Source organism: Pseudophryne corroboree, chromosome 3 (genome assembly GCF_028390025.1).
Source record: "Pseudophryne corroboree isolate aPseCor3 chromosome 3, aPseCor3.hap2, whole genome shotgun sequence".
Lineage (NCBI taxonomy): Eukaryota > Metazoa > Chordata > Amphibia > Anura > Myobatrachidae > Pseudophryne > Pseudophryne corroboree.
The window spans coordinates 39,007,772-39,216,662 of record NC_086446.1 but is presented as its reverse complement, the minus strand read 5'-3'; the positions used below and the strand labels follow the sequence as shown (position 1 = coordinate 39,216,662).

The following is a 208,891-nucleotide window of genomic DNA, read 5'->3' as shown; positions in this document are numbered from 1 at the left end:
ATTTATTTCAGTTAGGACTTTATCTAATCCATTTTAAACTTATTGATTGAGTCCACCATTACTACCTTCTCTGGTAGAGAATTCCAAATGCACCATTACTACCTTCTCTGATAGAGAATTCCAAAGCCTCCATTACTACCTTCTCTGGTAGAGAATTCCAAATCCACCATTACTACCTTCTCTGGTAGAGAATTCCAAATCCATCATTACTACCTTCTCTGGTAGAGAATTCCAAATCCTCCATTACTACCTTCTCTGATAGAGAATTCCAAATCCACCATTACTACCTTCTCTGGTAGAGAATTCCAAATCCATCATTACTACCTTCTCTGGTAGAGAATTCCAAATCCTCCATTACTACCTTCTCTGATAGAGAATTTCAAATCCATCATTACTACCTTCTCTGATAGAGAATTCCAAATACATCATTACTACCTTCTCTGGTAGAGAATTCCAAATCCTCCATTACTACCGTCTCTGGTAGAGAATTCCAAATGCACCATTACTACCTTCTCTGGTGCAGAATTCCAAATGCACCATTACTACCTTCTCTGGTAGAGAATTCCAAATCCTCCATTACTACCTTCTCAGGTAGAGAATTCCAAATCCTCCATTACTACCTTCTCTGGTAGAGAATTCCAAATCCTCCATTACTACCTTCTCTGGTAGAGAATTCCAAATCCTCCATTACTACCTTCTCTGGTAGAGAATTCCAAATCCTCCATTACTACCTTCTCTGGTAGAGAATTCCAAATCCTCCATTACTACCTTCTCTGGTAGAGAATTCCAAATCCACCATTACTACCTTCTCTGGTAGAGAATTCCAAATGCACCATTACTACCTTCTCTGGTGCAGAATTCCAAATGCACCATTACTACCTTCTCTGGTAGAGAATTCCAAATCCTCTATTACTACCTTCTCTGATAGAGAATTCCAAATCCAACATTACTACCTTCTCTGGTAGAGAATTCCAAATCCTCCATTACTACCTTCTCTGGTAGAGAATTCCAAATCCTCTATTACTACCTTCTCTGATAGAGAATTCCAAATCCACCATTACTACCTTCTCTGGTAGAGAATTCCAAATCCACCATTACTACCTTCTCTGGTAGAGAATTCCAAATCCACCATTGCTACCTTCTCTGGTAGAGAATTCCAAATACATCATTACTACCTTCTCTGATAGAGAATTCGAAATCCTTTGCTCTTATTGTGAAGAACCCTTTCCTCCGTTGTGTGTGAATTTTTTCTCTACTAACCTCCGGGGGTGTCCTGTGTTGCGTTTTTTTTATAAACAGATTGTCTGATAATTCCTTGTATTGTCCCTTTATGAATTTATAAATTTTAATAATGTCCCATCTCAGCCGCCTCTTTTCCAGTGTAATCGGGTGTGGTTCATTAGGTCGACATGGAAAAAAGTCGACATGAGTATTTTTACTGTTTTTGGTGTCATTTTCTCCGTAAAGTGACGGGGAACCCAAATTAGTGCACCGCGTCAAGCAAGGTTACCGTTCCCAATTGTAGTCCACGTGGATAGTTAAGTGTGAAAAACTCATGTCGACCTTTTTGCATGTCGACCTAATGACCATGTGCCTAGTGCCTGCTTATTGTGCCTTTTCATTCTCTATTGTACGTTCTGCCTAATCTTTTAGCTAGGGTATTAGTCACACCCATTTTGGTACGTTGGGATGCCCGTCTTGCTGGAGAATGTGGGGACATATGGCTTCTGCTAGATGGGGATTGGTCTGAAGTTGTCAATATTTTAAGTCAAGTGTCTGCTGTTAGACTGCCCTTGTGGTTGCTATTGCCTCCAGCTTCTTTCTCCTCATGATGCTTTTGGTTGTGTTTTAGGAGATAATAATAAGCCTTTGCTGAACAACTTCAAGATCTTTTTTCGTACCCTCCACTGTACTGGGCATCCTCCTGTGCTGTACTTACTCCCCTGAGTAATGTTGGGCAAACACTGTCAAATAACATGTCTGTCAGACCAAGAGATATTTTATCTGACAGCCTGAAAACCAGCAGATACTGTGGCCATATATTGTGAATTCTCAGTGTATGGTCACACAATCAGCGGGATGTAATCCTGCCCGGGTCCGGTGACTCGTACGGTGGGCCGGCTGAACTCAGACTTTTTTAAAGGGGCAATCACAAGGCATGGTGTTTCCTTCTGATTGTCCCTTTAAAAAAAGTCAGAGTTCAGCTGGCATGGTCTCCTTACTTCCCTGGGGTGGAGATATTTACCCGTTCCTCCATTGTGAATGGCAGCCCATACACTTCCCGATGTGGCCGACCAGTGATTTATTGGACATGCTGGATGAAAAACCGATCATCGCTGATCTTGTTAGGGTCTCCTGCCCTGTGCTGCCACGTCGCCATGGCAACCCGGGAGACAAGTGCTAGCGGAGTAACCTGAGCGCAGCTGATTCTCCGGTTCGGGTCTTTTGCTGTGCAGTGGTTACAGGCTCTGTGCACGGCAGGGGATCCGGTGCTGGTTTTTGTGCTCACAGTCTGTGAGGTCTGAGTGGGGCGTGGACAGCACCTGCTTTATAAACCCTCTTCTCAGGTTAAGCAGATGCTGCTGAATCTTTGTTGGTTAGTTAGTTCCTGAAAGGTAGCCAGTACTGTGTAGCTTTGTATTTGTTGTTGCTTACTGTAAATAGGCCTGGGAATTTGGTACTACACTCTGCCAATCCAGACCTAGCAGTAAGACTGGAGTCAGTCGTTTAACTTGCTGGGGTTCTTTTGCTACTCTGTGAACTTAGCAAGTTTGCGGCTGTATTCTCAGATTTGCCTGCCTAAATCCTGTCTCACTGTGCAAGGTGTTCAGGTGTCAGTTTAGTGGCAGTAAACTGAACCTGTGCACTGCAAGTGAGGATTAGGATTGTGGAGACTCTCCTTGTGTCTATCATTCCATCTCTGACCAAGGAGTTTACTGCCACACCCGTTGGTAACCCTTTAGGGTTTTGCTGTTACCCTTAGCAACAGCATTTCGGGTTCTCTACGTATTAAAACAACATCTTGCTTTTTCAATCTGAGCATTCCTAATAATAGGGAGACACCCAGTTTCTTAGCCTCTGGGCTTCTCTGTTCACTTTGTGTTTATTTTGTTACCCTATCACCTTCTATGTACGTAATGTCATATTCCCCAGTCTGTCTGTGAGTTCATTTGTTTTGCATCCCTATCCGTTCAGACACCAGTACATTCTTGCAGGCACTGGTGTGCATAACAGTTCAGACACCAGTACATTCCTGCAGGCACTGGTGTGCATAACATATTCAGCAGCCTAATACTCCTGTTGAAATTTTGTGGGAATATTGAGCATACCCCTCAAAATACGTCGTTGCAACAGGTGGTCGATCAGGTGCAGGTCCTGATTCGACAATTTAATGATTTGTCTATTAAAATGCACACCTCCCAGGCCGCTGGCGGAGCTCCCGCAGCAGCAGCACCTTCAGGAGTTAATGAGCCGAAAGTAAATCTCCCGGATCGTTTTTCTGGAGATCGCTCGCAGTTCTTTTGTTTCAAGGAGAGCTGCAAGCTGTACTTCCAGCTTAGGCCTCAGTCTTCTGGGTCGGAGATTCAGCGGGTGGGCATAGTGATTTCCTTGCTACAAGGAGACCCACAGGTCTGGGCATATGGGTTGCAGCCTGACTGTCCGTCGCTTAAAAGTGTTGATGCTTGTTTTACGGCACTGGGCATGTTGTATGATGACCCTGACAAGACGGCCTCAGCCGAGGCTCAGATTTCGATCCTTAAGCAAGGGCGAAGGCCAGTTGAGGTTTACTGTACGGAGTTTCGAAGGTTGGCCCATGATACCCAGTGGAATGACCCAGCCCTGAGACACCAGTACCGAAGAGGTCTTTCTAACCTGATAAAAGACCAACTGGTACAATATCCCTTGCCTGATAGCTTGGATCAGCTCATGCAGTTATCCATCCGGGTGGATAGACGGCTGAGAGAGCATAGGCTTGAAAGGGAGACAGAGGTTTCCTTCTTTCCCAAGGGAACCTCAGACTCTGAGGAATTTTCCGAGGAGCCTATGCAGATTGGGGCTACCCGCCTCTCCTCGCGTGAGAAGACGCGGAGGAGACAGCAGGGGTTGTGTTTGTACTGTGGGAATAAAGGTCATGTGGTAGTATCATGCCCAGAAAAGCCGGAAAACTTCAGGGCCTGAGGGTGATGGGAAATATCCTGTCAGGCCAGAAGTCAGAATTTCCCAAGAAGACTTTTATCATTCCGGTGACCTTGAAGATCCTCGGTCAAACTGTCAAGACTGAGGCCTTTGTGGACAGTGGGGCCGACGGGGTTTTTATGGACCGCCAATTCGCCCTGAAACACTCTGTTCCCTTAGTACCCTTGGCATCGGAAATTGAGATTTGTGGGTTAAACGGGGAACCATTATCCCAAGGTAAAATTACCTCTTGCACTAGCCAGATTTCTTTGTTTATTGGAGCCACACACTCTGAAAAATTGTCCTTTTATGTGACTGTCTGTACTTTTGCCCCATTGGTGTTGGGGTTACCCTGGTTAAGGGCCCACAATCCTCAATTTGACTGGGTCTCTGGGGAGATTCTTAGTTGGGGTACTGATTGTTTCAGGAGTTGCTTGAGCCTTCCAGTCAGGCTCTCGCAGCTAAGTTTGCCAGGATTGCCAGGGTGTTATGCAGATTTTGCGGACGTGTTCTCCAAAAAAGTTGCAGAGGTACTACCTCCCTATCGCCCCTATGACTGTGCCATTGATTTGTTGCCAAATGCTAAGCTTCCCAAGAGCAGGTTGTACTCCCTGTCACATCCTGAGACTCAGGCTATGGCAGAGTACATTCTGGAGAACTTGGCTAAGGGATTTATCAGACCTTCACAGTCTCCAGTTGGGTCGGGGTTCTTCTTCGTGGGTAAAAAGGAGGGTTCGTTGTGACCCTGCATCGACTTCAGGGAATTGAACCGTATCACGATTAAAAACTCATACCCACTGCCTCTCATTTCGGTCTTGTTTGACCAGCTTCGTACTGCCATCATTTTTTCTAAGATTGTACGCCCCGCGTAGGTCAATCTAATCCGAATAAGAGAGGGGGATGAATGGAAGACTGCCTTTAATACCCACTCAGGGCATTATGAATATTTGGTGATGCCTTTTGGGCTCTGTAATGCCCCGGCAGTCTTCCAGGATTTCAAGAACGATGTACTCGGGGAATATTTGGATAGATTCTTAGTTGTATACTTAGATGACATCCTAATCTTCTCCCATTCCCTGGAGGAACATCGGAAGCATGTACGCTTAGTCCTCCAGAAACTCAGAGACCACTGGCTTGGGGCGAAGCTGGAGAAGTGCGAATTTGAAGTTCAGCAAATCGCATTTCTAGGATATATTATCTCCCCAGAAGGTTTCCAAATGGAGGGTTCCAAGGTACAGGCAGTCCTGGATAGGGTGCAGCCCACTAGTTTGAAGGCGCTTCAGCGTTTCCTGGGCTTTGCAAATTTTTATAGACGATTTATCGCTGGATTTTCGTCTATAGTGGCGCCCTTGGTGGCACTCACTAAGAAAGGTGCGGATGTTGCTCACTGGTCTTGTGAGGCTAAAGCGGCTTTTGCCCGTCTCAAAAGGGCATTTGTCTCGGCCAAGGTGCTGGGACACCCAGATCCAGAGCGTCCTTTTGTGGTGGAGGTGGATGCCTCTGAGATGGGTATTGGGGCAGTGCTCTCTCAGATGGGAGTGTCTGATAATCGCCTTCATCCCTGTGCTTACTTTTCCCGTAAATTTTCGCCTGCCGAGATGAATTATGACATGGGTAACCGGGAATTGTTGGCTATTAAGGATGCACTCGAGGAGTGGAGACACTGGCTTGAGGGGGCTAAGTTTGTGGTCTCAATTCTCACCGACCATAAGAATCTGGCATATTTAGAGTCAGCGAAGCGTCTCAATGCCAGGCAGGCACGATGGGCTTTGTTTTTTGCTCGCTTTAATTTTTTGATAACATATCGCCCTGGGTCAAAAAACATCAAGGATGATGCGCTCTCGCAGAGTTTTGCTCCAATCCAGGAGACCACAGAGGAGCCGTTGCCCATTGTGTCCCCATCATGTATTAAAGTGGGCATTACCCAGGACCTCTTGTCATTAGTCCTTATAGCACAGGAGCAGGCTCCTCCAGACCTTCCGGTAGGTCTTTTGTTTGTGCCTCCTAGGTTAAGACAGCGAGTCTTCCTGTAATTCCATGCCAAGAAGTCGGCAGGTCACCCGGGTATTGCCAGAACTCGGGAGTTGCTATCTAGGGCGGTGTGGTGGCCCTCGGTGGCTAAGGATGTGGATCAGTGGGTTCAGGCATGTGACATCTGTGCCAGAAATAAGACTCCTAGAGGGGTTCCTGTTGGCCCATTACATCCACTCTCTATCCCATCTAAGCCATGGACCCACATTTCAATGGATTTTGTGGTGGACTTGCCCAAATCCTCGGGGATGACAGCCATCTGGGTTGTCGTTGACAGGTTTTCGAAGATGGCGCACTTCGTTACACTGGTTGGGCTGCCATCGGCCATACGCCTGTCTTAATTATTTATGCTGCATGTTGTGCGTCTCCACGGGTTGCCACTTGATGTGGTCTCTGACCGCGGATCCGAGTTTGTGGCCAAATTCTGGAGGGCATTTTGTTCCGATCTCCAGATTTCTGTCAGCTTGTCGTCAGGCTACCATCCGCAGTCTAATGGGCAGACTGAAAAGGTGAACCAGTCCTTGGAGCAGTTCCTCGGGTGTTATGTCTCCAAGTGTCAGACTGACTGGGTTGCTCATCTGTCCATGGCGGAGTTTGCCTATAACAACGCGGCTCACTCTGCTACAGGGATCTCTCCCTTCCTTTGTGTGTATGGGCATCATCCTAAGGCCAATTCTTTTGACCCCCTGGACTCCACGCCTGGTGGTTCCTCTGTGGTTTCGGTCCTTAGAGGTATTTGGAGGAAAGTGAAGAAAGCCCTTGTGTCTGTGTCATTAGTGACCAAAAGGGTTTTTGATAAGCGGAAAAGACCCTGCAGCTTCAAATTAGGAGACTTCGTCTGGTTGTCTACCAAGAATTTGAAGTTGAGACAGCCATCTCATAAGTTAGGCCCCCGGTTCATCGGCCCTTATAAGATCACCAGGGTTATCAATCCGGTGGCATTTCAGTTAGGTCTGCCCCGTTCTTTGGGTATCAATAAAACATTTCATTGTTCCCTTTTAAAACAGGCGATTAGTAATCCTTCTTCCAGTGGAAGACCTTCCCCTCTTCTGATACGTGGCCAGAAGGAGTTTGTTGTTGAAAGGATTCTTGACTCCAAGATGGTTCGGGGGGGTCGGCTGTCATTTTTGGTGCACTGGAAGGGGTATGGCCCGGAGGAGCGGTCGTGGGTGCGCAGTTGTGATCTTCATGCTCCCAGACTGATACACTCTTTCTTCTCGCAGTTCCCCAATAAACTCGGTGGTAGGGGTATTTGACCCCTCGTCAGAGGGGGGGTACTGTTAGGGTCTCCTGCCCTGTGCTGCGACGTCGTCATGGCAACCGGGAGACAAGTGCTAGCGGAGTAACCTGAGCGCAGCTGATACTCTGGTTCGGGTCTTTTGCTGTGCAGTGGTTACAGGCTCTGTGCACGGCAGGGGATCCGGTGCTGGTTTTTGTGCTCACAGTCTGTGAGGTCTGAGTGGGGCGTGGACAGCACCTGCTTTATAAACCCTCTTCTCAGGTTAAGCAGATGCTGCTGAATCTTTGTTGGTTAGTTAGTTCCTGAAAGTTAGCCACTACTGTGTAGCTTTGTATTTATTGTTGCTTACTGCAAATAGGCCTGGGAATTTGGTACTACACTCTGCCAATCCAGACCTAGCAGTAAGACTGGAGTCAGTCGTTTAACTTGCTGGGGTTCTTTTGCTACTCTGTGAACTTAGCAAGTTTGTGGCTGTATTCTCAGATTTGCCTGCCTAAATCCTGTCTCACTGTGCAAGGTGTTCAGGTGTCAGTTTAGTGGCAGTAAACTGAACCTGTGCACTGCAAGTGAGGATTAGGATTGTGGAGACTCTCCTTGTGTCTATCATTCCATCTCTGACCAAGGAGTTTACTGCCACACCCGTTGGTAACCCTTTAGGGTTTTGCTGTTGCCCTTAGCAACAGCATTTCGGGTTCTCTACGTATTAAAACACAACATCTTGCTTTTTCCATCTGAGCATTCCTAATAATAGGGAGACACCCAGTTTCTTAGCCTCTGGGCTTCTCTGTTCACTTTGTGTTTATTTTGTTACCCTATCACCTTCTGTGTACGTAATGTCATATTCCCCAGTCTGTCTGTGAGTTCATTTGTTTTGCATCCCTATCCGTTCAGACACCAGTACATTCCTGCAGGCACTGGTGTGCATAACAGTTCAGACACCAGTACATTCCTGCAGGCACTGGTGTGCATAACAGATCTGTTGCAGCATTACACTATGGGGGTCATTCCGAGTTGTTCGCTCGTTATTTTTTTCTCGCAACGGAGTGATTAGTCCCTAATGCGTAATGTCCGCAGTGCGACTGCGCCAAGTAAATTTGCTATGCAGTTAGGTATTTTACTCACGGCATTACGAGGTTTTTTCTTTGTTCTGATGATCGTAATGTGATTGACAGGAAGTGGGTGTTTCTGGGCAGAAACTGGCCGTTTTATGGGTGTGTGCGAAAAAACGCTACAGTTTCTGGGAAAAATACGGGAGTGGCTGGAGAAACGGGGGAGTGTCTGGGCGAACGCTGGGTGTGTTTGTGACGTCAAACCAGGAACGTCAAGCACCGAACTGATCGCAGATGCCGAGTAAGTCTGGAGCTACTCAGAAACTGCTAAGAAGTGTCTATTCACAATTTTGAGAATCTTTCGTTCGCAATTTTGCTAAGCTAAGATTCACTCCCAGTAGGCGGCGGCTTAGCATGTGCAAAGCTGCTAAAAGCAGCTTGCGAGCGAACAACTCGGAATGAGGGCCTATGTTATTACCTGTATGATACACTGATTATGTCATAATATATGCCTGGTGTCACAATTCCAGCCTGCCCTCATATACCGCAATCTAAGACAGCTGGGTAATGATGGTTGCGCACTTTGGTCACTCAGGATAAAGACACAATTTCACTGCCACCACCAAAGATCTTAAGGGAGTCGTTATGTTGTATGCACAAATAGTAATAATACACACTTAATTACACATAGATACGTAGCATTGTGCCTCACAGGTGCAAGTTCAATAAGAACACAGAGAATACGCTAGATTAAATGTTTTTTATTCTGAAAACAATAAGAATGACATACAGGTTATGATTTGCAAATAATTTCAGGAATAGGAATAGGAATCAGTTACAAAAACAAGGTTGCTTACATACGAGTCCTAGTTTTCTACTGTGGAAAAGTTCACAGAAATAGATTGATGCATCCTCAATAATAGTGGACTTCTTTTCAGGCAGTGGACACTTTGAGGGTCATTCCGATTTGTTCGCTGGTTGCCAATTTTCGCTATGCTGCGATTTGTTGCTAATTGCGCATGCGCAAGGCACGCAGGGCGCTTGCGCTTAATTATTTAATTAAAAACGTAGCAGTTTTGCTGTGGATCCTGCGGCGCTTTTCAGTCGCACTGCTGATCGTGAATGATTGACAGGAAAGGGGCGTTTCTGGGTGGTAACTGAGCATTTTCCGGGGGTGTGCTGAAAAATGCAGGCATGTCAGGGAAAAACGCGGGAGTGTCTGGAGAAACGGGAGTGGCTGGCGAAACGCAGGGCATGTTTGTGACGTCAAACCAGGAACTAAACGGACTGAGCTGATCACAATCTGTGAGTAGGTCTGGAGATACTCAGAAACTGCAAAGAATTATTTAGTAGCAGTTCTGCTAATCTTTTGTTCGCTATTCTGCTAAGCTAAGATACACTCCCAGAGGGCGGCGGCCTAGCGTGTGCAATGCTGATAAAAGCAGCTAGCGAGCGATCAGGTCTGAATTAACCCCTTTGTGCTGTGTGCATCTCATTCTTACCCCTCCCTCTGACAGCTATTCCAAAGATTCCATCATTTTGAGTTTTAACTCAATATCAAAAATAATGGTTTGCGGCCTGATTGTGTAAAGGGCTCCATTGTTCCTGTAACACAGGGTTTCTCTGCCAAACAAGCAAGGCCAGGGTCACTTAATTACCTGCTTCATTCTGTTTGAAGATCTGTGATTTATCAGTATTCTGGGCAGTTTTATGGACTGTCAGGGAAATGATTTGAGGAAGCCTACATCCACAGTGGATCTGTGATAGTTCTCCGTGATGTTTGGAACAACCTCCTGCCGAGTTCCCTCAAAAACTGTGTGCAAGTGTACCTAGAAAAACTGTTGCTGTTTTGAAGGCAAATGGTGCTCACACCAAATATTGATTTGATTTAGATTTCTGTTCAGTTACTTTGCATTTTTTTGATTGATAAAAATAAACTATTAACACCTCTATTTTTGGAAGCAGTCTTACTCTGCAGCATATTTTCCACATCTGCCTAAAATTTTGCATAGTACTATGGGGATAATTCAGAGTTAGCAGTTGTGTAAACCATGTGCACTGCAGGTGGGGCAGATGTAACGTGCAAAGAGATGTAGATTTGGGTGGGTTATTTTGTTTCTGTGCAGGGTAAATACTGGCTGCTTTATTTTTCCACTGCAATTTAGATTTCAGTTTGAACACACCCCACCCAAATCACAGTACTATATATGTAAATAATTTGTCACATACCTATCACATTCCCCCATGGACATGAGCTGAGGAGGGGGAAGTAGCTTCGTGGTCATCTCATCAGCATCTCCTAATCAGCTGTTGGACTGAACCATCTGATAGTATTGCTCCTCACGGCTAATTGCTGTTCCCAACTTAGCCAGATGACTTACCTCCACGCATTACCCTCTCTCCTAGGGTAGGTACGGAGAGTTTTATTTAAATTGGATTTTTATAAAAATGGTCAATAAAATAAATAAACCAAGTAAAAACAATAATACAAAGTTCTTATTACATCCTGTAACTTTAATGTAAATGACTTGCGAGTGTCACCGTGAATCGTGGCACGGCACCGCAAACTACACACAAATCACACACACTGCAAAAGGAAAGAAACCGCAATGATGGTAGAAGTTAGAATAGTTGGCAATTGCCTGATCTGGACATTTGAATAAGCCGAAACATTAGTAAAACTGCAATCGCATTACTCACAGCACAGGGCGAGCCCACCCGGCATGTGTGGAGTCACCCAGCAATGCGATCGCAATTCAATTGCATCAAATAGAGCTAGACCCCTGCCTGTGCACAGGAAACGCAGACGACATCATCGGGCCTGTGTTTTTTGCCCTCCCCCCCCCCCCCCCCAACACTGAGCCGCCGCCCCCGGATGCCCACTGTCTGTCAATCGTGACGCATTCGCATTATAGTAGCCCGCACACGTATTGCGGCCACTACACATGTACAGATGGCAGACACACGGCCTTCACAGCAATTGCAGCCATAGCGATCAGCTCTCATTAAGGCCCCAAATGTGGAAAATATTCTTTCTCCTGAAGCTGATGACGCTGCAGCTGTCGGCAATGGCTCTACAGCCACCATAATATTGTCATTACCAGCTGCAGTTTCTGAGCCAATGTGCATTTCCCACCAATCTATAGGTGCCACGGCTGACACAACATCATGGTCAAACAAGAGGTCATTAAACGGGGTGGCTTTTGCTTGGAAGTTGATTCAGGACTTGTCTATTGCCTGTGCCGCTTTGTATCACATGAGTCATAATTAAATGGGATAAGGTCCCTAGGTCGACTGTATCTAGGTTGACAGTGAATAAGTCGACAACAAATGGTCGACATGGATTAGGTCGACACTGAAAATAGGTCGACATTGGGCAAAGTCGACATAGATAAAAGGTCAACATGTTGATTATGTTAATATGTACATGGTGTCATGACCCTGACTGTATATCTCATATTTGGTGACTTACCTCTGCCATCTGTCCTGAATCCTGCGTCTCTTCTGCTCACTGGGATAAACAGCTTGCCAGTTCCATGAGTTCCCTGAGTGCTGAGTTCTCTGCCTGGAAGGTGAGAGTTAACGAGCTGCACCTGTGTTGATTAACTTTCTGTATGAATATTAAATTCAGCAAGTCTCTCCATGCTGTGCCTACACAGCAATCATTATTGTCATTATAATATATGCCTCTCTGACTTCAGTGGTCACCAGATACATTCTCCACTGTGCTCAGCTCTCTGGTGTTTGGGCCTAAAAGCCAGAATCCTCTGCTCATTTTAGGAGTTAGGCTTCAGTGTTTTTCCGGCCTGCTAGGCCTCCACATCAGAGGCTAAACCTGGAGTACTGACATGACAGGGTCTGATCACCTGATCTGGAGCTATCCAATCCTGTGCCAGACTGAGACTCTCTGAATCACCTGACTCAGTTTACCAATCACCAAGGATCAGGAAGTATAAGTAAAGAGACTTGTGTTACAGAAGCTGCCAGTTCCTTGAGCCACACAGCTCAGCGTGAGCTTAATAGCTGAGCTCCCTAAGAGGTAACACTATTACCTCAGTTCCTGTAAAACTCTGCTCTTTGCTACCCAGTCAAGATTACAGTTGTGTTATCCAGTATCAGTCTGGTTTTAAAGACACAGCCGCAGTATTCTACAGTCTCGTTCACAGCTACAGTCTGCAGTTCTTCTTCAGCCTCGTCTTAAATTCACAGCCACATTAATTGTTCTACATACAGTTACATTTCCAGTTATATCCGGTACCAGCCCGGATTACAGTTGCATTTTCAGTTATATCAGGTACAAACCCGGATTACAGTTGCGTTCCAGTTATACCGGTACCAGCCCGGATTACAGTTGCGTTCCAGTTATATCCGGTACCAGCCCGGATTACAATTGCGTTCCAGTTATACCGGTACTCAGCCTGGTTCACAGTGCGAGTCTTAGTCTCGCCGGTAACCAGCCCGGAGTCACAGTTGTTGGTACTTGTGGAACAGGACGAGGTCTAGTAGCTAGTTGGCTGGAGTCCCGAGGACGGAATAGTGCGGGCTTGATATATGACTTGCTTATACAGGCGTGGCAGGTTCGGCTAAAGACTATGGCTGGCCACAGGTGTTTGTACAACTACGGGGAACTAGAACACAGGGGATACCAGTGCAATGATTGTTGAGTGACACTTGTGGTACAGATTGATAACTGGAAGCTGGGAATGAACCAGCAGTACAGGTTAGCTGGATAGCTGGAAGCTGGGATTGAACCAGCAGTACAGGACAGCTGGAAGCTGGGATTGAACCAGCAGTACAGGACAGCTGGAAGCTGGGATTGAACCAGCAGTACAGGACAGCTGGAAGATGGGATTGAACCAGCAGTACAGGACAGCTGGAAGATGGGATTGAACCAGCAGTACAGGACAGCTGGAAGCTGGGATTGAACCAGCAGTACAGGACAGCTGGAAGCTGGGATTGAACCAGCAGTACAGGACAGCTGGAAGCTGGGATTGAACCAGCAGTACAGGACAGATGGAAGCTGGGATTGAACCAGCAGTACAGGACAGCTGGAAGCTGGGATTGAACCAGCAGTACAGGACAGCTGGAAGCTGGGATTGAACCAGCAGTACAGGACAGCTGGAAGTTGGGATTGAACCAGCAGTACAGGATAGCTGGAAGCTGGGATTGAACCAGCAGTACAGGATAGCTGGAAGCTGGGATTGAACCAGCAGTACAGGATAGCTGGATAGGATACTCAGTGATGCAGGCTTGAAGATATACTGGAGATGGTAGTGACCAGCAGAACAGGTTTGCAGGTATACTGGAGATAGAATAACCAGCGATGCATATTTGAAGATAACCTGGAGATGATATAACCAGCGGTGCAGGTTTGCAGATATCCTGGAGATGAGATAACCAGTGATGCAGGTTGCAGATATCCTGGAGATAGGAGTCAGGAAGTGCTGAAGTTGGTAATGCACTGTCTCTTTAAGCAGGAGATTGCAGGAGCTCTCTACAGGCTTGAGGACAACAAAGCACTGACAGCTTCTCAGTGCTTGGAGCTGGAATATATACCCCTAGCTCTCTGGTGATAGGCTGAAGGAATCACATGTCAGGGAAACACTACCTGGTTGGAGAGTTCTCTGCAGAGTCAGCTGATCAATAAGTAACATGCAGTACTCCAGACTAGACTTCAGAGTGGACTGAGGCCTAGCAGGCCGGGAAGGAGCCAAAGCCTAACTATCCTGAAATGGGTGCTGTGACTGACAGCGCGGGATGCCAGATGGAACAGCGGATGGCGGATAGCGCTTTAGACTGAGCCACAGGTAAGTCAAAGTGCGAATGGGAAGTGCTGTAAACCTCCGCTTTGTGACATCCGGTTCTCAGTCTCGCCGGTAACCAGCCCGGTTCTCAGTCTCGCCAGTAACTAGCACGGTTCTTACCGGTAAACAGTCCGGTTCAACGTCTTCAGCTCTCCTCCCAGATCTGCGTAACGCCAGAGAAGTTTCATAGTAACCTTGGGTACGCAAACACCTACTCCTGGGACAGTATATCCAGTTAATTCTCACCAATACAATCACCATCCTGCTATCAACACCAGGTCCCTGGTGATCCAGTGGTCAGGATATGGCTCCCTCTGCCGAGGCCTGGGTTTGACTCCCGGTCAGGCATTGCTCCTTACTACTTCATCTTACTGATTCCTGCAGACCAGCCAAATATACACATAGACCTCCAGTTACCAGCACAGACTTCACATATATGCCGTGTTCACAAAACTACAGTCCCAACACAGTAGCGGATCTTGCCACGGGCAAGCAGGACTTTTGCCCGGGGCGCCGCCTTCCGGAGGGCGCTGGCGCCATCCGAAGGGTGCCGCACCACGGCAAGATCCGCCACTGCTGTGCCCTCCGCTGCCCGCTGTGTCCCCCGGCTCTGCGGCTGTGGTCCCCTGTGAAGGGAACTAGACGCGTAACGTCTAGTTTCCCTTCGCGGAGAGGACCTTTGCTGAGCGGTGCGCGATGACGTCATCGCGCACCGCTCAGCATTTAAGCGGCGCTTCTACTGTACAGGGGGGCGTAACTGACCACGCCCCCTGTATTAAGCCACGCCCCCATTTCCTGCCCGGGCGCCGAGGGTCCTCGAACCGGCCCTGTCCCAACACATGGTCGACACGGACTTTGTCATACCTCCTCTATCCAAGTGGTCATAGAGTTGGTTATAAACCTTGCGGCAAGCGCAGCGAGCCACCTTGCCTGAAGCGTGGCGAGCGAAGCAGTCTCTGCAAGGGGACGTGTTTCAACTCTCGATGGTCCTACATTCCTTTACTATCCATAACAAAAATAATAAACATTATTGACCTTATGTGTGTCAACCATGTACATATTGGCCTATTTAACATGTCGACCTTTCATCCCTCTTGACCTTGTCCAATATTGATCTGTTCTCAGTGTCGACATAGTCCATGTCGACCATATAGTGTCAACCTGTTCACTGTCGACCTAGGCACGGTCGATCCAACAATCCCATTCCAATTAAATGAGGTCAGCAAGCAATAGCCATAGATAAAGACCTTTAATTAGCAGAGTAGCTAATCAAAGGACTAAGGACTGCGGTCCATTTTGCACAGTATCCCTATAGCAATTACCAATAAAATCTTGGTAAAAATAGGAATTTAATACCAACCGGTAATTCCTTTTCTCGTATTCTGTAGTGGATACTGGAGTGACATTAGTACCATGGGGTCCATTAGAGACTGGCACTTTAAGAAATCATTAGTGTGTGCTGGCTCCTCCCCTCTATGCCCCTCCTACCAGACTCAGTCTAGGAAAACTGTGCCCGAGGAGATGGACATACTTTGAGAGAAGGATATAAACATAAAAAGCGGTGCGGTAACGAACCAATACACAACAATAACAAAGATAGCAGAGTTAACCAAAACAGAGTAAAGCAATGAAAACTATATAAAAAGGATAGCAACGCCAACCAAACATGGAACAGGGACAGCAACAGCAGACCCAACCAAGAACACTTACAACCAGGTAAGCAGGAATCCGAAGCACTGAGGTGGGCACCCAGTAACCACTATAGACTACGAGAAAAGGAATTACCGGTAGGTATTAAATTCCTATTTTCTCTAACGTCCTAGTTGATACTGGGATGACATTACCATGGGGAAGTCCCAAAGCTCCCAGAATGGATGGGAGAGTGCTGAGACCCCTGTAAAACCACCTGACCAAACTTCAGGTCATATCTGGCCAAGGTGTCGAACCTATAGAACCTTTACAAACGTGTTCGAACCAGACCAAGTAGCTGCAAGGCACAACTGTAAGGCCGAGATACCCCGGGCAGCCGCCCAGGAAGAACCCACCAGCTATGTGGAGTGGGCCTGGATAGAATTAGGCAACGGTAATGCTGCTGAAGAATAGGCTTGTTGAATGGTCAACCTGAACCAATGAGACTGCTTAGAAGCAGGACGACCAATTTTGGTAGCGTCATAAAAGGACAAAAAGGGAGTCAGACTTCCTGTGACAAGCTGTCTTCTTGATGTAAATCCTCAAAGCCCTCACAACGTCCAAGGACTTTGAAGCAACTGATGTGTCAGACAGTACTGGAACCACTATCTGTTGATTAATGTGAAAAGCCAATGCTACTTTCTGCAAAAACTGCGGGCGAGTCCTGAGCTCTGCCCTATCCTTGTGAAATGTCAAATATGGGCTCTTACAGGATAAGGCCCCCCAATTCTGATACACAGCTGCAGAGGCTAAAGCCAGCAACGTGACTTGCTTCCACGTTAGATATTTTAAGTCTACCCTGTGTAAGGGTTCAAACCAGTCCGACTGGAAAAAGGTCAAGACCATATTGAGATCCCGCGGAGCCGTGGGAGGGAAAAAGGGTGGCTGAATGTGAAGAACACCCTTTAGGAAAGTCTGTTATTCTAGTAGTTGTCTCTGGAAGAAGATGGAGAGACAAAATCAGAACTTTGATGGAGCCTAACCGTAGGCCCTTATCCACACCTGCTTGCAGGAAAAGCAGAAAACGGTCAAGTCGAAATTCCAAAGGAGGATATTTTCTACCCTCGCACCACAAGACATATTTCTTTGAGATACGGTGGTAATATTTGGACATAAACACCTTACGGGCCTGGACCATAGTATAAATAACGTTGGATGGAAGACCTTTTCTAGTCAAGATCTCCCTCTCAACTTCCAAGCCATCAAACGTAGCCGCAGTAAGTCTGGAGGCTAACTGTCCTTGTTGAAAAAGGTCCTTGAGTAGCGGCAGAGGCCATAGTTCCTCCAGAGACATGGTCAGGAGGTCCGCATACCAAGCCTGTCGAGGCCAATCCGGGACAAATAGAATTGCCAGAACTCTTTCCCTTTTGAGTCTTTTTAGAACTCTTGGAATGAGAGGGATTGGAGTGAACAGGTATACAAACTGGTAGTTCCACGGCGCCGTCAGAGCATCCACTGCTGCAGCTTGTGGATCCCTCGTTCTAGAACAGTAATTACGGAGCTTCTCGTTGAAACTAGAAGCCATCAGGTCTATCTGCGGACAGCCCCACTGGTGAATCAGTTGTTGGAACTGTGTCGCACAGTGGTAAACGCCACGTGGTTACTTTCCTAGCCCTGGTCCTACCCATGTACTTAACTAATTGCTGATATGTAATTGGTTATATGCCAGGCAATATTGTATTGTATTGTGTTGTTGTTATGTTATTGTGTTGTGTTATTACAGCTGTGGTCTGTAAGCAGGCGAGTTGTCAAGTCAATGCTGTGTAACAGTTGTTACCTGGACACCTCCTTTATCAGGAAATTGTCCAGGTACTATGTTGAGCAATTGCAGCATCATCTCCGCCATAACTTTTGTGAATACCCTTGGAGCTGTGGAGAGACTGAAGGGTAAGGCCTGGACCTGGAAGTGTTGATCCAGTACCGCGAACCGAAGGTAAGCCTGATGAGGCAGCCATATTGGCATACGAAGGTATGTATCCTTGATATCCAGAGATACCAGGAACTACCCCTCCTCCAGACCAGAGATCACTGTCCTTAGGGATTACATCTTGAATTTGAACACGTGAAGATACAGGTTCAGGGACTTGAGATTCAAGATCGGCCGGACCCAGCCGTCCGGCTTCGGAACCACAAAGAGACTTGAGTAAATAGGATTTTGATTACCTACCGGTAAATTCTTTTCTCGTAGTCCATAGGGGATACTGGGAATCCTAGTACCATGGGGTATAGATGGGTCCACTTGGAGCCATGGGCACTATAGAAGTTTGATAACGTGTGCTGGCTCCTCCCCTCTATGCCCCTCCTACCAGACTCAGTCTAGGAATCTGTGCCCGAGGAGATGGACATACTTTGAAAGAAGGAAATTAGTTGAGTAAAGTGGTGATATTTTGAACCAGCACAACCATAACAAGAGGATAGCCATGCTAACCATAACTTGAAAGACAGGGACAGCAACAGCTGAATCAAACAACAATTAAACAATCAACCGTGCAGGAAAATTGAAGCACCGGGCGGGCGTCCAGTATCTAGGACTATGAGAAAAGGATTTACTAGAAGGTAATTAAAATACCATTTTCTCTTACGTCCTAGGAGATACTGGGAATCATAGTACCATGGGGAAGTACCAAAGCTCCCAAACCAGGTGGGAGAGTGCTGAGGTTCCTGCAGAACTGATTGACCAAACTGAAGGTCCTCAGAAGCCAAGGTATTGAACTTGTAAAACTTGGCAGACGTGTTCGAACCTAACCAAGTAGCTGCTCAGCATAGCTGTAATGCAGAAATACCCTGGGCAGCCACACAGGAGAAACCCACCGACCTAGTAGAGTGGTCCTGAACAGATTTTGGAATCGGCAAACCTGCCGTGGAATAAGCATGTTGGATAGTGAGCCTGATCCAGCGTGCAATCGGGACACCCAATCTTGTTGGCATCATATAGGACGAACAGCAAGTCCGAATTCCTGGTACGAGCAGTTCGCTTTAAATATATCTTCAAAGCCCGTACAATGTCCAAGGAATTTGAAGTAGCAGAGATGTCAGTAACAACCAGAACCACTATCGGCTGGTTGATGTGAAACGCCGACACCACCTTAGGAAGGAATTGCTGACGAGTCCTGAGTTCAGCTCTGTCCTCATGGAAAATCAAGTAGGGGCTCTTGTAAGACAATACCCCCAGTTCAGATATGCGTCTTGCCGAAGCCAAGGCCAACAGCGTGACGGTCTTCCACGTTAGATACTTTACATCTACCTTCTGTAATGGTTCAAACCAGTCCGACTGGAGGTATTGTAGAACCAAATTGAGATCCCAGGGTGATGTGGGAGGCACAAAGGGAGGCTGGATATGAAGAACACCCTTCAAAAACATCTGGACTTCAGGTATAGAAGCCAATTGTTTCTGAAAGACAAGGTCGAAATCTGAACTTTGATGGAGCCTAGGCGTAGGCCCACATCCACTACCGACTGCAAAAAAAGCAGAAAATGTCCCAGATGAAATTCCACCGTAGAATATTGTTGCTCTCACACCAAAAGACATATTTCTTCCAGATACGATGGTAATGTTTTGAAGTTACCCCCTTCCTGGCTTGGCTCATAGTCGGGATGACCTTGTCAGGAATACCTTTCTTGGCTAGAATCAGCCTTTCAACTTCCATACCATTAACCGTAGTGAACGGGCCCTGTTGCAGAAGATCCTTCCGAAGAGGCAGAGGCCACGGATCTTCGATTAACATACGATAAGATCCGCATACCAGGCCCTTCGTGGCAAATCCGAAGCAATCAGGATTGCCTGAACTCTTTCCCTTTTTATTCTTTTGAGAACTCTTGGGATCAGAGGAATTGGAGGAAACAAGTACACCAGCTGATAGACCCACGGAGTTGTCAGGGCGTCGACCGCTACAGCCTGTGGGTCTCTTGACCTGGAACAATACAGCTTGAGCTTCTTGTTGAGTCGAGAGGCCATTATGTCGATTTGTAGATAACCACACCGACGAGTTAGCCACCGAGACACCTTTGGTGGAGGCCCCATTCCCCCGGGTGCAGGTTGTGTCTGCTTAGGAAATCTGCTTCCCAGTTGTCTACTCCCAGAATAAAGATTGATGACAATGCCTCAGCATGCTTTTCCGTCCAGAGGAGACTCTTTGACACCTCCGACATTGCGGCTCTGCTTTTTGTTCCGCCTTGTCGGTTCATGTACGTCACCGCCGTCACATTGTCTGACTGTATTTGTAAAGCCTTATTCTGAAGAAGAAACGAGGCCTGCAGAAGTGCATTGTAGATTGCCCTGAGTTCCAGAATATTTATCAGAAGGGCAGCTTCCTGACTTGACCATCTTCCTTGAAACTGCACCTCCTGGGTTACTGCTCCTTAACCTCTGAGGCTTGCATCTGTGGTTAACAGAACCCAATTCTGAATCCCTAACCTTCGACCCTCCACCAGGTGAGAAGTTTGTAACCATCACAGGAGGGAGATTCTGGCCTTTGGCGACAGACGAATCCTCTGATGCATGTGTAGATGCGATTTGGACCATCTGTCCAACAGATCCAGTTGGAAGGGCCTTGATTTAATCTTCCATACTGAATCGCTTTGTAAGAAGCCAACATCTTTCCCAGAAGGCAGATGCGTAGATGTACCGAGATCCGGTTCGGCTTAAAGACAGCCCAAACCATCGACTGGATTATTGTTGCCTTTTCCAAGGGAAGGAACACTTTCTGAGACACTGTGTCCAGTATCATTCCCAGGAATTGTATCTTCTGTGTTGGCTCTAGGTGAGATTTTGGCAGGTTCAGAATCCACCCATGATCCATGAGTAATCTGGTTGTGAGACCAATGTTCTCCAACAACTGCTCCCTGGACGCAGCCTTTATCAGAAGATCGTCCAGATAAGGAATTATGGGGGTCTTTCTGACCCGTTTGCTTGCTGCATTTTAACATAGCAGAGCAAACGGGTCCCTGCTGCGCATGTGCCGGCGCCGTAGTGCGCCCGTGTATGCCAAACGGCTGATGGCCATAGCAGGGATGCGATTGCCTCTGCCGGATTGACAGGCAGAGGCGATCGCTGGCTGGGAGGGAGCGGAACAGCAGCGTTTGGCTGCCGTTTCGTGGGTTTGGTCCGGCCAATGCAGGCGTGGATGGACCGAACGGGGGGGGGCAGTCTGCAGCGGCTGCGTGACGTCACATGCAGCCACTGTGGGCCGGGGAGTGATGAGTAGCTCCCGGCCAGCACGCTAAAGCCTCGCTGGCCAGTAGCTACTCTTGAAGTGCAAATGCATCGCTGCTGTGCGATGCCTTTGCACTTCTGCTAGGTGGGGAAGGACTGATATGCAGGGCGGGCAAGCCCTGTGCAGGGCGTCCCCCCGCATGTCAGGGAATAAGATCGTAGCTGTGCTAAATTTAGCACAGCTATGATCAACTCGGAATGACCCCCTATGTTAACTTCCTATTTGCGTAGCATCATCATCTCTGCCATCATCTTGGTGAACACCCTCGGTGCCGTGGAGAGAGCAAATGGCAGGGCCTGGAACTGGTAGTCCTGCAGTGCAAATCATAGATAAGCCTGATGAGGCGGCCAGATCAGAAGGTGAAGGTATGCATCCTTGAAAACCAGAGACACTAGGAATTCCTCTTCTTCCCGACCGGAGATCACCACTCTCAGAGACTCTATCTTGAACTTGACCACCCATAAGTACTGGTTCAATGACTTGAGATTTAGGATCAGTCTTACCGAACCGTCCAGTTTCGGAAATACAAACAAGCTGGAATAGTATCCCCTGTCTTGTAGATGAGGTGGAACTGGAACAATGACCTGGGTCTGTAACAGTTTTTGAATGGCTTCTTGTAAGGTTACTCTTGCTTCTTGTGAAACTGGTAAGCCTGATTTGAAGAATCTGTGAGGTGGGAGATCCAGTAACTCCAGCCTGTGGCCCTGGGATATAAGGTTTATAGCCCAGGGTTACTGGCAAGATTCTGTTCAGGTGTGACTGAAAATTTTTAGTTGGGCTTCCACATGCCTGATTCCCAGGCATCGCGGCCCACCGTTATGCAGAGGGCTTTGAGGAGAAAGAGCCAGAGCTCTGTTCCTGAGAACCAACATCCGCTGGTTTGCGCAGTTTACCTCTAGCACCTCTGGTGGCGGTAGAGGAACCTCTGGTCCTGCCCCGAAACTCTTTGCCAAATAAGGCCTCACCTGTGAAAGGCAGGCCTTCCACACCTTTTTTAGAGTATGCGTCAGCAGTCCACTGACACAGCCATAATCCCCTGCATGCCGACATAGCTGTGGTGTGTGCATTAAGCAGTCCTATCTCCTTAATGGCTTCAATCATAAAATTTGCAGAGCCTTGTATGTGTTGCAAGAGTATAATACTATTATCTTGAGGCAAGGTGTCTAAACCCTAAATTAAATTACCAGACCATTTTGCAATGGCTCGAGTAATCCACCCACATGCTATAGTGGGTCTCTGGGCCACCCCTGCTACTGTATACAAAGATTTGAGGGTAATCTCAATCTTACAATCAGCTGTATCCTTTAGGGAGGCTGCACCAGGAACAGGCAATACTGTTTTACGTTAGAGCCTAGAGACTGATATATCCACTATCGGTGGATTTTCCCACTTTTTCCTATCCTCAGAAGGAAAAGATGACAATAACCACCTAGGAATTTGACATTTCTTATCGGGATTAACCCACGGTTATTCAAACATGGTATTTAGTTCCTTTGACATAGGAAAAGTGGGTGAGGATTTTTTCTTTACATTAAAGTACGATTCCTCACACACCTCTGTCACCTTATCAGGGATATTTAGGACTTCTCTGATAGAGTTTATGAGAGCCTATACACCCAACAGAGTACCCTCCCCTACCTTTATGTCCACCTCACCGTCCTCCATTTCTGTCCCATCATTATCAGAGTGAGAATGTAGGATATGTGCCAAAGTACGTTTTTGCGGACAAATGGTAAAGGACTGAGACGCTGGTCTGATTACTGAATACTTTTGCATAAACGCAGCCATAGACTTTCTTATATATTGTGTCTCCTGCTCACTAAGATTTAATTTAGTAGAGAGGGTGGTAATCATCCCCCGAATGGAGTCCATCCAAGCAGGCTCCGCAGCCCCACTTATCTGAGAAGGTATACTACACTGAATACTCACTAGTGAACCCCCTGGAGAAGAGGAACACTGTGCCTTACATGTTACATACTCTTTGCCTGACATAATGCAGCAGTAACAGCATGCACACAGGAAAAGGTTAAATGCACAATTTACCTACAAAGAGCACTTCCCGAGAGACACAGAGAGAATCAGCACACGGCGCCCGTATCGCTAAAGCCAAGCTTAGCCGGGTCGCAGACTAAGTACCTAGATTAGGGACTTAGTACACAAGTATAAAACTCTGCCCTACTATGACCCCCTGGTATCGCTGAGGTAATCTAGAGACTCTTTGGAGGAGCTGCACATCAGTGTTGATGCAGTGAGGTAAAATGGCGCCTGTGAGCTGCTGTTTCCGCTCATAGTGAAGCCCCGCCCCTTCAATAGCACACGGTCTTACCGCTCTTCTTTATACTGGCTGTCATCTCTAAGTGCATAAAATGGAGTAAGCTCCCTTTTAAGCTGTATTGCCAGTCTGGGTACTGTGTACACATGCTGTGTACTAAGACTCAGTCAGCCCCATTAGAAGCTGTGCGTCTGTGTACCACATACACACACTGTGTACTAAGTCTGGAGACTCAGTCCGCCCCGTTAGAAGCCGTGCGTCTCCGTGCCCTAATGCCACCATAACAGCTGGCGACCCGCTAGCCAGGATGCCTGCCTTTCACTTACCACTCTTCTTTCTTCAGGCTCTGTTAGGGGTGGCGGCGTGCTTTGGAAATGTACGTTCGCCATGATGGGGCTTGCGAATAGTTTCCTCAGGAGACCTTGAAAAAGACCCGGGACGGGGAGAAACGCATTGGTGGTATAGGTGGTTTCGGTCATTTTTATCCAGCAAGAAGTAACCGGGAGTTATAACCGATGTGCGACAGACAGACAAGCGACTCAGCAGTTGAGGTGGTCTAAATTCCGGAGGTAAATTGCGGTGGGACGGCTAATCGAGAGAGACAACCCTGCAGCAATTGGCATCTGGTAGCTAAGTTCAGAAGCAAGGGTAATTATCTCCAGCGTCCTGGAAATCCGGTGAGGAGTACCCCTAATGCTGTGTGTATCGCTAAGATAATTACATCTGAACCTGTCTGCTATCGGTTTAGCTACATATGATTTTTAGATTTTTTTTGTGTCGTGAACTTTTAAAAATAAAACTTTTTACTTTTCTCTGTGATCTGGAAGTATGGATTACTCTTTCCAATAAGGATACGGGACATATTGATATAGACTGATTTTATTGTACCCTGAATATCGATCCAATTAACAGAAGGTGGATCAGCTTGTGATTATGTGAGTGACTTCTGAGAATTTTTCTGAATAAGAAACTACACATATAGGAGGTCCCGCAAAGTCATAAGTGGAATTTATAGGACAGCGCTGTGATCACTCTGAATGACTTTTTCAGGAGCTTCGAGATGTGACCGTCTCCGTCGGGCACAGTTTCTAAATGGAGTCTGGTAGGAGGGGCATAGAGGGAGGATCCAGCACACATTATCAAACTTCTATAGTGCCCATGGCTCCAAGTGGACCCATCTATACCCCATGGTACTAGGATTTCCAGTATCCCCTAGGACGTAAGAGAAAAATATAGGAATTTAATACCTCCTGGTAATTCCTTTTCTCGTACGTTAGTACCGTGGAGTATAGATCAGGTCCATTGGAGCCTGCCCCTCCTATCAGACTCAGTCTAGAAACTGTGCCCAAGGAGACAGACATGCTTTGAGAAGGATATAAACACAAAAAGAGGTGAGGTAACGAACCAACACACAATAACAAAGACACCAGAGCTAAACAGAACAGAGGATAGCAACACTAACTATAATAAGGATAGCAACGCTAACCAAACATGGAACAGGGACAGCAACAGCAGACCCAACCAAGAACACTTACAACCCTGTAAGCAGGAATTTGAAGCACTGAGGTGGGTGCCCAGTATCCAGTACGGACTACGAGTAAAGGAATTATCCGTAGGTATTAAATTCCTATTTTCTCTAACGTCCTAGTGGATACTGGGGAAAGTATTTTAGTACCGTGGGGAAGGCCCAAAGCTCCCAGAATGGGTGGGAGAGTGCTGAGACCACTGCAAAACCGCCTGACCAAACTGAAGGTCACCTGAGGCCAAGATGTCAAACCTGTAAAACATTACAAACGTGTTCGAAACCAGACCAAGTAGCTGCACGGCACAACTGTAAGGCCGAGACACCCCGGGTAGCCGCCCAGGAAAAACCCATCCAGGGCCGATTCTAGCCCTTGTGGCCCTCTGGGTGAAGATAGGGGCGTGGCTTCATAAAGGGGCGTGGTCAGGTATGCCCCCTGTAGAGTTGTGCCCCACGTTTGTGCCCCCTGTAGAGTTGTGCCCCCTTTTGTGCTGGTTACAAAAAAATAAAAAAATAAAAATGAATACACACCATCCTCGGTCCAGATTCCCGACCTCCGGCCGCCAACGCCGCTTCTCTGATCTATGGGAGAGACGTCATGACGTCTGTCCCATAGCACAGCATAGACACTAGAGGTCAATTATGACCCCTAGCGTCTATGTGCCGGTCCAACAATGCCGTGCAGTGTGCGATGATGTTATCACTCAGCAGTGACAGCACAGCCTCGGGGGGCACCACCAGGAGCGGATCTTGCCACGGCGGCACCCCGGGCAAAAATCCTGTGTGCCCGTAGTAAGATCCGCTACTGAACACACCGACCTAGTGGAGTGGGCCTGGATAGAACTCGGCAGCGGTAATGCTGCCAAAGAATAGGCTTGTTGGATGGTCAACCTGAGCCAACGAGCAACAGACTGCTTAGAAGCAGGACGACCAATCTTGGTAGCAGCATAAAGGACAAAAAGCTAGTCAGATTTCCAGTGACTAGCTGTCCTCTTTACATAAATTTTCAAAGCCCTCACAACGTCCAAGGACTTTGGAGCAAGTGATGTGTCAGCTAGCACCGGAACCACTATTAGCTGATTCATGTGATAAGCCGACACTACCTTCGGCAAAAACTGTGTTTAAGACCTGAGCTCCACCCTATCCTCATGAAATATCAAATAGGAGCTCTTACAGGATAATGCCCCCAATTCTGACACTCATCTTGCAGAGGCTAATGCCAGCAACAAATTCAAGGGACAATGTGTTTCTCATAATATTTAAAATGCTAAAATGTATTTTTATTGTTGCAAAACAAAGTTCAAATAAGTCATATTGTGTTTGATTCAGATTGGATTGTTTATCTGTTAAGTAGATTTAAAAGTACATTTAAAAGTTGCTACATAGCCTTGATATAGCTTTTAAAAAAACTCAGGCCTAATGTAACTTCTGGTGCTTGTATAATTTGTGATTTCTTTGTGACAAAGGAGCCGCATGGTTTGTCCTCCATTTTGGCCTAACCACATGGCCTGTCCACCATCTTGTGTAAACCTCATGGACGTGGAAGGGGGAGGAGCAGTGGCCATTTTAGGAAGGTCACTTTCTAAATAGCTGATTTTCAGTCTGCTCAGAACAATCAGTTTCCTTTGTCACATTCATAGCACCATTTATGAGTTACCAATGCATTTATATAATCCATGCCATAGTCAATTACAAATAGTTTCAATTGGGTCTAGTGAGAGTAAATAGTGAGATAAGTGTTTTTTTTCCCTCTTGTCTGTGCGTAATTACCTTACATCAAGTGGGGGGTTGCACACAGATAGAAAAGGAAAGAGAGGTTTTGTTTTGTTTTTCTTTCAAGACTTGTGGAGGATAGCCATTGAAATGCAAATTAACCTGTGTAACTACTTTTTTTTAGTAGTGAAAAGCAAATATCTTTGATATGAAAATGAGAGGCAGTGAAGAGGTAAGGTGCCTCATAGAAGGCCAGTGAATGATACATATATATAATATTATTAGAATGATGTGTATATTTATATCAGTGTATGTTCTGCAAGATAGCTATCCAATCTGAATCATATCATTTAAATTATAGATTATTGCAGTCATTATAGATCTGTGTGAAATCGGATACATTTATTTGCTATACAGATAAATTTGACATAAATGTATTTAAGGGAGTAATTATAAAGACACAAAACGCAGTTCTGGCCCAGTCATAAAGGGTTACACAGAACAAGTGTGGGTTGTGTCTAGTGGGCAATAGTAGTTTTTATTGTTCACATTTATCAAAGTTGTGTGATTTGTTTTATTGCATACGCACATCGGTACACATGGTACGGAATGTGAGGACAGCGTAAAAAAGTGCGCATGGCCGCACACGTGGCATAGAGGTTTGCAAGGTTGCATAATTACGAAAGCTTGCGTAGGGTTGTGTGCACATAATAAAACCACATGATAGTTGTTCAATTAACATGGGATAGTATACTTTAAATACAATAGCACATAACTATCCGATTTCAAAAGCAGATTGGTATAAGACTTTTGTTTAAACTGTACTGCCTCTGGACCGCATGTTTGTAGGTGCGAAACATAGTGCAACTTGATATCCCTTTTACGAGCTTTTGCACAAAACTGTGGTATCATTAGCGCCATGTAGAGCATACGCAAGAGTGATTTGTGTATAAGTGCATAGGGAGTTTTCGCTGGTCTCTCTCAGGAAAATCTCCAATGGTGGATATAAACTGGAAAAGGTAAGTCACTCCTAACACTTCCAGTGAAATAGAAACCAGTAAGGGACCTCAATGGGTACGCGGTGGTCACTATTGGAGTGAGTCGTGGTACATCAGTGGAGAGGAGTGGGTGAAAGCGCTCTAAGAACTTTCACCATCTATTCATGTCGTGCATTAGGGATTGCGTAAAAGGAAAAAGTCAGCGATGGGATCCAATTGCACAAGCCCGGGACTTATGGTAGCCAGGGTTCAGACTGAAGAGCCGCGGCCCAGGGGGTCAGTGAGGTTTATTATGTGTGGGAAATATGGTCCACATGCGGAGACTTTTGTTCTGAATGGGTACGTATGACTGACAAATATAGTGTATCATTCCCTAGGGTAGGCAGCTTTGAACCAGAGGTACTGCAGAATGTAGGTATTAAAATATGTCTGATAAAATCCAGAAAACAAAGGGTCAGACATACAAATTGTTTAAACCTGTTGCAGCAAGAGGGTTTGGTGAGTTTGATCCTAAGGTATTGCAGGTGGTATGTCTAACCAAAAGTCATATAAGACAAGAATGGAAATATAAGAACTGTTTGAACTTGTAGCAACAATAAAGTAGGAAGGAAAAGAGAAAGCAAGTACACCGCCATATGAAGATGTGGAAGCAGTTACGGCCAGCATACAAACTATAGAAAATAATAAAAATATGACTGTAACCTATATATGTACTAATGAATGTTGAAGTTTTATTTAGGAGGAGAAGGTGACCTGATTGTTTTCAGTCATTTCTCATGCACTCAGAGGAGTATCCAACAGGTAAAAGAAGAGCAGTAGCCTGTGGGGGAAGTGCCTGAGACCAGTGGAACTGGTAAGTATGGTATCATTCGTGTACATATATAGTAAACCCAAAAATAAAATAAAAAATCAAGAAATAACGTCAGAAATGGAGAAAAACCCATCCGCACATTACTATTTGCCAGTAGGAAAGTGGACAGAGACAGGGTAACCCCCGGGTATTTCTTTTAGTTACCATATAAGAAGTATTCATTCCTAGTAATGTCCCTAGTCAAGATGAGTTCAGAAATGTTTGTTGGACCATGTACAGACCCTTAATACAGGATGAGAAGGATTGAATGAATACTTTGCATGACCTAGAAGCTTGTTAATTTTTTTATTTTTGTCTTTTGCAGTAATAGAGAACTCTCCATCTGGATAAGATCACTGGTAAACACTAATTCGGCAAATGGGAGGTGGCTGTCTCTGTGCTAATGGATGGGCTCAAGAAGGCATTGAGGGTCAGGGTGCAGACTTCTTTGCCAAATTGGAAAGGGGTCACAGTAGCTAATCTTAGATAGTGTGCTATTGAACATCCCAAGAATAGTGCTAGGCGCGGAGAACATCAGGAGGAGAGTTTGAGGACGGTAAGTATACAGGCACATACAGGAAAGACCCATCAGTCCAAACCTCAGATCCCTAATGGTCAATAATATGTTACACTTTTGTAGGAGATTGTAGGAGTAGTAGGACACATAGTCTATATAGACCCCCTAGACAGAATATTAAACACATAGACGGGACCACGGGACATATAGTAAGGAATCACGAGCCATATAGAAAACAGATTCGGTTAATGGGAAGAACGGAATATATGAAACATTACCCTTTGACAAAACTTGCTGGGGTTAAGAAGGGGCCTCTAAACTTTTGCTTCTTTTTCCTAGCAGAAATGGCCCCTGATTAACTTAACAGGAGCTTTGTTAGATATGATATACATACAATGTGCTCCCGCTCAGGAAGTACAAAGTATGTTAGACACCCATGAAGACTAATGTTACATTTCTCTGTTCTAGATGCATGTCCATCACAGGTAGAGGAAATTATCTCACAGATACTGGGTTCCTTATGAACTTAGGATGGACAGGACACTGGATTGATGGCTGTGATAGTCCCAATAGCGATTTTTTTAAAGGGGAGTAGGCCAAGTAGAAATTCACTTCCCCGTAGTGCCCAATCCAGTTGTCAAATTTTGATAAAATCTTCTCCACCTCTACAAACTCATCTGTCACCAACCTCTATTCTGTTTCTCCAGTTTCCTCTTCATATTTTGCGTCCACACAGAGTGGTACAATACATGGACCCAATTACAGTTCAAACTCCACATGCCTAGGCCCTTCAGAGTTCTGCCCAAACCCAGTATATCCCAACAGCATGATAACACCAGTATTACTGCAGTGTGCCTTGTCATGCACAAAGGGTGGAGGAAGGATGAGAATACTGATGAAGGGACATTTTGTATAGACACTGATATGCCTGTTGGTGAATGGCAAACCTGACATTTTCTTTTTCGTTTTCTTCTTCTTTCTCTCCTCTAGAGATGTTTTTTTCTATTTTTTTGAGTTATGCTCATTGCAAACACACAACGACTTTGTACAGTTAACACCCTTTAGCAATTATTGTTATGTATTGGTGTGCACTGATGTTTTCTGAAACTGGGTAGAGGCATTTCCTGCCGCCACGGATTCTGCTGTTTACCGCAAATAAAAAATTGCGCAGAAATTTGTGTGTAGATAATGGTACCCCTAGAAGTAGGAGCAAAGCTTGAAATTGTACTATTGTGATCATAGATACTGCCACTAGTATCATGTAGCATCGGAACCACTCCCAGATCTTCACTTAACGAATCACCATATTCTAAATTTGTTTTTGTTTTGGTATTTGCGTTTTTTTTTAAATTTGGAAGACAAACTCATGTCACGATTGATCAGCACAATGATCACAAATACACCAATGAGGGGGGCGTGGCCTGACAGCCGAAGTTGCCAGACGTGTCCGGCACAGGCTCCTGCAATCCCACGGTTTTCTGGGATTTATAGCCCCTTCCCTGCCTGGAGTAGAGGTGTACCCCGTCCAGATTGACCTAGGGGACCTCCCTCTACCCTGTGGATCGCTCACTGCCGCATTCTGGGTGACCGAACGTGGTCCACTCACTGCGGCCTATATCGCATCCGGAGCTGGGGAGTGGAGTACGTGCGGCAGCCGGACTGAGGAACCAGGGACGCCGAGCCGCCTGTGATCCCGGATTGACGATTCCAGCAGGCCTGCACATACCACCGCAGCCCACAGTACCTTTGCCTGCACGAAAGCAAGCGATCGCAGCACAGCAGCCGGGGACAGCGCCTCCAGGGTCACGAGCAGCGGTAAGAGAGAGGACGGCGCGACTTCCGGCTAGCGCTGCCCGGCGGCCGGGTGACCTCCTCATTCACACGGGGGAGTGGTGTGTGCCTCCATCCCGCAGCCTCAGCCTGACCAGTGCCCTGGACCCTGCGGGTGGGCTCAGGACATCCAGCCACATACAACAGATGGCAGTGGCGATTGCATGTGAGAGGTGTGCTGTTACAGCTGTCACCAGTGTGGGCTGCAGCGGGACCCTCTCCTCCTCTCCTCACCACTCACTGTTCTACACCTTCCACACCCCATTGCTACAGTGACGCGTGGAACCCCAGCGTGGGGCAGATAGAAGGGAATACAGAGGTGCACGATCTCCACATCAGTCAACACTGCCATCTGGTGGTTGTATTCCACAATAACAGGGAATTTCACCCCAAAGGCATCATTATCCATAATACCCACTCTCTAAGTGGTCACTTTCATCTGTACAGTGGCTGAATTTATTACCTTGAAAATTTCTGCTGGGCTCCACGGCTGCAGAGCATAATGTTTGCAGGCTTCATCATGCATGTGGCTTGTCAACATCATATGTGAACACTCCTCACACCCCTTCCGCTCCGAAATCATATATACAGTAACATTTGGACAGTTCGTCTGTCAACTGTCTCTATAATTGCCCTTCCGTGATCGACTTCAACACAGTTCACCAGTGTGCTTTGATTTATACGTACTCTTATTGCGATAATGCCGCCAAACGGCAGAAGGACCCGGCTGGAGTACCCCCATTCATTTCTTTAAACCGCACTCTCCACCACATCCGAATAAAAATGCATCCTCTACCGAAAAATCCCACAAGCTACCAGCTCTGAGTTCTCCCTTTGACCCCTCTCCCACGACTCCGATCTTGCAGGTCGGCCTGGGAGATGATGCTCCACTAACGATCGGTTCAATGAAGCAGTTGTTGGCCTCCTTTAAAGCGGATATTTCAGCTGACTACAGATCAGCGCTTCAGGTTTGCCAACAATCAATAGATGAAGTAGGTCAGCGCTCGGGACGGTTGGAAACTAAATTGGAGGAAGTGGTTTCATCCCACACCGGGCTTATCACCCTTCATGATGACATGCAGTCGGAAATCACTGAACTCCGCACCAAACTTGGAGACCTTGAGGACAGGTCGCGTAGGAACAATATTAAAATACGGGGTATTCCAGAATCTGTTCCAGCGACAGACCTGCTTGAGTTCGCCATGGACATATTTACTAAACTGCTCCCGAAAGTTATGGTAACAGACTTTCTATTGGATCGAATTCATCGTCTTGCTAAATCCAAGAATGCTCCTATGAATGCCCCTAGAGACACTATAATGAGGTTTCATTACTTTCATGTCAAAGAGATGGTACTCCATGTAGCTCACCCTTCCAATTCCTCCGATGATATCCTAGGTGATCTCCAGATCTTCGGCGATCTATCCGCAGCCACGCTGGCATTTCGTCGCTCCTTCTACCTAGTGACCAAGGCTTTGAGGAAGGCTGATATTCCCTACCGCTGGGGATTCCCGACTAAGCTAATCAACAGGAGAAAAGGGGCCACGAGTGTGGTCTCTACACCGGCGGCCGGCTCGCAACTCCTGCATTCCTGGAGGATGACTCTTCTGTAAAGGTCCCAGATCATAAAGTATCCCCCCGATTGGGCTACGGGTGTTATGTTTTTTCTCTTTTTGGAATATTCAATGTTACTGTTTGCTCCATAGCAGTATGTATTAGAACCCCCGGTCTGAATTTATCTTATTCAATTAATTTGCTATCAGTCCGACAGGTGCGGGCACTGTAGCTATAGCCCAATTTGGACCACGGGGTCTTTGTTTTTTGGAGCGGAGTGGTGGCCATTTTGGCCATTCCCCCCTATGTGCCGCTATATTAGGCGGCCCCATGTTGCGCCCTTGAGGCGCTCAACTTATTTCTTCCTTCCCTTTTCTTTTTGCCATTTTCTACCCTTCCATGTACTCCCCATTTCATTGCAATGTTTATAGCACTTGTTCAGCATTAGACGTGTTCTCAGGTTCACATCCACATAGTGGTCCAGTGTTCCAACATTCTCTCCTCCACCCACAAAATGGTTAATGTAGTGTCCCTTAATGTCAAAGGCCTTAATCCCCAAGTGATTGCCTTACAGGAAACCCACTTCATGGCGTCCTCTCCCCCTCAGTTTTTGAACTACAATTTCCCTTGTTGTTACACATCCAACGGCCCTAAGAAGAAAGCTGGAGTGGCATTTTTATTCTCCCACTCATGTATGTTCAGTTAGATAAAAAAAAAATCACTGATGCTGAGGGCAGATATCTAATCCTCACTGGGACATTGAAGGACAGACCGGTTACTTTAGCGGTGGTTTATGTCCATAATGTAAAGCAAATTGCTTTTATTAGGAAATTTTGTTCTACCCTCCAGTCTTGCCTCAGTGGAGCATTATTGTTACTAGGAGATTTTAATCTGGTCTTAGACCCACGCCTAGATAAATCATCTGCCCGACGCCCTTTGAAAACCCATACAGTCAGGGACCACCCCCAATCATTTCAACACATATTTTATGAGTATGGCCTGTATGACGTGTGGAGGGCTCGGAATCCTAATTGTAAGGATTATACATTCTACTCCTAGGTCCATGGATCATTCTCCAGGATTGACTTGGCGTTGGCAGACAAATGGACGTTGCAACAAATATGGAGAGCCGCCATACTTCCAATCCCCTGGTCGGATCATTCGGCCTTAAAACTGTGCTGGGATTTGACCTCCCATAGATCTTCCCCACGTCCGTGGCGTCTTGGCGAGTACCTTCTCACTGATAAAGAAACCAAATCCTGTATTTCCAACGCTCTGTCCTCCTATCTAGAATGTAATGATCCAGCCGACACATCAGTGTTTAACAACAGATGTGCGTTGAAGGCGATAGTTAGGGGCTCAGCTATCCAGGCCGCGGCACAACACCGAAAGCTGTTGCGCAAGCAGCAAGATGACGTAGAAGTGCGCTTGACAGAGCTGGAATGTAACCTTAAATCCTCCCCCAAATATAAATCACTATATCGGGAACTTCTCCGCACTAGGGAAGAATGGAATATCCTGACCCTAAGAGAGGTACATAAGAACATTTTTAGGCTAAAACATAAATTCTATACCCAGGGGGATAAGGTGGGAAGAATGTTAGCCAGGAAGTTGAGAGGCAAAGTGGCAAATTAAAGAATTAAAGAAGTTATTTACGCCAAAGGCCTAAAAGTTTCTGACCCCTCAGATATAGCCAATGCCTTCGCAGAGTACTACTCGGCCCTTTATAATCTCCGCACAAACACCTCTACCCCGCAACCGAATAGTACTGAGATTGGTGCTTTCCTGAATAAATTGAACCTACCCAGCTTAGATCCCCACTCCCTTCAATTAATGGAACGTCCCTGGACCTTAGAAGAGATTGGTCGAGTTATTGATGGTCTCCCGTCAGATAAAGCCCCTGGCCCGGATGGCTTCACAAATGTTTTTTTTTTAAATTACAAAGACACCATAGTCCCCGTTTTAAGGACGGTTTTTGATGAAGCTTCGTCAGCTGGCTCGTGCCCATCAGAAATGTTAGAGGCCAGAATAGTGGCTTTTCCCAAACCTGGAAAGAACCCAGTTATGCTATCTAACTACCGCCCTATAGCTCTTTTAAATACAGATGTAAACATTTACGCAAAATTGATATCTAATAGATTAAACCCGTTACTACCAACCCTTATTAATCAAGATCAGGTTGGCTTTGTTCAGAATCGCCAAGCTCCTGATAACACTAGGAGGATTATAGATGTCTTGGACGCCTTCTCCGAGTCAGTGTAACCTATTTTGTTACTTTCACTAGATGCGGAGAAGGCATTCAACAGATTACATTGGGGCTATCTGAAAGCAGTTCTGATCAAATTTGGTATTTCAGGTAGGGCTCTATCCTCAATTAATGCTCTGTCCCTTCAGCTAGGGTATTTATAAATGGTATGCTTTCCCCCTTATTTACTATTTCCAATGGTACTCGCCAAGGCTGCCCGCTGTCTCCCTTGGTTTTTGTGTTGGCTATAGAACCCCTAGCGGAATCTATTCGCAATAAGCCTGGGGGGGAAGGGTCCAGCTCTGTTTGGCCATTCATGTAAGATATGTTGCCATTGTCGAGCCTTCCGATTCCCTCCGGGCTCTCCATGACGTCTTGCAGGCCTACGCTTCCGTCTCATATTACACACTAAATACGTCTAAACCAGAGGCACTCCCGATTAAATTTTCTGCTACCCTACTCAATGAATTGAAGTCTCAATATAATTATTCTTGGCAGGTGGACTGCCTGAAGTTCTTGGGTATCCAGATTCCCCCTAAGATCTCTGACCTTATTAGATGTAATTATCCCCCTCTTCTAACTAAACTAACAATGTTAACAAAAGATTGGATGCTATATAATGTATCGTGGCTGGGTCGCATAGCTGCCTTGAAGATGGTCCTGCTTCCCAAACTGCTATATTTATTTAGGACTATCCCCATCCTATTGCCCAACACCTTATTGACCAAATGTAATTGTTTTAAGCCAATATGTATGGAGAGGCAAAAAAACCAAGACTAGCACGTAAAATAATGTCCTTACCGAAATCGAGGGGAGGTCTAGCTTTTCCCGGCTTACGTTTATACCAGATAGCCTGTATATTGGCCCCAATGGGAGCGTGGCTCGAGACGGATACTCCTATAATATGGGTTTCCTTGGAAAGGGGCCTCTTGTCTCCTCTCCACAGTGTCTTGGGACTGCTGGATACGGAGCTATTGACTTTATTTTCAAGGTCGGCTGTGGTACAGTCCACACGCAAATCTTGGCTAGCCCTGGTAGGGTTGTTACCAGAAATTCCCCCCCCCCCACTAGATTTCCCATTAGGAGTGGCGGGTCTGGTTCCAGAGCTTTCATTTCGCTTGTGGCTTTCCCAAGGGGCTAGGACTCTTCAAGATGTAATGGAAGAGGGTACTTTAATGTCATACACCCAACTGCAATCAAAGTTTTCCCTCCCCAAAGGAGACTTTTATAAATATCTCCAGCTCAGACACTGGTTATAGAGTGTATCCAATAACAGGCCATTGCCGACCCCCAAATATATTCATGCCTTGATTATGAGAACTGAATGTAAAGGTTTAGTTTCCAGATGGTATGCCCTCTCAACTGCCCCCATCATCAGGTTAAACTTAAATCCCAGATTAAGTGGGTCCAACCTGAATTGTGTCTTAACAGAGGAGGAATGGCATCTGATAATTGACTCTTGCTTTCATTTGTCTAAATGTATATCACACATAGAACAGTTTTATAAATTAATTAATCACCAATATTTCCCCCTGGCCCTCCTCCACTCCATATGGCCAACTACCCCCAATGACTGCTGGCGTCTGTGTGGTAAAGTAGGTACGCTCATATACACGTGTTTTGGTCATACCCTATGATATCCGCTCTGTGGCTTCAAGTTTTTGGTGGGAACTTTGAGGTCAGCGGTTGACCGAAAGTAACCTCACCGCTGACCGCAAAGTTCCCACCATTGGTTACAATGGAGCGCATAGGCGCTACATTGTAACACTGCCGCGTGCTGCCTGACAGACACTTCAGGAGCACACAGCCAATCAGGAGGGTGCCACAACGTGGCGCTCCCTGATTGGCTGAAGGAACCCTCTTAGACATAAGTCAGGGGGGGTTCCTGGCAGTCGGGGAAAGGGGTCCCATGTGAAAACATGGGGCCCCTTTCAGTGCGTGGTCGGGTGTTCGTTTTGTTATTTTGCCAAGTTCCTGGATTACAAATAGCACAGAAGAGGACCGAGCTCCAATGGATTATGTGAGTATAATTTTCTCAACAGGTACCCCATGGATTCTACCTGGAGAAGAGTGAACATAGGTATGTGTGTATGTAAGTGTGCATGGATGTAATAAAGTTATACTATCAAGGTGTGTGTGTCCTGTTTTTATTGGGGTATTTTTTTTGTAGTAGTACTACAGGTACCAGCGGGTCCGGTTTGCCCCCGCATGCTGGTACTTGTGGTTCTCCAAGTACCAGCTTGTGGGGGAGGCTTCCTGGGACTTGTAGTACTGCTACTAAAAACAATATTCATCACTTTTAACAAAGGCTATCAGCCCCCCATCCACCGCCCTTGGATGGGGGGGACAACCTCGGGCTTCACTCCTGGCCTTTGGGTGGCTGGAGGGGGGGACCCCTTGATTGAAGGGGTCCCCACTCCTCCAGGGTACCCCGGCCAGGGGTGACTAGTTGGGTATGTAATGCCAGGGCTGCAGGGACCTGTATAAAAGTGTCCCCCGGCTGTGGCATTATGTACCCGGCTAGTGGAGCCCGGTGGTAGTTTTAAAAATACGGGGGACCCCTACGCTTTTTGTCCCCCGTATTTTTTTTTTTTTTTTAATTGTTTATTTTAATTTTCAGGGTATAAACTTTACAGGTTACAAACATTACTGCAGCCTTCCCCCTTACATGGGATGGACTGTTCTGTCTAACATTACATTACCGATAACAGAAAAATAACCTTAAAATAAGGAACATGTGGTTCCCACAATGCAAAGAAACAGCAAAGAGTTATGTCTCAGGGTAGACAGAGACTATTCAGATGGGTGGGAACCGACACACAGGTTCGTAATTATGACTGTAGGAGGGTAGAGACTAAAGAGATAGAACCTGAGAGGCGAGAAAAAGAGACAGGGGAGATGGGGAGGGAATAGAGTAGGAGGAGAGGTGGCAGGGTCAGGGAAATGCCGCTGGTACGCCCCTGTTTTGCGCTGGTACGCGCATGGCGCTAGTACTAAATGGAAAGTGCTACTCGGGGAACACGAAAAGGATATGTTGAGGATATCCTCTGAGCAACTTGTCAGGCTAGGAGAGTACAGGGGTCATAATAGTAGGGCCGTCGAGCTCCCGGGGGGTCGAGCTCCGTGTGCGGGGGCCTGTGAGTCAAACCAAAGTTCCCATATTTGAAGGAACTGAAAAGATCTGTTATGGAGGTATGCAGTGATTTTTTTCCATGCTTGCGAAGTACCATATTTTGTTGATGACCTGTTGTATAGGGGGGGACTCCTTCTTTTTCCAGTTTAGGGCAATTGCGCATCTAGCCGCGTTCAAGATCTGTGTCAGTAATTTACCGGAGTTCGGAGGTGCATTGGCAGTGGGGAGGCCTAGCAGAAAGGACCAAGGATCTTTGTATATCCGGGTCTGGAGCACTGTACTCAACAAGTGGGCGACTGAATCCCAGAATAGCTCGATTTTAGGGCATGTCCACCATATATGGAGGAAAGAGCCGTGTCCGCCGCATCCTCTCCAGCACAATGGCTGGGAGGAGGGAAACATTTTGTGAAGTCTAGAGGGGACTAGATACCACCGATATAAGATTTTATATGCGTTTTCCTTAACTAGGGTTGAAATCGAGGATTTCGCGGCAGCCGCAAAGACATCTGACCAATCATAGTCATCTGGTATCGGGCCAAGGTCCTGTTCCCACTTGAGTATAAAAGCCGGGGTCGTCTCCTTATCCCCTACCTGGAGAAGGGAATACAGTTGGGAGATGATTCCACGAGCGAGCGGTTTGTAATAGCAATAGGACTCCAGGGTGGAGAGAGGTTGGAATGGGGATGTGCTTGTTAAGGACGAGACAAAGTGTCTCACCTGGAGATAGGTAAAAGGATTCGCATCCGGGAAGTCATTGTCCCCCGTATTTTTGGAACTAGGACCAGGCCCAGAGCCCAGTGCTGGTTGTTTAAATATGGGGGAACCCCTGTCACTTTTTACCCCATATTTTTTCAACCAGGATCGGCTCAAAGAGCCCGAGGCTGGTTTTGCTTAGGAGGGGGGACCCCGTGCATTTTTTTTTAATTAACACTTTCCCACCCCTTCCCACTGATAAACATGCACGGATCTCATGGATCCGTGCATGCATATCAGAACACGGTAATAAAAAGCAGGTCTGTTTTTTTTTAGCACTTTCTTACGATTTCTATTTTGTCACGGACACATTACAAATATGAATGGTTAGTAAATGACCGTGACCCATGCCTAAACAGCCGCGTTTGACCGAAGGTGTATTCGTTCGTATTTTTTTACTAGAACTTCAAAAAAAATACGAATGCTCTCATCACTGCCGTGATTTGTGCTTAGTAAATTCCCGAGATGACACTTTGAAGAAAAAACACCCAATCGGTCAAAATCGGGAGCTTAGTAAATATACCCCTGTGTGATTGTTCTTATGCTCAGGTTGCCTAATAGGTGGGACGGGCCGTACCAAGTTTTGTTGACCGCACTATCCCAGTGAAAGTAGCCGAGAGAGACTTTGGTCCATGATTCCCATTGTAGGAAAGTTGGTAGTCCGGAAGGAACTCGTAAATGGAGTGAGATCCCAAAAGTATCACCAGAGACTCTGTTCTGTGAAGACTGAGAGGCGGCACTGTTGAATACTACCTGAGCATACTAAAGGATTGCAGAAAGACCAGTCATTGTAATTGATTTGTTATGAACAAGAGTTGTTTTGTTCTATTTCTCTTTTCTCTCTTTCCCTCTGACAAACATTCTATTTTTACGAGTTTTTTTTATGAGGAGTCGAGTGTGGGACTGGAACTGGTTCTGGAGGAAGGAGTGATTTCCTTATAGGATCCCAGGATTAACCAATCAGTTTGTTAAAGCCAGAGAAAAATCAAAGGTCTAGTAGTTATGGAGTTCGTAGGTAATCAGGAACAATCAGACAATGGCTATTCACACATTGCAGATAAAGAGCTCATTAATATAGGTGGAAGAAAGGTTTATGAGTGGCTCTCCCCGAACTCCAAAGGTTTATGTTATTTAGGAAGGACACTACTTATAACCCTTGTTCAATTATTAAACAGACCTAGCATACGTTCCAGAAATGGAAACAATGTTCAGAAAAGGATAGGAATATGTAGATCATGAAAATGTTATATGTCACTTTCACGATTTGTTTGTGTCTTCTTCATCTACCCAGCAGAACCTCAATCGAATCCAAACATCAGTGTACAAAGACGTAGGTACATGTATGTGTGAAATGTCCAAATCAGACATTATAGGCCAAAGCACTGTCCCAGCATACTCTATAGGTTGAATGTTGTCCCACACCCAACCAGTGGTCCCGTGACCGCCGAGTGCATATAGAGGATGTCTCGTCCTCCTCCCTGTCTTCCCCAAATATGGTCAAAAATCTGATTTGCGAAATGAATACATACTTGTGTCTAGGTCACCGATTATTGTCTGAAATATTTTTCTTATGTTTATCATTTATGGCAGTTATTGTTTACTGCCAAAGGGTGGACAGTCAAAGTAAAAAAATATTACATAGAGAGAACATACAGACTCCACACATTATAAGTCGCTATGCTTGCAAACACGCGCAGCGAGCACAGCAATATATGGTAACATACGCATTTACACGGACATGCCACAGAGATAGATTCAACACATATTTCATACAACACATAATTATAATAATATCAAGCACCAGACATCATAATGATTTAAAATTATAAAATTGGAGTAACATCATGTATGTGTATTATTGGAGCAGAGCAAGATAGACATGTCGTATTTGGTATTAAAGCAACCAGATTAATGTGTATATTCATTTGATACTTGTTATTAAGTTGTAGGACATTGCAACAAGTAGTTATGATTAAATGTATGAAAGCTAAAGTCACTCTTATTAGAACAATGGACAGGTGGTGGACAGGAAACTCAGGCCAGCCCTTTTGATGTCTTCAAGGCTGAACTTTGTTAGCATACGAACAGATCAGTGACTCATCATGAATGAGAAAGTTCCCTCCCTTAGACTAGATGTGTGCACTCCCCCAAACTAGATAGCACATTGCTGATCAGACACACAGGAGTTAGTTGCTGTTTTGTCCCAGATGTAGGTGGAGATGTTGCCAGACCAGTTCCTGTATTTATTTGCTGAGAGATATATATTAAGAGGATGCATTGAGGGAGTAGTACTGTATGCTGGCCTGTAACTGTATGTATTTTGTATTAACTGCTTACTGTATAAATTGTAACCATGTAACTATATTTATACTGTACATTGTGATATATTGAATACATATCCTTTTAATAACAAATATATACATCAATGAGCATTGGAACTCAGATAATGTGTGGGTGTATTCTTTTCTCTTAAGGGATGTAGTGTTTTGAGATGTACAGCGCACTTTTATCATATATGGTAATAAGATGCGCCTGGCGTCTGCAGTATATATTACAGCGGGCATTTTAAATATTTGTAAGAAAGCAATTTGGTATTTACAAAACTCTTTCAATTAACTCTGCTCCACGAATATTCTGCATTCAAGTCTTCCGGAATTCTTCATCTTTGTTCTTCAGAGTTTTGCTCTTATGTCTTTTCTTTAATAAAAGTATATGAAAAGAAACTACATTCATCCTCCTCGTTTTTGTGACATATGCATTATATATGCACCTACCTCTTATGATAAGTATTTCTTCTTAACATGCTTATGCTATTATACTCTTGCCAAGATACTTGTTTGAGTTTTAGCGGAGACTTCTATATAGTTGCCTCTCGTATGGATCGCCAGTCGGAAGCCTCTACTCCTTTTAGAGAAAAGAAAATAAGATTTTATACCTACCAGTAAATCTTTTTCTCCTAGTCCGTAGAGGATGCTGGGGACTCCGTAAGGACCATGGGGTATAGACGGGCTCCGCAGGAGACATGGGCACTCTAAGACCTTTTAATGGGCGTGAGCTGGCTCCTCCCTCTATGCCCCTCCTCTAGACCTCAGTTATAGAACTGTGCCCAGAGGAGATGGACATTTCGAGGAAAAGGATTTTGTTAACTAAGGGTGAGATACATACCAGCTCACACCATAAACACACCGTATAACATGGTATATAACTAAACCAGTTAACAGCATGAACAACAGAAATCAGCAACAGTCTGATCTCAACCGTACACAACTCTCGTATAACTACATCAGTAACTATGTACAAGTACTGCAGATTTATTCTGCACTGGGACGGGCGCCCTGCATCCTCTACGGACTAGGAGAAAAAGATTTACCGGTAGGTTTAAAATCTTATTTTCTCTTACATCCTAGAGGATGCTGGGGACTCTGTAAGGACTATGGGGTTTATACCAAAGCTCCAGACCGGGCGGGAGAGTGCGGATGACTCTGCAGCACCAATTGAGCAAACATGAGGTCCTCATCAGCCAGGGTATCAAACTTATAGAATTTTGCAAAAGTGTTTGAACCCAACCAAGTAGCTGGTCGGCAATGCTGTAATGCCGAGACACCTCGGGCAGCCACCCAAGAAGAGCCCACCTTCCTAGTGGAATGGGCCTTCACCGATTTTGGTAACGGCAATCCTGCCGTAGAATGAGCCTGTTGAATCGTGTTACAGATCCAGCGTGCAATAGTCTGCTTGGAAGCAGGAGCGCCAACATTGTTGGCCGCATATAGGACAAACAGAGCCTCTGTTTTCCTAATACGAGCCGTTCTGGCTACATAGATTTTTAAAGCCCTGACTACATCAAGGGACTTGGACTCCTCCAAGACATCCATAGCCACCGGCACTACAATAGGTTGGTTCATGTGAAACGACGAAACCACCTTAGGTAGAAATTGTGGACGAATTCTCAATTCTGCTCTATCCACATGGAAAATCAGATAGGGGCTCTTGTGGGACAATGCCGCTAATTCTGACACCCGCCTTGCAGATGCCAAGGCCAATAAAATGACCACTTTCCACGTGAGAAATTTTAACTCAACAGTTTGAAGTGGTTCAAACCAATGTGATTTAAGGAACTGCAACACCATGTTCAGGTCCCACAGGGGGCACAAAAGGAGGTTGGATGTGCAGTACTCCTTTCACAAAAGTCTGTACTTCTGGAAGAGAGGCCAATTCCTTTTGAAAGAATATTGATAAGGCCGAAATCTGCACCTTAATGGTACCTAACTTTAGGCCCATATCTACTCCTGTCTGTAGAAAATGGAGAAAACGACCCAGCTGGAAATCTTCCGTAGGAGCCTTCTTGGATTCACACCAAGACACATACTTCCTCCAGATACGGTGATAGTGCATCACTGTTACTTCCTTCCTAGCTTTAAGTAGAGTAGGGATGACTTCCCCTGGAATACCTTTCCTAGCTAGGATCTGGTGTTCAACCGCCATGCCGTCAAACGTAATCGCGTAAGTCTTGGAACACACATGGCCCCTGTTGTAACAGGTCCTCTCTGAGAGGAAGCGGTCAAGGCTCTTCTGTGATCATTTCTTGAAGATCTGGATACCATGCCCTTTTAGGCCAATCTGGGACAATGAGTATCGTCTGAACTTTTATTCTTTTGATTCTCAATATTTTTGAGATGAGCGGAAGTGGAGGGAACACATAGACCGACTGAAACACCCACGGTGCCACCAGGGCATCCACTGCTACTGCCTGAGGGTACCTTGCCCTGGAACAATATGTCCAAAGCTTCTTGTTGAGGCGTGACGCCATCATGTCTATTTGAGGGAGTCCCCAACAACTTGTCACTTTTGCAAAGACCTCTTGATGAAGTCCCCACTCTCCTGGATGGAGATCGTGCCTGCTGAGTTAGTCTGCTTCCCAGTTGTCCACTCCCGGAATGAATGCCGCGGACAGAGCACTTACATGATTTTCCATCCAGCGAAGAATCCTGGTGGCCTCCGCCATTGCTGCTCTGCTCCTTGTCCCGCCCTGGCGGTTTACATGTGCCACGGCTGCGATATTGTCTGACTGCATCAGAACGGGTAGGTTGCGAAGGAGATGCTCCGCCTGTCTCAGGCCGTTGTATATGGCCCTTAATTCCAGCATGTTTATGTGTAGACCAGCCTCCTGGCTTAACAATATTCCCTGAAAGTTTTTTCCCTGTGTGACTGCTCCCCAACCCCGGAGGCTCACGTCCGTGGTCACGAGCACCCAATCTTGAATTCCAAACCTGCGACCCTCTAGAAGGTGAGCACTCTGGAGCCACCACAGGAGAGAAATACTGGCCCTGGGGGACAGGCTTATCATCTGATGCATTTGGAGATGGGACCCTGACCACTTGCTCAATAGGTCCCACTGAAAAGTTCTTGCATGGAACCTGTCAAACGGAATGGCCTTGTAGGCCGCCACCATCTTTCCCAACACTCGAGTGCATTGATGAATTGACTCTCTTTTTGCTTTCAGCAGAACCCTGACCATGTTCTGGAGTTCCAGAGATTTTTCCACTGGGAGAAAAACCCTCTGCCGTTCCGTGTTCAGAATCATGCCCAAAGACGACAGCCGAGTTATTGGGACCAACTGCGACTTTGGCAAATTTAGAAGCCAGCCATGTTGTTGTAGCACCCTCAGAGAGAGAGCCACACTCTACAGTAATTGTTCTCTTGATCTCGCTTTTTTCAGGAGATCATCCAAGTACGGGATCATTTTGACACCCTGCTTGCGCAGCAGGACCATCATTTCTGCCATTACCTTGGTGAAAATCTTCGGGGCCGTGGAAAGCCCAAACAGCAACGCCTGAAACTGGTAATGACAATCATGTACAGCGAATCTCAGGAACGCCTGATGAGGAGGATATATGGGGACATGAAGGTATGCATCCTTTATGTCTAGTGACACCATAACCCCCCCCCCCCCTTCCAGGCTGGAGATCACTGCCCGGAGAGATTACATTTTGAATTTTAATCTCTTCAAATATATATTTTGGGGTTTTAGGTTCAGAATCGGTCTGACCGAACCGTCCGGCTACGAGACCACAAACAGGGTTGAATAGAACCCCTTTTCCTGATGCAACTGGGGAACCTGGATAATCACTTGCTGTTGACACAGCTTTTGTATAGCTGCCGAAACTATTGCTATCTCTGGGAGAGAAGCTGGCAAGGCCGATTTGAAAAATCGGCGTGGAGGCACATCTTTGAACTCCAGTTTGTAGCCTTGGGACACAATTCCTATCACCCAAGGATCCAAGTCTGAATGAACCCTGACCTGGGGCCCCAGCGTCATGCAGTGGATTTGGTAGAGGTCGGGGAGGACTTTTGCTCCTGGGAACTAGCCGAAGCTGGTGTTCTTTTCCCCCCTACCTCTACCTCTGGCGAGGAAGGATGAACCGCGCCCCTTTTTGAATTTATGAGACCGAATGGAATGCATCTGGTATTGAGGTGTTTTCTTTTGCTGTTGGGGAATGTAAGGCAGAAAAGAAGACTTACCCGCGGTAGCTGTGGAAACCAGGTCCGCAAGGCCTTCCCCAAACAAAACTTCACCCTTGTAAGACAAAGCCTCCATAAGTCTCTTGGAGTCAGCATCCTCAGTCCATTGGCGGGTCCACAGTGACCTCCTAGCTGAAATTGCCATGGCATTTGCTCTTGAACCCAAGAGCCCAATATCTCTCGCAGCCTGCCTCATATATAACGCTGCGTCCTTTATGTGACCTAATGTCAACAAAACACTGTCTTTATCGAGGGTGTCCATGTCAGATGACAAGTTATCTGCCCATGCTGCAATTGCGCTCCCCACCCATGCCGACGCTACCGCCGGTCTGAGCAGGGCTCCCATACTCGCATAAATTGATTTTAAGGTAGTTTCCTGCCTGCGATCCGCAGGATCTTTTAAGGTCGCCGTGTCCTGGGATGGTAGGGCCACCTTTTTGGACAAGCGCATAAGGGCCTTGTCCACCGTGGGTGAGGATTCCCACCGTAACCAGTCCTGTGAGGGGAAAGGATTTGCCATTATAATTCTCTTGGGAATCTGCAGCCTCTTGTCTGGAGTCTCCCAAGCCTTTTCAAATAAAGCGTTCAGCTCATGTGATGGGGGAAATGTTACCTCAGTTTTCTTCCCCTTAAACATACAGACCCGTGTGTCCGGGACAGATGGGTCCTCTGTGATATGTAATACATATTTTATTGCAATAATCATGTATTTAATACTCTTTGCCACCCTTGGGTGCAACTTTGACTCCTCATAGTTGACACTGGAGTCGGAATCCTTGTTGGTATCAGTGTCTGCTATCTGGGTAAAGGGACGTTTTTGGGACCCTGAAGGGTCTTGTGACACAGTAAGAGCCATGGAGTGACTCCCTGGTTGGCATTTGGACTCTGCTTTGTCCAATCTCTTATGTAATAAAGACACATTTGCATTCAAAACATTCCACATGTCAACCCAATTAGCCGTTGGCGGTGCCTCTGGAGACAATACTACCATCTGCTCTGCATCCTCCCTAGAAGAGCGTTCCACTTCAGACATGTCGACACACACGTACTGACACCGCACACACACTGGGATATATGGATATGGGGACAGACCCACAATAAGGCCCTTTGGAGAGACAGAGAGAAAGTATGCCAGCTGACACCCAGCGCCCTGTGGTTCTGAAACAAAGTCCCAGACTAGTAAGCACTTTTATAATAACAAATTTTGCACCAAATTAATGTGCCCCCCCCCCTCGTTTTGCACCCTGTTACTTGTGTACAGCAGGGGAAGAGTCCGGGAGCAGCTTCTCTGCAGCAAGCTGTGGAGAAAATGGCGCTGGTTAGAGCTTATCACTGACCTGGTTTGAGGAGGTTGTGGACTCGGGGTTTCTTCCGATGACCGGGAAGTGGAACCGCAACTGGGCCGCAGCAGAGATGGCCGGATGTAAGTCTTCCTCATGCAGGATCTAATCGGCGAACAGGAAGCACGTGCGGACGCTGAAGGTCTCCTGAAAGAGAGAACTTGACAGGTGCTGGTAAATCACAGAGGTGCTCGGAGGCACGGATGTGCTGGAGGCACGGATGTGCGTGGAGGCACGGAGGAGCTTGGAGGCACGGAGGTGCTTGGAGGCACGGAGGTGCTGGAGGCACGGAGGTGTTTGAGGCACGGAGGTGCTGGAGGCACGGAGGTGCTGAAGGCACGAATGTGCTGGAGGCACGGAGGTGCTTGGAGGCACGGAGGTGCTGGAGGCACGGAGGTGCTTGGAGGCACGGAGGTGCTGGAGGCACGGAGGGGCAGGAGGCACGGACGTGCTTGGAGGCACGGAGGTGCTGGAGGCACGGAGGTGCTTGGAGGCACGGAGGTGCTTGGAGGCACGGAGTTGCTTGGAGGCACAGATGCGCTGGAGGCACGGAGGTGCTTGGAGGCACGGATGTGCTGGAGGCACGGAGGTGCTTGGAGGCACGGAGGTGCTTGGAGGCACGGATGCGCTGGAGGCACGGAGGTGCTTGGAGGCACGGAAGTGCTGGAGGCATGGATGTGCTGGAGGCACGGATGTGCTGGAGGCACGGAGGTGCTTGGAGGCACAGATGTGCTGGAGGCACGGAGGTGCTTGGAGGCACGGAGGTGCTTGGAGGCACGGATGCGCTGGAGGCACGGAGCACTGGAGATCACAGGCACAGTTGAACGATGATACTCAGGCGCCGGAGCACTGCCCGGCGTCTGAATTTAAACTTCCCGCCAGGACCTGACTGGAGGACGGGCCGATGACGTCACCCGCAGCTCCTGAGGACGTCTTGGAGGCACGGAGGTGCTGGAGGCACGGAAGTGCTGGAGGCATGGATGTGCTGTGGGCACGGAGGTGCTTGGAGGCACAGAGGTGCTGGTGGCACGGAGGTGCTTGGAGGCACGGAGGTGCTTGGAGGCACGGATGCGCTGGAGGCATGGAGGTGCTTGGAGGCACGGAGGTGCTGGAGGCACGGAGGTGCTTGGAGGCACGGAGTTGCTTGGAGGCACGGATGCGCTGGAGGCACGGAGGTGCTTGGAGGCACGGATGCGCTGGAGGCATGGAGGTGCTGGAGGCACGGAGGTGCTGGAGGCACAGATGTGCTGGAGGCACGGAGGTGCTTGGAGGCACGGATGCGCTGGAGGCACGGAGCACTGGAGATCACAGGCACAGTTAAACGATGATACTCAGGCGCCGGAGCACTGCCCGGCGTCTGAATTTAAACTTCCCGCCAGGACCTGACTGGAGGACGGGCCGATGACGTCACCCGCAGCTCCCGAGGACGTCTTGGAGGCACGGAGGTGCTGGAGGCACGGAGGTGCTTGGAGACACGGAAGTGCTGGAGGCATGCATGTGCTGTGGGCACGGAGGTGCTTGGAGGCACAGAGGTGCTGGAGGCACGGAGGTGCTTGGAGGCACGGAGGTGCTTGGAGGCACGGATGCGCTGGAGGCATGGAGGTGCTTGGAGGCACGGAGGTGCTGGAGGCACGGAGGTGCTTGGAGGCACGGAGTTGCTTGGAGGCACGGAGTTGCTTGGAGGCACGGATGCGCTGGAGGCACGGAGGTGCTTGGAGGCACGGAGGTGCTGGAGGCACGGAGGTGCAGGAGGCACAGATGTGCTTGGAGGCACGGAGGTGCTGGAGGCACGGAGGTGCTTGGAGGCACGGAGGTGCTTGGAGGCACGGATGCGCTGGAGGCACGGAGGTGCTTGGAGGCACGGAGGTGCAGGAGGCACAGATGTGCTTGGATGCACGGAGGTGCTTGGAGGCACGTAGGTGCTGGAGGCACGGAGGTGCTGGAGGCACGGATGCGCTGGAGGCACGGAGGTGCTTGGGGGCACGGAAGTGCTGGAGGCACGGAGGTGCTGGAGGCACAGATGTGCTGGAGGCACGGAGGTGCTTGGAGGCACGGAGGTGCTTGGAGGCACGGATGCGCTGGAGGCACGGAGCACTGGAGATCACAGGCACAGTTGAACGATGATACTCAGGCGCCGGAGCACTGCCCGGCGTCTGAATTTAAACTTCCCGCCAGGACCTGACTGGAGGACGGGCCGATGACGTCACCCACAGCTCCCGAGGACGTCGGACGTGGAGGCCTGCTAGCCGGAGCGCCGGACGCCGGGACCCGCCAGCGAGGACAGCCGCACGGAGACCCAGCGCGCCCGGAGAGGTAAGTATTGAGACTTCGGCGCCGTGACAGTACCCCCTCCTCTAGGAGTGGCCCCTGGACACTTTCCCGGCTTCGTAGGATGTCTAGCATGGAAGATCCGGACTAGTCGAGGAGCCGAGACCTCAGAAGCCTTTATCCAACTTCTCTCCTCAGGACCATATCCTTTCCATTCCACCAGATATTGCAGATTCTTGTGAAGGTAACGCGAGTCTAGAATATTTTTGATCTCGAAGTCTGTTCCTGTTTCAGTCTCCACTGAGGTGGGGCTAGATGTCTTTGAATGGAAACGATTAAGGACGAGAGGACGAAGAAGAGAAACATGGAAGGCGTTTGGTATACGTAGGTGCGAAGGTAAACCCAGCTTGCAGACCACAGGATTCAGGACTTGTAGCACAGGGTAAGGACCGATGAATCTTGGAGCAAACTTCATGGTGGGCACCTTCAACCGGAGATTACGTGTGGACAGCCATACCCTGTCGCCAACCTTGTATTGTGGAGCGGCTCGCCGTTTCTTATCCGCAAAGAACTTGTACCGGACTGAAACCTTCTTAAGATTAGTATGAACCTTACTCCAAATTTGTCTGAAGTGTAGTAGAGTGGACGTTACGGCTGGAACCTCTTCCATCGGAAGGCTTAGTAATTCTGGAACACGTAGATGGAACCCATAGTTGATGAAAAATGGAGATTCACCAGTGGAAGAATGAAACGAATGATTATGGGCAAACTCTGCCCAAGGTAACAACTCCACCCAGTTGTCCTGTGAAGGGGAGAGATAAAGACGGAGGAAAGTCTCTAGATCTTGATTGACTCGTTCCGTTAGTCCATTAGTTTGGGGATGATAAGCGGATGAAAACTGAAGTTTAATCTGTAGAGTCGAACAGAGGGCTTTCCAAAACCTTGCGGTGAACTGTACCCCACGATCAGAGATTATTTCCTGTGGCAACCCATGCAACCGAAAATGTTCTTGGATGAACAGTAGAGCTAGTTTCGGGGCTGTTGGTAGACCAGTCAAAGGAACGAAATGTGCCATCTTTGAAAAACGGTCGACGATTACCCAAATGGTGTTGCAACCCTTGGAATGGGGCAAGTCAGTGATGAAGTCCATGGAAATATGAGTCCAGGGTTTCATAGGAATGGACAGAGGATGAAGCAACCCAACAGGAGGTAAACGGGGAGATTTATGCTGTGTACACTGGGGACAGGAATTAACATAATCCTGTACATCCTTCCTCATGGAGTCCCACCAATAAGATCTTTGCAGAAACTTGTACATCTTCTGGGCGCCGGGATGACCGGAGAATTTGGAGATATGGGCCCACTGAAGTATCCTCGACCGGAATTTGGCCGGTACGGACATTCTTCCAGGAAGAAGGCCTGGAGTAGTCGAGGCAGCAGAGACAGAAATTGGATTTAGAATTAAACTCCGTTCAAAGGAATCCTCATCATCTGTGGGAGTTTGTGAACGGGACAGTGCATCCGCTTTGGTATTGAAAGTCCCGGCTCGGTATTTGATAATGAAAGAAAATCGAGTGAAGAAGAGTGCCCATCTAGCTTGGCGAGGATTCAAGCACTGTGCGGTTTTGATATACAACAAATTTTTGTGATCAGTGTAAATGGTAGTCACATGTTTGGCCCCCTCTAAGAGATATCTCCACTCTTCCAAGGCAGATTTAGTCGCCAAGAGTTCCTGGTCTCCAATAGTGTAATTCCGTTCAGCTGGAGAGAATTTACGAGAGTGAAAGCCGCACGGATGTAATTTCTTATCTGAGGCATACTGAGAGAGAACGGCCCCAACTCCAACCGAGGATGCGTCGACTTCTAGGAAGAAAGGTTCCTCGAAATTTGGTTGTTGGAGTACTGGAGAGGACATAAAAGCTGATTTCAAGAGGGAAAAGGCCCCTATGGCTTCGGGAGGCCACAACCCCGGGTTGGAACCCTTTCTCGTTAGGGCGGTAATGGGTGCAACAATGGTGGAGAAACCTCTAATGAACTTCCTATAATAGTTCGCAAAACCCAGGAACCTTTGTATTGCTTTCAAGGAGAGTGGCTGTGCCCAGTCCCGAATGGCAGAGAGTTTCTCTGGATCCATGCGAAGCTCCTTCCCCGAGATAATATAACCGAGGAACGGTATTGATGATACTTCAAAGGTACACTTGGACATCTTGGCATAGAGATGATTCTCACGTAGATGGCGGAGTACCTCTTTGACTTGTAATCTGTGTTCAGCAAGATCTTTTGAAAAAATCAGGATGTCATCCAAATACACCACGACACTTAGGTATAACATGTCTCGGAATATTTCATTGACAAATCCCTGGAAGACAGCAGGAGCATTGCTAAGACCGAACGGCATCACCAGGTACTCATAATGCCCATCCCGGGTATTAAAGGCGGTCTTCCATTCATCTCCCTCCCTGATGCGTGTAAGGTTATAGGCCCCCCTCAAATCAAGCTTGGAAAAAACATGGGCACCACGAACTCTATCAAATAACTCTGTGATTAGAGGCAAGGGGTATTTATTCTTGATGGTAATATCATTTAAGCCGCGGTAGTCGATACATGGTCTTAACCCTCCGTCTTTTTTTTTCACGAAGAAAAAGCCCGCTCCAGCCGGGGAAGTAGAGGGGCGGATGAATCCCTTGTGAAGATTGGTTTTGATATAGTCAGACATAGCCTGTGTCTCTGGGAGGGACAGAGGATAAATGCGACCCCGAGGCGGCATTTTTCCAGGGATAAGGTCAATGGGGCAGTACCAAGCTCTATGGGGTGGTAACTGGTCAGCTGCTTGTTCCGAAAACACATCTCTAAATTCTTGGTATGCCTCTGGAACAGGTTCCTCCTCCGCCTTAGACGACACACGAAGCGGACAAACAGGGGTGAGACAGTTAACGTGACAAAAAGAACCCCAAGACCGAATCTGTGTGCTCTTCCAATCGATATGGGGATTGTGACTTTTGAGCCAAGGTATTCCGAGAACCAGATCGTGATGCATTTCCGGGATCACCAGGAACTCCAAGTATTCTTGATGTAGAGCCCCGACCTGTAATTTAACTGGAACCGTGCGTTCTGTTATGATACCCTTGGATATCCTAGTACCATTGATGGCTGTCAAGGAAATAGGCCGTTCGATGGACCGTACTTCCAATTTCAGGCTTTGAACACAGAGGGAAGAAATGAAATTACCCGCAGCTCCAGAGTCCAACAGGGCTTCAAAAGACTTGGAAGTAGCCTTGGTGATTAACGTTACAGGAAGCAAACAGTCCGAAGTGGGAGAAGATTTGGTCGTAACCCCCAACTTGACTCCTCCGCAACAAGCTAAGCCTTCTCGTTTCCCGGACAGGATTTGCAGGACTTGATGAAGTGACACGCCGCTCTACAGTACAGGCAGAGCTTACCCTCATGACGACGTTGCCGTTCCTCCGGGGACAATCGGGATTGGTTAATCTGCATGGGTTTGTCTGGACTTGGACCCACCGCTTGCCTTGCAGGAGGAAGCCGGAACCTAGAACGATCCGATCGACTATGTTCTCCTCCACGTTCCTGCATCCGAAGATCTACCTTGACACAGAGGGAGATCAATTCCTCTAAAGAATCCAGAAGCTCTCGAGTGACCAATTCGTCCTTCAGGTGATCAGAAAGACCGTTCCAGAAAGCAGCTCTCAGAGCCTCATTATTCCAACAAAGTTCAGAGGCAATGGTTTGGAAATGAACCACATACTGGCCCACGGATCGGGAGCCTTGACGGATGCGGAGTAAGTCAGAAGAGGCCGAGGTCATCCTGCCGGGCTCGTCAAAAATTAGTCGAAAAGACGTGATAAATTCAGAGTAATTGGAAACCAGTGAGTCAGAACGTTCCCATAATGGAGACACCCAATCCAAGGCAGATCCTTCCAGCAAAGAAATAATATATGCTACCTTGGACCGGTCTGTAGGAAAGTTGTGAGCTAGTAGCTCGAAATGTACCTCACATTGGTTTAAGAACCCCCGACAATTCTTCGGATTCCCATTATAGCGGGATGGCGTAGGCAGCTGAAGGCGCGGAGTGACACCGACCGATGGTTGGACATTGCTGGAGGTGGCAAGTGGTGCAGCTACCGGAACTGGTGCTGAAATCACGGAGGCTAGAGATGCCTGAATCTGATCCAGACGTCCGGACAACTCCTGGAGGTACTGCATCACCTGTCCTTGTGCTGCTTCCTGACTTTGTACACGGGAAGCCAGGTCCTGGATGGCATTTGAGTCCGTGTTCCTATTCCCCAGGTCCATGGGGCCTGAGTATACTATCACTGACCTGGTTTGAGGAGGTTGTGGACTCAGGGTTTCTTCCGATGACCGGGAAGTGGAACCGCAACTGGGCCGCAGCAGAGATGGCCGGATGTAAGTCTTCCTCATGCAGGATCTGATCGGCGAACAGGAAGCACGTGCGGACGCTGAAGGTCTCCTGAAAGAGAGAACTTGACAGGTGCTGGTAAATCACGGAGGTGTTCTGAGGCACGGATGTGCTGGAGGCACGGATGTGCTGGAGGCACGGAGGTGCTTGGAGGCACAGATGTGCTGGAGGCACGGAGGTGCTGGAGGCATGGAGGTGCTTGGAAGCACGGAGGTGTTTGGAGGCACGGAGGTGCTGGAGGCATGGAGGTGCTGGAGGCACGTAAGTGCTTGGAGGCACGGAGGTGCTTGGAGGCACGGATGTGCTGGAGGCACAGAGGTGCTTGGAGGCACGGAGGTGCTGGAGGCACGGATGTGCTTGGAGGCACAGAGGTGCTTGGAGGCACGGAGGTGCTGGAGGCACGGAGGTGCTTGGAGGCACGGAGGTGCTTGGAGGCACGGAGGTGCTGGAGGCACGGAGGTGCTTGGAGGCACGGAGGTGCTTGGAGGCACGGAGTTGCTTGGAGGCACGGAGGTGCTTGGAGGCACGGAAGTGCTGGAGGCACGGAGGTGCTGGAGGCACAGATGTGCTGGAGGCACGCAGGTGCTTGGAGGCACAGATGTGCTGGAGGCACGGAGGTGCTTGGAGGCACGGATGCGCTGGAGGCACGGATGCGCTGGAGGCACGGAGCACTGGAGATCACAGGCACAGTTGAACGATGATACTCAGGCGCCGGAGCACTGAATTTAAACTTCCCGCCAGGACATGACTGGAGGACGGGCCGATGACGTCACCCGCAGCTCCCGAGGATGTCGGACGTGGAGGCCTGCTAGCCGGACGCCGGGACCCGCCAGCGAGGACAGCCGCACGGAGACCCAGCGCGCCCGGAGAGGTAAGTATTGAGACTTCGGCGCCGTGACAGAGCTGAGGGAACAAGCTCTGCCCTCTCGATGGTGGGCTTCGGTCCCGCTGTTTCTTTATGCTGGCGGGGCTTTATATACTGCCTCAGCAGTATCTATACTTGTGCCAGCCTATATACGAGGTAAAAATTGCTGCCCAGGGCGCCCCCTCTGCGCCCTGCACCCTTGCTGTGCCATTGTGAGTTGTGGGAGCAATGGAGCACAGCTCGACCGCTGCGTGGTACATCACGAAGATCTAAAGTCTTCTGCCACCTTTGAAGTCTTCTTGCTTCCTATACTCACCCGGCTTCAATCTTCCGGCTCTGCGAGGACGGCGGCGCGGCTCTGGGACGAACAGTGAGGATGACACCTGAGTTCCGACCCTCTGGAGCTAATGGTGTTCAGTAGCCTAAGAAGCAGAGCCTAGCAGTAAAGTAGGTCTGCTTCTCTCCCCTCAGTCCCACAAAGCAGAGAGCCTGTTGCCAGCAGTGCTCCCTGAAAATAAAAAAACCTAACAAAAGTCTTTTCTAGAGAAACTCAGTAGAGCTCCCCTAGTTTGTGACCAGTCTCCTCTGGGCACAGAATCTAACTGAGGTCTGGAGGAGGGGCATAGGGTGAGGAGACAGCTCACACCCATTAAAAGGTCTTAGAGTGCCCATGTCTCCTGCGGAGCCCGTCTATACCCCATGGTCCTTACGGAGTCCCCAGCATCCTCTAGGACGTAAGAGAAATTAGGTATCCCCTACCTCACCCCTACCTACACCTCATTAATGTGTGGTGTTTACACCATCCCACTGATAGGGAATACACCTTTTATTATTCACCACACAAGTCATTCTGTAGAGTTGATTATCCTTTAACGCCCAAAAATCCTCAGCTATTGAAGTTTTAAGCCTCACTGACCACTCATTAATTTGATTTACTATTAACCCTTCTATTTCCTCTGGCACAGTCTATTCCTGGCGCATATTTAACATCTTCTATTAAATGTAAAGCCTACACACAAACCTTTTGGAATAACTATGGTTTTACCAATGACGTACATTCCAGTAACGCCTTCTGTATTGGCTGGCAGCAAAAGCTATTATATGGGTGACATACTCTCCTGTACAGCTTATCATAACAGACACCAGTTGGAAAGTATATGTAAGGTGCAGATTGCACTGACAGAAGCATACCAAACCCTCCGCCAATCCTCTACACTTTCCTCCAAAAAGGCTTTTGAGGAATGTTGAATCCATTATGATGCCCTTGTACAACACGAAGGGGTTTGCAAAATACGTAGTAATAAATATATTTTTCTTATTCATGGGGACAAATATGGCAAACGCCTCTCTAATTTACTTAGAGGAGATAGGACTGATTCTGCTATCTTGGCTTTGCAAGAAACAGAGGGAAAAATAGTGCATAGCGGAATGGCCATTTTGGACGTCTTATACCAATTTTACTCAAATTTATATATGCAGGAACCAATCCAAGAAAATAACAAAACTTCTTTCTGGAACCGTATTTCCTTTCCTCAACTCCGAAAAGCGAATTGCTTACATCACCCATTACTGAGCAAGAAGTACTATCTACAATTAAAGGACTTAGACCCGGTCAGTCCCTGGAACTGGATGGTCTTACTGGGGAATTCTACAAACGTTTGTGATCCTCTCTGGTTGCTCCTCTTACAGCATTTTTCAATGATATCTTAGGTGGTCATACTCCTCCTCCATATTTCAATGATGTCAAAAGTCCTGCCTAAACCCAGTAGAGATCACTCACTGCCAGGTTCTTATCACCCGATCTTGCTACTTAATATGACTATAAAATTTTGACAAAAAATTCTAGTTGGATGATTTAAACACACAGTTCCATCTCTAGTACATAGCGACCAGACAGGCTTTGTTTGGGGTAGAAACTCTGTTTCCAATATATGGAAGGATATGTCTTACAACATTTTGATGATATACAGGGTGACACTCTTAATGTCCTTTCATCACTTGACTCTAAGAAGACATTTGACCTGGTAGTGTGGGATCATCTTTTTGAAACCCTAAATTAATGATTTTAGCTCCTTTGAAGAATATAAAATTGATACAAATCTGAGATCATTTCAGTTACAAGGCCTAATTTACTTCTGCAATGTCTCCTCCCAAGTATCACTTGAAATAAATTGAAATCATAGGATTTTAATTACCTACGGGTAAATCCTTTTCTCGTAGTCTGTAGAGGATGCTGGGTTCCATATTAGTACCATGGGGTGTAGACGGGTCCACTAGGAGCCATTGGCACTTTAAGAGTTTAATAGTGTGGGCTGGCTCCTCCCTCTATGCCCCTCCTACCAGACTCAGTCTAGAAACTGTGCCCGAGGAGACGGACAACTTCGAGGGGATTCTACAGATAGTGGCGAGATTCACACCAGCTCACACAAACAAGGCAAACCAAGCTATCTAGCCTGAACACTCAGCAATAGCTGAAAACATTACTGAACCAAGTAATAACGCAGTACTTAACAAAGAACAAATCAGTACTGAACCAAGTAACCACTGCAGGATAACGAAGCGCGGGGCAGGCGCCCAGCATCCTCTACGGACTACGAGAAAAGGATTTACCGGTAGGTAATTAAAATCCTATTTTCTCTTACGTCCTAGAGGATGCAGGGGTCCACATTAGTACCATGGGGATGTACCAAAGCTCCCAGAACGGGGAGAGCACAGAGGTTCCTGCAGAACTGATTGACCAAACTTAAGGTCCTCAGAGGCCAAAGAATCGAACTTGTAGAATTTAGCAAACGTGTTCGACGAGTAGAGTGGGCCTTAACAGATTTTGGACACGGCAATCCTGCCGCAGAATATGCATGCTGAATAGTGAACCTGATCCAGCGAGAAATTGTCTGCTTAAAAGCAGGACACCCAATTTTCTTAGGATCATACAGGACAAACAGAGTCCGATTTTCTGTGACGAGCCATCCTCTTCACATAGATCTGCAAAGCCCTCACAACATCCAAGGAATTTGATGTAAATGAGGAGTCAGTAGCCACTGGCACCACAATAGGTTGGTTGATATGAAAAGCCAACACAACCTTTGGAAGGAACTGCTGACGCATCCTGAGCTCAGCTCTATCTTCACGGAAGATTAAGTAGGGCTTTAGAAGACAAAGCCCCCAATTCCGACACACATTGAGCAGAAGCTAAGGCCACGTGAGAAACTTGACCTCATCCTCCTGTAAAGGCTCAAACAAATTCGACTGTAGGAAATGCAACACCACGTTAAGATCCCAGGGTGCTGTCGGCACCACAAAGGGAGGCTGAATGTGAAGAACCCCTTTCAAAAAAGTCTGACCCCCAGGGAAGGCAGCCAATTGTTTCTGGAAGAAAATGGAAAGCCGAAATCTGGACCTTTATGGATCCCAAACGTAGGCCGATATCCACACCTGCTTGCAGGGAGAGGAGAAACTCCACTGTAGAAAACTTCTTGAACTCACACTAAGACACATTTTTTCCAAATGCGATGATAATGTTAAGACATTACTCTCTTCCTAGCCTGGGTAGGAATAACCCTGCTCGGAATACCCTTCCGAGCTAAGATCTGGCATTCAACCTCCATGCCGTCAAACGTAAGTCTTAATAAGCGAACGGCCCCTTTTGCAGAAGGTTCTCTCGAAGAGGAAGAAGCCTCAGATCTTTCAGGAATAACTCCAGAATATCAGCGTACCAAGCCCTCCTTGGCCAGTCTGGAGCAATGAGGATCCCTGAACTCTTGCTCTTTTTACAAGCTTTAGAATCCTTGGGATGAGTGGAAGTGGAGGGAACACATACACTGTCTTAAACACCCACGGAGTTACCAGGGCGTCCACCGCCACTGCTTGTGGGTCTCTAGACCTGGAACAGTACCTCCGAAGCTTCTTGTTGAGACGGGAGGCCATCATGTCTATTTGAGGCAAAACACCTCCGGATGAAGGCCCCACTCTCCTGGATGGAGATCGTGCCTGCTGAGGAAGTCCACTCCCAGAATGAAGATTGCTGACGGCGCCACCGCGTGCCTTTCTTGTCACCTCTGACATCGCAGCTCTGGTCTTCGTCCCGCCTTGTCGGTTTATGTAGACCACCGTCGTTACATTGTCCGACTGCACTTGAATGGCCTGATCTTGCAGTAGGTGTGCTGCTTGTAGAAGACCGCTGTACACGGCTCTTAGTTCCAGGATGTTTATTGGAAGGGATTCCTGTCTTGACCACCTTCCTTGGAAGGTTTCCCCTTGGGTGACTGCGCCCCAACCTCTGAGACTAGCATCCATGGTTAGAAGGATCCAGTTCTGAACCCCAGACCTGCGGCCCTCCAGAAGGTGCGGCAGTTGCAGTGTATATGGATTTGAGCGTAGTGTCAATCTTACGATCAGCCGGTTCTTTTAACGCGGTAGATCCAGGGACAGGTAAAACCACCTTTTTTGACAGTCTGGAGACAGATGCATCAACTATGGATGGGTTTATCCATTTTTTTTCTATCCTCCTCAGGGAAGGGAAAAGCAACCAGAACCCTTTTCGGGACCTGGAATTTTTTCTCCGGGGTTTCCCAGGACTTTTCATTAATAATGCATTTCATTCTTTAGACGCAGGGAAGGTTAGCGAGCCTTTCTTATTGTCTGTGAAGTAAGCCTCCTCAACCTGCTCAGGTGATGTGTCAGTAATGTGTAACAAATACCTAATGGCCTCAATCATGAGCTGCACCCCCTTTGCAAGGGATGTCACTCCCCTAAGCACATACCCATCACCAAATAGGGAAACAAACAGAGAATAGGAATCCTTTAGAAAGCGCTGTGGAATCAAAAGCAGCTGTGTCACCCAGCAAATGCTGATCAGCTAATCAGCATGTAACATGTAGAAACTGGAAAAAAGAGACTAGGTGATATATACAGCGCTATTTCTTGAATGATTTAAATGTCACCAGTTCTCATTTCTTTAGAAAAAAAGTCAAAGCAAGAATAATGTAACAAGTCCATCCAGATTAAAAAATAAAAAAAGTTTATTGTTAAAAAAGATCCTTGGTTTAAAATACTCCAACTATTCAAGTGATTATTCACAGACCAGCATCAGTCACCAGACAAAAAAGAAAAGGGGTTTTTCTCACCGGACCTCCTGGACGTTAAACGTATTGCTCTGGCCTTCCCTCTGCTACCGGAGATGTTGTTTATACCGGAGCTGTGTGCCTGAGGGTTTCACCACCGTTAAAACATCTGCCGGTCCTGCTGTACGTGAGATATGTATTGTATCCCCCTGTTACCGCTGCTATGCGGCTAGTCAGTGCTGGGATGTCCCGCTCTCCTCTCACACTCTGGTGCGTCTGTGATAGATCACACGTCCTGCTCCTTCCTTGCGCTTGTAGTGACCAGATCCACCTACTGCAGCCGACGCGTTTCCACCCAATCAGGGTCTTTGTCGAGGCATAGGTGGGTCTGGTCTGGTCACTAATTTATACCCTGTCCAGGAGATCTGGTTCGTCAACCCTATTATTTCATTATACATGTTCCATCCCTTATTATACATATACCGGGTACTCTTAAAGGTGCAATCTGCCTCAAATAATAGTAACTTAACCATGGTTCTTGCTAAGTATAAAATCATGCAATTTTTCCTATTATTTCATTATACATGTTCCATCCCTTATTATACATATACCGGGCACTCTTAAAGGTGCAATGTGCATCGAATGATAGTGACTTAAGGGGGGTACTCACGGAGCGATATTCTAAGCAATCTGACTAGATTGCTTAGAATATCGGGATGATTGCTCCGTGTGTAGCCCCCTCGGCGATAGCGATGCGCGGCCCCGCACATCGCTATCGCCGCTGCTAGATTGGCCTGCATGCAGGCCAATCTAGCGGGTCGCTCACTTCAGCCGCTGGGTGAAGTGAGCGGCCACCCCGTCTCCCCCCGCACGCTCAGCACAGATCGCGCTGTGCTGAGCGGCAGGAGAGATGTGTGCTGAGCGCTTCGCTCAGCACACATCTCTCCTATATCGGCCCGTGTGTACTGGCCTTTAGACATGATTCTTGCTTATTAAGATCACACAATTTTTCCACATCCACTATCACAAAAAACATTAAAGGAACCACTTTGTCTCAAAGTCTCCATTCAAACCTGTCTGTTGCAATGTTTTTAGTTCATAAATCCACCACATTTCTCTTTTTGCTAAACAGGCTGCCGTATCTTTTTTCCTCCAATTTCCCTTCACCTGTTCAATCGCTTTAAAATTAATTAGACTGTTCACTGAGCAGTTATGTTCTTTCTTACAGTGGGCAGATAAACAGTGGTTTTCGAATCCCTTTTTGATATTATTCATATGCTCTCTCATTCTAGTTTTAAAAGGTCTGCTCGTTCTCCCCACATACTGTTTCTGACAAGCGCATTGTATTAAATATACAATGTTACTGCTCTCACATGTCATGAATTGATTGATCTTATATTGTTTCATCGTAGTGGTGGATATAAACGTTTCCATTTTACTACCTTCATTTGCTTTAATGGAACGGCAGGCCATGCATAAACCGCACCTGAAAAATCCCTTTGATCTTACTCTGGTGGTCATATTTGGTGCTGGTGCTATAGCACTTTTTACCAGATGGCTTTTTAGATTAGGGGCTTTTTTGTATATTACCCTGGGTTTATCAGACAGGAATTTCTCCAAGATGGGGTCACTTCTGAGGATACCCCAATGCTTTTGCAACACCTTTTCTATATTTTTATATTCAGAATTAAAAGTAGTTACAAATGCAATGGAGTAATCCTCTTTTCTCTCTTTACTACTTGGTTGTAGGAGTGAATCCCTATCTACCTGGTCTAAACCTTCTAAAGTACATTGTAATGTGGTGGAATCATATCCCTTTTGTTCAAACTGACTTTTCATCAGTTGGACTTGTTGTCTGTACACGGAATCCTCAGAACAGTTCCGTTTAATACGTCGGAACTGACTGCCAGGTACCCCTTTTAACCAATTGGGGTGATGGTTGCTGTCCACTCTAATGAACGAATTACTATCCGTTGGTTTTGTAAAATTCCGTGTGCAAACAACTTCATCTTTAATGTATACAGTCAGATCCAAGAAATTGATACTTTGATAGCTCTGAGTGTAAGATAATACCACTCCAAAAGTGTTATTGTTCAGACTTTCCTTAAACTCTAAGAGGGTGCTCTCCCCCCCTCTCCACACAAATACAATATCATCTATGTACCTATGATAGAGTACGAGACCCGCCCCCAGCTCGCCCCACACATGGTGCTCCTCCCACGAGTCCATGAATATGTTCGCGAAGCTGGGCGCGAATCTCGTACCCATCGCGGTGCCAAGGCGTTGTACATAGTGTGTGTCTTTAAAAAAGAAATGATTGTTAGTCAGGATGAATCTTATACCCTCCAAAATAAATTCCTCCAAATTTTTCTCTACTTTTTCTAATGAAAGGACATTATTTACAGCTTGAATGCCTTTTTCATGTTCTATGATAGAATACAAAGATCCGACGTCTGCAGTTACTAGGATATCACCTTGCTGCCAATTATACTCTTTCAATTTATTTATAATGTCGGTTGTATCTTTTAAATATGCTCTACCTTTGCACGCTATTGGCTGTAAATGTGTGTCTATCAAATGGGAGAGATTTGAAGTAACTGAACCTATTCCTGCTACTATGGGACGGAGTGGAGGATCTACCATGTTTTTATGTACCTTTGGTAGTCCATAAATTACCGGGAGGGTAGGATCATCAATTAAGAGAAAGTCCCGTTCCTGTTCTGTGATTGCTCCCTTTTCTCTATGTTTCACAATCATATCCCTAAAATCTGACTGTATCTTTTCTATCGGATTTTTCTTCAAAGACTTATATGTATTATTGTCTTGTAACATGGTGATGATTTTATCTTCATATTTGTCAGTGTCCATCACCACCACCCCACCTCCCTTATCGGCCGGTTTGATGGTGATGGACACCTCCTCCTGAAGACTTTTTAGTGCCTCTCTCTCCTTTTTTGAGAGATTGCCAGTATTATTGCTTCTACCTTTTTTTATTAACAGACAGGTTTGAATGGAGACTTTGAGACAAAGTGGTTCCTTTAATGTTTTTTGTGATAGTGGATGTGGAAAAATTGTGTGATCTTAATAAGCAAGAATCATGTCTAAGTCACTATCATTCGATGCACATTGCACCTTTAAGAGTGCCCGGTATATGTATAATAAGGGATGGAACATGTATAATGAAATAATAGGAAAAATTGCATGATTTTATACTTAGCAAGAACCATGGTTAAGTTACTATTATTTGAGGCAGATTGCACCTTTAAGAGTACCCGGTATATGTATAATAAGGGATGGAACATGTATAATGAAATAATAGGGTTGACGAACCAGATCTCCTGGACAGGGTATAAATTAGTGACCAGACCAGACCCACCTATGCCTCGACAAAGACCCTGATTGGGTGGAAACGCGTCGGCTGCAGTAGGTGGATCTGGTCACTACAAGCGCAAGGAAGGAGCAGGACGTGTGATCTATCACAGACGCACCAGAGTGTGAGAGGAGAGCGGGACATCCCAGCACTGACTAGCCGCATAGCAGCGGTAACAGGGGGATACAATACATATCTCACGTACAGCAGGACCGGCAGATGTTTTAACGGTGGTGAAACCCTCAGGCACACAGCTCCGGTATAAACAACATCTCCGGTAGCAGAGGGAAGGCCAGAGCAATACGTTTAACGTCCAGGAGGTCCGGTGAGAAAAACCCCTTTTCTTTTTTGTCTGGTGACTGATGCTGGTCTGTGAATAATCACTTGAATAGTTGGAGTATTTTAAACCAAGGATCTTTTTTAACAATAAACTTTTTTTATTTTTTAATCTGGATGGACTTGTTACATTATTCTTGCTTTGACTTTTTTTCTAAAGAAATGAGAACTGGTGACATTTAAATCATTCAAGAAATAGCGCTGTATATATCACCTAGTCTCTTTTTTCCAGTTTCTACATACCCATCACCGTCCACCATGTCATGTCGGTATCCGTGTCGGCCTGCATAATCTGGGCAAGTGCATGTTTCTTTGGGTAAATGCTTGGGGATTTAGAAATAATAGGGACAGAACCTGACCAAACTTCCATAGATTTCTTTAAAACCTAAGTTTCAGTCTCAGTATGGGCTACCCTAGTAGAAATCTGTTATCATTCTCTTAATGGAAGCCAGCCATTGGGGCTCAGATTCAGGAGCCTGAAAGATGGTATTACATTCCTGAGTACATGGAATGGATTCCTCTGGAGAATATACTTCCTCTGCAGCATAAGACAGAGTCCCTGGACATGGCTATGTGAGAAACTTGCATACACACACACAGGAAAATATCAGACACAGTTTCCCCGAATCACCTTCAAAGGAACACAGAGTTTGGAGCCAGCAGACAAACAGTGCTATATCAGGAAGTTATAAATTAAATACCGGGCGCTGACTGTGTACCCTTAATAGACTGCACAGTAAACTACAGCCTCCCCCCCCCTTCTACAACCCCCTGGTACCACACAGGATTGTTGGAGTTGTGTAGAGGGACAGTGCTCCCTGTCAGCATCTCAGTCTACAAATCTGCAGGGATAAAATGGCGCTGCTGGATCCGCAATGAGAAGCTCCGCCCCCCCGAACACGGCACGTCTTCCCGCACTGTGAAATCTTTATACTGGCCGGAGGTATGGTGCTAGCAGCGTTACCAAGGTCCCCGATAGCCTGAGTGACCAGTTTAGGGTACTTGCACTGAATCAGGGCACCCCTCCTAGCGCCGCACTGTGTACCGCTGAGCCTCCGGAACGCAGTGTCAGTACTGCGCTCCCACTGTTGCCGCCACACTCACCACCGGAATCTTCTGGCTCTGTTAGGGGGTGGCGGCATGCTGCGGGAGTGAGCGGTCGCCTCAGGCAGCTAACGATCATCACCCTCAAAAGCTCACTGTCCTGTCAGTGGAGATAGTGGCCATTAACTTCTCTGGGTTGGACACATAAGTCCAACGAAGCAGGGAGGCTGTTGCCAGCAGCCTCCCTGTGCCTAACTCCAGAAGGTGCGGCAGTTGCAGGCACCAGAGGTAAATCCTTGCTTTCTGCGACAGACGTATCCTCTGGTGCATGTGTAGGCGAGATCCCGAACACTTGTCTAGGAGATCCAGGTGGAATGACTGAGCATGAAATCTTCCATACTGTAGAGCCTCGTAGGAGGCAACCATCTTCCCCAGAAGGCAAATGCACTGATGAACAGATACCCGGGCAGGCTTCAAGACATCCCGGACCATTGATAGTATCGCCAACATTTTCTCCACCGGCAGAAACACCCTCTGCATGTCCGTGTCGAGGATCATCCCCAGGAAAGACAATCTCCTTGTCGCTCCAAATGTGACTTTGGAAGGTTCAGTATCCAACCATGTTCCCTGAGCAGATGAGTCGTGAGTGCAATGGACTGTAACGTCGTCTCCCTGGACGATGCCTTTATCAGCAGATCGTCCAGATATAGAATTATGTTCACTCCCTGTCTGCGGAGAACCATCATCTCTGCCATCACCTTGGTGAACACCCTCAGTGCCGTGGAGAGACCGAATGGCAGTGCCTGGAACTGATAGTGACTGTCTTAACAGTGCAAATCTGAGATAAGCCTGGTGTGGTGGCCAAATCAGAATGTGGAGGTACGCATCCTTGATATCCAGGTATACCAGAAACTCTCCCTCCTCCAGACCTGAGATCACCGCTCTCAGAGACTCCATTTTGAATTTGAACTCCTTTAGGGAAGGATTTAACGATTTCAAGCTTAAAATCGGTCTGACCGAACCATCCGGTTTCGGTACCACGAAAAGGTTTGAATAGTAACCCATGTGTTGCAGATGAGGTGGAACTTGAACAATGACCTCTGACTTCTCCAATTTTTGGATGTCTTCCTGTAGGATAGCCCTTTCCGTCAGTAAAGCTGGCAAGCCTGATTTGAAAAATTGGTGAGGCGGGAGTTTTTGAAACTCCAGCCTTTACCCATGGGACACAATCTCCTGTATCCAGGCCGGACGACACCCAGACGTGGCTGAAATGTCTGAGTCTCGCACCTACCAGCCCGTTCTCCAGGCTGTGTGGTCCACCGTCATGCTGAGGATTTTGAGGAACCAGAAGCAGGCTTCTGGTCCTGGGAACCTATAGGCGCAGGCTTTTTGGATTTTGCTCAACCACCTCTAAAGGTAGTTGGGGGCTTGGACTTCTTTTTTTTGCGGTCCGAAAGGACTGCGATGGTGATGAAGAAAAGGGTTTCTTCACAGAAGGAGCCGCTGAGGGAAGAAAGGTCGACTTACCTGCGGTTGCCGCAGAAATCCACGCATCTAGCGCTTCCCCAAATAGAGCCTGACCTGTGAAGGGTAGGTTCTCAACACTTCTCCTGGATTTCGCGTCTGCAGACCATTGGCGTAGCCAGAGTCCCCTGCGTGCTGAGACAGCCATGGAAGATATCCTTGCATTCAGAGTATCCGGTCCTTCATGGACTCCACCATGAAACCTGCAGAATCATGTGTTACGTAAAAACAGTTCAATGTCACTTCTATCCATCGTATCTAAGTCCTCTAGTAATGTGCCTGACCACTTTACTATGGCTATAGAAATCCACACACAGGCAATAGTGGGCCTTAACACCACTCCTGAAGCAGTGTATATGGATTTGAGCGTAGTGTCAATCTTACGATCAGCCGGTTCTTTTAACGCGGTAGATCCAGGGACAGGTAAAACCACCTTTTTTGACAGTCTGGAGACAGATGCATCAACTATGGATGGGTTTATCCATTTTTTTTCTATCCTCCTCAGGGAAGGGAAAAGCAACCAGAACCCTTTTCGGGACCTGGAATTTTTTCTCCGGGGTTTCCCAGGACTTTTCATTAATAATGCATTTCATTCTTTAGACGCAGGGAAGGTTAGCGAGCCTTTCTTATTGTCTGTGAAGTAAGCCTCCTCAACCTGCTCAGGTGATGTGTCAGTAATGTGTAACAAATACCTAATGGCCTCAATCATGAGCTGCACCCCCTTTGCAAGGGATGTCACTCCCCTAAGCACATACCCATCACCGTCCGCCATGTCATGTCGGTATCCGTGTCGGCCTGCATAATCTGGGCAAGTGCATGTTTCTTTGGGTAAATGCTTGGGGATTTAGAAATAATAGGGACAGAACCTGACCAAACTTCCATAGATTTCTTTAAAACCTAAGTTTCAGTCTCAGTATGGGCTACCCTAGTAGAAATCTGTTATCATTCTCTTATTGGAAGCCAGCCATTGGGGCTCAGATTCAGGAGCCTGAAAGATGGTATTACATTCCTGAGTACATGGAATGGATTCCTCTGGAGAATATACTTCCTCTGCAGCATAAGACAGAGTCCCTGGACATGGCTATGTGAGAAACTTGCATACACACACACAGGAAAATATCAGACACAGTTTCCCCGAATCACCTTCAAAGGAACACAGAGTTTGGAGCCAGCAGACAAACAGTGCTATATCAGGAAGTTATAAATTAAATACCGGGCGCTGACTGTGTACCCTTAATAGACTGCACAGTAAACTACAGCCTCCCCCCCCCTTCTACAACCCCCTGGTACCACACAGGATTGTTGGAGTTGTGTAGAGGGACAGTGCTCCCTGTCAGCGTCTCAGTCTACAAATCTGCAGGGATAAAATGGCGCTGCTGGATCCGCAATGAGAAGCTCCGCCCCCCCGAACACGGCACGTCTTCCCGCACTGTGAAATCTTTATACTGGCCGGAGGTATGGTGCTAGCAGCGTTACCAAGGTCCCCGATAGCCTGAGTGACCAGTTTAGGGTACTTGCACTGAATCAGGGCACCCCTCCTAGCGCCGCATTGTGTACCGCTGAGCCTCCAGAACGCAGTGTCAGTACTGCGCTCCCACTGTTGCCGCCACACTCACCACCGGAATCTTCTGGCTCTGTTAGGGGGTGGCGGCATGCTGCGGGAGTGAGCGGTCGCCTCAGGCAGCTAACGATCATCACCCTCAAAAGCTCACTGTCCTGTCAGTGGAGATAGTGGCTATTAACTTCTCTGGGTTGGACACATAAGTCCAACGAAGCAGGGAGGCTGTTGCCAGCAGCCTCCCTGTGCCTAACTCAAAGAAAAAAATAAAACTAGAAAAACTCCTATGAAGCTCCCTTAGCTGTGACCAACTCCTCCGGACACATTTTCTAAACGGAGTCTGGTAGGAGGGGCATAGAGGGAAGAGCCATCCCACACTATTAATCTCTTAAAGTGCCAGAGGCTCCTAGTGGACCCGTCTATACCCCATGGTACTAATGTGGACCCCAGCATCCTCTAGGACAGTGATGGCTAACCTTGACACCCCAGCTGTTATTGAACTACATATCACAGCACGCCCTGCTAGTTATGTGGTCATGCTAAAACTGATGCAGGGCATGCTGGGATGTGTAGTTCAACAACAGCTGGTGTGTCAAGGTTAGCCATCACTGCTCTAGGACGTAAGAGAAAAATAGGTATTTTTATTTCCCCTTCCATTCATAAAATGTATTCTGCCAGCTTCTCCGTGGTCATTGCTAGGATTGGATGGATCTGCCTTTATTATTAAAAGGAAGGATAGCAGTAGTTAAAAATATTTTATTTCCTAAATTTGCTTATCTTTTACAAATGCTCCCTCTGGTGCTTTCAAGTTTAGATGATCTTCGGTGGATGAAAGCCTTTTATAAATTTATATGGAAAGGCAAAAAACCTAGAATTTCCAAACTAAAGATGATTCAACCAAAGTCTAGAGGAGGCCTTCATCTCCCAGATATTCAGACGTTTTCTAAATAAGCATTTTGTTATATTTCCCAATGTTCACGATTGTATCGTTTCACTAGTTTACCATTAGAGGAACAACTATTTTCACCATTCTCTCCTGCCGCCCTTCTGCATCTGCCCCGTACATAACGTCTTAGAGGAATACTGTCACATATTTTTACAGACACTTATAAGACTTGGGTGACTATTAGTACATGTTTACATACAGATCTGCATTGTTCCAGATATGTTCCATTTTCAGGCAACCCTGACCTCTCACACAATAGGTCACTATCAGACATGGAAAGATAAAGGTATTCCAGCATTTCAGGAAATCTTGGGGCACTATTTATTCCAAGCAACAAATGTGTACAAAGTACAATCTCCCACATTCCCTATTTTTCTTATACCTACAGTCCAGACACTATGTGTTTAGTAACCTTCCCATTTACCTGCAGCTCCATGTCCTCACGCTAGCTTCTCTATGTCTGTTGAATAGTTTATTTTCATGTTGTATGAAGTAACAGATTGAATTGGATTCAGTTTAATAAAGAATTATTTATTCCAAAGACCTTGTACAGATTGAGACACAGCATTTGTTTCTCTCAGGGTTACAGTAAGATAACTTGAAATTTGATGGTGCACTTATTTTATAATATTTGGTTACACCCAATCCTTTTACCACACCCACTGATCTTATACATTCTTGAAGAATATTTCTTTGCTCTTATTCAGAAAAGATTGTAAAATCTGTGATTCGCAATCCGGCCGATTATTGAACATCTGTGTAGGTGCAGTGTTTGCATTGCGCGTATGTTAGCAAAAATAGCGACATATATTATGTACAGATCATGAGTGCAATGCAGCCGCTGTTTGACAGGAAGTTGGCGTTTCTGGGTGGAAACCTGTAGTTTTCTGTCTGTTTCTGACACAATGCAAGCGTGCCCAGGCATTTTTAAGGAGGCCTCTGACGTCAGCGATGACCACTTCCAGCGTTTGTGTCACAAGAATTGTGGACGACCTTGCCTGGCGCAGATAGGAAAAATCTACGATGTTCCGATAACTGTGTATGGTTTTGCGATCAACCCGCATATTGCGATGCATTAGCAATTTCTGCAATGGGCGTTTTCAAAATCTTTCTCTAATTGGCAAAACCATGTGCACTGCAGGTGGGGCAGATGTAACATGCAGATAGTTAGATTTGGGTGGGTTATATTGTTTCTGTGCAGGGTAAATGCTGGCTGCTTTATTTTTACACTGCAATTTAGATTTCCGTTTGAACACACCCCACCTAAATCTAACTCTCTCTGCACATGTTACATCTGCCCCACCTGCAGTGCACATAGATTTTCCCATTAGAGAAAGATTTTCCTTTTGCGATCGACCTTGAATTAGGCCCATAGACACTTATATAACACAATGGTCTGTTATTGTTGTGGAGAGTGGTGCCGATATCTACTGGCAGAGACAAATTGGGGCTATTTGGATTGGCATTTGTAAACTTGGGAGCGCAAGGACATGACAAACGAGGACGTGCTGTGAGTCAGGGGGGCGTGAACTTACTACACGCCCCCATTTCCATGCAGACACTTTGGGAAGTAGGGGCGGCTAAACCAGAGCCAGAGGCTGCGCTGCACACGGCTTTCCAATCTCTCTGTGGAACTGGATGAAACCACCAGTCCATTGGCACTTCTGGAATATGCCAGAGGTGAAATATGGGCAGTCCGGACCTGTCCAATGCAATAAAGAGTGTTGCTAAAACCCTGTTGTGTATCAGATCATAGTAATGCTTTACTCCTGTGATTTCTGATGTTTAACTAGAAACGATTTGCCTGCAAAACTTTTCCCACACCCAGAGCATGGAAATGGTTTCTCACCTGTGTGACTTTTCTGATGTGTAACAAGCTTTGATTTACACAGAAAAAATTTACCACACTCAGAGCATGGAAATGTATTCACGCCTGTGTGACTTCTCTGATGTCTAGCAAGCTGTGATTTGAGTGGAAAACATTTTTCACACTCAGTGCATGGAAATGGTTTCTCACCTGTGTGACTTTTCTGATGTATAACAAGCTGTGACTTGCGTGCAAAACTTTTCCCACACTCAGAGCATGGAAATGGTTTCTCACCTGTGTGAATTCTCTGATGTCTAGCAAGTTCTGATTTCCACAGATTCCCACTCAGAGCATGGAAATGTATTCTCACCTGTGTGACTTCTCTGATGTCTAGCAAGCTGTGATTTGCATGGAAAACATTTCTCACACTCAGAGCATGGAAATGGTTTCTCACCTGTGTGACTTCTCTGATGTCTAACAAGTTCTGATTTATACAGAAAACTTTTCCCACACTCAGAGCATGGAAATGTATTCTCACCTGTGTGACTTCTCTGATGTCTAGCAAGCTGTGATTTGAGTGGAAAACATTTTTCACACTCAGTGCATGGAAATGGTTTCTCACTTGTGTGACTTTTCTGATGTATAACAAGCTGTGACTTGCGTGCAAAACTTTTCCCACACTCAGAGCATGGAAATGGTTTCTCACCTGTGTGAATTCTCTGATGTCTAGCAAGTTCTGATTTCCACAGAAAACATTTCCCACACTCAGAGCATGGAATTGTATTCTCCCCTGTGTGAATTCTCTGATGTCTAGCAAGCTGTGATTTGCATGGAAAACATTTCTCACACTCAGTGCATGGAAATGGCTTCTCACCTGTGTGACTTCTCTGATGTCTAACAAGTTCTGATTTACACAGAAAACATTTCCCACACTCAGTGCACGGAAATAGTTTCTCACCTGTGTGATTTCTCTGATGTCTAACGAGCAGGGATTTGCCTGCAAAACTTTTACCACACTCAGAGCATGGAAATGGTTTCTCACCTGTGTGACTTCTTTGATGTGTAACAAGATGTGACTTGCGTGCAAAACTTTTCCCACACTCAGAGCATGGAAATGGTTTCTCACCTGTGTGACTTCTTTGATGTCTAACAAGCTGTGACTTGTGTGCAAAACTTTTCCCACACTCAGAGCATGGAAATGGTTTCTCACCTGTGTGACTTCTTTGATGGCTAACAAGCTGTGACTTGAGTGCATAACCTATCCCACACTGAGAACATGGAAATGGTCTCTCACCTGTGTGACTTCTTTGATGTCTAACAAGCTGTGACTTGCGTGCAAAACTTTTCCCACACTGAGAACATGGAAATGGTCTCTCACCTGTGTGACTTCTCTGATGTGCAACAAGATTTGATTTGAATGTAAAACTTTTCCCACACTGAGAACATGGAAATGGTCTCTCACCTGTGTGACTTCTCTGATGTGCAACAAGATTTGATTTGAATGTAAAACTTTTCCCACACTGAGAACATGGAAACGGTCTCTCACCTGTGTGACTTCTTTGATGTCTAACAAGCTGTGACTTGCGTGCACAACTTTTCCCACACTCAGCGCATGGAAATATTTTATCACATGTATGAGCTGCACGATGTGTAACAAAATCTGAGGTATTAGATGAACAGTCATCGCGATTAGAGGGATCAGATGAAGTATCAGGTACTGGATGTATAGTTAGAGTAATGGGGATGTCTCCTGGAGAATCCTGTGTGATGTTATCTTCTATTTTACTATCTGCAGACAAGATGAGATCTCCCTCCAAGGAATTCCTGCTTGTGCCTCCATCTGCTGGAAATAATATAACTATTACTATGCACAGTAATATATACAGTGCACACATATTACTCTGCTCTACAGAGAATAACTAGAAAATCACATTATTCCCTGCCCCGGTGGATCTAACAATCTATATTCCACATGACACACTAGGGTTCATATATGTCAGAAGCCAAGTAAACTACCAGTATGATTTTTGCAGAGTTGTAGGAAACGCATACAAACTCCACACAGATAGAACCTTGGTTGGGAACTGAACTCATCACTAATGCTGCGAGACAACACTGCTCACTACTACACCGCCGTGTCACTATTATGAATAATGTTTAGTTGTTAAATTTCAACTTATATAATTTAAACAAACATCTGTGGGACCAAAAATAACAGGCGCTTAAAATATAAAAATACTCAGCAAGAATACATCCCTGGAGTTTGAGAGGATGGTAGAATTTCCAAACTGCATAGGTGACCCTCTTCTTTTTTTTCTTCTCCCTCTCTTTTTTTTCTTTTTCTGAAGGATTTTTTAGCCACTCAGGTTTCGCATAAAAGAGAAATGGTATATATATGTGTAGAAATGTTTCAAACAATACACAAGTCTCTTTAGATGTGAGAAATATTCACACTGTGAAGGTGATGCACATCCACTAAAAGGGCGTACCCAAACTCACATCCCAGGTGAAGTGAATAAGCTTATAAAGGTATCTTTTTTATCCACCTCGGTGCCTGGAAATTGTTGATTCAAGTGAAGACCCCCTTTACCAAGAAGAATAGGCGTACCTCACTCACACAAACGGAGGTATGCTTAAAGCATATAAAGGTATCTTTTACACTGTATCAAATGCAGGTAAGGCGTACCCTACTTACAGCAAGGATGATTATGTTCAAACGCATCTGGGTTTCTTTAACTGTATAACCATGTTGATCATTTATATTGATTTCGTGTGTGAATATTCCCACATGGACATCGGACATAAAAAAGGATTTTAGATCACGATCAATCCAAAAAAAAGTATTTATTAAAAAACTTGCCCCATACACTCGGGGTGTTTAACTATACAGTCAATAAAAAATTGTGCAAAGGTGCATCAAAATATTGTAGCAGCTTGACATATGCATCCAAAAAAACATAAAAAAACCCACAGAATCCTATACACAAATATAAAACTTTTTTTTCCTAAAAATGGTTCCAGTTCATACCTAAATGGCAAAAACGAAAAGTCCACACTCTCAGTTTTTGCCATCTAGGTATGAACTGGAACCATTTTTAGGAAAAAAAAAGTTTTATATTTCTGTGTATAGGATTCTGTGGGTTTTTTTATGTGTTTTTTTGGATGCATATGTCAAGCTGCTACAATATTTTGATGCACCTTTGCACAATTTTTTATTGACTGTATAGTTAAACACCCCGAGTGTATGGGGCAAGTTTTTTAATAAATACTTTTTTTTGGATTGATCGTGATCTAAAATCCTTTTTTATGTCCGATGTCCATGTGGGAATATTCACACACGAAATCAATATAAATGATCAACACGGTTATACAGTTAAAGAAACCCAGATGCGTTTGAACATAATCATCCTTGCTGTAAGTAGGGTACGCCTTACCTGCATTTGATACAGTGTAAAAGATACCTTTATATGCTTTAAGCATACCTCCGTTTGTGTGAGTGAGGTACGCCTATTCTTCTTGATAAAGGGGGTCTTCACTTGAATCAACAATTTCCAGGCACCGAGGTGGATAAAAAAGATACCTTTATAAGCTTATTCACTTCACCTGGGATGTGAGTTTGGGTACGCCCTTTTAGTGGATGTGCATCACCTTCACAGTGTGAATATTTCTCACATCTAAAGAGACTTGTGTATTGTTTGAAACATTTCTACACATATATATACCATTTCTCTTTTATGCGAAACCTGAGTGGCTGAAAAATCCTTCAGAAAGAGAAAAAAAAGAGAGGGAGAAGAAAAAAAAGAAGAGGGTCACCTATGCAGTTTGGAAATTCTACCATCCTCTCAAACTCCAGGGATGTATTCTTGCTGAGTATTTTTATATTTTAAGCGCCTGTTATTTTTGGTCACACAGATGTTTGTTTAAATTGTGTTGTTTTGAACATTTGGTGAGGTTCTTTCTTGTGGTGAACGAATTTACGGGCAGCTCTGTTGTCAGCGCCAGTTACCAGGGATTCACAAAATAATTATTTTGTTTAAATTTCAACTTATAACCTATGACCACATTATTACAATTATAAATGTACTAACATAAAGTAAGACTCTCGGAGAACAGATAAAATATTGTCTTCTGCTCCCACAATCACAGATGTCATAGCCCCAGCCACAGGGACATGCAGATGGCACATTAACAATGATTATCTCTCCCCACATAATGCAGACTTTGCTATGTAACGTACACAGGCCAGCATTACAGAACAGGAAGCCTCTTCAACTAGTGACATTGCTATACAATATCTATCCAGATTGCCCCAACACATACATACAGAACACTTGTGGGCTGAACTACCAACATCTGCTTACACACTATACAAAGTGCTCCAGGTGAATATGTATGTTGCAACAGCAGCCGCTATATGGTCCTCTGGTCATCCCAAGGTAGAATAGTCCCACCAGACATATGCTAGTAAATTAAGTCAATAAGTCAATCATTATAGTGATGACCTAATTACTGTTGTATGAGATACACCAGAGAGTGTGGGGAGGAGACTGGTCAGATCTCTGGGCTGGTAACACACAGTGACATGATGTGAGGGAGAGAACAGGAGTATAATAGGGGCTGATGTTACCCGACTCCCACATTGAGCAGATACACTTCCCTCATTAGTCTGTACTGACAGAGGAGGGTGTAGGGGAAGAGACATCTGTAGTGATGCAGCAAGGAGAATATGTGACTCTTTTAAGGATTATTACCTGTGCTGATATCTGTAGGGATTTCCTCTTCCTTACACTTCTGATCTCTCCTAACATACGTCTCTTCTTCTCCAACTGTATCTTCTGCCTTCATATCAGTCACATACGTCTCTTCTCCCTCTATAGCGTCTGCCTTCATATCAGTCACATATGTCTCTTCTTCTCCCTCTATATCTTCTGCCTTCATATCAGTCACATACGTCTCTTCTTCTCCCTCTATATCTTCTGCCTTCATATCAGTCACATATGTCTCTTCTTCTCCCTCTATAGCTTCTGCCTTCATATCAATCACATACGTCTCTTCTTCTCCCTCTATATCTTCTGCCTTCATATCAGTCACATACGTCTCTTCTTCTCCCTCTATATCTTCTGCCTTCATATCAGTCACATACGTCTCTTTTTCTCCCTCTACATCTTCGGCCTTCATATCCGAAAGGTGCTCATCCTGAAGAACAACAAAATAACACTTTAGTACTGTCTGATTACTTTAAGACTGAACAACAGAATATCACTGTATAAGACACACAGCTCCTCTACAGATCATATAGGGATAGTGTGGCCGGAGATCCCGTCAGCCACAGGGACAATGGCGTCAGCGGCACTGAATGAGTTATTCTTCCGTGTCCATCGCCATTTTACAGACAATGGGCGCTAGGCACCCCAGCCAAATGTACTTACGGCGCCGAGAGCGGAGTGTTTAAAAATGTGTCTATGTTATATCACTGCGCTGTGCGCAGTTGGAGAGTTATACACTGCACGTTTTATAATGTATTTGTATCCAAGATGCTCTTAGTGACTATAGGATAAGTCATAGCACACTCTCACATAGGAAGTCATATGCTCAGTAACCTCCTAGTGTGATCAGATCTTTTGATGTGTTGGTCAGGGCACCGCAGGTAATGTGCTTTTGTTCTGCAGTTCCTGTGAGAAGGTGTAAGAGTGAAATGACCAATGCATTGGTTACAGCACTTCCTGTGAAATGACCCCTAGGTGGTCTTTTGGTGTGTCTTTGCTACTGGGGAAATCAGTTTGTTTTCAATGATTTCCTGTATATTCACTCCAGATACGTGAATGGCAGGGGGAAACAATTTCTATACTTTCTATAAGTTGTTTTCCTGTACCATTTGTTACAAATACAGACACCACTGTATAAATGACAGAATCTGTGTGATCAAAGGAGAATTGTAAATTACCAGGTGGTAAAGGAAGCAGTTTAAATGACTTCAAACTTTGTGTGACAGGAAGGAGGAAATTGCTTTATGCAGTTATATCCTTTCAAAATGTAATGTATTTAATTATATTTTGTATGATATCCTGATTGGATGGAAAAGACTACCCCATGAGATTCAGTGTGGTTTTACTGTATAAAAAGGGTCCTTCGAGCCTCAGGGGATATACACTATCTTCTGTCTGCTGTATTGCTGTTGCCCCTAGAATTAGGGAAGTTATTTTTAGAACTATTTGAGCGAATAAACATCTTTACCTAAAGACGACTGCTTCATCTTCTGACCTGCAGGGTTATGCCAAACATAGCACCGTTATTCGGCTGTTTTGGGTACACCCAGCGTCTCCAAGCTCCGCCTTCCACCAGCTACCATTCCGTGCTTGGGCAAACGATTAGTGGGGATCAGTCAACGCCACACAGGTGTGGTAAGACAGCGTGTCGACACATACACAGCAAAACCGTGGTTCCAGACGCCACAGGAAGGAGTCTGGTGGTGGCAGCATAGTACCCGCCCACTGCGCAGTGGGTGGAGTCAGTAACAGGCGGTTACTGGCAGTAAGCGGGAATCCCCTAATTGGCCAGGTCCCGTGTGACTTGGACTCCATTCTGTGACGGTGGGACGCAAGGCAATGAGTGCAGTCGCAGGTGTCCGGTCACAGATAGTCACTTTAGTATATTGGTGAGACCCTAAATCCCACCTACCTGGAAATACAGAGGACGGGGATATCTCTCTGGGGTATTCCTGTTACTGGGTCCATCTGTAGGAGACACACAGTGACTGAGTACAGTGTATAACTGTGATTATCAGATGATGTGTGTATATAGAGGCCCCCATACCTGCTCTCCCCTGTACAATACATGACAGTCTCCTCTTACCCAGTGATGTGAGGGGACGGTGATTCTCCATCATCACGTCCTTGTACAGACCCCTGTGTTCCTCTATATACTCCCCCTCCTGCATGGAGAGATGGACAGTGACATCCTGACACCTTATAGGCACCTGACACACAATGATACACACTATAGAAAAAGAACATCCTCACAGGTTATCCTGACATTTTCTTAGTGTTATGTTAGTCAATGTGAATATAAGGAGACGCTACCTACTACCACAGTGTATACACAAAGAGCAGAAATCTGCAGCTGAATGGGCGCCGGTCACTTTTCATATATAAAACACAAGCTTTTATTAAAAACTATTAAATAATATAAATCCTCACAAAACAGCCCATAAAACAACAAAAGCAGAGGTTGTGGTAGACTTACCTAGATAACCCTCTTTCTCTGAAGTCCACAGGTACTACCTTGGGATATATAGTAAAGACAGTGGAATGGGCACCAAACAGTTAAGCTTTTCAGACTCTCAGGATGCAATGGGCCAGCCCCCTATATCCCCGCCTCCCGGCTCAGGCAATTCAGTTAGTTCCAAAGCTCAAGGCAGGAGTAGTTCAAGAGGGAGACCTATTCAGGTGAGAAGAACATACACACACTTCTATTCCAAAGGACAGGAAGAGGTTATTAAGTGTACAAACTCTCAAATCAGGTGCCTCAGGGTGGGATTCCTGTGAACACTGTGGACTTCACAGAAAGAGGGATATCTAGGTAAGTCTACAATAAGCTCTGCTTTCTCCATCAGGGTCCACAGTGATCCACAGGATCTACCTTGGGACGTCACAAAGTAGCTACTAGTGAGGGGATGCTCCTTATTGCAAAGGAGAATCCTTTGCCCAAATGCAGCATCCTGAGAGGCAAATGCGTCAAAGGCATAATGTCTAATGAATGTGTTAATGGATAACCATGTGGCTGCCTTACAAATTTGATCAGCTGAGGCGCCATGGTAGGCTGACCAAGAAGGTCCTACCTTACGAGTAAAGTGGCCAGACACATTAGGCCTAATTCAGATCTGATCGCTGCTGTGCGTTTTCGAAGCACTGGGTGGGCGCCCAGCATCCTCTACGAACTACGAGAAAAGGATTTACCGGTAGGTAATTAAAATCCTATTTTTTCTTACATCCTAGAGGATGCTGAGGTCCATTTTAGTACCAAGGGGATGTACCAAAGCTCCAAGTATAGGAAGGAGAGTGCTGAGACTCCTGCAGAACAGATTGACCAAACATCAGGTCCTCAGAGGCCACAGTATCGACCTTGTAGAACTTAGCAAACGTGTCCGACCCTGACCAAATAGCTGTAAGCCGAGACACCCGGGCAGCCGCCCAGGAGGAATCCACCTTACGAGTAGAGTGGGCCGTAACAGATTCTGGACACGACAATCCTGCCGTAGAAATAGCATGCTGGATAGTGAACCTGATCCAGCGAGAAATCGTCTGCTTAGAAGCAGGACACCCAACCTTGTTGGGATCATAAAGGACAAAGAGAGAGTCTGATTTCCTGTGGTGAGAAGTCCTCTTCACATAAATCTTCAAAGCCTTCACAACATCCAAGGACTTGGAAGAAATTGAGGAGTCAGTAGTCACTGGCACCACAATAGGTTGGTTGATATGAAAAGTTGACACAATCTTAGGAAGAAACTGCTGACGCGTTCTGAGCTCAGCTGTATCTTAATGAAAAATCAAGTAGGGGCTCTTGCAGGAAAAAGACCCCAATTCCGACACACATCTAGCAGATGCTAGAGCCAACAGTGTGACCACCTTCCAAGTAAGAAACTTGACTTCCACCTTCTGCAAAGGCTAGAACCAATCCGATTGTTGGAACTGTAGCACCACATTAAGATCTCAAGGTGCCATAGGAGGCACAAAGGGTGGCTGGATGTGCAGAACCACTTTCAAGAAGGTCTGAACCTCAGGGAGAGCAGCCAATTGTTTCTGGAAGAAAATGGATAAGGCCAAAATCTGGACCTTAATGGAGCCCAAGCATAGGCCCACATCCACACCCGCTTGCAGAAAGAGGTGAAACCGTCCCAGTTGAAACTCCACCGTAGGAAACTTCTTGGATTCACACCAGGACATATACTTCTTCCAAATCCAATGATAAGGTTTAGACGTTACTCCCTTCCTAGCCTGGATCAGGGTAGGGATGACCCTCTTCGGAATACCCTTCCGAGCTAAAATCAGGCGTTCAACCTCCATACCGTCCAACATAGCCGTGGTAAGTCTTAATAGGCGAACAGCCCCTGTAGGAGAAGGTCCTCACGAAGAGGAAGAGGCCTCGGATCCTCCAGCAGTAATTCCAGAAAATCTGCGTACCAAGCCCATCTTGGCCAGTTCGGAACAATGAGGATTGCCTAAACTCTTCTTCTCTTTTTTAGTTTGAGAACATTTGGAATAAGTGGAAGTGGAGGGAACACATACACTGACTGGAACACTCACGGAGTTACCAAGGTGTCCACCGCCACTGCTTGTGGGTCTCTCGACCTGGAACAGTACCTCCAAAGATTTTTGTTGAGGCGGGAGGCCATCATGTCTATCTGAGGAACTCCCCACCGACTTGTTACCTTTGCAAACACCTCCGGATGGAGGCCCTATTCTCCTGGATAGATAGTGTCTGCTGATGAAGTCCACTTCCCAGTTTTCCACTCCCAGAATGAAGATGGCTGACAGCGCCAGCATGTGCTTTTCTGCCCAGAGGAGGATTCTTGTCACCTGACATCGCCGCTCTGCTCTTCGTTCCGCCTTGACGGTTTATGTAGGACACTGCCGTTACATTGTCCAACTGAACCTGAATGGCCCGACTTGCAGAAGATGTGCCGCTTGTAGAAGACCGTTGTATATTGCCCTCAGTTCCAGAATATTTATCGGAAGGATGAATTCCAGACTTGACCACTTTCCTTGAAAGTTTTCCCCTTGGGTGACTGCTCCCCAAGCCTTGCATCCGTGGTTATAAGGATCCAATTCTGAATCCCGAAACTGCAGCCTTCGAGAAGGTGAGAAGCTTGCAACTACCATAGGTGCGAAATCCTGGCTTTCGGCGACAGGCATGTGCATGTGTCCAGGAAATCCAGTTGGAAGGACCATGTGTGGAATCTTCCGTACTGTAGAGCCTTGTAAGACGCAACCATCTTCCTCAGAAGGCGAATGCACTGATGAACCGATACCCAGGCTGGCGTGACCAGTGTTAGGGTACAAGCGCCGGCCCAGGACGCCCCAAAACGCGCCAACACAGTGTGTTCTGAGCCAGGCGGAGCACAGCCTGCAAGAGTTGCGCTCCCACACTTGTGCCACCATACCCACCGGCTACCCTCTAACCGGGCCGCCGACATCATACTCACCACCTCTTCTTTCTTCTGGCTCTGTTAAGGGGTGGTGGCCGTGCTGCGGGAGTGATCAGTCACCTCGGGGGCTTGCGATCATCACCCTCAGGAGCTCAGTGTCCTGTCAGCGCAGATAGAGAACCATTAACTTCTAGAGTTGATTCCTACTCCCCTATTGAGTCCCACGAAGCAGGGAGGCTGTTGCCAGGAGCCTGCTTGTGACCTAACAACTCAGAAAACAGTAAAAACTAGAAAAACTCATAAGAGCTCTCCTAGCTGTGACCGGCTCCTCCGGGCACCTTTTCTAAACTAGGTCTGGTAGGCGGGGCATAGAGGAAGGAGCCAGCCCACACTATCAAACTTTTAAAGTGCCCATGGCTCCTAGTGGACCTGTCTATACCCTATGGTACTAAAATGGACCCCAGCATCTACTAGGACGTAAGCGAAAAGAACTTTAGCTGTCAACCATTTGAGATCCACTCGAATCAGTGGTTCAAAAGGAGCAACTTGAAGTGCCTTGAGAACTCATTCTAGATCCCAGGGAGCTGTAGGGGGGAACAAAAGGAGGTTGAATGTGAAGCAATACCTGGAAAAAAGTGTGAACATCCTCTAGGTTAGATATTTTCTTTTGAAACCATACAGATAATGCTGACACTTGTACCTTCAAGGAAGCTATACGGAGACCCTTGTCCATTCCTGCTTGAAGAAAACCTAGAATTCTAGAAACTCTAAAAGACCTATGATCTAAACTTATGGCAGCGCACCACAGAAAATAAGCATGCCATATTCGGTAAAAGATGTGAGCAGAGGATGGTTTCCTTGCTTTAAGCATTGTTTGGATTACCTCATGTGAAAAACCTTTTGCCTTTAAGACGGATATTTCAAGAGCCATGCCGTCAGAGACAGTCAAGACAGATGTTTGTAGAGACAGGGACCCTGAAATAGAAAATCTGGACGTTGAGGCAGAAGAAACAGAGCATCTACAGATATCCTCTGCAGATCTGTGTACCAATTTCTCCTGGGCCACCCTGGAGCTATTAGTATCGAGGACTTTGCCCAATTTATGAGCTAGTCGTGATCCTGTACATAGGCTACTGTCAATTCGAGATGGCAATGCAAAGTTTCCTGGGAATGAGCCAGGATAAGAAAGTCGTGGAGATATGGGAAAATCCTTAATCTCTGACGATGGAGATAAGCTGCCATCACGACCATGATCTTGGTAAATACCCTTGGAGCTCTAGCCAGTCCAAAAGGTAGAGCCTGGAACTGGAAATGCTGTTGGAGGATAGAAAACCTGAGATAACACTGATGAGAAGTTGCTATCGGTACATGGAGATAAGCATCCTGAATACCCAGGGACACCATAAAGTCCCCCGGCTCAAAAGCTAGAATAATGGACCGCAAGGTGTCCATACAGAATCGGGGCATCCAGATATATTTGTTCAGAGTCTTAAGATTGAGAATGAGTCGGTAAGATCCATTCGGTTTCTGAACTAAAAACAGGTTGGAATAGAAACCTTGTCCCCTCTGTGCTGGATAAAATGGCACTATTACTCCTGACTGCAGCAAATTCCGAACTGCGTCCTCTAAAGCCCTGGCCTTCGATTCCACCGGAGACGGGCTGGTACAAAAGAATCTTTGATGGAGTTTTTTTCTGAAGGAAAATGCGTAACAGTGAGACACCGCTTCTTACACCCAGATATCTGTGGTGGACTGCTGCCATACCTGTGCAAAATGAATGCGGCCTCCCACCTTGGGTTCCCCCAGGTGGAGGCCCGCGCCATAAGGCCAATGGCTTGCTTTCTGGTTTAGAAGCCGCGCGTTTGGTTGACTAAGGCTGCTTGGTCTTAATCTTACCAGTTTTATCTGATTGAGGTTGCTTGCTGTTAACCTTTCCTTTTGCTTTACCATGAGCCCGAAAGCCGGAAATCTGGCTTATATGAAGAAGGAAACTTCACCTTTTTGGAGTCTGTCTCGGACACAAGAATATTATTTCATTCTGTGCCAAACAGAATATCTCCAACAAAAGGCAAAGATTCCAGGATGCACGTAACCAGATAGCTCTGGGAGCTGCTACCAAGAAGGCACAGCCTGAGAAGCTACTGTAACAATATCTAGGGCAGCTTCTTCAATAAAAGCAGCTGCCTGCTTTATACATGCAATATGGGGTAAATGTTCTCTTGTAGCTGATGAAAGATCTTCTTCCAACACATCTCCCCAGCCTGCCACTGCTTTAGCCATCCAGGCTGTAGCAATAACTGGGCTAGTCACTGACCCTGCTAAGGAAACCACAGTCTTAAGAAAACCATCAATCTTTCAGTCAGTCACATCATTTAATGATGTTGAAGGCAGGGGTAATGTAGATTTATGCACAAGTCGCACTATGTGTGCATCTACATTGGGAGGAACCTCCCTTTTTAAACAGTCTACAGTAGGAAAAGGATAAAAAGAACCCCATTCTTTGGGAATCTTAAACTTCTTACCAGGTGTAACCCATGCCTCTAATTTCTTTCAGCTGATCTTAGGGAATTCTGCTTTTACTGTTTTTGGACGTTTAAACACAGGAGCCTTGGATTTTAACACAGGCTCTGCTGCCTCCTCAATTAACAGAATTTACTTTACTGCTGCATTAAATTCAGGTATAACCACTGAAGAAGAGTGCTCCTCCTCTCTAGATGCAGATTAAGAATAGGAGTATTCAGGCTCATCACCTGACTTGGAGCTGGTTTATTCATATGGTTTTTATGGAAATTATAGCACTTTGCACATAAGTCATCTTCTACCAGATCCTGGGCAGGTAACCCAGCTTTTCAGGACATGATGTGAATGTAGGTGCTTCGTCACTTTTGCCTTTCTTGGACATAGCACAATTAATACCACATTAAACAGTGTAAGTCTATGCATGAATGTGACCGTTCTCAATTTAATACTTTAAAGTTAAATACAATCAGATACTACACCGCTTTGCACCAGCATTGAGGATCTGAATAACAGAGAGAAACGGCTAACCGGAACAAACAGAGTTTAAAGTCCGCAGTCACACTAGCAATCTGTCACATAAAAGCATGTGATATATATATATATATATATGTTATATAGAAACATAGATTTTGTCGGCAGATAAGAATCACTTGGCCCATCTAGTCTGCCCCTTTTTTTTTTACATTATTTTTATCTCTAACCTTATTTGATCCTTAGTTCTTTGTAAGGATATCCTTATGTCTATTCCATGCATGTTTAAATTGCTCTACTGTCTTAGCCTCTACCATCTCTGATGGGAGGCTATTCCACTTGTCCACTACCCTTTCTGTGAAGTCATTTTTCTGCAAAATTCCCCTAAACCTCCCCCCCCTCCAGTCACAGTGCATGTCCTCGTATCCTATTGCTTCTCTTCATTTGGAGAAAGTTTCCCTCCTGGACTCCTGGGCAGTCAGGTCGGCTCCATGAGTAAGCTACGGGCGAAATGCGCATTGGAGTGAGGCGCTGGTAGCCCTGTATATGCTCCTGGCAACATTGTGAAATGATGTTATGTGTCACTAATATTAAAGTGATCCAATTTGAGTATGCAAATGTTAATGGAATAGAATACTGCCCTCAGTATGAGATACAAATGATGTTGTTAGTTCTTTGCACTACGAGAAAGCTCTAATTATATGCAGCGCTGTGTCGACTGTCATTTCATAATACCCTTCTATTCAGTACGGCTAATGTGAATGTAGTATACTGTTGTTAGTCACACATGTAAGGAGACATTCATGGATACACACTTGATGTATAACCTACCAACTGATATTCTAGAGACAGAGAACTGTGCCAGTAGGTACAACAATACGTATATTGGGGCATAATATTAGAGATCAATCTTAGCCCTAACTGATAATACGTTGGGCGCATTCATTCATTTGTGTGTAATTACACAACAGTTGTGACTTAGTAAGACGTTCTACTATACACTCTGAAGGACAATCAATTCAATCTAAATCAATCAGCAGCGCCCTAAAGAAATATATTTATGGAGGCAGAATACGGGAGGGGATATAACTCCTTAAGTTTATATGAGAGCGAATCGTTACTATCTCTGTGAGAAGTATTTATCCAGAGATTAGATTTTGTACCTCAGTAGTGTATAGAGGAAGGAATAATTAGTCAAGCTGCTACAACATCATTACAATGTCCGATTCTGTTACCGTACAATGTAGGACTGAATACCTTATAAATGAAGTCTCTGCAGCTCTGCATGAGCTAAAATTCTCAAGTAGTGTGAAAAAAGAATACACTGATGGAGGCAGTAACCGTGAGCGGATATAACTTTGTATCCCTATAATACAGTGGATTATCATTATACTTGTGAGATGCACTGACCTGAGATCATGCTCTGTATCAATGCATAGAGCAGTGGTTCCCAAACTTTTTTGAATTATGCCACCCTAGAGTAGAGTATTCGATTTATTTTTCACGGCACCCCTAGGCCAAAAGTTTCTTTTTGAGAAATTTAGAAAGAAATATTGAATGAAGCAAATTTTGTTTATGTGTCATCCTTAGGTTCAGTTATATGGTGAGGGGCAAGATTTGCTTCTGTTTGTCCACATATATTATTACGGACAGCCACCAGCACTAATTTTACCTATCACATTGACAATAAATAGTAGGAATTGGTCCTGTACCACCAACTCAGGGCGCCCCTGCAAGTGTCCTGAGGCACCCCAGGGTGCCACGGCACACAGTTTGGGAACCACTGGCATAGAGGAATGAATGAATAATCCATTTGTTACAATATCGCTACAGTGATCTGTTTTGTTATTTTATAACAGTGGAGAATCGAGTATAACACATTGTATCAGCCTTACAACATTGTATGAGGAAATACACTATTTAACTGAGCGGATATATAAGACTGTATACTATCCTACCTAATTATCAGTGATATAGATATATCCTATATGTAATCATCCCATAACTATAAAATTAGAGGAGTGACTTTGTATATTGTGAATGGATCACTTGATAATATATTCAGTGATTAAGATTTAATATATTATCATGGTTTAGACACAACATTATTATCGATATTTGGATCGATTATTTAATAATAACAGGAGTCATATCGGGTGCTCCAACGCCTGATTTTATTATTTCATTTCTTTCTATCTCTATATTTTAATATTTTGCTTTTTATAGATAGGGTGGGGAGATTATATTTTATTATACCAATAAAAGTTATGTTTTAATAAAAAATTGTTAACTTATCGACTGAGTGCACCATAGAACTACCTCCTTTGTTCTTTCTTTTTGGTAAAAAACAGAGTCACACTAGCAATCTGTCACATAAAAGAATGTGTTTATATATATATATATATATATATATATATATATATATAATTTTATATAGAAACATAGAATTTGGCGGCAGGTAAGAACCACTTGGTCCATCTAGACTGCCCCTTTTTTTACATTATTTTTATCTCTAAGCTTATTTGATCCTTATTTCTTTGTAAGGATATCCTTATGTCTATCCCATGCATGTTTAAATTGCTCTACTGTCTTAGCCTCTACCACCTCTGATGGGAGGCTATTCCAGTTGTCCACTACCCTTTCTGTGAAGTAATGTTTCCGCAAAATTCCCCTGAACCTCCCCCCCTCCAGTCTCAGTGCATGTCCTCGTGTCCTATTGCTTCTCTTCATTTAGAGAATGTTTCTCTCCTGGACTTTTAAACCCTTGATATGTTTGAAAGTTTCTATCATGCCCCCCTCTCCCTTCTCTGCTCCAAACTATACTTATTGAGATTTCTTAGTCTTTCTGGGTATGTTTTGTGATTTAGGCCATGCACCATTTTAGTTACCCGTCTTTGTACAGTTTCTTATTTATTAATATCCTTTTGAAGATATGGCCTCCAGAATTGAAAATAAGATTTTAAACCTACCAGTAAATCTTTTTCTCCTAGTCTGTAGAGGATGCTGGGGACTCCGTAAGGACCATGTGGGATAGACGGGCTCCGCAGCAGACATGGGCACTTAAAGAACTTTAGGTATGGGTGTGCACTGGCTCCTCCCTCTATGCCCCTCCTCCAGACCTCAGTTAGAGAAACTGTGCCCAGAGGAGATGGACAGTATGAGGAAAGGATTTTGTTAATCCAAGGGCAAGATTCATATCAGCCCACACCATTCACACCTTATAACTATAGATATACGAACCAGTTAACAGTATGAAACAACACAGCATCAGACCCAGACTGATGAAAACTGTAACATAACCCTTATGTAAGCAAAAACTATATACAAGTCTTGCAGAAGCAGTCCGCACTTGGGACGGGCGCCCAGCATCCTCTACGGACTAGGAGAAAAAGATTTACCGGTAGGTTTAAAATCTTATTTTCTCTTACGTCCTAGAGGATGCTGGGGATTCCGTAAGGACCATGGGGATTATACCAAAGCTCCCAAACGGGCGGGAGAGTGCGGATGACTCTGCAGCACCGACTGAGCAAACATGAGGTCCTTCTCAGCCAGGGTATCAAACCGACCAATTAGTAGCTCGGCACAATTGCAATGCCGAGACCCCTCGGGCAGCCGCCCAAGAAGAGCCCAGCTTCCTAGTGGAATGGGCCTTAATTGATTTTGGCAACGGAAATCCAGCCGTTGAATGAGCCTGCTGAATCGTGTTACAGATCCAGCGGGCAATAGTCTGCTTTGAAGCAGGAGTGCCAACCTTGTTGGCAGCATACAGGACAAACAGTGCTTCTGTTTTTCTGACCCTAGCCGATCTGGCTACGTAAATTTTCAAAGCCCTGACCACATCAAGGGACTCGGAATCCTCCAAGTCTCAAGTAGCCACAGGCACCACAATAGGTTGGTTCATATGAAAGGATGAAACCACCTTAGGCAAGAATTGAGGACGGGTCCGCAATTCTGCTCTATCCATATGGAAAACCAGATAGGGGCTTTTATGAGACAAAGCCGCCAATTCCGACACTCGCCTAGCCGAAGCCAAGGTTAACAATATGACCACTTTCCAAGTGAGATATTTTAATTCCACTGTCTTAAGTGGTTCAAACCAGTGTGACTTAAGGAAATCAACACTACGTTAAGGTCCCAAGGCGCCACCGGAGGTACAAAAGGAGGATGAATATAAACGTTATGGTAAGAACTTACCGTTGATAACGTGATTTCTCTTATGTCCACAGGTATCCACAGGATAACATTGGGATATTGTCGAGCGACAGCGAAAATGGCACCAACACGGTCACGGTCAGGATGCATTGGGGCCTCCACTATATAGTCCCGCCCACTGACTCAGTCAGATCAGTTCTTTCCACAGCGATTTTAGGCAGGAACATTAGGTAGAGACCTGTACAGGCGATAAGAACACACATGCACACCCTTCCATACAAGAAGAGGTTTTTAGTGTTTGTCTAGATCTTCAAATCAGATGCGTCAGGGTGGGATACCTGTGGATACCTGTGGACATAAGAGAAATCACGTTATCAACGGTAAGTTCTTACCATAACGTCTATTTCTGTGGCTGGGTCCACAGGATTATCCACAGGATAACATTGGGATTGCCAAAGCCATTTTAGTGGTGGGGACGCTCCTGATTGCACAGGAGGACCTTTCGCCCGAAGTCTGTGTCATGAGAGGCAAAAGTATCCAAGGCATAATGTCTGATGAATGTGTTTATGGAAGACCATGTGGCTGCCTTACATGTCTGTTCTGCTGATGCACCCTGTTGTGCTGCCCAAGAAGGACCTACCTTACGTGCAGAGTGTGCAGAGACATTAGCCGGAATAGGAAGATCTGCATGAGAATAAGCTTCAGATATTACCATTCGGAGCCATCTCGCCAGCGTCTGTTTACTAGCAGACCAACCTCTCCTATGGAATCCGTAGAGGATGAAGAGGAAATCTGTTTTCCTGATGGCACTAGTACGATCTATGTAGATTTTTAAAGCCCGGACCACGTCCAGCGACGCTTCTCCCGCAGATAGTCCCGATACCTGAAAAGCTGGGACTACAATATCTTCATTTAGGTGAAATTTTGACACCACCTTTGGAAGATAACTAGATCTCGTTTTGAGAACTGCTCTGTCTGGAAAAAAACTTAGGAAAGGAGACTTACATGATAATGCTCCTAAATCTGACACTCCTGGCTGACGCCATTGCCAGTAAAAAATTTACTTTAACAGTTAACCACTTAAGATCCGCTCTCTCAAGTGGTTCAAACAAAGGACCCTGGAGAAATTTAAGAACTAAATTCAAATCCCAGGGAGCTGCAGGAGGAACAATTGGAGGTTGAATATGTACTACTCCTTGGAAAAATGTACGTAAATCCTGTAGGTCAGCAATCTTCTGCTGAAACCATACAGTCATCGCTGAGACTTGCACCCTCAAGGAAGCAACCTTCAACCCTTTATCCAATCCTGCCTGCAGGAAATCCAAAATTCTAGCTACTTTAAAAGATCTCGGATTGTAATTTTTTCCAGAACACCAATGAATATAGGCTTGCCATATTCTATGATATACACGGGCTGAAGAAGGCTTTCTTGCTCTAAGCATGGTTTGGATTACCTGCTTTGAAAATTCTTTAGCCTCTAAGATAGAGGTTTCAACAGCCACGCCGTCAAAGACAGACGATCCAGATCACTGTGACAACAAGGACCCTGCATTAACAGATCTGGACGTTAAGGGAGCAGTATCGGTGCTTCCACGGACATTCTCAACAGATCTGTGTACCAATGCCTTCTTGGCCAAGCTGGAGCTATTAGAATGATTGCTCCTTTTGCCTGTTTTATCTTTCTCACTACTCTGGGTAACAGAGATATTGGAGGGAACAGATATGCCAGCTGAAACCTCCATTCTACTGACAGTGCGTCTACCAGGATCGCTCCTGGGTCCCTTGTTCTTGATCCGTACCTCGGAACTTTGTTGTTTAGACGACACGCCATAAGGTCTATCTCTGGTAGACCCCATCTGTTCACCAGTGTCTGAAACACTTCTGGGTGTAGTGCCCATTCGGTTTCCTGAATGGTGTGCCGACTGAGAAAATCCGCTTCCCAATTTAGTACACCCGGGACAAATACTGCTGACAATGCTGGGAGATGGAGTTCCGCCCATTTTAGAATGGGAGTTACTTCCTCCATCAGACTCTTGCTGTGAGTTCCTCCTTGATGATTGAGGTATGCTACTGCCGTCGCATTGTCTGAGCGGATCTGGACTGGTCTTCCTTTTAGATTGTCCTTTGCCTGAACTAGGGCCAAGTAAATGGCTCTTATTTCTAACAGATTTATCGGCAGGCGACTTTCCCTTGCGGTCCATTTTCCCTGGAACCATAGGCTTCCGAGTACCGCCCCCCAGCCTTGCAGGCTGGCATCTGTCGTCAGGACTTGCCACTCTTTTATCCAAAAGGGTCTCCCCTTGTTTAAATGGTCTGTCTGTAGCCACCATGCTAGAGACCTTTTTACATTTACTGTAATCTTTATCATCTGCTTCTTTATTGTTTGATGATTTCCGTTCCATTTGGCCAAAATGAGATGCTGCAACGGTCTGGAGTGGAATTGCGCAAATTCCACCATGTCGAACGTTGATACCATCAGACCCAACAGTTGCATTGCTGCATGGACTGACATTGACTGGGCTTGCAACGTTTCCTGAGCCATGACCTGCACCTTGACTATTTTCTTCTCTGGTAAGAGAACTCTCTGTAGGTCTGAATCCAATATGGCTCCCAAATGAACCATCCGCTGTGACGGATTCAGGGACGACTTCTCCCAATTTATGAGCCACCCGTGTCTCTGTAAACAAACTATCATCTGTTGAAGATGGCTCAACAGTAAATCTTGTGACTGTGCTAAGATTAATAAGTCGTCCAGGTATGGGAATATTCTTATCCCTTGTTTGCGCAGACAAGCTGCCATAACCACCATGATCTTGGTAAACACCCTGGGTGCTGTAGCTAGACCGAAGGGCAGAGCTTGGAACTGGAAGTGTTCCTTGAGGATGGCAAACCTGAGGTAACACTGATGTGATAGTGCTATAGGCACATGTAGGTAAGCATCCCGTACATCCAGAGATACCATGTAGTCTCCCGGTTCCATAGCCAACATTATGGAGTGTTACGTCTCCATGTGGAACTTCGGGATCCATATGTAATTGTTCAACATCTTCAGATTTAGAATTGGTCGATATGACCCATTTGGTTTCTGGATCAGAAACAGATTGGAGTAATACCCCTGTCCCTTTTGTGATGGAGGTACTGGGACAATCACACCTGACTGCAGTAATTTTTGGACTGCTTCTTGCCTTCGACTCTATACGAGACGGGCTGGTGCAAAAAAATCTTTGAGGAGGCTGCCTCCTGAATGGGAACCCATACCCCTGAGATACTACCTTCTGCACCCAGGCATCTGTTGTTGACTGTTGCTATGTGTGTGCAAATTGCAGGAGTCGGCCCCCAACCCTGGAATCCTCCAGGCGGAGGCCCGTGTCTTCAGGCTGAGAGTTTCTGTTCAGGTTTGGAAGCTGGCTTTTTGTTAGCCCACTACTTCCTAGCCCTGGATTTAAACTGGGGTTGTTTAGGCTCCTCTTTACCTTTTGCTTTGCTTTGCAAGCGAAATGAGCGAAATTTTAAACCCTTGGACTTAGGGTTATAGGTAGCCGGAAATCTGACCTTCTTCGATTCAGCCTCTGACTCTAGGATATCCGATAAAGGTTTTCCAAATAATATATTACCCACGAAAGGCAATGCTTCCAATTCCTTCTTGGACTCCGCATGTTAGGCGCCGCGGTCCGGGACTTCCTCCCGGCCCGGCGCCTAGCAACTAAGGACGCCGAGTGCACTTAGCCACCGGGTCCCTAGTAACGCTGGGACGCCGTGCGCGCTGAGCCGCCGGCTCCCTAGCAACGCTAGGACGCTGGCCGCGCCGAGCCCCTAGCAATGGGGACGCCATGGGCGGACCGCGTTCCCCGTTGCAGGGTGGATTAATCACTGTGCACACATGTTTCTGGTCGGCAGCTGCACGACATTGGTTGTAATCAGGCTCTGGACTCTGATTGGGGAATTCCCTGTTAAATGCCTTCTCAGTGCCTCACACAGACGTCGGTGATAGTTTCCTGCATGCTGCTCATGTTTGGTTCATATCTGTTCCTGGTCTGCTGTGTCGGGTCGTTCCAGTCTTCAGCGTTCCTGAGTCTTGGTGTTTGTCATCTCATTCCAAGGAGTTCTCCTGGTCCTCAGTTACCTGTGACAGCCTATAGAGGATCTCGCTTGGTTTCGTGAGTGACGGCTCTGCCGTGTGCTGCGGCCTAGGCCGCTTAATATTTTTTGCTGGTTATGGAGCATTTGCGGAGGTATCCGCTTCCACAGTCCTCTCCGGTACTCGGCGGTGCCGTGTAGGAGAGTGGACAAGTGGAGTATTTTGGTTGTCCTTTTCCCTGACGGTAATCCGCACATACTTTAGTTTTAGGTTTGTTAGTAGCCCCTGGCCTTGTTGTTTAGTTAGAGGGCCCCTTGTTATCACCCTGTCTCGGTTCACTCTTTGTCTCTCATTAAGACCTGAGGGGGCATCGGAGTTGGGCAGACGTAATCCGCCCTTCAAACGCGGCTGCCATGGGCTCAAGAAACCATAGTCTCGCAAGAGTGTACTGACAGCACGGGCGAGACAACGGAGACAGGGTGCCAGGGGCTATTACCATTCCTTTCCCCTTTCCCAGCATAACGTTCCGGTATTCAGGTCTCTTCACACAAGATCACCCCAGACCTGAGTACTAGAATCATAACACCGCATCTGCCTTCCAGGTCCGTAGCCAGACTGCTCTGCGAGCGACTACTGCCAGGGCTAAAGCTTTAGAAGCAACAGTGCCTACATCAATGGCTGCTTCTTCTACATACTGGGCAGATTGTCTTAAACGGCAAAGACAATCCTCTTGCTCCCTAGTAGGAGAGGGGATGTCATTCTCTAGTTCATCTATCCATTCGCCCACTGCCTTTGCTACCCAGGTTGAAGCCATAGCAGGTCTTACCACTGCACCCACAAGAGAAAAAATATTTTTCAATAGGCTCTCTACCCTCCTGTCTGTGACATCATTCAAAGAGGTAGATGACAGTGGCAAAGCAGATTTATGCACGAGTCGCAGAACATGTGCATCTACTTTTGGAGGAACTTCTCTCTTCGAACAATCTCCAGCAGGAAATGGATAATAAGAATCCCATCTCCTAGAAATCTTATACTTTTTACCGGGCGCTGCCCAAGACTCATCCATCATTTCCGTCAACTCCTCTGACACTGGAAGTTCAGCTTTCACTGACTTTGTTCGTTTGAATACAGGTGCTTTTGCTTTTAACGCTGTCTTGGCTGGTTCTTCCAGAGAAAGCACAGCCTTTACTGCATTGAGTTCAGCTACATCATCTAAACTAAAGCTCTGCGACTGATCATCATACAGAGTTGAATCTATTGTTCCCGCATCATCATCCGATGTATCCTCTTGTGTAGTCTGACATACAGACGTATCTGTCTTAGTCTTACCTGCCCCTTGGTTGCTTGTAGAGGCTACTGGAACCAAACCATAGGAAGGGAGCTGCATGTATGGGTTCATAGTGTAACCTAACCCTTGAGGTGGTGCTACTGGAGCTAACCTGTCTGCTATTGAAGACAGAGTCTTTGCGAACATATTCCATGGTGTCTCTACTGGAGGTTGAACTAACTCCTGTTTTTTACTTCGCTGAAAAGCGAAACAGTTTGCACACAAACCCTCATAAGTGACCAATTGATTCATATCAATTACCCCTGACTTACAAGATAAGCATGTTAGGGCTATGGGAGTGCTTGACAAATTCTCCTCATCACTTTTGCCGCTCACAGACATTTTTTTCTGATATTGACTACACAATTTTGTGACTGAAAAACACCCTATAATCAGTATATAGAGGTGAAATCATTCTGACCACAGTGCACCTGATTTGAGGGTCAGAACAGGACTGATATTACACAGAAAAGTCAGCACGCATACTAGCAGTCAGTCACATGTTAAAGCATTAGACATTGTCATATGAGAATACAACCTCCATAATAACTTATGCATAAGTAGGAAAATTGTACTTCTGTTTAACTGGTTCTTTTTTCAACATAACATGCAGAAAACACAGTAATAAACAGGTCTCATATGCAATAGGTACTAAAAATTAACAATGCACACTAAGAAGTAGAAGGAATTTTTAGTACTGTATACCCTGCCTCCAGAGAGCGGGATACAGGGAGACACTTCCATATCCAAGCAAAGACGCTCGTAAGACGCTGAGTGGATTCAGATGCTACTGGTGTACACTGCCGCTCTTGGTAACTGATAACGGACACGGACGCTCACCAACGGACACAGACGCTGAGCGACTCCACGTGCATGCAGACGCTAAACCCTGCGACTCGGTCTGGGCGGGTTTATATCCAGTGTACACAACCGCTGCGTCTAAGCTGCGACCAAGTACCCTCGTGGTAGTGTCTGAGCCGGAAGTTAGGTCATTCAGTTCATTTAACGAGAGACACGCGGGAACTGGCCATGAACTCGGAGGAGGGACGGCCAGGAGAGCGTCTGAAACCCCCTGTTGACTTAAACTCCCAGGATCAAGGCCTCTCCTAGTCCTGGTGCCTATGATCCCCAGAGCGTAGCGCTGTCACACTTGAGATGTTCGGCGCATCAACACACTGTTTGCAGTCCTCACCAAATCAGTGTAGCTGTGTCCTGACCCCTCTAGTAAGAGGAAGTCCATAGACTCACCGTCTCCCCATGCTCCGGCCACAGCCTGGTAACGTCTGCTGGACCTGCTAGAACATCCGACACAGATGCCCGTCGAGACAGCACTGTACCGCGAAGGTAAGCGTTATTGCGACCCGGTGGGGAGTTGTTGGAGCGACTCTTTCTAATATGCGTTTAAGACGCTGTTAAGAGAAGTCGCTCAAAAACCAAAACAGTAAGTCTATAAAAATAAAGTAATGAAAGCTTGAGGCTGCTTTCACAGCAGCCCTGTGACCATGCGGCTTCCTGCCGCACCAAGCAAAAAACTGATCTGACTGAGTCAGTGGGTGGGACTATATAGTGGAGGCCCCAATGCATCCTGGGAGGCCAGAAAGCTTGTGACCGTGTTGGTGCCATTTTCGCTGTCGCTCGACAATATCCCAATGTTATCCTGTGGATCCAGCCAGAGAAATGCAGCACACCCTTCACAATAGTCTGTACTTCTGGGAGAGAAGCTAATTCCTTCTGAAAGAAAATGGATAGGGCTGAAATCTGAACCTTAATGGAGCCTAATTTTAGGCCCAAATTCACTCCAGTTTGTAGGAAGTGAAGGAAAATGGCCCAGATGGAATTCTTCCGTAGGAGCATTCCTGGCCTCACACCAAGTAACATACTTTCGCCATATACAGTGATAATGTTTAGCTGTCACGTCCTTCCTAGCCTTTATCAGAGTAGGAATGACCTCATCCGGAATGCCCTTTTCCGCTAGGATCCGGCGTTCAACCGCCATGCCGTTAAACGCAGTCGCGGTAAGTCTTGAAACAGACAGGGCCCCTGTTGTAACAGGTCCTGTCTTATAGGAAGAGGCCACGGATCTTCTGTGAGCATTTCCTGCAGATCCGGATACCAGGCCCTTCGCGGCCAATCTGGAACAATGAGAATTGTCTGTACTCCTCTTCGTCTTATGATTCTCAATATCTTGGAGATGAGGGGAAGAGGAGGAAACACATAGACCGACTGGAACACCCACGGTGTCACTAGGGCGTACACTGCCACCGCCTGAGGGTCTCTTGACCTGGCGCAATACCTCTGTAGTTTTTTGTTTAGGCGGAACGCCATCATGTCTATCTGGGGAAGGCCCCACTGACTTGCAATCTGTGCAAAGACTTTCTGATGAAGTCCCCACTCTCCTGGATGTAGATCGTGTCTGCTGAGGAAGTCTGCTTCCCATTTGTCCACTCCTGGAATGAACACTGCTGACAGTGCGCCTACATGATTTTCCGCCCAGCAAAGAATCCTGGTGGCTTCTGCCATTGCCACTCTGCTCCTTGTGCCGCCTTGGCGGTTTACATGAGCTACTGCTGTGATGTTATCTGACTAGATCAGAACCGGTAAGTCGCGAAGCAAAGTCTCCGCTTGACGAAGGGCGTTGTATATGGCCCTCAGTTCCAGGACGTTGATGTGGAGACAAGTCCCTTGACTTGACCAAAGACCTTGGAAGTTTCTTCCCTGTGTGACTGCTCCCAAACCTCGGAGGCTCGCGTCCGTGGTCAACAGAACCCAGTCCTGAATGCCGAATCTGCGACCCTCCAGAAGGTGAGCACTGTGCAGCCGCCACAGGAGAGACACCCTGGCACTGGGGGTCAGGGTGATCAACTAATGAATTTGTAGATGCCTAAGAAGGTCAAACGAGTTGTAGGTACCAACTGTGACTTTGGGATATTAAGAATCCAGCCGTGTTGCTGTAACACCTTTAGTGAAAGGGACACGCTGTTCAACAACTGTTCCCGTGATCTCGCTTTTATTAGGAGATCGTCCAAGCATGGGATAATTGTGACACCCTGCTTGCGCAGGAGCACCATCATTTCCGCCATTACCTTGGTGAAAATCTTCGGGGCCGTGGAAAACCCAAACAGCAACGTCTGAAATTGGTAATGACAATCCTGTACCGCAAATCTCAGGTACGCCATGCATCCTTTATGTCCAGGGATACCATAAAATCCCCCCCTTCTAGGCTGGCGATGACCGCTCTGAGTGATTCCATCTTGAACCTTTTCAAGTATAGGTTCAAGGATTTTAAATTTAAAATGGGTCTGACCGAACCGTCCGGTTTCGGGACTACAAATAGGGTTGAGTAATACCCGCCTCCCTTGTTGAAGCAGGGGAACTTTGACCACCACCTGTTGAAGACACAATTTTTGAATTGCATTTAAAACTATCTCCCTTTCTGGGGGAGAAGCTGGTAGGGCCGATTTAAAAAAACGGCGAGGAGGCATCTCTTCGAATTCCAGCTTGTAACCCTGGGAAACAATTTCTATTGCCCAGGGATCCACCTGTGAGTGAACCCAGATGTGGCTGAAAAGTCGAAGACGTGTCCCCACTTAGCCCCAGCGTCATGCGGTGGATTTTGTAGAGGCCGGGGAGGACTTCTGCTCCTGGGAACTAGCTGTGGTTGGCAGCTTTTTCCCTCTGCCCTTACCTCTGGCAAAAAAGGACGATCCTCGTGCTCACTTGTTTTTATTTGACCGAAAGGACTGAATTTTATAATGTGGCGCTTTCTTAGGCTGTGAGGAAACATAAGGCAAAAAATTTAATTTACCTGCCGTAGCAGTGGAGACCAGGTCCGATAGACGTTCCCCAAACAATTCCTCACCCCTGTAAGGCAAAACCTCCATATGCCTCTTTGAGTCGGCATCACCTGTCCATTGTCGGGTCCATAGGACTCGTCTAGCAGAAATCGACATAGCGTTGACTCTAGAACCCAGCAGGACAATGTCTCTTTGAGCATCTCTCATATATAAGACAGCATCTTTAATAAGACCCTGGGTTAATAAAATGGTATCCTTATCCAGGGTATCCAATTCCGCCGATAAGGTATCTGTCCATGCTGCTACAGCACTACAAACCCATGCCGACGCTATCGCCGGTCTGAGTAAAGTACCAGAGTGTGTGTAAATGTACTTCAAAGTCGTCTCCTGCTTGCGATCAGCAGGATCCCTGAGGGAAGCCGTATCTTGGGATGGCAGCGCTATCTTTTTGGATAAGCGTGTCAACGCTTTGTCCACCCTTGGGGAGGATTCCCACCGTATCCTGTCCTTTGCCGGGAAAGGATACGCCATAAGAACCCTTTTGGGAATCTGCAGTTTCTTGTCTGGAGATTCCCAAGCTTTTTCACATAACTCGTTAAGTTCATGAGAGGGGGGAAAGGTTACCTCAGGTTTCTTTCCCTTAAACATCTGTACCCTCGTGTCAGGGACAGAGGGCTCATCAGTGATATACAGTACATCCTTTATTGCAATAATCATATACTGAATATTTTTAGCCAATTTTGGCTGTAATTTTGCATCATCGTAGTCGACACTGGAGTCAGAATCCGTGTCAGTATCAGTGTCTACTATTTGGGATAGTGGGAGCGTTTGAGACCCTGAAGTTCCCTGCGAGATAGGGGCAGGCAGGGGTTGACTCCCTGCCTGTTCCCTGGCTTTCAACCTTTTGTGCAATAAATTCACATTAGCACTTAAAACATTCCACATATCCACCCAGTCAGGTGTTGGTGTTGCCGACGGAGACACCACATTAATTTGCTACACCTCCTCACTAGGAAAGCTTTCTAACTCAGAAATGCCGACACGCGTACCGACACACCACACACTCAGGGAACCTCTTATCTAAAGACAGTTTCCCCACAAAAGCCCTTTGGAGAGACAGAGAGAGAGTATGCCAGCACACACCCAGCGCTGATGACCCAGGAAAAAAAACACACTATATGTTTTACCCAGATAGCGCTGTAATATCTGTTTTGCTCCAAATTATGTGCCCCACCCTTCTTTAAAACCCTCTTTGACCGTGGTTAAGCAGGGGAGAGTCCGGGGAGCTTCCTCTCAGTGGTGTGCTGTGGAGAAAATGGCGCCGGTGAGTGCTGAGGAACAAGCACCGCCCCCTCATCGACGGGCTTCGGTCCCGCTTAAAATTTTAAAACATGGCGGGGGATCTCTCTTATATACAGTGCCCAGCCTGTATATAAGGTTATTGCCACCTTTTGAGGTCCATATTGCTGCCCAGGGCGCCCCCCCCCCCTGCGCCCTGCACCGTTACAGTAACTGCAGTTTGTGTGTGCTGTGTGGGAGCAATGGCGCACAGCGCTACCGCTGTGCGTTACCTCAGTGAAGATCTTCACTGAAGTCTTCTGCCGCCTTTGAAGTCTTCTTTCTTCACATACTCACCCGGCTTCAATCTTCCGGCTCTGCAAGGAGGACGGCGGCGCGGCTCTGAGACGAACTGCGGGGTGAGAACTGCGTTCCGTTCCCTCTGGAGCTAATGGTGTCCAGTAGCCTAAGAAACAGAGCCTAACTTAAAGTAGTTCTGTTTCTCTCCCCTCAGTCCCTCGATGCAGGGAGCCTGTTGCTAGCAGGCTCCCTGAAAATAAAAAACCTAATACTTTATTTTTCTGGAAACTCAGGAGAGCTCCATGTAATGCACCCAGTCTCCTCTGGGCACAGAAATAAACTGAGGTCTGGAGGAGGGGCATAGAGGGAGGAGCCAGTGCACACCCATACCTAAAGTTCTTTCTTAGTGCCCATGTCTCCTGCGGAGCCCGTCTATCCCCCATGGTCCTTACGGAGTCCCCAGCATCCTCTAGGACGTAAGAGAAAACAGTATTCTAGATGAGGCCATACCAATGACCTATACAGTGGCATTATTACATCTTTCTGCTGCTGATTCCTCTCCCAATGCAGCCAAGCATCTGACTAGCCTTCCTCTTTGCCTTGTTACATTGCTTACCTGCCTCTAAGTCATCTGAAATAGTGACTCCTAGATCTCTTTCCTCCTCAGTAGTATCCAGTATAGTGCCATTAATACTATATTTAGCCTTTGGATTTTTGAGACCCAAGTGCATGATTTTGCATTTTTTGGCATTAAACTGTAATTGCCACACTCTTGACCATTCCTCTAGTCTACCTACATCTTCAATCATTTGTTTTACCCCACCTGGTGTGTCTACCCTGTTGCATACCTTTGTGTCATCTGCAAAAAGGCATACTTTCCCTTTAATGCCATTTGCAATGTCACCAATAAAGATATTAAAAAGCACTTGTCCAAGTAAAGATCCCTGGGGTACTCCACTGGTAACATTTCCCTCCTGTGAATGCACTTCATTTACCACAACTCTCTGTTTTCTATCCTTCAACCAAGATCTTATCCATTCAATAATCCTAATATTCAATCCCAAACTTTCAAGTTTATTTAGCAATCTGCGATGTGGAACAGTGTCAAAAGCCTTACTAAAGTCTAGATAAGCTGTATCCATGGCTCCACCTTTATCCATCACTTTAGTCACACAGTCAAAAAAGTCAATAAGATTTGTTTGACATGATCTCCCCCCAGTGAATCCATGCTGTTTGGGATCCTGTAAATTGCCGGATTAGAGATAATCTACAACTATTTATTTTAAGAGTGTTTCCATCAATTTCCCTACTACTGATGTAAGACTCACTGGTCTGTAGTTGTTTGCCTCTTCCTAGCTTCCACTTTTGTGAAGTGGGACGTTTGTTCTTTTCCAGTCCTCTGGAATTACTCCTGTAGCTAATGACTGGTTGAATAATTCTGTCAATGGTGCTACCAGCATAGATTTGTCCACTTTCAGCTTTGAGAGTTCTGTTAGGACCTTCTCCTCTGTAAATGTACTTGTTTCATTTTCCTGAATATCCCTGAAACTTAACTGTGGCCCCTTCCCCTCCCTTTCAGTAAATACTGAGCAAAAATAATTATTAAAATGATCTGCTATTAAATTGTCTCCCCCAACAAGACTCCCAGTGTCTGTCTTTAGTTTTATTATACATATTTGTCCTGTGTATATATAAACAGGACAAAAAAGGGCATCTGACCTCCTGACAGAGGAAGTCCTCTCCACATACCGTATATATGAAAATCCCTTACCACATCCAAACACCTCTCTTTGGAGGACAAATCTGAAGAGATAAAGGGCGGATCCACAATATCTTTATTAAGGTGAAAAGATGACACCACCTTAGACAAATATCCTGGGCGAATTCGTAGAACTGCCCAGCCACTGTGAAATTTCAGAAAGGGCGGACGACAGGACAAAGCGCCTAAGTCCGACACCTATCTTGCATAGGCAATAACCAGCAAGAACAGGACCTTGGCCGTAAGCCATTTAAGGTCCACAGAGTCAAGAGGTTTGAAAGGATACTCTTGCAGGGCATTTAGTACAACAGCTAAATACCATGGAGCCACAGGAGGGACATAGGAAGGCTGAATCTGCAGTACACCCTGAGTGAATGTATTAACATCAGACATAGACGCAATTTTCCTCTGAAACCATTCCGACAAGGCAGATATGTGAACCTTGAGGGAGGCCAGACGAAGGCCTATTTCCAGGCCTCATTGCATAAAAGCCAGATTTCTGGAAGTTCTGAATCTGTATGCATCATAATTCTTATCAGCACACCAGGTGATATATGAATTCCAGACCCTATAATAAAACAGAGCAGATGCCGGTTTGCAGGCCTTAAACATAATTTGGATAACTGCCTCGGAGAATCCTTTGGCCCTCATGAGTGAAGCTTTAATAGCCACGCTGTCAAAGCCAGTCTGGCCAGGTCTGGGTAAAGACAAGGGCCTTGTATGAGGAGGCCTGGGCGTTGAGGAAGTAGAAGGGGATGCTCTGTCGATAGATCCTGCAGGTCTGAGAACCATTGCCATCTGGGCCACTCTGGAGCGACTAGAAGTAGTATTACTCCTTCGTACTTGAACTTCCGTAGTATCCTGGGCAGGAGTGACACTGGAGAGAACATGTAGGGCAGCCGAAAGTTCCATGGGACCGCCAATGCGTCCACGAATGCTGCTCGAGGATCCCTGGTCCTCGATCCGAAGATCGGAACCTTCTGATTGTGTTGAGACGCCATAAGGTCTATGTCCGGTAGGCCCCACCTGTCCACTAGGAATTGAAAGGCTTCTGGATGAAGACTCCACACTCCGGCGTGCATGTCCTGGTGACTGAGAAAGTCCGCTTCCCAGTTCAGGACGCCCGGAATGAACAATGCCGATATGGCTGGCAGATGGCGTACCATCCAACAAAGGATTTTTGACACTTCCATCAATGCCATGCGGCTTCGAGTGCCGCCTTGATGGTTTATGAATGCCACCATGGTGGCGCTGTCAGATCATACTTCAACAGGCCTGTTCCGTACTAAAGGCAGGGTGACAGATAGTGCATTGAACATTGCCCTCAGCTGTAGAATGTTTATAGGAAGGACCTCCTTGGTCCAGCGACCCTGAAAAGAGTGTTGCTCCAACACCACTTCCTATACCCTCAGACTGGCGTCTGTTGTCAGCAGGACCCAGTCGGGAATCCAGAAAGGACGGCCCCTGCTCAAATGCTGATCCTGGAGCCACCAGATCAGCGACAGACGAACCTCCGGAGTCAAAGAAATCATGTGAGATCTGATCTGATGAGACAGTCTGTCCCACTAGGAAAGGAATAACCTCTGTAGTGAGCAGGAATGAAATTGAGCGTATTCCACCATGTCGTACTTGCATTGCCGAGTGTATCGACACTCTGGGGCGACAAAGGAAGCATCATATCCTGTCCTAAAGCTTCAGGACTTTTTCTGGAGACAGAAACAGTCTCTGACTGTGTGTGTCCAGGAATGCACCCAGGTGCACCATGCTCTGAGCTGGTACCAGCGAGGACTTCTTCCAATTGATAAGCCACCCGAATGCTTGCAGGAAGGTTACCATCAGTTGCAGATGACTGAGGAGGACATCATGGGAGTTCGCCAGAATCAGCAGGTCGTCCAAATACAGCAGGATTCTGACTTTCTGGTGTCGGAGGTGGGGTGTCATCGCGGCTCTGACCTTGGTGAATATCCGAGGAGCCGTAGCCAGTCCAAATGGCAGAGCCTGAAATTGGTAGTAAAGGATGTCAATAGCAAACCACAGGAACTGCTGATGCGGCATGGCAATAGTTATATGCAGATTGCACCCTGTATATCCAGGGATACCATATAGTCTCCGGGTTCCATAGCCAGTACAATGGAATGCAGTGTTTCCATACGAAACTTGGGCACTCTAACAAACTCAAAAACCGGGTCGAGCAATAACCTCTGCCTCTCTGGGACAGAAGTACCGGCACAACCACTCATGTATTCAGGAGGAAACTCACCACAGTTTGTAGAGCTTGCCCCTTTAACGGATCTGAAAGTAGGGCCGTAGTGCAGAACTGGTAAGGGGGATGTCTCTTGAAGGAGACAGTGTACCCGTGAGAGACAACTTCCAGTACCCATGTGTCTGAAGTAGTCTTTTACCAGGGGTCTGGGACTCAGGATCGACAGCAAAAAGGTCATCAACCATTAGGTCGACGCCAGTTGGTCGACACACCTTAGGTCGACATGGACATACGGTCGACATGGACAAAAGGTCGAAAGGTACAAGGTCGACATGGAAAAAGGTCGACATGAGTTGTTTGTTTTTGTGTTGTTTTCTTCGTAGAGTGACCAGGAACCCCAATTAGAGCACCGTGTCCCCTCGCATGGCTAACCATGCTTCGGGCATGGTGCCTTCGCTCGGCACAGATTACCATTCCAATCGTAGTCCACGTGGATCGTTAAGTATGAAAAGATTCCAAAAAAGAATAAAATCGTGAAAAACCCATGTCGACCTTTTTTCATGTCGACCTTTTGTCCATGTAGACCTAAGGTTTGTCGACCAATTGGCGTCGACCTAAGGGTTGTCGACATTTTTGCTGTCGATCTGGAGTCCGGATACCTTTACCAGACATGGGCGAACAGTAGAAGTCGCCCTCCCACCCTGGAGTCCACCAGGGGGAGGCCCATCCCGTCATGCAGCAAGCTTGTCTTGTTTAGAAGCAGGCTGACGGGATGCCCAGGATTGTTTTCCCTTGGGCTTTGTGGTTTTGGGAGCACGAGATTATCTCAGTATGCCTAACCTTTCGCTTTCCCTTGAGGCCGAAAAGTGGTACCTTTTAACTTCTGTGTGTTACGCACACCAGTGCTAACAGGAGTATACCGGTGTATGAACAGAGAGGGATTCGAAGCAAACGAACTCACAGACAGTATAACATAACATACACAGGAGGTGATGGAATAACTAATAAACACAAAGTGAACGGAGAAGCCCAAAGGCTCAGGAACTGGGTGTCTCCTTTGTGTCAGGAATGCTCAGATGGAATATAGCGGACAATGTAGCGAGATGTAGTGATTTAACATGTGGAGCACCCGAAATGATGTTGCTAGGAGCAACAGAAAAAACCCAAAGGGTTACCAACGGGTGTTGGAATAAACTCCTTGGTCAGAGATAGTAATATAGACACAAGGAGAGTATCCACAATCCTAACCCCCACTTGCAGGGCACAGGTTCAGCTTACTGCCACTAAACTGACACCTGGACGCCCTGCACAGTGAGGGAGGATTAAGCAAGCAGGTCTGAGAGTACAGCGTCAAACCTACTGGGTTCACAGAATAGCAAAAGAACCCCAGCAGGTTAAACAACTGACTCCAGTCTTACTGCTAGGTCCGGATTGGCAGAATGAAGTACCTAATCCCAAGGCCTATTTGCAGTAAGCAACAAGTAAATACAAAGTCACACAGTACTAGCTAACTCTCTGGAACTGACTAACAAACAAAGATTCAGCAGCATTTGCCTAGCCTGAGAGGATGGTTTATATAGCAGGTGCTGTCCACGCCCCACTCAGACCTCACAGACTGTGAGCACAAAACCATTCTGCCAATCCGGACCTAGCAGTAAGACTGGAGTCAGTTGTTTAACCTGCTGGGTTTCTTTTGCTATTCTGTGAACCCAGTAGGTTTGCGGCTGTACTGTCAGAGCTGCTTGCTTAATCCTCCCTCACTGTGCAGGGCGTCCAGGTGTCAGTTTAGTGGCAGTAAGCTGAACCTGTGCCCTGCAAGTGGGGGTTAGGATTGTGGATACTCTCCTTGTGTCTATATTACTATCTCTGACCAAGGAGTATATTCCCACACCCGTTGGTAACCCTTTGGGTTTTTTCTGTTGCTCCTAGCAACATCATTTCGGGTGCTCCACATGTTAAATCACTACATCTCGCTTCATTGTCCGCTCTATTCCATCTGAGCATTCCTGACACTAGGGAGACACCCAGTTCCTGAGCCTTTGGGCTTCGCCGTTCACTTTGTGTTTATTAGTTATTCCATCACCTCCTGTGTATGTTATGTTATACTGTCTGTGAGTTCGTTTGCTTCGAATCCCTCTCTGTTCATACACCGGTATACTCCTGTTAGCACTGGTGTGCGTAACATATTCAGCAGCCATCCGCCTGTTGAAATTTTGTGGGAATATGCAGCATACCCCTCAAAATACTTTGCAACAGGTGGTCGATCAGGTGCAAGTCCTGACTTGACAATTTAATGAGATGTCCATTAAAATGAACACCCCGCAGGCCGCTAGCGGAGCTCCCGTAGCAGCAGCAGCAAGTTCAGGGCTTAAGGAGCCGAAAGTAAATCTCCCGGATCGTTTTTCTGGAGATCGCTCGCAGTTCTTTTGTTTCAAGGAGAGCTGTAAGCTATATTTCAGGCTTAGGCCCCAGTCTTCTGGGTCAGAGTTTCAGCGGGTGGGCATGGTGATTTCCTTGCTACAAGGAGACCCACAGGTCTGGGCATACGGGTTGCAGCCTGACTGTCCGTCGCTTAAAAGTGTTGATGCTTTTTTTACGGCACTGGGCATTTTGTATGATGACCCTGACAAGATGGCTACAGCCAAGGCTCAGATTACGGTCCTTAAGCAAGGGCGACGGCCAGCTGAGGTTTATAGTACGGAGTTTCGGAGGTTGGCTCATGATACCCAGTGGAATGACCCAGCCCTGAGAAACCAGTACCGAAGGGGCCTTTTTGACCAGATAAAGGACCAACTGGTACAATATCCCTTGCCTGATAGCTTAGATCAGCTCATGCAGTTATCCATTCGGGTGGATAGACGGCTGAGAGAGTTTAGGCTTGAAAGGGAGACCGCAGTTTCCTTTTTCCCAAGGCAACCTCAGACTCTGAGGAATTTTCCGAGGAGCCTATGCAGATTGGGGTTACCCGCCTCTCCTCGCGTGAGAAGTCGCGGAGGAGACAGCAGGGTTTGTGTTTGTACTGTGGGAATAAGGGTCATGTTGTAGTATCATGCCCAGAAAAGCCGGAAAACTTCAGGGCCTGAGGGTGATGGGAAATATCCTGTCAGGCCAGAAGTCAGAATTTCCCAAAAAGACTTTTCTCATTCCGGTGACTTTGGAGATCCTCGGCCAAACTGTCAAGACTGAGGCCTTTGTTGACAGTGGGGCCGATGGAGTTTTCATTGACCGTCAATTCGCCCTGGAACACTCTGTTCCCTCAGTACCTTTGGCATCAGAGATTGAGATCTGTGGGTTAAACGGGGGGAACCATTGTCCCAGGGTAAAATTACCTCCTGCACCAGCCAAATTCCTTTGTTTATTGGAGCCACACACTCTGAAAAATTGTCTTTCTATGTGACTGTCTGTTCTTTTGCCCCATTGGTTTTGGGGTTACCCTGGTTAAGGGTCCATAACCCTCAATTTGACTGAGTCTCTGGGGAGATTCTTAGTTGGGGTAGTGATTGTTTCAGGAGTTGCTTGAGCCTTCCAGTCAGGCTCTCGCAGCTAAGTTTGCCAGGATTGCCAGGATGTTATGCAGATTTTGCGGATGTGTTCTCCAAAAAAGTTGCGGAGGTACTACCTCCCCATCGCCCCTATGACTGTGCCATTGATTTGTTGCCGGATGCTAAGCTTCCCAAGAGCAGGTTGTACTCCCTGTCACGTCCTGAGACTCAGGCTATGGCAGAGTACATTCAGGAGAACTTGGCTAAGGGATTTATCAGACCCTCACAGTCCCCAGATTGGTCGGGGTTCTTCTTCGTGGGTAAAAAGGACGACCCTGCATCGACTTCAGGGAATTGAACCGTATCACGATTAAAAACTCGTACCCACTGCCTCTCATTTCGGTTTTGTTTGACCAGCTTCGTACTGCCACAATTTTTTCTAAGATTGACCTACGCGGTGCTTATAATCTAATCCGAATAAGAGAGGGGGATGAATGTAAGACTGCTTTTAATACCCACTCAGGGCATTATGAATATTTGGTGATGCCTTTTGGGCTCTCTAATGCCCCTGCAGTCTTCCAGGAATTCATGAACGATGTGCTCAGGGAATATTTGGATAGATTCCTAGTTGTTTATCTAGATGACATCCTAATCTTCTCCCATTCCCTGGAGGAACATCAGAAGCATGTACGCTTAGTCCTCCAGAAACTCAGAGACCACCAGCTTGGGACGAAGCTGGAGAAGTGCGAATTTGAAGTCCAGCAAATCGCATTTCTAGGGTATATTATCTCCTCAGAAGGTTTCCAAATGGAGGGTTCTAAGGTACAGGCAGTCCTGGATTGGGTGCAGCCCACTAGTTTGAAGGCGCTTCAGCGTTTTCTGGGCTTTGCGAATTTTTATAGATGATTTATCGCTGGATTTTTGTCTATAGTGGCCCCCTTGGTGGCACTCACTAAGAAAGGGGCGGATGTTGCTCACTGGTCTTGTGAGGCCAAAGCGTCCTTTGCCCGTCTCAAAAGGGCATTTGTCTCGGCCAAGGTGCTGCGACACCCAGATCCAGAGCGTCCTTTTGTGGTAGAAGTGGATGCCTCTGAGATAGGTATTGGGGCAGTGCTCTCTCAGATGGGGGTGTCTGATAATCGCCTTCATCCCTGTGCTTACTTTTCCCATAAATTTTCGTCTGCCGAGATGAATTATGATGTGGGTAACCGGGAATTGTTGGCTATAAAGGATGCACTCGGGGAGTGGAGACACTGGCTTGAGGGGGCTAAATTTGTGGTCTCAATTCTCACCGACCATAAGAATCTGGCATACTTAGAGTCAGCGAAGCGGCTCAATGCCAGGCAGGCACGATGGGCTTTGTTTTTTGCTCGCTTTAACTTTTTGATAACATATCGCCCTGGGTCAAAAAACATCAAGGCTGATGCGCTCTCGCTGAGTTTTGCTCCAGTCCAAGAGACCACCGAGGAGCCATTGCCCATTGTATCCCCATCATGTATTAAAGTGGGTATTACCCAGGACCTCTTGTCATTAGTCCTTAGAGCACAGGAGCAGGCTCCTCCAGACCTTCCGGTAGGTCTCTTGTTTGTGCCTCCTAGGTTAAGACAGCGAGTGTTCCTGGAATTCCATGCCAAGAGGTCGGCAGGGCATCCGGGTATTGCTAGAACTCGGGAGTTGCTGTCTAGGGCGGTGTGGTGGCCCTCTGTGGCTAGGGATGTGGATCAGTGGGTTCGGGCATGTGACGTTTGTGCCCGAAATAAAACTCCTAGAGGGATTCCTGTCGGCCCATTACATCCACTCTCTATTCCATCTAAGCCATGGACCCACATTTCCATGGATTTTGTGGTGGACTTGCCCAAATCCTCGGGGATGACAGCCATTTGGGTTGTCGTTGACAGGTTTTCGAAGATGGCGCATTTCGTTCCACTGGTTGGGTTGCCATGGACCCACATTTCCATGGATTTTGTGGTGGACTTGCCCAAATCCTCGGGGATGACAGCCATTTGGGTTGTCGTTGACAGGTTTTCGAAGATGGCGCATTTCGTTCCACTGGTTGGGTTGCCATCGGCCAGACGCCTGTCGTTATTTATGCAGCATATTTTGCGCCTCCACGGGTTGCCACTTGATGTGATCTCTGACCGTGGATCCCAGTTTGTGGCAAAATTCTGGAGTGCATTTTGTTCTGATCTCCAGATTTCTGTGAGCTTGTCGTCAGGCTACCATCCACAGTCTAATGGGTAGACTGAGAGGGTGAACCAGTCCTTGGAGCAGTTAATCAGGTGTTATGTCTCCAAGTGTCATACTGACTGGGTTACTCATCTGTCCATGGCGGAGTTTGCCTATAACAACGCGGCTCACTCTGCTACAGGGATCTCTCCCTTCCTTTGTGTGTATGGGCATCATCCTAAGGCCAATTCTTTTGACCCCCTGGATTCCACGCCTGGTGGTTCCTCTGTGGTTTCGGCCCTTAGGGGTATTTGGAGGAAAGTGAAGAAAGCCCTTTGTGTCTGTGTCATTAGTTACCAAAAGGGTTTTTGATAAGCGGAGAAGACCCTGCAGCTTCAAATTAGGAGACTTCGTCTGGTTGTCCACCAAGAATTTGAAGTTGAGACAGCCATCTCATAAGTTAGGCCCCCGGTTCATCGGCCCTTATAAGATCACCAGGGTTATCAATCCGGTGGCATTTCAGTTAGATATGCCCCGTTCATTGGGTATCAATAAAACATTTAATTGTTCCCTTTTAAAACTGGCGGTTAGTAATCCTTCTTCCAGTGGAAGACCTTCTCCTCTTCTGATACGGGGTCAGAGGGAGTTTGTGGTTGAAAGGGTTCTTGACTCCAAGATGGTTCGGGGTCGGCTGTCATTTTTGGTGCACTGGAAGGGGTATGGCCCGGAGGAGCGGTCGTGGGTGCGCAGTTGTGATCTTCATGCCCCCAGACTGATACGCTCTTTCTTCTCGCAGTTCCCCGATAAACCCGGTGGTAGGGGTTCTTTGACCCCTCGTCAGAGGGGGGTACTGTTAGGATCTTCTGCTCTGTGCTGCCACGTCGCCATGGCAACCGGGAGGCAAGTGTTAGCGAAGTAACCTGAGCGCAGTTTATACTCCGGTCCGGGTTTTTACTGTGCAGTGGTTACAGGCTCTGTGCACGGCAGGGAATCTGGCGCTGGTTTTGTGCTCACAGTCTGTGAGGTCTGAGTGGGGCGTGGACAGCACCTGCTATATAAACCATCCTCTCAGGCTAGGCAAATGCTGCTGAATCTTTGTTTGTTAGTCAGTTCCAGAGAGTTAGCTAGTACTGTGTGACTTTGTATTTACTTGTTGCTTACTGCAAATAGGCCTTGGGATTCGGTACTTCATTCTGCCAATCCGGACCTAGCAGTAAGACTGGAGTCAGTTGTTTAACCTGCTGGGGTTCTTTTGCTATTCTGTGAACCCAGTAGGTTTGACGCTGTACTCTCAGACCTGCTTGCTTAATCCTCCCTCACTGTGCAGGGCGTCCAGGTGTCAGTTTAGTGGCAGTAAGCTGAACCTGTGCCCTGCAAATGGGGGTTAGGATTGTGGATACTCTCCTTGTGTCTATATTACTATCTCTGACCAAGGAGTATATTCCCACACCCGTTGGTAACCCTTTGGGTTTTTTCTGTTGCTCCAGGCAACATAATTTCGGGTGCTCCACATGTTAAATCACTACATCTCGCTTCATTGTCCGCTCTATTCCATCTGAGCATTCCTGACACTAGGGAGACACCCAGTTCCTGAGCCTTTGGGCTTCTCCGTTCACTTTGTGTTTATTAGTTATTCCATCACCTCCTGTGTATGTTATGTTATACTGTCTGTGAGTTTGTTTGCTTCGCATCCCTCTCTGTTCATACACCGGTATACTCCTGTTAGCACTGGTGTGCGTAACAATGTGATTCGACAGCTGGTCCTCTGGTTGCTGTCACCATCCTTTAGTTTTCTGTTCTATGCCCGTGAAGGCCAGAATTAGACTCCTAAATAAGGATTAAATGAGGGAAAAGGGTAAGACTTTCCTGGAGTATGCTACTCCAAAGTCAAGTTCCCAGAACCCTTTCCCGGCCCTGAATCAACTTTCTTATAAAGAAAATAGCTCTGCCACCTGCTTTAATTAAGGGTGATACCGCAGCAGCATTACAAACATCTATAGCTGCCTTAAGCTACAAATGGAGCCACGTCTATCCTGGCCTGTCCTAGGATTTATTTCCCTGGGACAATCAAACCCTGTCTCTTCTCTGCATTGTCACAGAGACCGCAGATATGCTAATAAATATTAGCCCCTTACAGAAACCAAGATAACGTGACTTATATAGGGAATCTTGTTCCTAACCAGGTACTGAACGTTTCCAGTACCCTAGCCCAAACAGCTATTTGCTTTCATGCCAGCTGAAAATCCGGGCTGGCCTTAATCTGATGTAGAGGACATTGTAACAAATATGCATATTTAAAAGACATTTTTAAAGACAGTACCCAGCTGGAAAAGGAAAAAAAAATAAGAATTTACTTACCGATAATTCTATTTCTCGTAGTCCGTAGTGGATGCTGGGGACTCCGTCAGGACCATGGGGAATAGCGGGCTCCGCAGGAGACAGGGCACATCTAAAAAGCTTTTTAGGTCACATGGTGTGTACTGGCTCCTCCCCCTATGACCCTCCTCCAAGCCTCAGTTAGGTACTGTGCCCGGACGAGCGTACACAATAAGGAAGGATCTTGAATCCCGGGTAAGACTCATACCAGCCACACCAATCACACCGTACAACTTGTGATCTGAACCCAGTTAACAGTATGATAACAAAACGAAGTAGCCTCTGAAAAGATGGCTCACAACAATAGTAATAACCCGATTTTTGTAACAATAACTATGTACAAGCATTGCAGACAATCCGCACTTGGGATGGGCGCCCAGCATCCACTACGGACTACGAGAAATAGAATTATCGGTAAGTAAATTCTTATTTTCTCTAACGTCCTAGTGGATGCTGGGGACTCCGTCAGGACCATGGGGATTATACCAAAGCTCCCAAACGGGCGGGAGAGTGCGGATGACTCTGCAGCACCGAATGAGAGAACTCCAGGTCCTCCTTAGCCAGAGTATCAAATTTGTAAAATTTTACAAACGTGTTCTCCCCTGACCACGTAGCTGCTCGGCAAAGTTGTAATGCCGAGACTCCTCGGGCAGCCGCCCAGGATGAGCCCACCTTCCTTGTGGAATGGGCATCTACATATTTCGTCTGTGGCAGGCCTGCCACAGAATGTGCAAGCTGAAATGTACTACAAATCCAGCGTGCAATAGACTGCTTAGAAGCAGGAGCACCCAGCTTGTTGGGTGCATACAATATAAACAGCAAGTCAGACTTTCTGACTCCAGCCGTCCTAACTATATATATATATATATATATATATTTTTAGGGCCCTGACAACGTCTAGTAACTTGGAGTCCTCCAAGTCCCTAGTAGCCGCAGGCACCCCAATAGGTTGTTTCAGGTGAAACGCTGACACCCCTTTAGGAAGAAACTGGAGACGAGTCCCAGTTCTGCCCTGTTCAAATGGAAAATTTTTAATATGGGCTTTTGTAAGACAAAGCCGCCCATTCTGACAATCGCCTGGCCTAGGCCAGGGCTAACAACATGGTCACTTTCCATGTGAGATATTGGTCAACAGCATGGTCACTTTCCATGTGAAATATTTCAAATCCACAGATTTGAGCGGTTCAAACCAATATGATTTTAAGGAATCCCAACACTATGTTGAGATCTCACGATGCCCCTAGAGGCACAAAAGAGCTGTATATGCAATACACCCTTTACAATCTGGACTTCCGGAACTGAAGTCAATTCTTTCTGGAAGAAAATCTACAGGGCCGAAATTTTAAATCTTAATGAACCCCAATTGAGGCTCAAAACACTCCTGTTTTCAGGAAGTGTAGAAATCGACCTAGTTGAATTTCCTTCGTGGAGCCTTCCTGGCCTCACCCACGCAACATATTTTCACCACATGTGGTGATGACGTTGTGCGGTCACCTCCTTCCTGGCTTTGACCAGGGTAGGTATGACCTCTTATGGAATGCCTTTTTCCTTCAGGATCCGACATTCAACCGCCATGCCGTCAAACGCAGCCGCGGTAAGTCTTGGAATAGACATGGTACTTGCTGAAGCAAGTCCCTTCTTAGCTCCCCAGGCCCTTAGTCCTCTTGTGAGCATCTCTTGAAGTTCCGGATACCAAGTCCCTCTTGGCCAATCCGGAGCCACTAGTATAGTTCATACTCCTCTATGTCTTATAATTCTCAATACCTTTGTTATGAGAAACAGAGGAGGGAACACATACACTGACTGGTACACCCACGGTGTTACCAGAACATCCACAGCTATCGCCTGAAGGTCTCATGACCTGGCGGAATACCTGTCCCGTTCTTTGTTCGGGCGGGACGCCATCATGTCCACCTTTGGTCTTTGCCAACGGTCCACAATCATGCTGAAAAACTTCCCTATGAAGTTTCCACTCTCCCGGGTGGAGGTCATGCCTGCTGAGGAAGTCTGCTTCCCAGTCGTCCACTCCCGGAAAGAACACTGCTGACAGTGCTATCACATGATTTTCCGCCTAGCGAAAAATCCTTGCAGTTTTGTCACTGCCCTCCTGCTTCTTGTGCCGCCCTTTCTGTTTACGTGGGCGACTGCCGTGATGTTATCCCACTGGATCAATACCGGCTGACCTTGAAGCAGAGGTCTTGCTAAGTTTATAGCATTATAAATTTGCTCTAAGCTTATTTATGCGGAGAGAATTCTCCAGACTTAATCACACTTCCCTGGAAATTTTTTCCCTGTGTGACTGTTCCCCAGCCTCTCAGGCTGGCCTCCGTGGTCACCGGCATCCAATCCTGAATGCCGAATCTGCGGCCCTCTAGAAGATGAGCACTCTGTAATCACCACAGGAGAGACACCCTTGTCCTTGGATATAGGGTTATCCGCTGATGCATCTGAGGATGCGATCCGGACCATTTGTCCAGCAGATCCCACTGAAGAGTTCTTGCGGGAAATCTGCCGAATGGAATTGCTTCGTAATAAGCCACCATTTTTACCAGGACTCTTGTGCAATGATGCACTGACACTTTTCCTGGTTTTAGGAGGATCCCGATTAGCTCGGATAACTCCCTGGCTTTCTCCACTGGGAGAAACCCGTTTTTCTGGACTGTGTCCAGAATCATCCCTAGGAACAGTAGACGTGTCGTCGGAAAAAGCTGCGATTTTGGAATATTTAGAATCCACTCGTGCTGTCGTAGAACTACTTAAGATAGTGCTACTCCGACCTCCAACTGTTCTCTGGACCTTGCCCTTATCAGGAAAGCGTCCATGTTTCTTTTAAGAAAAATCATCATTCCAGCCATTACCTTGGTAAAGACCCGGGGCGCCGTGGACAATCCAAACGGCAGCGTCTGAACTGATAGTGACAGTTCTGTACCAGGAACCTGAGGTACCCTTGGTGAGAAGGGCAAATTTGGACATGTAGGTAAGTGTCCCTGATATCCAGTGACACCATATCGTCCCCTTCTTCCTGGTTCGCTATCACTGCTCCGAGTGACTCCATCTTGATTTGAACGCTTGTACGTAAGTGTTCAAATATTTCAGATCTCACCGAGCCGGTTGGCTTCAGTACCACAATATAGTGTGGAATACTACCCCCTTCTGTAAGAGGGGTACTTTGATTATCACCTGCTGGGAATACAGCCTGTGAATTGTGTGAGGGGGAGACGTCTCGAATTTCCAATGTACACCTGGGATACTACATGTAGGATCCCGGAGTTCCCTTGCGAGTGAGCCCACTGCGTGCTGAAACTCTTGAGATGACCCCCTACCGCACCTGAGTCCGCTTGTACGGCCCCAGCGTTATGCTGCGGACTTGGCAGAAGCTGTGAGGGGCTTCTGCTCCTGGGAATGGGCTGCTTGCTGCAGTCTTCTTCCCTTTCCTCTACCCCTGGGCAGATATGACTGGCCTTTGCCCGCCTGCCCGTATGGGGACGAAAGGACTGAGACTGAAAAGACTGTGTCCTTTCTTGCCGATATGTGACTCGGGGTAACAAAAGGTGGATTTTTCAGCTGTTGCCATGGCCACCAGGTCCAATGGACCGCCCCTTTATACGGCAATACTTCCATATGCCGTCTGTAATCTGCCTCACCTGACCACTGTCGTGTCTTCGTCTGGCAGATATGTACATCACATTTACTCTTGATGCCAGAATGCAATATATGCCTCTGCGCATCACGCATATATAGAAATGCATCCTTAAAATGCTCTATAGTAAATAAAATCTTGTCCCTGTCAAGGGTATCAAAATTTTCAGTCAGGAAATCCGACCAAGCCCCCTCAGCGCTGCACATCCAGGCTGAGGCGATTGCTGGTCGTAGTATAACACCAGTATGTGTGTATATACTGTTATGATATTTTCCAGCTTCCTATCAGCTGGCTCCTTGAGGGCGGCCGTATCTGGAGACGGTAACGCCATGTTTTATAAGCGTGTGAGCGCCTTATCCACCCTAAGGTGTGTTTTCCAACTCGCCCTTACTTCTGGCGGGAAAGGGTATACCGCCCATAACTTTCTATCGGAGGAACCCCACGTATCATCACACACTTCATTTAATTTATCTGATTCAGGCAAAACTACAAGTAGTTTATTCCCACCCTACAAAATACCCTTATTTGTGGTACTTGTGGTATCAGAAATATGTAACACCTCCTTCATTGCCCTTAACATGTAACTTGTGGCCCTAAAGGAAAAATACGTTTGTTTCTTCACCGTCGACACTGGGGTCAGTGTCCGTGTCAGTGTCTGTCGACCGACTGAGGTAAATGGGCGTTTTTACAAGCCCCTGACGGTGTCTGAGACGCCTGGACCAATACTAATTTGTCCCCCGGCTGTCTCATGTCGTCAACCGGCTTGCAGCGTGTTGACATTATCACGTAATTCCATAAGTAAGCCATCCATTCCGGTGTCGACTCCCTAGAGAGTGACATCACTATTACAGGCAATTTGCTCAGTCTCCTCACCAACATTTTCCTCATACATGTCGACACACACGTACCGACCTACAGCACACACACAGGGAATGCTCTGATAGAGGACAGGACCCACTAGCCCTTTGGGGAGACAGAGGGAGAGTTTGCCAGCACACACCAAAATGCTATAATTATACAGGGACAACCTTTATATAAGTGTTCCTCCCTTATAGCATTTAATATATATTTATATCGCCAAATCATTGCCCCCCCTCTCTGTTTTAACCCTGTTTCTGTAGTGCAGTGCAGGGGAGAGCATGGGAGCCTTCCCCTCAGCCTTTCTGTGAGGGAAAATGGCGCTGTGTGCTGAGGAGAATAAGCTCCGCCCCTTTCTCGGCGGGCTTTTCCTCACGTTTTTTTTAATACTGGCCTGGGTTAAAATACATACATATAGCCTTAATGGCTATATGTGGTGTATTTATTTTGCCAAATTAGGTATTTATATTGCTGCCCAGGGCGCCCCCAGCAGCGCCCTGCACCCTCCGTGACCGTGTCAGTGAGCCTGTGAGACAACAATGGCGCACAGCTGCAGTGCTGTGCGCTACCTCTATGAAGACTGTGAAGCCTTCTGCCGCCTGTCACCGGACCTCCGTCTCCGCCGTCTTCAGCGTCTGTAAGGGGGATCGGCGGCGCGGCTCTGGGACGAACCCCAGGCTGACCTGTGTTCCGACTCCCTCTGGAGCTCAGTGTCCAGTAGCCTAAGACTTCAATCCTCCTGCACGCAGGTGAGTTGCAAGTCTCTCCCCTAAGTCCCACGTTGCAGTGATCCTGTCGCCAGCAGGAATCACTGATTAGTTTAAACCTAAAAAAGACTTTTCTAAACAGCTCTATAAGAGAGCCATCCAGGTTGCACCCTTCTCGGACGGGCACAGAAACCTAACTGAGGCTTGGAGGAGGGTCATAGGGGGAGGAGCCAGTACACACCATGTGACCTAAAAAGCTTTTTAGATGTGCCCTGTCTCCTGCGGAGCCCGCTATTCCCCATGGTCCTGACGGAGTCCCCAGCATCCACTAGGACGTTAGAGAAAAACAGATATCCCATTTAGTGAGATTTCTATTTTATTTGGGTGTCACCCAACTCTCTCCCCCTTAAACCGCTGGTGCCCTCGTCAGGAGGTCCTACCTTATTCTGCCTTATACAACCTAGGCTCTGCTGCCTCCAAGGACAGCTAGCCTCCACTGCTCCGTAATAACAGTTTACTTACTGAGGAAATATCTTTTACCTTGTATGCTGAAGTATAGAGCTTTCATTGTGTGATGAATTATCTGTGTAGCCTGTGAAGTGGATGCTTTATTTGTATTCGGTTTCTCAGCTTGCTTTACTCTGAAAAGCTGTAGGGGACATACCGTATGAAGAGAGCTGCATTTGTAAAACAAAAACTTTTCAAGTTAAACCTAGACAATCTGCTTAGGTCAGAGAGGATAATACAGTTCATGCAAACAACATATGTATATGAGTATTGCTTACTGTAAATACAACCTCTTAACTTGCCGCTCTAAGACATGCTAACATCTAGCACCTTCACAGTGTTATACACTATTTATGACAGTAATCACAATACCACTGAAAGTGATATCAAACTGACCCTCCAGAGACAGTACCCACATCAGTACTCAGGTCAAAAAGAACCACTGACAATATTATAACAAAGTCAGTAATCAAAACTAGCAGTCAGTCATACATGTAATCTATAAATTAGACATATGAGCATATCATCAACTACAACACATTTCAAAGTATGTAGGGGTACATATTACTGAATTCTGTTCTATACAGACGATAATGTATTTAGAACGCAAAAGTGAAGAAAACCACATTATGTACACAGACTCATATGCAACAGGCACTAAGCTTAACTATTCATACTGACAAGTAGACAGAATTGTAGTGCTGTATCGCCCGCACTCAGTAGAGTGGGATACAGGGAGACTCACCTCACTTCCAGGCTCGATCAATACGTTAACAAACGCTGAGTGGAACCAGACGCTACCAGTGTACACAGACGCTCCGGGACTATACAGATACAGTAACCGGGTCTCCACACGGTAGCGTTTTAGTGAAAACAGAAGCAGCGGCCTAAGCTGCGACCGAGACCCCTCATGGTAGCGTCTGAGACACGCAGAAACTGGTCATGAACAGGGGGGGGGGGGGCGACCAGGAGAGCGTCTGACTCCCCACTGCTGACATCAACTCTAGGGATCGCAGCCTCATCCTAATCCTGTGCGCCTATGATACCTTAGGCCTAGCTCTGGAGCACCCCTGGTGGTGGCGCATCAGCCACTGTTTGGTAGTTTCCTCCAATACAGTGCGGCTGTGTCCGTATTACCCTAGTAAGCGGCACCGTTGCCTTACCTTCTCCCCGTGCTACGGCCACAGCCTGGTAACGTCTGCTGGACCTACTAGAATATCCAACACAGACGCCCGCCGAGACAGCACTGTACACGTGGGTAAGCGTTGTTGCGACACGGCGGTGAGTTGTTGGAGCGACTCTTTCCAATATGCGTGTAAGACGCTGTTAAGAAAGATCGTTCAAAACATAGTAAGACTATAAAAATAAAATAATAAAGCTTAGGGCTGCCCAGAACAGCAGCCCTGTGACCATGGTCCGACTCCAGCCGCACCAAATCAAAAACTGATTTGCCTCAGCTAGTGGGCGGGATATATATGGACGAGCCCGTTGCATCCTGGGATGACTGAAAGATTGTGATCGTTTGGTGCCAATCCACTATCGCTCTATCATATCCCATTGTTATCCTGTGGATAACCTGTGGACCCTGCAGGAGAAATACCAAGGTAGATCCTGTGGATCACTGTGGAACCTGATAGAGAAATATTTGTTAACAACCAAAAGGAAGAAAGAAGTAGTTTTCCAATAAGACAGCAGTATATAATGTCACTGTGGGAGCTCTACACTTACTTATACCACTTGTACTGACTGCATCATTCACCTAAACATGATATACATGTACGGAACGTACATCTTACAGACACTGCAGGGTCACTGCATCTCATGTACTCCTATTGTGAGGGGACCGTACATCATACAGACACCGCAGGGTCACTGCATCTCATGTACTCCTATTGTGAGGGGACCGTACATCATACAGACACTGCAGGGTCACTGCATCTCATGTACTCCTATTGTGAGGGGACCGTACATCATACAAACACTGCAGGGTCACTGCATCTCATGTGCTCCTATTGTGAGGGGACCGTACATCATACAGACACTGCCGGGTCACTGCATCTCATGTGCTCCTATTGTGAGGGGACAGTACATCATACAGACACTACAGGGTCACTGCATCTCATGTGCTCCTAATGTGAGGGGACCGTACATCATAAAGACACTGCAGGGTTACTGCATCTCATGTGCTCCTATGGTGAGGGGACTGTACATCATACAGACACTGAAGGGTCACTGCATCTCATGTGCTCTTATTGTGAGGGGACCGTACATCATACAGACACTGCAGGGTCACTGCATCTCATGTGCTCCTATTGTGAGGGGACCGTACATCATACAGACACTGCAGGGTCACTGCACCTCATGTGCTCCTATTGTGAGGGGACCGTACATCATACAGACACTGCAGGGTCACTGCATCTCATGTGCTCCTATTGTGAGGGGACCGTACATCATACAGATGCTGCAGGGTCACTGCATCTCATGTGCTCCTATTGTGAGGGGACAGTACATCATACAGACACTGCAGGGTCATTACAGCTCATGTGCACCTATTGTGAGGGGACCGTACATCATACAGACACTGCAGGGTCACTGCATCTCATGTGCTCCTATAGTGAGGGGACCGTACATCATACAGACACCGCAGGGTCACTACATCTCATGTGCTCCTATTGTGAGGGGACCGTACATCATACAGACGCTGCAGGGTCACTTCATCTCATGTGCTCCTATTGTGAGGGGACTGTACATCATACAGACACTGCAGGGTCACTGCATCTCATGTGCTCCTATTGTGAGGGGACCGTACATCATACAGACACTGCAGGGTCACTGCATCTCATGTGCTCCTATTGTGAGGGGACCGTACATCATACAGACACTGCAGGGTCACTGCATCTCATGTGCTCCTATTGTGAGGGGACCGTACATCAGACACTCTTGTGTAAAGTGATTTCCATGTATGTAGGTGTTAACCTTGGTACAAAACCCTTTGCTGTCAGCATATCCTGGGTTACATTACAGGAGCACTGACAGATAAAGGGCGCTCAGTCACAGCACAGTGTCCCCCTATCCTGGTTTCTGTATTTTGTCAGAAGTATATAAACACACACATAGATACACTTTGTGAATTTTTAGCAAATTAAAAACCTAAACTCGGAGTGCTGTGATAATAGCGTAATATGACATGATATTATTTTGTAGCTAAGCCTCTTACCCATGAAGCCACGCCCTTACATTTTGGTTGTGCGTGCACTGTCCCTGTCTTAAATATGGGGGGGAGCCGATGCCATTTCTTGCGCACAGCGCTCAAATGTCTAGTTACGGCACTGATATATACTGTATACTTACTGAATTGTTGGCAACAAAGAACTAAACTCTGATATCTGTTTTCTGAGACTGTGAAAATGAAGGTCTCTCAGAATTGCTCCTAGTTGAGGCCATTATCTAAGGTGGGCAGCATTGGGATCATTATCTCAGGCTGGGGTCACCGTCTGTCTGATGCGTCTCCGCTGTGAGAGCTTCAAGTGTCAGACTGACCCTAGAATTAGATCTAGAATATAATGTAATATTATAACAGTCAGGCTGACGGGACTACACAGACACAGAGCCGAGAGCGCCCCATTATAGCTGGGACTGGCTCCCTCACCGATTCCCTGACAAAGGCAAAACGCGTGGTGCCAGGACAATAGGGGGTCATGTGCGCACACCACACAGCACGCCTCCGCCGCCCTCACTGCTATAACATGGGGCATGCTCTGCTTTATTTCTGCATCCTGTCATAGAGCCGTAACCCCGCACTGCCCCCACTGCAATCCCCTATTGGAGCCACAGTTTTTTTTTTTTTTTTCAGCCTTAATATAAGGGCACGACCGTGCACTTATAATATATATAGGGTAATGCCTGCACTCACTGAGAGGCGGATGTGTGACACGTGATATACAGAACACCACAGGCCGCTCCCCCTGTACAATAATTATAACAACAGGACACTACAGTCCACTCCACCTGTATAATAATAATTATAATAGGACACCAAAGGCTGCTCTCCCTGTATAATAATAATAATAACAGGACACTACAGGACACTCCGCCTGTATAATAATAACAACAGGACACCACAGGCCACTCCCCTTGTATAATAATAATAACAGGACACTACAGGACACTCCGCCTGTATAATAATAACAACAGGAAACTACAGGACACTCCGCCTGTATAATAATGACAGGACACCACAGGCTGCTCCCCCTGTATAGTAGGACCCCATTACCTGCTTTTGCGGACGACTGACTCCCGCTGGACGGAAACCCGGAAGTTGCCGCGAAAGAAAAAACTATCTTCCTGTGTGTGGAACGCAACGGCCGGAAGTGGGATGGAACGCACAGGCCGGAAGTGAGGTGTGATTGGCAGGGTAACACAAGCTGCTTCCTCCTCAGTAACCGGCCACACTGACGTTCATATCCCCGCCTCCGGCCCCTCCTCCAGCCCCGCCCCCGGCCTCAGCACAGGGAGAGGGCGCGGGTCCCGCACATGGCAGTGTGACAGGGAGGTGTGAGAGAGGGCGGGTACCCGTGCAGCTGCTGCAGGACACAGAGCAAGGGCTGCATAGGTGCAATGCTTTCTGTGTGTATATCCAGAGATAGATGTACAGGGCGCCGGCACATCTGCAGCGCAACCTCATCCGGGCATAGTGGTGGGGGGGGGAGCGCTGCTCTCATGGTGCCAGGGTGGTCTATCACCGTTTACTGGGTGTTTGTGCACGCTGTATCTACCCAGCATCTGCGCGTCGTATCCGGGCGTCTGTACACTATGTCCGGCCGTCGATGCACTGTATCTGGGCGTCTGTGTGTCGTTCTGGGGCATCTGTGCACCGTCAGGGAGTCTGTGTGTCGTATCTGGGTGTTGGTGTGTCATACCGGGGTATCTGTGCCTCGTGTCTGGGTGTCAGTGCCTCATGTACGGCGTCTGTGTGCATCTTGATGCATACTTACCTACTCTCCCGGAATGGCCGGGAGGCTCCCGAAAATCGGGTGACCCTCCCGGCCCCACGGAAGAGCAGGCAAGTCTCCCGGTTTGCGGGGTCCCCCCTGCCCGTCCGCCCACTTAGTGTGTAAAGAGGGCGGACCGGGCAGTCGATGACGCGATTCTTGCAGAATCGCGTCATCATAGCCACGCCCCCTTCATTGTAATGCCAGTGATCGCGGCATTACAGAGCGGTGGCGTGGCTTAGAGGAGGCGTCGCCGTGACTCCGCCTCCGGACCAACCCCTGCTCTTCATATAGCCTGCCCGCCCTGCTCAGCCGACCTGGCTGCTCTCTACCGCAGAGAGCAGCCAGAATGTCGGCAACTCTGTCTTGATGTGGTATCTATGCATCTGTGAGTTGCGTCTGTCCATCATTCTAGGTGTGGCCGCACCAGTGATTTATACAGTGGCAGGATTACACTCTCAATCCTTGTTTTCATTCCCCGTTTTATGCATGCTAACACCTTATTAGCTTTTGTTGCTGCATTGTGACATTGTGTACTGCTACTAAGTCTACTATCGATGAGCACCCCCAAATCCTTTTCAACTACCGTTATCCCTACATTTTCCTCATTTCATTTATAAGCTGCCCGATTGTTTTTAGTCCAAAAGTGCATAACTACATTTTTCTATATTGAACCTCATTCTCCATTTGTCTACCCAGACCTCCAGTCTAGATAAATCATTCTGCAGAGACTCAACATCCTTGTCTGAATTAATGACTCTACACCAGGGGTCTTCAACCCGTGGCCCGCGGGCCACAGGTGGCCCGCTGCTATGGTTTCCATGGCCCGCCGACGCGCCCGCCCGCAGCGCACATATGTCATGTGACTCCCCCGCACTGTCACTGGTTGCCTGTGAAGAAGGGGAGTAGCTCCTCTTAGGCTGGTCAGTGGTCTGGTCACCCTTACTGTGTCTCCCTCCCTGTGTCTCCCTCCGCCTGCAGTGTTGAATAGGTGGGTGAGAGCGGCGGGGACCCGGCTGGGGGGGGTGCGGCAAGTTACCATTAAGAGCAGGGGGCAGTGCGGGAACCCGGCGGGCGGGAGCGGAGGGGGTGCGGCAGCATGTATGCAGCCTGAGCATGGCTGTGTGCGGCGGGGACCCAGCGCGGGGGGGGGGGGCTGCGGCAGGAGAATAAAAGTGTATAAGTGTTGAGGGCAGGGGGCAGTGCAGGAACCCGGCGTGCGGGAGCGGCGGGGACGGGGGTGCGGCAGCCTGAGCATGGCAGTGAATAAATTAGTATTGAGGGCAGGGGGCGTGGCGGGGGACCCAGCAGGGGGTGTATTAAGTATTAAGAGCAGAGATGGCAGGGAGCATGCTTTGACAATGCTGCTGTCTGTCTGTGATGGGGAGGAGGGAGGGTATGATAGCACCTATGTCTTGACATAGGCGCTATCATACCCTCCCTCCCCCCATCACAGACAGACAGCAGCAATATTGTGAAAGCATGCCCACATTATACCCACCAGTCCAGTGATACTGCCGTATGAGTCCAGTTCAGTGCTTACAGACCAACATCTTGAGAATACTCTGCGCATAGCGACTTCTAACATTGATGCCAACATCGACAAGCTGGCCAAGCAAAAACAATGCCAAGTTTCCCACTGATATGAACTTATTATAATAACAAAGGTAAAGTAGACCATGTTTCATTCATTAAATTACAATAATTATCTTTTGAAGTCTTTTTTATGGTCTTATGAGTCTAGAAAAGGTCTCATTACAATCATAAATTAAAATTTAGATTCTAAATACCGCAGTATAGCTTAGTGGCCCTCGGCTTCGTTTCATTTTTTTATGTGGCCCACACTGTCTTAAAGGTTGAAGACCCCTGCTCTACACAGTTTAGTATCGTCTGTGGAAATTGACACTGTGCTTTCCAGGCCCACTCCTAGGTCATTAATGAGTATGTTACACAGCAATGGCCCGAGTACTGAACCCTGCGGTATTCCACTAATCACCGAGGCCCATTCAGAGAACATCCCATTAATCACCACTCGCTGTTCCCTGTTGTACAGCCAATTACCCAAGTACAAAGAGTTTCCTACCCCAAGTTCTCTTATTTTGAAAATTAGTCTCTGATGTGGAACTTTGTCAAAGGCCTTAGCAAAGTCCAAAAAGACCACATCTGATGCTTTACCCTGATCAATATTATCGCTCGCTTTCTCATAGAAGCTTATTATATTAGTTTGACATGACCTGTCCTTTACAAAACCATGCTGATTCCTATTAACAGGGCCGGTTCCGGGGCGCCTGGCGCCCCGGGCGGCAGGGGGCGTGGCTTCGTACAGGGGGCGTGGTCATTTACGCCCCCTGCACAGACTGGAATGATGCGCGGTGCGCGATGACGTCATCGCGCACCGCACATCAAAGGTCCTCTCCACGAAGGGAAACTAGACGCGTACGCGTCTAGTTTCCCTTCCCGGCGGACAGCGGGGGCCGGGGGGCACACACTGCAGCAGCGGATCTTGCCCTGGTGCGGCGCCCTCCGGATGGCGCCCTGCGCCCTCCGGAAGGCGGCGCCCCGGGCAAAAGTCCTGCTTGCCCGTGGCAAGATCCGCTACTGCCTATTAATTACCTTGGAGGTATCCAAGTACTCTAGTAGGCTATCCCTTATTATACCTTCCAGTATTTCTCTTATGCCCTAGAGGATGCTGGGGTCCACTTTAGTACCATGGGGTATAGACGGGTCCAACAGGAGCCGATGGCACTTTAAGAGTTTGAGAGTGTGGGCTGGCTTCTCCCTCTATGCCCCTCCTACCAGACTCCATTAAAAAAATGTGCCTGGAGGAGCCGGTCACAGCTAGGGGAGCTCTACAGAGCTTTTCTAGTAACGTTTATTTTTAGAGTTTCTTTTTTACAGGAGGCTGTTGGCAACAGCCTGCTTGCAGCGAGGGACTAAGGGGGGGAGCAGTGTCCGCCCTGTGGAGTCTGAGCCACTGTCTCCGCTGACTGGACACTGAGCTGCAGAGGGGTCGGATCGTTCTCTGCCACGGGGGACTGCTCGCCCCACCAGCATGCCGCCAACCCCTTACAGAGCTGAATAGTGGTGAGTGAGTCACCGAACCCCCTAGCAAGCGGGGGCAGGTGTGAAGATGGCTACGGGGAGGGAGCTCAGTATTAACTGCACTCCTGGGAGGCTCATGGTGCGGCGCTGTGAGGGGCGCCCTGGGCCAACGCTTACCCCCACACTGGTCCAGAAGTCTGTCGGGGTCCGTAGATCTCAGCCAGCACATTTTACCTCAGGCCAGTATAATCCTTGAAGAGCGGAAAGACAGCGCCGTTAAGGGGGTGGAGCTTCTCAAGAGTGGACCTAGCAGCATTCCAGCACCATTTTCCTGCCTGCACAGCGCTGAGAGGAAGAACGGGTCCCTCCACAGCAACTCCAGCTATCTCTGTGTCTCTCTTGTCATTCTTGTGGGGGAAACTCTGCCCCCACGTGTGTGTGTGTGTGTAGTGTTTGGTGGTCTCCTTTAGCTATGTCCAGGTTTCATATGCTGCAGAGGATTTATCCTCCCAGGATGAGCCCATTCCATGTAATCAGGATAGCACTGGTTTAGCACAGATACCTGCAAGGGAACCAGAGTGGTTTTCCTCTATCAAATCTTGGATTTCTCAGATTTCTGTCAGGGTTGCAAGTAATGAATCTGCAACCCAGGTATTACAGAGCTCTATGGCTGTGTGGCCTGTGTCTGGTACCTCAGGACGCTCCGCTATATACCCCCACAAATGTGCGCTTGTGCTTGTCACACAAGACGACACTGATACCGATTCAGACACCACAGAAGGTGTTGGGGTATGTGTTGCGGGGGTCCGCATCTCTTGCAAAGGGGCTGCAATTGTTGATAGCCTCTATCAGGGATGTGTTGAATGTTAATAACACCACACCTGAGCAGGTTGAGGAGGCTTTTTTCACTGAAAATAAAAATGCCTCGCTAACCTTCCCTACCTCAAAGAAATTGCGCTTCATTTTCCTGCAAATGTTATTTGGATCAGTACCACTTCGTTTTAGTTGAGTACTACATTGTTACTTGGTAACTAATGTTTCAACTGTTGCTGAATGTTCAAGCTACGTTGGCTTGCCGTGCCTTGTATGTGTGAGCTGGTACGAATCTCACCACTATCTGTGTATAATCCTTCTCTCGAAGATGTCCGTCTCCTCGGGCAGTTTCTAGACTGAATCTGGTAGGAGGGGCATAGAGGGAGGAGCCAGCCCACACTCTCAAACTCTTAAAATGCCAATGGCTCCTGGTGGACCCGTCTATACCCCATGGTACTAATGTGGACTCCAGCATCCTCTACTGACTACGAGAAAGGATTTACCGGTAAGTAACCAAAATCCTATTTTTTCCCCACTATAGATGTCAAACTTACCGGTCTATAGTTATCAGGATGAGTTTTAATTCCCTTTTTAAATATTGGGACTACCTCTGCTATATGCCAGTCCTTCGGTATCATACCTGATGTAATTGACTCACTGAAAATGAAATATAGGGCCTCAATAGCTCTGAGTTAAGTTCCATAAGAACCCTGGGGTGAAGTACATCCGGCCCAGGAGATTTATTTATCTTAATTCTACTCTCGGACTACTTCCTCGTTTAACCAAGTACTTTGCAACGGGTCATTATTATAGCTTATGTTTTGCACTACTTTCATTAACCTATCCTCTCTCGTGAATACTAATGAAAAGAATTTATTCAATCTGATTTTCCCTATCATCATTAATCAAGACATCCAACTCTCCTTTTTTTAACCTTTTACCATTTAAAGACTTAAATAACTTTTTGGGGCTTGTTTTACTCTCCTTTGCCACTTGATTTTCGATTTAGCTGCTCTGATTTTATTTTTGCATTTTTTGTTACATTCCTTGTAGAACTGGAATAATTCCACTTTCCCACCAGACTTAAATGCTTTGAAAAACTCGCCTCTTTTTATCAGTTAGAATTTACTACTCCTGTTTTTGTTGACCTTGGGAATGAGCAAATGAGTGTACTTATTGAGCAGTTGTAAAAACATCCCACATTTCAGCCATATTCTTACCATGAGATACAATTTCCCAATAGATGTCCTTCATTGTTTCAGCAAGTTGAAATTATCTTTTTCTAAAGTTAAGTTTTAGTTAGACCATTATAGTGTTTTTGGAAGCTGATATCGAATGTGATCATATTAAGATCGTTATTTCCCGAGGTTTCCCCTACTTTAGTATTTGATATTATCTCCACATTACTAGTTAGTACTAGGTCCAGTATAGTCCTAAGTCTAGTTGGTTCCTCGTTTACCTGGGACAAGTAATGATCTTTTAGCATGTTTAAGAACCTGTTACCCCTAGCTGTATTTACTGTTTCGGTGTTCCAATTTATGTCCGGGTAATTAAAGTCCCCAATGATAATGACCTCCCCCATTCCTGCAGCTTTTTTGATTTGCTGCAAGAATTGTAATTCCTCAGACACTAATATCTGGCGGTTTGTAGCATGTCTCTATTAAATGCTTTTCTGTATCTTTACACCCACTCGAAATCTCAATCCATAATTACTCCACGTTATCTCCAGTCCCCTCGTAAATGACCTCCTTTAAATATGATTTTAAGAATGGCTTAAGAAGACAAGCACCCCCTCCTTTTTTACTAGTCCTATCTCTCCTGAAGAGAGTGTACCCCTCCATGTCTCTGTAATGCCTGTGATATCATATTGGTCATTATGTGCAATAATTTCTAATTACCCCATTTTACTTGTTAGGCTTCTTCCATTTGCAAGCATACACTTAAGTTTAGTAATTCCCTGATCTGTACGTATTGTTGTAGATAATGATGAAGCGTGTACTGCTTCAGCTGTTTGCTGAACTGCTCATGGGTGCTGTGAGGGTATCAGGTATTGGCAGTAATTGAAGACTACTTTAGGAGGACACTTACAACTTGGTATAGCCTCCAGAGTCCTCATTGGCCAGTCCTTAATAAGCCTCCAGTGCCTGTCTTTGCAGATTGGGCACTAGGCCCACTCCTGCCAGGGCAAGACATGCCTGGGTTGTAACTACTTTCAAAAGCCTGCAAATGCCCATCAAAATCCCCAACACTGTCCTCATATTTGGAAAAATAGATGGGTCCTGATCTGGGCACAGCAGCTGGCAAAGGTTCTCCTGGTACCATGGCCAATGGTGCCTGCTTATTGTGCCACCTCTGGATGATGAGAATCCTTTTCATTCTCTATTGTACGATCTGCCAATCTTTTAGGTATGGTATCAGTCACACCCATCTTGGTACGTTGGGATGCCCGTCTTGCTGGAGAATGTGGGGACATATGGCTTCTGCTTGATGGGGATTGGTCTGAAGTTGTCAATATTTTAAGTCAAGTGTCTGCTGTTAGACTGTGCTTGTGGTTGCTATTGCCTCCAGCTTCTTTCTCCTCATGATGCTTTTGGTTGTGTTTTATGAGATAATAATAATCCTTTGCTAAACAGCTTCAAGATCTTTTTTCGGACCCTCCACTGTACTGTGCATCCTCCTGTGCTGTACTTACTCTCCTGAGTAATGTTGGGCAAACACTGTCAAATAACATGTCTGTCAGACCAAGAGATATTTTATCTGACAGCCTGAACACCAGCAGATACTGTGGCCATATACTGTGAATTCTCAGTGTATGGTCACACAATCAGCGGGATGTAATCCTGCCCGAGTGCGGTGACCCGTGCGGTATGCCGGCTGTACTCAGACGTTTTTTAAATGGGCAATCACAAGGCATGGTTTCTCCTTGTAAGGGATTGTCCCTTTAAAAAAAGAGTTCGGCTGGCATGGTCTCCGGACTCAGACGGCATTACATCCCACCAAATATCTGTATTCCTTCCCTGGGGTGGAGATATTTCCCCGTTCCTCCATTGTGAACGGCAGTCCATACACTTCCCGATGTGGCCGACCAATGATCTATTGGACACGCTGGATGAAAAACCAATCATCGCTGATCTGTTGCAGCAATACACTGTTATTACCTGTATGATATGATGATAATATAATATATGCCTGGTGTCACGATTCCAGCCTGCCCTCAGATACCACAATCTAAGACAGCTGGGTAATCATGGTTGCGCACTTTGGTCACTCAGGATAAAGACACAATTTCACTGCCACCACCAAAGATCTTAAGGGAGTCGATATGTTGTATGCACAAATAGTAATAATACACACTTAATTACACATAGATACGTAGCATTGTTCCTCACAGGTGCAAGTTCAATAAGAACACAGAGAATACGCTAGATTAAATGTATTTTAATCTGAAAATACTTAATGAGAATGACATACAGGTTATGATTTGCAAATAATTTCACAAATAAGAATAGGAATCAGTTCAGAAAACATGGTTGCTTACATACGAGTCCTAGTTTTCTACTGTGGAAAAGTTCATAGAAATAGATCGATGCACCCTCAATCATAGTTGACCTCTTTTCGGGCAGTGGACACGTTGTGTTGTGTGCCTCTCATTCTTACCCCTCCCTCTGACAGCTTTCCAAAGATTGCACCCTTTTGATTTTTAATTCTTTCAATGTCAAAAGTAATGGATTGCGGCCTGATTGTTAGGTTCCTGGTGCTCATAACAAGGGAGCTGTTATGAAGTGAGTCCAGAGCACCAGGACGTAATACTGGATTTGGTGAAATGGAACCCTACCTCCGTTGTTTTACCCATGTTGTCAATTCACACTTGCAGGACTATGGTTTCTTGGGCCCATGGCAGCCGCGTTTGAAGGGCGGATTAGGTCTGCCCAACTCCAATGCCCCCTCAGGTCTTAAAGAGAGACAAAGCATGAACTGAGACAGGGTAATAACAAGGGGCCCTCTAACTGAAACAACCAAAGCCAGAGGCTACTGACTAACCTAAAACTAAATGTATATGCGGCTTGCCGCCAAAGGAAAAGAACAACAAAGGAAATGCTGTCCACACGACGACACGATACTTTTGTGTACCGGCAGTGACAGCATAAGCAGAACCCTCTGCAAAACACCAGTGACAGATATAACCGAGGAATACAGCGGCCTAGGCCGACGGACGTGGCAGAGCCGCTACTCACGGAACCGGTACAAATACTGGCAAACGGACAGGAACCCCCAATGCTGCCGACACAGACTCTCAGAACTGGAGGACAGGCAGAATCCCAAACGACAGACTGGTGGACACCAAGAAGCTAGAAACTCGACCAGGCACAGGCAAAGCCACAGGACTTCTGGACAGGAACGCTTCACGGCAGGACACGGGATCAGACACAGGAATCGACACAGGAACTGACAGGAATCGACACAGGAAGCAGCTAGACAGACACTGCTAGACAGGAGCTCAGGAACTGGCAGGAACAAGCTCAGAACTCAAGCACTCTGGATGACTGGAAACCTAGAAATATCACCAGCGTCTGTGAATTGCACTGAGCCAGCATATGACAGAGAGGCCTAATTAATTATGTTGTGCAGCTGCCCTGTTGCATGACTCCAAACTGACAAGATGCAATTAGCAGACAGGTGAGGCCAACCACATGGAAACAGGCTGCAATTACACAGACTCACCGCTGACAGCAAACAATAATCTCCTAAACCAGAGCAATCAGGAAATCCTGGCCTGCAAGAGAACTATAAACATAAAATACCTAACCGAAATGCAAAACAGGAATGAGCCACAGCCGTGGCTCATAACACTGATTGTGTAAAGGGCTCCATTGTTCCTGTAACACAGGGTTTCTCTGCCAGACAAGCAAGGCCAGGGTCACATAATTACCTGCTTCATTCTGTTTGAAGATCTGTGATTTATCAGTATTTTGGGCAGTTTTATGGACTGTCAGGGAAATGATTTGAGGAAGCCTACATCCACAGTAGATCTGTGATAGTTCTCCGTGATGTTTGGAACAACCACCCTGCCGAGTTCTCTCAAAAACTGTGTGCAAGTGTACTTAGAAAAACTGTTGCTGTTTTGAAGGCAAATGGTGCTCACACCAAATATTGATTTGATTTAGATTTCTGTTCAGTTACTTTGCATTTTTTTAATTAATAAAAATAAACTATTAACACTTCTATTTTTTTAAAGCAGTCTTAGTTTGCAGCATTTTTTCCACATCTGCCTAAACTTTTGCATAGTACTATGGGGATAATTCAGAGTTGTTGGCAAACAAAAAAGTTAGAAATTGGGCAAAACCATGTGCACTGCAGGTGGGGCAGATGTAACGTGCAAAGAGATGTAGATTTGGGTGGGTTATTTTGTTTCTGTGCAGGGTAAATACTGGCTGCTTTATTTTTACACTGCAATTTAGATTTCAGTTTGAACACACCCCACCCAAATCACAGTACTATATATGTAAATAATTTGTCACATACCTATCACATTCCCACATGGACATGAGCTGAGGAGGGGGAAGTAGCTTCGTGGTCATCTCATCAGCATCTCCTAATCAGCTATTGGACTGAACCATCTGATAGTATTGCTCCTCACGGCTAATTGCTGTTCCCAGCTTAGCCAGATGACTTACCTCCACTCATTACCTTATCTCCTAGGGTAGGCACTGAGAGCGTCTGCCCCTGTCAACTCTCTCTAGTTAGGGTGAGAGAGGGGTGCATTGCCTGTGATCCAGCCACCCCTGCTCTGAATAAGAGTGTGGTTTGGCTCCTGAGGGCCAAAGGGTATTCCGAGGCGGTTATTCAGACTATGCTGAAGGCCCATAAACCGGCATCTGCACGTATTTATTACAGGGTCTGAAATTCTTACTTCACCTGGTGTGCTGCTAAGAATTACGATACATACAAATTCAGAACTTCCAGACTTTTGGCTTTTCCTGCAACATGGTCTGGACTTAGGCCTTCGTCTGGCATCCCTCAAGGTTCATATATCTGCCTTGTCTGTGTAGTTTCAGAGGAAAATTGCATCTATTCCTGAGGTTCATACTTCCACTCAGGGTGTTTTATGGATTCAGCCTCCCTATGTCCCTCCTGTGGCTCTATCGGATCTGTCTGTTGTCCTGAATGCCCTGCAAGAATCTCCATTTGAACCTCTTGAGTCTGTGGACCTTAAATGGCTTATGCTTAAGGTCTTGTTTCTGATGGCTATTGCCTCTGCTAGGAGGGAGTCAGACTTAGGCTCTTTGTCCTGTCATCCGCCCTTTCTGCTATTTCACAGTGACCGGGCAGTTCTTCGAACTCGCCCTGGTTATTTGCCTAAGGTGGTGTAATCTTTTCACTTTAACCAAGAGATTATGGTTCCGGCCTTCGTCTCTGGATGTGGTACGGGCTCTACGTATATATGTGGAGAGAACTGCCTCTGTCAGGAGGTCAGATTCGCTTTTTGTACTGTTTGGTTTTCACAAACGTGGCTGGCCTGCGAATAAGCAAACCGTGACCAGATGGATTAGAATGGTGATTGCCTGTGTACCCCGCTGCAGAAAAAGAGATTTATGGTAGACTTATCATAGTTAAATCTCTTTCTGCGAGGTACACTGGGTTCCACACGCACTTAGCTTCTTTGGGTTTGTATGGCATTAGCCGCTGGACCCTTCTCCTGTCATGAGAACGTGGTTCTATGGGACTAACATCTGCCTTCTCTTTTACCTGCTACTGCATTGGACTGGTTAACGAAACTGAGCTCCAGTGCCCGGAGGTGGGGTTGTAGAGCAGGCCCCGCAATGCATCCTGGGAACAGTCAAAGCTTTAGCCTGTTGGTGCCTCTGGATCAAGATACAACTCTACACCCCAATGTATTCCCTGTGGAATCCAGTGTACTTCGCAGAAAGAGATTTAACTATGGTAAGTCTACCATAAATCTCCTTTTTTTAAATAAAGAAAACACCATTAGTTGCTTATTTCTCCTAAAAAGGTGAAGAACCACTGTGACACCCGTGGTTGTGGTCTCTCATAGCCCCAGTACCTGCTGCTTGTAATACAGTAGGTAGCACTGGCTACTGCCCGCCTCTGCTGAGCAGAAGTCCGTGGATGACTACTAGTCATATATCATGTTGGTTCCTGCTGCAGCTACACTGTGTACGGCAGCCATTTTCTCCCCTCTGCTGCTGTATGTGATGTGCCAGCTCACAGCTTATATCCAGCAACTTCCACATGCCTCACAGTGCACTCAATGTAAGGTTGCTGCAGCTACACTGTGTACGGCGGCCATTTTCTCCCCTCTGCTGCTGTATGTGAATGTGCCAGCTCACAGCTTATATCCAGCAACTTCCACATGCCTCACAGTGCACTCAATATAAGGATGCCGCTGCTTCAATTTTTTCTTTTGCTCCTCTCTGATCTATTTCTCACAAGCTGCAAGTCTGTAACACCGCGCTCTGCTAATGTTATTATGACACAGACCTGGATGTGACGGCTTCTATTTCTACCATTGTGATGTGATATTCTCACTTATGGAAGTGACTCTGGGGTATATACTCCTTTACCCCTGGCTCCTGCTTCACATTATCGATAATTTAATTATAGTCTTTACTTTTACATTATTTTGCTGGACACTCTATATATGTTGCTCTTTCTCTCGGTCTATGCTGACACCTTGTGGCTGAATGGATACAATTATCACCACACAGACCCCAGCCAGAGTGTCTCGTACTAGAGCAGGGGAAAGAAATGGAGGCGGGTGTTCAAATAATTCAACTGACATTGAATCTACAGGAGTTCCACCTGACTCACTGAGTAATATGGACCTTCCTACCACAATGTGCTCCTCAATGTCTTCTGAATAGAATTAAGACTTGGTGACCATGAGCAGGCAATTACAGAATTACAAGAACAAATGCATTCTGCGATCTAGCAAAACCGCCAATTATTTAATACGGTTGATGACTAATCGCTGCTTAACAGTTTGCGCATAGTTGACCTGCCTGAAAGTCTCTGCAGCTCAGAATTGTAAAATTTCCTACAGTCCACAATTCCAATCTATTGGGTATCTCTGAAGCTATCCCCCACTTTGTTATTGAAAGAGCACACTGTCTGGGTACCCCAGGGACTCGCCCCATCCGAGGACAGTCATACTCTGCTGCCTGAACTCCACACACAAAATGGCCTTGTGGACCAGGCTCGGAAAATGGGCCATATTGAATGTAGCACTCACTGCCTACTGCTGTTCTAGGACTATTCTGATGAATTATCCCGGGCTCGGAAGGAAATGACTCCAGTTTGCACTAAATTGATCCAATCTTAAACAAATTTGCACTCCTGTTTCCATCCCACTTAAAACATTTTTAAGGCAAAGACTTTAATTCTGCTCAAGACGCATTGACATTTATAGATGAGGAGACCTCGACGCCCACTGATACCTGATTTAGTCCACTGCCTAAATAGTGTGACGTATATTTCCTTGTTATTATGTTATTGTTTTTGTTCTCGTAGATCTGACATCTAGTATGTTTTGTATCCCTCTATAGCGATGCCCGTATTATACTTATCGTTCACTTATATCAAACGATTGTCATGCCATTTTCTTTGAGCTTCTATTGCTGTGTTGCTCTAGTCGGAATACTTATGGTTGCTACTTGCTTTGATAGCCCCCAGGGGATCACTTCCCCTGTGGACTTTTGTCCCCCTTTTTCTTTTGGTTAAAGTTTTAGCTATCCCATCACCTTTCCTTTTATGTGTTTACCGTTAGTCATTCAGGTTTGTTAAAAAAAATAATAATCACCTGTTGTTGCAGAAAAAGCTTTATTTTTGTACAATGGTTGTGGCCTGCTCCGTAATCTCCACCTTTTCTCTTTTGTCTTTCTTTCTCTTTTTCTGTCCCACACCGCCTGTTCACCTGTTGTCACCATCTCTCATTATTAGTGACTGTGTTTGTTAGCTGCGCGTTGCTTGCCAACTGGGCTGGCGCGTCACGTCCGCCACACCTCCTGCTGATCCCCGCCCGGTGCCTGGCAACGGGCTGACGCTGGGCTCTGGGAGCCGCTGGATCCTTGGTATTGGGAACGCCAGAGGCAGACGGCATTCCCTGTTGCTGTGCAATTAGTATCCACCTGGCGGTTCTGACTCTAGTCTTGGGTCACCCCTGGCTTGCCCTCCATAATCCTACCATAGATTGGGGAAATTTCACAGTGGGGTTCCAATTGCTCTAAGAGGTGTATTTCTCGTACGGTACGGGTCGCGCTCATTGTTTCAGAACGTATTCCATCAGTATATCAGGACTACGCAGATGTGTTTTTCACCCCACCGCTCTTATGATTGCACCATTGACCTCGTTCCTGGTGCTACGTTGCCAAAAGGGAGACTCTATGCACTTTCTGGCCCAGAGACTAAGGCCATGGATGACTATGTGCAGGAAAGTCTAAAAAAGGTGTTTATTAGACCCTCGAAATCCCCTTTGAGTGCGGGGGGGGGGGGGGGGGTTTCGTTAAAAAAAAAAAGACGGGTCTCTTAGGCCCTGCATAGATTACAGGGCCCTGAATAAGATTTCTGTAAAAGTCCCGGGGGTCCGGGCAGTCAGGGAAATGGGTTTCATGTGTAAACATGGGACCCCTTTCCGCGCGTGGTTTGGGTTTTTCGGTTTGTTTTTTTGCTAAGTACGTGGATTACAAGTAGAAGAGGACAGAGCTACTCTGGATTGTTGTGAGTATAATTTTATTGACAGGCAACCCGTGGATTCTACTTGGAGAAGGGGACCGACTGCTTCGTGTCAACATAGGTAAGTATGTGTGTGTGTCGGTATGCATGTATGTAATAAAGTTTTACTATCACGGTGTGTGTGTGTACTGTTTTTATTTGTGTGTTTTTTGTAGTACTACAGGTACCAGCGGGCCCGTTTTTCCACCGCATGCTGGTACTTGTGGTTCTCCAAGTACCAGCTTGCGGGGGAGGCTTGCTGGGACTTGTAGTACTGCTACAAAAAAACAATATTCTTATTTTTATACTGGCTATCAGCCCCCATCCACCGCCCTTGGATGGGGGGAGAGCCTCGGGCTTCACCCCTGGCCCTTGGGTGGCTGGAGGGGGGGACCCCTTGATTTAAGGGGTCCCCACTCCTCCAGGGTACTCCGGCCAAGGGTGACTAGTTAGGGATTTAATGCCAGGGCCGCAAGGACCAAGATAAGTGTCCCCCGGCTGTGGCATTATCTCTCTGACTAGTGGAGCCCGGTGCTGGTGTTAAAAATATGGGGGACCCCTACGCTTTTTGTCCCCCGTATTTTTGGCACCAGGACCAGGCGCAGAGCCCGGTGCTGGTTGTTTAAATATGGGGGAACCCCTGTCAATTTTTTCCCAGATTTTTTCAACCAGGACCGGCTCAAAGAGCCCGATGCTGGTTTTGCTTAGGAGAGGGGACCCCATGCAATTTTTTGCTTGATTTTTAACACTTTATTTTTTTTTTTAAAGGTGCACAATGAAGTCCTGCACGGATCTCACAGATCCGGCCAAGATTCATTGTGTTAATGTCCGCAGTGTTTTACTATTCACTCCCGTAAAACACTGGCCGAAAATACGAATGACATCGACTTCGGAAAACTCGAAAATGCAGAATACGACAGCATCGTAAATGAGGCGTACAAAATTCAAAAAGTTGCAAATTCACACATTCGATGTAATTCGTGTTTCAACTTTAACCTCATTCAGAATAATACGAATTTTAGTAAATATACCCCTATGAGTATCTCGTAATGCCATTCGGCCTGTCTAACGCTCCCGCAGTGTTTCAGGATCTCATAAACGATGTCCTCCGCGGCTTCCTGGGTAAATTCGTGGTTGTCTATTTAGAGGACATTCTAATTTATTCTGAATCCCCAGAACAGCATTATCTCCATGTTCGGCAAGTACTTCAGAAATTGCGGGAGAATCCCCTGTATGCCAAGTTGGAGAAATGTGATTTTCATATTTTGGAAGTGTCCTTTTTGGGATATTTTATTTCTCCAGAGGGAGTTTTTATGGAACCTAAAGAACTCCAGGCAGTCCTGAATTGGGCTCAACCAACTAATTTGAAGGCAATTCAGAGGTTTTTAGGTTTTGCCAATTACTACAGACGTTTCATTCAAGCTTTTTTCGAGTTGGTTGCTCCTATTGTGGCATTGACTAAGAAGGGAGCTGATCCTTCAAAGTGGTCGCCTTAAGCCAAACAAGCCTTCCAGGCTCTGAAACAGGCCTTTGTCTCGGCTCCCGTCCTTAGACACCCCATCCCTGATTTTACTTTTATCGTCGAGGTGGATGTCCCTGAGGTTGGAGTGGGAGCTATTCTGTCTCCAGAAGACCCCAAGTCTCTGGTGTTACACCCTTGTGCTTTCATGTCCAAGAAATTCTCCTCTGCAGAATTCAACTATGATGTTGGTAATAGAGAATTATTAGCGGTCAAGTGGGCGTTTCAGGAATGGAGGCACTGGCTTGAGGGAGCAAAGCATACCATCACGTTGTTTACAGACCACAAGAATTTACAGTATATTGAGTCGGCTAAATGGCTTAATTCTCGGCAGGCTCGCTGGGCGCTGTTTTTACACGGTTCAAGTTCATCATCACCTACAGGCCCGGTTCTATGAACACCAAGGCCGCTGTCTTGTCATGCTGTTTTCTTCCTGTTCACAATAACCATTCTCCTGCTACTCCCATTATCCCAGCATCCTCTATCCAGACCGGCCTCACACAGGATTTGCAAACACAGTTAGTTCAGGTTCATTAGCAGGCTCCCACTAATAAGCCTGTTGGTAGTCTCTTTGTTCCAGAGTTCTTGAGAGGCAGTGTCCTTTCTGAATTTTACGATAGCAAGGTTGCTGGCCATCCTGGTGTTGCTAAAACTTTGGAGTTACTTGCTCGCTCGGTGGGGTGGCCTAATCTTTCCAAGGATGTTAGGGAGTTCATTCTCTCCTGTCAAGATTGTTCTAGGCACAAGGTGTCCCGGTCTCTGCCCGTTGGGCAGCTCATGCCTCTAGGTATTCCAGTCAGGCCATGGTCACACATTTCCATGGATTTCGTGGTAGATCTCCCACTCTCTTCTGGTTTTCAGGTGATCTGGGTGGTCGTAGATCGTTTTAGCAAGATGGCCCATTTTACTGCTTTACCCCGATTGCCGTACGCTCGGGGCTTGGCAGTCTTGTTCCTCCGTCATGTTTTTAGGCTCCATAGATTACCGCTGGATATGGTCTCGGACTGGGGACTGCAGTTTATTGCCTGTTTCTGGAAGCTTTTCTGTGCTTCGTTACATATGAAACTCAGTTTAACCTCGGGATACCATCCGCAGTCCAATGGGCAGACGGAGTGTGTGAATCATTCGTTGAACCAATATCTGCTCCTCTATACTGCCAAGCTTCAGAACGATTGGTCAGATCATCTTCCCCTGGCTGAGTTTGCTTACAATAATGCCTGTCATTCATCCACCAAGGTGTCCCCGTTCTTTTCGGTCCTGGCCTTTCATCATAGAGCCAGTTCCTTTTCTCCTAATTGTCCATCTTCTTCCTTGGCCTTAACTTCCCTACTCAGAGCTATTTGGAAAAAGGTACACTTTGCTCTTAAGAAAGCTGCCTTCCGGGAGAATTTTTTTCGGATAAGTTAAGACGTCCATGCATCTTTAAGGTGGGAGACAAGGTCTGGTTGTCAACCCGTAACATTAAACTCCGACAACCTTTGGCTAAATTGGGACCTAGATTTATCGGCCCGTTTCTCATTCTCAAAAAGGTCAATCTGGTTGCTTTTCGGCTGCAGTTGCCAAAGTCCCTTAAAATTTCCAACACCTTTCATTGTTCCCTGTTCAAGCCATGTGTTACTTCCAGGAAATTTCCTCTGAAACTTCTCCACGGTAGACCTCCGGTTGATGTTTGGGGCCAACCGGAATTCCTGGTAGAAAAGGTTTTGGATTCTAAATTTTCTCGTGGTCTGCTGTATTTTCTGGTCCATTGGAAGGGGTACGGCCCAGAGGAGAGGTCTTGGGTCCGGGACAAATATTTGCATGTCCCTAGACTTAAGATGTTCTTTTGGGAATTTCCTCATAAACCTGGGTTTAGGGATTCCTTAACCCCTCCTCAAGGGGGGGTACTGTTAGCAGTGGCACCTCCTGCTGGTCCCCGCCCGGTACCTGGCAACGGGCTGACGCTGGGCTCTGGGAGCCACCGGATCCTTGGTAACGGGGACGCCAGAGGCAGACGGCGTTCCCCGTTGCTGTGCAATTAGTATCCACCTGGCGGTTCTGCGACGTGCAGCAGGGCAGCTGCACAATATTTCTAATATGGTTCTCTGCAGGGATTGGGGGAGGTTTCTGTTACTGTATATCCTCCTCCAGTACTGGACTCAGACACCGGCTTCGTGAGCTGTGTCCTGCCTTGGGGGTATTCCAGTGCTGTCAGTCTGTTCCTGCATGCGGCATCCTGTGTCCAGTTGTCCAGAGCCTCATCCCTGATATCCAATCCAGACCTCCTCTCCAGTGATCCTGCATCGGCTACCTTGGGGTGCCCTGTTCCTTCTGTGTGCACCGGTGTCGTGAGTAGCGGCTCTGCCACACCTTTTGGCTTGGCTGAGTTATTTATTTCCTTCTTGCTTTTGGGTTTTCTGCGGAGGTTCCGCAATTGTTGTCCATGCCAAGTGGTGACGATTTGTTTGCGTTTAGGACGTTACTTTTGTTACGGTGAGTCTTGGCGGCCGCGCCACACATAATTTAGCTATAATTTTATGTAGGTTCCATTTTCTTGTGTGTTAGTCTTAGTCAGTCTTCCGCTTGTTCTCTCTCGGTCTCAGTTAACGCCTTGTTACTCACTAAGACCGGGGGCATCAGAGTCGGGAAGACCTACTCCGCCCGTCAAACGCAGCTGCCGTGGGCCCAAGAAAACATAGTCTTGCAGGCGTTGACCGACCACTTGGGAGAGACAACGGAGTCAGGGTTTCTGTTTGGTGTTGCTGCATACCCCAGTTCCGTCGCAGCATCACGCTTCTGCACCTGGATCTCCTCTGCTGCCACCCTATTTCCTGAGTTCCTAGTACAGAGAACATAACAGTATTTATATGCTCTATATGGATGTCCAAGCTTTGCTTTTGCGTCTCTCGCCTGATGACTTGATGGCCATTTCCTCCCCTCATGACTGACATTACATTTTGCTCCTAGAATGCTCAAGTATTCCCCTGCTAAGAGACGTAAACATATAACTTATCTTAATCTGATGAAAGCTGATATAAAATTTCTGCAGGAAACACATCTTACTGATGCAGAACATCAAAAATAATCAATGCTCCAACAGAAAGTTTTAGTCTTTTCCTCAAAATCCAAAGGTGTGGCCATATTGCCTCGAGAGAATCTACCTGTTTCAGTAGACAGTCAGGCGGCAGACCCTTGTGGCAGATACATTCTAATTGTAAGTTAATCATTTGGCTCTACATGTACGATATGCTGTCATGGACCGGGGACTCACCTCCGGTGGCTCTCTGTCCGGTGGCTTGCGGTATGGCGGTGGAGGTCTGCAGGAGCTGCTGGTGTGTTGCAACCGAGGGGAAGTGGGTGACTGTGCAGCCTGCGGACGCTGGAGCGCTGTGCAGGGAGGCTGTCTGAGCAAGGTCCCATTCTCTGGCATGTCTAAAGTGCTGGGGGCCGCCATGTTGGAGACCAATTTACTTTGTGCCAATGAGATTTAGTCTCTGGTCTCTTCCAGCCAATCACAGGCTGGCTGCTCAGGTAAAAAGGGTCGGTTCAGGCTCAGACCTTGCCAGTGCTTTTATGTTTCTGTATCAGTACAGGTGTCTTAGTTCTGCGCTCCCACAGGTTCACCTGTGTGCCTTTCCAGTGTCTCTAGGATTTCAGCTCCACGGAATCGTCACCCCAGCTGCCGTTTGCTGCACTACCATCAGTGGTTATCCCGGTTCCGCGGGCCACAGCTTGCCACTTAGGATGGCGCCTCCTGGAGTTTTATCCATAGAGGACTACCCAGCAATCTTCCAGTGTGTCTCAGCCATGCCCAACAATTATCCATTCTACAAAACTCTTTCACTGTTCTGCAGCCACGCCTAACAATTATCCATTCTACAAAACTCCTTCAATGTTCTGCAGCCACGTCTAACAATCATGTATTTGTACAAGCTCTTTCAGTAGTGTTTAGCCACGTCAAAAAATCTTTCATTATACAAACTCTTTCAATTAACTCTGCCCTACGAATATTCTGCATTCAAGTCTTCCGGAATGCTTCATCTTTGTTCTTCAGATTTTTGCTCTTATATGTCTTTTCTTTAATAAAAGTACACTGCTCAAAAAAATAAAGGGAACACTAAAATAACACATCCTAGATCTGAATGAAATATTCTTATTAAATACTTTGTTCTTTACATAGTTGAATGTGCTAACAACAAAATCACACAAAAATTATCAATGGAAATCAAATTTATTAACCCATGGAGGTCTGGATTTGGAGTCACACTCAAAATGAAAGTGGAAAAACACACTACAGGCTGATCCAACTTTGATGTAATGTCCTTAAAACAAGTCAAAATGAGGCTCAGTAGTGTGTGGCCTCCACGTGCCTGTATGACCTCCCTACAATGCCTGGGCATGCTCCTGATGAGGTGGCGGATGGTCTCAGTGTTCTGCAGCCACGTCTAACAATCATGTATTGTACAAGCTCTTTCAGTAGTGTTTAGCCACGTCAAACAATCTTTCATTATACAAACTCTTTCAATTAACTCTGCCCTACGAATATTCTGCATTCAAGTCTTCCGGAATTCTTCATCTTTGTTCTTCAGATTTTTGCTCTTATGTCTTTTCTTTAATAAAAGTATATGAAAAGAAACTACATTCGTCCTCCTTGTTTTCTCCTCACAGAAACATTCACTTCTGCTAACACTCATCCAACGGATTCACAAACAGCAGTTTGTGACAGTAATCACTGGCCACATGAATCCGACGGGTGATCAAGCATCTGAAGGTGATGCCATGGCTAATATTCTGGCCTGCCTAAATGAACATCCACACAGGTGCAGTTGGTACAAGCCATGCAATCTGTGTCTGTGCAGCTGGATGCGCTTCATGCCGCTATCACGACGCCACAGATTCCAGCTCCGGCAGTAGCAACACTGCCTGTTCCAGTTCCAGTATCTCATTTACAGTTACCCTTGCCTGGTAAATCTGATGGTAATCTGAAGCTCTGCAGAGGATTCTTGAACCAGTGCGAGATTCAGGTGGAGCTATAGGCCGCCAGTTTTCCATCTCCATGAACAAGAATAGCCTACATTATCTCCCTTTTAACCGGACAAGCAGTGGAGTGGGCGTCCCATTTATGGGAAAGGGCTGATCCTATTCTTTTGAATTACTGTATATTGAGTTTGTATCTTCTTTGCGCAAGATCTTTGATGAGCTGAGCAGAACTACTTCAGCCTCTCTGGAAATTCGCTCTCTCCATCAGGGATCTCACTCAGTCAGCCAGTATGTTATTCAGTTTCATACCCTGTCCTCCGAATTGAACTGGAATGAGGAGGCATTGGTCACCACGTTCTGAGCAGTTTATTGAATAAAATCAAGGACAACCTAACCACCCAAGATATTCCTGCAAAACAGGATGATTTCATATCTCTATGCAATAAATTGGATCTCCATTACAGGGAACGGTGCTTAGAAAGGTCCAGGTGTGAGCGTCCCAGTTTCTGACCTCGATCAAGACCTCAGCAGGATCTTTCTTTCAGGCCACCTTCTCCCCCATCCGAGGAGCCAATGCAGGTTAATCGTTCTTGACTTACTGACGAGGAATGGCTACGCCATCACCAAGTAAATCTCTGTATATACTGTGGCTAATCCGGTCACTTCATGAAATCCTGTAGTCTTCATCCAGGAAACTCCCACTCCTAGCTTACTCAGGAGAGGTTAAGCTTGGATTATCTAGTGAATCAACTGCTAGGAAGGAACCCATTCTACCTTTTTGTTTTGAAATTCCATCTACTTCCGTCAAGATTTCTGCTTTGCTCGACTCTGGTGCACAGGAAAATTTTAAATTTTTCAGCGCTAGTTCTACATGTCGGAATTCCGACTGTGCCGTTGGATTGGGTGGTATCTGTCACAGCTGTAGACGGAAGTCATATTCCAGATGGAGTCATTACTTTGCGTACTGTACTTCTTAAAATAGGAATTTAATACCTACCAGTAATTCCTTTTCTCCTAGTCCGTAGTGGATGCTGGGCGCCCGTCTCAGTGCTTTGTTCCTGCTTACCTGTGTAAGTATTTGTTTGGACCGATGTTGTGGTCCCATTTTATTGTTGGGATAGCCGTGCTATCCGGTTTAGGTTGGTGTTGCTACCCTCTGTTCATGTTAGCAACCCCCTTTCATTCGTGTTGTGTTGGCTTGTTGCCTCACCGCTGTTGTATTGTTCTTCTCTCATGTTACGTCCGTCTCCTCAGGCGCAGTTTTCCTAGACTGAGTCTGGTAGGAGAGGCATAGAGGGGAGGAGCTAGCACACACATACACTAAAGTGCCAGGCTCCAGTAGACCCAATCTATACCCCATGATACTAAAGTACAAGATCCCAGTCTACCAAGGGCCATTTGGATATTTATAAACTCCTTCGGGGGCCATAAAAAGAATGATCAACTTAAAAATGACACTGCCCCCCAGCAGTTATGCCCCTTAGTGGTACTGAGTGCATGCGCATATCACCCAAATAGTGCAGTGCCAGATACACAAATGCCCCTAGCAGTGCTATATATGCCCCCACAGTGCCAGATACACAAATGCCCCTAAAGTGCCAGATACACAAATGCCCCACAGATTCCCCACCCGACCTTGCTGCTCACCGCTGTTAGGGACCAGGCAGGGAGGAGCGGGCGGCTATGTCGGGCGACGGTGGCGGTGTGTAGGACCTCAAAACAGATGCCGGTTTGTGAGCCAATCAGCGCTCTCGTACGGGCATCGGTTTAAATACCTATTTTCTCTTACGTCCTAGTGGATACTGGGATCTTGTACTTTAGTACCATGGGGTAGTCTCAAAGCTCCCAAACAGGTGGGAGAGTGCTGAGACCCATGTAAAACCGCCTGACCAAACTGAGGGTCATCCTTGGCCAAGGTATCAAACCTATAGAATTTGACAAACGTGTTCGAACCAGACCAAGTTGCAGCTCGACACAATTGGAGGGCGAAGACACCCTGGGCAGCCGCCCAGGAAGAGCCCGGCCTGAATAGACGATGGCGAAGGCAGATCCGCCGAAGTATAGGCCTGATGAATGGTCAACCGGAGCCAATGAGCAATAGATTGATTAGAGGCTGGCTGACCAATCTTGGAGGCATCATAAAGGACAAATAGCGAGTCAGATTTCCAATGACGGGCCATTCTTTTGACATAAATTTTCAGAGCCCTGACCACATCCAGGAACTCAGGACCAATGGAAGCGTCAGATAACACCGGAACCACAATAGGCTGATTCAATTGAGGACGGGTCCTAAGTTCCACCCTGTCTGCATGAAAAATCAAATAAGGGCTCTTACAGGATAAGGCCCCTAATTCAGAGACACGCCTGGCAGACGCCAAAGCCAATAACAACACCGTCTTCCAGGTGAGAAATTTCAACTCCACCCTATGTAAGTGTTCAAACCAATCCGATTGGAGAAAAGACAGAAACACACTGAGGTCCCACGGAGCCGTGGGAGGTACAAAGGGCGGTTGCATATGTAGAACACCCTTCAGCAAAGTCTGTACTTCAGGCAACATGGCAAGCTGTTTGTGGAAGGAAAATAAAGAGCGCCAAAATATGGACTTTGATGGAGCCGAAGCGTATGCCCATATCCACTCCCACTTGCAGAAAAAGTAGAAAACTACCAATTCTAAATTCCAAGGGAAAAACCTTTCTACTTTCACACCAGGAAACATACTTTTTCCAGATACGATGGTAATGTTTTGACGTAACCATCTTCCCGGCCTGGACCATGGTGGAAATAACCCAAGAGTCGGTAGAATCTCCCTCTCAACTTCCAAGCCGTCATACATAGCCGCTGTAAGTCTGGACAGACGAACAGACCTTGCTGAAGAAAATCGTCTTGGAGTGGAGGAGGCCAGGGATCCTCCAGAGTCATGGCCAGGAGGTCCGAGTACCATGCTCGTCGAGGCCAATCCGGGGCAATTAGAATTGCCAGAATGCTTTCCCTTCTTAACCTTTTTAACACCCTTGGGGGCAACGGTAAAGGAGGGAACAGGAACACGTACTGGTACGTCCATGGAGCCGTCAGTGTGTCCACTGCTACAGCTTGTGGATCCCTCATTCTGGAACAGTAATGGCATAACTTCTTAATGAGATCAGAAGCCATCAGATCTATCTGCGGACAGCCCCACCGGTGAAGTAGCTGTTGAACACCTGGGGATGTAGGCCTCATTCCCCCGGATGGAGGTCGTGCCTGCTGAGGAAGTCTGCTTCCCAGTTGTCCACTCCTGGAATGAATATGGCTGAGATGGCCCTTGCGTTGGCCTCCGCCCAGAAGAAGATCTTTGACACTTCTCGCATCGCCACTTTGCTTCTTGTTCCCCCTTGTCGGTTTATGTACGCCACTGCTGACGTTGTCCGATTGAACCTGGCTTGCCTCACCCTTCAGGAGATGGGAGGCTTGTAGAAGGGCATTGTAAACTGCCCTGCATTCCAGGATGTATATTGGTAAAGTTGATTCCTGAACACCACAGCCCTTGAAACTGGGCCCCTTGGGTCACCACTCCCCAACTCCGGAGGCTGGCATCCGTTGTCAGTAGAATCCACAGGTGGCTATTGAAGCATCTGCTCTCTACCAGGTGAGGAATTTGAAGCCACCATAATAGAGAAATCCAGCCTTTCGGAGATAGGGTCACTTCCTGATGCATATGCAGGTGAGAACCAGACCACTTGTCAAGCAGATCCAGTTGAAATGGCCGGGCACGAAACCTGCCGTATTGGATTGCCTCGTAAACAGCCACCATCTTGCCCAGTAATCTAATGCAAAGATGTATAGACTGAGTACCGAGCGGACCAGAGCCTGGATAGCCGAGGCCTTGTCCATTGGGAGAAACACTTTTTTGAGTTACCGTGTCTAGTATCATTCCCAGGAACTGAAGATACTGGGTCAGTTCCAGGTGAGATTTCTGGAAATTTAAGATCCACCCATGATCCGTGAGTAGTCGGGTAGTCAGATCAATACTGTGTAGCAGATGTTCCCTATACAAAGCCTTTATGAGGAGATCGTCCAAGCAGAGGATTACGTTTACTCCCATCATTTGAAGTTGCAGCATCATCTCCGCCATGATCATTGTGAAGACCCTCGGAGCTGTGGATAATCTGAAGGGTAAGGCCTGAAACTGGAAATAGTCATCCAATATGGCGAACCTGAGGTAAGCCTGATGAGGGGGCCACATGGGAATGTGACATCTAGAGACTGCGGGAACTCCCCCTCCTCCAGAGCAGACACCACCGCCCTCAGGGATTCCATCTTGAATTTGAACACCCACAGATACGGGTTGAGAAACTTCAGATTGAAGGTGGGGCGCACCGAACTGTCTGGTTTGGAAATGACAAAAAGACTGGAGAAAAAACCCATTGCGTAATGGAGGAGGCATAGGAACTAACCCCATGTCTGCAAAAGTTTTTGAATAGCCTCTTGCATGGTAACTTTTGCTGTGGGTAAAGCTGGTAAGCACGACTTCAAAAACCTTTGAGGAGGGAGTGTTTGGAATTCCAGCTGGTATCCATGGGACATTAGGTACCTCACCCAAGGATCCTAGCAGGACTCCGCCCACACGTGGGCAAAGTGGTGAAGGCGAGCACCTACCTGAAAGTCACCTTGTCGCTGGGGCCAACCGTCACGCGGAGGGTTTAGCGTCAGGGAATCCGGTGGTCTGGTCCAGGAAGACAGCAGGTGCAGGTTTACGGGACTTATCACGAGATCCTCTGGAAGTGATGGAGACCCCTCGGCCCCTGCCCCTGAACCTTGCCAAACGAAAGGACTGCAAAGAGGGTCCGGTGTAAAAATGTCTAGCAGGTGGCGCAGCCGACGGCAGATAGGTAAACTTACCCACCGTTGCTTGGGAGATCCATTTATTCAATTCGTCTCCAAACAAGGCATCACCTGTAAAAGCCAAAATACAAAAAGATATAGGGGGAAATTTACTAAGCTCCCGATTTTGACCGAGATGCCGTTTTTTCATCAAAGTGTCATCTCGGTAATTTACTAAGCAATAATCACGGCAGTGATGAGGGCATTCGTAATATTTTGAAGTCCTAGGTAAAAAAAATCACGAATGAATACACCATCGGTCAAAACGCGGCTGTTTAAGTATGAATCTCGGTCATTTACTAAGAAGTGCAAAGCAAAAAAACAACAAACACTGCCGTGAAAAATTACAACTCGTAAAAAAGTGCTAAAAAAAAACAGACCTATTTTTTTTCCCCGTGATTAGATAGGCATGCACGGATCCATGAGATCCGTGCATGTATATCAGTGGGAAGGGGTGGGAAAGTGCTTATTTTTGCAAAAAATTTTGCGTGGGGTCCCCCCTCCTAAGCATAACCAGCCTCGGGCTCTTTGAGCCGATCCTGGTTGCAAAAATATGGGGGAAAAAATGACAGGGGTTCCCCCATATTTAAGCAACCAGCATCGGGCTCTGCGCCTGGTCCTGGTCCCAAAAATACGGGGGACAAAAAGAGTAGGGGTCCCCCGTATTTTTAAAACCAGCACCGGGCTCCACTAGCTGGACAGAAAATGCCACACTATTAATGCCTGTCCCAAACGTCCGGGAAACTCCAGATGCTAGCTCGCCAAGGAGAGGGCCGGCTAGGAGTAATGATCTCCTCTCCATCTCCTCATGACTGTAACCTCCCAGTGTCGCTCCAAATTGCTCAACGTTACAGGAACGTCATTGCCCTCCTTGATTCCGGAGCAGCTGGGAATTTCATAACCGAAGCTTATGTTAAACGGTGGTCCCTACCCACCGAGAGACTGTCCTCGTCCATCTCTTTGACTGCCGTGGATGGCAGCAAGATTTTTGACGCAATCATTTCCTTAAGGACTCTTCCAGTTCGTCTGAGAGTGGGAGTTCTTCATTCTGAGTATATTTCTTTTTTAGTGATTCCAAGAGCCACACATCCAGTGGTTTTAGGCCTTCCATGGCTCCGTCTCCACAACCCATCAATTGACTGGACGACTACGCAAATACTGGCATGGGGTCCCTCCTGTGCTGAGACTTGTTTAGCCAAAGTTCTTCCTGTTTGTTCTTCCTTCCCCAGGTCATCTGATGTTCCGCCTCCTCCATATCAAGACTTCACGGACGTGTTCAGTAAAGCCTCTGCTGATATCCTTCCTCCTCATAGAGAATGGGACTGCCCAATCGACCTCATTCCAGGGAAGGTTCCACCGCGAGGCAGAACTTATCCGTTGTCTCTGCCTGAGACACACTCCATGGAAGAGTACATCAAAGAGAACCTGGCGAAGGGTTTCATCCGACCATCTTCTTCTCCAGCCGGCGCAGGCTTCTTCTTCGTTAAGAAGAAAGACGGTGGTCTGCGTCCGTGCATCGACTACAGAGGTCTGAACGACATTACCGTCAAGAACCGATACCCTTTACCCCTGATTACCGAGCTCTTTGATAGAGTTAGTGGTGCAACCATTTTCACAAAGCTGGACTTGAGGGGTGCCTACAATCTCAGCCGAATCCGTGAGGGTGACGAGTGGAAGACCGCCTTTAACACCCGTGACGGACATTATGAGTACCTCGTCATGCCCTTCGGATTGAGCAACGCTCCAGCAGTCTTCCAGCACTTCGTGAATGAGATTTTCAGGGACATCTTGTACCGCCATGTCGTGGTTTATCTAGACGACATCCTCATCTTTGCTAATAATCTCGAAGATCATCGTTTCTGGGTAAAAGAGGTTCTTTCCCGTCTCCGTGTCAATCACCTCTATTGTAAATTGGAGAAGTGTGTGTTTGAAGTTAAAACCATTCCGTTTCTAGGTTACATTGTGTCCGGTTCCGGACTAGAGATGGATCCTGAGAAACTCCAAGCAATCCAGAATTGGCCTATACCCTTAAGCCTCAAAGGGGTCCAGAGGTTCTTAGGGTTCGCCAATTATTATAGAAAATTTATACGAGACTTTTCCACCATTGTGGCGCCTATCACTGCATTAACCAAGAAAGGTGCTAATCCGTCCAAGTGGTCCAAAGAAGCTACACAGGCCTTTCACCTTCTGAAGCATCGGTTCATCTCTGCACCAGTTCTGAAACAGCCCGACACAGACTCTCCTTTTATCTTAGAGGTAGATGCCTCCTCCGTTGGAGTAGGAGCAGTGTTATCCCAGAGGGCCAAAGATGGACATCTACATCCTTGCAGTTTCTTCTCCCGGAAGTTCTCCCCAGCTGAGCGCAACTATGCCATTGGCGATCAGGAGTTGCTAGCCATCAAGCTCGCTCTGGAGGAGTGGAGATACCTGTTGGAGGGAGCTTCCCACTCAATCACCATACTTACCGACCACAAAAATCTTTTATATCTCAAAGGCGCACAATGTCTGAATCCTCGTCAGGCCAGATGGGCACTTTTCTTCTCTAGGTTTGACTTTAAACTCCAGTTCTGTCCGGGTTCTCAGAATCGTAAGGCCGATGCCCTTTCCCGTTCATGGGAGCAAGAAAATGAGTCCGAGTCTGCAGACAAGCATCCTATTATTAATCCGTTGGCATTCTCCACGGTAGGGATGGACTCTACGCCTCCACCAGGGAAAAGTTTTGTTAAGCCAGTTCTAAGGAAGAAGCTCATGCATTGGGCCCATGCTTCCCGTTTTGCTGGACATACAGGCATTCAGAAAATCCTTGAATTTATTTCTAGGTCCTACTGGTGGCCAACTCTGAAGAAGGACGTTATGGAATTTATTGCCTCCTGCCCAAAGTGTGCCCAACACAAAGTCTCCCGCCAGTCGCCTGCGGGGCAACTGGTTCCATTATCTGTTCCCCGTCGACCTTGGACCCATTTGTCGATGGACTTTGTTTCCGATCTACCTATCTGCAACAAGTTTAATACCATCTGGGTGGTAGTTGACCGGTTCACCAAGATGGCACATTTCATCCCTCTCACCGGACTTCCGTCAGCTTCCAAGTTGGCTCAAGTGTTTATACAAGAGATCTTCCGACTTCACGGTCTTCCTGAAGAGATCATCTCGGATCGTGGAGTACAATTTGTAGCCAAATTTTGGCGAAGTTTGTGTCAAGCCCTCCAAGTCAAGTTAAAGTTTTCCACAGCTTATCATCCTCAGACCAATGGTCAAACCGAGAGGGTGAATCAGGACTTGGAGGCCTTCCTCCGTATATATGTGTCTTCCTCTCAAGATGACTGGGTTCAACTCCTTCCTTGGGCCGAGTTCAGCCACAACAATCAATACCATTCCTCATCTTCTTCTACACCATTCTTCATTAATTATGGATTCCACCCTAAAGTCCCAGAATTCCAACCGCTTCCCGCAACTTCTGTTCTAGCAGTGGATGTCACCTTGCGTCAGTTTTCAAATAACTGGAGGAACGTCCGCGCAGCCCTGCTTAAAGCCTCATTCAGGTATAAGAAGTTTGCCGATAGGAAGCGTAGAGCGGTTCCTGCTCTCAAGGTGGGTGATCGTGTGTGGCTGTCCACGAAGAATTTGAGGTTGAGAGTTCCCAGCATGAAATTTGAACCTCGCTACATCGGACCCTTCAAGATTGAACAAGTCATCAATCCTGTTGCCTACAGGTTACAGTTACCATCCTTCTTGAAAATACCCAGGACATTTCATGTTTCTTTGTTGAAACCGCTGATCCTGAATCGGTTTCATTCCGCACTTCCTCCAGCTCCCAAAGTTCAGACTCAACGGGGAGTCGAGTACGAGGTGGCCAAGATTTTGGACTCACGTTTCCGTTACGGTCAGTTACAATACCTCATTGACTGGAAGGGCTATGGTCCTGAAGAACGCTCTTGGACCAATGCCTCAGACGTCCATGCTCCTGCCTTGGTCCGAAATTTCCACGCAAAGTTTCCTTTAAAGCCTAAGAAGTGTCCTGGGGCCACTCCTAAAGGGGGGGTGCTGTCACGATCCGGGTATCTGGACGCCATTACTTACCCTTCAGATGCCTCCTAAGGCTGGCTCAGCGTTCCAGGACCGGATCCCGCTGTTCCTGAGTTTCCACATGCAGAATGTCAGAGTGGTGATTTCATCAGCCGCGGCCTCCGCTGTGCCCGCTTGGTTAAATGTGCGCTTGTCAGTCTGGCGTCTCCTGTCTCCTGTGGCCGGCGTCGCCATTACTGTTTCAATTCTCACATGGATTACAAACCAAACTTCCCTCCAAGTGTCTGCATGGGCGCAGCCATCTTGGATTTTGTCATCTGATCATTTCCACCAATCTGCTGTCTGTATTGTTGATTTGCATAATTGCCTAGCCAACCCCTTCCTTGCTGCAGGTATAAGTAAGCTGTGCCTGAGCAAGGAAGGCGTCAGTGCTTTGGTTGTCTAACCTAGTTCCAGTTTGTCTCTCTCCTGTGGTTGTCTTCCAGGTTCCAGCTCCTGTCTCCAGACTTCTGCTATAGAGACCCGCACCAGCATTCCATCTGCGGTGTAGCCTGACTCTCCGATCCATTCTGGACTCACCTGTTTCCAGCTACAACAATCACCTGCTTCCAGCCCAGCTTCCAGCAGTGTACAGCTTCTCTTAAAGGGCCGGTGTCCTTTCTGCAGTTTACCACTCTCCACCGGTATTATTATTTCACCGCTCTCAAACAATCACCTGCTTCCAGCCCAGCTTCCAGCAGTGTACAGCTTCTCTTAAAGGGCCGGTGTCCTTTTCTGCAGTTTACCACTCTCCACCGGTATTATGATTTCACAGCTCTCAAACTCCAAACTTCATTATTATTTCATCGCTCTCAAGTTCGTTTATTATTTAACTGGTCCCAGCCAGTATCCACTCCGTATCAACAACAGTCTGGTTCCAGCCAGTATCCACAGCAGCCGTTTTATCTTCAGCAGCCCAGCCTTTCCTGGAACACCGGCTGGTACGATCCTGGGTTCTCTCCATTGCTACAGTCAGGCCTGGTAAGGACTTTCCAACTAGAAGATTATAAGAACTGTCTCACACTACCAGTGCCTGTGTCCCTTGCCACCCTGTAGTACCCAGGAATTGTATTTATCCTCTGTTGACTTTTATGTTTCCTTTTACTGCTGCTGTGTTACGGAGTTTGTCATAATAAACATCATTGACTTTTATCCTGGTTGTTGTGGTCACGCCTTCGGGCAGTTATTCTACATGTTACTTACATGTCTAGGGGTCTGATACAACCTCCCAGGTTCCGTTACATCTCAGCCCCTACAACTGAGGCTGCCTCCCGTCAGCTCAGGCCCTCAGTTGTGACATGTCCTCCCCGATGATGCATATTTCATATGTGGGAGGAAGGCGTATAAGTGGCTTGCCCCAAACTCAGAGGGATTGTGTTACATTGGAAGAGTGTTGCCGGAAGTAATGACCATTACCCATGATAAAATGAAAGACGTTCACCGCAATGCTCAAGGTCCTTACACTCACTACGAACACATTGTAAAGAGACATCTTATAGATAGGACAGAGCATGCAGCCTTTGATTTGATCCACGAATCCACCGGGATTCAATTCCTACTCGCGTTAGATATCACCAGTACCGCCAGAGGAGTTATACATTTTAGGTATATAACTGCGCTGGCAAACCTGATAGACAATATCACCGAGATGTATGATGACACCTTCAGGTATACTGGGAGAGAATTGCAAGCTTACAAAACGGAACTGATCCAGCACAGGATGGTTCTCAATTACATCACAGCGGTGACAGGCGGGTATTGCGTCACCCTAGCAACTCAGTATGATGTGAAGTGCTGTACTTATATCACAAACAGCACTGACGACCCAACCGAAGTCATAGATCAAAAGATGGACGATATCTTGCAATTGAAGTGGAGTTTTGAAGGAGGCACAACCTTACCTTTGCTGCTGTGGGTAATGAACTGACTGGCTGGGTTTCATGGTTGAACCCACGCAATTGGTTCTCAGGTTTAGGAGAATGGGTTCAAAATGTTATCGTGAATGTAGGGAATTTCTCTTATGTATCCTAGGAGTTGTCATAATGATTGGTTTGATATTTAGATGTGTTTGGATTTTAATGCATTGCAAGCGAAGTACCAAATTGATGAGTTTGAGGAGCGAGGGCATTGTAACAGTAACTGGTTTAATTTATGACCCATCAATCAAGACAATGTTGTGATAAGACGTGATTCCACGGTCCGTTTCTCCTTTGTTTTTCTCCAAGGTAAAACGACATCCACTCGGAAGAAGATTTTGATGACCCTTTATACAGACCATTGATGAACTTTGTCACAGACATTTGATGGACTTTTAGAGACTAACTTTTATGGACACTTGAAAAACTTTGCTTGCCACATACCAGCAAAGATACAGCAACCCGGACAAGACATCCAAGGACGAACACACACATTACCACATGAATGCATTTATAACGAATGTTTCTTATCTTCATCTCTACAATCTACAGGTAGTGACACACATAGTCGAGAGGTAATATAGGCACATATATTAGCACTCACATATTTTCCCCCTTCATGTACCATCAACTAATGTGCACCCCATTTGTTGGAACTAAAAGCCGAAAAGAGCTCGGTAGAGTTTGTTAGCCCACTTACAGACCCTTAATACGGGCTAAGAAGGTTTCAATGTATACTTCGCAATACCTCGAAGCTTATTTTAGAACATGTACGGCACGATGATACATGACCCCTCAGACATAAATTCCATACATACATGCTTTTACTATCTCATTAGGTCATACATTTCCCACCTTCTCCTCTCCTCCCTACTCCCAATCATATATAGGTATTCCACGGTATTATATATTTTTCTGCTTAAATTGTTTAGATAAGTGGCAGTTATTGTTGACTGCCAAAGGGTGGACTGTCAAAGTCGAAAATATCATGATGCAAATGCCTTGTACTAACCCCAATGCACATGCCCACTGCTCGTGCACCCACTGCCCCGTAAGTGCACATACCCACAAGTTGCGTAGGGGACGCTACAGCGTCTCGTGCGCATGAGATGTGTATTTACGGCGGAGTTTGTAAGCGTGTTGCGTGCGACTCGATCGTAGCATATTTAACCTAAATAGTGTGTTTTATAGTTAATATACCCCTAGACAATGTCAGCGAGTATGTTTAGTTTAAACGGTTGATGGACAGAGAGATTCCTCTTTGCATGATAGGAAGGGTCAGATAGAGGTTGAAAGGTGGTGCCTAGTATCCAGCTGTAGGGTATTTTAAGGGTAACATTTCGGTGTTAGTTAGAAAAGGATCGCTCACTCCTGCATATAGTTATGTACAGAAGTAGTATATGGACATTAAATGTATTTGCTGATTATTACACATGCGGCGGGAATCCTGAGGATACCTCCCACCTGAGCAGTTGGGAAAAGACACAGCCCACCTGTTCAAATCCACCTATGACCTTTCTTAGAATGCGGAGACACATTCCTGTGTCCAATGAACAATGAGATTGTAGGGACCATTGTATTGTGAATGTATGTTGTGTATATAAAGACCACCATTGCCTGGCCAGCCTCAGACACTCTCTCTGAAAGCTTTCTCCCTGAATGCTGAGGGCTGGATCCAGGACGCGCTTGCGAATCATCCCCACGTATGTATATTTCTCTGTAGCCATTTTGTTATCCATTCTGTTTGCCATTTGTTCACTCTTTGCGATTCTCCGCTATTGTTCATCTTATTCTCTGTTATTGTGTTAGATTTTGATGTTAGTTTGTAGTGTATAACTTGTACTGTGTTTTTCCCTTTTCTCTAAAGATCCACGGCAATGATAGAACTGCTGAGGTTTAAAATCCAAACCAGGTCTTGTGTTTTCACTTTTCTACAAAGGGCTTTTCTTAGCATCTCAATCGCTCAAACAGCTTACACATTATCAAGGTTAATAAGCGTTACATCATTGTAGTGTTCAAGTACTAAGGTTTAGAGTATAAGCATATCCTTACAGTGTGTTGTTAATAAGGTTTACTGTGTATCATCCTGTGAGCGTCTGCACCGCTCGTGTCTCACTCTCACGGCGCAGCGTCCGCTACGCCAATAGCGTAGCATTACGGTACTCGGTACGCCTATAGCGTGCTCGACCCGAAGCGTGAGTCCGTGAGAGTGTGTGTCGCTCGTGCGTCGCGCCCACGGTCTAGCGTCTGCTACGCTAAGTGCATACCCTTACGGTACTCAGTGCGCCAATAGCGTACTTAGTCCGTAATAGTATATAGCTTATGGTTAAAAGGTAATATTTGACATCATCAGTTCCCATGTGATATGCTTAATTAATAATCCGCATATACTGTAATAGATAAGTTTGTGTCGGGTCAAAGAGACTCTTAATGTAGCATGTTTGATCATTCAATTGTCTTCTGGCTTCTTGTAGGTATAGATGCTGTGGCCAAATGACCACATTACCGCCTTTATCAGACGGTTTCACCACCACATCCTGCCATGATTTTATATCTTTGATAGCCTTTTTCTCCTGTAAGGAGAGGTTTCCCTTCGGATGAATGTATTTTCTCTTCTTGTGAAGCATCTCTAAATCTTGTGAAACAAGACTGATAAAAACTCTGACTTCTAGACAAATTTGGTCACTGGGAAAAAAAAGATGATCATTTTTTGCACTGTGGTCTATGCCCCGTACTTTGGGAGATATTGATTGAAGTTGTCAATTCCTCCAGGGCAGTCAGGGCTTTATTTTCGTGAGTACTGGTCAAATCTAAATGTTGAATCCCATCCATCATATCTAAAACGTCTGTGTCATTATCCTTATTGGCATACATTTTGGTCAGGAGGAGTTTTCTGCCAAATAATTGTGTTTTTATTCCACTGAAATATGTCAAAGTTTTTAGTAGGGGAAAAGATAAGGCCTTTTTCGAGTACACTCCTTTGATGGTCAGTGAGGGTGTGTTCTGATAATTAATAATCTGTAATTTATTGGAATCAGGGCAGGTTATCTGTTCCTCCGAGAGGGATACCGATTGGGGGAGGGAGAACCCCATTTCTCTCGGCCTCCTCCTCTTCTTTTTTGCTCTTCTAATTTTCCTTTTTCGGGGCGTCCGTGAGTGCCCCTGCTGTAATCTAAAAAATGTGTTGGAGGTCTTTGATTGCTTCTTGAACTGGGATATTGATCCTGCTGAGAGGGATCCTGTTCTTCTATCCCTGATAATTCTGCCTCCGAAGAGGATGGTGTTTGTGAAATGTCCCGGTGTTTACTCCCTTCTCACTGGTCTAGTCTACCTAAGGACATTACCATTACTAAAATCCCTTTTATCTCGAGATAATTTTTTTATGAAAACTTAGAGCATTATTACTGATCAATGTTTTCGCTCTTGGCAGATACAGGCCTGCCACACTAATAAGTATTCACTTTTAATTATATTTTATGAATGGTCTTATGACCTGATATTCATGTATGTATAAAACTTGCTTTAATTACCTAGTGATTTTGTGCAAGTTACAGTTCTATTAAATGATAATAAAAGTTACATTTTAATCTATAGATACAAAAAGCGTGCCCCGGGTCAGACTTTTAGTCTTCTTTTGTCCTGCTTTCTTGCGGGCCTACTTCCTTTTTTCAACATTTTGAGGATATACAGGGTGACACTCTTAATGTCCTTTCATCACTTGACGCTGAGAAGACATTTGACCTGGTAGTGTGGGATCATCTTTTCAAAACCCTAAATTAATGATTTTAGCTCCTCTGAAGAATATAAATTGACAAAAAACTGAGATCCTCTCAGTTACAGGGCCCGATTTAGTTCTGCAATGTCTCCTCCTAAGTATCACTTGAAATAAATTAAAATAATAGTATTTTAATTACCTACCGGTAAATCCTTTTCTCGTAGTCCGTAGAGGATGCTGGGGTCCACATTAGTACCATGGGGTATAGACGGGTCCACTAGGAGCCATTGGCACTGTAAGAGTTTAATAGTGTGGGCTAGCTCCTCCCTCCATGCCCCTCCTACCAGACTCGGTCTAGAAACTGTGCCAGAGGGGACGGAAAACTTAGAAAGGATTCTACCGATAGTGGCGAGATTCACACCAGCTCACACAAACAAGGCAAACCAAGCTAACTAGCCTGAAAAGTCAGCAATAGCTGAAAACATTACTGAACCAAGTAATAACGCAGTACTTAACAAAGAACGAAGGGTGGGCGCCCAGCATCCTCTACGGACTACGAGAAAAGGATTTACCAGTAGGTAATTAAAATCCTATTTTCTATTACGTCCTAGAGGATGCTGGGGACCACATTAGTACCATGGGGATGTACCAAAGCTCCCAGAACGGGAGGGAGTGTGCGGAGGTTCCTGCAGAACTGATTGACCAAACTTAATGTCCTCAGAGACCAAAGTATCGAACTTGTATAACTTAGCAAACGTGTTCGACCCAGACCAAATAGCCGCTCGGCAAAGCTGGAGACACCCCGGGCAGCTGCTCAGAAAGAACCCACCTTACGAGTAGAGTGGGCCTTAACAGGTTTTGGACATGGCAATCCTGCCGTAGAATATGCATGCTGAATAGTGAATCTGATCCAGCGAGAAATCGTCTACTTAGAAGCAGGACACCCAATTTTCTTGGGATCATACAGGACAAACGGGAGAGTCCGATTTTCTGTGACGAGCCGTCCTCTTCACATAGATCTGCCGAGCCCTCACAACATCCAAGGACTTTGATGTAATTGAGGAGTCAGTAGCCACTGGCACCACATAAGGTTGGTTGATAGAAAAGCCAACACAAACTTTGGAAGGAACTGCTGATGTGTCCTGTGCTCAGCTGTATCTTCATGGAAGATTAAGTAGGGGCTTTTACAGGACAAAGCCACCAATTCCGACACACGTCGAGCAGAAGCTAAGGCCACGTGAGAAACTTGACCTCAACCGACTGTAAAGGCTCAAACCAATCCGATTGTAGGAAATGCACCACCACGTTAAGATCCCAGGGTGGTGTCGGCGTCACAAAAGGGAGGCTGGATGTGCAGAACCCCTTTCAAAAAAGTCTGAACCTCAGGGAGGGCAGACAATTGTTTCTGGAAGAAAATGGATAAAGCCGAAATCTGGGCCTTTATGGATCCCAAACGCAGGCCCATATCCACACCTGCTTGCCGGAAGAGGAGAAACTCCACCGTAGAAAACTTCTTGGACTCACAGCAAGACACATATTTTTTCCAAATGCGATGATAATGTTTAGACGTTACTCCCTTCCTAGCCTGTATCAGGGTACATTACATTGTCCGACTGCACTTGAATGGCCTGATCTTGCAGAAGGTGTGCTGCTTGTAGAACACCGTTGTACACGGCTTAGTTCCAGGATGTTCATTGGAAGGGATTCCTGACTTGACCACCTTCCTTGGAAGGTTTCCCCTTGGGTTACTGCACCCCAACCTCTGAGACTAGCATCCATGGTTAGAAGGACCGAGTTCTGAACCCCGAACCTGCGGCCCTCCAGAAGGTGAGGCATTTGCAGCCACCAGAGTGAAATCCTTGCTTTCAGCGACAGACGTATCCTCTGGTGCATGTGTAGGTGAGATCCCGACCACTTGTCTAAGAGATCCAGTTGGATTGACCGTGCATGAAATCTTCTGTACTGTAGAGCCTCGTAAGAGGCAACCATCTCCCCAGAAGGCGAATGCACCGATGAACTGATACCCGGGCAGGCTTCAAGACATCCCGGACCATTGATTGTATCGCCAACGCTTTCTCCACCGGCGGAAGCACCCTCTGCATGTCCGTGCCGAGGATCATCCCCAGGAAAGACAATCTGCTTTTCGGCTCCAAATGTGACTTTGGAAGGTTCAGGATCCAACCATGTTCCCTGAGCAGATGAGTCGTGAAAGCAATGTACAGTAACAACGTCTCCCTGGACGATGCCTTTATCAGCAGATCGTCCAGATATGGAATTATGTTCACTCCCTGCCTGCGGAGAAACATCATCTGTGCCATCACCTTGGTGAACACCCTCGGTGCCGTGGAGAGACCGAATGGCAGTGCCTGGAACTGATAGTGACTGTCTAACAGTGCAAATCTGAGATAAGCCTGCTGTGGTGTCCAAATCAGAATGTGGAGGTACGCATCCTTGATATCCAGGGATACCAGAACTCTCCATCCTCTAGACCTGAGATCACCACTCTCAAAGACTCCATTTTGAATTTAAACTCCATTAGATAAGGGTTAAACGATTTCAAGTTCAAAATCGGTCTGACCGAACCATCCGGTTTCGGTACCACGAAAAGGTTTGAATAGTAACTCATGTGTTGCAGATGAGGTGGAACTTGAACAATGACCTCTGACTTCCAATTTTTGGATGGCTTCCTTTAGGAGAGCCCTTTCCATCAGTAAAGCAAGCAAGCCTAATTTGAAGAATTGGTGATGCGTTCTTGAAACTCCAGCCCGTACCCCTGGGGCACAATATCCTGTATCCAGGCCGGACGACACCCAGACATGGCTGAAATGTCTGAATCTCCCACCAACCAACCTGTTCTACAGGCTGTGCGGTCCACAGTCATGCTGAGGATTTTGAGGAACCAGAAGCAGGCTTCTGGTCCTGGGAACCTGTAGGCGCAGGCTTTTTGGTAGGTAAGGAGGTAGTAGGGGGCTTGGACTTCTTTGTCTTTGCAGTCCGAAAGGACTGTGACGTGTTGCGAGAAAAAGGTTTTCTTCATAGCCGGTGCAGCTGAGGGAAGAAAAGGAGACTTACCCGCGGTAGCCGTAGCAATCCACGCATCCAGCGCCTCCCAAAAAGAGCCTGACCTGTATAGGGTAGGTCCTCCACACTTTTCCTGGATTCCGCGTCCACAGACCATTGGCGCAGCCAGAGACCCCTGCGAGCTGAGACGGACAAGGAGGAGATCCCCGCAGCTATGGAACCCAGATCCTTCACGAATTTGCGCTGGCTCAGGACACCCCTCCTAGCGCCGCACTGTGTACCGCTGAGCCTCCGGAGCGCAGTGTCAGTACAGCGCTCCCACCCTGTTGCCGCCACACTCACCACCGGAATCTTCTGGCTGTTTGGGGGTGGCGGCATGCTGCGGGAGTGAGCGGTTGCCTCGGGCAGCTAACGATCATCACCCTCAGTAGCTCACTGTCCTGTCAGCGGAGATAGTGGCCATTAACCTCTCTGGGTTGGACACTACTCCCCCCCTAAGTCCTACGAAGCAGGGAGGCTGTTGCCAGCAGCCTTCCTGTGCCTAACTCTAAGAAAAAAATAAAACTAGAAAAACTCCTATGGAGCTCTCCTAGCTGTGACCGGCTCCTATGGACCCATTTTCTAAACTGAGTCTGGTAGGAGGGGCATAGAGGGAGGAGCCAGCCCACACTATTAATCTCTTAAAGTGCCAGTGGCTCCTAGTGGACCCGTCTATACCTCATGGTACTAATGTGCATCCTCTAGGACAGTGATGGCTAACCTTGACACTCCAGCTGTTGTTGAACTACATATCCCAGCATGCCCTGCTAGTTTTGTTATTTGACCATGCTAAAACTGATGCAGGGCATGCTGGGATGTGTAGTTCAACAACAGCTGGAGTGTCAAGGTTAGCCATCACTGCTCTAGGATGTAAGAGAAAATTAGGTATTTTTATTTCCCCTTCCATTCATAAAATGTATTCTGCCAGCTTCTCCGAGGTCATTGCTAGGATTGGATGGATCTGCCTCTGTCATTAATGGGAAGGAGAGCAGTGGTTAAAAATATTTTATTTCCTAAACTTGCTTATCCCTTTACAAATGCTCCCTCTGGTGCTTTCAAGTTTAGATGACCTTCGGTGGACGAAAGCCTTTTCTAAATGTATATGGAAAGGCAAAAATTCTAGAATTTCCAAACTAAAGCTGATTCAACCAAAGTCTAGAGGAGGCCTTCATCTACCAGATATTCGGACGTTTTCTAAATAAGCATTTTCTTATATTTCCCACTGTTCACAATTGTCTTGTTTCACTAGTTTACCATTAGAGGAAGAGCTATTTTCACCATTCTCTCCTGACGCCCTTCTGCATCAGCCCCGTACATAACGTCCTAGAGGTATACTGTCACATATTTTATTTACAGACACTTATAAGACTTGGGTGACTATTAATACATGTTTACATACAGATCTGCATTGTTCCAGATATGTTCCATTTTCAGGCAACCCTGACCTCTTACCCTCTCTCACAATAGCTCACTATCAGACATGGAAAGATAAAAGTATTCCAGCATTTCAGGAAATCTTGGGGCAATATTTATTCCTATCAACAAAGGTGTACAAAGTACAATCTCCCACATTCCCTATTTTTCTTATACCTACAGTCCAGACACTATGTGTTTAGTAACCTTCCTCCTAAAGTTTCCCGTTTACCTGCAACTCCATGTCCTCACGCTAGCTTCTCTATGTCTGTTGAATAGTTTATTTCCAAGTTGTATGAAGTAACAGATTGAATTGGATTCAGTTTAATAAAGAATTATTTATTCCAAAGACCACGCCTTTGTACAGACTGAGAGACAGCATTTGTTTCTCTCAGGGTTACAGGAAGATAACTTGAAATTTGATGGTGCACTTATTTTATAATACTTGGTTACACCCAATCCTTTTACCACACCCACTGATCTCATACATTCTGGAAGAATCTCTCTATGCTCCTATCCAGAAAGGATTGTAAAATTTGTGATTCGCAATCCAGATGATTATCGAACGACTGTGTAGGTGCAACGTTCGCATTGCACGTGTGTTAGCAAAAATAGCAACATATATTATGTACAGATCATGAGTGCAATGCAGCCACTGTTTGACTGACAGGAAGTTGGCGTTTTTTGGGCGGAAACCTGCTGTTTTCTGGCTGTGTCTGAAAAAATGCAAGCGTGCCTAGGAGTTTTTAAGGAGGCCCTCTGACGTCAGCGATGACCACTTCCAGCATTTGTGTCGCACGAATTGTGTACGACCTTGCCTGGCGCATATAGGAAAAATCTACGATGTTCCGATAACTGTGTATGGTTTTGTGATCAACCCGCATATTGCGATGCATTAGCAATTTCTGCAATGGGCGTTTTCAAAATCTTTCTCTAATTGGCAAAACCATGTGCACTGCAGGTGTGGCAGATCTAAAAATAGGATTTTGATACCTACTGGTAAATCCTTTTCTCTTAGTCCGTAGAGGATGCTGGGGTCACATCAAGAAATATGGGGTATAACGGGATACGCAGGAGACTTGGGCACTTTAAGACTTTCAAAGGGTGTGAACTGGCTCCTCCCTCTATGCCCCTCCTCCAGACTCCAGTTATAGGAACTGTGCCCAGGGAGACGGACATTTCGAGGGAAAGGATTTATTGTTAAACTAAGGTGAGATACATACCAGCTCACACCTCAAGCACGCAGTACAACATGGCATTCAACATAATGCAAGTCAACGGCATGAACAACGTCAGCAACAGGCTGACTAAAAACGTAACACAACATGTGTTGAAGCGTAACAAAAAACTGCAGATACAGTATGCACTGGGACGGGTGACCAGCATCGTCTATGGACTAAGAGAAAAGGATTTACCGGTAGGTACCAAAATTCTATTTTCTCATACGTCCTAGAGGATGCTGGGGTCACATCAAGAACCATGGGGTTATACCAAAGCTCTAGAACGGGCGGAAGAGTGCGGATGACTCTGCAGCCCCGATTGACCAAACATGAGGTCCTCATCAGCCAGGGTATCAAACTTGTAGAACTTAGCAAAGGTGTTTGATCCCGACCACGTAGCCAATCGGCAAAGTTGTAATGCCAAGACCCCCCGGGCAGCTGCCCAGGACGAGCCCACCTTTCTGGTAGAATGGGCCTTCACCGATTTTGGTAATGGTAATCCAGCCGTAGAATGAGCCTGCTGAATCGTATGACAGATCCAGCGCGCAATAGTCTGCTTGGAAGCAAGAGCCCCAATCTTGTTGTGAGCATACAGGACAAACAGAGCCTCTATTTTCCTAAACTGAGCCGTTCTGGCGACATAAATTTTCAAAGCTCTGAATACATAGAGAAACTTTGATTTCAGCAAGGTATCAGAAGCCACTGGTACCACAATAGGGCCCTCATTCCGAGTTGTTCGCTCGCAAGCTGCTTTTAGCAGATTTACTCACGCTAAGCCGCTGCCTACTGGGAGTAAATCTTAGCTTCTTAAAATTGCGAACGAACGATTCTCAAAATTGCGATTACACACCTCTTAGCAGTTTCTGAGTAGCTCCAGACTTACTCAGCATCTGCAATCAGTTCAGTGCTTGTCGTTCCTGGTTTGACGTCACAAACAGACCCAGCGTTCGCACAGACACTCCCCCGTTTCTCTGGCCACTCCTTCGTTTTTTCCAGAAACGGTAGCGTTTTTTCTCACACAAAAACATAAAACGGCCAGTTTCCGCCCAGTAACACCCATTTCCTGTCAATCACATTACGATCACCAGAACGATGAAAAAGCCGTGAGTAAAATTCCTAACTGCATAGCAAATTTACTTGGCGCAGTCGCAGTGCGAACATTGCGCATGGGCAATAAGCGGAAAATCGCTGCGATGCGAATATTTTTACAGAGCGAACAACTCAGAATGAGGGCCTAGGTTCATTCAAGTGGAACGACGAAACCACTTTAGGAAGCAATTGCTGACGAGTCCTCAACTCTGCTCTATCTTCATGGAAGATCAAATAAGGGCTCTCGTGAGACAAGGACGCTAATCCAGACACCCGCCTTGCGGATGCCAAGGCCAACAGCATGGCCACTTTACAAGTGAGGAATTTCAACTCTGCCTTCTCTAAATGTTCAAACCAATGAGATTGAAGGAATTGCAACACCACGCTAAGATCTCACGGTGCCACTGGGGGCACAAAGGGAGGTTGGATGTGCAACACGCCTTTCACAAAAGTCTGAACTTCTGGAAGGGAGGCCAATTGTTTTTGGAAGAAAACCGATAAGGCTGAAATTTGTACTTTAATTGAGCCCAACCTTAGGCCCGCATCCACACCAGCTTGTAGAATATGGAGAAAACGTCCCAACTGAAATTCTTCCGTAGGAACCTTCTTGGATTCACACCAAGACAAGTATTTTCTCCAAATACGGTGGTAATGTTTAGACGTTACTCCTTTTCTAGCCTGAATAAGAGTGGGGATGACTTCCTTGGGAATACCCTTATGAGCTAGGATCCAGCGTTCAACCACCAAGCCATCAAACGAAGTCGCGGTAAGTCTTAGAACACGCACGGCCTCTGCTGTAACAGATCCTCTCTCAGAGGAAGAGGCCAGGGATCATCTATGAGTAATTCCTGAAGATCTGGATACCAAGCCCTCCTTGGCCAGTCTGGAACCATGAGGATCGCACCTCTGTTCTTCTTATGATCTTTATCACTTTTGGAACAAGTGGAAGTGGAGGAAACACATACACCGACTGAAACACCCATGGTGTCACTAGGGCGTCCACTGCTATTGCTCGAGGGTCTCTCGACCTGGAACAATATCTCTGAAGTTTCTTGTTGAGGCGAGACGCCATCATGTCTATTTGAGGGATTCCCCAAAGACTTGTCACTTCTGCAAAGACCTCTTGATGAAGACCCCACTCTCATGGATGGAGATCGTGTCTGCTGAGGAAGTCTGCTTCCCAGATGTCCACTCCTGGAATGAAGATCGCTGACAGAGTGCTTGTATGCCTTTCCGCCCAGAGGAGAACCTTTGTGGCCTCTGCCATTGCTGTTCTGCTCTTTGTTCCGCCCTGGTGGTTTATGTTTGCTACTGCTGTTATGTTGTCCAACTGAATCAAGACGGGCAGAATTGCGAAGATGTTCCGCTTGTAGAAGGCCGTTGTAAACGGCCCTTAACTCCAGCACGTTTATGTGTTTTCAAATTTCCTGGCTTGACCATCTTCCCTGGAAGCTTTCCCGCTGCGTGACTGCTCCCCAGCCTCGGAGACTCGCATCTGTGGTCACTAGGATCCAGTCCTGGATCCCGAACTTGCGTCCCTCTAGGAGGTGAGAGCTGTGCAGCCACCACAGGAGTGAGATTCTGGTCTTGGAAGACAGGATTATCCTTCGGTGCATCTGCAGATGAGACCCGGACCACTTGTCCAACAGGACCCACTAAAACACTCTGGCATGGAACCTGCCAAACTGAATGGCCTGGTAGGCCGCCACCATCTTCCCCAGAAACCGAGTGCATTGATGGACCGATACTCTTGCTGGTTTCAGAATTTGTTTGACTAGGCTCTGAATTTCCAGAGCCTTTTCCCCTGGAAGAAAAACTCTCTGTAATTCTGTGTCCAGAATCATTCCCAAAAATGACAGCCGCCTCGTCGGAACCAACTGTGATTTTGGCAAGTTTAGGAGCCAACCATGTTGCTGCAGAATTGTCAGGGAGAGCGTAATGTTCTGCAGTAATCGGTCCCTGGATCTCGCCTTTATCGGGAGATCATCCAAGTACGGGATAATTGTGACTCCTTGCTTGCGCAGGAGAACCATCATTTCGGCCATTACTTTGATGAAAACCCTCGGAGCCGTGGACAGACAAAATGGCAACGTCTGAAATTGGTAATGACAATCCTGCACTGCAAACCTCAGGTAAGCCTGATGTGGATGATAAATGGGAACATGTAAGTAGGCATCCTTTATGTCTACCGACACCATAAAATCCCCCTCCTCCAGACTGGAGATCACTGCCCGGAGAGATTCCATCTTGAATTTTAATTTTTTTTAGGTAGAAATTGAGGGATTTGAGGTTCAGGATTGGTCTGACTGAGCCGTCTGGCTTCGGGACCATGAACAGGCTCGAATAAAAGCCTTCTTCCTGCTGTGACGGGGGAACCTTGACAATGACTTAATTGTGACACAATTTTTGTATTGCTGCGCATACCACCTCCCTGTCCGGAAGAGAAGCTGGTAAGGCTGATTTGAAATAATCGGTGAGGGGGAACGTCTTGAAACTTGTTTGTACCCCTGGGACACTTTCTAAAACCCAAGGGTCCAGGGCCGAACGAGCCCAGAACTGACTGAAGAGCTTGAGAGGTGCCCCCACCGGTGCGGACTCCCGCAGAGGAGCCCCAGCGTCATGCGGTGGATTTGGCAGAAGCCGGAGAAGACTTCTGCTCCCGGGAACTAGCCACGGCCAGTGATCGTTTACCCCTTCCCTATTCTCTAGTAGCAAGGAAGGAAGACCCTTGGCCCTTTCTGTATTTACTGGACCGAAAGGACTGCATCTGATAGTGGTGTGCTTTCTTTTGTGGTGCAGGCACATAAGGTAAAAATTATTACTTACAAGCGGTAGCCATAGATGCCAAGTCAGCGAGGCCGTCACCAAACAATACACCACCTTTTTACGGTAGAGAGTCCATAGCTTTCTTAGAGTCAGCATCAGCATTCCATTGATGAATCCACAATGCTCTCCTAGCTGAGACTGCCAAGGCATTGGCCCTTGATCCCAAGAGGCCGAAATCCCTCGCAGCTTCCTTTATGTAGACTGCAGCGTCCCTGAGATAACCCAGTGTCAAAAGAAAGCTATCCCTATCCAGGGTATCTGTTTCAGATTTTTCGATAGCACCACTCACCCACGCAGACGCAATGGCTGGTCTGAGTAGCATACCCGTGGTGACAGATGGATTTCAATGCATTTTCCTGCCTACGATCTGCAGGATCCTTTAGGGCTGCCGTGTCAGGGGACGGAAGAGCCACCTTTTCGGACAGCCATGATAAAGCTTTGTCCACAATGGGGGGTGACTCCAATTTTTCCCTATCCCCAGAGGGAAACGGATACACCACTGGAATCCTTTTGGAAATCTGAAACTTTTTGTCAGGATTTTCCCAAACCTTTCCACAAAGCATGTTCAGTTCATGAGAGGGAGGAAACGTTACCTCAGGTTTCTTTTCTTTATACATACAGACCCTAGTATCAGGAACAGTAGGGTCCTCAGTGATATGTAATACATCTTTTATTGCCACAATCATGTACTGAATGCTCTTCACCAGTTTTCGATCTAATCTGGCCTCACTATAGTCGACACTTGAGTCAGTGTCCGTGTCGGTATCCGTGTCTGCCATTTGGCAAATGAACGCTTTTGTGACACCGAGGGGTCTGGACTTGAAACAATATATCTTCTAAGGATTTCTTCCATGCCTGGTTCTGAGACTCAGATTTATCCAATCTTTTATTTATCAGAGCCACATTAGCATACAAAACAATCACCCAATCTGGTGTCGGCGGTGCCGACAGGGTCACTCCCACAGCTGTTTGTGTCCCTAATACAGTCTCCTCCTGGGAAGAGCACTCTGCCTCAGACATGCCGACACACGTACACCCAACACACGCAGACACACTGGGTCTATAGGGGACAAACCCACAGTAAAGCCTGCCAGAGAGACAGAGGGAGATATTGCCAGATCACACCCCAGTGCTCAATCCCGGTCTGAAACACCACAGAAAAATGCCCCAGACCTGCAGCGCTTTTATAATGTACATATAATGCACCAAAATAAGTGTGCCCCCGCCCCCCCGTTTTTCACCCTGATACTCATGCAGCAGTGTATGGAAGGACCAGCGTCTTTGCAGCCCACCCCCCCCCCCACCGCGCCCTGTAGTGCCGCTGTGTGTGGGAGCCGATCGCTTTGCGGTACCTCAAAGCCGTCACTAAAGTCTTCTTTTCTTCTACTCACCTGTCTTCTGGTACCTCAGGAGCTAATGGTGTCCTGTAGCCAAAGAAGCAGAGCTTTTAAACTCACAGTAGTAGGTCTGACTTCTCTCCCCTAAGTCCCACAAAGCAGGGAGACTGTTGCCAGCAGTTCTCCCTGAAAATAAAAAAACCTAACAAAGTCTTTTCAGAGAAACTCAATAGAGGTCCTCAGAGTGCATCCAGTCTGCATGGGCACAGATTCTAAACTGCAGTCTGGAGGAGGGGCATAGAGGAAGGAGCCAGTTCACACCCTTTGAAAGTCTTAAAGTGCCCATGTCTCATGCGGATCCCGTCTATACCCCATGGTTCTTGATGTGACCCCAGCATCCCCTAGGATGTATGAGAAATGTGCAGATAGAGTTAGATTAGGGTGGGTTATATTGTTTCTGTGCAGGGTAAATACTGGCTGCTTTATTTTTACACTGCAATTTAGATTTCCATTTGAACACACCTCACTCAAATCTAACTCTCTCTGCACATGTTACATCTGCCGCACCTGCAGTGCACATAGATTTTCCCAATAGCGGAAGATTTTCGTTTTGCGATCGACCATGAATTAGGCCCATAGACGCTTATATAATACGATGGTCTGGTATTGATGTGGAGAGTGGTGCCGATATCTACTGGCAGGGACAAACTGGGGCTCCTATTTGGATTGGGAATTTGTAAACTTGCAAGCGCACATCACGGGGGGGGGCAAGGATATGACACACGAGGACGTGCTGTAAGGGGCGCGTGGACTTATTGCACGCCCCCATTTCCATGGAGACAGACACTTTGGGCATATAAACCAGAGAGCCAGAGGCTGCGCTGCACAGGGCCTTCCCATCTCTCTGTGGAACTGGATGAAACCACCAGTCCATTGGCACTTCTGGAATATCCCAGAGGTGACAGATGGGCAGTCCGGACCTGTCCAATACAATAAAATGTTGCTACAACCCTGTTGTGTATCAGATCATAGTAATGCTTTACTCCTGTGTAATTTTTGATGTTTAACTAGATACGATTTGCCTGCAAAACATTTCCCACACTCAGAGCATGGAAATGGTTTCTCACCTGTGTGAATTCTCTGATGTCTAACAAGATCTGATTTAGACAGAAAACATTTCTCACACTCAGAGCATGGAAATGGTTTCTCACCTGTGTGACTTTTCTGATGTATAACAAGCTCTGGTTTGCGTGCAAAACTTTTCCCACACTCAGAGCATGGAAATGGTTTCTCACCTGTGTGACTTCGATGTCTAACAAGAGGTGATTTGAGTGCAAAACTTTTCCCACACTCAGAACATGGAAATGGTTTCTCACCTGTGTGACTTCGATGTCTAACAAGAGGTGATTTGAGTGCAAAACTTTTCCCACACTCAGAACATGGAAATGGTCTCTCACCTGTGTGCCTTCTCTGATGTGCAACAAGATGTGATTTGCCTGCAAAACTTTTCCCACACTCAGAGCATGGAAATGGTTTCTCACCTGTGTGACTTCTCTGATGTATAACAAGTTTTGATATACATAGAAAACATTTCCCACACTCAGAGCATGGAAATGGTTTCTCACCTGTGTGAATTCTCTGATGTCTAACAAGATCCGATTTACACAGAAAACATTTCCCACACTCAGAGCATGGAAATGGTTTCTCACCTGTGTGAATTCTTTGATGTTTAACAAGATGTGGCTGGAGTGCAAAACTTTTCCCACACTCAGAGCATGGAAATGGTTTCTCACCTGTGTGACTTCTCTGATGTCTAGCAAGCTGTGATTTGCCTGCAAAACTTTTCTCACACTCAGAGCATGGAAATGGTTTCTCACCTGTGTGAATTCTCTGATGTATAACAAGTTCTGATTTAAACAGAAAACATTTCCCACACTCAGAGCATGGAAATGTATTCTCACCTGTGTGACTTCTCTGATGTTTACCAAGCTGTGATTTGCCTACAAAACTTTTCTCACACTCAGAGCATGAAAATGGTTTCTCACCTGTGTGACTTCTCTGATGTCTAACAAGTTCTGATTTACACAGAAAACATTTCCCACACTCAGAGCATGGAAATGTATTCTCACCTGTGTGAATTCTCTGATGTCTAGCAAGCTGTGATTTGAGTGGAAAACATTTCTCACACTCAGTGCATGGAAATGGTTTCTCACCTGTGTGACTTTTCTGATGTATAACAAGCCCTGGTTTGCGTGCAAAACTTTCCCCACACTCAGAGCATGGAAATGGTTTCTCACCTGTGTGACTTCTTTGATGCCTAACAAGATGTGACTTGAATGCAAAACTTTTCCCACACTCAGAGCATGGAAATGGTTTCTCACCTGTGTGACTTCGATGTCTAACAAGAGGTGATTTGAGTGCAAAACTTTTCCCACACTCAGAACATGGAAATGGTTTCTCACCTGTGTGACTTCGATGTCTAACAAGAGGTGATTTGAGTGCAAAACTTTTCCCACACTCAGAACATGGAAATGGTCTCTCACCTGTGTGCCTTCTCTGATGTACAACAAGATGTGATTTGACTATAAAACATTTCCCACACTCAGAACATGGAAATGGTCTCTCACCTGTATAACTTCTCTGATGTATAACAAGTTGTAATTTGCGTGCAAAACTTTTCCCACCCTCAGAGCATGGAAATATTTTATCACATGTATGAGCTGCATGATGTGTAACAATATCTGAGGTATTAGATGAACAGTCATCTGGATTAGAGGGATCAGATGAAGTATCAGGTACTGGATGTATAGATAGAGAAATGGGGATGTCTCCTGGAGAATCCTGTGTGGTGTTATCTTCTATTTTACTATCTGCAGACAAAATGAGATCTCCCTCCAAGGAATTCCTGCTTGTGCCTCCATCTGCTGGAAATAATATAACTATTATAATGCACAGTTCTATATACAGTGCACACATATTACTCCGCTCTACAGAGAATAACTAGAAAATCACATTAATCCCTGCCCCGGTGGAGCTAACAATCTATATTCCACATGACACACTAGGGTTCATATGTCAGAAGCCAATGAAACTACCAGTATGATTTTTGCAGAGTTGTAGGAAACACATACAAACTCCACACAGATAGAACATTGGTTGGGAACTGAACTCATCACTAATGCTGCGAGACAACACTGCTCACCACTACACCACCGTGTCACTATTATGAATAATGTTTAGTTGTTAAATTTCAACTTATAACCTATGACATTATTACAATTATAAATGTACTAACATCAAGTAAGACTCTCGGAGAACAGATAAAATATTGTCTTCTGCTCCCACAATCACAGATGTCATAGCCCCAGCCACAGGGACATGCAGATGGCACATCACCACATAATGCAGACTTTGCTATGTAACGTACACAGGCCAGCATTACAGAACAGGAAGCCTCTTCAACTAGTGACATTGCTAAACACAATATCTATCCAGACTGCTCCCACACATACATACAGAACACTTGTGGGCTGAACTACCAACATCTGCTTCCACACTACACAAAGTGCTCCAGGTGGATATGTATGTTGCAACAGCAGCCTCTATGTGGTCCTCTGGTCATCCCCAGGTAGAATAGTCCCACCAGACTTATGCTAGTAAATTAAGCCAATAAGTCAATCATTATAGTGACGACCTAATTACTGTTGTATGAGATACACCAGAGTGTATGGGGAGGAGACTGGTCAAGTCTCTGGGCTGGTTACACACACAGTGACATGATGTGAGGGGGAGAGCAGGAGTATAATAGGGGCTGATGGCTCCTGATGTATGAGATATACCAGATAGTGTGGGGAGGAGACTGGTCAGATTTCTGGGCTGGTAACACACAGTGACATGACGTGAGGTGGAGAGCAGGAGAACAATAGGGGATGATGGCTCCTGATGTACGAGATACACCAGAAAGTGTGGGGAGGATACTGGCCAGATCTCTGGGCAGGTAAGACAATGACATGATGTGAGGGAGAGAGCAGTATAATAGGGGCTGATGTTACCCGACTCCCACATTAAGCAGATACATTTCCCTCATTAGTCTGTACTGACAGAGGAGGGTGTAGGGGAAGAGACTTCTGTAGTGATACTGCAAGGAGAATATGTCTCTTTTCTGTAATAAGGATTATTACCTGTGCTGATATCTGTAGGCATTTCCTCTTCCTTACACTTCTGATCTCTCCTCACATACGTCTCTTCTTCTCCCTCTATATCTTCTGCCTTCATATCAGTCACATACGTCTCTTCTTCTCCCTCTATATCCTCTGCCTTCATATCAATCACATACGTCTCTTCTTCTCCCTCTATATCTTCTGCCTTCATATTAGTCACATACGTCTCTTCTCCCTCTATATCTTCTGCCTTCATATCAGTCACATATGTCTCTTCTTCTCCCTCTATATCTTCTGCCTTCATATCAGTCACATACTTCTCTTCTTCTCCCTCTATATCTTCTGCCTTCATATCAGTCACATACGTCTCTTCTTCTCCCTCTATATCTTCTGCCTTCATATCCATCACATACGTCTCTTCTTCTCCCTCTGTATCTTCTGCCTTAATATCAGTCACATACGTCTCTTCTTCTCCCTCTGTATCTTCGGCCTTCATATCAGAAAGGTGCTCATCCTGAATAACAAAAAAAATAAGATTTTACTCACCGGTAAATCTATTTCTCGTAGTCCGTAGTGGATGCTGGGGACTCCGTAAGGACCATGGGGAATAGACGGGCTCCGCAGGAGACTGGGTACTCTAAGAAAGATTTAGTACTACTGGTGTGCACTGGCTCCTCCCTCTGTGCCCCTCCTCCAGACCTCAGTTAAGGAAACAGTGCCCTGAAGAGCTGACATTACAAGGAAAGGATTTTGGAATCCAGGGTAAGACTCATACCAGCCACATCAATCACACCGTATAACTTGTGATAAACTTACCCAGTTAACAGTATGAACAAACAACTGAGCATCAACCAATGGATGCCAACATAACATAACCCTTTATTAAGCAATATCTATATACACGTATTGCAGAAAGTCCGCACTTGGGACGGGTGCCCAGCATCCACTACGGACTACGAGAAATAAATTTACCGGTGAGTAAAATCTTATTTTCTCTAACGTCCTAGTGGATGTTGGGGACTCCGTAAGGACCATGGGGATTATACCAAAGCTCCCAAACGGGCGGGAGAGTGCGGATGACTCTGCAGCACCGAATGGGTAAACACAACGTCCTCCTCAGCCAGGGTATCAAACTTGTAGAATTTTGCAAATGTGTTTGAACCCGACCAAGTAGCAGCTCGGCAAAGCTGTAATGCCGAGACCCCTCGGGCAGCCACCCAAGAAGAGCCCACCTTCCTTGTGAAATGGGCTTTCACTGATTTTGGATGCGGCAATCCAGCCGCAGAATGAGCCTGCTGAATCGTGTTACAGATCCAGCGAGCAATAGTTTGCTTTGAAGCAGGAGCACCCAGCTTGTTGGATGCATACAGGATAAACAGCGAGTCAGTCTTCCTGACTCCAGCCGTTCTGGTTACATAAATCTTCAAAGCCCGGACAACGTCAAGCAACTTGGAATCCTCCTAGTCACGAGTAGCCGCAGGCATGACAATAGGTTGGTTCAAATGAAAAGATGACACCACCTTTGGTAGAAATTGCTGACGAGTCCGCAATTCTGCCCTGTCCATATGGAAAACCAGATAGAGGCTTTTACATGACAAAGCCGCCAATTCTGACACACGCCTAGCCGAAGCTAAGGCCAACAACATGACCACTTTCCACGTGAGATACTTTAGCTCCACGGTCTTAAGTGGCTCAAACCAGTGGGATTTCAGGAAACCCAACACCACGTTAAGATCCCAAGGTGCCACTGGTGGCACAATAGGAGGCTGAATATGCAGCACTCCCTTAAAAAACGTCCGAACCTCAGGCAGTGAAGCCAGTTCTTTTTGAAAGAAAATGGATAGGGCCGAAATCTGGACCTTTATGGACCCTAATTTTAGGCCCATAGTCACTCCTGACTGTAGGAAGTGCAGGAATCGACCCAGCTGGAATTCCTCTGTAGGGGCCTTCCTGGCCTCACACCAAGCAACATATTTTCGCCATATACGGAGATAATGCTTTGCTGTCACGTCCTTCCTAGCCTTTATCAGCGTAGGAATAACTTCATCCGGAATGCCTTTTTCCGCTAGGATCCGGCGTTCAACCGCCATGCCGTCAAACGCAGCCGCAGCAAGTCTTGGAATAGACAGGGCCCTTGTTGCAACAGGTTCTGTCTGAGAGGCAAAGGCCATGGGTCCTCTGTGAGCATTTCTTGCAGTTCCGGGTACCAAGTCCTTCTTGGCCAATCCGCAACAATGAGTATTGTTCTCACTCGTCTTTTTCTTATAATTCTCAGCACCTTTTGTATGAGAGGAAGAGGAGGAAACACATAGACCGACTGGAACACCCATGGTGTTACTAGTGCGTTCACAGCTATCGCCTGAGGGTCCCTTGACCTGAAGCAATAGCTTTTTAGCTTTTTGTTGAGGTGGGACGCCATCATGTCCACTTGTGGCAGTTCCCATCGACTTGCAATCAGCGTGAAGACTTCTTGATGAAGTCCCCACTCTCCCGGGTGGAGGTCCTGCCTGCTGAGGAAGTCTGCTTCCCAGTTGTTCACTCCCGGAATGAACACTGCTGACAGTGCTTGTACGTGATTCTCTGCCCAACGTAGAATCCTGGTGGCTTCTGCCATTGCCACCCTGGCGGTTTACATGGGCCACTGCAGTGATGTTGTCTGACTGAATCAGCACTGGTTGGTTTTGAACCAGAGGATCCGCTTGACTCAGGGTGTTGTTTATGGCCCTTAGTTCCAGGATATTTATGTGCAGACAAGTCTCCTGACTTGACCACAGCCCTTGGAAGTTTCTTCCCTGAGTGACTGCCCCCCCATCCTCGGAGGCTTGCATCCGTGGTCACCAGCACCCAGTCCTGTATGCCGAACCTGCGGCCCTCGAGGAGGTGAACACCTTGTAGCCACCACAGAAGTGACACCCTGGCCCTGGGGGACAGGGTGATCAGCCGATGCATCTGAAGATGCGATCCGGAACACTTGTCTAACGGATCCCACTGAAAGATCCTTGCATGGAATCTGCCGAAGGGAATGGCTTCGTATGACGCCACCATCTTTCCCAGGACTCGCGTGCAGTGATGCACCGATACCTGTTTTGGTTTTAGGAGGTCTCTGACCAGAGTCACGAGCTCCTGAGCCTTCTCCTGCGGGAGAAACACCTTCTTCTGGTTTGTGTCCAGAATCATGCCCAGGAAGGGCGACGCGTCGTAGGAATCAGCTGCGACTTTGGAATATTCAGAATCCAGCCGTGCTGTCGCAACACTTCCTGAGAGTGTGCTACGCTGATCAGCAACTGCTCCCTGGACCTCGCCTTTATGAGGAGATCGTCCAAGTATGGGATAATTGTAACTCCTTGCTTCCGAAGGAGCACCATCATTTCCGCCATCACCTTGGTAAATATACTCGGTGCCGTGGACAGGCCAAACAGCAACGTCTGGAATTGGTAATGACAGTCCTGTACCACAAACCTGAGGTACTCCTGATGAGGTGGATAAATGGGGACATGCAAGTAAGCATCCTTGATGTCCAGAGACACCATAAAATCCCCCTCTTCCAGGCTTGCAATGACCGCTCTGAGCGATTCCATTTTGAACTTGAATTTCTTCAGATAATTGTTCAGGAATTTTAAATTCAAAATGGGTCTGACCGAACCGTCCGGTTTCGGTACCACAAAAATAGTGGAATAGTGACCCCTTCCCTATTGAAGGAGGGGAACCTTTACCACCACCTGCTGGAGATATAGCTTGTGAATTGCCGCCAACACTACCTCCCTCTCCATGGGGGAAGCTGGCAAGGCCGATTTTAGATAACGGTGAGGGGGCGTCACTTTGAATTCCAGCTTGTATCCCTGAGACACAATTTGTATAGCCCAAGGATCCACCTGTGAGCGAACCCACTGGTGGCTGAAATTTCGGAGACGCGCCCCCACCGCTCCTGGCTCCGCCTGTGGAGCCCCAGCGTCATGCGGTGGATTTAGTGGAAGCCGGGGAGGACTTTTGTTCCTGGGAACTAGCTGCATGGTGCTTTTTTCCTCTACCCCTGCCTCTGGCAAGAAAGGATGCACCTCTGACTCTCTTGCTTTTTTGTGAACGAAAGGACTGCATTTGGTAATATTGTGCTTTCTTTGGCTGTGAGGGAATATATGGCAAGAAATTTGACTTACCAGCCGTAGCTGTGGAAACTAGGTCCGAGACACCGTCCCCAAACAATTCCTCACCCTTATAAGGTAAAACCTCCATGTGTTTTTTAGAGTCGGCATCACCTGTCCATTGCCGAGTCCATAGGACCCTTCTGGCAGAAATCGACATTGCGTTTATTCTAGAGCCCAGCAGGCAAATGTCCCTCTGGGCATCCCGCATATATAGGACAGCGTCTTTGATATGCCCCAGGGTCAGTAAAATAGTCTCCCTGTCCAGGGTATCTATCTCCTCAGACAGAGTATCTGTCCATGCTGCTACAGCACTACACATCCAGGCCGAAGCAATTGCTGGCCTCAGTAGAGCACCAGACTGTGTATAAACAGACTTCAGGATACCCTCATGCTTTCTATCTGCAGGATCCTTTAGGGCGGCTGTATCCTGAGACGGCAGGGCCACCCTCTTAGATAAGCGTGTCAACGCTTTGTCTACCCTAGGGGAGGATTCTCAGCGTAACCTATCCGTTGGCGGGAAAGGATACGCCATCAGTAATCTCTTGGAAATTATTACTTTCCTATCGGGGGAATCCCATGCTTTTTCATATAATTCATTTAATTCATGTGAAGGGGGAAAAGTCACTTCTTGCTTTTTCTCCCCATACATATAAACCCTCTTGTTAGGGACAGGGTTTACCTCTGATATGTGTAATACATCCTTCATTGCTATAATCATGTAGCGGATGGCTATAGTCATTTTTGGCTGCAACTTTGCATCATCGCTATCGACACTGGAGTCAGAATCCGTGTCGACATCTGTGTCAACCATCTGGGATAGTGGGCGCTTTTGAGACCCTGACGGCCTCTGAGCTGTAGGATCAGACCTGGGTTGAGACCCTGACTGTCCCAAGGCTTCAGCTTTATCCAACCTTTTATGCAAGGAGCTTACATTATCATTTAACACCTTCCACATATCCATCCAATCAGGTGTCGGCGCCGTCGGCGGCGACACCACATTCATTTGCACTTGTTCTGCCTCCACGTATCCTTCCTCGTCAAACATTTCGACATCAACGTACCAACACACCGCACACACACAGGGAATGCTTTGAGGACAGGACCCCCACAAAGGTCTTTTCGGGAGACAGAGAGAGAGTATGCCAGCACACACCCCAGCGCTATATAACCCAGGGATTACATAGTAATTTAGTGTTTACCCAGTAGCTGCTGTATAAATTTATGTGGCCCCCTCTCTTTTACCCTTTTTCTACCTTGATACTGCAGGGGAGAGCCTGGGGAGCTTCCTCTCAGCGGAGCTGTGGAGAGAATATGGCGCTGGTGAGTGCTGAGGAAGAAGGCCCCGCCCCCTCAGCGGCGGGCTTCTGTCCCGCTTCTATGTACAAATAATGGTGGGGGCTCGTACATATATACAGTGCCCAGCTGTATATATGTATCTTTTTGCCAAGAGGTATCCTAATTGCTGCCCAGGGCGCCCCCCCCCCTGCACCCTACAGTGACCGGAGTGTGTGGGTGTAATGTGGGGGCAATGGCGCACAGCTGCAGTGCTGTGCGCTACCTCATGTGAAGACAGGAGTCTTCTGCCGCCAATTTCGATGTCTTCTCGCTTCTGCCGGCTTCTGTCTTCTGGCTCTGCGAGGGGGACGGCGGCGCGGCTCCGGGAACGGACGACCAAGGTTAAGATCCTGTGTTCGAACCATCTGGAGCTAATGGTGTCCAGTAGCCTAAGAAGCGCAACCTAGCCGCAGTTAGTAGGTTTGCTTCTCTCCCCTCAGTCCCTCGTAGCAGAGAGTCTGTTGCCAGCAGAAGCTCTCTGAAAATAAAAAAACCTAACTAAAATACTTTCTTATTAGCAAGCTCAGGAGAGCCCACTAAAAGCACCCAGCTCTGACCGGGCACAGATTCTAACTGAGGTCTGGAGGAGGGGCATAGAGGGAGGAGCCAGTGCACACCAGTAGTACTAAATCTTTCTTAGAGTGCCCAGTCTCCTGCGGAGCCCGTCTATTCCCCATGGTCCAGCATCCACTAGGACGTTAGAGAAATTACACTTTAGTAATGTCTGATTACTTTAAGACTGAACAACAGAATATCACTGTATAAGACACACAGCTTCTCTACAGATCATATAGGGATAGTGTAGCCGGAGATCCCGTCAGCCACAGGGACAATGGCGTCAGCGGCACTGAAGGGGTTATTCCTCAGTGTCCCGCGCCATTTTACAGAGACAATGGGCACTAGGCGCCCCATTCAAATGTACTAACGGCGCCGGGAGCAGAGTGTTTAAAAATGTGTCTATGTTATATCACTGCGCTATGCGCAGTTGGAGAGTTATACAGTGCACGTTTTATAATGTATTTGTATCCTAGATGCTCTTAGTAACTATAGGATAAGTCATAGCACACTCTCACATAGGAAGTCATATGCTCCGTAACCTCCTAGTGTGATCAGATCTTTTGATGTGTTGGTCAGGGCACAGCAGGTAATGTGCTTGGGTTCTGCAGTTCCTGTGAGAAGGTGTAAGAGTGAAATGACCAATGCTTTGGTTACAGCACTTCCTGTGAAATGACCCCTAGGTGTTCTTTTGGTGTGTCTATGCTATTGGGGAAATCAGTTTGTTATCAATGATTTCCTGTATATTCACTCCAGATACGTGAATGGCAGGGGGAAACAATTTCTATACTTTGTATAAGTTGTTTTCCTGTACCATTTGTTACAAATACAGACACTACTGTAGAAACTATAGAATCAGTGTGATCAAAGGAGACTTGTAAATTACCAGGTGGTAAAGGAAGCAGTTTAAACGATATCAAACTTTATGTGACAGGAAGGAGGAAATTGCTTTATGCATTTATATCCTTTTAAAATGTAATTTATTTATTTATATTTTGTAAGATATCGTGATTGGATGGAAAAGACTCAGGGTGGGACTACCCCATGAGATTCAGAGTGGTTTTACTGTATAAAAAGGTTCCTGTGAGCCTCAGGGGGATATACACCATCTTCTGTCTGCTGTGATCATCAGCTGTATTGCTGTTGCCCCTAGAATTAAGGAAGAGTTCTTTTTAGAACTATTTGAGCGAATAAACATCTTTTGCCTCAAGACGACCGCTTCATCTTCTGACCTGCAGGGTTATGTCAAACATAGTCCCGTTATTCGGCTGTTTTGGGTACACCCAGCATCTCCAAGCTCCGCCTTACGCCAGCCACCATTCCGTGCTTGGGCAAGCGATTAGTGGGGATCAGTCAACGCCACACAGGTGTGGTAAGAGTGTCGACACATACACAGCAGAACTATGGATCCAGACGCCACAGGAAGGAGTCTGGTGGTGGCAGCATAGTACCCGCCCACTGCGCAGTGGGTGGAGTCAGTAACAGGCGGTTACTGGCGGTAAGCGGGAATCCCCTAATTGGCCGGATCCCTTGTGACGTGGACCCCATTCTGTGATGGCGGAACTGTCGCAGGTGTCCGGTCACAGATAGTCACTTTGGTATATTGGTGAGACCCTAAATTCCACCTACCTGATCCTCCTGTGGGATCCTGTGATTCTCCTCTGTACAGTCCTGGGAATACAGAGGATGGGGACATCTCTCTGGGGTATCTCTGTTACTGGGTCCATCTGTAGGAGACACACAGTGACTGAGTACAGTGTATATATGTGATTATCAGATGATGTGTGTATATAGAGGCCCCCATACCTGCTCTCCCCTGTACAATACATGACAGTCTCCTCTTACCCAGTGATGTGAGGGGCTGGTGATTCTCCATCATCACGTCCTTGTACAGACCCCTGTGTTCCTCTATATACTCCCCCTCCTGCATGGAGAGATAGACAGTGACATCCTGACACCTTATATGCACCCGACACACACAATGATACACACTATAGAAAAAGAACATCCTCACAGATTATCCTGACATTCTCTTAGTGTTATGTTAGTCAATGTGAATTTAAGGAGACGCTACCTACTACCACAGTTTATACACAAAGAGCAGAAATCTGCAGCTGCATGGGCGCCGGTCTCATCTCATATATAAAACACAAGCTTATATTAAAAAATATTAAAATACCGTATATACTCGAGTATAAGTCAATATAAGCCGAGGCACCTAATTTTACCACAAAAACCTGGGAAAACTCATTGACTCGAGTATAAGCCTAGGGTGGGAAATGCAGCTCTAGCCGTACACAGCCCTCAGTGCCAGATATGCCCTCATGCTGCCAGATATGTCCCACAGTGCCAGATATGCCCCACAGTGCCAGATATGCCCTCATGCTGCCAGATATGTCCCACAGTGCCAGATATGCCCTCATGCTGCCAGATATGCCCCACAGTGCCAGATATGCCCTCATGCTGCCAGATATGCCCCACAGTGCCAGATATGCCCTCATGCTGCCAGATATGTCCCACAGTGCCAGATATACACTCATGCTGCCAGATATGTCCCACAGTGCCAGATATGCCCTCATGCTGCCAGATATGCCCCACAGTGCCAGATATGCCCTCATGCTGCCAGATATGCCCCACAGTGCCAGATATGCCCTCATGCTGTCAGATATGCCCCACAGTGCCAGATATGCCCTCATGCTGCCAGATGTGCCCTCATGCTGCCAGATATGCCCCACAGTGCCAGATGTGCCCCCATGCTGCCAGATATGCCCCACAGTGTCAGGAAGGGTACTTACCCTCCATCGCACCCACGTTGTCTTCTGAAGGAGGGACACGGAGGGCACAGCGTGTGGCTCTCCTGTGTCCCTCCTGCGTCGTGTATGTGTTAAATGAAGTGCCGGTTCGTGAGCCAATCAGAGCTCACGAAAGGGCAGTTCATTTAACACACACACACACGCTGCCGGAGACGCAGGAGGGACACAGGAGAGCCGCGCGCTGTGCCCTCCGTGTCTCTCCTTCCACTGACTCGGGTATAAGTCGAGGGGGCTTTTTCAGCACAAAAAAACGTGCTGAAAAAGTCGGCTTATACTCGAGTATATACGGTAATAGAAATCCTCACAAAACAGCCCATAAATAACAAAAGCAGAGGTTGTGGTAGACTTACCTAGATAACCCTCTTTCTCTGAAGTCCACGGGATCTACCTTGGGATATATAGTAGCGACAGCGGAACAGGCACCAAACAGCTTAGCTTTTCAGACTCCCAGGATGCTATGGGCCAGCCCCCTATATTCCCGCCTCCTGGCTCAGGCCATTCAGTTTGTTTCAAAGCTCAAGGCAGGAGCAGTTCAAGAGGGAGACCTATTAGTGAGAAGAACATACACACACTTCTATACCTAAGGACAGGAAGGGGTTAGTAAGTGTACAGATTCTCAAATCAGGTGCCTCAGGGTGGGATCCCTGTGAACACTGTGGACTTCAGAGAAAGAGGGTTATTTACGTAGTGTTGCATTCTAGCACCCTGCACCTTTCAAAACACGTGCAGTTCCTCTTTCCTGCCTGGAGTGTCGCTCCCTGCTCTGGTGCTTCTCAGAACACTCTGCTCTGCATTTTAGTGCTGAGATACAGAGCAGAGTGTTCTGAGAAGCGCCAGAGCAGAGAGTGACACCCCAGGCAGGAAAGAGGAACTGCACAAGTTTTTAAAGGTGCAGGGTGCTAGAATGAACACTGATCTAGGTAAGTTTACCATAACCTCTGCTTTCTCTATCTGGGTCCACAGTGATCTACAGGATCTACCTTGGGACATCCCAAAGTAGCTACTAGTAGTGGAGATGCTCCTGATTGCAAAGAATTCTTCACCGAAATACAGCATCCTGAGAGGCAAATGTGTCAAAGGCATAATGTCTAATGAATGTGTTAATGGATGACCATGTGGCTGCCTTACAAATTTGATCAGCTGAGGCGACATGGTAGGCTGTCCAAGAAGGTCCTACCTTAACGAGTAAAGTGGCCAGACAAATTGGGCCTAATTCAGATCTGATCGCTGCTGTGCGTTTTCGAAGCACTGGGTGGGCGCCCAGCATCCTCTACGGACCACGAGAAAAGGATTTACCGGTAGGTAATTAAGATCCTATTTTCTCTTACATCCTAGAGGATGCTGGGGTCCATTTTAGTACCAAGGGGATGTACCAAAGCTCCAAGTATGGGAGGGAGAGTGCTGAGACTTCTGCAGATCAGACTAACCAAACATTAGGTCCTCAAAGGCCAAAGTATCGAACTTGTAGAACTTAGCAAATGTGTTTAACCCTGACCAAATAGCTGCTCGGCAAAGCTGTAAGCCGAGACACCCCGGGCAGCCGCCCAGGAGGAATCCACCTTACGAGTAGAGTGCGCCTTAACAGATTTTGTACACGGTAATCCTGCCGTAGAATTAGCATGCGGGATAGTGAACCTGATCCAGCGAGAAATCGTCTGCTTAGAAGCATGACACCCAACCTTGTTGGGATCATAAAGTACAAAGGGAGAGTCCGATTTCCTTTGACGAGAAGTCCTCTTCACATAAATCTTCAAATCCCTCACAACATCCAAGGACTTGGAGGAAATTGAGGAGTCAGTAGTCACTGGCACCACAATAGGTTGGTTGATATGAAACATTGACACAACCTTAGGAAGAAACTGCTGGCGCGTTCTGAGCTCGGCTCTATCTTCATGAAAAATCAAGTAGGGGCTCTTGCAGGACAAAGCTCCCAATTCCGACACATGTCTAGCAGATGCTAGAGCCAACAGTGTGACCACCTTCCAAGTAAGAAACTTGACTTCCACCTTCTGCAAAGGCTAAAACCAATCCGACTGTAGGAACTGCAGCACCACATTAAGATACCAAGGTGCCGTAGGAGGCACAAAGGGTGGCTGGATGTGCAGAACCCCTTTCAACAAAGTCTGAACCTCAGGGAGAGCAGCCAATTGTTTCTGGAAGAAAATGGATAAGGCCGAAATCTGGACATTAATGGACCCCAAGCGTAGGCCCACATCCACATCCGCTTGCAGAAAGAGGTGAAACCGTCCAGCTGAAACTCCACTGTAGGAAGCTTCTTGGATTCACACCAAGACACATACTTCTTCCAAAGCCAAAGGTAATGTTTAGACATTACTCCCTTCCTAGCCTGGATCAGGGTAGGGATGACCTTCTTCGGAATACCCTTCCGAGCTAAAATCCAGCGTTCAACCTCCAAGCCGTCAAACATAGCCGTGGTAAGTCTTGATAGGCGAATGGGCCCTATAGGAGAAGGTCCTCGCAAAAAGGAAGAGGCCTCGGATCCTCCAGCAGTAATTCCAGGAGATCCGCATACCAAGCCTGTCTTGGCCAGTTTGGAGCAATGAGGCTTGCCTAAACTCTTGTTCTCTTTATTAGTTTGAGAACTTTTGGAATAAGTAGAAGTGGAGGGAACACATACACTGACTGGAACACCCACGGAGTTACCAAAGCGTCTACCCCCACTGCTTGTGGTTCTCTCGACCTGGAACAGTACCTCCAAAGCTTTTTGTTGAGATGGGAGGCCTTCATGTCTATCTGAGGAACTCCCCACCTACTTGTTACCTTTGTGAACACCTCCGGGTGGAGGCCCCATTTTCCTGGATGGAGATTGTGTCTGCTGAGGAAGTCCACTTCCTAGTTGTCCACTCCCAGAATGAAGATGGCTGACAGCGCCAGCAAGGGTTTTTCTGCCCAGAGGAGGATTTTTGTCACCTCTGACATCGCCGCTCTGCTCTTCGTTCCGCCTGGACGGTATATGTAGGACACTGCTGTTGCATTGTCTAACTGAACCTGAATGGCCCGATCTTGCAGACGATGTGTCACCTCTGACATCGCCGCTCTGCTCTTCGTTCCGCCTACGGTTTATGTAGGATAATGCCGTTACATTGTCCAACTGAACCTGAATGGCCCGATCTTGCAGAAGATGTGACACTTGTAGAAGACCGTTGTATACGGCACTCAGTTCCAGAATGTTTATCGGAAGGATGGATTCTAGACTTGACCACTTTCCTTGAAAGTTTTCCCCTTGGGTGACTGCTCCCCAACCTCTGAGACTTGCATCCGTGGTTAGAAGGATCCAATTCTGAATTCCGAACCAGCGGCTCTCGAGAAAGTGGGAAGCTTGCTGCCACCATAAGAGCGAAATCCTGGCTTTCGGCGACAGGAGTATCCGCTGGTGCATCTGTCCAGGAGATCCAGTTAGAAAGACCGTGCGTGGAATCTTCCGTACTGTAGAGCCTCGTAAGACGCTACCATCTTCACCAGAAGGCGAATGCACTGATGAACCGATACCCAGGCTGGCGTGACCAGTGTTAGGGTACAAGCGCCGGCCCAAGACGCCCCTCATGCACCAGCACAGTGTGTTCTGAGCCAGCCGGAGCATAGCCTGCGAGAGCTGCGCTCCCACAATTGTGCCGCCATACCCGCCGGCTTCCCTCTAACCGGGTCGCCGGCGTCATACTCACCACCTCTTCTTTCTTCTGGCTGTTAAGGGGTGGCGTCCGTGCTGCAGGAATGAGCGGTCGCCTCGGGGGCTTGTGATCAACTCCCTGAGGAGCTCGGTGTCCTGTCAGCGGAGACAGAGAACCATTAACTTCTAGAGTTGGTGCCTACTCCCCCCCTTAAGTCCAACGAAGCAGGGAGGCTGTTGCCAGGAGCCTGACTGTGACCTAACAACTCAGAAAACAATAAAAACTATAAAACTCCTAAGAGCTCTCCTAGCTGTGACCGGCTCTTCCGGGCCCCTTTTCTAAACTGGGTCTGGTAGGAGGGGCATAGAGGGAGGAGCTCAAAGTGGACCTGTCTGTACCCCATGGTACTAAAATGGACCCCAGCATCCACTAGGACGTAAGAGAAAAGAACTTTAGCTGTCAACCATTTGAGATCCACTCGAATCAGTGGTTCAAAAGGAGCAACTTGAAGTGCCCTGAGAACTCATTCTAGATCCCAGGGAGCTGTAGGGGGGGAACAAAAGGAGGTTGAATGTGAAGCAATACCTGGAAAAAAGTGTGAACATCCTCTAGGTTAGATATTTTCTTTTGAAACCATACAGATAATGCTGACACTTGTACCTTCAAGGAAGCTATACGGAGACCCTTGTCCATTCCTGCTTGAAGAAAACCTAGAATTCTAGAAACTCTAAAAGACCTATGATCTAAACTTATGGCAGCGCACCACAGAAAATAAGCATGCCATATTCAGTAAAAGATGTGAGCAGAGGATGGTTTCCTTGCTTTAAGCATTGTTTGGATTACCTCATGTGAAAAACCTTTTGCCTTTAAGACAGATGTTTCAAGAGCCATGACGTCAGAGACAGTCAAGACAGATGTTTATAGAGACAGGGACCCTGAAATAGAAAATCTGGACGATGAGGTAGAAGAAACAGAGCATCCACAGACGGCCTCTGCAGATCTGTGTACCAATTTCTCCTGGACCACCCTGGAGCTATTAGTATCACAGCGCCCCCTTCCAGTTTGAATATTTCGAATCACTCTGGGTACCAGAGAAATAGGTGGAAACACGTTAGCCAGATGAAAATTCCATCTCACTGATAAAGCATCCAAGAAGATTGCTTCAGGATCCCTTGTTCTTGCCCTGCTAAGCTAAAATACACTCCCCCATAGGCGTGGGATAGTTAATCGCAGCAGCAAAAAGTTGCTGGCTGCGATCAACTTGGAATGACCACCATAAAGCCAGACAAAGTACAATACCTGCAAATAAAATCGGTTAGTATGTGACTGAATACACAGTACAATATCGGTATTGGATAAATACTGTGAGGCACTATATTAGCAGACCCTGACGCACCTAGCCTCGTGGGGTACAGAATATAGTGACAGTTATATCTGGGAAACACTGAGAGTGAAATCTCAGAGCAGATACAGGCACACACAGTCACCGGCAATGCAGAAAATATTACAACAATAAAGCTGCACTGGACTAGTATATATATATATATATATATATATATATATATATAAAAAAAACACAGCGCGTTCCTAGACCGGAGGTATATATCACTAACACTCTCTGTATAATGACATATAGAATACCCAAATGTTTGTAAAGACACAGTGCTGTATACAGGCGGCTTTACAAGGGATACCTTGGCCTGAAGTCCCAGAGACCAGCCGCAGCTATGCTTATAAGATGGCGCCCAGCGTCTCAGTCAGGGAGTGAAGGAGAGTGTGAAGAAGCTCCAGGGCGGGAAATCTGCAGTAAATGGCGCCCTGGGCCTGGGGAGGGGCTACAGGTGAAGCGCTGGCTCCCCTATGCTGGACTTCCACCCGAAGTACTCTGAGCCTTTTTAAATGGGGTGTTAGTACACCTGACCTGTACTCAATATGCCCCGGTGGTCTAGTGGGGTCCACGCCAGCGCAGCGACCCATGTGATTTCTTCTTTTTTTATTTTTAATAAATTTGCAAAAATCTCAAATTCACTTTTTTCACGTTGTCATTATGGGGTATTGTGTGTAGAATCTGGAGGGGAAAAATTAATCTATTCCATTTTGGAATAAGGCTGTAACATAACAAAATGTGGAAAAAGTCAAGCGCTGTGAAAACATTCCGGATGCACTGTAGGTAGGAAAAAACATTACTGCATGATGAAGAAAAATCAAATATCTGTATTGCTTTCAGACTTATAATTATAGATCTGTAAATGTTGAGGATACCGGGTGACCTGGGTATCCTGGGGTTCCGGGATCACACTGTGGAGCCGGTTATAATGAAAATCAAGGTGATCTTTATTCAGGGAGACCCAGAAATCCAGTGAACAGCAAGCAGGGTTATACTAATATTGTCCACTCAGAGTTCAGCAAAGTCCTTACCAGCTGCTGTATATCTCCTCCAGGCCTGGGCAGTAATGACAGCTGTAGCAGGGCACACAGAGTGGCTGGTCACTGATGACACTGAGAGGGGATGACACCCCAACCTCCAGTGATTCTAGCTGTGCACCATCACCTCCACACACAGTCTCCCCCTCCCAGCCACTTCCTCTCCCCACAATTCCCTCTTGCTGGTTCCTTCTCTCTCCTCCTTTCTGATTGGTGGATCATGCTGTCAGTCTTTCCAGAGGGAAGGAGGAGGGCTTTTCTAAAAGGAACACTCCCCTGCTGTCTGCTTCTGGGATACTTCCTGTGTGTGACTTCTGCAGACTGAGGGCTTCAATTTAAGAACTCAGAACTTGGGCCATAGGATTAACTCTTTCCTTTTTAACATGAAAGCAAGTCCTAGACATCCCTTTCCCTGGTCTCCTCACATACCTCCCCCTTCTTAAATCGAGGAGACAGGCATGATACCAATGTTGGAGTCCTGACTGATGTCTCGGTCCGAAGGTCTGCGAAGTCTGGCATTTGTTTCCTCACGTCTGGATAACCCGTCAGCATTGTGATGGTCTCGTCCCTTTTTGTGAGAAATAGAAAAGTTGAAACCTTGTAACGCCAAACTCCACCTCAACAACCTCCCATTTTCCCCTGAGGTTCTGTTTAGCCAATTTAACGGATTATGGTCAGTAATAACATGGTGAAGGCTTGCTCACACTCAACAGTCCATTCGATCTTCCGAGCATATCTCCTTTTGGTCAAGTCCGTTAGGGCCTTGGCCACGGTGCTGTAATGTGGTATGAATTTTCTGTAATAGCCAGCAACCCCAAGGAAGGCCCGCACTTGCTTCTGGTTGACAGGTCGGGGCCAGTTGACAATAGCCTCCACCTTTGCCGGTTCTGGTCTAATAGATCCTCCTCCAACCCGATGTCCTAGGTACTGAACCTCAGCCATCCCCATCTGACATTTATCTGGGCGTATGGTGAGCCTGGCCTGTCTGATCCTTTTGAGCACTTCTGCCACATGAGTTAAATGGTCTGCCCAGGTATGGCTGAAGTTGGCGATATCATCGAGGTAGGCTTGTGCAAAGTCTTGACATCCCTCCAGTAGGTCATTCACCATTCGCTGGAATGTGGCAGGGGCGTTCTTCATCCCGAAAGGCATGGTAGTACACTCAAAGAGTCCTATTGGTGTGATGAAGGCAGAACGCTCCTGGGCTTCTTTGGTAAGTGGGATTTGCCAGCAACCCTTGCTTAAGTCCAGTGTTGATATGAACTTGGCCCCTCCAATCCGGTCCAGTAGCTCATCAATACGGGGCATAGGGTAAGCATCAGTTATGGTTACTTCATTCAATTTGCGATAGTCCACGCAAAACCGTATAGTCCCATCTTTCTTGGGAACCAACACGACCCCAGCGGCCCATGGGCTTTTAGATGGCACAATGACCCCCAAAACTAGCATTTCTTTGATCTCAGTCTTCACCTGTCTCATAACATCTGGAGTCATTCGGTAAGCGACTTGTCGGATGGGCTTATTGTTCCCAGTGTACACATGGTGAGTGGTCAGGTGAGTTCGACCAGGTTGACATGAAAACTGGGCTTGTTCAGCCTCTAAGATCCTCTGCATCTCTTGCTGCTGTGCCGTATTCAATTGTAGTCCCACCTGGACTGATTCCACTCCCTTATTCTCTTTAGCAGCTCCCAAAAGGTCAGGCAATGGATCAGTTTCTGGTGTCTCCATCGGAGGGCAACATACCATCATGGCCGCTACTTGATGATCTCTATAAGCTTTAATTCTATTTATATGGAAGGTGCGTAGGCGCTTCCCTCCCTTATCCAGGGCGATCACATAATTGACCAGTCCGGTGCGCCTTACCACTGTATACGGACCATCCCAGGTGGCTTGCAGTTTGTTTCTACGCACTGGGATAAGCACCATGACCTTTTGCCCTGGATTCAACTCACGGTCTTGAGCGTGGGCATCGTACCATTCTCTTTGTTTCTCTTGTGATTCCCGGAGATACTCTTGGGTTAACTGTAGCAATCTTCTCATCCGATTCCGCATGTTCTCTACATATTGTAAAATGGGCTGCTGGTGTTCTTGGAAAGTTCCCTCCCAACTCTCTCTTTGACCAGGTCTAGGGGCCCCCACACTTTCCGGCTGTACAGAAGTTCGAACGGGGAATATCCGGTAGATGCTTGTGGAACTTCCCAATAAGCAAATAGAAGCTGTTGCAGGGCTCTCTCCCAGTCCCTCCCCTCGGACTGTACGTAAGCTTGTAGGAGTCTTTTCAGCGTTCCATTGAAACTTTCACATAGTCCGTAGTCCGAAGAGGCCGAACCCCCCACTTTTCCCACAGGGTTTGCATTAGTTCACCTTGGAATTGAGGCCCTTGGTCTGTGACGACTTCCTGTGGATATCCGACCCGACTGAATATGTACGTCAGTGCTTGCGCAACATGTTCCGTGTCAATGGATGACAGGGTCACGGCTTCAGGGTAACGTGTCGTAAAGTCCACCAGTGTTAAGATGTACTTCTTGCCCGTGTGACTGGGAATAGCTAATGGTCCAACTAGGTCTATGGCAACACGGGCAAAGAGCTCCCCTATAATAGGTAATGGGTGCAGAAAAGCTTTCTGTTGGGGCTTTCCCAGTCTCTGACAGGTATCACAGGTGTCCCGATACTGCTTAACGTCTCTAGAAATCCGTGGCCAGAAGAAATTCCGCAACAGTCGGGCCAATGTTTTCCGGGTGTCAAAATGGCCAGCTGCAGGGATGTCGTGGGCAAGAGCTAGTAATTGTGTTCTGTATTGTGTAGGTACCACCAACTGTTTAGTAGGCATGACTGCTTCCTGTCCGGGCCGAGGGATGACCACTCGGTACAGTAATTCCTCTTCCCACACTATCTTACTTCCATCAGCTGTTTCCAACCCCAGTTCGGCTGCACTCCTAAATTTGCTCAGGGAGGGGTCAGTCCGTTGGGCCTGTCGGAACTCACTCCGGTTCACCTCCCCCAAGTCTACCGCTAAAGTACTGGACAATGAACTAGAGTCACTCACCATTGTCTGGGTAGGCTGATTCTGGTCCATATCTGTAGCCTGGGTCACCTCTCTTCGTGTTTGGCTTCTGGTTACCACCTGGACGAAGCGTGTCACTAGTCCTTGTCCCAGATCATTCCCGAGGATTACCTTGGCTGGTAGCCCCTTGAGTACTCCGACTTCCACGATTCCTTGGTCAGCTCCCCAGTCCAGATGTATCTTGGCAACAGGGATATAGGCCTGTTGTCCCCCGGCAGTGGCAATTCACACATACTGTCCAGGTATCACCTGGGAGGCAGGAATCAGGTCTGGCTCAATCAACGTAAGTGAGGCCCCAGAGTCTCGTAGGCCCTGTACCTGCTGGTTCTCCACTATCACAGTCTGCAGGTGCCCTCACATATTCCAGGGAGTCGCCTTCTCCTCCCCCAGAACCAAGTCCACAATATACACCCCACCCATCATCCCATCCATATCTGACTGGACGACCTCCTCACCATACTCCTCCGTGGGGTAACATACCACAGAGACTGGAGCCGGTCTAGCCCCAGGGAATGGCCCTCTTGTGCGTGGACAGTCCCTAAGCACGTGTCCTGGTTGATTGCAGCGATAACACTTCCGAGGTTCTGGGTTAGCCACTCTGAATCTGGGTGGCTGATAAGTGATGTTTTTGATAGGGCCTCCTTTATTACTATCTTTGACTTGCGGTTCTTTATCAGAGAGCTTCTCCACTCGTGGGGTTCTTGTACCGCCTGCTGCACTGAAGATTCTCCATTGCGGACGATTGGCTATATACTCATCAGCCCATTCCGCAGCTTGTTCAGGTGTACTGGGCTTCCTGTCTGCGACCCACTCCCGTACCTCTGGTGACATCTTAATCATTAGCTGTTCTACCACAATTAAGTTGACAATCTGCTCCACAGTGGAGGCCTGTCTTCCTTCAAGCCATTTCCCACAGGCTTGCCGCGGGCCGACTAGCAAACTCTTGGTAGGAATCAGTTCCACCTTTATTCAGTGTCCTGAATTTAAGACGATAAGATTCTGCAGTTATCTGGAACTTAGCACTCCCAGCAGTTGCACAGTGACCTAGGATACTATACAGTGTCTGTTTGCCTAGGTAATCAAAATAATTACTACAACTCCCAGCAGTTGCACAGTGATCTAGGATACTATACAGTGTCTGTTTGCCTAGGTAATCTGGAGTTATTGTTTTGTGCAGAATTTAGCCTGTTTAATTGTTAGATATTTGGGGAATTTGGGATGTCCTCCTCCCCTATCATTATTTGTTTGTTTTAGCTTTATTGCCACCAGTGGGTGTTGGGCAATGGGTGGGGTTTTAATCAGTGAACCTATACCTTACACATGTTAATGTTAGTTCATATTAAAGTATAGCTGGCTGATTAAGCCTGGCTGATTGATCCAGGGTGTCGGACTCTAAGGGAGGAGGCTCAAAGGGAGCAGATATATCATTTTTATATCAAAGCCTGGACGAAAAACTGAAAGAAAACATCAAACAACAACAGATGAACTACTTATCAATATCAACTGCATATGCAAATTTATCACCCTCCAACTTTCACTCTATGAACACTATGCAACCCATTTGCAGAAAAGAACATATGTAAGATCTGGTTTCAGGATAACAAAGATCTTCTTTGGGAAAATTGTGAGTTCATCTTCTCATTTACAAACACTTAAAAAATCTAACAGAATTACCATTGCTTCTTAACCCTCTCACAATCCTTTCATTTCTTACAGCCCAAATACATTTCTGCACCCACTTTATCTACGCTTTTGACTTATTACATACAAAATCTACACCCATTGAGACTACACTGCTTTTCTCACCTGCATTTCTGCCATTCTTCTGCTCTGATTCCCTTACAGTCTCCTCTCCTACTTCCACTTTCCCTCAACCTATTTACCTACTTAACACTATGTCAAGGCTTTCTTATACTCCCCACATCACTCAGTGTCTACCTAATCATGTATCTCTATCCTTCCACCCTAGTCTCCTACACCTCCTCCTCTGTCTCCCCTCCATCCCTCTGTTTCCTTCCCCCTCCTTTCCTGCTACACCACTTTCATTTACCTCTGCCCCATGGTCCTGCTACCCAACAACTCAGCCCTGCTCCCTTTCTCCATTCCCTGTCACCTCCCCATACCCCCATCCACATCACAATGACCTTCCCTCCCTGCCCACCTCTTGCAGTTTCCCCTTCCAGCTCAGGCACCCGCACCATCACTACTCTCTCATCATCCCTGCCCTCAAAGTTAATCTCACCTCATCGCTACAGCAACCCTGATAATCTCATTCACATCTCTCCCACAAACTCATACCCCTATCCTGTGCCATCTGGAATGCCAGATCTATTTGTAACAAACTGGTCCCCACTCATGACCTTTTCATTTCCAACTCCCTACACCTACTAGCCATTACTGAAACTTGGATTACGCCCTCTGACACTACTTCTCCTGCTGCTCTCTCTGCTGGGGGCCTCACATTCACACACACCCCGACCTGGGGGTCGCCACGGGGGTGGTGTTGGGGTCCTTTTACCTTCTAGTTACTCCTACCAACTCATACCACCAGAACCATCCCTTACATTCTCTACATTTGAGGTCCATGCCATACACCTCTTCCAACCAGTCCATTTTAGAGTAGCTGTCATTTACTGCCCCCCTGGCACTGATTCCAAATTCATCGACAACTTTGCTTCCTGGCTTCCTCACTTCCTCTCTTCTGACATTCCCTCCATTATCCTAGGCGATTTCAACATCCCTATTGACATCCCCACACAATCCGTTGCCTCTAAACTCCTTAACCTCACTTCTTCACTTGGTCTCTCCCAGTGGACCCCCTCACCCTCCCATGTGAATGGAAGCTCACTGGATCTGGTCTTCACTCACCGCTGTGATATTTCTGATTTTTCCAACTCCCCATTTCCCCTCTCTGACCACAACCTGCTCTCCTTTAACCTATCTCTCTCGACTTCCCCATCTCTACCTCCCAAGGCTACCATCACTAAGCATAACATTGAAGCTATTGACATCACATTCCTTTCCTCCCTGTTTGACTCACTTCTCTCTCCTATTCTCTCTCTCTCATGCCCTGAACAAGCCACTTCCACATACAATGCATCCCTTACTTCTGCTCTTGACTCTGTTGCTCCACCAACCACTATTCACCCTCGCAAATTAACACCTCAACCCTGGCACACCAAATGCACCAGATATCTGCAAAAATGCTCACGTACTGCTGAGCGACACTGGAGGAAATCACGCTCTAAGGCAGATTTCCTCCATTTCAAACTTATGCTCTCATCCTTCAGTGCTGCCCTTTCTCTTGCTAAACAGTCATACTTCAAGAACCTCATCTCCTCCCAGTCTTCCAACCCCCGGCGCCTCTTTGTCACTCTCAACTCACTCTTCTGCCCACCTCCACCTCGTCTCCCTTCCTCACTCTCTGCTCTTGACTTTGCCACTTACTTCACATCCAAAATTGACTCCATACGTCAGGACATCACATCACACCAGACCACAAGTAACCAGCTTTCTCCCATCCCTCACCAACCCTCCCCATCCCTCGCACCTACTCTGACATCTTTCTCCCATGCATTTGGAGAGGAAGTCATGGCCCTCATTCGTTCCTGTCCCCTCACCACCTCCCCACTTGACCCTATCCCCTCCCGCCTCCTCCGCTACCTCTCTCCTTCTGCTTGTTCCCATCTTTCCCACCTTCTCAATCTGTCCCTCTCATTAGGCACTGTTCCCTCTGCCTTCAAGCATGCACTCATCTCTCCTATTCTTAAAAAAACCTACACTTGATCCAAACACTCTCTCCAACTACCGACCCATCTCTCTCCTCCATTTTGCCTCCAAAGTCCTTGAGCGTATTGTCTACAGCCGCCTTACTTCCTTTCTTTCCTCACACTCACTGCCTGACCCATTCCAGTCTGGCTTCCGTCCTCTACACTCCACTGAAACTGCCCTTACAAAAGTATGCAATGACCTCCATGCTGCTAAATCTAAGGGACCCTACTCTATACTTATTCTTCTTGATCTCTCTGCTGCTTTTGACACTGTGGACCATCCTCTCCTACTGCAAATTCTTCACTCCATTGGTCTGCGTGACACTGCCCTCTCTTGGCTGTCTTCCTACCTCTGTGACCGTTCATTCTCTGTCTCTTCTCATGACTCCACCTCCCCCTCACTTCCACTAACTGTAGGGGTACCCCAAGGTTCTGTCCTTGGTCCTCTTCTCTTCTCTCTCTATACGTCCTCACTAGGTAAGCTCATTAGTTCTTTTGGTTTCCAATATCATCTCTATGCTGACACCCAAATCTATCTTTCCTCTCCTGACCTCTCCCCTGCTCTCCTCACTCGCATCTCCAGCTGTCTCTCTGCTACTTCTTCCTGGATGTTCCAGCGCTTTCTTAGACTTAACATGTCTAAGACAGAGCTGATCATCTTTCCTCCCTCCCGCATTACCTCACCTCCTACAATCTCATTATCTATTGATGGCACTATCATCTCCTCTAGCCCACAAGTGCGCTGTCTTGGAGTAATCCTTGACTTTTCCCTCTCCTTCAAACCACACATTCAGCACCTCTCACAAACCTGCCATTTTCATCTAAAAAATATTTCCAGGATCAGACCCTTTCTGACCCAGGATGCTACTAAGACTCTTATCCAGTCACTGGTCATCTCCAGATTGGACTACTGTAATCTGCTCCTGACTGGCATTCCTGACAAATACCTCTCTCCACTCCAATCTATCCTCAATGCTGCTGCCCGGCTCATCTTCCTCTCCAAACGCACTACGTCCACCTCTCCTCTCTTACTAGACCTTCACTGGCTCCCCTTCCCTTTCAGAATCCATTTCAAACTTTTCACACTCGCTTACAAAGCCCTCACCCACTCCTCTCCCATCTACATCTCTGACCTTATCTCCCTTTACACTCCCACCCATCCTCTTCGCTCTGCTAATGCACGCCGACTCTCCTGCCTATGGATTACTTCCTCCCACTCCTACCTCCAAGATTTTTCACGTGCTGCACCACTTCTTTGGAATTCCCTACCTCTCCCCCTAAGACTCTCCACAACACTTCAAACGATCTCCCAAGACCCACTTCTTCACCAAACCCAGCCAAATCTCATCCTAACCCTCTGTTCTACACTCTCTATGTACCCCATCTGTGTCACCCCTGTCTGTCTACCCCTCCCCTTTAGAATGTAAGCTCTCACGAGCAGGGCCCTCTTCCCTCATGTGCTTATTCTTTCTTAATTTAATAATCTTCAACTGCACCACATCCAGCAGTCTTCTGCCACCTGATACTTATTCCAGTGTCATCTGCTGATGTAACTATGTTTATTTACCCTGTACTTGTTCTATACTGTCATCAACTGTAAGTTGCTGTTTTCCTGTTTGATTATTTATGTATTCTGTAATTGGGCGCTGCGGAATCCTTGTGTCGACATGAGGTTTTTTGGTGTCGTTTTATTTGTAAAGTGACCGGGATCCCAAATTAGCGCACCGCGTCCCCTCGCATGGCTCACTTCGCTCGCCATGCTTCGGGCATGATGCCTTCGCTCCGCTGCCGCTTCGCTCGCCACACTTTACCGTTCCAATCGTAGTCCACGTGGATCGTTAAGTATGAAAAAATTCAAAAAAATACAAAAAATGTGAAAAACTCATGTCGCCCTTTAGACCTGTCGACCTAGAACATGTCGACCTAGAAACCCTGTCGACCTTCCATCCATGTCGACCTAGTGACTGTCGACCTATAGTGGTCGACCTAAACATTGTCGACCTAGACACTGTCGATCTTCAGACCGGATCCCCCAGTGCACACCCATACTCAAAGTTCTTTATAGGTGCCCATGTCTCCTGCGGAGCCCGTCTATACCCCCATGGTCCTTATGGAGTCCCCAGCATCCTCTAGGACGTAAGAGAAAGATTTTAAGAGAAAACCTGACCTGCACCCATGCTCTGGTGATCTAGTGGGATCGCCTGTACTGCCACAGTGTACACCGGCAGCGCGCGTGTCCCGCCTCCCACCGGCCGTGCCGGATCGCGATAAAGCAGGGGTCCCGTGAGTGGGACCCACTCACCACCTCCCAAAGCACGGCAACGCGATCCCAGAGAGCCCCCGTTGTGTGTGCCTGACTCAGAAGAAAACCGGAGCCTCCTGCTGTAATTACCCGGCAACCAGGGCTCGGGAGTATACAGCGCCGCTGGGGAGAGATGGAGATGCAGCAGTGAATGTCACTAGACATGTACACACTGCTGCAGCCCTTGAAGTCATCACTTTTCTTCTCAAAAAAAAAGCTCTTCTTAGGGCTGACCAGAGCAGCCCCTCTATTATGAACAGTCAAAGCTTTTGAGCCTGTTGGTGCCTCGGATCAAGATCCTACTCTACACCCCTATGTCTTTCCTTGTGGAGACCAGTGTACCCCGCAGCAGAAATTAGGTTTATATGCTGCCTAGGGCCGTTTTATGCCCGTGAAGGCCAGAATTAGACTCCTAAATAAGGATTAAATGAGGGAAAAAGGTAAGACTTTCCTGGAGTCTGCTACTCCAAACTCAAGTTCCCAGAACCCTTATCCGGCTCTGAATCACTTTTCTTATAAAGAAAATTGCTCTGCCACCTGCTTTAATTAAGGGTGATACCGCAGCAGCATTACAAACATCTATAGCTGCCTTAAGCTACAAATGGAGCCACGTCTATCCTGGCCTGCCCTGGGACAATCAAACCCTGTCTCTTCTCTGCATTGTCACAGAGACCGCAGATATGCTAATAAATATTAGCCCCTTACAGAAACCAAGATAACGTGACTTATATATGGAATCTTGTTCCTAACCAGGTACTGAACGTTTCCATTACCCTAGCCCAAACAGCTATTTGCTTTCATGCCAGCTGAAATTCCGGGCTGGCCTTAATCTTATGTAGAGGCCATTGTAACAAATATGCATATTTAAAAGACATTTTTAAAGACAGTACCCAGCTGGAAAAGGAAAAAAAACAGATATCCCATTTAGTGAGATTTCTATTTTATTTGGGTGTCACCCAACTCTCTCCCCTTTAAACCGCTGGTGCCCCCGTCAGGAGGTCCTACCTTATTCTGGAATTTGCCTTATACAACCTAGGCTCTGCTGCCTCCAAGGACAGCTAGCCCCCAATGCTCCATAATAACAGTTTACTTACTGAGTAAATATCTTTTACCTTGTATGCTGAAGTATAGAGCTTTCACCGTGTGATGAATTATCTGTGTAGCCTGTGAAGTGGATGCTTTATTTGTGTTTGGTTTCTCAGCTTGCTTTACTCTGAAAATCTGTAGGGGACATACCGTATGAAGAGAGCTGCATTTGTAAAACAAAAACTTTTCAAGTTAAACCTAGACAATCTGCCTAGGTCAGAGAGGATAATACAGTTCATGCAAACAACATATGTCTATGAGTATTGGTTACTGTAAATACAACCTCTTAACTTGCCGCTCTAAGACATGCTAACATCTAGCACCTTCACAGTGTTATACACTATTTATGACTGTAATCACAATACCTCTGAAAGTGATATCAAACTGACCCTCCAGAGACAGTACCCACATCAGTACTCAGGTCAAAAAAGAACCACTGACAATATTATAACAAATATAGAAAAGAAAAATGTAGCAGGGATCAGTTTCTTGGGGTGCATTCCATCCCATTGACAAATAATTTGATAATTTCATAACTTAATTATTGAGTACGTATTCTCAATATCCACATGGAATATTCCTAACTCATGTTCCACCTGTGATATTATTATGGCCTAATTATTGGCCATACTAAAGCGAAATATTTAAAAACAATATAGAAATAGAAAAACGTGAAGAAAAACAAAAAATCTTTATTAGACAGATTTCTGTCTTGTGTAAAATAAAAGGTTTTAAAACCAAATCGTGTGCCGCCTATTATTTCTTTATATATTCCATATACTCTTATGATGAGTACAGATGTTTATAGCCCCAACTTGTCATAAATTCCTATATATAATCTGTAACTGCACCTATACCTGAGTAGTATTCCACATATTACATGTGTTGTGGTATGTATTGATCTTACGAGTTGACCATAACAAATGGGAATAAAATAAAAATGATCATATATAACGATTCAATCACAGCCTTAATGTTTATACTGTATCCATTAGTTTTCTTATGCTGATAATAGTTATTTCCAATATGGTATTGCCTAGTGTGCAGAAACTGGCAACAAGTGTTTAATAACGCCTTTGATTTTTCATAATGTGTCAATTCAGTCTTTTCTGCAGAGAGTGGCAAGAAATGTTGCTAAATGTAGTTCAATTCCAGTTTTTAACACTCTGCCTTTATTTATATGCCAGGGACATTGTGCAGGCATTACATATGTACCAGGCTTCTTGGCTGCACCCGATATTTATACCCCAAATATTTTCAATTTATGTCCCTGTTTATATAATTGCGTAATGCAGGTATATATGGTTACACACTTATAATTGCTGATGTTTTCCCACAACTGGGGAAATACGTCCTAAATAATATATTAGTATGTTTATATGAGTTATATTAAATATCCCAGTGTGTTTCCATCCACCTTTAATCTTGTGCTTTTCTGCACCACATTCTTAATTCCTCATGGATCATATACACTCAACACATTCATTATTGTAGGGACTGCTGTTTATTGCTAATGCGCACAGGCTGTAATAGGATTTGCAGGGGTCAGCAGTTTATATATATGTATTTATTGACACTCAGTACTCTGTTTATTACATGGACTGCTGTTTATAACTGATTTATTAGCGGTGATACTTGTAATCAAGGTGCACCTATAATCACTAATATTGTCCCACATCAGAAGTATGTCCCAATTGATATATGGTCACGTTTAGATCAGTTGTATAAAATACTACCATATATTTCAAAACGCTTCTGATCTCGTGTTTGCTGGCACAGCGTTCTATAATATGATGTGCCAAACTTTGCAATACATATACAGTTATTATTATCTCAATTTCGAACTAAGCTGGCCCTGCTTGCCACAGTAGTTAGGAATATTCCATGTGGATATTGAGAATACGTACTCAATAATTAAGTTATGAAATTATCAAATTATTTGTGAATGGGATGGAGTGCACCCCAAGAAACTGATCCCTGCTACAATTTTCTTTTCTATATACGTTTTTGGATCAGTGGGTAGCACCAATATTCATACGTATATGTGCTATGCACATTAAGAACTAGATATACAACTCCCAATATTTAAATCCATTGATAGTTAAATTCCAGGTGCGGGATTTTCTCTTGCAATATTATAACAAAGTCAGTAATCAAAACTAGCAGTCAGTCATAAATGTAATCTATAAATTAGACATATGAGCATATCATCAACTACAACACATTTCAAAGTATGTAGGGGTACATATTACTGAATTCTGTTCTATACAGACGATAATGTATTTAGAACGCAAAATTGAAGAAAACCACAGTATGTACACAGACTCATATGCATTAGGCACTAAGCTTAACTATTCATACTGACAAGTAGATAGAATTGCAGTGCTGTATCGCCCGCACTCAGTAGAGTGGGATACAGGGAGACTCACCTCACTTCCAGGCTCGATCAATACGTTAACAAACGCTGAGTGGAACCAGACGCTACCAGTGTACACCGACGCTCCGAGATTACAGCGAACACAGACGCACTGTGCACACAGACGCTCCGGGACTATACAGATACAGTAACCGGGTCTCCACACGGTAGCGTTTTAGTGAAAACAGAAGCAGCGGCCTAAGCTGCGCCAGAGACCCCTCATGGTAGCGTCTGAGACACGCAGAAACTGGTCATGAACGGGGGTGGGGGGCGACCAGGAGAGCGTCTGACTCCACACTGCTGACATCACCCCAGGGATCGCAGCCTCATCCTAATCCTGGCGCCTATGATCCCTAAGGCCTAGCGCTGGAGCACCCGTGGCGGTGGCGCATCAACCACTGTTTGTTAGTTTCCCCCAATACAGTGCGGCTGTGTCCGTATTACCCTAGTAAGCGGCACCGATGCCTTACCTTCTCCCCGTGCTCCGGCCACAGCCTGGTAACGTCTGCTGGACCTGCTAGAATATCCGACACAGACGCTCGCCGAGACAGCACTGTACACGTGGGTAAGCGTTGTTGTGACACGGCGGAGAGTTGTTGGAGCGACTCTTTCCAATATGCGTGTACGACGCTGTTAAGGAAGATCGCTCAAAAAGTAGCAAGACTATAAAAATAAAAATAAGAATTTACTTACCGATAATTCTATTTCTCATAGTCCGTAGTGGATGCTGGGGACTCCGTCAGGACCATGGGGAATAGCGGCTCCGCAGGAGACAGGGCACAAAAAAGTAAGCTTTTAGGATCACATGGTGTGTACTGGCTCCTCCCCCTATGACCCTCCTCCAAGCCTCAGTTAGGTACTGTGCCCGGACGAGCGTACACAATAAGGAAGGATCTTGAATCCCGGGTAAGACTCATACCAGCCACACCAATCACACCGTACAACTTGTGATTTGAACCCAGTTAACAGTATGATAACAACGAAGTAGCCTCTAAAAAGATGGCTCACAACAATAATAATAATAACCCGATTTTTGTAACAATAACTATGTACAAGTATTGCAGACAATCCGCACTTGGGATGGGCGCCCAGCATCCACTACGGACTATGAGAAATAGAATTATCGGTAAGTAAATTCTTATTTTCTCTAACGTCCTAGTGGATGCTGGGGACTCCGTCAGGACCATGGGGATTATACCAAAGCTCCCAAACGGGCAGGAGAGTGCGGATGACTCTGCAGCACCAAATGAGAGAACTCCAGGTCCTCTTTAGCCAGAGTATCAAATTTGTAAAATTTTACAAACGTGTTCTCCCCTGACCACGTAGCTGCTCGGCAAAGTTGTAATGCCGAGACCCCTCGGGCAGCCGCCCAAGATGAGCCCACCTTCCTTGTGGAGTGGGCATTTACAGATTTAGGCTGTGGCAGGCCTGCCACAGAATGTGCAAGTTGGATTGTGCAACAGATCCAACGAGCAATCGTCTGCTTAGACGCAGGAGCACCCATCTTGTTGGGTGCACACAGGATAAACAACGAGTCAGATTTTCTGACTCCAGCCGTCCTTGAAATATATATTTTCAATGCTCTGACAACGTCCAGCAACTTGGAGTCCTCCAGGTCGCTAGTAGCCGCAGGCACCACAATAGGCTGGTTCAAGTGAAAAGCCGAAACCACCTTAGGGAGAAAATGAGGACGTGTCCGCAGTTCTGCCCTGTCCGAATGGAAAATCAGATATGGGCTTTTGTACGATAAAGCCGCCAACTCTGATACTCTCCTGGCTGAAGCCAGGGCCAGTAGCATGGTTACTTTCCATGTAAGATACTTCAAATCTACCGATTTGAGAGGCTCAAACCAATGGGATTTGAGAAAATCCAAAACTACGTTTAGATCCCACGGTGCCACTGGAGGCACAATCGGGGGCTGTATATGTAGTACACCTTTGACAAAAGTTTGTACTTCAGGCACTGAAGCCAATTCTTTCTGGAAGAAAATTGATAAGGCCGAAATTTGAACCTTAATAGACCCCAATTTGAGGCCCATAGACAATCCTGCCTGCAGGAAATGTAGGAATCGACCCAATTGAAATTCTTCCGTTGGGGCCTTCTTGGCCTCACACCACGCAACATATTTTCTCCAAATGCGGTGATAATGTTGTGCGGTCACTTCCTTCCTGGCTTTAATCAAGGTAGGAATAACTTCCTCTGGAATGCCCTTTTCTTTTAGAATCCGGCGTTCAACCGCCATGCCGTCAAACGCAGTCGCAGTAAGTCTTGGAACATACAAGGTCCCTGCTGAAGCAGATCCCTTCTTAAAGGTAGAGGCCACGGCTCTTCCGTGAGCATCTCTTGAAGTTCCGGGTACCAAGTCCTCCTTGGCCAATCCGGAGCCACGAGTATTGTTCTTACTCCCCGTAGCCGTATAATTCTCAGTACCTTTGGTATGAGAGGCAGAGGAGGAAACACATACACAGACTGGTACACCCACAGTGTTACCAGAGCGTCCAGAGCTATTGCCTGAGGGTCTCTTGACCTGGCGCAATATCTGTCCAGTTTCTTGTTGAGGCGAGATGCCATCATGTCCACCTTTGGTTTTTCCCAACGGTTCACAATCATGTGGAAGACTTCTGGATGAAGTCCCCACTCTCCCGGGTGAAGGTCGTGTCTGCTGAGGAAGTCTGCTTCCCAGTTGTCCACTCCCGGAATGAACACTGCTGACAGTGCTATGACATGATTTTCCGCCCAGCGAAGAATCCTTGCAGCTTCTGTCATTGCTCTTCTGCTTCTCGTGCCGCCTTGTCTGTTTACGTGGGCGACTGCCGTGATGTTGTCCGACTGGATCAACACCGGCTGACCCTGAAGCAGCGATTTTGCCAGGCTTAGAGCATTGTAGATCGCTCTTAGCTCCAGTATATTTATGTGAAGAGATGTCTCCAGGTTTGACCACACGCCCTGGAAGTTTCTTCCCTGTGTGACTGCTCCCCAGCCTCGTAGGCTGGCATCCGTAGTCACCAGGACCCAGTCCTGTATGCCGAATCTGCGGCCCTCTAACAGATGGGCACTCTGCAACCACCACAGAAGAGACACCCTTGTTCTTGGTGACAGTGTTATCCGCTGATGCATGTGCAGATGCGATCCGGACCATTTGTCCAGCAGATCCCACTGAAATATTCGTGCGTGGAATCTGCCGAATGGAATTGCTTCGTAAGAAGCTACCATCTTTCCCAGGACTCTTGTGCATTGATGTACTGACACATTTCCTGGTTTTAGGAGGTTCCTGACAAGTTCGGATAACTCCCTTGCTTTCTCCTCCGGGAGAAACACCTTTTTCTGAACAGTGTCCAGAATCATTCCCAGGAACAGCAGACGTGTCGTCGGGGTCAATTGAGATTTTGGAAGATTCAGAATCCACCCGTGTTGTTGAAGCACTACTTGGGTTAGTGCTACTCCGACTTCCAGCTGTTCTCTGGACCTTGCCCTTATCAGGAGATCGTCCAAGTAAGGGATAATTAATACGCCTTTTCTTCGTAGAAGAACCATCATTTCGGCCATTACCTTGGTAAAGACCCGAGGTGCCGTGGACAAACCAAACGGCAGCGTTTGAAACTGATAATGACAGTTTTGTATCACGAACCTGAGATACCCTTGGTGTGAAGGGTAAATTGGGACATGCAGATAAGCATCTTTTATGTCCAGGGATACCATGAAGTCCCCTTCTTCCAGATTCGCTATCACTGCTCTGAGTGACTCCATCTTGAACTTGAATTTCTGTATGTACAGGTTCAAGGATTTCAGATTTAGAATAGGTCTTACCGAACCGTCCGGCTTCGGTACCACAAATAGTGTGGAATAATACCCCTCTCCCTGTTGTAGGAGGGGTACCTTGACTATCACCTGCTGGGAATACAGCTTGTGAATGGCTTCCAATACCGTCGCCCTTTCTGAGGGAGACCTTGGTAAAGCAGACTTTAGGAACCGGCGAGGGGGAGACTTTTCGAATTCCAACTTGTAACCCTGAGATACTACTTGCAGGATCCAAGGGTCCACCTGTGAGCGAGCCCACTGTGTGCTGAAAATCTTTAGTCGACCCCCCACCGCCCCTGAGTCCGCTTGCACAGCCCCAGCGTCATGCTGAGGGCTTTGTAGAAGCCGGGGCGGGCTTCTGTTCTTGGGAAGTATTTGCTTGCTGCAACCTCTTACCCTTTCCTTTGCCTCTGGGCAAATATGACTGTCCTTTTGCTCGCTTGTTCTTATAGGAACGAAAGGACTGCGGCTGAAAAGACGGTGTCTTTTTCTGTTGGGAGGTGACCTGAGGTAAAAAAGTGGATTTTCCGGCTGTTGCCGTAGCCACCAGGTCCGATAGACCGACCCCAAATAATTCCTCTCCTTTATACGGCAATACTTCCATATGCCGTTTGGAATCCGCATCACCTGACCACTGTCGCGTCCATAAACTTCTTCTGGCAGATATGGACATCGCACTTACTCTCGATGCCAGAGTGCAAATATCCCTCTGAGCATCTCGCATATAAAAGGAACGCATCCTTTAATTGCTCTATAGTCAATAAAATACTGGCCCTATCCAGGGTATCAATATTTTCAGTCAGGGAATCCGACCACACCACCCCAGCACTGCACATCCAGGCTGAGGCTATTGCTGGTCGCAGTATAACACCAGTATGTGTGTATATACTCTTCAGGGTAGTTTCCAGCCTCCTATCAGCTGGATCCTTGAGGGCGGCCGTATCAGGAGACGGCAACGCCACTTGTTTTGATAAGCGTGTGAGCGCCTTATCCACCCTAGGGGGTGTTTCCCAGCGCGCCCTAACCTCTGGTGGGAAGGGGTATAATGCCAATAACTTCTTAGAAATTAGCAGTTTTCTATCTGGGTTAACCCACGCTTCATCACACACGTCATTCAATTCCTCTGATTCTGGAAAAGCTACAGGTAGTTTTTTCACACCCCACATAATACCCCTTTTTGAGGTACCTGCAGTATCAGAGATATGCAAAGCCTCCTTCATTGCCGTGATCATATAACGTGTGGCCCTATTGGAAAATACGTTTGTTTCTTCACCGTCGACACTAGATTCATCTGTGTCGGTACCTGTGTCGACTGACTGAGGTAAGGGACGTTTTACAGCCCCTGACGGTGCCTGAGACGCCTGGGCAGGTACTAACTGGTTTTCCGGCCGTCTCATGTCGTCAACTGACTTTTGCAACGTGCTAACATTATCACGTAATTCCATAATTAAAGCCATCCATTCCGGTGTCGACTCCCTAGGGGGTGACATCACCATTACCGGCAATTGCTCCGCCTCCACACCAACATCGTCCTCATACATGTCGACACACACGTACCGACACACAGCAGACACACAGGGAATGCTCTTATCGAAGACAGGACCCCACTAGCCCGTTGGGGAGACAGAGGGAGAGTTTGCCAGCACACACCCAAGCGCTATAATATATATGGTAACAACCTTATATTAGTGTTGTTCCTTATAGCAGCTTAAATATATCAAAATATCGCCAAAAAGTGCCCCCCCTCTCTGTTTTACCCTGTTTCTGTAGTGCAGTGCAGGGGAGAGTCCTGGGAGCCTTCCTCACAGCGGAGCTGAGCAGGAAAATGGCGCTGTGTGCTGAGGAGAATAAACCCCGCCCCCTTTTCGGCTGGCTTTTCTCCCGGAGTTTTAGATAACTGGCATGGGTTAAATACATACATATAGCCTCAATGGCTATATGTGATGTATTCTTTTGCCATAAAGGTATTAAATATTGCTGCCCAGGGCGCCCCCAGCAGCGCCCTGCACCCTCCGTGACCGTTTGGTGTGAAGTGTGTGACAACAATGGCGCACAGCTGCAGTGCTGTGCGCTACCTTCATGAAGACTGAAGAGCCTTCTGCCGCCTGTTTCCGGACCTTCAATCTTCAGCATCTGTAAGGGGGGTCGGCGGCGCGGCTCCGGGACGAACCCCAGGGTGAGACCTGTGTTCCGACTCCCTCTGGAGCTAATGGTGTCCAGTAGCCTAAGAATCCAATCCATCCTGCACGCAGGTGAGTTGAAATTCTCTCCCCTAAGTCCCTCGATGCAGTGAGCCTGTTGCCAGCAGGACTCACTGAAAATAAAGAACCTAAAAACTTTTTCTAAGCAGCTCTTTAGGAGAGCCACCTAGATTGCACCCTGCTCGGACGGGCACAAAAACCTAACTGAGGCTTGGAGGAGGGTCATAGGGGGAGGAGCCAGTACACACCATGTGATCCTAAAAGCTTACTTTTTTGTGCCCTGTCTCCTGCGGAGCCGCTATTCCCCATGGTCCTGACGGAGTCCCCAGCATCCACTAGGACGTTAGAGAAATAATAAAGCTTAGGGCTGCCTAGAACAGCAGCCCTGTGACCATGGTCCGACTCCAGCCGCACCAAATCAAAAACTGATTTGCCTCAGCTAGTGGGCGGGATATATGGACGAGCCCGTTGCATCCTGGGATGGCTGAAAGCTTGTGATCGTTTGGTGCCAATCCACTATCGCTCCATCATATCCCACTGTTATCCTGTGGATAACCTGTGGACCCTGCCGGAGAAATACCAAAGTAGATCCTGTGGATCACTGTGGACCCTGATAAAGAAATATTAGTTAACAAACAAAGGGAAGAAAGAAGTAGTTTTACAATAAAACAGCAGTATATAATGTCACTATGTGGGAGCTCTACACTTACTTATACCACTTGTACTGACTACATCACTCACCTAAACATGATATACACGTAGGGAACGTACCTCATACAGACACTGCAGGGTCACTACATCTCATGTGCTCCTATTGTGAGGAGACCGTACATCATACAGACACTGCCGGGTCACTGCATCTCATGTGCTCCTATTGTGAGGGGACCATACATCATACAGACACTGCAGGGTCACTGCATCTCATGTGCTCCTATTGTGAGGAGACCGTACATCATACAGACACTGCCGGGTCACTGCATCTCATGTGCTCCTATTGTGAGGGGACTGTACATCATACAGACACTGCAGGGTCACTGCATCTCATGTGCTCCTATTGTGAGGAGACCGTACATCATACAGACACTGCCGGGTCACTGCATCTCATGTGCTCCTATTGTGAGGGGACTGTACATCATACAGACACTGCAGGGTCACTGCATCTCATGTGCTCCTATTGTGAGGGGACCGTACATCATACAGACGCTGCAGGGTCACTGCATCTCATGTGCTCCTATTGTGAGGGGACCGTACATCATACAGACACTGCAGGGTCACTACATCTCGTGCTCCAATTGTGAGGGGACCATACATCATACAGACACTGCAGGGTCACTGCATCTCATGTGCTCCTATTGTGAGGGGATCGTACATCATACAGACGCTGCAGGGTCACTACATCTCATGTGCTCCTATTGTGAGGGGATCGTACATCATACAGACGCTGCAGGGTCACTACATCTCATGTGCTCCTATTGTGAGGGGAGCGTACATCATACAGACACTGCAGGGTCACTACATCTCATGTGCTCCTATTGTGAGGGGACCGTACATCATACAGACACTGCAGGGTCACTGCATCTCATGTGCTCCTATTGTGAGGGGACAGTACATCATACAGACACTGCAGGGCCACTGCATCTCGTGCTCCTATTGTGAGGGGACCGTACATCATACAGACACTGCAGGGTCACTACATCTCATGTGCTTCTATTGTGAGGGGACCGTACATCATACAGACACTGCAGGGTCACTGCATCTCATGTGCTCCTATTGTGAGGGGACCGTACATCATACAGGCACTGCAGGGTCACTACATCTCATGTGCTCCTATTGTGAGGGGACCGTACATCATACAGACACTGCAGGGTCACTATATCTCATGTGCTCCTATTGTGAGGGGATCGTACATCATACAGACGCTGCAGGGTCACTACATCTCATGTGCTCCTATTGTGAGGGGAGCGTACATCATACAGACACTGCAGGGTCACTACATCTCATGTGCTCCTATTGTGAGGGGACCGTACATCATACAGACACTGCAGGGTCACTGCATCTCATGTGCTCCTATTGTGAGGGGACAGTACATCATACAGACACTGCAGGGTCACTGCATCTCGTGCTCCTATTGTGAGGGGACCGTACATCATACAGACACTGCAGGGTCACTACAGCTCATGTGCTTCTATTGTGAGGGGACCGTACATCATACAGACACTGCAGGGTCACTGCATCTCATGTGCTCCTATTGTGAGGGGACCGTACATCATACAGGCACTGCAGGGTCACTACATCTCATGTGCTCCTATTGTGAGGGGACCGTACATCATACAGACACTGCAGGGTCACTATATCTCATGTGCTCCTATTGTGAGGGGATCGTACATCATACAGACGCTGCAGGGTCACTACATCTCATGTGCTCCTATTGTGAGGGGAGCGTACATCATACAGACACTGCAGGGTCACTGCATCTCATGTGCTCCTATTGTGAGGGGACAGTACATCATACAGACACTGCAGGGTCACTGCATCTCGTGCTCCTATTGTGAGGGGACCGTACATCATACAGACACTGCAGGGTCACTACATCTCATGTGCTTCTATTGTGAGGGGACCGTACATCATACAGACACTGCAGGGTCACTGCATCTCATGTGCTCCTATTGTGAGGGGACCGTACATCATACAGACACCGCAGGGTCACTGCATCTCATGTGCTCCTATTGTGAGGGGACCGTACATCATACAGACACTGCAGGGTCACTGTATCTCATGTGCTCCTATTGTGAGGGGACCGTACATCAGACACTCTTGTGTAAAGTGATTTCCATGTATGTAGGTGTTAACCTTGGTACAAAACCCTTTGCTGGCAGCATATCCTGGGTTACATTACTGGAGCACTGACAGATAAAGGGCGCTCAGTCACAGCACAACGTCCCCCTATCCTGGTTTCTGTATTTTGTCAGAAGTATATAAACACACACATACATACACTTTGTGAATTTTTAGCAAATTAAAAACCTAAACTCGCAGCGCTGTAATAATAGCGTAATATGACATGGTATTATTTTGTGGCTAAGCCTCTTACCCATGAAGCAACGCCCCTACATTTTGGTTGTCCGTGCACTGGCCCTGTCTTAAATATTGGGGGGGGGGGGGGGGGGGCGATGCCGTTTCTTGCACACAGCGCTAAAATGTCTAGTTACGGCACTGATATATACTGTATACTTAGTGAATTGTAGGCTAAAACACCTAAACTGTGATCTGTTTTCTGAGACTGTGAAGATGAAGGTCTCTCAGAATTGCTCCTAGTTGAGGCCATTATCTCCGGTGGGAGCATTGGGATTATTATCTCAGGCTAGGGTCACCGTCTGTCTGATGCGTCTCCGCTGTGAGAGCTTCAAGTGTCAGACTGACCCTAGAATTAGATCTAGAATATAATGTAATATTATAACAGTCAGGCTGACGGGACTACACAGACACAGAGCCGAGAGCGCCCCGTTATAGCTGGGACTGTCTCCCTCACTGATTCCCTGACAAAGGCAAAACGCGTGGTGCCAGGACAATAGGGGGTCATGTGCGCCCACCACACAGCACACCTCCGCCACCCTCACTGCTATAACATGGGGCATGCTCTGCTTTATTTCTGCCTCCTGTCATAGAGCCATAACCCCGCACTGCAATCCCCTATTGGAGCCACAGTTTTATATATATATATATATATATATATATATACACATATATATATATACATATATATATATATATATATACACACATATTTATATATACATATATATATATATATATATATATATATATATACACACACACACACACATACACATATATATATATATATATATACACACACACATACACATATATATGGGTGGTCTTCAGTATGCCGACAGTCGGGCTCCCGGCGACCAGCATACTGGTGCCGTGAGCCCGACAGCCGGCATAACGACACTTATTCTCCCTCGTGGGGTCCACGACCCCCCTGGAAGGAGAATAAAATAGCGTGGCGAGCGCAGCGAGCCCGCAAGGGGCTCATTTGCGCTCGCCACACTGTCGGCAAGCCGGCGGTCGGGCTCCCGGCGCCGGTATGCTGGTCACCGGGAGCTCGACCGCTGGCATATCGTAGTGAACCCATATATATATATTTTTTTTTCCAGCCTTAATATAAGATATACCTATAATATATAGAGGGTAATACCTGCGCTCACTGAGAGGCGGATATGTTACACGTGATAGGCAGAACACCGCAGGCCGCTCCCCCTGTATAATAATTATAACAACAGGACACTACAGGCCACTCCGCCTGTATAATAATAATAGGACACCAAAGGCTGCTCTCCCTGTATAATAGTTATAACAACTGGACACTACAGGACACTCCGCCTGTATAATAATAACAACAGGACACCACAGGACACTCCCCCTGTATAGTAGGACCCCATTACCTGCTTTTGCGGACGACGGACTTCTGCTCGAGGGAAACCCGGAAGTTGCCGCGAAAGAAAAAAACTATCTTCCTGTGTGTGGAACGCAGCGACCGGAAGTGGGATGGAACGCACAGGCCGGAAGTGAGGTGTGATTGGCAGGGGAACACAATCTGCTTCCTCCTCAGTGACCGGCCACACTGACGTTCATATCCCCGCCCCCGGCCCCTCCTCCAGCCCCGCCCCCGGCCTCAGCACAGGGAGAGGGCGCGGGTCCCGCACATGGCAGTGTGACAGGCGCTGGGGGCAGGCAGGGAGGTGTGAGAGAGGGCGGGTACCCGTGCAGCTGCTGCAGGACACAGAGCAAGGGCTGCATAGGTGCAATGCTTTCTGTGTGTATATCCAGAGATAGATGTACAGGGCGCCGGCACATCTGCAGCGCAGCCTCATCCGGGTGTGGTGGTGGTGGGGGAGGGGGAGCGCTGCTCTCATGGTGTCGGGGTGGTCTGTTTACTGGGCGTTTGTGCACCATGTATCTACCCAGCATCTGCGCGTCGTATCCGGGCGTCTGTACACTATGTCAGGCCGCCGATGCAATGTATCTGGGCGTCTGTGTGTCGTTCTGGGGCGTCTGTGCACCGTCAGGGAGTCTGAGTGTCTTATCGGGGTGTCGGTGTGTCATACCGGGGTATCTGTGCCTCGTGTCTGGGTGTCAGTGCCTCATGTACGGCGTCTGTGTGCATCTTGATGGGGTATCTATGCATCTGTGAGTTGCG

General features: G+C 46.8%; 1 protein-coding gene across 1 annotated transcript; it reads right to left on the bottom strand.

Moving 5' to 3' along the window:
• Positions 1–68,364: 68,364 nt before the first annotated feature.
• LOC135057125 (uncharacterized) lies at positions 68,365–208,259 on the bottom strand. Its single transcript, XM_063963020.1, is given in 17 exon segments — positions 68,365–70,005; positions 70,007–71,504; positions 74,413–74,857; positions 76,340–76,395; positions 76,514–76,592; positions 119,697–119,759; positions 144,370–144,678; positions 145,110–145,267; positions 145,353–145,406; positions 153,819–153,947; positions 157,878–158,075; positions 167,001–168,896; positions 170,154–170,646; positions 177,794–177,891; positions 178,010–178,088; positions 195,279–195,387; positions 208,137–208,259. Coding segments are annotated over 15 exon segments (5,898 nt in total). The 5' UTR covers positions 178,044–178,088; positions 195,279–195,387; positions 208,137–208,259; the 3' UTR covers positions 68,365–69,617.
• Between the last annotated feature and the right edge of the window lie 632 nt (positions 208,260–208,891).